This window comes from Spermophilus citellus (assembly GCF_964194105.1).
Source record: "Spermophilus citellus genome assembly, chromosome: 7".
NCBI classification, from domain to species: domain Eukaryota; kingdom Metazoa; phylum Chordata; class Mammalia; order Rodentia; family Sciuridae; genus Spermophilus; species Spermophilus citellus.
In genome coordinates this window covers 38,220,643-38,479,082 of record NC_138188.1, presented here as the reverse complement: position 1 = coordinate 38,479,082, position 258,440 = coordinate 38,220,643, and the positions used below count along the sequence as shown (strand labels likewise).

General features: G+C 45.6%; 2 protein-coding genes and 1 long non-coding RNA gene across 25 annotated transcripts; all 3 read right to left on the bottom strand.

Moving 5' to 3' along the window:
* Positions 1 to 35,278: 35,278 nt before the first annotated feature.
* Positions 35,279 to 142,192, bottom strand: ZBTB38 (zinc finger and BTB domain containing 38). 18 transcript variants are annotated; one of them, XM_081302108.1, is made up of 7 exons: positions 142,007 to 142,192; positions 109,824 to 110,010; positions 108,479 to 108,561; positions 91,151 to 91,216; positions 90,209 to 90,659; positions 75,992 to 76,096; positions 35,279 to 42,683 (listed from the first exon to the last, which is right to left on the bottom strand). In XM_081302108.1, the coding sequence occupies exon 7, from the start codon at positions 42,681 to 42,683 to the stop codon at positions 39,099 to 39,101; it is 3,585 nt and encodes a 1,194-aa protein (XP_081158234.1). In that variant the 5' UTR covers positions 75,992 to 76,096; positions 90,209 to 90,659; positions 91,151 to 91,216; positions 108,479 to 108,561; positions 109,824 to 110,010; positions 142,007 to 142,192; the 3' UTR covers positions 35,279 to 39,098. The 18 variants fall into 18 exon arrangements, 12 of the variants coding, with proteins under 12 accessions (XP_081158234.1, XP_081158233.1, XP_081158237.1 ...); XM_081302107.1 differs by lacking the exon at positions 142,007 to 142,192 and having other exon boundaries at positions 90,209 to 90,574; positions 109,824 to 110,121; XM_081302111.1 differs by lacking the exon at positions 142,007 to 142,192 and having other exon boundaries at positions 108,479 to 108,558; positions 109,824 to 110,121.
* A 9,192-nt stretch (positions 142,193 to 151,384) lies between these two features.
* Positions 151,385 to 157,490, bottom strand: LOC308653534. The gene is made up of 3 exons (XR_014023067.1): positions 157,417 to 157,490; positions 154,043 to 154,155; positions 151,385 to 151,505 (listed from the first exon to the last, which is right to left on the bottom strand). It is a non-coding gene; the product is annotated as an uncharacterized lncRNA (long non-coding RNA).
* A 6,858-nt stretch (positions 157,491 to 164,348) lies between these two features.
* PXYLP1 (2-phosphoxylose phosphatase 1) lies at positions 164,349 to 223,027 on the bottom strand. 6 transcript variants are annotated; one of them, XM_081301557.1, is made up of 8 exons: positions 222,598 to 223,026; positions 212,647 to 212,757; positions 205,022 to 205,078; positions 195,726 to 195,858; positions 182,002 to 182,160; positions 180,986 to 181,112; positions 172,184 to 172,323; positions 164,349 to 167,256 (listed from the first exon to the last, which is right to left on the bottom strand). In XM_081301557.1, the coding sequence occupies exons 4-8, from the start codon at positions 195,802 to 195,804 to the stop codon at positions 166,319 to 166,321; spliced, it is 1,443 nt and encodes a 480-aa protein (XP_081157683.1). In that variant the 5' UTR covers positions 195,805 to 195,858; positions 205,022 to 205,078; positions 212,647 to 212,757; positions 222,598 to 223,026; the 3' UTR covers positions 164,349 to 166,318. The 6 variants fall into 6 exon arrangements, with proteins under 6 accessions (XP_081157683.1, XP_081157687.1, XP_081157682.1 ...); XM_081301561.1 differs by lacking the exon at positions 205,022 to 205,078 and having other exon boundaries at positions 222,598 to 223,027; XM_081301556.1 differs by lacking the exon at positions 212,647 to 212,757.
* Positions 223,028 to 258,440: the final 35,413 nt, after the last annotated feature.

Here is a 258,440-nt window from a genome sequence, read left to right as displayed (position 1 = left end):
TCCACATGCTGCCCTCGCTGAGTCAAGCACCGCATACACAAACCCTCACCCTTGGTAAGAATGCAAAAGCCGGTTTACAAAAAGGATCAGAGACCCCTATTTCCGCTTGAGTGGAACACCCGAGACCCTCCCATAGACAAATTCTGAAGCATTTACTACCCCTTGTTTATTTTCGGAATCATAAAGAGATTGGCCCTAGGAAATTCGTAAATCTTCAACTAATCGTTAGCTTTATCTCAAGGGAACCCTCTACAGTGAGTAAACTGCATGAATAATACCCTGGTATGTGGTGAGGAAGATGATTTCCTGGTCTTGAGATTGTTAACTGCGCTGCCCTAAGAAGGAAGAAACTGTGACCTAACAGGGCAGGGTAGTTCTTTACCAGGGCAACAACAGGAATCCGTCAGTCACCGTCAACAAATATTTTTTTGCGGGTCAGAGTGATAGCCTTAGAGACTACAAAAGGTCAAGGTGAAGAGGGGCAGCCCTGCAGCAGGTCGGCCGGGCAGGAGACACAGAAAAGGGCAGACGCATTGGGAGATAAGAAGAAGATGGGGAGTCAGGGAGACCCTTCCTGGGAATGGACTCTTGGTGGGAAGGGTGAACAGAAGCAGGAGGAAGCAGTTATGTGACAAGGGGTAGAAATTGCTTGTGCAAAAGGCTGGACCGCCTGAGTGGCTTGAGTTTGGGATGTGTCTGGCACTGCGGGGCAAAACTTCCGGTCCTGCCTGTGCTGTGGGTGATCCCTATTCCCCCTCAGAAAAAGTGAACACAATCGCTCTTTGACGGATGTTTTGTTGTCATTTCAAACTTCAAAACTTATTTCCCGCTGGGGGGGGTGGAGGGGGTAGTGGTGCACACCTGTAATCCCAGCGGCTCAGGACACTGAGGTAGGAGGATTGCAAATTCAAAGCCAGCCTCAGCAATTTAGCAAGACCCTAAGCAACTCAGCACCCTATTTCTAAATAAAACATAAAAATAGGACTGGGAATGTGACTCAGTGGTTACTTGCCCTTAAGTTCAATCCAATATCAAAACAACAACAACAAAAAAAAAAAAAACCCTTGTTTTCCTAGCTCCCTTTCCAAATCAGCGTTTACAGGCATATGCTACTATTTGAGCTAGAGACTCTTTTTTGTCCCTTGTCCCCATAATGTTTTCAATCGCCACAGCCTTACCATAGCTGAAATCTCTTCTCTCTCACCCCTCCTTCCTATTCACTGTCATTGCCCTTTGTTAAAACCATCATCATTCAAAGAGTAATCAATATGTTACAATTTTATTTTAGTTTCTTTTAGGGCATGCCTTTTAGATTCAGACATGAAGCCCAATTCTACACTTTTGCACATGTGACATTTGGGTTAAGTTCCTCAACATTTCAAATCATGTTTCTTTAACAGTAAGATGCTCCACTGTCTCTTCTTTGAAGGGTTGTTATTAGGATTCAATATTTATTGAAAACAGGTGTGTGAATCATCTAGTAGGATTATCTCAGTAAATGTCACTTCATTCTCTTTATTAGAACTCTTACAATAGGTCTCCCATCCCTCTCCTTCCTTCCATACACCACTTAAAATAATCTGCCTAAAGCAAAAATTGGAGCTTGTCATTTTCATACTTAAACAGACACCAATGGCTTCATTCATCTCATCAACCTGCAAACAAGTGCATACTATAGTCAGTAGTAGAAACGACTCAAGAATAAAATTCACATTCCTCAGCCAAGTGTTCAGGGTTGAGATTGGAAGCAGCCTTATCTCAGTCACACTGAGTCACGTTTCCCATCAGCCTGACTATTAAGAGTGGTCTTCCTCCTGCAGGGCCAGGTAAGGCCCCATCCTGCTATCACTTTCTTTCCTGCACAGTGGCTCCATCTGAACTTTTGTGTGGTCTTGATCACTTTCCACTAGGCATTATATGAACCTGTGCACTAATTTTATCTCCTACATTCAATTTTTTATCTCTTTCTGTACTCTACTTCAAAATTTTGAATGAGTGGTGAAATCATAATAGCTCACTTACTCCCTCTACTCCACAGATCTGAAGTTTTCCTGTTTTGAAAATTCTGATGAGAATTTAATTTTTCATTATCATACCTGTCTAAATGGCTAAAATATGGATAACTTTGATCATATCCAATCCAGAATTTGACATAAAGGCTGATTCCTTTGTTTGAACAATAACAATAGCTAGACCACATTCTTCTAATTTCTCTTCTTTTTCATTAGCCAAACTCCAAGTACATAACTCTATTACTAAATTATTATTAAAGGTCTGAAAACAATTTTACATGAAGTGACACTCTACTTATTTTTTTTCTCCCAGGCAATCTTTCTGTTGCAGGTTTCGGAATTATCATATTATTTTACTAAAACCCCCAAACTCCATTTCTTCTTCATCTGATTTCTAACTCCTCTATTTGTAAATAAACCCTTTAGAACATGATCTTTTCTTTCTTTCTTTCTTTCTTTCTTTCTTTCTTTCTTTCTTTCTTTCTTTCTTTCTTTCTTTCCTTTTTACTGATACTGGCCTATTTTGGAAAAATCTTTAGTAGAGTCATTGTTTCCTTAATGTAAAATATTTGGGAAGTAAAATTTTGTGGACTAATAAAACTAAGAGTACAATTTGAAGACTGCTTTTACATCTCATTCCCTTTGTTGCCCTGGCGTGGAGTTCTAGATTCCTGTGAAGTTTTCACTCATTTCTTCATGATGTTTAGTAACTGGAACGATATTGCCTCACATACCAACTTGCACTTCACTTCCTTCCTCAAATTATTATGAATGTGTTTCAAGGCACGCTCTCCTATCTCTACCCTTCTCCATTCTGACACGCAACCATTCACTACTTTGTCTTTTCCTCTTTCTTCACCAATTTTTAACCCATTCATTCATTTTAACCCACAAGTTAACTTGCTTCATGGTGGATGAAGAGGAAAATTACATCGTTTCTTAATAAAATGATGGTTTCACAGCCAATTCCAGAACTTCTCAGATCCAACACATGTTTGAATTGAAACACACCAGCTTCTAACTTGGCATTATAAGGGGTATCTCCTGAGTGTGAGTTACTTATCATCATTTCTCTGGTGAAGAATAGAAGTGCCTTGGTTTTTAGTGAGCAAATAAATGGAGTAATCATTTCTCCCAATTACCTTGACATGTATAATAACTTCAGCAAGGGATTTTTAGAAACCTGAATTTAAGTCAAAAGTTTTCTTTAGGCTTATTTAAAAAAAATAAATGATCTACATCCACCTTTAAATTAACCAGTCTTTCTTTGAAATGCCTTTAAGATGAAGTGTTTTTTTTTATTATTGTTATTGGACTACAATGCTTAATAGTGATTTTATAGTTCAATAGGTTTCTGTAAAAAGCAAACTATTTACTAGCAGTGGAAAGTTGTTTCAGGGTGTATTATCACAATTAACAAGTTTATTTTTGTTTAAGAGTTAGTGATACTCTACATGTATTATCTTACCCTGCAAATATTACTTATTTGGCCACAGGTAGATCATTTGAAATTAACAAGATGCATTGGAAACTTTTTTTAAAAAAAAGAAGTATCGCTTTTTAATATTTAAATACAGATCATTTTTATAAGTCTGCAGACATGAGGCAGAACTATTTCCAGTGGGCTGGTGGAGAGGCAAATTCCTTGGGTCATTGATTTCCCTGTTCATCTCATCGGAATCCTATGTATAAACATTATGCATTCTGTTATTGATTGTGCAAATAATGTCTAAACCCAATCATCATTTTTCTTTCTGTTAAAGTTGGAGTGGTAGAAGGTGATGAGAGATCTGAGGTTTGCAGAGAACTTTTAACATTTTTCCTCAAGATCATACAGGGCCCTAGCAAAGACTTTTTTGTGAATAAATTTTAATCTAGAAGTCTCTAGCTCCTCTAATGAAAATATTTTCAAATATGCTCAGCTCCTGGAGGAGGGTGTTACAGGCCTGAATATTGGAGCATGGAACAGTTGATGTCCTTAGGCCCATGTGACTTCAGTTGTATCTCAGACTTTTGAACTATTATGATGTATCCGCTCTACCCCAGTGTACTCTTCCTGTCACTTTAGACTGATGGAAAAAAAAAATGGCTGCTAAAAGAAAACTAGCAGTGACTCTGGAGGTTGAGGCAGGAAGATTTTAAGTTGAGCCCAGACTGGTCAACTTAGCAAGACCTTGTCAATAAAAAAAATAAAAAAGGCTAGGGATGTAGCTTAGTGGTACAGCACCCCCTGGGGTTAATCCCCCACCCCCGAAAAAAAGGAAAGAACCAGAAAATTGGGCATCCCTGCACTTGCTTTATTTTCTATTCATTACTCAAGAAATTTCTTTCTTTGCCTGGGCACATCTGTTCATTCATCATGAACCCCCAAAAATGTGCTCCAGTTAGTGAGAGCCAGGCCAAAAGATCTCAGGCCTTGGCTCCAATGATTTCCATGCTCTGAAGATATAGCCAAGGTCTCCTGAGGCCAAGAGCCAGTTACATAGCCTGGCTCACACACTGGAGTCAGCTCCTCCCGCGGTCAGGGGAGTGTGGAGCTGGGGGCCCACCCAGCTACACTCATGCCAGGTTGGAGACCCAGGCTCACTTCCCAGTCCCCTCTCCAGCACCCTGGGAGAACAATGGAGTGGTTTATTTTGATATAATATCAAGCTTATATACCCTTTACCCAATTCTCCTACTGTCAACATTTAACAGTATTTGTTTTGCCATCCCCTTCCCTTCTGTCTTCCAGAACCGTTTGAGAACCATTTGAGAGACAGGCATGTAGCCCCTCTACCCCTAAGTAGTTCAGTGTATATTTCCTAAAAACTAGTTTTCTTACATGACCCAGTGCACCTGTCAAAATAAGGAAATCAATACAAGATGTTAGTGTATCTGTAGGCTTTATTCTAATTTCATCAATCTTCCCAATAATGATCTTTATGGAAAAAAAGAAAACCCTAGAGTCTGAGTGGCATTTGGTGGTTGTATTTTTACTTTCCTCTAATCTGGAACGGTTCCTCAGTTTTTCCTTGCTTTTCACAAACTTCATATATTCTTGATGAATTCCAGCTAGTTACTTTGCAGACCATCCCTCCATTTGTGTTGTGTATTTTTAGCAGGGATGCTACCTGAGTTTGCCTCAGTGAAGCTTACCAGGAAGCACAAGGTGAACGTTTCTGCCACTGCTAGCAATGTCTATCAACTTAAATCCCTGATTAAGGCAGTGTCTACCAAGTTTGTCCTCTGTAACGTCTATAGTTCCCCACGTAATTGATGAGACTCTTGTGGGTCCGTGTTTTGAGATTTTGTAAAAGTGAGTTTATTTTTCCTCCCTAGACACATACCGTCTTTCGTACTCTGCTTGGGTAAACTGTACCTTCACTTGTCCAGCTACTTAAGCCCCAAACTAGGGAGGCATTCCTCTGTCCCCTTCCTTGACTTTCATGTGTGATGATCCAATCCTGTAGCTTCTTCCCCTTTAATCTGATTCAAATCCATCTTCCTCATCCCTTCTGCCACTGCTTAGCTCAGCTGTTTGTCATCTCTCCCTTGAGTTCCTGGGACATCATCTTGGTAGGCTCTCTATTTCCTTTCTGTCCCTCTTCACCCATACCCATGTTGTTACCAGAGTTGTCTTTCAAAAAAAAAATGCAAATCTGATTATATTAATTTCCCACTTAAAAACCTTTAATGCAAATGTTGCCAACTGGAAGTTTTCAGGCAGTGAGGGAAATCACGGGAGGCACGTACTACAACTCTGTATTAGTCAGCTAGAGCTGCGGTGACAAATATCATAAGCCCAGTGGCTTAAACAACAGACATTTATTTCTCAATTCTGGAGGCTCAAAGTCCAAGATCCAGGTGCTGGTTGATTTGGTCTCTGGGGAGATCTCTCTTCCTGGCTTACTGAGAGCTGCCTTCTTACTGTGTCCTCTAATGGCCTTTTCTGGATCTGTGCATACAGAGGGGAAAAGATACACCATGAGCTTTCTGGTGTCTCTTCTTATAAAGACCCTCATCCTATCAAATCACTCCCCACCTTGTAACTTCATATAAACTTATTACTTTCTTAGTGGTCCCCATCTCCAAGTACAGCTACACTGGAGGTTAGAGTGTTAATATGAGAATTTAGGGGAGACACAAAGTTGGTCTATCACATACTCCTACACTCTCTCCCTCCTCCCACCCGTGGCAGACATTGCCAACCAATCAATCCCCACACACTTTGCTACTGAATTTGAATGAAGCTCAAGACATCAAATACAGCCTTCTCAAAGACGCCCTTGCAGCGGGGATGTGTACACATGACTCCATTTCCCGCAGGGCACCCCAGCCTTGAGGAGGGAGACATTGATACTGGAGATGGCAGGCAATGGAGGCAGAAGCAGGGCTGCTGGGTTCTGTGTGCCATTTGGCACCCATGCATGTCGGCAGATGTGTGACCCGGGTGCTGTTCTTGGATGGAAAACTTTCCAACTCTTTTGACCCTCCAGGGGATTCTTAGACACTCAATACCTCAATGCATTCATTTTCTGCTTAAACTAAATCAGTGGTGGGGTTGGAAGGGGTCTGCTGTTTTAGCCAAGAAGTTCTGCCTTCTGTGCTGACTTGCAGGCTACACAGTTCCCCAAATGAGCCAGGTGAGTCGATGCCACTACCGCTGTCCTGTTGCTGCATCCTCTGTCCACAGTCCCCACCCCATCCCTCATGGTATCAGTTAGAAGACTTTGGTTTGCATGTAGCAGAAAAACTGTCATAAAAGGGCTTCAACAACTACACTTTAATTTCTTTATTTATGTTACTAAAAAAAAAATAGAATCACCACATGATCCAACAATTCCACTTCTGGGTAGATACCCTAAAACATGGAAAATTGGGGCATTGAAGAGATATTTGCACACTCATATTCATAGCAGTGTTATTCATAATAGCCAAAAGGTGGAAATAACCAAGTGTCCACGAACAGACAAATGGAAAAACAAAATGTGGTATAGACAAGCAATGGAATATTATTCACCCTTAAACAGGAAGGAAATTCTGACACATGCTACAACATGAATAACCTCGAGGACTTTATATTAGGTGAAATAAGTCAGTCACAAGAAGACAAAAACTGGGGCTGGGGATGTGGCTCAAGCGGTAGCGCGCTCGCCTGGCGTGCGTGCGGCCAGGGTTTGATCCTCAGCACCACATACAAAGATGTTGTGTCCGCCGAGAACTAAGAAAAAATAAATAAATATTAAAAAAATTCTCTCTCTCTCTCTCTCTGTCCCCCACTCTCTCTTTAAAAAAAAAAAAAAAAAAGGAAGACAAAAACTGTTTGATTCAAATTCATACAGTCAGAAGTAGAATGGTGGCTGCCAGGGACCCAAGGAGAGAGAGGAATGGGGAGCTATTGTTTGATGGGTACAGAGTTTCAGTTTTGCAAGATGGAAAGAGTTCTTAGATTGATAGTGGTGATGGTTGTACAACATTATAAATGCACTTAATATCACTGAATTCTATACTTTAAAATAATTAAGATGACAAGTTTCATTTTATATATTTTTACCATAATTTTTGAAATGTTGAAAAATGTCCTTAGTAGGGAGGAGAAAAAGAACTCCCCTGGGAATTCATCAGCATGACAAAGATAAGGTTAGCATCTTTGCAATTGTCTTGGGTTTTGTCTTATTGTCACAAAATGCTTGCTGTAGTACCACAATCTCAATATCCAGTGGCAAGAAGGAGTATTTTTTTTAAAATGTCTTTTCTTTTAGGTTGGAAAATATTTCCCAGACAGATTTCTAGGAAGTCACTACCACCATGCTTTCTCTCACCCTAAGCAGGTATCATCTTGTTGTCTTACAATCTTTATGAAAGTATAATTACCTTAGTTGAATCAATATTAATACCCCTGGGATTGAGGATGGACCCTCTTTCTTGAGAAAACCATGAGGCAACAAGAGGTCTCAACCAAACCAGTGTTCTCTTGTGAGAAAGAAAGGGCGCCAGTATCCATGGACCAGGCAAACTCTGCCCACCACACCAACATGTCTACTTATCTTGCAATAATATTGCCTAAATTCAATTGAACACATGTCAATACATTTAACGCCCAAGGTTCACCTCCTGAATTCACCCCATAGAACTAGCCTCTTCTCCATTCGGGCCGCTATGGTGCATATATATATATATATATATATATATATATATATATATATATATACACACACATACATACATACATACGTTCACTGTAGTATACCACATCTATTGTTCCTGTTTGTCCACCTGCCTGTGAGATTCTTAGACTGAACAGCATTCTATTCGTCTTTGCCTCCCTAGGCCACAGAAAGCAGAAGACTGGAAGCCACTTACAAAACATCTGATGAAGGAATGAATGAGCAGATGCATGAGATGGCCTATTCACAGAAGCGGCTAAAACTGAGCCCAGAATTCTGAGTTTAAAGCCCCACAGGGAAACTAGAGAAAACCACACAACCAGCTGGGCTGAGGCCGGGCTTTGCTGAAAGGGTGGGTGCAATGTCTCAGAAGTCAGATGAGGAAGGAGACAGGGAAAGAGGCAAGGCCTGGGGTTTGCAGCCCTCACCCTAGGCTGGGCCTCATGTGTCACAAGCAGCTCTTTTTTGGTGGAGATCTCCAAGGAGAGCAGCAGCTCAGGGATTTGCTTGCTGTGGTCTAGAAATGGCCTGATATAAACCTCTTCAGTTTTTTTGTGGGTTGTTGTGGAAGCTGGGAAAACTGATCTCAAAGTTGCGAGATGTTTTCATATTTGTTATTACGATCAAATCCCCAAGTAATCACATCAGCCTGTGGCTACCAATGAACTCCTGTTAACATCATGAACCCAGAAATTCCAAGATCAAGGTGCTGGTTGATTTGGTCTCCAGTGAGGTCTCTCTTCCTGGCTTGTTGATGGCTGCCTCCTCCTGTGTCCTCTAACGGCCTTTTCTTGGTCCATGCATGCAGAGGGAGAAAGAGGAACTATGACATCTTCTGTGAGAATGTCAAGGACCAAGCCAAGAACATCGCCCTTCAGGACCAATGGTACTTCCAAGTGTCAGCAGAGCTGGCAAGAGTGGCCATCTTCCCATTTCTAGGTTCAAAGCAGTACTGCATAGACCCAGAAAAATCAGCTCAGCTCTTCTTTCTCTATCAAGTCTAAGCTACTCTAAGACTCCAGGCTGGAAACAGAGAAGACCTTTATACTACGGTTAAATCAACAGATATTCCCAGCCTCCTCCCTTGCTGCCTCCACTAGAGAGGTCAGTCAAGCTAATACTGATTTTTGGCCTTAAATAAAGCATATACGGCTCAGTGAGAGTCCAGATTATGCTTCCAAAAGATTTTAGCTTTCCCTGACAGATGAGCCTGCCACTGGACCTTTTTGCTGTGGCCCCTGCCTTCAGTGAACATGGACAAATGCCTGTAAATTCAAAAGCCATCTTGGGATCGTGACAAAAAGACCAAGGGATTCCTGCCTCTGAAGGCTTGAGCCCCTGTACCGGCTTTGGACTGCATTCTTGCAGCATTTTGGTTATGAGAGAGAGAAAAAAAAAATCAAATGCTTATTTGTTTAAGCCACCATCTGTCAGTGATGAAAGCCAAGAGCATGCTCCTCCCTGTTACAAGTGGGACTTCTGCGAATTGTGTGCTGATACTATGAACCCATCTCTTGTAGTCCAAGTGGTTCATTCATAAGTCACAGGGTGGACATTGGTCTTGAGTCATCACATGCGGCCCTGCCTGCCATTTGCTGCTCCTGGAGGAAAGAGACACCAAAGGCAGGCAGAGGCATCTGAAGCCCATTACCTTTGGTGGCCCTGGTGCTAGGACCAAATCTGCTATCAACCTCCTTCTAGCACTGTGTCCTGCCTCTGGGTGCTTGGTACATACCTACGGAGACATGCAGAGGTCTGGAACAGCCCAGCCCATTATCTTGGCCCTCACAGTTGAGGACCCAAAGAAGGGACCTCCTGAATTGACCTTCCAGACCAGGACTGTGGGTGGCCCTCTTTGAGGCTACTACCTCCTAAGAGAGAATGTGATCAGGAATGTAGTGAAGAAATGAGCCCCTCACCTCTTGTGACTTGCAGAAGGATCTTTTTTTTTTTAAATAAGTTGCATTTTATCCAGTTCTAATAATGTTGGTATTTAGTTCATAAATATAGGATGAAATTTCAAAGAAAAGACGAGGACTTATAAAGCCACAAAATTTTGAGAAGCTAATGGCCTATTTTGAATAACCAAACCCAAACATCCACCAAAATGTAAATATTCCCTCGTGGAATTTGTCCTATTGTTGTTTTAAGCCACACAAGACAGATTCTTAGGACTGAAGCCTGAGGTTGTCTGTGTACTGAGAAGGACCTGAGACCGGATCAGGGAGGGCTGATGGCAAGGAGGCTGGGGAGGGGGACTCAAAGCCCAAAAGACATTAAATAAAGCATTTGGATGAAAAACCAAATATACCACCATCTTGCAACACGAGTATCCCAAATATTCCTTCTTGATGGGCGTCTTATCTGCAACAAAGCAGAACACATTTGTTAGTACCTCTGTGAAAGCGTGGGGAGGGGTGGAATGGAAGAGAGCTGGATTGGGAGGATCCTCCAGCAATGAACAAAGGATGGAAAGTAGCCATGATTACTCACTGTGGTCATGTCTCAAATGTGACAGCTATTTTACTTGGCATGCTAGTTTTATATTTCCATATTGAAAATAAAAAAAAACATTTATAAGGGCCTTTTCATAAAGTTGGAAACGTAGAGTTGAACAAAGAAGTTTCCAGAAGGAAGGAGCTGGAATTGTTCAACAGGAATTCTCCAACCTTTTAAGATTTTTAGGAAATTAATTTCTATGATTCAGCTGAGATCACTTTTAGGTACGTGGTGCTACTTTCACAAATGTGGGGAAATAAAAGAGAGAGAGAGAATGTTTAAAGTGAGAAAAAGCTTTTATTTTGTCATTAGAAAGGCTTGATGTAAGGAAGCAACTGTCCCTTCCTCCATTTTTCTCGCTCGTGGTTTCTTGAGTAGGCACTGCTGACATTTTGGCTGGGATACCAATTGTTGTCAGAAACTGTCCTGTGCATTACAGGGTGCTCAGCAGTATCCCTGGCCTCTACTTTCTAGATGCCACTAGCATCTCCCAGCTGTGACAATCACAAATGTCATTGCCAGAAGGCCTCTGGGAGACAAAGTCACCCCCAATTGAGCATCCCTGCTCTGTATTAATGCATCTGTATAATGGCAGGGTCCTTGGTCTTGATGGGAATTCTACTCTTAAATCTCAAGGAATGTAAATAAGACCCATGTAGGTAACTTAGGGCAGCCTTTGTTAAAATACTTTTCTTCTTATTTCTTCTACTATCCAGCAATGCCAGGACCCCATGTTCTCTTTCCCCAGAGAAATGCCCTTTCCTTCCTCTATCTCTGTCCTCCCACTGCCTCTAGACGCCTCTGGACACATCATGTCCCTTGCTTGCTACCTCCTCTTAAAAAGAGAAGCTTGTAATTTATTCTTGCCCCTTAGAATCTACCCGTGTGGCTTTGCCATTTCTACTCCTCTCATTCTCTTGATTTTGCATATAAAGTCCCACAGATCCGGCCTGGACCCTGCGAGCTCTTCTGTGCAGTTGTGTGTGGGTGGGTGGGAGGAACCGAGCAGCCCAGGCAGCACCCAATTTAGCAGTGGGGAGGAGGCCGGGAAAGGCTCCAGCACTTGCATATGAGCTACAGATTTTTTTTTTTTCAGGCTGCTCACAGATGTGCAAGAAGATGTAGCATCTTCATTTCTCTAAAATTGTTCTTCTCTTCCTCTGAGCTTCCAGCCACTGAATAGAGGGGAAACAGTTGGATGAAACAATTTAAACAGACAAGTTAGGTAAATGGTCCATCTTTTTAGGTAGAAAAAAAGAAAAGGAAAAAAAAACTTAGTCTTTCAGATTTTTCCATCCTCTTTTTCTGTATTTTGGAGATGGTGTCTGGGTCTGTGATGGAGTTTTGGCTGATGGACTGTGTAGAGACAAAGACAGTATCCTCAGAGCCACTCAGTATCTTCTGCATTCCTTTGATGGGTGCTGTGGTGGGCGGTGTGGATGCTCCCTACTTGCGCCTTTGAGGGTGAGACTGGTCCCATCCCTGAGAGTTTTGTGTGTACCTGCGTTAAGGCTGTAGCCACCATATCTGTGATCTGGGCCACTTGGCTTGGAAGGACCTGCTTGTGTTCCCTGATGTCTGGGTCTCTGGTCTGACGCTGCTCCAGACCCTGCATCCTCCAACTAGCTCCTCCTTAGAACATTGACCTGACCTGACTCACCTTTCCCTCAGGATGGCCAATGCATGGAGGCCTGTTGGCCTCTACTTTGGTGCAGGGGAGAACTCCTGGGTCCAGTCTATTCTATAAGATCAGTGAGCAGCCTGGAAATTATATTCAGCCCTTGTCCCTGCAAAACCATGCTGCAGTCACTCCCAGGGTGGTGCCAGGTAACAGGAAGGGGAACTCCCAAGTCCCAAAGTCAAGGTCTTCAAGCCTTTGCCTTTCCTCACACACTCACCCATTCTCCTGTGGCTGAGGATCAGTAGGTGAGATGAGACTCACCTCTCAGAGCTGGCCTATCCCTTCTTTCCTCCTTCTTTCCCAGACAGATCACTAGGCTGGATGGGGTGGGTTTTATTCTTTCTCTTCCCATCTATTTCAGGACTTCCCTTCATAAAGCTCCCTGATCAAGGTGGCTCTTGATATGCAAACAAAAGGGGTACATAAACCTAGAACATTTCTCTCTGTGTCTTAGAAAGCCTAGCTTTGAAAGCTACTCTCTGGCTGAGAAGCCAATCCTATTTAGAAGCAGATAGTTTGCTTCCCCTCTTTCTTTGACACTTCGATCTTTGCATTCCTTCTGAAACAATTCTCAGCCTCCCTGGAGAAGTAGCAGAGAGAGTCGATATAAAAAAAATTAAAATAGAGGCAGCCTGTTTGGATATTTCAAAATTCTATTGCCACCATGACATGCAGTGATAATTTATCTACCACGTATCACATTGCAATGTGGTTGTTCCATTGAGGCTACAGCCTGAAACCACATCCCTGTGGGTAGATCTGTCTGTCCAGTCAATGGCCAGAAGAAGTGTAGGTTCGCAGAAAGGAAACCAGAACTCTGAGGGCAAGCCTAATAAACAGGTGAAAGAGCACTTTGACATCCTGAAGGTCTGGAACATCAGAAGGAGGACAGTCACCCAGATGTGGGCTGATTTTCTCTCCCAACGAGAGCCAGGCCAGACTCTTCAAAGGGCATTTATTTCTTCATTGGGTCATGCTTCCCCGACTCTACAATCTGAGAGATTGGTGTAATAAAATCTTTGTAATGGGAAGACCAAAATAGGAATAGAAATCTTTTATTTTTGCCAAGTAAGAATGTTTACAACAAACACCATTTATCTATTTGTATCATCTATATATCTTAGTGATTTTTGCTTTAAGGAAGGCATCATTTACTGACAAGAGGGAAAGCCACGTGGGATGCCTGAAATGGCATGAGCTACAATCCGGATCAGAAGCAGGGAAGGAGACACGCAATGTCTGTTCTTGAGGTGGTAGGTGGTATTCTCCTTGGCCTACAGGGGCTATGGGAGACAGGACTGAAAGGAGGTTGTAGGATGTCATGGGATCCTTGAGTGGCAGGTGAGAAATTAGAACATCATCTTAGAGCGAAGCTTCTTGTGCTTTCTAGCAAAGGAAACTGGTACAAAGAAAACAATGCTTGGGAATTTAAGTCCGAGGTTCTGTACAGCTTCTGATGGAATTCCTGCATTTTGAAGAAGAGAGGTTAGAAGAAGGAAAGCCATCAAGGAGAGAAAGTGTGGAACCTATTCCCACCTTGAGCTGAAGGGTAATATTTGGCGGGAGACAAAAGAGCCACTTTTTCTGTATCTGTTTGCTACTTCATCTATTGATGACTGCAAAGAAAGGGGTGATTTTAAGACTGCCACAAATATGTGTAGTAAACTAATAGACTTTTTAAACAGCTTAGACAATTTCTATGTCATCTTCACAGAACTTAGTGCCTGTTTATGCAGGCCTTCGGCCTTGAGTTACCTTGTCTTGTGTCTGTAGTCTTATTTGGCTTGTATTTACCCTTCCTCTGGCTCACTTACCACAAATTGGTTATTCTATTATCTTGAGCATTTCAATAATGTCTGTTCCTCCCCCCACTCCATCAAACTGTAATGTGCATAAGACCAGGATCCACTGTTTCCCCACTAGTATATCTCCCGCACCAAGCCTGGACCCCACATGTAGTAGGTACTCAATACATATCTGTTGTCTGAGTAAATCAGTAAATGAATAAACTCAAGGACCTCCAGCAGGAGTAATCGACATCATCCTCATCGAGTACTCCTTACCGCATGCCTTCCTGTCGGCGGTCCTGCAGGGCAAGCTTCTTAAAGCCTCAATTAAACACAGACAGATGGATGCCCGGCACTGCTACCAGAAGTGGTCTTGGAGGTTCCTGACAGCTTGCTTTCCCCTGAAGCATGGTGCTAGCACAGTGCCACCTGTTGGATAAAACAGAGAATCCAATTTTTTGTACAATCTCATTTTCTCTTTACAAATAAACAGAGTCCCATCGAAGTTTTGCAGATCTAGAATCTTCTTTGGCATTTAAAAATATCTACATTTGGCTTCATTTCCTCTGTTAAGCTTACCGTTTTCTTATTTTTTTGTCTCTAAAGCCCTAGTCTTATTTCACATCATTTCAGATAAAGGAATCATGATAACCTGTCAAACTTCTGTTACATAAAGTAACTGGTTAATGGAAGTATTAATAGACATACCTTATGTGCCACATAGGGACCTCTTGAAGACACAGTTATTTATGATAGAAAAACTCTCTATGGCCAGGCGGGATTGCACACACCTGTCATCCCAGTGACTCAGAGGCTAAAGCAGGAGGATTGCAAGTTCAAGGCCAACCTCAGCAACTTAGGGAGACCCTGTCTCAAAAATAATAATAAATAAATAATAAAAAGGACTGTGAAACTTATTCAGTAGTAATGCCATTCTGGTTCAATTCCCAGTACCAAAAAAAGAAGCACACGATTCAGTAATGGCATGGCAATGCTTTCATTGATGAGATGATTGAGAAGAAACTTCTAGAACATGCAGCTCAATTGCCATTATTGCAAAAATTTGTTATACTGGGAAACATGAAAATAATGGTCAGTAGACATGTGACTGAAGAGGCTACTGATCCTGCTTTTATGGGGCACATGCATTTTTAACATTACACATGAAATGCACAGGCCCATTTTAGGAGGAATGCTCATTAAACCATGTTGAATTCTCCCGTCTCTCACGGTAGTCCCCTCCTGTCAGTGTTAAGGTGGAGTTTTTGTTGGCTTGCTCGTCTCCTCTTTTGGACAGATTACCAAACGGCTTAAAGTCCTGTATTTTGGTTTTTGATATTTTACTTTTGCTTTTTCTCTGATTACTGGTTCCCTGTTGGCAGTGGAATCGCCTTATGATCCTTTTATCTGAGAATGTGGGGGACACTGTTTTCTTCTTACAGATTTCCAGGAAATATTTATATATCAACTACGGGACCCATTTGTATGTATTGTAACGTGCTGATATTGTCTCCTAATCGTGTGTGTGTGTGTTGGTGTGTGTGTAGCCTTGTGTGTGGTGTTTTAAACACCACAGAGATGTCACATTTTATGCTTCCATGCTCCGTCTTTGTCTTTGTGATAATTTCTATCATCACTCTGTGCTCAGAACACCCTTTTTGTTTTGGGTAACAAACACAGATATACTTGGCTTTAACTTTGTTTTTCTGATGTTTTGTTTCCAGACTTTCTAATTCATTTTCAGATGGATGTTTATATATTTGAACCTTGCATCACGTGTTGGCTCCAAGTAAGCCACAACCTTAATACCATTTGCTAAAAGGACTGTTCGCTTTCCCTAGCTTTCTGTCTTTTCCTTTAGTACCAATGAATTAGTGTATGCATGAATAAAAATTTTATAGCTTTCTTTTTTAATCAGCTTGCTGATTATTGTTGCAATACCACACGTTTTTAACCACAATAACTACTTAATAACTTCTAATGTTCAAGTCTTCCTTATTACTGTTCCCTTTGGAATTTCTCATACCTATTCTTATTTGCTTTTTGCTTTTCTTTCCAAATAAACTATTAAAATCATTCTGCCATTTCCCAAATTACAACTTTTAGGATTTATTCACCCCTTTCCATTCTATTCAGTAAGTGATTTTTTTTAAAGAATTTAATGAAGAAGCTAATAATATTGACCAAATAAAAATGACAGCAACATTTAAAAATGAATGATTTCTTATATTTGCAAGGCACCTTAAACTTTAATGGATTATCTCTGTTTATAGTATCCATCAAGGATCTTCAGAATACTTGAACCTAAGACAGCAAAGGCAGGCACAAAGAAAGGAAAAATATCTCTAGTACAAACCAGGAGGGGATCAGGATGGTTTTAGTACAGTGGAGGTTCAGAATCTCCTTAATTCAAATCAGAAAATTAAATGTTATGTAAAATGTTAAGGCAGAGATTGGGAAAGGGGAACCTGGGCTATTTAAAAAGTTATGGGCTTAGACTGCTTCATACTCTATAATATGACACAGCAGTGTCCACATCTAATAGGCAGCAGTTTGGCATCTCAGTCAAGTGTATCTGGTTCTGGGCCTATGCTCTGAGGATCTGAGAGCCTCTGGGTTGGATAACTAACAGCTTCACAGAAAAAAAGTTTGGGCATGATAAAGTAAATCTGCCATACTATTAAAAACTGCAGTTAAATATAAATTTTATGATCATAATGATAATCTGTAAATGTCTATCATTTATATTACTGGAAATAATTAATAAATTTTAAATAAAAACTATTAAGGTCATTTAAGTTGGTGAAGAGTTTGAATATTGCGTGAAATCAGTTTGTTATATCTGTAAGTTGTATTTAACATTTATTATTTCTTAATGAATTCCGTAGGACTTTGCATTAAATTTACAACTATTCTGTGACACAGGAATGCTTAAGAGGATCCAACATTAAATTTGTAAATGTTATTTAAATGTTTAAAGGAATTTTAGCTACATCAATTTGTATGAAGAGTTATTTGGTTGGGGAACATAATCTTTTAAATTTACCAGCTAAATTTAAAAGGATGGGACAAAATGATCATTCTTATTTTTTAAATATATATTATAAACTTTTTTTTTCTTTAAATCAGTGCAGGGATTGAACCCAGGTCCTCATACATGCCAGGCAAGAATTCCACCCCTGAACCACATCCCCAGCCTGATAACATACTTTTATATACACTTTGGAACAAATGTACTTATGAATAAAATAACTATATCTGTAGGTTGACTTTCTTTTCATGCTCCAAGGTCATGTTGGATGTTAGCTCTATTGGCAGCACGATGACTAACTCATTCAGATTGTCTCAAGACTGTTTCAGTTTAAAAACTGAAAGTCCTGACTCCCTGGGATCTTGGCAAGCTGGATGTTGGTCACCCTTACTGACTGACACACAGTCCCATCTGATCTTCAAGGAGCCTGTGGCAGCCTGCTGTGGAATGTGTAGGTCGAGACATCCTCCTCACTAACAGAGCAGCAGAAGGCTTCAGAGAAGTCAAGATGGCCTGGCCCATGCCATCCATTGGCTTTGGTTACCCTCCTTCCTTCCATTCTTTCTCCACTCTGATCGGTTGATTTATTTTTGAGATTCTTCCCACCACCCATAGAGAGAAGAACTTCTTTTTGGAATGAATGTGATCATTTCTACTTTTAGGTTCTTGATCCCACCAGGCCCATGGCCCAGGATTAACTTCAGGAGAGATTCTCTATAAACTCCTGTGTAGAATCGTCCAGGCGGTGTGCCACAGCTGGTGCAAAATGCATGGAACTGGAAACTATGAGGATGCTCGGGATGAGGATTACTGGACATTGTTATAATTTTTCTGATTATTTGAAATATGCTTCTTACCATTTCACTTTTATAACAGCTTTATTGAAAGATAATTCACATTTTAAGGTATGTAATTCACGATTTTTATACCGTATATTCAGAGTTGTATAATCATCACCATGATCAATTTTATAATATTTTCCCCATCCCCCCGCAAAACCTCTAGACCCATGAAACCACCCTCCATTTCCTTTACCTTCCTCTTGCCCCACCTCAGCCATAAGCAATCAATAATTTACTTTTTGTCTATGGATTTGTCTTTTCTATAGCTGAATGTTATTCCATTATGTGTACATATCACATCTGATCTTTTCATTAGTTTATGGACACTTGGGTTGCTTGCATATTTTCATCATTATGAATAATGCTGCTATGAATACTTGTTTTCAAGTTCATTCGTCATGGGTATATACCTAGGAGTGGAATATCCAGGTCATGTGATAACTGTTTAATCTTTTGAGGAACTGCCAGGCTGCTTCCAAAGCAACTACACCATTTTTACATTGGCACTAGCAATGCACGAGATCTCAATTACTCTACATCCTCTCTAGCTCCTGATATTATCTGTCTTTTTTGTTACGGCCTCTCTAGTGGATGTGAAGTGACATCTCATTGCAGTTTTGATTTGCATTTCCCTGATTGCTAATGATGTTGAACATCATGCGCTTATTAGCCATTGTGTATCTTCTTTGAGAAAAAAAAAGTTTAATTTAGATTGTTTGCCCATTTTTAAATTGGGTTATTTGTCTTTTTATTTGAATCCTAACAGTGCTTTATACATCTAGATATGTCTTCTATCAGATATATGATTTATTAAATGTTTTCCACCCTTCTGTGGTGGTCTTTCCATTTTCTTCATGGTGCCCCTTGAAGCATAAAGGTTTTGATTTTTGATGATGTCCAATTTATCTATTTTTTTTCTTGTGTTGCTAGTGCTTATGGTGCTTAAGATTTAATTTGCTTTTAGAAGTTATCCTGAGCTGGGCGCTATGGCGCACGCCTGTCATCCCAGCAGCTTGGGAGGCTGAGGCAGGAGGATCGCCAGTTCAAAGCCATCCTCAGCAACAGGGAGGCATTGAGCAACTCAGTGAGACCCTGTCTCCAACTAAAACACAAAACAGGGCTGGGGATATGGCTCAGTGATCGAGTGCCCCTGAATTTAATCCCCAGTACCCCCTCCAAAAGGTTATCCTGAGATGAAAATATTATTATGTGATACAAAACGAATATATTATTTATAGATATATAGAGCAATTTAAATACCTGGAAAATAGATATACACTCTAGAACATGTACACACACATAATTTTTTTTTCTCCTTAGCAACAAGAAGTCCAAAAACCAAGGAGCGCTCCTAGATTCACCCCCACTGAAAGATAGAGGGACATCTTTACTGGACAGATTGCTTTAAAATGTCAGAGGAGGGTGAAGTGGGGCTGAAGGAGGAATTTCATCCATGTGAATCACACCCTGTTCCAATAACAAATACGATAAATGTGGAAAACATTTCATGAAGTTCTCTGATATGAATTTTTTTTTTCCACTGGGGAAAGAGGTAGGAGTCCAGAAAACCCCATGAAGACATTTCTCAGGATTGGAGGTCAGGGGAAGAATTCATTGTCTTACTCAGAGGCACCATAAAACAGATTTGGGGAATTCTTTCAACCCCAGAAATTAGTGGAAGTTTGTTTTTCTGAAGACCGAACACTAGATGTCTCAATTTCATTGCGTTCGTCATGAGAAATGCAGAAAATTACACACACACACACACACACACACACACACACACACAGGCACAGAAACATGGGCTACGCAGTGCTATATATGATGTAGCTTTTACATGGTTGTTAGAATTTAATTCCAATCAAACCTTAGAAACTAGGATAGTCTCTTTGAAATTCTTAACTAAAACCTCATTGAAATAAATATCCATAAGGTCCTGTCATTTTCTGGACGAGGAAATAGAAAAAAATGATATTGAGAGATTTTTTTTTCTAAGCCATAGATGAAAGCACCATTAGAAATCAGGTTAGAATTCAAAACCTACCTCTAGAAAGCAGACATTGCCAGTGAGTAATTTACAAGAAAACTTGTGTTAATGTAAAAATAGAAAGTGCACCAGATGATACAGATAGACACGTGGTACAGAGAGAAAAGCATGGATTAGGAGCCTAAGGATACGATTTAATCCCCGAACCACTGCTTTGCTGCTGCATGATGCCATTCAAGACCCGGATCCACCCCCACATCCCATTCCCACCCCTGCTCTGCTGGGTCTAGGATGGACTTGGTCCTGCCTGGATAACTACCGAGAAAGGACAGGAATAAAAGGCTCATTGTTAGTCCAGGAACCTCTTAGGTGACATTTTTTGGTACTTCCTGGGAAATCACCCTTGGCCCCCACCTCTGGCCCATTCAGGGTCATTGTCCACCCCCACAGCCCTCCTCACAGTGCAGTGCGTCCAGGCTCACTTGGGTGTGCTCTCGAGGTGGAGCTACAAGAGGAGTTGAAGGGTCCTCGGTTCCGTTCCCAGACTGCCTGGTTTCATTGAGAAGGAACAAATGACGCCTGTTTGTAGAGCCACACAATGAGCTGCTTTCTCCTAGACCCTGACCTTTCCCCGGGAAGAGGCCAAGCACACTTGTCAACTCTGCCTATGTGGTAAACAGAGCAAGAAGGCCCTCCTTGTTAGTGAGGGCATCTAGAAGCCACTGGAGCTCTTCACACAGGGCCCCGGGTTGCTGGGTTGGTGGCCACGATACAGTTTTACTGTAGAAATGGAATACTTAAAGTTAAAATGTAATTTGTTTAGTTGGATTTGGATTGGCCTAGATGATGGCCAATGACCGCCAACATGGGAGTCCTTCCGCCCTGATTATATATAGCCATTGAGTGACTGGGAATCCAGTATCCTTTTAGTGGCCACCCTCTGCCCCTTTGCCAGGAATTGGTCTTTGTGGACAGCTGAAAGCCTTTGAGGAAGGCAGAACATCCTTCTATGCTTTCTTGCTGTTTTTAGCCTTGTGTGAAGGTCTGAGGCCCGGACTGGTGTGGAATCTTCTGACCTGGAAGGTGGACATTAAAGACAGAGTTAACAAGGTGAATAAAGGCCCAGGTCCTTGTGGATACAACTGAGCTTCAGACTTGCCTGCTTTGGGATTCCTTGTATTTTTTTCCTGTGGATTTCAGTCCAAAGCATCCTGACTGATATACAAGCTTCTTTCCCAGGTGATCCAACACTATCAGGCATGAGACAAATTTTCAGCCAACAATTTATAAAACACTCTGGCTTTATTGAGGTTTCAAGAAAGACTTGGGAGGATTTCTGAGGAAGTTTGTGTCATTACAACACAGGCAAACTGGAAATTGCATCAGGCTGGAGGGCTAGGGAATCTCACTTCCTGTCAAGACAATCCTGCGTGCTTCAGAACAGACTTCCTTTCTTATTTAGTTATTTCTCTCCCTAGAGGATTTTAAACTGAGATCCATCCATCCATCCATCTATCCATCCATTCATCTATCCATCCATTCATCCATCCAGTAAATATCTATTAAACCCCATTCATGTGATCATCTACCAGTGTGGCCCTGATGGGGTCTCTGGGTCCCCTTAGCAGGGTCCCATCAGCATTGTGGTGACTGGGCAATGATGTGGGTCATGGGCTATGAATTCTTTGGTTCACAGCCTCCTCCTTTCATAGCTGGGCTTTCGTGAAGGTGGTGTCGGAGGAAATCCTTGGGGAACCCAGCCTAACAAAGGCTTATCCAGTGCCAATTATGCCAGGGCCACATAGTTGGGTGTGGGGTCAGAGACATACTGCCATTTTGATTCAGGAATTATTCCATCAAAACATGTGGAATGGGTGCTGCTGGCTTAGAAGAAAGTCTCTGGAAGAAGACAAGAAATTCTGTTTTACCAAAGTTCATTTGACAATGAGGACATAGACCAGAGAGGTTAAGTCACTTGACTGATGTATGTTAAAATCCATCAAGCTATACACAAGATTTGCACACTTTACTGTGGACATGTTTTATTTCAATAAAAAAAGTAAAAGTGAACAAAAGAAAAAAATGACCTTTAAAATTTCTTTGCCACCATTCAAGAAAGGAATGAAGTACTTTGTATAAGGAAATATGAATGATATGTTACACATTTTAATAATACTGGAACTGGTCCATTTAATTTGTATTTTTCAGTGTTCTTCTGCTAGAAGCTCTTCTAAGTTTTTTTTTCTCCCCATTCCTGGGTGGGCTCAAGCTCTTCTAAATCTTAAGTTGAAATTTCAAGTTCAAGGAGATGCTTCCAAGTGAGTTTTGTCTTCTGCAGATTATACCTGACAGGGGTATTGCTACCTGTGTTAATCTTAGAGTTCAGAGTTAGGTCTTCAAATCCTTGGCTCCTACTCTAGGTTAGAAACAGTCGGTCACAAAGATTCTCGGAATGCTTCTTTGGAAACAACCTGTAGGTGCCTTTTGGGCATGTGCATCTTGCTTTGGCCAATTGAGTTTATCACAACTTAATCTCACGAAAAGGAATCCTAAGGGTAGCAAATGTTAGAATACCCATCTTATCCACAGTACCTATCTTATCTTATCCCACCTAAGAGGCAGAGGAATGCAATTCTAATCAGCAAAAGGGGAGTTTGTTGGCTCACTGAAAATCCAGGAACAGAAGAAGCTTTAGGAATGGCTGGATCTAGGGTTCAAATAATGTCATTTAGACTCAGTTTTCCTCTACCTTGAGGCTCTTCTGTGTCTGTCATATCGCAGGTCCCAAGTTGGACCCAGTCAGTTCTGGATTTTCCCTTGTGGTGGCAACATGGAGGCAGTACCTCCAGACTCTGCATTCTCCCTGTTCCAATGAGAACAGATATGTACTGTTTCTCTTACAGCATTCCCAGCAGAGTTATTAAGTCCCATTGGCTCTGAGTGGATCACATGCACTTTGCCCAATCCCTGTGGTCATGGAAATGCAATGATTGATTGACTTAGCCTAAGAATACTTCAACAGAGCTCTTCCCAAGCCAATGGACAACTTCCTTTCTCTCCCAAAGGGCTCCCTGGAGCCACTGTGCCTCTCTTTCTCCTCTGGTTTCAGAGGATCCTCACACCTGTGCCCAGGGGCTGTGAGGCGCTGTTGCCCAGCTGCCCTATGGCTTGGCTGCCTGGAGAGGGATCAGGCCATGTGCCAGTGGCTCCTGTACTTGACATTCTTACCTGGCCTCTCAGGCCGGCGGCATTTCAGCTCTGTTCAATGGTGCTTAGGTCCCTACCGCTCCCTTCCCCATCCACAAAAATGCAAGGTTTCTTCTACTTTTCTCAGGTGGACAACCCTCGGGGGCATCCCTTTGCTCTGCTGATGGCCATTTGAAAAGCCTGGCCAGTTGTCCATTAGATGGAGCTCTTGCTCAGGGCCTAGGGGGAGGCTCATGGAAGCTTCTTATTCTATGTGGTTGGTCTACAGGCACCTTCTGTTATCACCATTCTCAGGGCTGTACCACTCCACCCCACACTGTATTACCCATCCCTCTTCTGTAGGGGTCTTTGCATGTGACCTCAGGCCACTGCGTGTGTGTGTGTGTGTGTGTGTGTGCGCGCGCGCGCGCGCGCGCGCAGCAGCAGTGGGAAGGCATAACCTGAACTAACTTTGGTAAGACCCAGGACTGACGCGGACCCTGAAGGTCGGTCCCAAGTTACTGTTTGTCTTATTCTGAGTACTAACTTCATGTTAAACTCAATAACCTTTATTGGGGATATCAAAGGGTAGGTCCCACGAAGAACAGCTGCCGATGGCACTCGCAAGCTTGGTTAGTGCAACGTGACATTGATTTCCTTCAAAGAGGGATGCTGCAAGCAAGTTCCTGGAGAGGCAGGAGCAAGCTTATTTGGATGGGGCCACCGCCTGGCCCGTCAGCGTCCTCTGCTGGCAGGATTTTCCTTTGTGCTCTATACAGAAGTAGGAGTCCCTTCCAAAGTCTGTGGTTGGGGCGCTTCAGAGATGCCAAGAGACTGAGGTCCCGCAGGGGTAGGACTGACCATGCTAACACTCTCCTAGAAGGCTGGGGATTCCAGTCATCAGGAGTTTAGGCAAGGATCTTTATCCCTGCTTCCAGAGGCTTCTTCTTCTTCTTTTTCTGAGGGGAGGAGGGAAAGGTAGGGGGTGTCGGGGATTTAATTCTGAGTTGCTTAGCGCCTCGCCATTGCTGAGGCTGGCTTTGAACTCGCGATCCTCCTGCCTCAGCCTCCCAAGCCGCTGGGATTCCAGGCGTGCACCACCGCGCCTGGCTTCCAACACGGCCAGCTTGTTCACATTACTCGGATATATATTTTCGGATCCAAACATATTTCTTTATTTAAAAAAAATCCTCAAAAAGAATATGTCTACAAATAAGCTTCACTCCAACACGTCTATGAAATTTCTTAAAAATAACATGTTTACAATTTGACGAAGTGAAATACAAACACTCTTTGTCAAAATAACTTCATGGTTTTTGGTCCGTGTGGGGCAGGGGCTGAGGCGCCCTTTACAACCCCACGAATTCCACACCTCCTATCGCCACGCCTTCTCTAACCCCCCTAAATGTGAACTACTTTGCGGGGACAAAGCCTTAGCCGGTCTCTAAGTCAGGCAGAACGTTTTATTAACTGTGTGGCACAACTGTCATGGGAGACGCCAGGCTAGACGCTGTGGACGTCAGTGGAAGGCACTGTGCAGGCCCCCGAGGGTCCCGCTGGTGCAGAGCTGGTAACAGCTCTTGTCTACAGAGCTCTAGTCCCTGTGGGACCACGTGGTGGCACTTGAGAGCTTCTCCAGCCCCTGCCGCTCGCCTGTGGGTGGGGCCTCTGCGGCCATCTTCTACTGTGGGGCTGTCCCCTCAGCCAGAGCTCACTGGAGGAGGAGCCAGCTGCTGACCAAGCGGAAACCAACTGTCTTGATGGATGGGGAGGGTGGGAAGCAGATTTTTTTGCTGTGAGGTGCTGTCAGGGTATCTTCCACCCACCACAGGAGGCGGAGGGGCTCATCAGCACCAGAGAACCAAAGAAAGGGGACACAAAGGGGACACAGAGATGAGGTGACATGAAGAGAGGGTTTCTGCTTCCTGGTTCCAATATTTCCCCGTCCTCCCTTAGATTCTATCTTATCCTCTTCTTTCTTTCCATCTTGCCATTTGATGTAAGCAATAAAAGCTCACTAAGAAGTCCTGCTCCGTTTGCATTTAAAACAGAGCAGAAGAATTCTGAAAAGTTTTGCTTGAGAGCTCAGAATTTGAGTTATTTTCATGCAAACTATCTGGAACCCTCAGAAGACAGTGGGGCCTCTGTTAATAGAATTTTCTGTTTCAATGAGAATTAAGCAGAAAACCATTTTTGTTTGTTTGTGTCCATCTTTGATATAAAAACCTAAAATGCACACACACAAAAGCAAAATATTGAAAACAACTGAAAGGCTTATTAGCAGGAAACTGGCTAAACATTTCATGCAACAGAACACTACAAAGCCATTGAAAGAACAGGACAGATCCACATGACCCAGCATGGAAGGCTATCTATGATCCATAGTTAAATAAACAAAATATATTGAGTGGCATGTATCATGTGCTGTCATACATATGACAAAAAAAGGAAAAAAATACACAAGGTCATTTGCACTTATAAATATAAATAAATAAATACACACACACACACACACACACACACACTCAGATTTGCATGGGATTATCTATTTGCTCTGGATGCTTAAGAACCAGCGCAAAGCATGCCTTCAGGGAGAAATCCAGGGACAGAGAGGGAGAGAGGTCTCTTTTTCTCTGTTCACCCTTTTGCACTGTGTGGAAAAAAAAAATTATTTCCCCACATGATCATGTATTAGCTCTCCCAATACACACATCATACAGATGCACACACAAATGCATTTTATTAAGTAGCGAGAACTGATTTCTCTTAACCGTAAGAGTTCTTGGAAGTTGAGGTAGATCTTCATTATTTGAACTCTTTGGGTCACTTTTCTCATGTTTGCTTTCATCTGTGAAAATGGTTGTGCAACCAGGTGAAGGCAGTGGAAGGGGAGGCTTCTTCTCTTCCTAGTACTGCAAGGTAGGGCAGAAGTGAAACAGGGGGGTGGCGGGGTATAGTCTGAGTATAGTAAATCAATACCTGAGGCCAAGGAACTGCCAGGAAATCATCTGGGGTTTCCGCTTCCTGTGTGCGTTCTCAGAGCTCAGAACAGTGGAGTCTTTGGACTTGGACCTTCTGTTTCTGAATCTATTAAATGGTGAAAATGACACCTTCTCTCCTGGTTCTTATGAACAAAGATTAAAGCATCTGTCACAGCACCTGGCTCAGTCTTAGCTGAATGCAGAGTGTTTGGTGCCATTTTGATTGAATTTTCTTCAATATGTCCTAAAAGGAGGTACAAGTCCTGTATTAGAGATTAGGGGGGTCAGCTATGATGTTGGATGCCCTGGGTTTGAATTCAGACTCTGCTGTTTAGAGACTGTTAGAAGTATCTCTTTGAAGATTTTTTTTTTAAGAGTGTGTTTTCCTCTGGTTTGAAGAACTTTGTTCTACTCAGCATGGACATCTTTGACATCAACTGGGGAGAACCCATCTGAGGCTGAGGCCAACACAGATGAAAGTAAGCAGAGCAAAGAGGAAGAGCGGGAGAAATTGAAAGGGAAAATATGTCATTTTTCTTGAACCCTTGGGTCCAGCTTCACTTTATAGCTGTGTATCCCCTTACGACAGATGAGCTCCAAGATTCATTATTAGGCAATTCTGTCATTGTGTGAACGCCATAGAATGTACTTACACAACCATGATATTGGTTGAATACTTGATGCGGCCTCTGATGCAGTGAAGAGGTGCGGTAGGCATGAGGCTAGCGCTGGCCTAACAGGTGATTGGTTTGGTTAACCATTTCCTTGTATATATAAGCAGGAGGCCATGCGAGCTGGTGAACATCTGCAATCCCCGCAACTTGGGAGACTGAGGCAGGAGGATCTCAAGTTCAAGGCCAGCCTCAGCAACTTAGCAAGTCTCTAAGCAACTTAGTGGTATCCTGTCTCAGAATAAAACATAAAAAGGGCTGGAGATGAGGCTCAGTGGTTAAGCACCTCTAGATTCAATCCCTGGAACCAAACCAAACCAAACCAAAACAAACAAACAAACAAAAAAACCCCAAACTCCAGAACATACACATATGTATATATGTAGAGCACAGTCTAAAATAAAGATAAAAAGTACGGTATGATAGATAACATTAACCATAGCATAGTCATTTGTGATCATTATCAAGTTTTATGTACTGCACATAATTATACTGCTGTGCTTTTTTTGGGCGGGGGTTACTGGGGATTGAACTCAGGGGTGCTTGACCACTGAGCCACATTCCCAGCCCTGTTTTATATTTTATTTAGAGACAGGGTCTCACTGAGTTGCTTAGCACTTTGTTTTTGCTGAGGCTGGCTTTGAACTCATGATCCTCCTTCCTCGGCCTCCTAAGCCACTGGGATTACAGGCGTGTGCCACCCCGCCTGGCCACTGCTGTACAGTATATGGCTGGCAGGGCTGTGGCTGTGTCTACGCCAGCAGGACCACAAACTCAAGAGTAATGTGTTGTGCTATGCTCATGCAGTGGCCACGATGTCACAAGGCAACAGGAATTTTTCTGTTCCATTGTGGTCTTCTGGGCCCTCCGATGTGTGTGTGGTCTGTCGCTGACTAAAACACGACATCTCACATGACTGCGTGTCCCCACATGGTGAAGAGCTGGGTTACCGTCTCTGGAGTTGAGGGAAGAGGTCCTCCCCCGGTTTCCTCATTCTTGTGTCACGATGCAGAAACACATCGCACTAGAAACCAGGTCGTGTGTTGCCCACCCTCCAGCTACCTCTGACTGATCCTGATTCCAGACATGCTTTGAAAATGGGGCTGCTGGGAGAAGAGGATCAAGGGCGAATTCTGAGGAAATTTAGGCTCCTTCCATAGGAAAGACAGTGGAATGAATGGACATCACTTTCCTGGGTTCATATATGAATACACGACCCGTGTAACTCCGCGTCACCTACGACTACAAGAATGAGATCCTAATTAGAATAAGTTATACTCCGTGTATGTATAAGGTCAAGACCCACTCTCCTGTTATGTATATGTAAAAGTAACAAATTTTAAAAAAAGTAGACTCAAAAATTCTGGGGGCAAATGCTTTGTGTGGGCAGCTGGCAGCTCCGTGATGAGCTGGGTCCCCAAGAGGTTTTTCAGAGAAATGAGGGAAGAGTGGGTCTTTGTGAACTAATGGAAGGAATTCAGTAGGGTTCCTGCAATTGGGCCTGTGGTTGCTCCCTCCATTCTCCTAGCCCAGACCTACTCAGCCTGGACAGTCGCCTGTGTGGCCTAGACATCTCCTCACTGCTCAGGAAAGTGGACAGTCCCCTTAGTTGGTTGAGACTTGCTGGCCTATTAGTTCTCCTGTTCCAGTTGCCTCCCCTTCCAGAAGAGTCTCTTCCCATTAGGGTGACCAGTCATCCTGGTTTGCTAATGGGGCAAGTGGGTACACTTAGTAGATGACTCACAGTCGACAGCACTGTGCTGGTGCTGGGGGCACAGTACTAAAGACGTCAGCTCTGGGGGTGGCTGGCGGAGCTGCTGTCTGACAGCAGAGGCTGTCAAACATGGGTTTTGCTAGAGAGAGGTGGTGAGGGCCAGGGCCAAGGCCAGTAGGTCTAAGGGACTGTCTCGTGCAACAGATGCAAGACAGAGGCGTTTGAAGGGGTTTTGCATTAGGAGAAATGACTCCGTGTGCTGACGGAGATGGGGTAGGAATGGACATTTCCACGTGGCCAGGAGCTTGTCCATCGGCAGTGTGGTGGAAAGTCAGATGTCTTGGGGAGTGGTGGCAGCTACTCACTGCGCCCCACTCCCAACATTTGCAGGGCTGGGGGCAAGCACACAAATGGAGGCCTGTATATCATGTGTCTCAATATTTAAAAGTTATCCAGTGGGCTTAGAGCTCTTAATTCAATGCTCTTATTCTATTCTCCTACACTGTGCTCCGTCTCTGGTTCTCAGACTTTGGAGGAGAAAGCAGCTGCTCCGGAGATGACTCAAGTTCATTCTAGCAGCACCCCCCTGCTCCTACGAAGTGACTCACCTCGTGGAAGCAGACATGTCATTTCCTTGCCCTTTCATTAGAGGGGCCAGGACATGCATAAGGTAATGGAGGACCCAGATGTTCAGGCCATTATATCATATAGCAAGGGGGCACTGAGGAACTTGAAGATCCTTCCTGAGGCGGGTCTAGGGCTCACATTCTAACTCTCTCCTCCAAGCCTTAGGCTTCCCATATCTGACCTTTTTGAGTTGCTGACTAAAAGTTCCATAATTTAATTATTTATAAGGAAAAACAATATATACACACATTTACATATTCCATGTCTTTCTGATTTGATAGACAAAAGCAAAAGTAAGAGGTCTTCCATTTGCCTTGGGCCACATGAGACCATATTTTCACCCCCCCCACCTAAGAAAAAGCCTTGTTTAGATAGTCATTAGAATCTTTTTCCATTCATAATATTTTTAATATTTCTTCTCTCTCAAATACCTGACAGGTAACTCCAGAGCCCTCTGGCTTTACTACTGGGCCCCTAGCCACTGTAACTCTGCCATGAGGAGCTGTGCTGTGGGCCCCAGGACCTTTTGCTTTTCTAGCAGGCTCTGGAGCTCAGCTCTCGGGGATTAGCTCTGTCTCTCAACTTACCAGCTGTGCTACCTTGGGTAAGTTATTTAACTTCACTGTGCCTTGACTCTCTCATTAAGGATTATCCTTTGCAGTAGCTCATCTGGAAAGATGCTGCCATCAGTTCCTTCCGTCCCTGAATGCACCTGCCGCTCCTCCATTGAGAAGGACAGTCCACCCCTCTACTCCCTTGAATCTGGGATGGACTCGGACCTCTTTAATGCCAGCCTGGCCAAGCCTTTAGGCAACTGCAGCCCTACCACCATCTGACTAGAACTACACAAGAGGTTGATCCTAACCTAACCACAGAACCATGTGAGATGGGTGATACATGTGATACATGGGTGTTTTAAGTCACTAAGTTTTAGGGCACTTTACCGCAAAATACACCTGTAATAAACAAGGACAGCCTTCCTCACAAGCTTGATGTGGGGATTAAATGAGTTAATATTCACTAGATACTGAGAATAGTGCCTGGCAATGCTGCCTTAGTCATATTTTCATCACCGCCACCAAAATAACCTGAGAAGAACCATTTAGAAGAGAAAGGTTTATTTTGCAGTACTGGTGATTGAACCCGGGGCTGCTTCACCACTGAGCTACACCCCAGCTATTTATATATTTTATTTTGAGACAGGGTCTTGATAAATTGCTCAGATTGGCCTCAAACTCACAATGCTCCTTCCTCAGCCTCCTGATAGCTGGGATTCCAGGTGTGAGCCACCAAGCCCAAGGAGGAAGGGTTTACCATGGATCACAGTTTTAGAGGTTCAGGTCATGGTCAGAGGCTCCAGGGCAAAAACATCATGGCAGAAGGCTGTGGTGGAAGAAAGTTGCTCAACTCAACTCGTGGCAGCTGGCAAGGAGAGAAAGAAAAAGACAGGAAGGGGTCAGGTACAGACAGTCCCCAAGGCTACTCAGTGACCTACTTCCTCTAGCCACACCCCACCTGCCTACAGTTACTACTCAATTGTCCATTCAAATTATTAACTCACCAAATGGATTAATCCACTGGTGAGGTTACAGCCCCTCATTTCCTAAAAGCTCCACCTCCGAACCTTGCCGCATTGGGGACCATGCTTTCAACACATGAGTTTGGCTGGGGGACTTCAGGTCCAAACTATAACAAATGCCAACTGCCATATAGAATGTGTCGAAAGAAGAAATGAGTGACCTCGGGCTCTGAGGGCATTAGACTCTCAAGCTAACAAACACTTATTCTGAGGAAAGAACTGTCTTGGTCACTCAGTAATGGTTCTTCCAAAAGATACCTTAGTCAACGTAGATCAGTTGCTGAAAGTGAAAATAGTGTCCTGGAGACCAACAAGCTCAGGGTTGGTCCTGCTGTCTGAGCCTGGGCAAGCCCCTAACTCCTCTAGGCCTCAGTATCCACAGCTTCCAAACAGAGACAGTAATCATTGCCACTGTGACAGATGGACAGGAAGGACACTTGGGAAAGTAGTCGTGGGGAGCTCTTCAGTCTTACTGAGACACCTCATCCTGACCCCTCCATTTATATTGTTCTGTTAGACATTAATCTGTGCTTCTGCCAGGTGCGATGGTGCACATCTGTAATCCCAAGAACTGGGAGGCTGAGGCAGGAGGATCGTGAGTTCAAAGCCAGCCTTAGCAACCTAGTGAGGCCCTAAGCAACTCAGAGAGACCCAGTCTCAAAATAAAATATTAAAAAAGGGCTGGGGATGTGGCTCAGTGGTTAAATGCCCCTGGGTTCAATTCTCAGTACCCCCCCCCCCAAAAAAAAAAAAAAGAAACAAAATCAAACTAACTAACTGTGCCTCTTTAAGTTAAATCCAGCTTCCACGGTCCTTGTTGCAACCAATCTCTCAATGTCCTCAACTCTGTTGCCTGCTCCTCCTTTGCTCCATCCCTGGTGTTCCTCAGACCACAGGTTCCACTCACAGGTGCCTTTCTCTGTATTTCTTCTCCCTTCGTAGCTGAGCTTCTTGAAGCAGGAGTTCTCACTCGCTGTCTCCACCCTCACCCCTCCATCTGTTTCCTCCTGCACCACCATATTGGAGCACCCTTGCCACAATCACCACCGAGTCACGGGAGCAGGCTCGCACCAGCTCTCATGAGCCAATTGGAGGCCCCTCTTCCCATCGCCAAGTGCAGTGCCATCATGTAGGTGCTTTAAAACCATCCACAGTGGGAGTGTTGACAAGCAGAAATTGGCCAATACTACAAACCAGGGCTTCCCTTCTCACCTAAGAGCTGGTTGTTAAACACTTACCAGCACAGCACTGCCAATAGCCTTGTAGTTGCTGGGTGCAAAGGGCACTTTCCAGATTTCCTGACCCGGCTTCATCTCCCCTTGAGACACTTGTCACTCTGAGTGGATCTCCACCTCTGGCTTCTTTGCTGCTGCTCTCCCAACTTTCTTCCTCCTCCTCTGGCTTCATCTCTGCCGCAGTCTCATGTATAGGTTTTTGGGTCACTCGACTTTCACATATTGGTATTATCTGGGATTCTGGCTTCTTCCTCAAATAAGCTGCATGGGGAACGCCTCACGTTCCCATAGTTTCAATAATTCTAAAACCAAAAGATGACCTTTGATCCCTTCCTAGCCTTCACGTCCCACAACCAATCCAACATCAAGTCCTGCTGATTTAATCTCCTACATCTCTCTCAAGCCCTCTCTTTTCTCTCCATCTTTGCTACCACCACATAATTCAAGCCACTATCCTATCCAGCCCTGACCACTGTGACAACTTTCTAACGGCTTTAAGTTCCTTCCCTCCCTCGCCCTTTTCCTTCCCCCACCTCCCTCCTTCCCTCCCTCCTTCCCCTCCTTCCTTCCTTCCTTCCTTCCTTTCTGTGCTGGGAAAGGAACCCAGGCCTGCATGCTGTTCAAGTGCTCTACCACTGAGCTACATCTCCAGCCTCCATGGCTCTCCCTAGCTGTTAGCGGACAGTCCAGATCCTCAGCATGACCTGGAAGGACCTGTGTGCTATGGCTCCTGCCCTCCAGTTGGATCTTAAACTCATGTCTCTTGTGTTCTGGCCACGACTGGCCTCTGATGCCCTGTGTTCTCTCCAGGGTAGACCTTGGTGTATGCCATTCCCTCTACCTAGAAACCAAACCCTGTCCCTTTCCAACTCTTATTCTTCAGATCTCAGCTCAAAAGTCCCTTGAGGAAGGTTTTCTTTGAGCTTCCAGACCAGGTCATACCCCCATCAGAAGTCTTCCTAGCACCGCGTGGCTCTTCTTCATAGCACTATGGTGAGTATGATCACTTATCTTTCTGTGTTCTCCTCCAGGTCACAAGTTCTAGGGACTATCTGTTTTGCTCTCCTGTTGTATTCCCAGTGCTTAATTCAAGTGTGTTTTGAATGAATAAAACACAACTTTCAAATCCACATCTCAAGTCAGCCTCCTCTTCTGAACTTCAATACCATATGTCTGTTTGTCTGCTGTCCATCCTTCTTATTGCTCACACCCAAACCTGGAGTCATCCTTCATTCTTCCCCCTCTCATTTTTTTTTAACCCCCTGGAACTAAATTACCATTGAAGCCCATCAAATCTATCTTCAAAACACATCCAATGTCTTAGCAAGATATTCTGTGCTTCCTAGTGGAAGAATATAACAACTAGAAAGTTGACTTGCTACTGCAGACACTGTGAACCACCTAATTTCTTTAAAACTAAATTGTAAAGGGAGAAAAATAGACATAGAGGAGAAGCTACAGATTAAAAGGGAGACATGCCATCTAATTGCAGTGTGAAACCTTTATTGGATTCTGATTCAAGTTATTAAGAAGTTTTGCCAGGGGCTGGGGTTGTGGCTTAGTGGTAGAGCGCTCACCTAGCATGCATGAGGCACTGGGTTTGATCCTCAGCACCACATAAAAATTAATAAAAGTTATTGTGTACAGCTACAGAAAAATATTTTTTAAAAAAAAGTAGTTTTGGGCTGGGGATGTGGCTCAAGCGGTAGCGCGCTCGCCTGGCATGCGTGCGGCCCGGGTTCGATCCTCAGCACCACATACCAACAAAGATGTTGTGTCCGCCGAGAACTAAAATAAATAAATAAATAAATAAATTCTCTCTCTCTCTCTCTCTCTCTCTCTCTCTCTCTCTCTCTCTCCCCCTTTCCTCTCTCTTTAAAAAAAAAAAAAAGTAGTTTTGCCAGGCTCGGTGGTACACACCTATAATCCCAGTGGCTCAGAAGGCTGAGATAGAAGGATCCAAAGTTCAAAGCCAGCTTCAGTAAAAAAAAAAAAAAAAAAATGAGGCGCTAAGCAACTCAGTGAGACCCTGTCTCTATAAATAAAATACAAAAGAGGGTTGGGGATGTGGCTCAGTGGTGGAGTGCTCCCGAGTTCAATTCCCCTTATACCTCCTCCAAAAAAAGGAAGTTTTAACTGATGGGATTTGATATCAAAGAAGACTAATTTTTAAAGTGTGATTATAGTATAGTTAGGTTTAAAATGCTTCCTTTTGGCCAAGTGCAGGGCGCACACCTGTGATGCCAGCAGCTCGGGAAGCTGAGTCAGGGAGGGTTGCAAGTTCAAGGCCTGCCTCAGCAACTCTCCTGTGTGGCCTGTGAGGCTCCAATGATGTGACCTCTGCCTGCCTTTCCAAGGTCCCCAACCCAACCCCAAGGCTTTTGGGATAGCCTACAATCCACCATGGCTCCTTTGTTTTAACCACTCCAACTTGGACCTGGCCCTCTGGTGAAGGCCCAGCTCAATCTCACTTCTCTAGCTCAGGGCTTCATAAATATCTATTGCTTCCTCAATCCTTCACTAGACTTAAGTTCCTTGAACACTCAGGCTACTTCTGTAGCCATAGCCTCGATAAAATGCTCAACACTCAGAATTAAGCACATTCTGAGTAAATGGGTCTAAATTCTACACAAATGAGCCTTGTTATATTGTTAAAATTTGTGTACAAAAGCTTCTTATAACAGGAGAAAAACATTTACTTCTATAATTACTCAGAAATCATAAATTTTATATTTATTGAAAAAAGTCATCTTGATTTCCCAGGAAAACATTGAAACAAATAGATGTCTTAAGTGTCACTGATGAAATAATATACAATATTTCTGTTATAATCAGTCCTCCCATCTGTTGTCCAAATTTTGAGTGTACAGTTTTAAAAATTGCACACCAAGACATTTGCTGACTATCTTGTTTGAAGAACCAGGGTCAGAGGGTGCACACTATAAAGGGTTAGTGTTATTGTCTCTGGAAGATCAATTAATAGATGGACAAGATCTGAGGAGGGGAACGGTGAAGACTTTTTAGATATGAAGTTGAAATAGAAGAGCTGTTGCCTCTGCAGAGAAACATGGGGACAGGAAGCAGAGATGGATCAGTCAATCAGGGGACAGTAAAGGACAGCAATAGGAACGAAGAGACCTGAACTAATTAAAAAATAGGTACAGGGCTCAGCGGTAGAGCGCTCACTGAGCATGCTCGAGGCCCTGGGTTCCATCCTCAACACCACATAAAAATAAACAAAATAAAGGTATTGTGTACAACTAAAAAATAAATTAAAAAAAATAGGTACAAACAGCATTGCCTTGCATGATTTATTTTTATGCTTTTAATTCTGGTACTTTTCTCAACTGTTACAAGTTCTTTCAATATTAATTCTGTTATTTCAGTAGATAATGAAGTTAGTTTTAGTAGACAACAGTTATCAAAGTTTTGGTGAGTCTGATTTGAATTGCCCTTTAGATACAAAATTGATGCTAGGCCAGTCATCAGTAAGCCAGAAATGTGAATTATTTTCCCTGTGTTGGTAACGGATTGTGCTGCCTGAGCCACTGACACTGGCCATTAGACATTGGTGACTAATTGTATGCATTTGCAAGATGATGAGCTAAGGTCGGGAACATGGTCTGTGACAATGGAACAGTTTTTTCTTCATGTGAAAAATTGCTAGCTTATAATTGCATTATAATATCACTCCATAGTCTTAAAAAATGTAAAAACTCTTAAAAACCGGTTTTATAAAACCAGGTAACATCCCTATAGAGAGAAGCCCGAGTCAGGTGATGCTGAGCTTATGGCTGCCTCCTTCAGGCTGCTGCAGAGAGGCCATGCCAACAACCACCCCTAAGGCTGCACTGCTTTGTCACGGCCTCCTTCACTCTCCATTCAGCATTTTTCTCTCAGATGTGGAGAGGTAACAAATACAGGGACTTTGGAGTCAGGCAGACCCGGGTTGGAGTCCTGGCTCGCTCTGGCTGGCTGTGGGACCTTCTCAATATCATTATAGGAAGGAGGAGGAGGACTACTTCATGAAAGAGCCCAGGTAAAGACATATGCCAAGCAGCTGGCACTCAATCAATGTAATTTGTTTCCTGCGGGTGAGCAGAAGACCTCCAAGACAGCATTCCACTCTCTGAGGCATCATTACAAGATCAGGCCTATTCAAAACCCTCCATTATCGGAAGACCTCACTGTCTCTTATTCTGCTTTTCCTTTAAATGTCATAATCCATTTGCTTCCTAAGGATGTAAATCGGGACACCAAGAGGCATAAACAAGTTCGGCCACAGAAATATACTGAATGAACAATATGGGAGACAGAGCTGTGATTCACACAGGCGAAACAGCTGCACAAAAGGATTAACACTGAAACATTTGAAAAGAGACTTAACGTAGGAATAAGCTATTTTAATCAAGCAAAAACAAATTTATATTCATTATTTCTAAAAATAAAATTAGACTTTTCCAACCCTTAACATCTGCATTTAATAATATCTTCTAACCAAAATACAGATGCTAAAACAGCAAATTACAATATATCTTGTACAGCATACAGTATGTTCACTGTTTACACTTAACTTTAATTCTAGTTGGTCTTTATGTACTCGATGCATACTTAAACATCACTCATAATAAAATTTTCACAATTAACAAAAAAAAGGTGACAAGGTTGTCTTAAAACGGCTCTGCTATAAATTGTATAGAATATACAGAATTACAAAGTCAAGTATTTTTTTATCAAAATATACACCCCTCCCTGAAACTAACACAAGCTATCAACATTTTTAACGAATAATACAATTATAGAAAATATTTGCAAAATTATTTTTTCATGTATAAATATTCTGCCATATTTACTTTGGTCTAGAATTATCAGCATACGAGTCCACTTAAAAAATATCCACATGTGAGGGCTGGGAGACTTCACTACATGTAATAATTTTATATTTATAGTTTTAAATCAAAATAACTAAAATACATAATTTATTGACTCATAATCCTAACTCAGATGAGAGACAAATCAGTGGATCACAGGGTTGCTTTTTCAGTATTCTAATTATCAATCTGAAAGTGATTTTCATAAGCCCTTTGTGACTATCTCCTTAAGAAAACCCAAACGGATGGTGCAGGTATTCATATATACAACATACAAAATAGAGTTGAGTTTGCTTGCAATTTCCCATTTTCCTCTACTATATAATACTGCATGTAAGTGAAAGTAGATGAACAAAACATAAATGCAGATACAATATTGGGGTTACTTAACAGCAAACTACTACGGTATAAAAAGGTCAACTTCAATCATGTCCTTTTCTGGGTGTTGAAATGTTTCTCACCCACCCAAATCCATACTAAGTCTTCTTCATGGACACATCACACTTGTCAAGAGAAAACGGAGTCCTCTGAGCGACTTCTTCATGATGATAACCTTCCAACCTCGGATGACCTTGGGTTTCCATCTGTCAATCCAATGAACATGGATGGCTGCTGGTCACCTTTGAACTCTATTCTGATTCTGCTCACACTGGTCATCAAAGGGTAGGAATGTATTCTCTCTCCCTCTATTCTGGCAGTTTTAAAAATAAGAATCGTTAAGTCCCAGCTTTCCAAAACCTAGTCCACATGACAGAATATCCTGTAGTGCAACTGGATTTCTGAGGGCAATGTTGATGGGACAGGTCAGTGTAAAAGAACGTTAAAGAACCTACATGTGTTTTTAGCAAGGGGCCTAGGTCTCTGCAGATATGAACACAAAGCTTCTCAATTGGGGGATAGATTTCTGAGTCATATAATTAAGGGGCAGAACTCTCTACTCCACCTCCCCAACCCTCAAAAACAAAGCTACTGTTAGAGGTGAGGAAGCCTATCCTTTCCTCTTGCCTGCTCAAGTCATTCATGGGCCTGGGGGTGTCCTGCTGTCCTTTCATTTTATACTAGTATGGATGTGTGGGCTTATTGATCTCCAAGAAGGCTAGTAATCAGAGGGATTTGCTGTCACTCTCACCAGCACGTGTATGCCTGGCTACATCTCCTGGACACTCCTTTAGTGGAATGGGAAATGTCAGGTTTCCTTGCACCCTTAAGTCTGTCTGGAACAGATCCCCACATCCATGGCCGTGGCCTTAAGATGGCTGGAAGACTGCAGAGAGTTTCAGAAGAATTTGACCATCTCTCATTCTCTGAGGTGAGGCCATTGCAAAGTAAGGTACGGCACAGGTAAAATCACAGGTAAATTCTGGGAAGGCTTTCCCCCACAGATAAGGCATGACCTATGTTTTCTGTGACTTGATTAGACCAGTTCTAGTAACAGCTCAGCCATAATTAAAGGGAACAGCACAACATTCCGTCTAAAAGCACACTCATGCTCTTCAGTCAAGTCTACTCCTTTGTACACCAGTCCCCATCACTGGCAGATCTATTGCTTGTCAGAATTTTCTACGGGGGATATGGACAGTTCAAAGTTCTTGGGATTCATATATGTATTTTACAAGGTTTATTTGCAGAAGTCATTCTAGATACTGTATGAATGTCCTACTTTAGGTTCCTCATGACACACGTATTTTTCAGTTATATTGTGAAGTGTTTCCTGTGTACCCATTAATTTAAACACATTTTAAGAGTGTAGAAGCCAGATGGGAATAAATACTGTCATCGCTCATTTACCATTTCACATATTTTGAAGATGCCATCTTCATATCTGACCCTTATTTTCTCCAGTGATTAAAGACAGTTCAGCAGCCAGCTCTTATCAGCATTTACTATTAAGTTTTAAATTAGGCTAAAATTAAACTCCTCTTTCACTGGTAGAAATACCACAGCTAAGAACTTCATGAACTTTCACAAGATACTTGGGATGTTGGAGGATTCAGCTATTTTATTTTTTGTGCACTTTATGAAGTTAATGCTAAAACTCATAGAAGAAAGATATTAGGATCCTTTTTCTGGAGTTTTCACAAATGAGATTTTTTTAAAAAATACATTTCACTCCTTCATGACTGCTATTATGTGAACAAAAACAAAATTCTAAACTTAAAAACAACAACAACAAAAAAAACACAAAAAAACTTAAAAAAAAATCCCCACCAACTTATCTTTCCGAAGATTTTTTGAACTATTGCCACTCAAAGGACATTTTCAACAATGGTCTGTGCATTATCTTTTTGATCACCGTCTTCTGAATCCATGAGATGTTGATTCTCCGAGGGATTTGAGTTTTCCTGGCTCCCGTCCCCCGTTTTCTCCTGCTGACTTGGGTTTTTGAATAAGTGTTTCTTCTGGTGCATTCCGAGAGCTGCAGCTGTTTTGCAAATTTTGGGGCACTGGAAGCAAGCAAAGCCTTTCCCATTATGCTCCCGGATATGCCTCTGCTCATGATTCCTTTTCGTGGAGAGATACAGAAAACTCTGGAAGCAGAACTGACAGCGGTACCGCTTCTCCCCAGTGTGGATTCTCTCGTGGATTTTGAGGGTCTCGTTCAGTGTGAATGCCTTGTTGCAATACTGGCAGATGAACTCCTTCACCCCCAGGTGGATGCGTTCATGTTTCTGTAAGTTCCCTTGCACCGAAAAGCACCGTCCACAGGTCTTGCACTGGTACGGCTTCTCCCCAGTGTGGCATCTCATGTGCATCTTGAGCGTGGAGGGGCTCTGGAACTGCTTGGCACACAGCTCGCAGATGTAAGGCTTGGAAGTGAGATGCCGGTGGGGCCTTCCGTTGCTTCCCGCCCCGGAGGCTTTGTCTCCGTCGCAGAGTTCACACTGCAGCTTGGGCATCTCTTTGTTTTCTTCTTCCTCAAAGGCCTTGTCCGGAGGCGACTTCCCCACGGCACAGTCCAGTTCTGCTGGGAACCTACACCTGCTGCTTGGGCTTCTGCTGCCGCGTTCTTTCTTCCAGTTGACCTTCCTCATCTTTCTCAACTGTCTGGATTTCTTTTTGGGCTTATAGTTGTAGTAAGGGCGCCATGGCTTGTCAGTGGAATCCTGGTCACTGGCGTCATCGAACACTTCATTCATCTCCACGCATTCGGATGGGCAAAGCTCCAGTGGGCTGTCTCTGTGGGTCTCTGGGTCACTCTCCTGGGGCAACACCTCCTCCTGCATCTGATACTTAGATCTTCTCCCTCTTTTGTAAAATAATTTAGATCCTAGGATGTGCCTTTTCACAATGGCTTCGTTCCCAATTTTCACTGTTATTTGGCAAAGGGGGGCAACATTGCTATTTGTGGAGGTGCCAGGCAGAGCAGGTTTTGCAATGTAGGTTTCAATTTTACTGGTTTCTTCAGCGATGTTGGTGGTTTTGCTCAACGACCCTCCCGGGTCAGCAGTATATTTGGGTTCCTCTGGTACCTCTCCCCTGTTAGGTGGAATAGCTTTCTTTTTCTCCTTAATGCTTTTGGGTCTGCTTGCAGATCTGCCCATTTTATCCATCTCAGGCTTGCTGTCATCTTTCAGGGGCTGACTGACAGCCGGCTCACCGGGGACTCTGTGGTTGCTGCTGGCCATGGCAGCGATGGAATTGCTGTGCATTATCACTGATGAAAACTGGCTACTGTGCACGATGACGGAGGGTGCCGAGCCACTGTAGCTGATCACAGAGGCTGAGTTCTCACTGCCATTGCTCAGAGACGAAACAGGCGCTTCCCCTCCCTGGGGGTCAGAACTGATGGCATTCTCGGTGGAAGAAACCGACACCTCAGTTGAATAAAAGTTGTTGTCAAGATCAATTTTCAATGTCTCCTCTCCCCACTTGGTGCCCTCTGCGTTTTGTGCATTGGCAGAAGTGGGTGTGTCCTTACACGTAGACGTTTCCAAAGGGACCGCGGGACTGTTGGTCAAGGCGTTCGCGTTCTCTTGGAAATTCAACGTAGGTAGGTCAGAGCTGTGTGGATTCTGAACAACGTAGGTGCCAGGTGCAGACTCATTCACTTGACTGTTTTCTCGAGCATTTTCATAGGAAGAATTGCGGTAGCTCTTGTAAGGAGCTCTCTTGCACTTCATAGGCAGGAGCCTATAAAGCTTATAGGGATAGACAGTAGGCTTCAAGCCTCCATTGGCTGTTTTTTTGCTGATGGAAAGTCTGTGATCTATAGCATGGAAAGACTTCTGGTGGTTTTTTAGGATATAGTAAGTCATAAAAGTTTCAAGACAGAAAATGCACTGATAGCGCCTTTCGCCTGTGTGCCAAATTTCGTGTCTTGTCCTGTACTCAGCCAACGCAAACACTTTGTTGCAGTAATGGCAAGGGTATGTTCTTCTCCAGGAGTGGACATTTGCGTGTCTTCGGAGGCTGGATAAAGTCACATAACTACGCTTACACACGACGCAACTGTAGAGCATTTGCCCGTTAACAAATTTAACCATGTGGTCCGTGTCTGGCAAGGTACTTCCAGGACTGGAAAATTCACCAACCCTGTTTTCAGAGAGTAATGGTTCTGGACCTGTGAAGGAACCTCCGTTCTGTCCGATGGTGGGATAGTTTTCTAAAAAGCGTTGGTTTTCTCCAGGGATGGGCACGTGGCTTGACCTCATACAGATCTGTTCGTGCCGATCCAGTCGGTTCAGGGTGGTGAACTGTTTGTTGCAATACTTGCATACCAAAGGCTCCTGGGTTGGCTTGTGCAGCTGCATGTGGGCGCTGAGCAGAGCACTGCTGTCAAAGGATTTGGAACAACAGCTACAGTTGTAAACGAGCGGTGGGACCTCTGCTGCTGGCGGCCCAGGAACATCAGAAGACTGATTTTCATCTTCCTTGGAAAAATGGATGTCACCCTCCTTGCTGGGAGATTTGGAATGAGGGAGAACGGCAGCTGGCTGGGGACTTCGTTCCTGATGAACCTCTGGGGTGGTCACTGGAGGGGGTGGTATATTCTCTGTGGTTGAATCAGAATCCTGGGGTATGGAGAACGTCTTTGGCTTTCGGCATGTTTTCGGTTTTGCGGCAGGAACCTCACAATTGTCTTTACCTGCCTTGGCAGGTGAGCTGCTCTCGGGCTCCCGTGCAGGCTGGCTTCGGTAGGCCTCGGTGATGGAGGAGACGGCGTACGAGTGTTCGGCCAGCGTGCGTACCGGCTCGGCCTCCTGGCAGACGTCGGTCCTCTCCAGGCCAAGGCTGGCTGTTCTCATGGAGTCAGAAACTTTTTTGAAACTGGCCCTCAAGTCCAGAGGAGAAAACATGTTATTACTGTTTTCTGTCTCGATGATGGAAAATGCATTGGTGATCCTGGGCCCGTTGGTGATGGCTGGTTCTTCGTGCCTTTTCTCATTTTTTTCTTCTTTGACCACTCCCTTTTCAGTAATACAGAACACATAAGGACCTGGGGAATTTGAGAAGTTGCGGTCGGTGAGATCTTCCAGGAACGATATCCCCAGCTTTTTCCCGGCAGCTGCAAGATCGGTGACCGTTTCCTGTCTCTTGACAACGACTGTGGAGCTGTAGATATAATTAAGTATTTCTGTGAACACTTCGGCTTTGAGATCATCCAGCTCCAGGACGTGGCTGGAAATACAGATTGTGTGACTCCAAAAGATGTTTTTGAAATAAAGGCTTGAAGCGGCCAGGACATTGCTGTGGGCTTTGAACTTGGTATCTTCCACAATGATAGTGACATCACATAAAATGCCCCGGATGCGCTGCTCATTTAAGATGGAGAGCACTGTGTCACTGTGAAAGTCATCCTTGAGGTCCCTGGAAAGGGACATGACTGTCATCTGAAACAAGAGGAGAAAAATGGTCAGAGCCCCTTCCACGAGTGGCTTATCTCTAGATGCTTCACAACTTTTGAGAAAATAAAATTTTTTAGTATGAAAATTAATTTTTTTAAAAAATCTCATTTTGAATTGAAGTCAAGACTTGGAGTCAACATTAGAGCTAAATCTTTCTCTCGCTCCAGCCTGTTCTCATACCATTGCTAATAGTTATCGTGGTTGGAAATCCTCCCAGAATGCTCTCTTTCCCCTTCCCCCTCCCAAGCTGTAACTGTGTATACGTGTCCAAATTTGTGGTGGTGGTGGGGGGGGAGGATAGTGTTTGTTTTTCCAAATGCCAAGGGTCTCATAACCACTCTAGCATGTTGCACGGACCCCCTTGAGCTGGGCAATGTCCTGTTCTTGCCACAAGCCTCCCGTTTGTTCCCAAAGACAATCCTGATGATCTGATCTATTCATAAAATGTGAAGCAGGAAAATTACAATATAAAAAGAATTTTCCCTAAGCAAGTGGTCCCTATCTGTATGTGAGGGTGCTGTGTGCCCAGAGAACCAGCAAGAAATGAAGGAGCAGTTCTAACATGTGGCTCTGACAGGACTCTGTGGAGGGGTGGCTAGTCAGTGTGTCCTACTGACAGAGGCTTTTGTTTTATTTTTAATTGCAGAGATGATCTAACATTGGATAGTGAAAATACTGAGTTGTTGTTAACACGTTTTTTAAATGAAAGGTACTAGAACAAAGTACCACACATAGTCAGGGTATTTCTTTCATTTGGATCTCAGTTCATTGTGTACTGTGTGTTTCTTGGGTAAATGTGAATGCTGTCACTTTGGTCATCCCTCACTGTAATGTCACTTAGTAGGCTCCGGCCATCTCAGGCTCACAGTGTAGGATCTATATAAAGAATAACAAGGGGCTGGGGCTATAGCTCCATTGGCAGAGTACTTGCCTCACATGCACAAGGCCATGGGTTCAATCCCAAGCACCACACACACAAAAAAAAAAAAAAAAAAAAAGAAAGAAAGAAAGAAAGAATAACAAGACCCATCCCCACCCTACCTCACTCTGAGTGTGCGCACGTGCACACAGGTGTGTCTGGTTTCCTTATAAGAAAAGTTGGGGGCTGGGGTTGTAGCTCAGAGGTAGAGTGTTTGCCTAACACATCCAAGGCACTGGTTCAATCCTCAGCACCACATATAAGTAAATAAATAAATAAAGGTATTGTGTCTAACTACAAGTTAAAAAAAATTAAAAAAAAAATAAGTAGTGCTTTGATTTGCCTTCTTGACACATGCAAAAGAAAAAAACAACTTTCATTTTTATATCAATTTTATCCAGCAAATATGTTAACACTGAACATAGTCACATGGTGCTTGGAGACTGGAGCAATGGAGAGGAGAGAAGCAAATGTCTGTTCTCAAGGAGCTCAGAGCTGGGCTGAAAGAGAACTGTCAATTAATAACTGGGAACCATGACGGTAGGCCTTAACAGGTGGTAAGTATAAAATGTTAAGTGACAGCCAGCCACGGTGGCACATGCCTGTAACCCCAGTGACTCAGGAGACTTATGCAGAACCTCAGCCACTGAGCAAGACCCTGTCTCAAAATTTTAAAAATAAGTAAATAAAACTAAGGAGGGTTGGGGATATAGCTCACTGGTTAAGTAAACCTGGGTTCAATCCCCAGTACAAAAAAAAAAAAAAAAAAAAGGCCAAGTGACAACTTATTTATGGGACCTTGGATTGCTGGCTTCAATGAATAAACAAACAAGGGTGTGGGAAGGATGTTCTGAGCAGAAGGAACTCTGTGGAAAAAAACAACCAAAAAAAAAAAAAAAGCGATACAAGGGTTGACTGCACTCAGGGAGTGAGCATGGCCTGGGTGGTGGCAGGAAGGGTGCGGGCTGCCCATCCTGTGTCTGCAGCAGCCAGGCACATGGCGCCTATTGACTGAGGCAGGCTAGGAAAGGGAGAGTCGGACCAGAACAGATCCTAAAGGACTCCAGAGGACCCCTACAATAAAGTCTTCACTGTAGGTTGTAGGAAACCATTGAAAGTCATAATCAATTTGAATTTAAAAATAAAAAAAGGAAAAAAATCAGACTGGCTCTAGCATGCTCTAAGGCTCAGAGGGAGGCAACCTGGGGGTGTCCATCCTAGTGGTCCCTCCTCCCCAGTCGCAGGGAGAGCCTGGGCAGCAGGAGATGGCTCTGCTGAGAAAGTGGTTGGATGAGGCGATGGTAGTATCTAAACTCAAAATTTACCTTAATTCTTTCAAAAAATATTTGCTGAACAACTGCTAAATAGAAGGCATTCCTCCTTGGAAAAAAATGCTCACTTCTGAATTCCTATCACATGCTCTTGGACAGTGGTTCCCAAACCTGGCTATGCAATTGAAATCACCTGGCTGCTTTAACACAATGCAAATTTACAGATTAGGACCCACCTCTCCCTGCAGAGATACTAGCACAGGTGGGAAGAGACCCTGGAATCCATATGTAATTTTATGACTTTTATTTTGTGAGTAACACGTTCACGTGATCCCAAACTGAAAAGGTATAGATAGGGTGAACATGAAGAGCCTCCTTCTCACCTTCTCTGTGGTAATGAATCAACCATCCAAAATCAGGCCAAAGGGCTGATACTAAAACCCAGAGCCATAAGAAAAACAAAAACTCTGCCCTCAAGGGCTTGTGAGGTAGCAGGGGAAATAAGATGTGTCCATGAAACAAAACAAAGATACCCAGGGAATGCAGGATAAGGTGGGTAGGGAGAAGGTTATGGGCCCTCAGAGGAGCCTGGCTGGGGAAGGGGTGTGAGGCAGGCAGGGGGGAGAGGCACGCCAACCTCTGCAGGATCCTCAGGGGTATGTAGATACGGACAAAGGGAGAAAAGAATCAGAATTTCATGCCATCAACAAGTGTACAACCTAGAAGCCCATCTAACAGCTTAAAACAAAGAGCCCAAATCTGCAAATGCAAGTTGGAAAGGCAGCCTAACTTGCTGAGGATGCAGTTTAAAGCTCTTAACTCCTCCGCTCTGCCTAAATCACCAAATTTTGTCACAAAAGCCATCAGTGCACAGCAGTCCAGCTCACTAGGTGATCTCAGAAGGCGCTGTAGCTGAAAGCCACATTCTGTGCATCCCAAGTAGAATGAAGAAATGAGTTTGAAGTCTGTGGGCCAGCGGATGCAAGCAGCAGACAAATCTGCTCTCCAAAGGTTCTGTTTTACCCCCATGTTTTGTGTTTCTTTTTTGTCCCCTCCACACCCCCATACTAGGGATTGAACCCAGGGTATTGCGCATGCCGGACAAGTGCTCTACCACGGAGCCTCATCCCCAGCCTCCCAAGTTTTTGAAAAATTTAGCTAACGAATGTTGAAAACCTCTAAGGTTTGACATAAAAACTAAAATGTCCCTTCTTGAAAAACAGCAAGATGGGTGATACTGGGGTTGTTGCCTGCATGGCACAGACTGGCGCCCAGAAGCTGTGCCCCTATGCACACACCATCTGCCAGAGCGCTTATCGCAAGTGGCATCTCTAGGGAACCCGGCCAGCCTGGCCTCTTCAGCAGGTTCAGTTTGCACGACTGATAAGAACAGGAAGTAAAATAACACTGGACCTGCAGGTCTCGGCAGAGGTACCTCAGGGTTATACCCAAATGAAAACTGAGACCTGGAGCTCCTAGGGGAGGACCACGGTCACTTTCACCGGAACTGGCACTTAAGTTAAAGCAACCTGCTCCACTGCATTTCTTCACACAGAGTAACTCAAAATGAAGCCTTAGGAGCCTGGGGAAAGCCCAGGACAGATTTCAGAAAAGGACTATATACATATACATATTTTTGGTACCAGGGATTGAACCCAGGGGTGCTTGACCACTGAGCCACATCCCCAGCCCTTTTTATTTTTTTATTTTGAGACATAGTCTCACTAAGTTGCTGAGGCTGACTTTGAACTTACAATCTTCATGTCTCAGCCTTCTGAGCTGCTGGGATTACAAGCGTGTGCCACCATGTCCAGCAAGATTAAAAGTAATTTCCAGGGGCTGGAGTGGTGGCTCAGTGGTAGAGTGCTCGCCTAGCATGCATGAGGCACTGGGTTTGATCCTTGGCACCACATAAAAACAAACTAATGTATCCACCTAAAACTAAAAAGATACATAAATAAATAATTTTTTTAAAAAAAAGAAGTTAAAAAAAAGTAATTTCCATGTAGCTTACTTTATTTTTTACTACAAGGCAAGTTCTGTATAATTAATTCACTATTCTTATTTTTTTTTAATATTTATTTTTTAGGTGCAGAGGGACACAACACAATGCCTTTATTTTTATGTGGGGCTGAGGATCAAACCTGGGTCCCACCTGTGCTAGGCAAGCACTCTACCGCTGAGCCACAATCCCAGCCCCTAATTCACTATTATTAATGCTATTACTGAAATGGAATAGATATGCATGAGAAAGGCTAACAAAAAATGTCCTAGATAAAAAATTTGGGTGAGCCGGTATAAAAAAACTACTGATTTATAGTTAGATAACATGGTCATCTGCCTTATGTTACTATCATCCTGAGTTAGTTACTTTAGCCAGAACAGCTTTTAAAATATACTTTAAAAATACACATATACATATGTATTTAGCCAAATGTATGTATAATGCATGTTGAATTTATAAATATATATGAACATATGCCACACTCAAATATATTTTATAATAAACACTGACATATAAATAGGGAGAACACATAATTCAACACCCAAAACAGGAAACTTGGGAAAAAAGATATAATGAATGCCAGGAAAATAGGTAAACATTGGGACAGTATCCCAGGAAGTCAGAATGAATGGTCATCCTGTATTGTAATATATATATTTTTTAATATAAAAATTTGATATATGGAGCTGGGATTGTGGCTCAGCGGTACAGTGCTCGCCTAGCATGCGCAGGGCCCTGGGTTCGATCCTCAGCACTATATATATATATATATATATATATATATATATATATAACAAATGGAATAAAGGTATTGTGTCCAACTACAACTAAAAAAATAATATAAAAAATTTTGATGTATGTCTGTGTGTACTAACATAAAATATAACTTGTAAGCATATAAAATGCTTTGAAGAATTTTAGAAACACACGATAAGCATCCTTTATAATTATATTTCACACAAACGCCACTGGGAAATTCCAGTGAATCAGCACGTTTGGAATCTCCTGCTGCCGTCTCCTGCATACTCCTGCCTTAATGAAAAATACCCACACATGCAATGAAAGCATGGGCACTAAGTCACATACTTTTGATGATTAAAATGACTATACCCCATCTGTTTTTTAGAATCTCCTGCGCTAAATAAAAAAAGAATATAAATCTCTGTTCATGGTGAGACATCCAAACAGTACAGATGTGCGCGAAGGCAGGGAGCAGCCCCTGCTCCAGCCTGGCCTCCCTGTTCCCCAACGGGAGCCTGTGAGGCATAGCACCTGGTACACATTCTTTTCATCCTGGGCTCCTTCTCTCAGGACTTCAGAAGACCTCTACATTCCACCTGGATCAAGCTTCCAGAGAAAAACCGCCTCTCCTCTTGACAGTATCCTTCTCTCTTGATCCCGAGCACCCCTGCTTGGCAATCCTGAGATGTCCTCCAGCTGACAGCTCATCAGGACAGCCTTCCTCCTGGGGCATTTCTAGTTCTTGGTCCACACCATCATCCCAGCATGTGGTAGAATTCATTTGTTCACATGTATCTTTCCCTATGAACTCCTTGAATGCAGGGACAGTCTTACCTCTTTGTCCTCTCTCCACCTACAGGCATGGTACATCCTTGGTGACACTGATAGTGAAGAGGAGCTGGCTTTTCAGACCCAGGACAGCAAGTGGCTTAAATTACATAATGTGCTTACAGCATGCCCTGATTTACAGCCTTAAAAATCAGACCTAAATGAACCCAGATTCTACTACAGACACAGAGAAATGACTAGGAAAATAAAAATTCTTGTTGAGCTTTTTTTCTCCCTAGCATTCTTCTAATCTGACAGTTCTTACGGGGTTTCATGGACCTCTCTCTCCCAAGACCCTTCCCTACGTTTGTGAGATCAAAACTATTTTCACATGATACTAAGATATTATTTGCCTTTAATAAAAAGGATGTTGAGATGTGCAGGGATGTATGAGAGCAATGACGGGTAAAACCACTGGCAACTTGGCAGGTACCATGTCAGTCACACCCAATTGAAAGAGTAAAAATTATTCACTTTACTAAGTCTTGATCCTGGAAGAGATCTATGCATTTTAATATTCAGGGAGGTAAAGTGGGAGGGGCATGTGAAACACTTCTCGAACACATTGAAATACCACCATGGCTCTGCATCCAGCGAATTGGGGGTTCTTTGAATTGTGAGCTGAATTAGCTAATTGTTTTCATGGAACACCAACTCTACTTGAAAGAAGGACTGATAGAAAAACTATGTTAATTGAGACATGAATTTGCTCAAACATTTTCTTAAATGGACTAAGACTACTTGTCACCTCAAGGATACAGTTATTTTGTCACCAGTAAGAAGATTTGGCTTTAAAGGGAAAATTAAAAATTTGGAAACACCATATCCACCACAAGCAATACTTTCCAATACAAGTGACTTTTTTGATGAGGCAGAGGGTAATGTCAACAAATGTAAATTTTGGTTACTGTGTGATAAAGTTGAAAGATCAAATCTGCCTAACTCAGTCAACCAATATTTTCCAATGACCAATGCATATTGCAACCAAAAAAAAAAAAAAAAAAAAAAATCATGCCTAGGCTAAACCATGCAAAGAAACTAGTAGATTTATATGTAACAGAACATTAAAAGTTCATTGGTATGGTTTCAGATTCCATGTTACAACTTACTTAAGAAACAACCACTTGTCAAGTTTTGGTGTAGTATCAAAAAGTATCTACAACCCAGCGAAGAGCCTATTTAAAAACTCCTCCTTTTCCAAATGCCTACTGGAATGAGGCTGAATTTTCTTCACATACTTCAACTAATTGACATGCTGAATTTGCAACTGAGTGTAGGAGCACATAAGAACCCAGCTGTTTCTCTATTAAGCCAAACTTAAATATATTTATAAAAATATAAAGTAATACCATTCTTTTCACTATTTTTTTCATCTTAGAGGATAATCATTTTAATAAAATGTTATTTTATCTTGCAATTCGTTTTACCGTTGTCATTCTTCACTAGTTAAGTTTTTTGACTTTCATTTAAAATTCTGAATACGATAAACACTGATAGATAAAACGTAGATGAACAAATGCTCTTTGGGTCATCAATGGTTTCTATAAGGGGGCCTTGGGGCCAATAAATTTGAGAACTGCTGTGCTAGCCAATAAGAAAATGTTTACGATAATTTTTATATAGTTTCTGCCTCTAGCCTAAAAAGACTAAAGAGAAAGTGAATGAAAATACAGTAAAACACAAAGCAGAAATTCCCAGGAGACAGATGGGGAGACCAAGGGACAGGGGAAACACACACGGACACACCCACTGTACACACGGACACACACTCTGTACCTGTCATTGCTTTGCCAAGTTAAGGTGATTACTAACTAGCTCTTGAATTTGAGCATGGCCAAATTCAAAGCCAGGTGACCACGGGCCTGTCCATACTATACTGAGGTGAAGATTGTTCTTTGATCTGCAGGGTGGCTGCCCATGATTCTGTTGGCACAATCTGTCATGGCTTGTGTCCTTGCCCTCCAAGTCTCAAGAACAAGCTTGTTCATAGTGCTTGTTTACCCAAATGAGTCTATCCACTCCTCTACTCAAATCAGCCCCGCTGCTGTGTCCAGAATGCTGCTTTTAGGCCTTGGTTCACTCATTCTGAGGCTGAATTTGAAAACAAAGGAAGCAGTTCTTGGCAATGATATGACCAGCTACTTCCCAGTACTTCCAGCATAATTAAACCTTCTTTCCAATTAGTTCAGGCATTTTTACTAAACTATATGGAAGTAAAAAAAAAAAATTAAAATGATAGTTACCACATAAACTTTACATACCTATTACGTAGCCCTTTAAAGGCTTATTAATAAAAATCCAGCATATCTTTATTAGCATATTATTAAGACATGACAGAGAGGAGAGTGAAGTAACTTTCCAGTGTACTTCCCTTGTGAGAACTGGAAGTCACTTACACTTGGCTCCTCTCCAGGGCCAGACTGAACCCCATTTTTTTCTAAATTTTCTGATCAGAGGACAAGGCCAAGAACCCTCTCGCCAGTCCCCTGGCTGCTCAATTCCTAAGATAAATAATAAAACGGAATCAACAGAACAACTTCCTCCTCTCTCTACTATGAGCCGTCCTCTATAAAAAGAAACTTAGAAATAAACCCTAACTAAAAAAAGAACGCGCTGTATTAGGATACTGACCTGCAGTCCTGCAAAAGTCAAACTCACAGTCCATATGGGGCCAGAGTCGGCCCTGTGTCGCAGTGGACTCTACTGCATGGGTCTGCTAGTCCTGCGGGGAGTTTTCTCACAGAGGACATTTTGCTTCGGGGAGCTGGCTGCAGCGTCCCACACGCATTTCTGCAGTACATTTGCTCACGGTCATGTTGGGTGCCTACGTCAGACCTCACGTGACAGGGTGTTAGAAACACATGCATCAGATCTCAAAAACAGATTACAAAACAGAAGCCCTTTATAGAGTTGAGCTGCGTCTAGGAAAAGGAAAATCCTCTTGCTTTTGTCTTCTAAATGGGGCCTGAAAGGGCACAGAGGAGCATGTATCAGGGTTTAATGCACGTAAGCTGTCAGATTCAAGAAGGCATGGCGTGCCAGGGGAGGTGTGTGGTTTTTTTTTTTTTTTTTAACTGAAACTTGGGTGGTTCTAAAGGGCGACATCAGAAGGCTTCAGAGCATGCCACAGAGAAAAAGCTGGCTGGGCCAACTTTACCCATTACCTGGAAAAGGTAAACACTTGGTCTCTAGGCTTGTGCTTGCGTGCACACAGGCTGTGAGAATGAGTATGGCGAAACTCATGAATGATGCAACGGGCCACTTAAATATTTTGGGTAACTTATTTGGAAAGATGTAAGGGGGAGAAGGTCCTTGGATTCTTCTTATTACATTTTTTTTTTTTCATTTTGAAACACAGCAGCGTTTAAGGGTAGCCTGAGGACCTTGGGTTCATCTCATGATCAAGCTTGTCTGGACACCTGCTTGCTTAAAAAACCTGGCAAACAGGCTTGGAGAACCTGTCTCTGAAGACCTCGTATGCTGTGTCCTTGGTTCAACCAAATTCCACCAACAGGAGTTCCGAATGTAGGAGGCAATTTTCACTGGGATGTCTCGGGGACTGAGGACAGGATTCCTGTCCCTGGAAACTTCTCATTGTAGGAACGACTTATCATTAACAGATTGGTTTCAGAGACCAAATGTCATTTTCTTAGGAACCTCAAGGGCTGGCTGAGTTAACCCTACTTTTTTCCCAGTTGGCTGCTGTCCCCCGGGAAGGGCAGAGGAAGCCTTTGTGCATTCTGGCTTCTAAACAAGAATAATAAGGACAGGTTCCCCTCAAATGGACAGTGCACCAGTTGCCACTGCAGTGTTAAACAATCTAAATCCACCTCCTCACTGCCCCTGACCTCATCCCAGGCCCTGCGCACTGGATTCTGTGGAGTCCTGCAAGAAGTGCATCACACTTCACATGGGTTCTTCCTGGATGAGCCAGAAACTGGGGAGAAAAGAGTGAATGGGGTAATGTACGCAAAAGGCACTGAGTGCAGTGCTGGGTGTACAATAGTAGATGAGTATCAGCTGCAAGTAGCTTGAGCTTCACGCGCACCCTGCCAACTGGGGGCTAGGAGGGCACTGTTCATGCAGCCCCGCCTCTAAGCAGTATGCAGGGTGATTCTAACAAATGAGATCCATTCAGGCCCTGCTGAAAGCCTTTCAGGTGTCCTTCCCCCAGCCCTAGATAAAATCCAGACTCCACCGTGGCCTAAGGCCCTTTGCCAACCACAGGTCCCCTCACCATCTTCAGATTCATTTGTTCCCTTCCACCCTACTCTTTGTGCCCACTTTGCCTACTGCACCTGCCGAGAGTCTCTTCTGGGCCTGGGGCCTCTGAAACACACTGGTTCCAGTACTGCCATGGCTGGCTTCCTATGATGCTGCACGCATGCTCCAACGTCACTTGGGGACATCCATTCCTGCTACCTGCTCCCTCCTTTACCTGCCCTCCAGTCATCATGTTTATTTCCTTCCTATTGCTTACCTCAAATTGCAATTACCACAATCCCCACTTCTCTAAAGGAGAAATACTCCCCAACCCTCGGTGGATGCCTGAAGCCAAGGATAGAACCAAATCCTGTGTTTTTTCCAAGATAAAATTTCCTATGATAAAACTGAATTTACCAATTAGGAATAGTCAGAGATGAACAATAATAATTAAATAATAAACAATAATATAAAAATCATTTAAAACTTAGGAACTATTTCTGAAATTTTCCATGTATTATTTTCGGACTACAGCTGACCTCGGGTCACTGAGAGGGGTAGACAGTGAAACTTTGGATAAAGGGGGACTATTGTATCTGTCTGCTTGTTTCCTGTCCACTCTGCCTGCCAGAAAGTAAGTTCCAGAAGGAACAGGACCTTATTTATCCTGTTCACTACTCACAGCTACATCTCACAGGTCATGGCTCAGAACCCTGTACCCACATGCAAAATGGAAGTATCACTACATACTGAGGAATTAAATCAATTAACAGATTCAATGCCCAATATATGGAAGCTGATGATATTAATGTGTCTGGAGTACAGATGTAGAAACTGAGCCCAGAGAGGTGACTGGCTCCCAGCAGAGCATGGAATTCCTGATGGTGGACCAGGAATGCACTCTGCAGCCTCAAGTGCACCTGCACACACAGCAGGGACAGAGGCAGAGCGGGCAGAACAAAAAGGCCCGCATAGAGTCCAAACTGCAGGCTTATTATGCAGGATCGCTCCTGAGGAAGCCTGAAGCACGAATAGACTTATGCTGGTACTGAAGAGGTAGGCCCTCAGGGACAGCCAGCCTGAGTCACATGCTGAATCACTGAAAGATACTGAAGAATGTGCCAGAGAGGACCCCAAGAAGGGAAGCTGAGATGCAGAGTTAAGGCAAGCAGCCCCTGATCCCAGCAGCAGTTCCCAGGACTATCTGAACCCTGCTGGATGCTGCACTTTGCACCTGGAATCCTTCATGGCTGGCCAGATACACAACAGCCATGCAACAGGTGTCCTCCAGGTACTGCCTGGCATGCAGACGGTCACGGCTTCTGTCCCATAGCTCAGAAAACATCCATACAGCCAGGTTGGCTGGTCTGAAGGGAACACATCAGGAAGGTGAGTGGTGTGCCTCTCCCCCCCATGGCCAGTATGTAGATCCACCCTCTCATTTAGGGCCACGGTACAGGCTCAGGATTATGAGGCTTGTGCTGGGGACCGGCCAGTCAGGGTGCAGCATGAGAGCACTGGGTGTGAAGCGCTGGAGGAGCACCTGGGGAGGAGGCTCTCCTGGTCAGTAGGGAGCAGGGACATGGTTGGCGAGGCTCATCAGAACCCTACACCCACATCCCAGTGTCCTTACAAAGGTTTATAAAATCCCCTGTTATTTGACCTCACTTCCTGCCATTCTAGCCCACACTGGGCCTCTGTTTGTTCCTTGGATGTGCCCAGGCACTGCGCACATGCTGCTTCTGCAGCCTGGAGTGCCCTCTGGCCCAGGCAGCCGCCCACCCTGGCCTCCACCTGACCCCTTAGGTCCTCGGCTATGTACTCCCACTGCACTTTTTTTTCCCTAGTATTTATTGTAACTGCTGTTAAAAGTCACTTGACAAACATGTGCCTTACCACAGAGTAAAACTTCTGTGAGGGCTGAGAGTGCTTCCCACAGTTTCCCTAGCAATCAGCTCTGCGACGCTACGTAAGAGGTGCTCATAAACACTCCCAAGATGAATGCAGAACCAAAAAGCACCCCACTACCGATGAGCTTTATAGGAGCACCACACCTGGCGTGTTGGCAAGCTTTTAGGACCCAAATCACAAATCAACAAGCTCTGGTGGCTCAGAGCTGAGCTGCAAAGGATCTTACTGCCCAAACGAGTGACAGCATTGACACAGCTTCAAAACACAGGAATGTCACTCACTGTCACTGCTTGGGATCAAATGAGGCAAGGAACAGTTCTTCACATTCTCCTGATACACTGTGCTCAAAATCCAGGGATTGGGTCTTTGTCTTGTGGACTTAGACTGAATTGTCAACCAACTTTTAAAAAATTTACCTTCTCAAATACTAAAAATGAAAAGTTGGCAGCACACTGGTGCAGGGTCAGGCCTTGATGGCTTGGGAAGGACTTTGTGTCCACGTGACATCCTCCCTTCTGGCACTCCCATGGCTTCCCACTCCCTGCAACCACTTCTAAATTCCTTCCGGCTGCGTTGCCTCCCTCGCCCGGCCTCCTCTCCTGAGAGGCAGATCTGGAGATGGTGCTGGGCCTGGGATTTGCTTCTGGGTCACAGAACTATGGGTGCTTGAGTATCCCCCTGCCCCAGTAAAACACCCACTCCAGAAACACACATAAGCTCTCTTCTCCTCTCAGGCAACCCAGAGCAAGAGGGAAAGAGCGTGGTAATGGGCGCTTCCCCAGTGGTTCTCAGGAAGGATTTGAAACAGGGTGACAGCAGACACTGAATCCGTTTTGGGAGATGGGTCTGGGTGGGGGTGCTTTTTGCATTCTGCTGTGTGCTTTACTCTCTGCGTCCTGCTGACAGTTCCTGAGCTGTGCAGTGTGCTAGCTGCCTGTGACTTCTGAGTACATTGTACTCAGTACATTGGGGCTGAGGTTGGGGCTCAGAGGTAGAGCTCTTAACTAGCATGTGTGAGGCAGTGGTTCGATCCTCAGTACCATGGTTAAAAAATAAAAAAATAAATAAAAAATAAAGGTATTGTGTCAACCTATAACTAAAAAATAAATGTTTAAAAAAAGAAAAGAAATGGGTTACTCTGTCTCCTGCTGTGTTGGAGCCCTCTGGGAAGCTCTTCCAAAAGTTACTTTAAATGACACCCACATCCCTCCACAAATGTGTCAAAGTCCATGTCAACTTATTGTTTCGCAGGAGGAAGATCATGTAGACATGTCAGCTATGCGCTGTACCCTGGCACTTAATGGGGACGTCCATGTACCTGGCACTGCTGGGCACACCACATCCAGTGGGCCCATTTAGGCCTCACAGCAATCTTATTTTCAGATGATAAAGCAGATGCAGAGAGGCTGTGGAGCTTGGTCAAGATCGTTTAGCTCGTGAGGGGCGGTGCTGGGATGCAGGATGACCCAAAAACCACTCTCTTTCAAGTTCAGGAGCCCCAAGACAGCACAAAGAACTTAATGTTTCCACCTCTGACCTACAACCCCTGCCAGAAGGGGACCATTTCCCCAAAATGTCCCTAAATGCCACATGTACCGCCAGGTACATTAAGGGCAGTTCAGTATTTTCCACAAAATTTTCGTTTTAATTCATTTTCTTAATAAACTTCAATATAATGTAATATATAATTTAATTTTTGTCTACTTTTGTTTCAAGATAATGTTTACTGAAGGCCTCGCCCTGCGATTTATCAAGTGTCATATGTTAATGGTAACAGGGTGGCCGTTGGAAGGGGCACAGAAAGGGAATAAGATTAAAGCTATCTATCAACCAGGAGAAGGAAGAGACCCCAAACACTGTACTAGTCCTTGCCTAAAACAGGGCTGAAGCTAAGGAGAACTTAGGAGAAGGCAGACAGTGTCCAGTCTGGAAAGGTGGCAAGAGCCCAGATCTCGGTGTCAGTGGCCCTGACTACATTGTGATCAGGGCAAGTTTCTTAAACTCTTTGCACCTCATCTGCCAAATGTAGTAACAGAAGCTACTAGCGTACATGAGGACGAATGATAAGACTTACACAGCGCTCAGCGGTAGATGGTATAAAATCAAGCTCCATAAGCATTAGCTGTACTATTACTATTATGACCAATACATGATGATTATTAGTCACAAACATCAGTAGGAGCAAATACTAGCTAAGTCTTGGCTCCCCAAATCAGGGAATGTAAAATTCCCAATGGTGGGGATAAAGGTTCCCTCTCACGTGTGCTCAGAGTCCCCCAAGACCCTTCACGTTGCTTGATAGCCCTGAGGTGCTCACAAGCTGACCATTCTTCCACCCAAGACTGACCCACAGCACACGTGGCACCTACTCACAAATATCATCTAAAGGGTTTTCTTTCATTAGGGGCACTGTTGGCATTTGTCCTAAGCCTGTGAAAGAGACATGAACAATTTAAATAAAAATCTTTAAAGGTGACTCCTTATTAGCTGGTTGGGTAAAAAGCCTGGTAAGAAGGGGGCCAAAATAATCCATTTAAAATATAAACTTAGATCATCAATAAATTTCCGTTATGTGTGCTTTTCCTCTTAAGTCAGAAGGTCACTCGCATGTGGCTATAAATTGACAAGTATAAACAAAGCGGGGGTGTCACCTGTTTACTGGGCCATGTGCCTGTTGTGGGTGGTGACATTCTCTTCCCTTCCCCTGCACTCTGCTGTCACTTCTCTAGTCTGTTTAGACCACACCACCACACCTGCTCCTCTCTCTGCACACAAAGGGATCTTTGGCATGCAAAGTCTTGGGTCATCCTAACTCTTACTCTAAAAGTAGGAACCTAAGAACATATCCATTTGGTTACAATTTATTTTAGGGAGAATTTTTATGGTTTTGTTTTTTTTTGATTTCAGAATTCTTTAAGTCTCCATGAATTCATGAGTTGTTTTTTTTTTTGTTAAGTAAAAAAAACAAAACAAAACAAAACAAAAAAAACAACCTTTGTGTTCAGTTTTGGGTGCAGCATATTCATACGGTTTATTCTAGACCCTGATTCAAACTTCCTCCGAAGTCCTTGATTCACATGATAGGCGACGCTCAGGTGTGGTCAACAGGTTCAAGCTTTCCTTTCCCCTGCTCTCCCAGGCCACCTTTTCTCTCCCTATGCAGCTGGTAACCTTTATTCTCTAAGAGTAAAGCAAGGCCTTTGCTTACAGTGCCTGGGCTCAAATTCCAGTTCTGCTAATGTACTAGCTGTAAGAACTTGGACAAGTTCATTAACATTCTAGACCTGTTATTTTTCAAAATCTATAAAGTAGATACGACAGTGCAACCTCAATCATAATGAGGATTGAGTGAGATAATACATAAAAAATAGAATTTCAGTCTATTGCCCTTTTTCAACCTGATCAATTTGCATGAAAATTCTAGAAGATAACACAGAGCAATACCTACAACTCCTTCCTCTAGCTCATCTTACAGTGATACTAGCAACCAGTCTAACGCTTGATGGTTGAAGGGGTACGAGAAGTAGGGTTGGTCTGTAAGTGGGGCCTTCCCTGAAGCTGAAGTGATGAGGGGCCTGCAGAGCCCCAGGCTCTGAGAGCCTCCAGGAAGTCCAGGCACGATGAACTATGATGGGCTGTATAATCAGGACCTGGGGACTCAGGTCAGACTGGCCCCAAAAGAAGGGAAAAAAGCTAAAAAGTACTCAGGAGGTCTGCGGTTATAGCTCAGTGGTGGAGTGCTTGCTTACCTTGCACGTGTGAGGCACTGGGTTTGATCCACAGCACCACACAAAAATAAAATCAATGAAATAAAGGCATTGTGTCCATTTACAACTAATATATATATATATTAAAGTAGGAAAGGTAAGAGGAAGAACAAACATTTAGAAAATAGGAGTCTATAAGTAATACAGTAAGAATTCCTATTTTAAGGCCTTGGGAGAATATGTGAATATTTTTCAGTACAGTGATATACTTAGAACACTTTCAAAGAATAGGTACATGCATCGCAATGTAATATTATGATAAATATAGTCAATAGCTATGTATTAATGATACAAAATTAGTGACTCTTCTGCTCCAGAGAGCCCTGCGTGCCCACTGAGGATATCACACCTGTGTTCCTACTGAGAAGACTATCCTGAGGATGGGATTTGAGCAGCCAGAGAGGAGCCTCTCTCCCTTGCGGAGAGAAGGCCCCATGTCGGCCCTTCCCACCTGGGCGAAGGGACAGAGTCAGGCTGCCCTGAGACCTAGGTTGGAGTTTTATCTGGTTTCTTTACACACAGAAACACCAAGGCAGCCAGTTTCCATCAGAATGCTTAGGAACTTGGGCTGGGAGTAGTGCTCTTCACACCTCATTCCTTTCCATCCTCACCTGGCGGGGAGGAGACCTTTATGTACAACAAGGTGAGTGACGCTGAGGGACATCAGTACCAGCAAGGAGAGAAGGCAGGGCAGAGGGAGGTCTGAGGATGGAGAGGTGAGGCTTGAGAGGGGGCCGTGGGATGCAGGGGGAGGGCAAGATGGAAGGGGCTTGGGCCCCCCCCAGGAGGCCTCTGTACCAATGCATCCCTAGTAAACAGCCCCTGTAGGCTGCACAGCTCCTGGAAGTCCTGGCTGTTCCCGGAGTTGCCAACTGTCCCTTCTGCTCTTCTAGGCATCTTGGGCTTAATAATAGGGTTAGAGCCATTAATGTCAGCTTCCCTGGCTTGGAGAGTAGGCAATCTCTCTTAAAAACATGATCCCTGGGGCTGGGATTGTGGCTCAGCGGTAGAGCGCTCCCTAGCACGTGCGAGGCCCTGGGTTCGATCCTCAGCACCACATAAAAATAAAAATATATTGTTTCCAACTACAACTAAAAAATAAGTTTTTAAAAATTAAAAATAAATAAATAAATAGGCACGATCCCTGCCCTGGTGGCAGCTTTTTCAGGGTGTGTTTTAGAGCTCTTTCACAGTTGGTGACCTCAGCCCATTCCCAGTTCTGTGTCCACAAGATGGTGCTGAATACACACACACACTCACACACAGTTCTTGGGTCCTTAGGAGCCGGCAAATTCACTACCCAAACTGTTCCCAAAACAGTGGAGTAGATGAGCAAGCGCTGCTTTAATATGGACCAACCTTGGGGCGTTTTAGATAACAAGCAGCAAAGAGTGCTTGGGCTGTGGCGGAGTGAACATGCAAATCATTCAGAATATGCCACATGTGGATTTCAGAGACTGTTAAGATCAGGGATGGGACCACCCCCCCCAGAGTGGGACTGTCCTCCTTTCAGGTCTTTACCAAGGAGTGACTGAGGGCCCTCTGCTACCCACAGCCCTTGGAGGGTTCACCATGTCCTTTTCCTGGGCTCTACCTCCTTCAGCTATTCCCCTGCAAAATTTACAGAGAAGCTGAAGATCACATGAGCTAACCCAAACAGGCGTCCAGACTTCTCTGAGCCTTACCAACCATGCTCCCCCAATGGCAGATGCTGGGCCCCCACTTACTAAATGTGACCTTGAGAAGTACCTGACCTCACTAAGCCTCAGTCTCCTCTATAAAAGGAAGCTAATCGTTGGGAGGATTAAATGAGGGCAGATGAGCATTTGGTAAATGCACAGTGGATAGTAGGTGTTCCATTATTCATTTTATTTTTAATATACAAACTTTTTGCAGGGGTGGAGAGCATGGTCTTCTCACTCCCTTCCTTGTTTTCTGCCTCCCGTTTTTGGCTTCCAAACTTCCAGGACTGAATTTTTTAAGCGAAACTCAAAAGTCCACTTATTTATTCTCATTAAATTTAACTGTGTTCATTGGGTCCATTCTTTCCCCACCTGCTGAAATATTTCAGAATGTCAGTTCTATCATCAAATACATCTCCTGATTGCTTAAGAGCCAGGACTTCCAGGAGCTGTGCAGCCTACAGGGGCTGTTTACTGGGGATGCATTGGTACAAAGGTCTCCTGGGGGGGACCCAAGCACTGATCCCTGCTCCAGATTAGGACAGTGGTGTGAGCGACCAAATGGCAGGACTGTAGCTGAATGTGTCCTTCTCACCCAATCGAATCATGCTTCAAGATCAGTACTTCTGTACTGATGCCTACTTAGGAAATACTCTTTAATATGTTAGAATAAGAGAGATAAAGTCTTGGCGTCTTCCTTAAAGAAGACTGAACACAAGGAACCGTGTCAGAACATGACCGGGAGGTGCAGCTCTGGCCGTGGTAACACACCAATATGTTTAGATACATTTAGAGTGGAGACGCTGAGACCACAGGTAAGTGACTTTGAGGTCAGACCAGAAAGCTTCAGAGCTGCTGGGAACAACCTAAGAGCAAAAGAACAAGAAGCCTCCTGGTGCTGATCCATAGCCTCTGGTCTCTGAGCATTTGCAGGTGACTCAATACAAAACCCCAAACAGTTACACTGTCTCTGCTCAGTTGTTTCAATAAACACAGTTAGATTAACTTTTCTAACCATTCTGTTCCCTTCCCTCTTCCTCCTAAGTAGCTGGGCCCATTTGTTTTTCTCGGGCTCAAGTCCCAGCATCCCTGTGCCCCACCCTGCCATGGAATTCAGACAGCCAGCCTTTGTTTCTGGCCCACATCCGCTTACCCAGCAGAACACCACCTTCCCATCCTGGCTCCTCCCAAAGGCCAACCTTCTGGACCCAGACACAGAACAAAGACAAGAGCACTCGGCCTTATTCTTGTTTAGTTCTGTACCCCTGACAAATTACCTTTACTCGCAGCACCACCTCACTCTCCTTCTCACTCTCCTTATCACGACACACTTAAGGGCTATGAGATTATATTTCCATTCCAAAGACGAGACATTAAGTCTCAGAAAAATTAAGCTGAAGTCCCAGGACCATATAGCCAGCAACTGGCGAAGCTGAGTTTTGTTATCCTGATCTTGTGACTTTGGGCTTCTAATCAATCATTAACATTCTTAAGTAAATATTTATTTATTTATTTATTTATTTTAGTTTTAAGTGGACACAATATCTTTATTTTGCATTTATGTGGTATTGAGGATCGAACTCAACACCTCAAGCATGCTAGGTGAGCACTCTACCACTGAGCCACAACCCCAGCCCTTCATTAACATTCTTAAAAGAAAGACTATGTTTGTGTCATCTCAAGGTTAATAAATATAAACTATCATCTCATCTGTTGACTGGCATATTTAATGTCTGTGCTTGTTTTATGCCAAATTCTGAGTGAAATGTGTATTGGCCACTGAAAGAACTACCTATATTTATAATAAAGCAGATTTTTTCCGGTCAGCACATGTTTTATTACCATACTGCTGACCAAATGATGGCTTACGCATTCTGCCTGGTGTTCCTGTCACCTTGCATTATCTGATCACAGAGCATTTTGTTTAATTTATCCTGTAAAATGGGAATAATAGCCAAGAGGTTTACTGTGATAAACCAAGCAATGACCACAGAGACCTCAGCCAGTAACTGTTCAATTAATGGGATAATGGGATCACATGTGACTACCAGTAATACATTTTCAATATGTTCATTAAAGCCAGATTGCATTGTTGGCAGAATCAGAAAAGCCAACTCCTTCCTCCCCATTTCCGCCACCTTCTGGAGCCCCCAGTCCAATGGAGGAGGCAGCCGTGCAGACTGCTCCTCTAGGAAGATCGTAGTGCTACACTGGGAGCCTCTAGGGCTGTGGAGGGGGCAGCCTAAAACCCAATTGGGGTAAGAAAATTTGGGGAAAGGGAGCATGTCCTTGGAATCCAGGAGGGAAAGGGCATCTGTTCTAGGCAGAGGTCAACTCTAAGTAAAGGGAACCTGAAAGGGAATGGAACACCCAAGGAAGGCCAAGGGTGGGGGATAGCTGCTACTCAGGGTGGGTGCAGGAGCTGCCTGGAGATGAGGAAGGAGATCAGCAGGGCCCTGATCAGGAAGTTTCAACCTCAGGCAACTGGACTCTACCCCGGGCCCCACGGTGCTCAGCCCCTCGCCGCATCTGGAATCACCTATGGGAACTTGAGAAGGCACTGGTGCTGAAGGCCCCAGCTCAAGCTGCTGATTTACTTGCTCTTAGGTGGGATCTGGGTATTGAGATTTTTTTAAACCTCCAGGTGACTCTGATGCATAACATGGACAACTATAAGATGCTTGAAAGACCTGAAAAATCTTTGTGCGACAAAAAAAATCTTGCAACAAAGTTGCAGACAGGTCATTCTGGGAACAGTTTGGTGAGAAGGATGTCTGTGAGGGTTCTTTTAGGAAGGCAAGACGACAGGTAGGAAGAGAAGATGATGATTTGAAAGCCATTCTAGTTAACAAACTAGAAACTGAAGGGGAGTGAGGGACGACGGGCAGCTGACTTGCCAGTTCTGTGGCCAAGATGCACCATGAACAGGGAGGGAACCCAGATCAAAGAGCTGGTTTGGGAGGAGGGTAAAGAAGTCTGTGCTCCCCGAAGTGGAGCACAGGGCTGAAAGGAAGCTGTACAATGCACTGACCAGAGGCGGCGGTTGCACACTCGAGCGTGGGTCTTGCCCAGGGAAAGTGAACGACATGCAAAGAAATGGGGTCAAAGATGGAGCTTCGAGGGATGGGGGTGGACATACCAGCATCATGGAATTATTATGACTTTCATTTCTTGATGCCTCTCTAGACTGCCTGAATCGGCACACAGGGGTAAGGCCCCAGAATCTGAGTCTTCATAAGCTTTCAGGTGCTTGTGGATCGAGGCAAGGCTTGGACATGGTGCTCTTTTCCTGTGAGTGCTGTAACAAATTACCACAAACGTGGTGACTTAAAACAACAGTAATTTATTGTGTCATCACACCAGAGGCCAGAAGTCCCAATTCAAGGTGTCAGCAGGGCTGTGCTTTCTCTGAAGGTGGGAGTGGGGGGATCCTTTCTTGCTTCTTCCAGCTTCTGATGGTTCATCTTTCCTTGGCTTGTAGCAGTGTCACTCCAATCTCTGCCTTTGTCTTCACATGGCTACCTCCTCTGTACGGGTCTCTCCTCTGTGTCTGTCCTAAGGATGCTTGTCATTGGATTTAGGGTTTGCCTGCTAATCCAGGATGATCTCATCTCAAGATTCTTAATTACATCTGCAAAGACCTATCTTTTTTTCCCCAAATAAGGTCATATTCACGAGTTCTAAGTTCTAGGACATATCTTTTGGCATCCGCCAACCATCCCACTACAGGTATCACGGGAATAACTCATGGGATGAATGGAGAGGGGGGTGTGGATCCAGAACTCCAAGCTAAATTCTCTGACAGGGGCAAGAAAAGGAGAAGGAAAAGAGGAAGACAGAATTACTTCAGGGATTGCCCAGACACATGCTGTACCTCCTCCCAAGCCTTGCTCTGTCCAAGGGGCCCCAGGCCACTAAGAGTCCAGGGAAATGACCACCTGAAAGTGGAATGTGAAATGGAAAAAAAATCATCAATTAACAAAAAAACTAGACAGACTTTGTTATCTATAAGATGTGGGCAAGAACTTTGAATGGTGGAAAGGACTTTTAGTTCATTTTCTAAACTGGATTAATTTGAAATGAATCCAGAATTTCCTAAGACATCGCAGCCCTTTCCCCCTTGCCACCAGTACTGTTCAGTCCAGACAAGAAGTCACCTTGGCAGAATGGATTATTTCTGTCCTTCAAAATGTTTTCTTAGGCTGGCCAGGTGTGTTGGTACACACCTGTAATTCCAGTGACTCAGGAGGCTGAGGCAAGAGGATTGCAAGTTCAATGCCAGCCTGGGCAACGTAGCAGGACCCTGTCTCTGTCTTAAAAAAAAAAAAAAAGGCCTGGGGGCTGGGGTTAGCACAGTGGTAAAACAGCCCTGATTTCAATCCAATCTCTAGTACCAAGAAGGAAAAAAAAAAAAATTCCTGAGAAGCAGGCACTACTGTTGGTCACTAATACTGAAGAAGTTTCACTATACCTCGTCACCTACTGGGGTGCCATACATCTGCACTGAGAGTGAATCACCCACATTTTCACACCAATACCTGTTCCACCACTAAATTCCTACATTATTATTCAGGTCAAAGTCACCCTATCTTACATTTCTATGGCACAATTCAAAGACGCAACTCCCAGCCAAACATCCCTTAAACCAGTCCCCAAACACCTTCTAGCGGGCAAGCTGGCACTTTCATTTTGGCCAATGTCTGCAGAGGCCGGTCTGTGCTTCTCCACGGTGCCTACAGCAGCATTCTACATACACTGATGTGTGTAAGGGGATCTCAGGTGCAGCTTTCAGGACAGCAGCTCAGCACTTATGTTGGGCTCCCAAGTTAAGCCCTGCCTCCAGTCCAAGGACCACACTGCAGGCTGATGGCTTTTCGCTGGTCACCTAGTCCTGGAACAGACTCCTAGAATGACTCTACATCCTGGCCCCCTTTCCGTCCACTCCACATGGCATAAACTCCACAACCTCGCCTGTAAAGCAGAACCTTATCTTTGTTTACTGCCAGAGTGGTTAAAAGATAGTTAGGATAAAGGGAAGGCACTGTAGATTCCTAGGTGTGCAGAAGGTCAAGTAAGTGTCAATGGGCAGAGATAGGACAATTCTCACACTTAGGAAGTTGCTAACTATTTGATATTTCAAAAAACATCCTTAGACGGGGTAGGTTAATACCACAGAGCAGCTCCATCAGGACATGCCTGCTATCCTCTGCTGTCACCCATCTCCTGATGCCATCCAGGTTGGCCTCAGCAGGCTGGGTTCCATTCTGCTGCCTCAGGAGTGACATGCTCAAAAAAGGCAGAGATTCTTTTGATGGGTTCTTCCTGTTTCGTCCTGGGACCAGTGCACCAAGCACTGAACAGCCCAATGGAGGCTACTGTGTCTGATGCCTCTCCAGAAGTCCTCAGACACATAAGCTGTGTTCAGGGGCTGACCTGATTGACATAATCACTCTGCCCATGTCAGATAGATGTAGTTTGTATCTGAAGTAGTTGATTTATGTGCTATGACATGGAGAAGGTTCTACTGCCATTACTTTTCCTTGGGCTTGGGTTTGGTCTTGGGCTTGCTTGGAGAGCCTCCAGACCGATGTTCTGTAGAAGACTGTGCAGGTTGCCACCGTGGACTCCTGCCTGGTGGGATAGTCAGATGGTGAAGTGGCCCAAGCTGCATGCAGTCTTGTTAGGTTCCCTCGGTCTCTTAGAAAATTCAAATGTCCCCCAGATTTCCACAATCTAGCCATTTTCTATCTCCTTATACCTTAGCATACATTTAACACTCATATTACCTTTTTGCACGTGTATATATAAGAGTTTTAGACTCTAATCCATAAAAGGCAATCATAAATCACTTTTAGAGTTTGTTCTGCCTATAAGTTTCAATCTCTGTTCAGTGATTCATTTTTTAAAGTTAATGATTCAAGCTCTCAAAACTACTCAAGTGCTCCAAATCAATGAGGGATAAGTGGTGAGAAGCCTTCTCATGGAATACATTTGGGTGACATACTTTTCCCTCAGGGTCTCTTCAGTTTGTTCATTCTCATAGGGAAAATTTCTCAGGACATGACTCCTAGGGGGTACAGTGCAGAAAGCGAATTCTTCCCTTTGCTCCAGTCATCCTTCAAGAAGGTGATAGTCAGCTCCTAGTTGGCAATTCATGAAACCATCACACAGCCCCCCCTTTAAAAATGAGCCCCGTATTCATCATTAGCAGGTGTTGTATAGTTGGGAAGCAATCATTGCGGAGCTATGTACTGCTTTATTCAGTAGCTCCTTATTGGGTTGGAATGTTCTGAGAGGACATCATGCTCCACCACAGTGTCATGCAAACGTGAGGACCCAACAAAGATCAGAGGAATGGAACCTGGACTACCTGGCTATTGGGGCTTCAAAACAACCAGGTCAACAAAATAATGCATAGCCACCAAGACACAAGCACCCTCAAGAAATTCTCAGAACTGCCCTGGGGACTAATGGTGGTCAACCCCAGGAAGTACACTTTCTGCTCTAGAGACCTCAGATGGACACAGAGCGGAGCCCCCGTCTACCGGTCAGTCTCAACTTTGGTGGTGCAGGAACTCCCTGCAGGAAGGCTGCTGGGGCCTTTCCTATGCTCTGCCCTTGCCTCCCGTCTACCATCAACAGCCTCACATTAGCAGTTGCTTTCTTCCTGGCTTCAGACACAAAATACCAACAGACTGTTTGTATGGGCCAGGGCCCTGGGATGTTTATTTAAATCTGTGTCCACACCTTCCCTGAGTGCACGGGGAATGCAGTCTCATTGCTCACAATTCCTCCTCCATATTTCTAGTCTGAAGCCACCACTGGTAATACTGCCATCTCTGGAGGGAGACCTGGCATGGCAGCTCAGCCCTCAGAGGTGAAAGCTACTGCCTCCTAGGGTTCAGGAGTGGCAGCTGATGGGCAAAGGTGCCAAGAAAGCCCATGAACAGGTCTGAGGTCCAGGGAGTGGCAGTAAGGCTTTCCTATCATGAAAAGGCTACAAAACCAGCCAGTCTTACAAATGGATGCACGATGGTCTAGACAGAAGAGGTGGACTGGGGCAAACAGCTGCAGGGCAGAAGAAGAATATTAAAAAACTAAGTTCCAGGTAGCTTTTGCACAAGTTCACCAGGAAATAATTGAGTTAAAACAGAACGCAGACTTCCGGCAGGAGGCAGTTATGCACAGAGCTCCCCTGCCCACCTGAGCTAGAGTGGACTCATCTGGGAGCAGGATGAATGATGACAATACAGAAGTTGTCTGCATTAAAAAAAAAAAAAGTAAAACACATAAAACAAACCCCCAAACCCACTGCAAGATAAAAACCCACAATATGCTGTTTAGAAATATTATGCTTTAAATATACTCATCTAAAAAAAAAAAACTGAAGAGCAGGCTGTGCCGTGGGACAGTGAGTTTCTGTTTCTGCTTTCATTTTAGAGAACAAATGCTCACGGGCTGCAGGGGGAGGAGCTCCCCACAGGGATCCAGCACACAGAAAATGGCCACCCAGTAAGGAACCTTCCACAGGACGCATAGGGCTTCCAGGGACCTGCTGGGAAGATGGGCACTTACCTTGCGCACTCACCATGATCGACATGCCCAAAGCCGTTCTTTTCGACCACTAACATGAATCAGGCCTCCAAAGTAATTTGTTTGTTGAATACCACAATGACTAATCGCCAGAACTTTTATCTTCCTCATGGGGAGCAAGGGAACCTCATGGGGAAAACAGGTCATTTTTAAAGTAAGGTGGTTGCTACGATTGGAGGTGAGATTCCTATTTGAATTTCATAAAAGGGGGGAAAAAAGGACCTCAACAATTATTTCTTAAAATAGAGAAGCAAAAAAAAAAAAAAATCATCAGCAACTCATTATACACAGAGAGTCTTAAAAATAGATCATTCAAATGTGACAAAAAGGCTTTTAATTGGTTTCTTGAAAATGCCAAAAATAAAAACAAATATTGAGAAGTTAAATGCACAACAAACAGGGTAAGAAATTCAATAAGCAGCATATTTCCATTTAGGAAAAAATGTCTGTCCCAGGTCGTTGACGGTGCTCTGTGCAGAAAGTCAACTTAGAGTGTGGCGGGGCTAGTGACACTCCAGGATTGCTAGACCTTGACAGGAAAAATTTTTAAAGGTCAGGGTTTTCGAGTTTTACACCCTAATGAGCACCACAGCACTCGGAGTCTGCTAGGTTGCTTAATGTCCCAGTAAACCCCATTGAGGGCTTCATTCTGTGCCACACAGTCACTTTTACAGTCTATCTTGGTGACTCTGCTTTCTCAAGGTAGTCCTCCTGTCCCCCTCCCATTAAAGCAAAGGTGGAATTCACACTGATCTAACAAAAGGGCTAAACAAACCACAGGAGGGGTGGCTCAGCAAGGGTGCTCAGGGATGGGTGTGATGGTGACATTAAAACCCCTTCCACCAAAAAGCACCACAGACACAGCCCAGCCACCCTGCTCGCTGAGTTCACACCAGAACCAACGCACTTACGCAGGAACAGACCAGAACACCGCACCTGCTCTTTAAAAAAGAAAATCTTCACATGTATCTAGGAGCCAATTGCCATTCTATGAGAACTAACCAGATATCTTCTCACTCACACAAAAATATATATACGTTTGGGGAGACGGATTCTGATACAGGCCTGCCTTGCCTGACAAGATAATGAATTCAGCTCTGGTTTTGCTGAACTGGTGGGCTTATCATCTAACTGCAATCAACTCTACAAACACAACTTGTTCTAACACATGGACAGGAAAAAAAAAAAAACAACAACAAAACAAAACAAAAAAACAGGGCCCAGAAACAGTATCTAACTCACAAAGCAGGAAGTGACAGCTGAACAAAGTCAGTCTCACCTTGCACAAAGCCTGCCTTCGTGGGCTGCTGAGATAATCCCAGGATGCCCTTCAATGGTTTAAAATGGCCACTGCATCGCTCATGGAAATGCACCCTAGGATGCACACTATGCTTGAGTTACGGCCAGCAAAGTGGCAAGGTGTGCTGGGTCCTCCTCTTCACAATCCTTGTGAAAATGTTTAGTTTCTCTCCAAATGAAGTTATTGTAGCACCACATGGTAATTTTCATAACATAAGAGAGGAATTTTTTTATGTTATTTTTATTTTTTTGGCACTGCTGGGGATCAAACTCAGGGCCGTGCTCATGCTGGTCAACTGCTCTACCACTGAGCTACATCCCCAGTCCATGGAAAAATGCCTTAAAATATGGAAAACAGACTTCTCTGCCTCTCCCAATTTAGAACAACATTAAAAAAAAAAAAACCTACCTTAACTGGCAAGAATCTAAGAGCTTTAGCTAGAAATTCTGTGTCCTGTTGTTGCCCTAATGGAAGCCCAGCAGATATTACAGACAGCTTTCTCCACAAAATAGCGCCAATCCTGTCAAATTTTGCTGCTGGTTGCCATCTCCTGCCTGCATGGCAGAGTGGGCATGGGACACTTTCATCAATTGTGTGAACTTAAGCAAGTCCTATGACTTCACTGGACTCCTGTTTCCTTATCTGGAATGTGAAGAGGTTGGGCTTGTTTATTTCTGAGGTTCTTTTTAGCCATATAATTTGAACACTGTGCCAGGCATGTTGGCACACTCCTGTAATCCCAGTTACTCAGGAGACAGACAGTGGGATCATAAGTTCAAGGTCAGTCTCAGTAACTCAGCAAGACCCTCTCTCAAAAAAAAAAAAAAAAAAAACAACAAAAACTAAAACAAACAAAAACAACAACAAACCTATTCTTTTTTAAAATGGCTGGGGGTGTAACTCAGTGATACAGCACTTATATACACATGCAAGGCCCTAGATTCAGTCCCTAGTACTAAAAAAATAAAAAAAATAAATGTATTTCCCCCTTCCCCGTGTCATCTTTTGATTGACTCCCAGCCAGTCCCAATCTTTCTATAAATATCTTCATTTCCTCCAAGCGGACATGTATATAGGGTAGGCTACGGCTCTGCCTAGCTATTATTTATATATCTATGAGGACAGTTGGAGAGAGTCATGAAATTGGGACCTCTGGAAGGTCTCAGGCAGAACCACTGTCCCCGTTTCCATATGCTTATTCCAGTACCTCTGTTTTTCTTCTGGAGAGGAAATGGAATTACTGCACCTTAGAGCAGGAAGAAAACTAAGCCACTATTCAGCTGAATCTTCTCTGGTTACAGGTGAGGAAACCAAACTAGCAAAATCATCACTCTCTTTCTCAATGTTGCGCATTGGATTGGTTGCTAGGAAAGAGCCCCAGGCTTTTAATCTCTCCATAAACTCACCTCTATGGGGGCTCTGAGCTCTTCTCCAATGCTCTGTAGAGATCATCAGACCTCAGTGCGTAACCAACAAGTATTTACTGAGCACCTCTGGACGAGTGCCCTAGGAGCTGTTTTAAACTTTCAACTGGCACAGTGACTCCGGGAATATTTAGCCCAGAACAGCAATCATGACAATTATCCAAGACACCAAATGATTGATCTTATCAGTGCAGAAATCCATTGGTGTTTTTACTCTAAAAGAAAAACTTGTAACAGCACATTGATAGTAAATAAGAACAGGTTAGTAAGAGAGGGAAGCCTCACGAAGGGGGACCCTGATTTGATATCTGGTTTGATATGTAGCAAATATTTTTGAACAAATTCAACTTATTGTACTTATCTCTGCTCCACTTTCTTGTCAAGAATTCTGAGGTTAAGATAATAACAGGGATGAGGGTCTCTAAATCTCTGGCCTAAAATCAGGAACATAGTTATTTCATACCCTCACTATATAGCCAGGGGCCAGCCTGGGGCCTAGACAGAAGAGGCTGGCCTCTGGAGTCCCACAGAACAGGCCGTGAAACTCAACTCTGCAACCATGGCAGTTGCACTGTTGAGCATTCCCTTGTGACCAGGTGGCCTGAGGTTCTAATAAGGTGGCTGAGGTGATGCACATCAGAAATGCCCAATCCACTCTCTTCTTCAGGGGCTGTGTGCATAAACAGGGAAACCCCATTTCTAGGAAAGTTTCTAGGCCATCAGCACTCTCCTCCAAAAGAAGTGAACCATCAGTGAGATGCTGACATGCAGAAATGACTCAGTTTAGTTTGGGTTTTATTTATTTATTTTTTAGTGTAGACACAATATCTTATTTTTATGTGGTGCTGAAGATCAAATAAGCGCCTCACCCATGCTAGGCGATTGCTCTACCTCTGAGCCACAACCCCAACCCTGCAATATAGTTTTTTTTTTTTAGTTGTAGATGGACACAACACCTTTATTTTGTTTATTTATTTTTATGTGGTGCTGAGGATCGAACCCAGCACCTCACATGTGCAAGGCAAATGCTCCAACACTGAGCCACAACTCCAGCCCCTCAATATAATTTTAATAGACATATTTCCATTGTGCCATTAGATTTGGAAAGCATATGCGGATAACATAAAACATAATTCAAGATGCACAAACCAAATGTTTTATATTCTCCATACACAGCTTACACACCAAACACATATATATGTCTGCATTCTTTGTTGTGAACGAGCAGAAAAAAAAAGGATAAATTATTTTTCATCTAATGAGGTTGGGATAGATGAAAAACTTGAACGTTAGCCTAAAAATTCTATGACTCTAAGATACAGAGGATGAGAGAAATAATATAACAGCATGTTTATCCATTAGAAGACAGAGAGTCAGACAGATAAATGTATCAATGTATTTCAACTGCATGACAGTGAATATACTGTTGCTAACAACTAAAATTATACTGGTTTTGCAAACCCTGGGCATAGGGACAGGTGTCATCACTCACTCCACAGCAAAAGAAACTGGTTTGAGGGCTATGTCACCCTGCCCTGCTGTGGTTATGCTAAAGACAGCTATGGGAAGGTACAATCACACCACCAGTCATTGACTATCTGGAATCCAATAGATGATATATGATTACAAGTAAAATCCACACACACGAATGATACAAATTGAAAGCTTTTGAGCACAGACATCTAATGGAAACAGAATTTGAAATCAGCATGCCAAGTCTCAGGTTGATCCTCCCTTCTGCTCTGCATTTTAACAAAGTGCTATTTGTGCGTCTTCATCAGCAGTCAGGGCAATACTCATTCAAAATGCAGATTTCCAGGCCCCGATCCCAATCCACTAAATCAGAATCAGGGCCTGGGAATCTACATTGTGATAAATTCCCCAGGTGCATTTTTATCCATACTAAATTGCCGCTCACTTGAACTGACACAGGATAGAATAGCCTTAATGGGAGGTATGTGCGCACTTTCCATGACAAAATTTGTGCATTCAAATGAATCAGTACAGATCAAACTAGTACAGATCAAGCTGTGCATGTAAGTGCACCCTCCTCCTATAGATTCTCATATCTACACAGGGTTGTGAGGGAAGAGAATCAACATTTATTAAATGCCCATTATAGTTTAGTTTTTAACAAACTGTCTTATCACTCCCTCTTCAAAATAAACCTATGTGGGCTATGGATGGAAAAAGTTAAGCTTAGAGGAACTGTTCTACACTCACGGCCTGGAAAATGGCCCAGTTAGGTTGTGAAACTGGATTTATCTGACCCCAGCCTCCTCATTCCATTGTAATAAGCTCACACACACATGAGAACACAAAGACTCACGTCATACCACAGCCATAGGGTAGGAGTCAATGCAATTAAATTACTTTTAGAAACTTTTCGCATCAACAGAAATGTAGCTTTTAACGCACTCATTCTATTAAGAGGGATTCTTTGGTCTGTTTGCTGACAGTGGAATACAGTGTCTGACCACTATCACACCATGTTGAACAGTGAATTTTAGTAATCAGAAGTATGTTTGGGGACATGTTAGAGTCAAATTTAACAGTGACTCTTAATTTGTGCAAGCTATAAACTAGTACAAAATGAAATCACTTCAATTCGCTCTGTACCTCACACTACCGTACAAAGGGAAAGACCAACAAATTTACATCTATCACCTGTCCTTCTGATGATGCTCCCGAGCCCACCTCTCCTTCTCTGGACCCGACATGCTGGCTCTTTCCATTGGGAAACCCCATCCATGGGTTTTTGGAATCATGTTCCTCTGGGGTTCTTCTTTGCTCTCCCACCAGAATTCTCTCTTCCTCCCTAGGTCCTTTCTTTGCTTAAAAGGCTCTGTCCTCAACCTTTTTCTCTATATACAGACTCTGCTGGAAAATCTCTCTTCCACCTCTTGACCTTTTATTATATACTAATGACTCCAAAACTAGCCCTGACCTTCCTGTGGAGCCCAAAGCTGCATCAGCCTGGGAGCACAGCATGCTTCACCACTTCTGACTCAGCACCTCTGAAATACAGCATCTTGCCTCCTCCCAGGCTTCCTCCACGGCACTGCGGCTCTGGGAAGCTCAGGGTTAGCATGAGCTGCTCCTTCTCCCCTGACCATCTGATTCTGTCAGTTCTTCCATTTTCCTCTGCTCCATTCCATTTCACTACCCTCATCCTCAACGGATGATCCTCCACTCTGGGCCTTCCTTCTCCCCTGCTTTCCCTTTGTTGACTGCAACAGTCTTTCCCTGCTTCTCCTCCCAATGTCCCCCAAACCACATACAAGCACTTGCTCCTAATGCAAAGCAGGGGTTAATACATTCAAATTTCCTAGTTGGCATCTGAGGCCATTATTGTTCGGCACCAAATGCTCTCCAGCTTTCTTTCCTACTGGATGCCTGTACAGACCAGTTCTAATTCAGCTAGCTGCACTTGACATTTTTCCCTGAATATGCTCCATGCTTTCCCCAACTCCCTCCATCCCTCCTATGTCAAATGCCTCCTCAAGTTACCAGAATATCTTCTTTTAACATTCATCATATAGCATTTCCGTATATTTTGTTTTCAGCTGCATAAGGGTCTGATGGGAAAGATTCTAGGTTGTTTCACCGCTGAGCTATCCATCCCTGTTAGCACAGCGTCATACTTACAGGAGGCACCCAAATATTTGCTATATAACACTTACAGAACTCCTAAAGTTTACAAAGCATTTCACATTCAACATCTCATTTGTTTTTATTTGGGACTCAAGTTATTACAAGTAGCATTCAAGCCATGCAATCTGATTGCTATTGCCGAACACAATTCTTGCACAGATTTCTAACTTACTTTCTTATAAATCAAACAAAGATATTTCTTCAATTGCTTTACTTTTGACCACCTTTAGTCCTCTGGCTTATGAAGCTAAAAGAGGAGAGCATTTTGAACCAAAGAAAGCCCCCTTGCCTAATTGCCTTTTCCTCTGTCTGTGAATAAATAATACAAATAAAAAGGCCCCCATGAGCAGGCAACAGTTGTGGAAAAATAAAAATTTTTATAAAAGAAAAGTGACAAATTCCTTTCTAAAGATTTTAAAAATAGCTCTCCTAGGGGCTGGGGCAGTAGCTCAGTGGTAGAGCGCCTGCCGAGCACGTGTGAGGCACTGGGTTCAATTCTCAGCATCACATAAAAATAAGTAAATAAAAAATAGCTCTCCTACGTGAGTCAATCTCCAGCGTCCTTACAGCTACTAGTCCACCATAGTAACAATAGAAAATTGCTAAAAGTTGAATAATTCCCTGCTAAGAAACTGGACACAACAATTGTAAAAACATAATAAATTGGTTTGCAAACCCAAGGGCCTTGTAGGAGCTCAAGAAATAATTTGTTGAGTGAAAAATAAAGGAACTCAGGGCTGGGGATGTGGCTCAAGCGGTAGCACGCTCGCCTGGCATGCGTGCGGCCAGGGTTAGATCCTCAGCACCACATGCCAACAAAGATGTTGTGTCCGCCGAGAACTAAAAAATAAATATTAAAAAAAAATTCTCTCTCTCTCTCTCTCCTCTCTCACTCTCTTTAAAAAAAAAAAATAAAGGAACTCAGAAAAGGCCTTACTATTGTTTATAAACAGCATAAATTTAGTGGATGGAAATATATGTTAAGGTGCGGGGAAAAATGAAAACTGAATTGAAAGGCAAGAACTTGGATATGTCCATTACTCTGGTCTGTTCTGGTGACAGATGCCACTCAACACTGCTGGGAGCTGGGTAAAGGAGAGCCAGCCGGGCAGGCAGTGCCCCTCTGATGTTCGGGTGGAATGTGGGTTGCAAGCTCCTGGAGCGCAGACACTTTGCTTTGAACTTTGTGTTCCTCACATAGCACTTTGCATATAGAATAAACTCCATAAATGAAGCATGAGATGCAAAGCCCTCCATGACCTGTGTTTTCACAGTTCTGCCCTTTAACACCTGTTCTGTTTTACCTCCCAGGGGTATTGTAAGGAGGGAATAAAAATACCACTCTGAATGTCCTCAGTACACTGCCTGGCACACATACACACACAAGTGCTTGACAAATGGAAGTTGTTACTGTCACCATCTGGGGCTTTGTACACGCCTCCAAGGCAGGGTGCCAGTTCCTAGTTACAAGAACCCCAAGTGTCTCTTCCTGGTTACAAGAACCCCAAGTGTCTTGGGGAGGGTTCTTCACGCTTGTATACTGGATGCCTGGCACCATGCTCACCTGCAGCAGGCCAGGAAGCTGGTTGTAGGACTGAGCATCAGGGATCCACATTCCAGTCTTGCTTTGATCCCAGTCTACTGGGTAACTAACCCTCAAGAGTCACTTCAACTTCCCAGGCCTCAGTGATGTCTCTGGGTCCCCCTAGGTCAGAGAAGCCACTATCTATGAAAAGATGTATAAAAGCTCCCATGGCAGAACTGGAATGAGAAACCGGTTGTCCTAAAGCCCCGTTCCCTCATTCCCCTTCATCACAGAGGCCTCACAAGTCACGTCTCCTTAATAACTGCTATTTGAGAGTCACGGACACTTTGTAATCCCCAAACTTGGGATATAGCTGTCATAAATCATACAACCCTTAGGAGTTCTCCAGTTCCTCGAGAACAACCATTTTCTATTTCAAGTAGACTAAGGAGAGATATAAGCTTAGTTACCTCAGTTAGAACGGACCAGCCTTAATAGAGTTAGCTTTCCGTGCTTTGGAAGAAATCACTTGGAAATCGTTGGTACTGAGTCCTCCATCTCCTCCACATCAAGATCTAAAAAAAAAAAAAAAAAAAAGAAAGAAAGAAAGAAAAGAAAAAAGTGCAGTGTCCCATGAGTTGCTGCCAGGATTTGATGCTTCAGCGACAACAGGAATTGCAATTAGCATATATTGAACACCTATTGTAAGTCAAGGACTGCACAAATGATTGACACGTGAGGCCTCCAGTTTCATAACACTTCTCAGCTATACAGAGCATGCACCCATTTTACAGACTTAAACATGCAGACTCCAGCCAGATCATGGAATCAGTTCAAATTCACACAGCTGATTTGAGAGTTGGGACTCAACCCCAGGTTCAAATGATTGCAAAGCCTGGACTATTAACCAGTAAGTCAGGGTTTCAACGGCTGTTCTGACAATGACCAGCTTTTTGAAATTTTTTAATTACATTATATAAACTGAAAACCAAAAGTTTCACAAACAATGATTACCCTTACAATGTGCAATGCACACTATTTTCTATTCTATTCTTTTCTATTGCACTACATATTCTAAACAATCCCCCCCCCCTCATTTTTTCCCCCAGTAGCAACCCACTAAACGGATTCCACGATCTTCTAATGGGTTCTCACTCTCTGGGAAAATCACTGTGCACCTCACCAGAAGTTTCTTTGAAACCACGACAACCCCCGCCCCCATTCTTTTCAACCATGGGTAGTTCAGCTTCACAATTAGAAGAAGTGTTTAACCTTTAAAATATACAAAAAGCACCATAACACATGCCATCTATAATGGATCCTTGGAATGTACGTTCATTTAGGCCGAAGTCCAGAATGTATTAGGCACTTACCTACAGCAAAGCAGAAGTTTTAAAGCGGATTCGCGAACAAACTAAAATCTCAGGTGATTTACTGGATACTCTGCAAATAAGTGTCTAAGAGCAGGCGGCGGTGGTGTAGCGACAGAGCCCACCTAACTGCTGCAGGAGCAGGAGGCTGAGATTGCAAACCCCTGGGGGCAGGGCCCTGCCTTTGCACGTCCCGTTCAATTGCAGGGGCTCGGCGTTGCACTGGAAATCACGTTCCCGGAGGGCCAGGACTGGGGTCCCGTTCCGATCGCGGGGAGGGGAGGTGCGACAGTCAGCGCAGCGCCCGAGCCCGCTGGACCTGAGCCCACTGTGTCCCCGGTGCGCATTTCTCCCTCCGGCTGCCCTCTGGCCCGCCGCGCAGCTGGGCCACGAGATGCGACGCCACGGCCCGACTCGGGCTGAAGGCCACCCTCCGGGGCTCCGGGCGCGGGACCCTGCACCTGCGGGCGCTCTCTCGCTCCCCGCGGCTGCGCAGCTTCCCGGCGTCCACGGAGCTCGCAGCCCTGCAGGAGGCTCCCGGCCGGGTTCAAGGCTCTCTCTGGAAGAGGAGCTGTCCGACCGGCCGCGCCCGGGGCCCGCAGGCCGCGCCTCGCCCACCCGGCCCGGCACAACACCCTGCCAAGGGCACTTACGGGGCTCGGCTCCTCGGCCGCCGGCGCGCTTCCCCCGGGGGTCCATGGCGCTTCCGGACCCGCGAGTCCGGCCGCGGCGCCGCACAGCACCGCCCAGAAAATGGACGCCGGCGGCTCGGCTCCGCCGGCCCGGCCCGCCCCCGGCGTGGGGCAGAGGACAGAGCCGCCCGGAGAGGTCGGCCCGACCCTCAGCCCGGCGCGCCGGAGCCGGGGGACCGCCACGCGCTGGATGAGGCCTCGGGAGGGCGCGGCCGGACCCTGCACCCTCCTGCGGGGCTCCAGGAGCGGCGGGTGGGGGGGGCCCTCAAGGCCCCCGGCGCCACCGAGGGCAGCGGCCTCAGCTTCCTCGAGGAGGACGGGATTCGGAACTCGCCAGAAGGGCAGCGCAGTTAGGGCTTTAGGGCCACCGAGCCTCGTCACCGTCAGAGCGAGGCCTGGGTCTGCAGGAGGGTCCAAACTGTGCAAGACTCAGACGCAAGACTCAGAAAAAGTACTGTGCAGTTTTAATTGCGTCAAATTCTCAGGAACAGGGTGTCACCTGTGTTTTCCCAGGCCTGTCAGGGGAGGCCTAGATTGATTTTCCCAACGTGGTATAAAAAGTACTTCACACCAAAGACCCAGTCTGCTTCCTTAAATAAAGGGCACTGGCTGCCTGCTGGAATCCTCTTTCCAAGGGCTGCGCATTTGAGTGTTTACTGAGGGCCTGCGGCAAACTGCCTTGTGGAGCTAACAGGCTAACGTGCGTGCTTGCGTGTGTGCAGGTGTTTACTTGTTAAAAAAAAAAAATCCTTCGTGTTCCTTGTGTTCTGATGGTACTGAGTCTTATTTAAAATTTCTTCAGAAAAGATTCACTCCCAGGCTACAACTTGGATTAAGAAGAGTCTGTTCTTTGCATGGCCTGCAGCTGGTTTTTAACTAGGAATACTGGCTTGCATCTCTGCATCCCTGTTCCCAGCCGAGTTTTAATAATGTGATCATTTTGATGATTTAAGTAGATTCTGATATTAACTCAAAGCCAGTAAAGCATTTTAAATGATACAGGAAAAATATATTGACTCCGTGTCAAATTAAAGAATCATGTCATTTAAAAATAAAGGCAGAGTTTTGAAGGCTGACAGGTTGGGTAACATGCATACACATGTACCCCAGCAGTTCCCAGCCTCTTCAATACCAAACACCCTTTATACTCTCTCCACAGGTCACGTGTTCAGAAAAATCCTACTCCACTAAACAGCATTTATTAAGTAATGATTCATCTTCCCACTTAAAAAAAAAAAACTGCAATGTTTTTGTACATATAACTGCCAATCAGAGCTTTCCTGAAACCTGAGCTAACCTGTTGGTAATGGTGGATTCCAACCTAAAAAACTCATAGTCTAATTGCATGTTTACATGTTTTCGTTAAGGCCTTTGGAAACTGAAATTATCCAAAGACCTCCAAGAGAACTGAGGCTCACAGATTAGAAGAGGGGCTGGGAAATGCCAGGATGCCCTATCACGCTCTGGGCTTCTCTGCAACTGGAAGGTGGGAGGTGGGAGAACAAGGCTATTTGGCTTTCACGTTTTTGTCTGCCTGGGTATAAATCCCAGTCTTGTTGCTTACAAGACCACTTTAGGCAAGTTACTTCACCTCTCTGGACCTCAGCTTCCTTATCTGTAAAATGGGACTACTTTTATTATTTGTGCATATTATAGAAGCTGAGAATTAAATGAGATAATACTCGTGAAGCATTTACAACAGTATCTGAAACGTAGCAAGTGCTAGTTGCAAGCTGTTGTGGCTGTTGCTAATATTGAAAGTTAATATTCAGAGTTATTTTGTATTTGTTTGTTGCTGGGGATTGAACCCAGGACCTTGCACATAGGCTTTACCACTGAGCTATACCCCCCCAAATCCAAGTAGTCAGAGTTCTAAATTCCTCCCATCCAAGCAGTGAGAATCAGCCACTATGTGTGTGAAACAACCTTTATACTCTAGAAATTTTCCATGGGTAATCTGCTAGGGTCACATGATGAGTGACATAGGGGATTTAAGCACAGGTCTGACTCCACAGTCCACTTTCTTGCTTTGCTAACTGTTCCAGGTGGTACCTTGATCAGATGCTGTCAACAGCTTGTTACTGGTGAAATCGGCTCTGGCTTTCCTAAGAGGCTTAGCAAGTGAATAGCTCCTTACAAACACTTGGAAATTCACAAACAGTGGCATTTCTTTCTCATAGGAGCCAAATGTTTCTCCAGAAGTGACTAGATTTCCCCAAATTGTTATTAATAACTGAACTATCACGGCAACAGTGTTAAACACCGAAGCCTAAAACTTACATAATCTGCCAGGCCTTCAAAATTTTCCATCCTTCCTCATAACCAGTCGCGCAGAGTTTCTCTTAATCATTCTTCTGAGTATGGGGAATAATCTGGAAATTTCCAGGAACATCCTACCTTGTCATAATTATATTCTTTTCTGTAAAGATTTGTTATTTTTAAGATAACTAAATGTGATATATTTTCTATATAATTTCATTTCAGTACCTTTACGAAGAAAAAAAAAATTCCAAGAGCACTTTCAAGCATCTCCTCTCTTAAATCTCTACCATCTCCGCAGCGTGGCTCCTGAGCCTTTTCCAGAGGCCTTTTTTTAAGAAGCTGCCCTTGTTTTCTACCTCATGTCATTTACTGCCCATGCAATTTCTGTTTTCCTGGTACTGACTGCTTTTGCTTTCTGACTAACACTACTGGACAATTCTACATTGATGGCCGCCTCCTCTTTCTATGGGGCTTTAGGATCCTCATAATATCATATAAAAAGACCAAAGCGTTGTCTCTTAAGCCCACTTGCTTTCTTTGTTTCCCACCCAGATTAGGAATTCATAACTCCTACTTCCTGTGCCTACAGCTCTGTTAATTGATGGTTTTCTTTTCCCCATCCAGGGCTCTCACCAAATCCTATCAGGACTCCCCTCCTGTGGCTGCTTATCCCTTTCCCTTTAAGCATTTTAAGGAAGTCTCTTCCATATCATTTTCTCTCATCTCTGCCACATTCCTGAAAGGCCTCTTGTGTGTGAGGTCCTGTTGACGTCCACCACAGACTCTGAAGAGGCATTGTTTAGAACTGGGGTGTCAACTAATGTGGCTGCCTGTGGGAGCCTGGCAGATAACCTAAGTGGTGTGAACTGGGGCCTACAGAATTCCCATCCCACCTAACTAGCAGTGGGAAATGGGGAGTGGGGGTGCTCACTGTCCAGCCTTGGGCTAATCATTGCAGGTGGGAATGCCAGATTGGCAACATATTCCAAGGAAGCAAAAAATTAGGATTTTTATGTAAGTTCTATGAAATGTCAACTACTAAAAAAAGGAAGAAGCCTCAATCTGATCAAGCCTCCAGGTGTAGCTACCAGTTTACAGGTAATCTCTAAGACTGAAACTGCACTAAGGGATGCATTCATTTAATTTCTGGTTGGGGGAAACTCTAAGGTCAGAGCGTTTTCTCAACATTTTTTTTTTCTTTTAAAATAGCAATAGTAAGAATAAAAGGAAGAGAGGGAAACCTGTAGATCAAATGGAATTTGAGAGAATATCAGTTGCACTGTATGGACCTTATTTGGAATTGTGCCTTGAACTAACAAATTGTTTTGTTTTGGTACCAGAGATCAAACCCAGCGGTACTCAACCACTTAGCCACATCCCTCGACTGTTTTATTTTTTTATTTTGAGACAGGGTCTCGATAAATTGCTAAGGTTGGCTTTGAACTCGCAGTCCTCCTGCCTCAGCCTCCTGAGCTACTGAGATTACAGGTGTGCACAATCATGCCTGGCCTTTTTTTTTTTTTTTTTAATTACCTAATTAGACAAGTTCAAATGCTGACTATGACAGGTAATGTTATTAAGAAATTATTGTTTCTTGTTGGTATGATATGATAGTGTTATTTTTCTTTTTAAAAAATATTTTTTCTAGTTATTGATGGACTTTTATTTTATTTATTTGTATGTGGTGCTGAGGATCAAACCCAGTGCCTCATACATGCTAGGCAAGTGCTCTACCACTGAGCTACAACTTTATCCCTGTTGTTCTTCTTTTTGAGTAATCCATATTTTTAAATGTATTTTTAGTAGTCTACATTAAAAGAAATAATTTAGAAATATTTTCAACTCAAAGAAGAATTGCAAGAATAGTGCAAAAATCTCCTGTGTACCTTCAACCTATATCTTTTCTTTCCTTTTTTCCCTTTGAAAGCTGCAGACATCATTCCCTTTTACCCCCAAAGTATCTTTCCTAAGAAAAGAAGTTTTCTCTCAGAACCTGTATCTTTAACTGAATTGTTTAGAGATTGAATGAGATGAGGTCTGGGATTTGTTTGGGGGGGGGTCATTAAACTAGTTTTTCTGCTTCTGTGTATGTTTAAGATTTTCATAGTGAAGTTTTGAAAAATTATATTCATGAAAGACTTTAAAATGATATGAAAGGACTGACACTATGATATTAGGAGGATAGGAATTTGTCTACAAAACATTGTCTCAACAAACAAAACAGTCACCTTGCCCAGATAAAAGACTGCCAAAATGTGAACTTGACAGTAGGTGGATGTTATTTTTATAATAAGGAAAACAGGTATATATGGAAAATTTTTTAAAAAAATAAGAAAAAAAGGATAAAACTAAAAATTTAGAAAACAAAAAACCCTGGAAACTAATTAAATTAAAATATTTTTACAAGTCAAACAAAACACGTATGCAGGCTGTATCTGGCCAATGGATTCCCAGAGCAGCAAATTTTGATTTTAAAAATGGTTCTGCAAGGGGCTGGGGATGTGGCTCAAGCGGTAACGAGCTTGCCTGGCATGCGCGGGGCGCTGGGTTCGATCCTCAGCCACATAAAATAAAAATAAAGGTGTTGTGTCCACCAAAAATTGAAAAATAAATATTAAAATATTTTTAAAAAATGGGTCTGCAAACTACAGCCCTCAGGTCAAATCCAGCCTGCCACTTATTTTTGTATGGTCCACAAGCTACGAATGGTTTTTACATTGTTAAATAATTAGGAAAAAAAATCAAAGGAAGACTATTATATTACATAAAATTTATATTATATTACATAAAATTTGTATTTTATAAAATTCAAATTTTAACTTCCACAAGTGAATTATTATAGAGACACAGCCACAGTCCTATTATTTTATGAATATTATATATTATTATATTTTGAAACTCATCAATACAAACTTTGTGGACATTTACTTTCTCTTATATAAATACACATTCAATATCCTCAATTTGCCGTAACACCTTAAATAAAATTTATGAGAGTCCACTGATTTAGAATGAACTACTACTCTGGACCCCAACAGACCAAAACTCTAATGGAGTCACTCATGCTAAAGCTTCACATCACTTAATTGGAATTAAGCTGTTTATCTGACCTTCTGAGAAATCAGAAGACAAATCCCCAAACAGGCCAGTTTTAGCGGCATGATAAGGAAGTCCCCTCTGCTTTAATCCTTATAAGGAAAATAACCTGAAGTAACCCTGCGTGAACCAATCCGCTTTTTGTTTTATGCTGTTTCCTTGTTCCTGCTCAAGCTACTTATAAACCCCGATTTTTCTGCCAGGCCTGACAGTGCGCCTTTCTCTTTTTTATAGATGGGGTGCTGCCTGGTTCACGAATTGCTAGTAAAAGTCAATCCAATCTTTAAACTTAATTTGTTGAAATTGTTCCTCTTGACACTGCAAGGCCTAAAATATTCACTATCTGACCCTTAACGGAGCAAGTCTGACAGTCCCTGGTAAGGGACTGGGCTTCCCCTGTGACCCAAGAGCAGCTTGGTTTAGCGGAAAGAGCACAGAACTGGGAGTGAAGCCCTTAACTCTCCAGAGGACCTGGGGGGCAGGGGGGGAAACTTCTCTGGCTACAGTCTCCTCAATGAGAGAACAAAAGGGGTCTAACTGAAATTCGTGGTTTGAATTCCCCAAAGAGCTGGGCAAGGAGTACAGGGACAATGGCAACACTAAGTGCTACTGTGCCACCAGGCCTGACCTCCCTGGAGATCAGAGTCCCCATGGACACCAGGACCAGGATTTGCATAGGCTCCTGCTGAGCAAGCAAGCAAGAAGGCAGCTTTGGGGGCTCCCGAAGCACCTCACTGTGCCTGCCGTGGGCAACGTGACTGTGAGAAAAAAGAATTCCTCAAATTTGTAGCTTATGGCAGGTGGGTTTGGGTAGATCTTCGATCTGTGCTTTGTAGAAGACCAAAAGCGTGCGTAAAAGGGCTGCTCAATTCAAGTTCAATTTTTTTTTTTTTAATATTTTTTTAAAGAGAGAGTGAGAGAGGGGAGAGAGAGAGAGAGAGAGAGAGAGAGAGAGAGAGAGAGAGAGAATTTTTTTAATATTTATTTTTTATAGTTCTCGGCGGACACAACATCCTTGTTGGTATGTGGTGCTGAGGATCGAACCCGGGCCGCACGCATCCCAGGCGAGCACGCTACCGCTTGAGCCACATCCCCAGCCCCTCAAGTTCAATTCAGATCTAGCAGAGCAACAGGGGGTGGGGGCACTGGTATTCTCAGCAGGCAGAACAGGAACCCGGGCATAGGCCTGGAAACTTAGACTCCAGGATAAATCACCTTTAGGGGCATCAATCGGCAAGCCCTGCACACAGGCAGTGTGGGACACTTAAGCAACAAGGTCAACATTATGACGAAACCAGACAGAACATCACAGTACCCGGTCTCTACAGTCTCTACACAGCCTGGCAGCCTGCACTCGGGGCTCTTCCAAACCTTCTTTTCCTGTCCTCTGCTTTCACCCGCATCACCAGCTTCAGGGTGCTGCAAAGCAGCCACTCCTTTTTGCTATCCCTTTGTTCCTTCTTTCTTAGCTCCTGCGCCCCCACCTGCCCCCTTGCTGCCCTCTCCAGCCTATGCCGGTTCCCCATTTTGCTTCCCAGAGGAGCACCCCATTCTCTTCCACGTGGTTTCCCCAACACCATGTGCGCGTTAGAGAATCTTTCTCTACTAAACGTCCTCCTTTTTCCTTCCTTAGCTCAAGACACAAGGAAAAAAAAAAGTGTGTGTGGGGGGGATTACAAGGGCACTGCCCTTCTGGGATTTAACCACATTCTCAGCTGGTGGCTTTTGTTTTCTCGTCTCACTGGCTTGTAAGGCCCTCGGGGCAGGCGCTGTGCGTCATGCTCAGCACTGGGGAAGATGGGCAGCACTGTGAGGCCTTAATTAGAGCAAGGCCTCAGACCGGGAAGGAGACTTTAGTATGCAAAAGGAAAAGAAATTTCAAAATATCTATTTGGCAGCCACAGGGTAAAGAAGAAGGTGGTTTTATTATGAAAGCCTCCATTACCTTTCTCTCAAACACAGAATGAATATTTATAGTGGTGTTTGAAAAACAAAACAGGACCAGAAAACAAACTCCCTCTGATGACCAAATATACTGAGTCTGCACTCAAGATCTGGTCTCGAACTCTGAGCAGAAATAGCTGCAGGAGCAAGGAAGCCATTAAAGGAAAAGATGCAAAATAGTTGCAAGATCGAAAGAGTCATTTTTCGTTCAAGGAGCTGTTTGGGCCATGGCAGTGGCACCCTGGGATCACCTAAAAACGACAAGGGATTTGGCAACGGGTCCCTGAGTTACCTGCTCCCCAGAAAGCCTACTTCCTTCTGCAGGACAGTCAGCTGGGAGAACCCCACCCCCACCCTGCTTGTCAGCTGGGGAAGGTAAAAAGCAAAAGCATCTTGCCTGCATCACAAATTCAAATTTCTGCATTCAGGGGCTTCTCAACTTAACATCTGCTCATGAATGCAAAAGTGGCAGCCGTTATTGAGGTCACCTGGCAATGCAGGCAGACCAGCTTGGAGAAGGGCAGCCAGACATACGGTGGCTTATTAGGAGCCAAGGCATCTTGAGAAAGTGGTGAGAACAAAACACAGGTCCAAGTGAAGAACTGTCCTTGTCTTGGGCTGATCTGCCCCCAATTGAAGACTAGACTTCAGGGAATAGTAACAAAGACCACCAAGAAAACTGCATCCTATTCATTTCTTTCTGCAACAGGGAGGACACACAATTGTGACTGTCCACATCATGCCCTAGCCTTGTGTGGGAACCTGGATGGACTCCCATAGGCAACATGTCAATATTCCATTCTACTTAGATTATAGTAGTGTCTGTCACATAGTAGATGTTCAACAAATACCCCAAGAAATGAACCAAATGGTTGAGGTCCTCTCCCCTGTTGATAAGCAGCAAGGTTCTACTACAAAGGACTAGAAGAAGCTTATCTGCATGTAGTGGGATGATTCTCAAAACCAAATGAAGTACAAGGAGACAGGCAGGCCATCTCCACCATGCTAAGCAAAGTCTGCTAAATTATAAACCAATTCCAGAAGTGCTTCTGGAATATCCAGAAGGCTCTGAAGACACCTTATGGTTTGTAACTGGTAGAACAAACCCATCCCTTGTTCTCTGACCTTTGTTAGCTGACCAACTTAAAAGGCATGAAAGAGTATTGGTTCTGAAGAATGTTCTTACCAGGGGCTGGAGTCATGGCTCAGTGGTGGAGTGCTTGCCTGGCATGTTGGGGGCCCTGAGTTCGACCCCTGGCACTGCACATAAATAAATAAAAGGTCTCACTTTCTAAAGGCTTCACCACCTCCCAATGACATCACAAGCTGGGACCAAGCTTTTAACACATGAGTCTTTAGAGACCTTCACGATTAAAACTGTGGTATTTCAAATGTTTTTTTTTTTTTTTTAAAGATCCATTGACAACTAAAAAGTATTAAAAAAAAAAAAAAAGGAATGTTCTCAGCATTGTTTGCTGTGTGGAATAGAGAAAAATCACGCTAAGGAATAAGGTCTTAAAACAAAACAAAACACCCACAGGCAAAGAGGTCTGCCGAGCTGGAGAATTTTGGTGAAACCTGAAATAAATCTCTCTGGTGGGGGGCACTCTAGGATAGAGAGAGCTTCTTGGTAAGATGGGACAGACCCTTCTGCCATTTTGCCTTTTAAGACAATTCAATGGCTATCTTCATGCTTTGTTGTGAGTTTAAATTCTGGAGCTCTTATGTAAAACAAAGCAAGAAGTTTCCCAGAATTTTTCTTGTTCCAGAGAGGCCTTTCTTGGGTTGGCATAGAATCTGTGCCAGGATTTCATCACTACCCCGGCCTGCAAGGTCCTGAGTTTCATGGTACCTTCACCTTCGCAGGCATTTTCAGGGTAGTGACTGGGTCAGAGGCAATGACCTCACTGGCACCAACCTCTAGGAGTTTGTCAAAAACCAGCGCCTGGGCCACTCTCCCACTGAGGGAGAGCTTACCTAAGTAAGGCTCAGTCGTGCAGTGGTCAGACCTGGCTTTGAGAGAGCCGCAGGTACACAAAGAAAGAAGAGTCTGAGGCTTTGAGCTTCAGTCCTCCTCTGCTGGTGAGGCCCCATCAAACCTCCACCTGGTGGGCTCCTCGCACCAGGCAGCTCTCTGCTCAAGTGCTCCCGCCCCAGGGAGACTTTCTCTGACCCGCCATTCTCCGGTGGCCATCCTCCCTGGAATGGATTGTGTTCATTTTTTAAATTTCTTATTTTATTTTTCGTTTTTGCACTTTTCTTCTTTAATTATTCATTGGCGTATTTATTTTTGCCTACTTCTCCCACCTCCTGTCCTGCCATAGTACAGACAGGCCCATGAGAAGCAGGCTTCTCATGTCTTCTCATGTCTGTCTTGCCCATTGCTATCTCTCTCTGGCTTGTGGAATATGTCTGATATATAGTAGGTGCTCAGTAAATGTGTTAATTGTTTAATTACCAAGAAGGCTGTTTAGAATAGCACTTCTCTTAGAAGGAAGCAGCTGGAATGAGCCACACGTTACCAGAAACCCAGAGGTTAGCATGATTTAGTACCAAAGAGAAAGATGCTGGATCTTTTCCTAGATCTTTCTCACGTATCAAAGCAGTAAAGATACTAAGTCACGGTCTGACTACCAGCCTGTATACGGGGGATCGGTAAAAGTGGCTGAAATAGCTCAACCTCACTGTAGTAGCAAGAGCTGATATCCTGTACTCCCACTGAATCAAAGCTTGGAAAGAAACGTTTCCTATTCTCCAAATGGGGTGAGGGGGGAGAGTTGAGAATTTTACACTACAAAGCATCCAGGCAGAAAACCACACGTTTGCCCATTTCATTTTGGTGACAACAAAGCCGTTGTTTGCACATTCTTCCTGTCCCACCTGCTCTGGCCTGCCCAGTATAAACACCTTAGCCAAGAAGTGTGAATGGGGTTAGCATAGTCTTTCAAACGCCCAGGTTTAAAGGGGTAAGTGCCATCTTCAATCAGCAAGAATCATTTTCTGCTAATCTAGGAAATCCAATAATAATTGTAAATGGGTAAGTTTAGAAAAGCTTTGTGCCTTGTAAATATTTCTGTGAAATATGAAGGCAGAGTATTAGGCGAAACACAACAAAGTAATAAATAATAATTACTCTTCTATTCACTGGTCTATTTATTAGAATAGTCTATTTATTAGAATGGTACAATACACTTCCCAACAGGCTTTATTTGGCTTTCTGGCTCCTCAAATTGTATTTAAAATTCTTTTAGGCACGACCAAGAGCAACCAAAATGAATAATGCCATTAAAAAAGAAATCATTAGGTATGAATATCTACAAGATGATGCAACCATCCCTGAGTTAAAAACAAAAGGATCGACATCTATAAATGTTGAATCTCTCAGGCATTCATTTTATGGTAAAAACAATTACATCGCATCCATCTAATCTTGTAATTAAGATTCAAATGGGTTCAAAATGATTAATTTGTACTGGCCTATCAAAATAGAAGACTTTGTAGTTGTAATCTTCCTGAATAGCAATGGTGTTTTAATTACAAATGCCTGGCTCGCTATTTGCTCAAGAGCAAATGACAATTAGCCGGATCCTGCTGCAACTGTTAATGCTACTGGTACTAAAATAAATGGCAATACTGAATCAGGTTTCTGACATTTCCCTTCAGTTCACGATCTGATGGATACTATATTTGAAATGTACTTAGTCATTTTAAGTCACAGGCAAGAAGGAAAATGGCTTCCAAACAGCTTTAAAAAAAAAAAAAAAAAGGTGTTGCAGGAAGGATATTTCGTGGGAAGCCTAGAGCACGAAATTACTCTGAGATGAATAATGTTCTAATGTAATTGAGCCAGAGACAGATTCCAAGCAAACTACTTTAGTTGGCCTCAAAACAACACAACAACAACAACTACCACCACTCTGGAGCCCACAAGAGGCTTGATTGTACAGATAACGTAGGCAAACTGCTAGAATAAAGCACCTATTTACACAGATGCCCCTGAGTCTCCATGTTCTTCACTGGGAGCAAACCTCCAGAAGGTTCAGGCTGCTAGTCTTCCTCCTAACACACCTACTAAGACGCTTTATAGAAGCTCAACGTGCACTTGCCATTGGAGGGGTAGGTTTGGCTTTGAGTCCTTCACTATTCAGAGCTCAGGGGTCACCAGTGGAGGGATGGGGAAAAACAGGAGCACGAGCATTTTCTGATTCTCAGAATTTCTGAAATATCTTTTGTTTCAGAGGCGCTGGTGAACTCGTGATAATGAAACTACACCTCTGTGCACCAACCTTGACCTGCACTCTGGAGCACAGTACAAAGGAAACCTTAATTTTGAAAGTACTGAGCACAAAGGAGGAAGAAGAAAGCTTGTCACTGTGCAAGCCTTCTCTATATATTTAGAAATATGGTTTAATCTGTAAGGCTTGAAGACCGCATTTTTAAAACGTCTAAAATCAGATCAGGTTCTATATGAGAGGAAACAACTGCACAATGTTCATTAAATATTTGTTTCCTTTAAAAACACATTCTTTTGCATATCTGTTATTGCATTTTTAAATACGCTTTGGTTACCAAGGAAACAGGTTCCGGCCCAGTGTTAATTTGAAACTAAAATATATTTGAGAAGTTAAGCTGAAAGAGCTCATGAAATTATTTTTTTTTTAAATGACAAAATTTGGTTCTTACAGAACCACAACTCCATGGTCTGTAATGAGCCATTGTAGGGGCTCCATTTCACTTAGTGAAGCTCTATTTCTTCTAAGAGGGCCATCTATATTTAATATTTCCCCCATTAAAGACTGTAACCCCTCACCCCCCTAAATGATATGTACATATCTAAATAGTGTATGTGACCTTATATACTATCCCAAATTGGTTTTGGAAGCATATAAGTTTTTATTTTCATCTTTCATATAACACGTTTTAAGACCGCTTCTTAAAATTTTAATATTTTTAATGTTTCTTATTAAGCTTATTTGCGCTCTTTGAAATTATCTCTAAAAACCCTTTTACTTTTAGTTTCAAGCAAAAATGAAGCTGAATCATCAGACTTTTCAAAAAATTCTTTTGTTGTCTAGAGGCGCCACACCTATCATATAGCTGATTTTTTTTTTTAAAAAAAGAATCATCTCACTTTTGTAGCAGAATCATTTGATAAGCTCTACATTTATATAGTATCTGAATAGACAGGCTATCCAGTTTAATATCCTTCCCCCAAAAGACTACAGCTATCTTATTTTTTATTTTAAAAGTCATATTTTAATGCATCTAATGATCTTGCTGCATGGCTCAGAAAAATCTATAAAACATGCAAATTTCAACCTACCTGTATGTGTCACTTAATGCAGTCCTAGCATGACAAGACACTCAGCCATTTTTATGGAAGGCGATGGAGACCAACTGATTTCTCCGTCTTCTTGCTCACAAGTTTTAGATGCAACTGCCACACACACCAAAAAATCATACGCAGAACAGCTTGAATGTGCTGTGATCACGGGAACTGAATTTATCAACAGGAAAACAGGACTGAAAAGAGAAGTTTCTCATCCAGGGTTTCTCTGAGGCTGCAACCAAGGAGGTGATGTGTTGAATTTTTTTTTTCCCCTTGCTCCTCTGAGAGTTCAAAGCTCGGAGCTGACCACTGCAAAGGCCACTGTCACATTTGCTGAAAATCAAACCACTGATACCAGCACTGAAAATACAAATTTGAGAACCCAAGTTGCTTGCACAGGACGGAGTGCATAAGAGTTAAAAATAGCTTCCACCTTGCCTCCTACCTGCATAATAAACATGTAAGTTTCAAGTGTTTAATTTGATACTCACATTAATTAACAATACAACATACATTATTTAAAAGACAGCAAATGCAAGAAGAAAGGGGAGACACCATCTGGTAGCAGAGTTTTGTTGTTGTTGTTTTTGGTTTTAGGGTTTTGTGGGGTTTCTTTAGCTTTGTTTAAAAAGGAAGGTAAAATTGTATTTTGAATGTAATGAAAACATCCAAATGAATAGGAAATGAAAGGTGATGTCGAAATACCTAAGGCTGTAGAGGAAAAAAAAAAAGTCTTCGCTACCAGATGATATGGCACACAGAGCATTTACATACTCACATCTGAAATACTAGGCAACGTGTAATGAATTCTGTACACAGCATGCACACAGCACAAGCCCGGCTAATCCTGCCTGCCATCTTAGGCTCGCAGGAGCAAGATACGCAATGCATGCAGCACACGAGCACCGGGGAAGGAGGAGGCAAGGGACAGCTCACCTTAAATGCAGTATCTGATTAATGTTGTAAGTGACATTGCATATCAGCCTCAGAGTCTTGGTTCAACTGAGTAGGAGGGAACAAAGAAAAATGTCATCAACTGCTGATGCAAGATGAGCCCAATCACTAAACACTGTTTAGCAAACTCCAAATTCTGCAACCAGACAGTAGAAGGCATTTCACACACTTAAGCAGAGCTACTGCACACTGCATGTGTCCTTCTGCCTCTGAGAACCAGTCCTTTTGCTAAGGAAGAAAATAAGCTGGAACGAATACAGTCATATCCTCTTCTTGAAGAAAGCTTTCAATACAGTATGTATCTGGTCCGGGATGCATTTTATAGGCTGTTAATTTCATAGAATTGCTAACAACAAAAACCAAAACTGTTAAGCTATTGCAAAGCACAGGATGATTCTGATAAAGGGTATAGCATTTCTAGATTATTTTTCAAAATCCTAAACGGTGCCGGCAGGCTTGCAGAAGAATGCATGATCAGCTGTCTGTATCCGTTCTATAACCTTTAACCACAAGCAGCGTAAATGTATCCTGCTGAATGTATCTGCAGTACAGAACGGCAGATACCGCTTCAGACAGAATTGTATTGAGATGGGAATGAATTTTCTTAAAATGAGCAGCAGAAAAAAAAATCAGTACAGAAAAATAAATTGATGCTGAGTTCCTTGGGATGTATAGCTGACCATCGTGAACAATAAAAGCTATATTTAGGATATTGACCTAAATAATACTAAGACTTACAGCTGCATACTGTACGTGTTCAGAACATAGAAAATGCAAAATGATTTTTTCCTCCCTCCCCCTTCAAAAGCTAAATTTAAAAGTAACAAGCCATTTATAGGAATACCGAAAGGCTTTAGACGGTACATACTGTAGGAGAAGAAATCGTGTTGTGCTGAGAGGCAATGTTCTTTGTTTTACTTTGAAGCTTATTTTAGCTACGCTTGTACGATGACATTGACATCAGGTCAGGGCCGACGCTGGGTTGCTATCTGTTTTATGAGTGAAATGTTTCCCGAAAATTAAATCTCATCTACTCAAACACCAAATTTCATGTCTTCTTCAATACACCTCCCTACCCCCACTGCTCAAGATTGATGGGACCTAGTTTGGCTGTATGTAATAAATTGGCATCACTTTCTGCAGAGACACCAATACAGAATTGTGAAGAATTAATTTTTTAAATAAAAAAAAAACCTTCGAGAATTCTTATGCACATCCCCTTTCATTGCTTCCTATCAACACATACACACACACACACACACACACACACACTCACACACAAAATTGAAGCTCAAATTGCAATGAAATGTTTAACATGTGGAACAAAAACTATTGAAAGAGCTGCTTATTCAGGATTTTTAAGAAATGCCTAATAAGCAAATACTATTTTGCTACAAAACCAGTGTCACCATGTCCCCAAAGAGGAAAACAGCGTAGCTTGCTAGAAAAATTTTCTCCAGATTGTGCCGGCAGGTAAAAAACAAAACAAAACAGAAAAAGCATTTCATTTACCATGCTATATAAAACAAGCAGTCATTTATTTTAAGGAAACAGAACATGTTCTTTTCCACTCTGTTTCTTTAGTTACAAAGAAGCCATACCCACCCCCACCCTTAGAACCTGGATATAAGCCAACATTTTTATAAAATGCTATGAAATGGATTTTGAATATGGAATATTTACATTTTTTGTCTTCTTATCTCCCCCAAAGTCATTAATTGCCTATTGCATCACTGCATATACTAATGTTAATTAATTTTAACACGTGCAAAAAATGAATTGGTATTTTCTGAGGTTGCTCATTTTCCAGCGTCTCTCTCTTCTGTAAGAAATGGCTGAAAATAATCAGGTGAACCAAACATTCAAGTTCCCCAGAATTTCTTAAAGGAGAGAGGGCATTTGGACATCTCAACATAGGTACTAGGTTTCACAACTGGATCTTTTGTTTCTAGCTCACTTCCTATCTCCTTCCCCAGAACAGAAGTGATTTTTAGCTGAATGAGTGGAAAGTACCCTGCCCACCTCTAGCCCTTATGCTTTAGTCTCTGAGTTGGGTTGTTCCCGTGGTAGGTCATACCTGAGCTACAGCAAGTCCTCTTCTCCTTGGAGCCCATCTCTCTCACAACTACTCCAGAAATAAATGTGGCTCTAACAAACACAGTAGCTCCTGATCTAACACCAATGGTGGAGCCATCTTCCCCACCCCCACATCATAGCTCTATGAGCTCTGGCTAACAGTGACAGCGACAGAAAATTAGAATGGAGTGTCCTTAGGCCAATTCCTCCTTTACCATGGGGGCCAAGAATTCAGAGAGACTATCACACTGAGTTACAAGCCACGGGTTTCATAGAAGGCCATCTATAAAGCAGGGTCTTTTGAGTGGGTTTGGAGGAGGTTGGCAATCATCTAGGTATTTGCCACTCAGTATCGGTTGAGAGAGTCTCCATTAAGGACATTTGAAAGCTAGACCTTCATGTTAAACATTCACAGATTATTATTCTTATGTAGGCTAAATATTCACAATTATGGAATCTGACCACATTGAACTAAGTTGCTGCTTCCTCTGTTTGGGATAATAAATGACAGTGACAATGACAGTAATCCATATCAAGCTCCCTGGAGATGGGTGTATGGTGTTATGTCCTTTTATAGGGAAGGGTGGTCTGGTCTCCTACTGGCACTTATAAAGTAGATGCCAGGGCAAGCCATTTCCAAACCTCCCGTGGGGTTCCCTATCTCTCCTTGGTCAAAACGAGCTGAAAAGCCATACATTGGTTTATTTTGTGATGTTCCAAAACGCTCAACCAGCACATCTGGTATGTTTGCCAAACCTGCTAGGGTTAAACAAACATGTACTATGGCTGAAAATATTCAGAGGGACGAGCTTGCTTAGGCAGATATTCTCGACTAGTAAATCCTGTTTTGTACTTAAAAAAAAATGCTCACACCTAAATTACTTCAGCTTTGTCATGATTACAAGTGGCAAAGATATGCATTCGCTTATGATTTTTAAAAATTGCGTGCACCTCATTAACCTCCTCGGGGCGTAAACACAGACATTAACTTAAAAGACAAATCCCTTTTCCCCAGTGAACATTTGAGCCTGCTTCTGCCACTCTGACGAGTCAAGCACGAGGTATCCAAAATAATCTGGCAAGAGCAAGCTGGAGGGGAGGACAGAGCTAGCCAGCAGCGAGGGTTGAGTCTTTCACTTTGATTAACGTTCTTACTTGCTCTCCGTCTCCTTGTTCTGCTCGCTGAGCTAATTTTATTTTCGGTTCTATGGGTTAAAGTTAAATTACAAGGTTTATGCAAAGTACATAATTCAAGTATGAACAAAGCTTGACTCTCTACGTTTTTAAAAAAAACATAAAGTCAGGGCACTGAGTCCCAGAGGAATCCTTGGTTGATAAACATTTGGATCGGTTTGCACATTTCTTTACGCCATTCGCTACATTAAAATTTACAGCTGGTTTCTTTTTACACCTAGTATAGATGGTCAACTTGTGGGTGCATCTGTTATCAGGTTAGGCTATTCTAACTGAAATTTAAAAATTAAATATTCTCCAGATAAAACACTTTGATTTAAATTCTTTGAAAGAAAAGGCTTAGATTATTTTTTTATGAGGTTGGTTATTACATCTGTCTAGTGCTGTATTCATCCCTGGAAACAATTTGATGACTTAATGTATCAATGACTGAAAATACCTTTGGGTGATATTTTAGCTGAAATTTTTGGGAAAGTCCAATCCTACTTTGAACATCTCTGTCTTGCCTAGAGATCTGGGCAGGAACTTCTGCTTTCTGTTGATCAGAGCTGAAAGTCTGTACTAGCTATCAATTATGAGGAATCTACTTCCTATTCAATATTTTAGCTTATTTAATTATTTTATTCATATTATAATTATTTTATTTAATTCTAATGCAACAATCCTGCAAAGTGGGTATTAATTAATTTTTATAAAGATTACTAGTCACATAGTAAATAGCAGAACTGGGATTCGAATCTAAGTCTAATGGATTGTAAAGTTTGTCTTTCTACCAATCATAGAGGATAAAACTTCCTCCTATGTCCACACTCCACTCCTAACATCAGTAATTTTTTTTATTTGCAGATCCCTGGTGGAGGGGCCCCTAGCTTCTGGGAATTAACAAGTTCTCTAGTTTAGATGAACCTGTGTCTACTTTCCAGGCTCTGGGAATTTTGAGTACCCAGGATGCCACCAACCAGAAATTTAAAAATTAAATATTTGCCAGATAAAACACTTTGATTTAAATTCTTTGAATGAAGAATTTAAGATAGGCCAGACTTAGCAGGCAGAAGAGACAGCAGAAAAAAGGAGGAATCAACAAGTTTGGAGAAGTTAAGGGTAGAAGATCAGATTTAATGATTTGGGAGGAAGATTGTCATAATTTGGAAATGTTTTATGTGGTAAAGTAGGTGGAAGAAGTTTGTATTTCCAGACAAGCCAAGATTTCAGCTAGTAAAGTCCAGCATTTCCATATCGAAGATGAGGAAACTAAGGCTGAGAGAAAGATCTGGTGATTTGGACAAGATCACACCCTTCATGAGTGAGTTCAGCCATTCACTGTGTTCAGAATTGTGGCTGGTTTCCTTTCACACCTAATATATTCAGTAGTTGTAAATGTTTAAAATTGAGTTGTTTGACTATTCTAATCTAAATTACAATTAAAGAAAAATCAGTGCAACAATCAAGACTGACCTGCTTTGATTCACAAACAGTATTTTTCTCCTGTATGAATAACCTAAGGCGGTATTATGAGTTACTTCCCCAATATGTTTTAAAAATGGACTTTTAATTTTCTAATTAATTAATTGATATTTTTCTGTGCTGGGGATCAAACCCAGGTCCTTGCACATATAAGACAAGCATTCTACTCCTGATCCACCCCCAAATGGACTTTTAAAAAGCCTAACTTTGGGATAACAGATTTTTCTCTGCCAAATTTAGTGTTTTCCATGTATCATTTTAACAAATGATTCTATATGTTAAAATCTGTTCATTTTTTCCCTGTCTAAGGTCCCTTCCAGCTCTGTACATTTGTGATTCTAAAACATCCAGCCCATCCTGCCTTCTCAGGTTGGATAGGCCAAGTGCTGGACTCCAAGTCTCGGGCCTCCTGGTATTTGTGACCAGATGACTGTGTCACTTCATTGGCAGTAATTTTATATGGCAGTGAGATGGCTCTCAAAGGGGGTTTTCTAATCAACCAGCTCCACCCTGCCTGGGAATATGAGAGGATTCTCTTGCTCAGTGCTTGTGAGGTGTAGACATGTCAAACTCTAGGACATGTCAGACTCCAGGAAGCTACCTCCCATTCTTCAACATTGGCTTTCTCACCTCCGTCCATTAGCATCCATGAAAGATGTGGGAAAGGGTGTCAAGGTTTGGGCAGCAAGCCTAGGGGACCAACGGAGGTTCACTCTCCAGGAAAAAGCTGGAAGAAGAAGGAAATGTGAACTATGTGGTTTTCCACACAGAAAAAGTGATAAATGACAGAGCTTCAAGGGAGGCTGTGGTGGACAGCTACCCTAACCTAATTCAGATCCTCCTGTGGGGCTGTCTGCAGCAGGTGTCCTCACCAGTATGGACACCACTACCTCAGCTTGAGATAGAAATGAAAGAGTTCCTGCTTTCATTTCTCAGTGCATTTGAAACATGACACTAAATATGACCTTGAGTGCCCTCAGAGATCAAGAGCTTCCCTACGCGCCTACCCACGTGCTCACCAGCTGCTTTGACCTCTGGCCACTCACAGAATGAAGAACAACTTAAAAACAGGGTTGTCTAGATCCTGAATTAGCAAAACACACATTCAGCAGAAAGTTGAGATTTTTCTTTCCAGAGAGGCTGATAATTGTATTGAAAAAGGAAGGTAGGGATATAAATGAAGGGGTTCAAGGAAGCATTTGTACAGATCCATAAATCCACCTCATGTGAGAGCGGAATCCTCTCCTTGTGTCCTCCTTCACCTTGGGCAACAAATATTCCCAGACTCAATGTAAACAAGTGAGGAACAAACTTACTTGTTTTCTCCTCTCTGAGATAAATGACTTCGCAGCTCACAAGAGCCACAAGCACGCTCATCTTCTCAGCTAGAGCTGCTTAACAAACCTCAGTGAGCCCTTCACTCCCTCTGGACTCAAGATAAAAGCACAATATGTTTTTGTTGTATTGAATTATCTCCCTTTACTCCTGTCTCTGCTTTCCCCTGGGACAGCTTCGTGTGTGCCATGGCACTGAAGCCTCGAGCAATGGCAGGCCTCACTGGGGAAAGCTCTTGCCTCCCCCGACCAGTGGCATCTTCCGGCTTTGGGTTTTGAAGCCACTTCCTAAAACCTGAGAACTTGCTGGGTGAGTTAGGGAATGGCCCTGGGGCTGAAAACCCCCATAGAAGTCTTTCAAGGACTTCGTGGCTTGTTTACCAAGGGCAGCCACATTGACTGGCAGGCAGAGCACAGTGCTGTGTGCAAACCTGTCCTTCCTGGAACAGGAAATGGAGAGCCGGAAATGAGAGTGACCTTCCAATACCACCAGGGCCTCTAAAATGTGCCTCAACATTTCCTCGGGCCCTTGGTGGCAGAGTGTGTTTCCTAGAATTACAGGATGGGGACAACACCATCTATGCCCTTTTAATTTTTTTTTCCAGTACTGGGGATTGAACCCAGGGGTGCTCTACCATTTAGCCTCATCCCCAGCCCTTTTTTTTTTTTTTTTTTTTTTTTTTGAGTAAGCGTCTTGCTAAGTTGCTTAGGGCCTCGCTAAGTTGCTGAGGCTGGCTTTGAACTTGCAATCCTCCTGCCTCAGTCTCCTAAGCCACTGAGATTACAGGTGTGCACCACCACACCTAGCCACCCATTTTATTTTTTATTTTGAGACAGGGTCTCACTAAGTTGCCCAGGCTGGCCTCAAACATTCAATCCTCCTGCCTCACCCTCCTGAGTAGTTAGTATTACAGGTACCCAGCTATACCTTTTTTTTTTTTCCGAGGAAGAAGAAAATTGAGTTCAAAGACAATGTCATACCTGAAGACCCTAGCAGCCAGGATAGAAGCTATATTCCTTAATTTTTAGTATTCTGCTCTTACATACACTGGCTCAATTAAAAAAAATTCCTGTCACTTAGATATTTAATAAGTAGTTATTGATTAGATGGTTAAGGAATAGATGCCTGTAGAGAGGGTTTATAAGATGTTTCTCAATTCCTCTTAGAAGAAAATGTTATGGAATACTTGATTTTTTAAAAAGCACAACTCAAAGTAGTTTTAACCAAAATAGTAAATATTGGTCAAAAATTACCTGGAACCAAGTATCACTTAAGAAGAATTGGAGAACTAGGCTTGACTACTATTTTAAGTCAATCAGACTAAGTTTAGCCAGCTGAAATTACCTTTATTCTATTTGGTTTGCAAAGAAAAATCTCATGAGTTAGCATAAACAGCTAAAAATAAGTTGCAAGTTTCGTTTTACATTGTTCAGTCTGGTTTTGAAACCAAAAGGTGCAAAACGAGGAGATTCACCAACACCTACGAAAGTCAACCATTCAAATTGTCACCTTTCTAGCATGTTGTCCTGATGGCCAACTTACCTCCTGCCAAGAAATTTACACCTCTGTCCTTCTCACCATGGTCTCTTGAAATAAGTCCCCCGAATAAATAAGGCCAGTAATGGAGGAACAGTGGCTTGTACGTTAGTGGATTGTCACGTCCGGACAGGATGCCACATAGGCCTCAGCCCATATGCTCAGCGTTGGTCTTAGGTGATGCTGGAGGCCCTTCTGCAGAGCAGAGGAGTAAATAAAGCTCAAATCTCATTAAGAAAGGGCTCTGAAGGTAGTGAGCGCCAAGAGTTCCCCTTAACCCAAATGCCCCTGGCCTTGTGTAATGCTGAACTGCCAACACAGGCAGCTCACGATAAATTTAATTTCAAAACCTTCTTTCCAGGGCCAAGTCTGGCAAAAAGGTGTTGGACAGAGGCGTCAATACTTTGGAGGGGAGGCAGCCACCTCATTGGGTAGTATACAGCTTGTGGCATCGGGCACCCAGCCTGGAGAGAGGTGCTGTTACAAGAAAGCCCTCAACTGAATTCGAATGAAAGGAGCAGAGAAGGGTTAATCTCCCTCCATTAGAGGAGGGGCCGTTTGACGAAGGTGAAGAGAATAATCTGTGTGAAGGGCAGAACAGACAAAGAGCCATTCCAGAAACAAAATTACTGCGCAGGGGCTTGAAGGATGATTCGTCCTCGATTTTCACTGGGAGACCCTTTCTTAGATCTCTAGATCTTTACCCAGCTTTGAAGTTACAGTCTCTGGGAGGGGAAAGGGGGCGTGTTCACACTCCGTGCTGGAATCCTGGAGCTTTGATTCCATCAGAGGTGGGCTAGCTCTGAAAGGCAGAGGGTCAGGCCCAAGCCACCAGGACCCTGTGGAGGCCCAACCACAAATTAGAAGGCAGCAAAGTAAACAATAGGAGTCCCATCCCCAGAGGTGGGGAACTCCCTCCTCTTTTTCTTAAGACTTATTTTAAAAAAAATTTTTAAAGTTGCTTTTGATACTCTCTTTTAAAAATAGATCCACAAGAAGTCACACACACACACAAAAAAAAATAAGTACAATAAGTATATGCTTTATTGTTCCCCTCAACATTGTCTAAACCAAGCGACGGATACTGGTACACTCTTAGGTCAGGCAGAGATCTTGCCTGATTTCCCAGATTTAACGTGCTTTCTGTAAGTGTCTCTGTGGTTCTGTGAAAAGTTATTGTGTGTCTACATCGGTCACGTAGTCGGGTCACAGAACTACGCCATCATCACAAATCCCTGTGCCACCCCCTAGTTGCATGCTTGCCCCAGCCCTGAGCCCTGATCCCTATCTGTTCCTATAGCTGTAATTTGGTATTTGGAATTTGGAATTTTACCGTATGTAACCCTTTGAGATTGGCCTCCTTCCTCCCAGCATAATGCTGTTGGGATTCATTCAATTTGCAGGTGAACAGTGAACACTTTTTTTGGATGAATGGTGTTCCAAGTTCTGGATGTACCACAGGTGGTTATCCACACACTGTGGAAGGATATTTGCCTTGTCACCAGTTTGTAGCTATTAAAAACAAAGCTGCTATGCACGTTCATGTACAGGTTACTGCATGAACGTCCACTTCCGCTTCTCTTGTGTAACTACGGAAGAGGGGAACTGCTGGATAATAGGTTAAGTATATGTTTAGCTCTATAACAAACCATCAAACCATCTCAAAGAGTGGCTGTGCATTTCCATTACCATCAACAGGTTATGACAGATCCATCCTGCCTAACACTTGTCAGTATTTGACATCAGTACTTTTAATTTGAGCCATTCTCTTTTTTTGATGATCCACAGTCAAGATTGGCTTGTAGGCTGGGGATGTGGCTCAAGCGGTAGCGCGCTCGCCTGGCACGCGTGCGGCCCGGGTTCGATCCTCAGCACCACATACCAACAAAGATGTTGTGTCTGCCGAGAACTAAAAAAATAAATATTAAAAATTCTCTCTCTCTCTCTCTCTCTCACTCTCTCTCCTCTCTCACTCTCTCTTAAAAAAAAAAAAAAAGATTGGCTTGTAAAGTTTGGGGTCTGCAGATCCTGGGGAATTGGCCTCAGATATCTCCCACTGTTCCTGGTAGCTGTCTACACAGCATTTTGTGCTGACATCTAGATGATGGGAAACAGGAATGGTCTCTTTGGATATGGTAGGAGCTTTCAGTTTTGCCCAGTTGCTTCTGACTACTGAGGTGGCACATCGCCTTCAGGGGATGCTGGCCTCTCAGAGGTAATGGCCCTTGGCCCAGCAGGCAATGGCCCTTGGCCCAACACGCTCCTATGGGAAGGGGTAGAGCTTGTCTAGGCCAGTGCCCTCCTGCAGCTTTGACCTAAGATTATATAAATGCTTTCCCCCCCAAGATTAGTTAGTTAGTAGTTAGTTAGTTAGTTAGTTAGTGTGAGGGGAAGTGAGACTTGGAGTCAACATAAACAAATAAAGGTGGGAACATCAGTGGCACTTGCCAGATCACAGAACCCACTGAATACGATTTTGCCTTTGAACGTCCTGCTTTGTGACCACCCAATATTTTCAAACAGGATCCAGACACCTTGTCTGCATTTCATGGAGCTCCAATTTCTGTCCTCAAAGGGTTAGATCTGATGGCACATTGTCACAACATAGACTTTCCTGGCTGGGGATCCAAGTCCTGTGAGTAATCAGAACTTCATCTGAGTATCATGAGGAGGTGCCTCAGCCGAGGATGTTGTTCAGGACAACATGGACATGGGCTTTGCACAAGGCAAACCGTAAGGACTTGAACTGCCCGTGTCATTCTCGGGCTTCTATCAGTTGTACCTCTGGTCTAAGGAAAACTGTTGACATTGCCAGAATCTATACTTATTGTGAACCTGGATTCCCCAGGTGGATGAGTTTGGGATGAATCAGGAGAGGAGCCATCCTGAGTGGGGACAGCCATGAGTTAACGGCGGCACACGCAGAATCAGTAAAACTTGGTGATCATAGGCCAACTCCCTGGTGCCTGAGCATGGAGGATGGCACAGGTGGGGCCCACCTGGGGGGTCTGGCTCTAATGCTTCCCCAGCTGTCATGGCAGAGCGAGCCACGCAGGAAACTGACAGGTGAGTTACAGAACCCAGACACCAATTGGGGACTCTGGGGAGCTGAGCTGTCTGTGAAGGCAGAACCTGAAGGTCAAATGATGCAATGGGGGCCTTCCAGCAGTTGAGGTCATGGAAGGAGAGGAGGCACTGGGGCCCTCAGATACCAAGCATGACTGGTGGATGTGGCCTGCTGGTTTCCGCTTGTTCCACAGGCAGGAGAGAGCGTCACACTTCCTCTTAGAAGGTGAGGAGGACCTATGGTTGTTTCGACGATTGTTTTCTAAATTTCCATTTTCAGTCCCTGACCTGAGGTCCGTTGCTGTCCCCTCCCTGTTGTCCGAGGCGGGCCAGCCATAGAACCTTTCTGCTTTGGAGAGGAGGCCGTCCTGTCCGAAGTTCTGCTACAGCTCCCCTCCAGCCCTGGATTTCCTTCTTCTCATCTCAAGGCTGCCTTGCCTGGAGATCTGCCCAGGTGTTTTAGTCTGGCACTTGCCTAACTCCGTTCTGCTCTCTTGGTTTCTGACTCTGGACTCACCCCTGTGCTCTGCTCTTGTGGTTGGACCTCCTGGACACCCTCTGCATGGCTGGCTGCCCTGGGTCCTCTTGCATCTAGTTTAGTACTACCATCTCAGGGCGCAGGGTGCTGGTGGTCTAGCCTCCTTAGGTGACTAGGATAGATACCTGGGCCCCTCCTGGGGATGAGGGGATGGCTTCAGGAGTGAATCTTCTCGTTGATTCCTTTTGTCTACTACCCAGTGGTTGGTGTGTCTTTGTCTAGTTCAACCTCCGTCACTGAATGTCTGGGTGACCACCCAGGAAGTAAATGAACCATGTTGACCTCCGTGATCTCATATTTACAATAGGTTTCCTGGTTCCCTAGCAAAGAATAAGCTTTTTATTATAACATACCAAAGGAAATCCCAAAATGCAGAATCAAAAAAAAAAAAAAAAGGCTTCAAGGTAAACTCTGATTGAGAAATGTGCTATAGCGTGGGTATGGTTTGTCCTCTAGGACTTTATATACCAGAGGCTTGGTTCTCAGTGTGGTGTGTTGAGGGTGGCGGGACCTTTAAGAGGTGGGGCCTCAGAATGGGTTAATATAGGCCATGTGGGATGGGATTCCTTCCTGTGAGGAGGATCGTGATGAGACAGCCTGGCACAGCTCTAAGTCCCTCTTCTGTGTGTGCCACTTCCTACACTTGCATGTGATTCTGTCCTTTATCATGAGGCCCTCGCCAGAGCTGAGCAGATATTCTCTCAAACCCCCAGTGCTGTGAGCTAAATAAATCTTTTTTCTTTATGAAATTCTCAGCCTCAGGTACTTTGTTATAGGAGCACAAAAGAGGCTAGGACAATATACTAGTTTGGGGTTGCTTTACTTATCTTATTTTTTGATTTTTAAAAAATTTTTAAAGTCTTACCATTTTTTTAAAAGATTTCAATTTTTTTAAATACTTTTTTTAGATGTTGATGGAACTTTATTTTATTCATTTATTTGTACGTGGTGCTGAGAATTGAACCCGGTGCCTTGCACATGCTAGGCAAGCGCTCTACCACTGAGTCACAACCCCAGCCCAAAGTTTGTACCATTTTGATCTTTATTTATTGATATGTGGTGCTGAGAATTGAACCCAGTGCTTCACGAATGCTGGGCAAGTGCTCCACCACTAAGCTACAACCCCAGCCCTGCTTTACTTATTTTATATCATAAATGTTTGTCAAATTGAATGTACATTGAACTAGTTGAATATGGCATGCTATTGGTTGTCAGCCTTTAATGTGCGTAAGAATTGTGAGGATGAATTAAAATGCATATTTTTGGGATGCCTCTGATGCCACTATGGCCTGGGAGCCTGAATTTTACTTTGAGAAACTAAAGGGCACCAAGGTTTGGAAATAGACACTGAGATCTTTCTGGAGTCTATACACCAGTGCTTATCAGGAACTCTAAAGCAGGTCATTGAACCATGTGCTCCAATTTCTAAGGACTTTTCCTAAGATGTCCACAGGATTTATCTTAAGAATGTTTATGTATTTATAACAGTGCAACACTGGTGGTAATCAAAATGTCCATGGAAAGTTAAGATGTATCCATACGATGGAAACATAGACATTAAAAATCATGTTTTCAAAGAGCATTTAGTGACTTTGAAAAATGTTTGCTACATGTTAAGTAGAAAGTGGAGCAAAACCGGCCCCGGCTACTGGAGATTGAACCTTCTAATTTTGAGACAGCTAAATTGCTCAGGCTGGCCTTAAATTTGCAATCCTCTTGCCTCAATCTCCTGAGTAACTGAGATCATAGACATGTATCACTGCACCCGGCTCATCTCAATAATTTTTAAAAGAATATATACAGGAAAAATTAAAAAGGATTTCTTCATCAAAATATTTACATTGAATTGTGGCTTGGTGTTAGTTTATTTTCTTTTTGATATTTTGTATAATTTTCCAGGTTTTATATAGTTATGACTCTAGTAAACAGATAATTTTTTCAAACAAAAGAAAAAGAATTTGTCTTATATAGAATGAGAAAGAAGGAATAGGGGTCTCTTAATAGGTCCCATGCATGGGCTCAGTCTTAAATTCCTCCTTAGGCAAGGTACTTTGGTATAGTTGATGCCAAGGAACTTAGGTCAATGAAAGTCCTTTCACTACTTGCCACCTCCTTGTTGAGTTTTAGGATGATGCCTGTCAGATCTGGAACATGGAGGGAAGTTCCTCCATCACCCTATGTGGGCTGAACTCATGATCAGAGGCTCTCAGACAAAGAGAGGAGGCCCTACTCAAGGTCGATGCTTTCATGAGTGGTTTCTAAATTTCCTTTTCCCAACATACCAGGAGCCCCCAAAGGTTTCTAGGAATCACCTCTTGGTAGAAAGGTGACTCATCCATCCACCCTGGAAGATTTCAGCAAATCCCAGGTCAAACATCTCACTGAATGAGATTAGCGGCCTCTCAGTCAGGCGTCTGGCCTAGAGTCAAGCTTCCCCAAGTGGGCACTGAAGCCTACCCCATGTGCTTTGGCTGATTAGGAGTGGTGCTAAGGATCCAGATGAAAGAAAATTAAGAAAGACAAATGTTTTTCCCAAAACAATGATTTTTGGGGGTGGGGGAGGCGGGGTATTGGGGATTGAATGCAGGGGCCTCCACCACTGAGCCACATCCCCAGCCCTATTTTGTATTTATTTAGAGACAGGGTCTCACTGAGTGGCTTGGCACCTTGCTTTTGCTGAGGCTAGCTTTAAACTCATGATCCTCCTGTCTCAGCCTCCCAAGCCACTGGGATAAAACAATGATTCTTAATAGCAACATCAAAAGCCCAAACACTAGTACTGACCATAATGAAGGTGATTACTTTCATTGACTGGATGTGGACTTTGCTAAGTTGCCCAGACTGTTCGTTTCAGGCATCGACCTTACTTGTTCTAACAGAGCCTCCACATTGTGTTTTTCAGAAACACCATTTTAGAGGAGGGAGGAAGCATTAAAAGTCTGATGAAAACCAGAGGCTGCTTGAGTTAATAACAAAACTCGAAGTCTCCAGTGTGGTGTTTTCCAAGTTGGTTCTTGACAAGAAATTAGGGGATTTCAGCGTGAGAAATTACAAAGCCCCATTACTGTGAATTCTTAGCTTTGGTGAATATGATGCGGGCTTATTGCAAAACCCTCTAAAAGGAACAGGAGAAATTTTATAATGCTGACCCAGGGGAAGGGAACACTTCTGCGCTCTGACAATTAGAAAACTTCTGGGTTAGAACAAGCAACTGACGTAGGCGCAGCTACATGAGACTGCTGTGTTCCTCCACATCTGCTCAGCGTGGGTCAACGAAGCCAGACTAAGACTTTCAGAGGTCTCTCTGCAAAGACTATGGTCTCTCAAATGTGAATGATACACCTCATGTATAATCAGAATGGAAAAAAATAATAAAACCCCAAATTAAGGTAAGTTCAAGAGAGTCTAGCTTCTTCCATGAGACCTACTTTGATGTTTTATTGGGGAAAATGTCAGATATTAAAATATTTATAAAATGTGCACTTATATACAACCCTGCCTGGATGGTGTTGTCTGTGAGTGTACCCTGTCAAGTGGTCATGGGGATCTGTGGCTTTCTTTCAAACACTAAGTGTCAACAGCAGTGAGATTCTGGTTATGCGAATTCGTGGTCACACCCCTCTTCCTGCTGTACTATGCAGCCGAAAATTAGAAATCAGGATGTTGACCCCTCCCCCACCCAGCTACCACTCATATGTCAATTCCAACGCACTATGAGCTTTGAGGAGTCCTGTCAGATGACAGCTGAAATTATCTAGCTGTGCTTAGCCTGTGTGCCCAATGCACAGACACTGACATCTTTCCTCCTTCACTGGGGCCTTGGGCTCCACCCTTCCTGGGAGACCCTGTCAGGGTGGGACTCCAGCAATAGATCATTCCCACGTGGCTCCAGCTTTTGAAATCTGGTACTTGTTCTCAACTTACTTCTTTGGCTTTCTGCTTCTAGAAGGCACCACAGTCCCCCATTAACCTGACTTTATCTTTGACTTTCTCTATCGGCAGAGTCAGTTCCCAGCTCAGGAGATATTTTCAGTCCCTGGGCAAATGGACCTTCAGAGGTGGCAGTATTTTTGCCAAAAATCAACTTGTTATTCTATTCCACTCCTCTTCAGCCCACTCCTGGTATCAGGGGCATGAGCAGAGTTTAGGCAGCAGGACTCGGAGAGCAGACCAGGCACTGGGCTCTGTCGTCAGCTATCTGAGAGGCTGAGTCAAACTGGCCAGTGACCGACCTTTTCATACAATAGACAATGCATGCTGTTTAGGGTGTGGATGTGGGTGCCAGAAATGTCAAGTCCAGTGGCAACATTTAATCAGAAACTAGACTGTTTAGCTAGCTATTGGGGACAAAATGAGAGAAGTAGGTACCTGGCAGCTCAGACAAAGGCTCAAGTTTGTTGTTATTGGAGGCCTTTACATGAAGGGCATCATAAGGCACCTACCATGTGGTTACTGAAACTTACCAGTGAGTGGAAAACTCAACCCAGATCAACAACAGTTAAGAGGCTACAGAAAACAGAAAATGAGCCAAGGGTTCTCCAAACAGGGCTAATAACCTCACATTATTTCAGTAAATGTTTTGAAACTTCCTGAACAGAAAAAGTTAGAGTTATGTATCAACTCCTTTGGGGTGTCCTATTAATATCTTGACCTAAGCCCTATTCAGCCTTCTTTAAAATTTCTCTAATAATTTGGTTTGAAGGTTTCTCCTTAGGGAAAATTTCCCCCTAAGATCTGGAACAGATGAGGTACAATAATCTCTCAAAGTCCCCAGGAACAGACAGAGATATGTGCTAAGGAAAACAAGGAGACATCCAATAAATCACTATGGCTCATAGCTGGGGAGCAGGATTCCACTGAACAATTTCAGATTGTATGCTTGGATCCAGAACAGGAAGGAGATCACACCAGAAGGATCCCAGAGCAAGAGGCTCTGGAAAGAAAAATAGGGGAAGAATGCTCTTCCTGTTTCAGTGGCCCCCCAGCAGCAGGTGCTCACCTAAAGTCTTAGGGCCGAAGTGGACAGATGCACCCTGAGAAGCCTCACTGCTCCTTGCCCACAGGCCAGATGTTATCTAAGAGGGTCAGTTAGAAAATTCTAAATATCTGATAAAGTTTCATTTTTCCTGTTGCTCCATTCTGCAACCTTATCCTAGAGCATCTCCAAGTTCTCTCATATTCTATGCCAGATAAAACAACTTCTCCAGAACTCTCCATAGTTGTCACTATGAAGCAGTTGCCTGACCAAGGGACTACATTTCCCAGATAGCTTTGTGCTTAGTTATGATCACATGACTGAGTTTTAGCCAATGAAATGTAAGGAGATATGAAATGCTACACTTCTAGTCTTGGCCCATGAAAATTTCCCTTGTGTAATGTTCCATCTGCCCACCCACTGCTTTTCATACTGGGGATTGAACCCAGGGGTGCTCTATCCCTGAGCTACACCCTTAGTCCTTTATTTTTTATTCTGAGACAAGGTCTCAAAAATTGCTCAGGCTGGCCTCAAACTTGCAATCCGCCAGCCTCAGCCTCCTTTGTCTCTAGGATCACAGGCAAGGGCCACCATGCGTGGTCCACGTGCACATTTTCACACTCTCTTCTTCCATCCAGGAGTGAAGACACCCCAGGTAACTGTGAAAACCACATGTTGCAGTCGGTAGAGCCTCTCTCAATCTGTGAATCTCAATGTTTTTGTTGTTGTTGTTGTATGGTTGGTTGACCATTCCTTATGCCCATCCTGACCCATGGTGCTGGGATGGATCTGAGGGGCCTGTGTGTGCCAGGCACGTGCTCTACCACTGAGCTGCAGTCCCAGCCCTGATCGGAATGAATGCATTGAAGAGAGTAGTTCCACTGACCTGTATTGTTTCATGAGCAGGAAATAATCTCCTATTTATTGTTTTTGAGCCATTGTACATTTTGGATTCTATTATAGCAATTTGTCTTTCCTTAATACCAGTCCTTTTTGATATACCTGCAATTGTCAAGTGTAGAAATCTCTGTGCCTTTTCCTCTTTTCTTTAAATCTTACCCTAAAACAAAAGAGTAGAAATAGTAGACTTGAATTTAAGCAGCCACTAGGGACAAATAACACTCACCAAATTAATGGTCACAGCATTCAGATCACGCAGCCAGAAGAACAGAAGTATGGCAGGGCCTCACTTTGCGACAAACTGATCTACTAAAAAAGAAAAAAAAAGAAACATATATTAGAATGTGGTAGTTGATTTCAAAGAGCACTAGTTCACGAAGGAATTCACCACTGTTTTCTTGTAAATGACAAGCTTCTCTATTGCCTGTAAAATAAGACTCGTTTTTAAACCACCCCCACATCAAATTAACGAAGATTTTATGCAGAACACATTCACTGTGCTAAGTAAGCTATACAAGACTAGATGCTGACTCAGGGGATGACTTCAGAAGCCAGGAAAATCATCCTATGTGCTTTGCAGTTCTCATGTGTGCCTTACTATTTTTTTTTTTTTTTGCAGAAACTTAAATTTCTTGAGTAGGAACTTCTAGAACTCACAAATTATAGGCTATGCAAAGATGGAAGAGTTTTTGCACAAAATTACAACAAACATTGAGTTTAATATCATCCCAGATGCGATGACACAAGTTGGAATGAAAATAAGCCCTCTGAGCCCGGTGTGGTGGCGCACTCCTATAATCCCAGCTACCTGGGAGGCTGAGGCAGGAGGATTGCAAGTTTGAGGCCCACCTGGGTAACTTAGTAACACCTGTCTCAAAATAAAATAAAAAGACTTGGGATGTAGCTCAGTGGTAGAGTGCTTGCCTATCATGTGTGAGGCCCTGGGTTCAATCCTCAGTACCGCCTGCCCTGACAAAAATGCCCTTTGTAAACAGGGTATGTGATAATGAAGGTGCACACACCAGGACCACCAGAAAACGCTCTGTAAAACATAAGTGCTGTAGACAGTTTCCCACCAGGGCTGCCATCTTTTACCAGGTTAAGTGTGGAAATACCATTTGGTCGCACAGGGCACGTATTTGCCTAGAACAAGGTTTATTTTTATGTCTGGCGGGTCGGTATAAGATCCAGGAAGCCAACAGTCCAGAACTCTGCACAAACATTCTGGCAGTTTGAAACAGAGGCGTGGGGTGGGGAAGAAAAAAAGGGAGACAAAACAAGAGGTTTGATGGGGGGCTATATTTTCCCCAGGGTTTCAGTTTCAGTGCGTGTGTGTGTGTGTGTGTGTGTGTGTGTGTGTGTGTGTGTGTTTCCCCCCCACTTTCTTGTCTGGTCCAGTGGGGAAAAAAAAGAGACCAGTTCCCTTTGGACCTGTATTGAGAGGGTCTCCCAAAGGCAGTCCCCGCTCCCCCCTCTAATCTGGGCCTGCCAGGCCTGGGGTGTCAGGGAACAAGATGGCGCCCACAGTGAAGGGCGCGGAGTGAGGGGGCCAAGGGTGGGCCTTCACTTACTCAGAGGCGCTGGCTCCTCTGAAGCCCAGACGCTGCCCACTCCCTGGGCTCAGGAGGTACCACCGTATTCCTGCTGTGGGTCTTCACTCCAGGTCCAGACCGGCTCCACATATTTTTCTGATGATGTCACTCATTCTGACTTCCTACGTTTGGAAAGTTGATCTACAAGTAAAACCTTCCATGAGGTCTTAAAAAAGAAGAAGAAAAGAAAGGTGTGCTGTGGGGAGATGGAGAGGAGAACGCAGCGGCCTCCTTATTTTGAGATTTGCTGCAGCTGTGAGTGCCACTCCCCAGCCGGTTTCCTGGCTGCCGAGGGAGGCCAGTGGCCCAGCCTGGGTGACGTCAGGGCCTGGCCTGAGTCATCGCCAGCAGCCGGGCTGCCCTGCCACTCGCAAGGGGACAAAAGGAACCTTTGATGTCCAGAGGCCCTCCTCTCGGCACACTCTCCCGGGCCAGGAGAACATTCCTGCTGCCTCCCCACCCCCTACTGCCCTTCCTACTTCCGGAACAGTCCAGACAGATTGACAAGGCCTCCCCAAAGGACATCACCTTCCTGGGCAAGAGAGCCATGGCTGCTCTCGGTCAAAGACAGAAGCAGGGAAGAAGAGGGTTTTCCCCTCTGTCCACTGCCTTCCTCCTTGTGGTGCCCACCTGACCTAGGAAGTCCAGTGGTGTTTAGAGATGTGGAAAGGTGACACCATTCTTGTCACCATCCCGGGGCGGCATCCGTGCTTGGTCGCTCTTCTCTGCCGCGTGCTAGGGCCATAGGCCCCAGCTCCCTCTCTGAGTGTCAATACCAGCCAGCTCTTCCTAGATTTAAGGGGGTCCCCATGTATGGCAGGAGACTCAGCTACACAAAGAACGAATAAATGATCATTTTAAAATAAAACAATAGAGGACATACATCGAATTCTTACAGTGGGATGTTTTAGCCTCCATGTTAAGTGCTTTATGAAGATTATTTATTGGTTTATCACGACAAAGCTATGATTCCTAATTCTACAGAAGAGGAAATGGATGCTCAGAGAGGTTAAGACATTTCTCCAAAGCCTCACAGATAGTTCATGGCAGAGTCTGGACTGTTTGATCTCCATCCACATTCTTAACCACTATGCTGTGCAGCTGGAATGAATGAAGTGGTATTCACCACGGCAACTTGTCTGGGAGAGGAAGATAAAAACAAAGATAGGACTTGAAATCAGATCCTATCAGGTAGCAAATCAGGGTTTTCTATCTAGGTGAAGCTGGCCTCTTGGCCTCTGGATGGTCCAACACTTGGCCTACTTGGCAAGTAGGGGCCTACTCAGGGTGGACTGGAGGGCAAGTCTATCCTCAGGTCTAAGAGGGGAAAAGAAACTAGAGCCAGGAGAAAAAGATCGAGTGGACACGGTCTTGTGTGTGGTGGATTCAGGGTCCACAAGCTGCAGTGGACAGGACCTTGGAGGGGGCCCAGGCTTAACTTTGTTGCCCTGGGCTCATGGATGCCATGGGTGGGAGGATCTGTGAAAGGAAAGGGTAAGTCCGGGGACAGCAAGAAGATCAAGGGAAGGAAGACCTGGTAGCCTTCTCAAAGGCATCCAGACCCGGGAAGGTGTGGGAGGAAGGTGTGGTTCCGGGTAGGAAGAGAAGCTAGGAGCAACGGGGCAGATGTAGACCTGGCAAATCTAGAGCAGTCTCCGGCCCTTCGCACTGTCCTGCCACAGACAGCTGCTTCCTGGTCTGAGTGAGGGTCCTGACAATGGTCAGGAGGGGGATGGTGAGCGGGGACCATCCCTGTGGGAGAGGTGTCTGGGCCCAGGGCAAGGGTGACCTTGGAGGTACCCTCTCCCACTGTGGTGTCTGATTCTGTGGGTGGTACTTTTCTGTGATTCTCCTGGGGTTAAATGTCTCCTTCCAAAAAGGAAGACAAAAGCCAGGGATTTCCAGCCCCTCTGGGAGGGGAGTCAGGAGATATTGGCACCCTCACTAATGCTGCCCCACAACCTTCCCTCTCATTCTGGGGTGGGGTGTCTGGCCATGGGGACCCCTTCTTGGCTCAGGGAGTCGATGTCTCTGATGACTGGGGACACTGCACGGTTACCTCATTCCCAGGAGCTCTGTCAGTTGCCATTCTGGGGAATTAAATTGCTCTGCGGGGTCTGAATCCCTTGGCAGGTGGAATTAGCAGAGGTGAATTTCCTAAGCGAGAAAGCCACAAGCTTCTCATCCAGGGAGCAGTGGTACCGATCAGGGATCAGGTTCACTATCAACATCCACACAGAGCCTGACCTTGGGCTGAGGAAAGTGCTTTAAGTTCCAGGCATTTTTGGCAGAAGGATTGTTTATTCTTTTCTGCCCTCTCTGCAGAAAATGCCTCTGGGTGCCTCCTGGGCTCTGTTTCCCCAGGGGCCTGGTGGCCTTGCTTGCTTCATATAAGTAGGTATTTATTTCTCTGAGAGGATGAATAGAGACTGATTAATTTTCATGTTACCTGGTAGCAGAAGGGTAATGCAAACAGGAAAAGAGCAAATAAGTTTGAGACCCAGATCCTTGCATTATATACACTGGGGTTGACATGAACAGTGAGGGTCAACCCCACGAGTCAGGCAGACCGTGCACTTGGGGATAGAGAAGGGTACCATAGAGAAGGGTACCATAGCACCTCCTCGCCTGTACCCCATCTGGAGCCTTGTCTCCCTACAACAAATGCAGCTGTGTCCTGGTAATTTTCTTAAAAACCTTCAAAAGTTCAAGGAATTCCTCAGAACACTTGTCTAAACTTGTTGCATCTACCTGCTATCATTTCATCCAGTCTTAAAGAAAAAAGTGAAGATAAAATTCATATACCATAAGGTTTTCCCACATAAGTGCATAATTCAATGGATTTTAATATATTTACAGACTTGTGTGACCTCTGATCTAATTCTGCAATATTTTTTGTCATCCCCCAATAAACCTTGTACCTATTAGCCATCACCCCACCACCAGCCCTAAGCAACTGTGAATCTCTTTTTCAGCTTAATAGATTTGCCTTGCCTGGACATTTTGTGCAAATAGAATTATATCATATACAGTCTTTTATATCTGGTTACTTTCACTTAGCCTAATTGATCAAAGTTTGCCATGTTTTAGAATATTTTAGTACTTCGTTCCTTTCTTGTAGGGGCAGGGTACTGGGAATTGAACTCAGGGGCACTCGACCACTGAGCCACATCCTCAGTCTTATTTTGTATTTTATTTAGAGACAGGGTCTCAATGAGTTGCTTAGTGCCTCGCTTTTGGCATCCTCACTAATGCTGCCCCACAACCTTCCCTCTCAGCTGAGGCTGGCTTTGAACTTGCAATCCTCATGCCTCAGCCTCCTGAGCCCTTGGGATTATAAGCATGCACCACTGTGCCTGGCCTTTTTATGCCCAAATAATATTCTACTGGGTGGATACATGGCATGTTACTTTTATATCAGTTGAACATTTGTTTACTTTTTGGCTACCATGAATAATGTTACCATGGTCATTCACACACCAGTTTTTTGGTGGACTTTTATTTTCACGTCTCTGGGGCAGAAACCAAGACGTAGGGTTGCTGGGTGACATGGGAGCTCTATATTTAATATTTTGAGGAACTGTCAAACTGTTCTGCAAAGTGCCACGTAATTTATACCCCACCAGCAATGCATAAAGGTTCTGCTCTCCCCACATCCTAGCCAGCACAGGTCCAGTCTGCCTAGTGGGTGTGGTGTGCTACTCCTTGCGGTTTTGAATTGTATTTACCTGATGACTAAGGACGTTGAGTGTCTTCTCATGAGCCAAATGTCCATTTGTGTGCCTTCTTTGGAGAACTGCCAATTCAAATCTTTTGTGCATCTTTTAAACGGGCATTTTGTCCTCTTGTTTTTGAGTTGTAGGAGTGCTTTGTGTATTCTGGATACAACTATTTAACAAATATTATCTCCCTGTCTGTGGGTTGTGCTTTCACTTTCTTGATGGTGTTATTTGAAGTATAAGAGTTTTTAATTTTGATAAAGTTCTACTTATTGGTCTCCATTTCTATCACTCGGGCTTAGTTAAGAAACAGTTGTCTGACTCAAGGTTATTTACACCTGAGTCTTCCCGTAAGAGTTTGATAGGTTCCATTCTTACATTTAGGCCCATGTTCCACTTGAAGGTAATTTTGTTTCTGGTATGAGGTAGAAATACAAATTCATATTTCAATGTGGATACCTGGTTGCCCCAGAATCATTTGTTGAAAAGAATATTCTCATGATGATTCTGTACATCTAAAATTGTTCTAAAATAAAGCTTATTTAAAAGATAATCTAGCTGGGTATGTAATCCCAGTGGATCAGGAGGCTGAGGCAGGAGAGTCTTCCTACAAGTTTAAAGCCAGCCTCAGGAATTTATGGAGGCCCTAAGCAACCTAGTGAGACCCTGTCTCAAAATGAAAAATAAAAAAGGTTGTGGGATGAGGCTCAGTGGTTAAACATCCTGGGTTCAATCCCTGGTACAATAAATAAGTAAGTAAGTAAGTAAATAAATAAATAAATAATCAATTTGTTCTTTCCTCTATTGAATTATACTGGTCTCTTTGTAAAAAAAAAAAATCAATAAATATAAGTATTAGTACTTATTTCTGGATTCTTTTTGGCACTGGGGATTGAACCCAGAGGTGTTTAACCACTGAGCCACATCTCTACCCTTTTTTAATATTTTATTTAGAGAGAGGGTCTTGCTGAGTTGCTTAGGACCTCGCTAAGTTGCTGAGACTGGCTTTGAACTAGAGATTCTTCTGCCTCAGCCTCCTGAGCCACTGGGATTATAGGTGTGTGCCACAGAGCCCAGCTATTTCTGGACTCACAATTTGATTCCATTGATCTAGATGTCTATTCTCATGCTGGTAACACTCTTTTGATTACTGCAGCTTCATAATAAGTTTCAACATTTGAAAGTGTGACTCCAACAACTTTGTTCTTTTTCAGGATTTATTTTTATTTTTATGTGGCACTGGTGATCAAATCCAGGACCTTGAGAATGCCAGGCAAGCATTCTATCCCTATTATATCCTATTCTATCTCGAATCCTTCAAGAGTGCTATGGGGATCAGTGGTAGAAGCACTTACTTAGCATGTGGAAGGCCCTGGGTTTGATTCCAACCCTCCAGGGGAAAAAAAAGTATTTGACTAGTCTGAATCCCCTGCAGTTCCATATGATTTTTAGGATGAGCTTCTCAGTTTCTGCAAAAAGTCCAGCTGGATTCAGATGTTGTGTTGAACCTATAGATCAATTCAATAGGATATCTTCTTAACTTAATAATATTGTCTTCTGACCTTGTAGCCTGAGAGTCTTTTCCATTTATTTAGATCTTTAATTTATTTGACAATGTTTTGCCATTTTCAGTGTAGCAATCTTGCACTTACTTCTGTTAAATCTATTTCTAAATATTTTTTTTTCTTGGTTGATATGGTTTAGAGTGGAAATCATCTTCATTTGTGGATCTGCCAAGAGCTTATCCTTTGGCTATTGAAAAACATAAATCCCAGCCTGGCTGCACTATTGATTAGCTGGATGCCTTAAGGTTACTCTGCCTATATCAGCCTTTTCTGCATCTGAAAAAAGAAACAGGAAATTATGATACCACCCCATTAGTTTATTAGGCAGATTAAATAAGGCAATGTGTATGTACTACTATTGTGATCTTGAACCCTGCGGTGCTGTCTTAGGGTGTTGTGATCCAGTCACCAAAAAGAAATTTTAAATTAGCTTTTATTCAATACTTGCACCTCTCAAACACTATGCAGACCCCAGTGATACTTATTAAAATCTTCTATGCAAACCCCATTGCACCCCACAGCTCTGACTCCACTTCTTCTCCCCAACCTTCCTACAAAGCTTTTTTTCCCAGTCCTAACCAATGTACCCTGGTCTTTCTACTCCTATCAAGTTCTTTTGCTGATGGGGAAAGAGAAGAAACTGAGCTGGAAAAATCAGGGAACAAACTTAGGTCCCTTTACTCCTATAAAGCGCTTGGTACAGTATCTGATATACTAAGGACTCAATATATGTTGATTTAAAAAAAATTATGTGGTTGCATTATGTCCATCTAAACTTCATCTGAATGATGTGGGGTTTAGATCATGACCCCCTGAGAATCCAGCCTGGGGGCTGCTACCCAATAGCCCACCTCACTTATTTAGGTACATTTAGAAAGTTTGAATTTAGAATTGTTGTTCTTCCTGAATCATGGGAATCAGCCCTTGGAAAACTGTGAAAAGTTCATGCTTGAGGCTCCCTGAATAATATGTGGTGGCCGAATCTCTTGCTTTGTCCCCAGCTGAGCATGAGAATCTCATGTTCCCTCCTCTTTTCTCACAAAACCGTCTAGTGATTTTGAAGCTCCAGTCTGGGGCTGGGGTGTAGCTCGGTGGTAGAGCACCTGCTTTGTAAGAGCAGGTCCCTGGTTCCATCCCCAGCACAAAAGGAAAGAAAGAAGGGAAATAATCTGCAGGTCAGGACCCATTATTTAGTGGGCCAGCTTTGGTTTCAAGTGACAGAGTGAAAGAAAGCAAAATAGAAAATATCCAAGTCCATTATAAGTAGAACTTTTGTTTCAACTTTATGATACGTATGTGAGCTGGGTCTCTGAGAAATGTATTCTCTACTGTGGCTGAAAGGTTATTTTTTTTTTAATATTTAGGAAACAGAACTGAAGCAGATCTTTTATTAAGGTTTGTTGTTCTTGTTTCTTTTCCTTTCAGTACTTGGACTGGAACCCAGGGTCTTACATACTCTAGGCAAGCGCTCTACCACTGAGCTGCATTTTTAGTTCATTTTTTAAATTTTATGTTGAGGTGGAGTCAGTCACTAAGTTGCTGAAGCTGTCCTTGAACCTGTGACCCTCCTGCCTCCATTTTTCAAGGAACTGAGATTAGAGGAGGGCACCACTATACCCAGCCTCATTCTTGTATTTAAATAACCGGTAAGGGTGTGAAGAAACACTCAGCAACCATCTGTGCATTCTGATGGGAAGGGTAACTGAGTCCCAGATGAAGTTCCATCAGTGGATGTGGGTCCATTGAGGCCTCTTCCTGAACCTGGCAATCCTTGGAGAAGGACTGTGCTGTTGGCCATGTGCCTCCTCTCAGCCCTCCCCTCCTCTCATTCCCACAAAGTCTGCAAATCCACATGCTGAACCTGTGCAGGATTTTCTATTTTTTAAGACTCATGCATTCCATCTTATTTGATGCTCACAACTCTCCCATGAAGTCCCTAGGTCAGGTCTAAATCCCCACTGACTACCTAACTCACTGAGTGACCTCAAGCAAATTGCTTGAGCAAACTGGCAAGGCCAGGAGGAGAACTGGATTTTTCACCCCCCCAGTCTAGCTGCCCCACGGGCTCTCCTCACGGAAACACGTTGCTTTTTTTAGAGGTATGATTCATTGAACTGCCTTAGGAAGAATGTTTAAAAAGCAAAGACCATTTTACTCTCCCCCCATCAGATCTAAAAACACTGATTTTTATGGCACAAAACACAAGATAAATAGTTGGTCAAGCCTTGGGAACAGGCACTGTCACTCCCAATACCCAAGAGTATTTAGTTAAGACTGGGTCATCACAAACAGAAATAAGCCAAGGAGCATAGGAAAACAAAGTTGTCTGCTTTTGTCCTTTGTGTGGCAGAGTGTCCCCTCTAGTGGCTCTGGAGGAAAATAGCCTCTGGAAACAGATCGACAGATCCTGTGTTGACGCAGTTAGAGAAGCTTGGTGAGCGCTGGCTCTGTATGTCCCCTGAGGACAAGAGCAGGGGTTCTCAACAAGGACAGACTTTGTCCCCCAGGGGATTTTTGGCAACATTTGGAGACATTTTTTGTTGTTGGATGAGGGTGTGTGGGGGTAAGTGCTACTGAGTGTGGAGAAACCATGGACAGCCCCACCTCATCTAGAAAGATCCAGCCCAAGCTGTCGGTGCTAGCCAGGTGGAGATACCCTGGGCTACCGAAAGGAGAGACCAGCCCAGGGAATGGATGGCTCCTCCATGGCTTATGCCATTCTCTTTCTTTTGATTCCTCTACAAACTTTTAAAATTAGAATTATTCAGAATTCAAAAGTAATACATGCTCATCAATAAAAGCAATGTCATAAAAGACTTTAAAGGACTCTCTGTTCCTTTAACTCTTCCCAGAATCAATGTTGGGCTAGGGATGTCGCTCAGTGGTACAATATTTATCCCTCAAGCCTGAGGCCCAGGGTTCAATCCCCAACATCATGAAGAAAAAAATAGTTAATATTCTTGGTGGTTTAGGAGGTTGAACTGTACTCTAATTCCAACTTAAACCATTAGACTTATAAATCTGGAAGTTTCCCATGGCAATACTTAAGATGTACATCCCTAAATCCAGGTACCCAGGAAGACCAGGGTCAACTAGGACAAGGAGAATTCTTTTGACTTTTCTCACTGGGATTCAACAACACACAATACAATTTACTTTTAAAAGTTCAACTAGTAGAACATCTGTTCAGATTGAAGATAATGATCTCCTGCATGTTCCCAGATGTTTGGGATGCTCAGAACTGTGGGCTCCAAGAAGTCAAGATGACCCATGATGATCATTAAAGGGAACCGAGTCATGTGTCTCTGGTGCCTCTCTGATGTTTGAGGTTTCATCTTTTTATGAAGACCTTGGTTCAGGATTAGAATCTTCCAACATTAGAAATTAATAATATTGCTTTGTTGTCTTTATATCAATGATTATAGATACTTTCTATTACACAAAGTAAGGCAAGGTTGGTTTTTTACTGAGTGTGGGGGTGTACAATTTCAGTTTATAACAAATTTATATAAAAACCAGAGACAACTCCAATAAAAGTGTTCTAATGGTACAAGATTAATTAGAGTTTGGAAGGAGTTATCTGACTCATTCTTGGTATGGCTGATTATATGTCATTCAATCATTCTCAATTGGTAAACAAATAGGGTTGTTTTTTTTTCTTTTTTCACCCAGGAGTTGTTTTAAAAAATTGCTTTGCTGTTAGAACAATGTTGCAATGAATATCCTGACCCTTCTACTTTTATACTTTGATTTGTATAGAATGCATTGTCCAAAGTGAGGTTTCCAGCCCAAATTATCTTGTATACTTTTAGTTTTAAGGATTGTTTCCAGATCATTTTCAAAAATGTTGAAATGTCATACTCCAATGAGCAATATATGAAATGGAATATTCTCCCACATCTTGGATGTCACTGGAGTTATCATTCTTTTTAAGTCTTACCAATCTGATGGGGTAAAATTGGCATCTCACTTTCCCTTTAATTTGCATTTTTCTGACTAAGTCCAGTTATTAAAAGCAGTTACTCTGAATCCCAAACCTTGGATTCGAATCCAAGACTGCCACTTAATGGCTGTGTTTTCTTGGTTAAGAGTCTAAACCAAGACTTTAATGGATATCATAATGGTGTCCACCCCTGAGAGACGCTGCAAGAATTGGGTGAGTTGATGTGTCTAAGAAAAGAACCTGAATGATAGGTGAGCTTTACATCAGGGTTAGTGTTACAGGTAAATTCAAATAATTTCTGTGGGCTTATTGACCATCTATGCAACATTTGTCTACCCTTTTCTATGGACTCGTTCATCTGTTACCAGTTTGCAGGAGTTCATTGTGTATTAGGATATTTAGGTCTGTGTGACATATGTGCTGTGAATACACACTTTTCTTCACTTTACCATTGGTCTTTTGACTTCAACTGTAGTGTGTATTTTTTTAAATATTTTTTAGTTGTAGATGGACACAATGCCTTTATTTATTTTATTTTTTTAATGTGGTGAGGATCAAACCCATGTCTCACACGTGCCAAGCAAGTGCTGTACCACTGAGCCATGATCCCAGCCCCTGTTGTGTGTGTTTAAATAAATAATATATTCACATTGGTGTGAAGCTGAACACTTCTCTTTATGGCTCTTAGGTTTCCTGTCTTGGCTGTGAAGATCTTCTACCTTTATACAAATGGACTTTGAATTTTTTTTGTTATTAGAAGCCCTACTCCAATTCTCTGAGGATTTAGTTTTAAAATTCCCCATAGTTGCCTGGGCTGATGTTAGCCAGATTTCGCTAGTTCTGCAGTGTGGCAATGACTGACCTACCACCTCTATGGGAAGACAAGGGACAGGGGATTGTCATTATTCAACCCTCCCTGGCTTCCCTTGACCCACATCCAGTCATGTAAATGTTTTGTGTCTGCTGGCTGCTTGGTGGAACTTGAACGGAAGGTTGGATGTAGGTACAGGAGTTCACCAATCTGGAAGGTCATCCAAATACCCAGACTTCCCTCAAACCTGGCCTAGTCCCTGATCCCACTGTCCTTCCTGAACAGGGCCACCTCAGCCCTGTTGCTCTTAGGTGAGACAGCCCTTAGGCTGTCCCCCTTAGGGACAGCCTCATGCAGGCTGGCCTGAGGCCTCTCACCTGGTGCCACAGGTCTAGAAGTGCTGTTTCTCACCCCAGCCCCATCTACCTGCTGCACAGGAAACCCTTCTGAACCACCATTTCCTCCTTTCCAAGGCTTAGCCACACCCACTTCAGTTAATGATGCGGACACTCATATGCTGTGGACACTCAAGTCAGGTTTCTAGCAGCTTCTCTTTTACAGTGATATCATCACTTCCAAACCTCTTTTGTTAATGCCTTTGGCCACTCCACTCCTACCTCCAACACACACACACACACACACACACACACACACACACACACACAAGCCAAGTGTTCACCCATGAAGCACAGAGTGGCAGAGAAGTTAATTGGTGTTGTGTGCTTTTTTACTGCTCTGGCTTTATCAGCAAAAAAGAGTGATAAGGTCATATTTTTTTCCGTACCCTTGAGTCCTTAGTTCTGGACTGGCTCCCTTTCCTTAGCAGGGGAAAAAAAGGCCTTTGTACTTTAAAGGTTTTAAAACAGAAAATTTCCTGGGTTCCCAGGATAAAGTCCCTCCACTCAGATCTTTGTTTGAAACCCAGACCTTAAAAGACTTCTTCAGAATAGCAGAGACAGTCGCTGTGATTAAAGGAGAGAGTGTGGCCCAGCCCTACTCGTGGAACCCGAGTCAGGGAAGTCTGTGAGTGCTGGGGAGCGCGTGCGTGTGCATGCACATACACGTGTGGAGGGGAATGGGTGTAGGGTTCCAGGGTGGCCAGAGTCTGTGTCCTACCACCTCCACAGGAACACAGATGGCTGTCTATGGAGGCTGGCATGGAACACTGTGGTTTGGAGAGTCTGGGTAGGGGACTCCATAAATGACAACCTGTGGCCAGTAGAGATGGGTGTGCAGCACAAAGAAGCCCCTCCAAGCTCCCCCCTAGGGCCTGCCTGGCCGAAAATCTAGCATGTGCAGTAGCCAGGATATAGCCACACTCATGGCAACCTCTGTGATCTGTGAATCAGGATACCCCCGTTTCCCTGGGCCCATGGAGGCCTGGGGCCTCTGCACACTCCCAGGGAGGGGACAAAGAGAGCCAGGAATCATGGCACTGCATTCTTCCCCAGTCTTGGAGAGTGAGGAAACTGAAGCTAAACTGAATGCGATTTTAGACAAACATAGAAAAGAGACATTCCTCACATCTGGGTCTGGTGGAGCCATTCTTACATCTCTCTCTGTGATGTCATCTGTGAAATTTCCCCCAAGAGAGGGGCTCCTGCATTTTGTCTTTACCTCCCCTGTAATCTCTACCAGTTAGAAAGTCTCTCTTGTCTATACAGCATGTAGAGGTTAGCTTATAATATACATATATTACTTTAGGGGAAACACGAGGCCTTAGGATCTTGCTAAATGCTTCCTCCACATTCTAAAAAAATGATAGAAACGGGGTCTGCAAGAAGAACTGGGTCTAGATCTAAGCCTTGATTAGGCTGGTTAGTCTCCACAGTGCTCCTCAGGAATCATCTGAGAAGCAACAGGGAAGTGAAGGCCTTGTGGATTGGGTTATTTTTACTCAGACTTTGGAAGTAACATCACTGTGCAAAAAGCAATGTGTTAGGTAATTCAAAGGCAGAAGTAAAATATATGGGTCCTTCCAGAAGGATAGTATTGCCTCTTTGGAGAGAGATATTGATAGGCCATGAAATGCACAGAGGGGCTGGGCTGACCATTGGCAAGCTAACGCATGGGGAGCCCAGATGGTCACAAGACAGGGCAAGCTGGGAGGTCTCCATGGAGGAGGGGCCTTGGGGGGACACTGCTTAATTTTGCTCACTTGCTCAGTCAGCTGGATGAAACAGGTGGGGGGCCAAGAGGGGTTGCTCCAAAGAAGGGGAAGGGACTTGGACAAGGGGACACAGATGAGAACAGTCACTGCCTGGCTGGGAGACAGCCCACGGGTACTGGAAGGAATGGAGAATTAGAAGAGCCGGGCCTGAAGGGCAAGACCAGCCAGAGGAGGGCTTTCAACACTGGGCAGGGGAGTTTACATATGAGGCAGCTGGGTTTTCTGCATGGGAATTCCACAGGGTTAAAGGAGGATTAGCAGGAAGCTCCTGTGGAGATAGCAGTGTTGGGGGTTCTGTGGGCTAGCAATGATTTCTTTGTAATGATGCTTATGGTATTTTTTTTAAGTTGACTTTGAGCTGGAGGTATTGCGTGTATTTTATGTAGAACTTCTAAAGGGGTTTATACATTGATATGACTTAATCCACACTATTAGTAAGGGATTATTGATTTATAAATGAACAAGTCCAATCAGGAGGATCTGGGTTGAAGAGATTTGGAAGACACACAAGTGTTGACTTCATAAGGTGGTTATGAGTCAATGCAGAAGTTGGCTGAGGATCAGGTTGTCCTCCAAGACCACACTCACAGCGTCCCTGAGGACAACTAGAAACTGAGGATAGTTTCCAAGAAAGCAGCTCAGACGGTGGTGAGTAGTGAGCCAGGACAGTCCCGTGACACCTGTGGGCAACCCCATGCGTTTGACACCTCATTTCCCATGTTCATTTCTTCATTTATATTTCCTAAGACTCCATGGAAGGTGTGGTCTTCAGCAATGTGCGATGTGGTCTCCATAAGCCAGCGGGAAAGGTAGGTGCACACACAGACGATGGCACTTCACTGCCGTTATTCTTCCCTCCCCACACCCCATTCCCTCTAGAAAACCAAAATATCGGTTGTATTGGTAGATGATGCGTTCACAGCTTTTCTTCCACGAGTTCCAATGTCAACCCTTGCTTTGTGGTTAGTGACCAGAATGAAGATGTTCAGCAAGAAGCTTCTAGAACTCTTCTCCCTACCTTCCAAGGGGAGTGACATGGAGGAAGTTCTCTGATTTGGCTGAGCCGAGGTTAGGGATGCAAAGTGGAAAGTAAGGGACTAAGGGAATCAACCCGAAGAGAAAGAGTTTGAGTTTCCCTGAAATGAGAAGATTTGGGTTGGGTTGGGGCTTGAAGGTTTGTCTTGGAGGGAAAGAAAAAGAGGGAGGGAAGAGAAAGAAAGAAGTACAGAGAAGGTGGTAAAGACAGAGATGGGTGGGGAGAGGAAGAGAGAAGGTCTGAGTCTGAGCATCCTTGGAGACCAAAGGGATGGGGAGGGACCCTTCCCTATCTGGAGGAAGTTTTGCTGGTGCCGTGCTGCTATTTCTCAAGGCTTTGGTGTGGGAATTGGAGAGAGGCTATGGAATATGTCCCCTAAAGTTTATGCTTGGAAATTTAATTCCCAAAGCAATAGTGTTGGAAGACGGGCCTTTGGGGAGGTGTTGAGGTTAGGCCAGCTCTGCCTGTATGGATGGATTAATGGCTTGATGAAGGGTGATGGGCTTTTTTTTTTTTTTTTTTTTTTTTTTTGCCCTTCTGCCTTCCACCATGTGAGGGTACAGAGTCTTCTTCTCTCCAAGGGAACACTGTGCTCAAGATACCATCTTGGAGGCAGAGAGCAGCTCTCACCAGATGCTAGCACCTCGATCTTAGACTTCCCAGCTCTCGGAACTGTCAGAAAGACCTTCTGTTCTTTATAAAATCACCTATTCTGTGGGATTCTATTGTAACAGCATAAATTTTAGTGCAAACCATTAATAATACTGAAGACGGTTCAGTATATGTGGGTGCTGTGTCACCCTCAATTTTGCAGTCAAGTTTCCTCAGACGGCTTTGTCTGTGTATGTTTGATAGCTGAGCTCTTTGTCCTGTGAGCTTGTCATGGCCAGGGATGTGATTTTCATGGCTTCAGAAGGGAGTGACCTAGTTCAGCAGGGCCACTCTTCTAGCTAGGAAAACACGGGCTCCACCCTCTTCCCTGCTAGGAGAACTGCTTCGTGGTAAAGATCATCCCTTTCATCTGTCCTCTGGCTGACTCCTTTTTCCATGTATTAGGAAAGCTGGAATTCATTCTGGCTTTAAGTCCTTTCCCAGTTCCCCCCTCCCATAAGCACCACCACCCCCCACTTTCTTAGCCACTCTTTCTGCAAATAAAGGGGGTAAGACCAGAAGGGACAAATGTAGGCTCCAGGAAGCAGTCGGATCCAGTAAAGACCCTGCTATGAGAGAGCAATCTGTCCAAGCAGGGGAGGTTTCAGGAGCACAGAAGAGGATTTGATAGGGATATGTGACTATAGAAAGAGATTAGATAAACTTGAGGGATGAAATAATGGCAAAGATTCTCAGGAAAGCAAATTCAAACTCCAGGGTCAGGGGAAACCCAAAAAACAAAAAGCTTATAGAAAAGAAATGTAATCAGAATGATTACTAACTCTACATTAAACAACATTTTTTCATGGCCACAATAATATAAACCCTGTTACTTGTTTTCAACTCATAGGATAAATTATAGAAAGAATAGAAAAGACTTAGTTTTGGTTGTAGAACAGATTTTGAATATCATAGGGGATCTTTTCTTTTTTTAATATTTATTTTTTAGTTTTAGGGGCCACAATATCTTTATTTTATTTTTATGTGGTGCTGAGAATTGAACCCAGTGCCTCACGCATTGTAGGTGAGCGCACTACCACTTGAACCACACCTCCAGCCCAAGGATCTTTTCTTTATCTCTGATATATAAACGTGTTGACTTTATGCCTAAGAGATTCACATCATTCAGCTGTGAGAAGTATCATCTCTTTTTCATTATCTATTTTCTTTTTGTGTACCAATATCCTGGATTAGCCCTCTGTGAGTTCAAAGCTTCTGTTACACACACACACACACACACACATACACATACACACACATACACACTTTACAAATGTGTTTTAAATATCCATGGTTTCCATAGTTTTTCTGGTATTCCTGTTTTCATTGAGTCCTGTTCTTTCATGATGCAATATCTTCTTAAATTTCTCTTAGGATGCTAACTAGGAGTTTCTTTCTCCCCTCTGTCCTTCTGTCTCCTGCCTTACTCTTTCTTTGGGTATTCCTGTGTTTACTTTTAACCTATATTTCATGTTCTAGCCTTTCTTCAAATACCTAGTCATCTTCAGTTGTCTTTACTTCAGAATGAGGCAATACGATTCTAACTTTTGTTTTTGGTATCTGTTGTGGTTTGGATATGAGGTGTCCCCCCAAAAAAATTCCTATGTTAATACAGGAATGTTTAGAGTGGAAATGATTGGATTGTGAGGGCTGTAACCTAATCACTGCATCCTAGTTTGAATGGACTGACTGGGTGGTAACTGCAGGCAGGTGGGGCATGGCTGGAGGAGGTGGGTCACTGAGATTGTGCCCTGGAAGGATGCATCTTCTCTATGACTCTCTCCCTTTTCTTTCCCTGCTTCCTGGCCACAATGAGCTGAGCTGCTTTCTTCTACCACACCATAATGTTCTGTCTACCTTGGGCAATGGACTTGACCAACCACAAACTAAATCTCTGAAACTGTGGGTCAAAATAAACTTTTTAAGTTCTTCTTGTCAGTTATTCTGGTCACAGCCACACAAAATTGACCAACATGGTACCTAAATAGGGTTTGTTACTTGGGGACTTTACCATGAGGTGATTTATCTCTGCTGGTTACGAATCACTCTATGCTTTAGTTTCTTCCTAGAGTTTTTGAGTGCATTCAATGAATTAGAACATAATGAACTCATGATGGTACACTATAATCATTTGCTGCTTCTATTACTTTTACTATAGTAACTTGGTGGGGACCCAGCTATTTAGCTAGGTATCACAGTGGGTCTTATCTCTGAGAGGGTGCAATGTTGTTGAGGGCTTTTGTTTTTTCATTTTTCTTTTGGGTGAGGTGGGGAGAAGCAAGTGAGGGCTTATCTGGTTGCCAGTAGGAAAGGAACCAACTGCTCCTGGTGTATTTTATTAATCACCTTAGTATCAGCTTCACCGTTCACCCAGCTGATGTTTATGAATTTCAATTTTGTGTTGTAAAAGCTTTCCCCCCAGTTCTGACCTCTCTAGCCCTCACTCATGAAGTATAGGTTGGGTTTCCTTTATCCTCTTCTACTATCACTCCTCCATCCACCACCAACCTTCCAGAAGTCACCGTCTGCTAAGAGCTCCTTTACCCCTGCTGGATGCTCATCACTTTTCAAAGGCCTTCATTATGATTTCCATGGGGGTTTTAGTGGGGACAGACCAAGCACACTTTATCTGCCATCTTTAATCAAACACTCATGTACTCTCCCATGGCTATAGGGATGGGTTGAGTGAGTTTTTCTCTTGGTTTTCAGTCTTTTAAGTGTGGGCAAGATGAGGAAGGGAGGGGAGAAGGGGCTTTGTAGTCACAGTGACTTGCTTTCATTGAGAGCGCTTGGGACATGGGCTGCTAATGCATTCACTTCAGATACAGTTGATAGTTGATTCATATTTGTAGTCTGAAGGAGAAAATGATTTTAGGCGAAGGCTCAGGAAAGACATTGTATGAGTAATGATAAAAATGAATTACTTAAAGAGGGAGAGATGATTACTTCCAAGTTCCAAAGTTATTACAAGCGTTTATTTTACTCTAACAACTATCAGATCATTCCTCCATGACACATAAATTTCTCTTAGGATGCTAATTAGGAGTTTCTTTCTTCCCTTCCAATACCAATTGCCGGAAATTGGTATGTACGAGATTTCAAGAATGGATATGGGCTATTTCTTAAAAATAGAGTGGAAGTTTCATTATGAATAACCATCATTTATTGGCTTACGATTCACTATTTCCATGACATTTATCATGTGAGCATATTGTGTAAAATTAAGCCACTGCTTTGAGCTCGTGTTGGTGGAAGTCATAAGCATTTATGACATTTAAGCATTTTGAAAGTTAACTGGCAAGTAAATACTTCATTAAATTAAGAACTACCCTTCACAGAATAGAATAGACATTATGATTGCTGAATATATATATAGGTGACTCTATGTGATTCTGCAATCTGTACAATTAGAAAAATGAGAAATTATACCCCAATGATTCAAATGTATGAATTGCCAAGATCATTATAATGTCATGTGTAGCTAATAAAAAAATTAAATTAAATTTAAAAAAGAATTACCCTTCAAACAAAGAATTAGAAATAATAAGAGATTGGCAACCACAATCCTGATGAAGGTATTTGCTAATAGCTAATCCACATTAAAGGAAAATGAGTTTAACCATGTCAATGTGCCAATCAAGTTCTAATTAGAGCAGCAGAAACCACTACATGTGTACACCACAGGGAATTTAATATAGAGAATTGGTCACACAGGTGACAGAGAATAGGAGACGCTTAGGGAAGTGACAGCAGGAAGTCACACCCAATCCTGGTTTAAAGGAACAATCAGATCATCACTGGGGTCACCCCGGCAGCTGGAATGGGGCGGCCTTTCTGGTGGTGGCTGGAACTAGGCCCCAGCTGCTATCAGAGGCACCATTCAAAGCTGAATGCTTAGGAAAGGACACATGACAAGGCCTTCCCTTTCCTCCTTGGCATCGGCTGAGCCCAGCTGTAACCTATGTGACCTGGAAGCCTGGGAAAACGGTACACAGAGGTCAGTCCCAGGAGATAAGAGCAGAGCAGGCAAAGGGTAAAGGATGGATCTGAAGCAAATACTGTATATGTACAATATAGACATTGCATTCTACACAATACGGACGTCTTTATGTTAAATATACATAAGGGACTACATATAAATATGTGTGCATAGCTCTGTAGCACTGTTTGAACTGAGGTCAAATGAGCCATGAGTACTGTTAAGATGGCTACCAAATAAATAATGTTTAAAACATTTTAAACCAGGAATCACATCAATCAGCCACCTTTGGATGTATAAACCATTTCCTTCTTATTTTTGTCTCTAGTCTTAACCCTGGGGTGTACACCATTCCCACAACTATGAAGTGTCCTGTGAGCCACCCATATACGACTCATAATGGCATCTGAGTTCCATATTCTTTAGTAATTTTCATGAGAATATAAAAGAATAATATTCTGAAATCTAAGAACAATTCTTTGGTTGTTCCTTTAAAAAAGCTAATGATGGAGGTCTGGTGCTGTTTGTCCTCGTTAATTTTCTCCTAGCGGATGGCAGAATGAAATATTTGAGGTAGACAGCTCCTTCTTTGAGAGATTCTGGAATCCATAGGTCCTGTGGAGAAGGCTGGAGGCTTGGCCTTCTTAGATGTGAGCAGCAAGCTGAAAAGGAAACCCTGAGAGCGTGTGAGGCAGCAGGGCACCTTGGCCTGTGCTTTCTAGAAGGTCTGATACTGGCTGGGTGGGCTGGGCTGGGCCAGGCCCAGCTGGGCATTGATTCATCTCCTACCTAGTTCCCCTCATCCGAGCAACTCTCCCTTTGCTCAGGAAGACTTGAAGCCAAAAGGAAATAAAAATACAGAGCTGTAGATGGGGTTGCCTCCCGCAACCTTCGGCTTTTGCGTCAATGGTGTAGAATTAGGATGAAGGGAAGAGAAGTGTATGATTCATTCTAAATAACGACAAAATTGAATAGAAGGGAGAGAAGGAGAAAAATAAATTAAAGGATAAGTTAAGGGACAGGGCTAATGAGGAAGCTTCCCCACCGATGACTCATCTGCCCACTCCCCTGAGCTTACCCCTGCCCAATTTCTAGGTAAGTCACGGGACCTAATCCTTGGGGTGTTAAAGTAGCCAAATGGCCAGGACAATTGAACAGACTGTTTGAGGTGAGACCTGGATCTCAGTATTCTTTAAGGGGCCCCTGTGATTTCTGTGTGCAGCCAGGGTGGGGAGTCTCCGAGGTGAGCCCTCACTGGGCACAGCATGGCCAAAGGTTGACAGTAGGAATTCTGGAGAGAGGTAATGTCTTTTACTGCTAAGAAATCACAGGCACTATTTGGAGCAGCGAAGCCCAAATGGAGGTTTTTGCAGGAAAATTTCTTCTGCCTCCCTAAACCAGAAACTGCCTCTGCACCCCTGCTGGGGGCAGGCTGGGCTCACGCCCCTCTGAGCAGAGTTTGTGACCCCTGGGGGCCTTTGAGAAATCTGTGGGGGTGTTTTTAGTTGCCATAATGATCTGGTGATTGAGGACCCAGGAGGAAACTAAGCTGTTAGAACAGGCCAGGGAGAGACAGGGAAGGAAACTGACAGTGGGAACCTATTACATGTTAGATTGTTTCAGCAGGCACTTAAGAGAGGTGAAGGGCTCCCAGCTCTCACCCATCTCCTGCCCCACACATCCCCCACACTCTTTGCAGTCTTTTTGAGCTTAGGAAGAAGTAATGTGCTCCCACAGGGAAGCTCAGAGATAGGGTCCAGGGAGAAGATGGAGCGTACTCTCCCTGCATAATCAGTCCAGGATAATTAGTTCACAACAAATGGGGTCAAAGGTGAATCATCAGAAGCACTCTGAATCTTACAGGAAGATGGAGGAGAAGGGAAAAGAAGACTATCCTCGCAGCATGGGATCTGCTTAGCTTTTCATATTAAAGGAAAGAATGAGCTGGGGGCCAGGCAGAACCTCAGTGTTCTTTAATACAATGTCCTTGAATCCCTGAGGGCCTGAGTTTACCAATTCCCTCTTGGGAGTCCAATACGAGCTGTCCATGCATCCATTCCCAGAGGCAGCTCTGTGGCATTACACACCTGCATGCCCAGGCCTGATCCTTATCAACCCTCTTGAAACCAGCTTAAAAAAAAAAAGTTCTGCCATCCAGGAACACTGGGTCTTCCTTTCCCACAGAAACCACCAGTTTCCTCTCCTGCAGAATGGGTGCCCTATCTTTTCAACCCACGTGAATACCAAGTCTGATCCAGCTTCTTTCCTTGCAATGGTTCTCAATATCAATCTGGGTAAGGCTGATAACTCTTAGCAATATACAGTAAACCTAGATCCTTTCTAGAAGTATCTAGAAATGCAACAGGCCTGCCTATCCTCTTGGGAAGATGGGAATTACTTTATTTCTTCCCTAGGATGTATAGGAGGATTTCTCGCCATAGCAGCTATGACGGACAAAGTAATGCTCATCAGTAAAGATGTCCATGTTGTAATCCCAAGAATCTGAGTGTGTTACCTTACATGGCAAAGGAGCTTTGCAAATGTGATTAACATCACAGACCTTAAGACTGAGAGGTTGCTTGGGTTATCTAGGTGAGTATAATGTAGTCACATGAGTCCTTGGAAGCAGAGAACCTTTCAGTAGAGGACCACATGGCAAAGGAAGAAAGATCCAAGAGATGCAACTTGACTGGCTTTCAAGTAGGAGGAAGCGGGTCATGAGCCAAGGAACAGGGGTAGTTTCTAGAAGCTGAGGAGGGTTTTAGAAACCCTGCTAGAAACAGCTTCTCCCCTAGAGCCTCCAAAAGGAAACACAGCCCTGCAAAGCCCTTGATTTTAGCACCATGGGACCTGTGTTGGGCTTCTAACTATGGAACTGTCAGATAATAAATGTGTGTTTTAAGCCACACGGTTTGTGGTGATTCTTTATAGCAGTGACAGAAAACTAATTCAGTAGCTCACTAAACCACAGCTGAGGCTGACCACAGAGGGAGGATCTCCTCCTGCTGTTACTGGAACACCAAGTCCACCTGGGTTCCTGGGGTAAGGAGGCAGCATGGGATAGCTTTTCTGCATTGTTCATGCTGTTTAGATCCAAGACCCTCAAGGTTCTTAGGATCCCAGTTTTCTCTCCTCTTCCCTTAGAGATCCCTGGGTAGAAAAACTTGAGAATCACTGACAAGAGAGTGGTGGCCTCATTCTTGTAATTTACACAATGGAACTTGTCACTAGTGCCTGAAGACAAGAGAGACAACTCCATTAATATGAGCCATGTAATCATCTCAAGATTTTTCAAAGCAGAGATTTTGTGGATATTTCTTTATCCAGAAAGAGGGTTATGCTTTGATCTCTGCCCAGTCCTAGCTCCACTGAAGTTGCTCAAGACACTGGTGCATTCTCTGTGACTGTCACAGCTGATCTGGAATATTCAACCAACAGGGGATGAGGATAGCTCCTCTGCTGGTGTAGACAGGAAGACAGAATTCCTCTGTGGACAAGAAGTCTATGCATGGAGTGACAGCATTAGGTACCATGCTGGAATCTTGACTACCAAGGGAGAACATTCCACCTGCTCGGTTTCCTTTCCTCAGAGTATCACCCCATATCCTCTCTCCCCCACTTCCTGGAGGAGCCCAGCCCTGTAGCCGAGCAGCCAGAAAGGACTCATGTTTAGCCTCATTACATCACCTCACCTCCTGGGACTTGTGTCTGCTCCTTGATGCTCCCTACCACAGTGACTGTCATGACCTAATATCGAGCCCAGAAGTCCCCAAATCATGCCACCATCCTGCTCCCTTGGATGGAAACTCCCTGGGATTCTGAGGTGGTCAAAAGATTAAACTGGAGTTTGGCCCAACTCTGGGTCTTGGTTGCTGGGAATGGCCCACCAATTCCCTGAGTGCAAAGCGTTACCGCTATACCTTTCCTGGCTCCCCTGTGGTCAGCCGCTCACTTCTTTGCCCTAAACTTCCTCCAACCCAGCAAACCCCACACCTGGTGTTCTCTTAACCGATCCTGACACTGCATCTTGTCATTCCTGAGGTGCAGAAGACAATGGAAGGTGGCTCTGTGTTGGACTTTACATTCACTCTGGTAAACAATCCATGGGTGTGTGTTTGTTCCCCATGGAGATGGGACATGGCTCCATGGACACATGCAGCCTTCTTCACTTTCATTCAATTTTATTCCCATCAAATAATTCCCTGCCACCCCACCCCCACCCCCACCTGTGTTTCTTTTTCTTCCTGAGCTAAAGGCCTTGCCTGAGATCTTCCTTCTATCCCTTGGTGAATTGTCGTTTCTCTTACCGCCCTCAGTCTCCACCTGCTCCCTGGCCTCTTCCCACTACCTGTGCACAAATCTCCCTTTGCCCTTGTTGCCTCTCTCTCTTGCTCTCCTTCAAGGCTGAACTCCCTCCTCCATCAAATCCCCTGCAATCTGGGTGGGGCCCTTTTCTCCACTTTGTCCCCAGGATCACCAGGCATCTCCTCATTGCCTAATTCATGGCCTCTTTTCAGGTTGTGGATTACTTTAGATTTCCCAAAAGTAGAGAGAATAGTATAATAAAGACATACAGGGCTGAGGTTGTGGCTCAGAGGTAGAGCGCTCGCCTAGCACATGTGAGGCCCTCAGTTCGATCCTCAGCACACATAAAAATAAATAAATAAAGATATTGAGTCCAGCTACATCTAAAAAAAATATTTAAAAAAAAGACATACATTCACTACCTGGATTTAACCATTGTTAGTCTTTTGCCATAATTATCTGAATCCATTTTTCGTTGCATTATTATAATAAATTGCAAACATTCTGATATTATACTCTGAAATATTTCGGTATGCCTTGCTGGAAAATAATGACATGTTCCTACATATTTATGGTATCATATCACACCTAACAAAATCAACAACAATTCCATGATATCAGCCTGTACTTGCATTCCATAGTATTAGTTCCTTTTAATTGTCCTGAGGTGTCTTTCCACCTGGAGTGTTCAGACAGGCTGCAGTAACAGGGACTCACTGTGTTGGGGGGTGTCTTGGTCTCCACCCTGGCCTTACTGCAGCACTTGCCTCTGTGAAGCAGATCCTTCTAGAAGGCCTCCCTCGTGTTCCATAACATCCATTCTTTCTTTGTGGTCCACTCTCAGCCATTAATTTTTTTCACAGACCTTTTCTTGCTCTGTATCTTTTCAGTATTTGTGCTTCACAGGGTTCAGCCTGCTCTTCATTCTAACCTAAAACTTGCTTCCCTAAGCAATTTACCCATCACTAGTTCACTGCATGCCCCTATCGTCCCCTGCTGGCTCTGCCACATCTTGTTTATCCATTCATCAGTTGATGGATATAAGGGTGGTTTCCATTTTTTTGGCTAAAGTTTCAGTGAACAGTATCGACATACAATCGTTTGTATTTGTCTATAAGCTCTTTATGTTTTAATTTATCTTGAGTACATACTGAGGAGTGGAATTGCTGGGTCATGTGGAATGGTCTAGGGAACTGCCAATACAATTGTATTGGTTTACAATCCCACCAGCAATGAATGAGGGTCCCGATTTCACCACATCCTCACCAAAGCTTTATGTCTGTATTTTTGGTTTTGACCATCCTAGAGGGTGTGAAGTGGTATCTCACTGTGGTTTTGATTTGGATTTCCCAGCTAATTTGAATATCTTTTCACAGGCCTTTAAATCATCTGTATATTTTTTTGGGGGAAATGTCTACTTGGATACTTTGCCAAGTTTTCACTTGGGTTGTCTTTTTATTATTGAGTTGTAAGATTGAGTATTTAAAAATTGTCTAGATTCAAGTTTCATTTAATATGTTTGATTTTCTAATATTTTCTATTCAGTGAGCTATTTTAGGATGATTTGTAATCATGCTTATATGCAGAGTTTCCAGCATGGTTTTAAGCATTCGATATTGACTGAATTCAATTGAATTCTTCACGTCCTTAAGACAAAGTCTTCAGTCATCTTTTTCTCACCACACAACTTCTGCTTTATCTCTTACAACAAAAGAGAAATACAAATAAAAATGATGAATATGAACAATTTGGATTGCATATATGCATTATTTGTTAGTCAATTTTCTGTTACTGTAACAAACGTCTGGTATAATCAAATTATAAAAAGGAAAGGTTTATTTTGCCTTACAGTTTTGGAATTCTGGTTCATGTTTGGTTGGCTTCCTTGTTTTGGGGCCTGTGGGAGGCAGTGCATCTAGGCAGAGAGCACAAGGTGGGGCAAGCTGCTCATGGCAGTGGGAAGCAGAGAGAGTGTGAGAGACAGAGGAAAGGCCTCAATGTCAAGGGTACACCCTTAATGAATAGAAGACCTCTCACCAGGACCCACCTGTTAAATTTTATACCTCACCCCGATAGCACTGTGTTGTGGACCATGCCTTTACCACTTGGACCTTTGGGGGCATTTATTTTTGGCACTGGGGATTGAACCCAAGGTGCTTAACCACTGAGCCACATCCCCAGCCCTTTTAATTTTTTATAAACAGGGTCTTGCTAAGTTGCTAAGGGCCTCGGAAAGTTGCTAAGGCTGGCCTTGAACTTGTGATCTCTTGCCTCAACCTCCTGAGTCTCTGGGAGTACAGCATGCACCATTACATGGTGGCCTTTGGGGGACATTTAACATCCAAGTTATAGCAATTTAAAACTCTGAAGTGTAAGTGACTTTTAAATAATTGACTTTAACAAATTACCTAATCTCTCCTGGCCTCATTTTCTTCAACTATAAATTAGATAAAGGTTTTGGAGTTTGTGCTCTATCATCTCTAAGCTTGCTTCTTCTCTAACATTTAAGAAGCTTAACAATAACAGAGGTCAAGGCCATTCCTGGTGGCATGCAGGGCTCAGAGCAAGCCACTTAGAATAATCATTGTCTGCTTTCTTGCTGCCCTATTCTCAGCACAAAGCACTGTGACCTTTACAAAGTAGTTAATAAACTAAATACCCATTAAGCTTATTAAGTGCCACGCTGAAAAGATCATCAAGATGTTAATGACCCCCAAATTTGTATCTCTCGTCTGGACTTTTCCTGATAGATCCATTAGCTGATTCAATATTTCTATCTGATAGTCTAATAGGCTTCACAATTATTATGTGTCAAAAACAGAACTTCTCGGGGATGTGGCTCAAGCGGCAGCGCGCTCGCTTGGCGTGCGTGCGCCCCGGGTTCGAGCCTCAACACCACATACAAACAAAGATGTTGTGTCCGCGGAAAACTAAAAAATAAATATTAAAAAGTTTCTCTCTCTTTAAAAAAATTAAAACAAACAAAAAAACCAGAACTTCTAATTCCCAGCCCCTCTGTAAACTCACTCCCCCTCTCTCCACCTCACACCAGGCTTCCTAGTTTTATTAAATGGTCCCACATCCAATCAGACACTCAGGCTAAAGTCTGGGAGTCATTCTTCCGGGCTCTTTAAAGATTATCCAGTTCATCAAAAAGCCTCATCAGTTCTAGCTTCAAAACACCCACATCTGACCACTTCTAATCCACAACTTATCATTCTGTTCCATCATCTTCTCTTCCCTGGATTCCTACAGTTGCCTCCTGCCTGATGGTCCTGAATCTCCTCTACCCACCTACAATTTTTTCTCCACATACGAGTCAGGATGATTCTCTAAAAACTTAAAGCAAGTCATATCATTCCCTGTTCAAACTCTCCAAAGACTTCCCACCACACTCAGAGCGCACAGTCCTAAACATGGGCTCAAAAAGCACGAGTGACCTGGGACTGGCGCCTCTCTGATCTTAGCACTTTGCTCTCTGCTGGGTGACTCCATTCTGGCCTTGCGGGCCTCCCGTGTTCCTTGAAGGAACCAGCATGTCCTTCCACGGTGCCTTTGCCTCTTCTGATCTCTGCCACACTGGTTCACCTGGGATTTCACTGGCTTACTCCCTTGCTTCATTCAGGTGTCTGCTTGAATGTCACACCTGGGGGACAAGCAAAAGCCCCTCCTGCTACTCATTGACCTATTGTTTATGTTCAGTTAATGTCCCCTAAATTGTAGTATTTGTTTGTTTGCTTTTTAACTGTCTCCCCAACTAACACGCCAGCTCTGAAAAGGCAGAGATCTCACCTTGGTTTACTGTTGTACTTCTAATGCTGGGTGCCATTCCCAGAACATTATAGACACTCCATGAATATTGTTGAGTGAATAAATTAATTGCTGGCATCATAGGTTATCATCAGAGAGCAAGCCCTGGATTTGTATGACTTACCTAGGGTAATCTCTCCAGGTCTCAGTTTTCTCACCTATAAAAATCCTAATTAGAGCCATTGTTAATGACAGGAGGATTTGGAAATAAGGGATGAGGGTTCCTGACCCTAGGTGCTCAATTCATAGACCTAGGATCCCATGTAAGAAAAAACATCTTCCTTTTTTTAAAATTTTTTTGTTAGTTGCTCAAAACATTACAATGATCTTGACATAGAAAACATCTTCCTTTATGCTTTACTCAGTTGAAGGAAAAAAGGGATAATTGCTACAGCTTAAATGTCTCTTTCAAAAGTTATCCTGAAATTTAGTTGCTGCCATGACAGTATTGGGAGGTGGAACCTTCAAGAGGTGATGAGGTTATGAATGGATTAAAGCTGTTATCACAGGGGTGGCTTTATTATAAAAGTGAGCACTCTCTGTGTCCCCCCGTGTGCTGGCTTGTCCTTCCACACTGTCATGAGGCAGCACTGAGGCTTTTGACAGATGCTGTCACCATGCACTTGGACTTCCCAGCCTCCAGAACCAAGACGAGCAAAATCAATTCGCCCAGGGCATGTGTACCCCATGGCCCACCTGGTAAAGGCTCGGTCCCCTGAAAGGCGCTGTTTGGGGTGGTGACCTCTGAGAAGTGGGGCCTAACGGGAGGTCTTTAGCTCATTAAGGGCATGCCCTATGGGGATCCTGGTAGCCGGTCTCTTTTTCCTCCTATTGCATGCAGGCCATGAAGGGAGTGATTTCACCCCAACATGTGCTCCCGGCCATGAATGTGTTGCCTTTCTACAGGACCCAAAGCGACATGTCAATCAGTTATGGATTGGAACCTCCCAAAATGTGAACCAAAATAAAACCTTTTTTCTAAAATAAGTTGATTATCTCAGGTATGGGTGGTTAGTAACAGAAAATTGACTACCACACTCAGTCTCAGGTATTTTGTTACAGTCGACAGAAAATAGACTAAGACAGGCATCAAATCTACTCTTAGAACCACAGTTCTTGACTTAAAACACCATGTTAGAGGCTATGGAAGGAAATGAATTCACTGCAGTGTGGCAGACCCAGAGAGTGGGCTCATATACCAGCTGGAATACCCAGGCCTAGGGACACAGCATTTTAACTCAACCCAGACCCTGCTTTGTCCTGTGGAAAGCAGCAGGGCTACAGGGGATGATTCAGAAATGAGCTCAGCTTTTCTCTAATCTGGTCCTGTGACCAGACCACAGGCAGCGCCTCGTCTAGAGTAGTAGTTTCCTTTGTAGTTCTCTACTAAGAAACCCACTGACGTGGTAAAATACAATTAACTTTATTTTATTTTTATGTGGTGCTGAGGATTGAACCCTGTGCTTCACACATGCAAGGTGGGTGCTCTACCACTGAGCTACAGCCCCAGCCCTAAAATATACTTTTTACAGAGAAAGAGGCATATCTATGTGTTCTGACATGGAAATATCTTTGACACATATTTGGGGGGTGAAAAACTCAAGTTGCAGATAAAATGCATAGTACACACATATCCACTGTACTCCATTATACCTGCAGACAGGATTTTCCCCCTGTGTAAACATATAGAAAAGGGGTGGGAGGGCTTGAAACTGCGTAGTTATATTCTGATGCGGGGAGCAACAGAAACTGAAAATGGGCATCAAAGGACACTTAGATTTACTTATAATATTTGTTTGCAAAAAGAATGTATTACTCATATAATTAAATTAATTTTTTCAACTACTCAAGTGAGATACTAGAACATACCACATTTGAGGTAAAGGGAAGCAATTTACCTCCCTCCCCAGCTAGAGGTTCTCAGATGATTATCTTATCCCTCAGGTGTTTAGAATGCCAGGGGGCTTTTTGTTGTTGTTGGGACAGGGAGCTACTGGCATTTAATCCCACAGGAATGGGGAAGGTTAAATGTCCTTTCTTGTGGCAAAGTCCCACACTAGGAGACAGCGTCCTAGCCCAGATGCTAACAAAGGCCCTTTTGGGAAACTGCATAAATCCTTTGTCTTTTTAAGGTACTGGGGACTGAACCCTGGGCTTTGTGCAAGTGCTCTATGACTAAGCTACATCCTCAGCACCCCACCTCCTTTTCAAAATTTTGTGATAGGGTCTTACTAAGTTGCCCAGGCTGGCCTTGAACTTGCAATCCTCCTGCCTCAGCCTGTTGAGTTCCTGAGATTATAGGCATGCACTATCATGCCCAGCTTAGGTTGGTTGAATTTATAAATTCATCTCTGGCTCACAAATAAGAATTGTTTTCCTGTCCTAGGTTTGAACTATTGAGACACCCAGCCCATGTTCCATCTGAACATATAAAATTAAAAATTGTTAATTTTAGAATTGATGGTCAAGAGAAATAAACTGAAAACTCTGCCAGTTGCTCTTGATGGGGGTTACTGAGTTTGAAGGGAGCTATTGGCATGAGTGTGGTGCCTCCTATGTTATCACATATCCTAGAATATATGACTATTTCTGAGAATAAGGCTTATCCAGGCACAAACCCCGCACCTCTGTACTTAGCCCTGCTGCTTTCCACAGGATGAAGATAAATGTTCCCTTGGCCAGCTGTCAGGCAGGACAGAGAGCCTTCATGGGAAGTGGGGAGGGTCCCTTTTCCATGGTTATCGAGTCCCACACAGCATAGTCTGCCTGCAGATCAGCACCTCTTAGGGGCAGCTCCCAGCTGTGAGAGATAGAATGGTACTGATCTTTAAAACAGAAAGAATGAGTCCTATTTTCCCGTTCAACCCCATGGTGTTTGATGCTGTCACCAAATATTTATTGAGCATCTACTTTGTGACAGGCACTGTGCCGGGAGCTGGGGTGTAATAGGGAAGGAGACACATGCTAGCATTCTAGGGGAAAGACATCTTGAACAGATGTACAGAGATTGAATCATTTTAAATAGTGATAACTGCCATGATGAAACAACGGATGTAACATGATTGATAGAGACGCCTGACACCAGCATGTGACAGCATTCGGCAGAGACCCCTGGAGAGGTCATCGGAGGAGGAGAATGTGCAGCTGGGAGCAATGGTGGCAGCCATCTGAAACAGCACGTGTGCTCCAGATCCTGTGGGCTGTCTGGGCTCCTGGGCAGGGAGAAATGATCACAAGTAACAGCCGCACTTCTTATTTTGTCTCTTAGCCCAGGTGTTCAGTTGCATCTCAGGCCAGCATTTTACTGAGGAAGCTGCTTCATTTGTTTCCAAGGTAGCAGATTAGAGGGTACCAGGCCTAGGGTTTCTAACACTATTGTTACTAAAAACACTTATGATTACTTTGTATCAGGCATAGTTTGAAACACTATTAATATAAAGTCCTTTACTGCTCACAAAAGATCCACACAACATGTCACTATTACCCTCACTTTGTGCACGACGGTGCTGGGGCTGTTTCAAGGTCTTCCAGAAGCACTGACCCATTGGTCTGCAGCATGGTGCTGGCCTACAGGCACTGTCAGCACTGGGTGGGGAGAACACAACCGTGGTGGCCTTGGCAGCAACAGAAATGCAAACTTGTAACCTGACTCGAGCTACTGAATCAGAAACAGTCCTCTCATGGACAGTCTTTTTTAAAAAATTTGTATTTATTTATTTATTCTGGAGGTTGAAACCAGGGGCACTTAACCACTGAGCTACTTTTTTATCTAGAGACAGAGTCTCACTAAATTGCTAAGGCTGGCCTCAAACTTTCCATCCTCCTGCCTTATCCTCCAGAGTCACTGGAATTACAGGAATGTGCCATTGCACCCAGCACAGACAGTCATTTTGAACACCTTTGAGCTAGTCCATTTTTTGTGTTTGGAGGGATAATCTGAAAGATTAGGCTTCTCTACCTAGCTATTGTACAAGATGAGGGAGAGTTCTAGCCGTACGCACCCTTCCCCCTCCTCAGTTAAAGTCCGCCTCAGGTAAGGAATCAAGCTCAGCGGAGTTAGGATCAGCCACTGATCCTAATCCACTCATTGGAGCAGGATGCAGGGCATGCAAAGGGCTGGGATGGTGATGGCTGGGGTTGGGGACACTGAAGACCACAAGACATTGTCCCTACCTGAAAGAGTATCTTATCCTCATATAGATGAAGATGTATAAGCACTAAAAAGGAGTGGGACAGATGGGGGTGCCGTCTTTTTACTGTGGCATCTAGTCCCACATACAACTAAAATCAATTTCACCCTGTATCGTTGGCAGAAAGGAAGGAAGAGAGAAAAGAAGGAACGGAGGAGGGGAGGGAGGCAGGGATTTAATGTTGTAGGCATCTTTCCCACATTCCCTGAGGAGATGTCAGAGGGCATCCGCATTTTCCCAGGGCACTCAGTTACCATGGGCCTTTGTGGCATGTGGCTCTCTCTAGCCGACAAGGGACCTAATACTTAATTTTCATAAAACATGCTCCTGAGAACAAAACGACCACATTGCTTAGTTTTCAACCAAAATATGTTCTGTCCTGGTGCTGAGGAAATGCTGTGTTAGCCTTACTGAGAGAGATGGGTGTCCGTGAGTATTTAGAGCGTTTTCAGGACACATTTTGATTACACGCATCTCGCCGAATGTGCTGACTATGCTTGATGGCAGATGCAAGTGCGCAGTGCATGAGGCCTCATGTTTCCTGGCTTCCTCTCACCAAAGCCGAGAAGCCTGCCAACCAGACTCTAATCTATGCAGCAAATTCACGCGGTGGGGAAGAAACTCAACTGTGGCTCTAGGAGGAAACGAAAGCCTTACAATTGTCAGTGGAAACTGTGACCATATCCACTGCAGCATTGCGGTGCCACGCAGATGTGGGTGCAAAACCCTGCTCGCTGCAGAGCCAGGGGGTTCTGTGGGTGAGATATCGCAGCAGGAATTCAAGTGGCCTGGGCAAGCTCATTGCGGGGAAAACTCTTTCCACACGACAGTTTTTTTTTTTTTTTTTTTTTGTATTCTGCATAAATGCCCACACTTGGTCCAAATCCTTCCTTTCCTGATGATTTCTCTGGGCTACAAGGTGCACTTGTCAGTGATGGGTATGAATTTCCTCTGCTGTCTATTATGTTGGACATAGAAACAATAGTGGTGTCCAGTGGTTTTCAAATTTTGGGCACAGCATCCTTTTTTTAAAAAAGAAATTAAATTAGCATTTCTCAAAACCTTGATACAGAAGAGACAGACTGAGCAGACCTCTGGCTTTTTTCTCTCTGCATTCCCTAGTGCCACCTGCTCCCTCTAGAAGCCTGGGGCCCTTGGAACAAGCATATAGGGCATGGCTCAGGGCGGCAGATCTTTTATCCTTAACAAGAGCAAACATCGCAGAGCACGCATGATTACAGCCTGACCCAAGCCCTGGAAATACAGCAAAGTATAAAATGCTTCTCAATAATAAAGAACAGGCAGGTCAGATAAGACGAAAACAAGCATGAACCGGAGCCTGTGCCAGCTGGGAAGGTGCCATAAGGCACAGCCAGGGCTGCAGGGCGCAGAGACGGGAGGAATGGCCTGGGGCCCTGGTACTTGGGGAAGGGCCACTGAGGAGGGGGGACTTGAGCAGGACTTCACAGTAAGAGGAAGTCAAATCTGAGGGGTGGAAGAGGTAGGTGCACCCAGACAAGAAGAGAGACTGGAGCAAGGGTGGGAATGTCCCAGTGTCCTCAGGGACACTCCGGGTTTGGTTGGAGTTGCCGCGCATTTCAAATCAGAAAATGGGAAAGAGCCAAAGTCTGAATGGGAGGCTAGGAAAATTCAGCACATTTCAGAGACCATCAAGAGCCCTGAATGATTCAACTTGGGAGAGAAAAAAAAATTCCAGCAGGAAGAGAAAGGAAAACAAGAGCAAAAACGAGACATCACGCTGCTCACATGTGCTGGTGACATGGACTTGCGGGAAAGGCGAGGGGCGGGCTGAGGGGCCGTGAATGACACACTGCTCCAAGCTGCCCCTCCCTCACCGGGACGGTCACGAGCCTTCCCGCTGGTGAAGTCAAGCGGCATTATCTTCCATTTACTGGGAGCATCGAGAAGCCCGTGACTCATCTGAAGTCACCCAGCTGAGGACTCCCTGGGGCCCTGACTCACAGGCCTTCCCAGAAGAATCCTCTCCGAGCAGGGACACAGGATCCATCAGCAGACACTGGCTCAGCGGCCAGTGAGGGCAGCGTCCCAAGCAGATGGGGGCTTCTTCTGGGGCCTTTCTCCTTCCACCCAAACCCAGGAAGGGAACCGCAAGCTCTCCCCAGCTTGGCCTGCTGGGCCACTCGCACCCAAGGGCTCCAGAGTGGGATGGATTGACCTTCAAACCCCTCCTAGCCCCCACGCACATGCGCAGACAGTCATTCCTGAAGCAGCTGTGAGGTGCTGGGCTGAGCTGAGCCTGCTAAAGGGAGGGCAGCTGGTGAGCATCCTGCTGGGAGACACCCGTGCTGCCAGCTTCCAGGGGGAAGATGGCCAATGACAGGCTCCCTCATCAGACACAACCATATGGTGACACATTTGAGCTCACCAGCTCTGTCCCTGTTTCCTTTCTCTGTCTTACATGGTCAGTGGCCTGACTTTGTCCAGTGGTGGCCTGGAGAGAACTGGATTCTCCAGGTGTGCCCCTGACCGAGGCCTTTGCCCAACTGCTGGCCTCTCAGCTGCAGGCCGGGCTGTAAGCCATCTGGTTCTGCAAGGCACACATTCCCCTCTGTCGCCATTGCTTGGATGTACACGCCAATACCGAAGCAAATTAGGTTTGACAGCACTCATATGCATGGGGTTGGAATGGGAGGGATCATGAGCAAAAGTTCAAGAGATGCAGTCACCAAGAGACTGCTGTAGCTAGCAGGGCACTCCACACATGTCCTCTCTTTCCTTCCTCATAGGAATCCAAGACATGGGGAGGGGTGGTGGTAGCAGGAACAGGGGTACAAAGGCACAAGATCCCTGGACAAGATGAAGCGTGGCCCTCTCTCACCCTGATCCTTGAGTTCCAGAAACTGTTCTTCCCAATGATTCCACAGGGCAGGTGAGAAAGACATCATCAGAAAAGGGCATGGACAGGGGTGAGGACAGCCACGGCATGTCCCCATCAGTGGAAGAAGGCTTTCTGGTAGGAAGGCTAGGCTGGACTTCCCAGGACCTGCTTCAGAATTTCCCAGAGTTCATCCCTGAGACGCTGGGGCCAAGGCAGGGGCGACCTGTGGTGCCTGCCAGTCAGCAATGTTTGTCAGCCACAGTTGCAGCCAGTGACTCAGCTCTGATGGGAAGGCCAGAGGTCCCCTCTGGGGCCACTGGCTGCCATCCACAGGATTTGTTCACCAGAGGATGGAACTCTTACAGCCTCTCCTGGGCCTGTGTCCCCTCTCTCCAAAGTAAACATGCCATCACCCCTTCAGTGTTTGCCTAGCCACCGAGTTCCACCCACAGCATACACACAAAACCCCCCAAAACAAAAATCAAAAACGAAACAACAAAAGAAAAGCTTAAATTGGTAGGAGGTCTTGAGGGGATGGAGTGCATATGAGTCACTTTTCCTCAGCATTTTGAAGGCATTTCTCTAATTCCCATGACTGAGCGGCATGAAGGACAGGAGAACAAAACCAGGACCTTCTTTCCTGTGTCTAGCCATATTTTCTGAGCAGCGACTGAATACCAAGCGCTTTGGTAGTACTTACGATTCATAAAAACGTTCTGGCCTTCCAAGGGAGAAGGCTGGAAGATCAGATGGTGTGTGAAGAGTGGATGCTCCCAAAAGGCAGGGATTTTTTTCCCCTCTTTTGCTCACAATTGCATTTATGGCATTGAGACGAGCTTATCACTGAAGGAAAGAATGAGTGCAGAGCCAGCACTGAGCAGGGTGGAGAGAGGGTGGGCAGAGGCTGGGTGTGGCCCCTCAAAGAACAAACATTAAGGAGAAGCTCGATGGGCACTGCCTCAGAGAATCCCCAAAGAGAGTTTGGGTTGACTGTGGAAGACCAAAGAGGAGGAGAACGTGGGAAGAAATTGGGAAAAGCACACCTGTAATTCCAGTCACTCGGGAGGCTGAGGCAGGAGGATAGCAAGTTCGAGGTCAGCCTCAGCAACTTAGTGAGACCCTGTCTCCGAATAAAAGAAAATAAATTGAAAAGGGCTATGGGTGTGGCACAGTAGCAAAGGGCCTCTTGGGTTCAAGTCCTAGTATTGGGGTGGGATGAGGGGTGAGAAACTGGGCAGGGAATTCCCAGTACTTGGGAGGAAGCAGAAGTGAGTTTGGGAACATGGCAGCAGGTGTGGAATGACATCTTCTTGTCAGTGATAAGAATGACAAGAAGGGGTAACTCAGTGTGCCAGGCTGAGAAGCCCAGATTTGTCCCAGAGGTGACTGGGGGTTGTCAGCCCAGGAGTAGCCTGGTCAGGCCTGTGTTGTAGAGACAGCCCTGTATGGGCAGCGTGAGCGGAACAAGGGGGTCCCACTAGGGGGCTGAGGCTGTCTCTATGGTGAAACACATGACACTGATTAATGGACTGAGGTTGGAGGGCAAGGCCCAGAAACACTTAAGACATAGAATTTATACAGTATGGTGGTTGAGAAGCTTTGTGGAATGGACAGTTAGCCCAGGGTAAGTCCCTGATCTGAGTAGATGAGGGAGTAGTGAGACCAGTGTGGTGGTGCACACCTGTAATCCCATTGACTTGGGAGGCTGAGGCAAGAGGATGCAAGTTTGAGGCCAGCTTCAGCATTTTAATGAGGCCATATAAAAATTAGCAAGACTCTGTCCTAAAATGAAAAAATAAAGAAAAATTCAAGGATGTATCTCAGTGCTGTGGGTTCAATCCATTAAAAGAGAGAGAGAGAGAGGAATTGAATAAAAAGGAGTATGGGGCTAGAGGTGTAGTTTACTGGAAAACCATGTGTTAAACATGCATAAAGCCTTGGGTTCAATTTTCACTCCCTCCCCCAAAAAGAGCAGTGGGTTTAGCAAGGTTGGAGGGGGACTGAGCACCTCTGCAGATTTGCTGTGCATGCGGGAGAGCCCGGTGGACATGTCAGGTGGCTCTACTTATAGATCAGAGAACTGTTGGCAACCAAGCAGTAGAGGAAGGCAAGGGCAGAACAATGTAAGGTGTGATGTGCGGAAAGTGTGTGAGAGATCCCCTCGGGGTGGACAGACACAGAGTAGTCCAGGAAGGAGGCAGGGGCAGTGACCTGGGTGAGAGGAGACTGCTGTCTTGATGCAGAGGTACGTGAATAAATGGTAGATATATGTACTGAAAGCTTAATGACCTTCCTCTTCTTTCTGGCTTTCCCTTCTTGAAGTGGCTTCAAGAACTAGGCTGCACAACTAGAATGTGTCCCCATTAACTCTGGGTGATGGCCACTCAGGGCACAACCCAGTTCTGGATGTGGTTATGAAGTTTCTCAAGGGTTTTCAGGAAATCTTAAAAGTGGCAGAGTCTTGGTAGTTTTTTAATCCATGGTTTCCTTAGCTGTTAGTGTTTTTATTTTTTTTGAAATAATGTTTTTGTTTTAGACTAGTTTTAGATTTAGAAAAAAAATTGAGAAGATAGTATAACGAATTCCCTTGTACTTGACCCCCATTTCCCCGATGATAACGTCTTACATTAGCATGGGACATTTGTTATAACTAATGAACAAATACCAATACAATGCATTATTATTAGCTGAAGCCTGGGCTTCAGCCTTAAACCTTGGTCTTAAACCAGTTTGTCTGTTCTAGGAAACCATCTTGGTTATCACCTTAGAGTTGAACTTAGCTGTCATGTCTCCTAAGCCTCCTCTGGCTTGGCAGTTTCTCACATTTTCCTCATTCTTGATGACCTAGACAGTTTTGAGGAGTAATGATCAAGTCTTTACAGAATTGCTTTTTTATCGGGGTTTGATGCTTCCCCCAAGGTCACACAGGGGTTATGGGTTTGGAAGAGAGATCACAGAGGTGCCGTCTTGTCACATCCTATCAGGGTCCAGACTGTCAGTCTGAGTTATCTATTGACATTGACCTTGACTACCAGGCTGGTGTAGTGTTTGTCAGGTTTCTCCTAGTAAAGTTATTCCCCCCACCCCTTGTCCACACTGTCCCTTCAGGAAGGCAGTCACTATGCACTGCCTGCACCAAAGCAGTGGGGGTTCTACTTGACCTCCTTGAGGGGAGGCAGAGCATTTTGAGTCTCACCCTGCCTCCATGGGAGAAAGCTTCTCTCCAGCTCCTTCTGCAGTCTTCCAGCAGAAGGAGAACTATTTAAGAACACACAGGCCTGTCAACAATGGATCCTGACTTTAAAGGGATCTTTCATGGTATATAACATGTTTAAATGTACCTAAATATGCAATACCTCAAGATACAACACCTCAAGACTAAAATGCAGGTAAAGTGACTTCCACTGAGACATGGAGATCCCTGTTGAAACAAACCTGGAAGAATGCCTTGTCCAGAGCTCATCTGGCAGAGCCTCATGCCTTATCCACCTTACTAACTCTATAAATGAGACCGGCTTACCCATGAAGTCAGGAAGAAGTGACCCTTGCCCCCCACAAGAGGGAAGAATCAGAAAGAAAGTATCTGAAAGAGTAATGCTGTGTTGTTTAACATAGATAAATAAAGTCCTAGTTTGTTCCCCAAACAGCACTCATGCCTATAAATCAAGAGTGTGACTATAACACACAACACACTCGAAAGTTTTTAAGTGCTACCTAAAAAGTGTGGCCCTGAGTTTCACACTCAAGATTGTGGAAAAGAGGATTATCTTTAAAAACAGGCCTGAACTCCAGGAAGAATAACTGCTCCATGAATTAGGAAACATAGCACTTGTGTCTTAGCATAATAAATTTTTATAATTTAATAAAAAATTATTGTATCCTGATAAGATAAGCACCTCCTTCCAGTGGCTGTGTCGCCACCCTCCTCTCCCTGGGAGGAGCAAGGAGCAAACACACAGACTGCTTTCTCTCTCATTCTCTCTTCCTTCTTATTGCCTGGACTTTGAAGCCTAATGTCATATAAACATTAACTTGCTTCTTAAACAAAGCTACAAAGAGCAAACTGTCCTCTGAGCATATGATTTACTCCAACATTTTCCCATGAGCTCTAAGGAGTCTGACTTCTTCTCTACCAGAATGTCTCTATCTCATAGAATCAGTTTCAAAATAGTCTTATTATTTGGTTACTGAAGTGTTTTCCCCCCAAAATTTAAAAAGCCTACTAAAGATGATTTTACGTATTGCTACCCACCATTTCCTTTTAAATATTTTAAGTCTAAAAACTTTTGATTTAAATAAAAATCATTTCTAATAGTAAGCAGTCCAAGTGGTCAAAGACAGGGCCAAAATAATCATTTGCTGGTGACATCTGGGACCCATTAACCGCTTGCTGAACCAGTTTCCCAGGTGAGACTGACAGCTCATGAGAAGCCTCAGTCACCTGATTTCAACACCCACAGCAGCTAAGAAAGCACACGTGTTCCGTTACACTAGTCGCCAGCCATGGTCCACCTGTGTCACCAGCACAGTTGTGCTGATGGTGACAGTGTGAACTGCTCTGGCAAAACCTTCAGCTCGCTGAGCCCCATGCTTCCATAGTGTAATCTCTGCAAAGCTGGAGCCAAAGGGGAGGTTTGTCTGAATTTGCTTTGGAGATGTTTTTAGATTTTCTCCTAGGCTACATTTTATGTTCCCCAAATTAAGGTCCTATAAATTTATGGTGAATTTTCCCAGGATTGACGGCTTTAATATATGTTGCTATCTGGGTTGCTGAAGAAGTAATCTCTTAGTCTTAAGAGTTTGTGTAAAAATTATACATCTTGATTGCTTTCTTCTTCCTCCGCTGTGGTAGCATGTTCTTTTGCAATGTGTGTGTTCTTCAAAGTCAGTTTGCTGGACCTGAATTGTGTAGCTGCACCACCTCAAATAAATGAAAAACTGATGCTAAAAAAACACACTAATCCCATTAATCGTTTCTTCCTGCACTGAGATGTTTTTCCTTGACACATGATTAAATATTTCTGAGCGTTTGCTGAATTACTGTGTGGTTAATCTCTCTCAACAGCAGGAAGCTTAGATATTTGTAAATTTCCTCAGCACACCATTTCTGATTAGTTGACCTTTCCTAAGTACCAAACGGACCAGTTGCAGTCAATTCTATCACCTCCGTGATCAGCTTGCATTTATCTGTAAAACATCTGTTTGCCAACTAAAAGTTGAGTTCTTTTTGGTTGTTTTAATTTGCTTTTGACAAGTAGCATAGATACAGAACAAATGACTGGTAAGGTTACAGAGGTTTGAGTTTTTCCTGAAATATGACCACTCCTGTTCTAAAGAGTACATTTTTTTTTGTTATTCTGCTTGTCTACTATCATTTTATCTTTATAAACACACTTTTCATTTTGCAAAGTGCCTTAAATTGCATACTGATTCTAGGTGTTAGCGATAAGGTGCCTAATTAACTTTGAAAACAAGACCGTTATCATCATGTTATTTCTGGATAATACATTAATGCCCCTTCCATTCACACCCAATGGCAAATCCTTTTTTTTTCTCTTCCACCCTTCTTCCCTCCCTCTTTTCTTCCTACATCAAACATTTATTGAGCATCAACAAGTAAGACACTCTATTATATGCTGTGGAGTCAGTGACAGATAAACTTGGTCTCCATGAAGCTTGGCCTATTGATTTAAACTCTTTCCTTCTTGCCTGTCCCAAAGGACATTTATAGAAAATACACTAATAGAATCCATGGAAAAGAAAGCTAAGGTGGACAGCTTTACTAATTGGAGGAAAAATCTATCACCCACCTGTAGCTGTTGCAGAGTGATCTTCTTCTGGGACTCTGGCTATATCAACAGTCCTTTTTTTCCTCAAAAACTGGTTCTGGGGAGGTCATTCTTCCTTCTGCAACATAAACAACCGTGGGTGGAGTGTTTGGATGGACACCAGTTGGGTGAGACCCAGGGCAGCAGGACAGGCCTCCTAGAAAGCTCAAATGCCCACACTCATCTGGCGTGGCTGCCTGAGGCCTCGGCTAGAGAGCTCCTGTTAGAAAACCACAATGCACAGGAAATTGGGGAAAATCAGATAAAGGCAAACCATTAAATGACACATGTACAGAAGGGAAACAGTTAAGAATTAACCCAAATTAATTTAAGGCTACAGGAGTGAATGGTGCAACGGTTTAGTTAATAAGAAGCTAGTCTCCAAAGGTAAGGTATTTGAAGCAAATGACTAAGGGCTTTCAGGGCTATCAAGGAGCAGGTGGCTGGACAAAGAAACCTATCACAAAGAGCACGACAAAACGCTGAGGGAACTAGGAAAGCCCGCTGTAAAATGGATCAATACAGATTTGTTCATTCACCTGTCTAACCACACATGCATCAGCTCATGCATTTATTTGCTGATCCATTCACCAAATACTTACTGAGTCCCACTGTCCTAGGTGATGGACTGGGGATACAGCAGTGAGCTTGCCTTCATGGAGCTTAGAATTCAGCAGTACGCAGGAGACATGTCAAACAACCAATTGGAATGTAGGCAGGGATTCTGCAAAGAAAGACGCAATCTTGAAGCTTGGGTCTGCTGAATGTGGCGAGTTTCTTTAGAATACAAGAGCCCAAAGAAACTTCCAATGGGACAACAAGCTGTCACCTGCTCCTTCATCCTTTGCCTAGTCTGTAAGACCATGTAAGCATCTACATTTGAGGTTCGGGCCATCTGTACTTCCTCCCATTTTGCCCTCACAAGGAGCACAGACCCTCTGCTGTTTAGACTTACCTAGTAATCAGCTTCTTGAATTTTTTATTTTTTTTCATGGCTTTTGGCCTCTAAATATTGGGTTCATGTCCCTGGATTATCCAGCTGGATATTTACTATCAGTCTACGTGACCTCATTCAAATCCCCAACCTTGTTCTGGAGAACTGGGTCGGGCCGCCAGCTGAGATCGTCTGTTTAGAGTATCCGCGAACACAGGTGAGCAAACCCCAAAGTGACGTGTGTTGATTATCTCCAGCCCAGGTCAGGAGGATTAGTTGATAGGCATCTTGGTCTATAGGAAACACGTTGCTTCTAGTAAACTCTCCCAGGGATGATTCTTCCTGGCTTATGGTTTGGAGATAGTTTAGTGATGAGAATTAATGTCCCTTAGAAAAGACATATGACATCATAATTTCATTCATTCATTTGTTCTCTTAGTTTTGTTTAGTTTTTAAACACATGCTGTATGTAGCCTAGATACTACAGAAAGTAAATCAATAGGTAAGACACATCCCTTCCTTCTTGGAGCTCCTAGTCTAATGGGAAATGCAGGTATATAAACAACTAATCAAAATACTTCAGTTCAGGGTTTCTGATATAAGGTTCCTTGGGACCTCAGAGCACAGTAAATCCATGGCTTCCCAGAAAAGCAAAAGAAAGGGCTCCGTGGAATGCAACCTTTCAGTGAGTCCTAAAGAACAAGAATCTTTCCAAGGTAGCGTTATTTTTTGGTCTTCACTTAGCTCTTCCTGATGGAAAAACTTTGTTGAGGACTAGTCTACCGTGAGTATTTCAGTCTTCTTATTGTTAACCAGTGAATCTCAACAAATTACTTAGAATCAGTGTGGAAATTATTTGCTTGGATCTGAATTTAAAAAGTTTTGAATTCACAAAGCCAAGGACCAAATCCTTGAACACAGTTAGAAGACACGGTAGCTGAGGGACCCAGCCTGATTAGCCGGGCATCATTCGCTTTATAAACCAATTCACTACTGGTAACTGGCTCAACCCAGGAACTTTTTAGAGGGGTGGAAAATGAAACTTCCCATTTCATACTTAAGTAAAAATGAATATGGGGGTGTAACAGAGACTCTTCCACACTTATGGAGTGTTGGGGAAGGTCCAAATGGCTCTAGTTAGATTCCCTCACAGAGGCTTCTGGCGGGCTATGTTATGTTTTTATTATGTAGCCAAGGCCATGAATTGGCTACGTTATGGTTAGTGTGTAGTCAAGCTCAGACACACTCTGATTCAGTGCACATACTTGAGGCCATAAACATTTGTGAGCATGTGCCCACCGATATAGTCTATTGGCAGTGTTTCTTTGTTTGGACTGTATATAAAAAGGGAAAAATATGGAATTGATGCTGTTGGGGGGCAAAATGGAACTGGCTGGGGGCTAACACTGAAGCTGGAAGCTGTTGCCACTTCTGAATAAAGCATGTCTAGTATCCTAACTGTATCTTGCATCTTCTTCCACTGCCAGGATCCCAAATCTGTTTCCTGGGTCAGAGCCCCCGCACAACAAGGGAATATTTCCAAACAATCCCAGTGAGAGTTAACCAGAAGACGTGAATTAATATCTATTTTCCCAAGGCCTCAGCCTTCAGACTTGAGGGCTTGCATCAGTTTTCTAGGGCTATCAAAACAAAATACCACACACTGGGTGGCTCACACAACAAAAGTTTATCTTCTTATATTTCCGGAGGTTGGAATCCAAGATCAGGGTGTTGGCAGGGTTCACTTCCTTCTGAGACTTCTCTTCTTGGCTTGAAGATGGCCATCTTCTTGCAGCCTCTTTATATGGTCTTTTCCTTTGTGCCCACATCCTTAGCACGTCTCATGTGTGTCCAACTTTCCTATTTTTTAATATTTATTTTTTAGTTGTAATTGGACAGAATACCTAACAATAACTTTATTTATTTATTTTTATGTGGTGCTGAGGATCGAACCCAGGGCCTCACACATGCTAGGCAAGCACTCTACTGCTGAGCTACAACCCCAGACCCCAACTTTCCTTTTAAGGAGACCAGTCATATTGGATTAGGGCCTACCCTAATGACCTCATTTGAATTTAATCACCTCTTTGAAGTTTCTACTTCCAAATACACTCACGTTCTGAAACACTGGCAGTTAGGGCTTCAACATTTGAATTTTGGGGAGACACAGTTCAATGCATAATAGCATGCCCTCTGCATATTCCTGCTTTCTGGTTGCCCTGTGATTCACTGTCTGGTTGCCCTGTGATTGGGAAACTGTCTGAAGCAGAGAGAGCTGGGGACCAGAGGGCACTCTGCTTTCTAAAGGAATACCTACTTGAAACCGAGAGGCTCAGGACCTGTACCCCTTAAGCATATCTGCACTCTGCTACACAGACAGCCTCCTTACTACCCTCCCAGAAGGTGGTAAGGCTTACTGAGTTTTGAGAGAAAGGAAGTTCCTACTAAAGACAGATGAAGGTTTATTTTGTACCTTAAGATGCCATGGGAAGGGCTAGGGCTATAGCTCAGTTGGTAGAATGCTTGCCTCACACGTGCAAGGTCCTGGGTTCAATCCCCAGCATCAAAGGAGAAAAAAAAAATCATTCATGGGGAATATGAAACTAGTAGGCCATGAGGCTTGAAACTAAGGAGCCTTCAAAGCTCTAGGACTGGCTTTCAGAACTAAGCTACAATGTAATAACGGAGCCTCCTTGAGAGGAAGTAAAAGAACTCTGCAAGGCACAGTCAGTATGACTTTGAAAATCAGTGTTTCCTGTTGCTAACAAACCTCACTCTTCTCCAGGTGCTTTGCTCAATCTTAATGGGTCCTGTGTGTCAGTGGCCAATTGCTTCCATTTCACATTTGTAGTCTTTGCCAGTCCTACCCCGTCCCTTCCTGGTTGTCTCATCAAGTTTCTATAGTTGTTGTTAATCTGCTCATTCGTTCTCATTTCTCCCAAACCTGCCAAGTGCTTCTTGGTTCCTCTCCCTCACCCTCCATCAATTCCAAACCCCTCCCAACCCCATGATCCCTCTTTACATTCCAGTCCTTTAGTTCCTCCCATTCCCACAGGCCTTCCCCCTTTTCCCCAGCTCCCAACTACCTCAAAGGTAACACCTGCATTTTAATGTCGATAAATACAGCCAAACTGCCTGCCACAAACAATGTACCAACTTACATTTACCCTGACTTTAAACTCTACCAAAGAGCTGATCTCAGATACATGTTCACTAATACTATTTCTCTTTTTCACTATCGGACAATATTCTTTGTGAAAAATAAACATCTTACTGTTGCATTATTTTGCACTTTCTTAGTTATTAGTAATGCTGGAAATCTTTTCATGCATGCTTATTGCTTATTTCTGATTCTGATTTGATGTTCTTTGTTCATATTTAATTATTTAGACTCTTTTAATCTTTTATAAATATTGTGAATATTTTTTCTTCTAAATGTCCCTTATCTTCTAACTGAATATTAGAAGGGTTGAGACAGAATATTGAGACAGACTGAATATTCTTTAAAATGTTATGCAGACATATTAGCCAACTAAAACTTTGCAGAAATATTTTTAAAAATTGCTAAAAGAAAAGCATTCAGCAACAAAGGCTATAAACTTTATAAATATGCAAGATGGGAATATGGTGGGTTGATGAGGAAATAGGTCTGCTTCTTTTATCAGCATATCTGCCTAAAATACCTCAAGGGGTGACAACCTTTCTTAGTTTTATATGTCAATTTCCCCCTTGTAGTCATTATTTTTCTTTTTTAATCACACTGACAGTGTTTTATTTATTTGGAAATTTTTTAAATACACATTTAGAGAGACAACTGAGGAAGATATTTTTGTGTATGACTACCCAATGATCATTCCCCCTTCTTCTATGTTGTCAAAGACTAGGTTTTGTTCAAATATCCACTTAAGCCTGTTCATTGGACTCCTTTTGTAATTTGGCTACTCCATTTGTTCTTTTCAAAGAAAATTCCACTAAGAGAAGAGGAAAGAGAAATCAGGCAACCCTGATCTCATAGGCCCAGGCCCTTCACAGAGAGGGGGACTTTGGAGGCACACTGGGTGACCACACTGGGAGAGGGTCCCCTCACTCAGCCTGGTGTGTGGGGGCTGCCTTTGCACTTGTTGTGGGGTGCCATTAAAAAATGCTTGTAGGAGGTCCCAAAAATGGTTTTAAGTGATTCCGAGTAAGGTTGTTTGCAGAACTGGTAGACAACCCCTACTAGACATCTACTATTATGAGGGATTTAGGTGAGAATCTGGTAGACAAAGACATATAAGATAGACATCTTGCCTAATTCTAAGACAGATGCAGAGGTCTTTTCATGAGTGACTATATTACTCAGCATTTCATCACTGAGACCAAAATACCCAAGAAGAACAGCTTAGAGAAAGGCTCACAGTTTCAGAGGTTCAGGCCCCGGTTAGCAGACTCCATTGCTTTGGGCTTGAGGTGAGGAAGAACATCACAGCAGAAGGGCGGCAGCAGAGGAAAGCTTCTTGCCCCATGGCAACTGGGAAGCAAACGGATAGCAGGGAAGATGAACCCTTTTAGAGAAAACCTATGACCTACCTCCTCCAACCACAACCCATCTGCCTACAGTTTAGTCCATTCAGACTAAGATGGACTGATTAGGTCACTACTGTCATAATCTAATCATTTCACCTCTGAATATTCCTGCATCAACACAGGAGCTTTTTGGGGGGCACCTAATTTCCAAACCACAAGAGGAACTTTGTATGCTTCCAACTGAGAGCATTTGCAATGTGATGAGACTGCATATGTGGCTAGTTATCTGGGAACTCTCAGGTTACAAGGCAAATATATTACAGAGACAAACTCAGAGAAGTGTGAAATGTGCACAAAATTATTTAGAGCCAAACAATGCACACGCAGGCCCAAAGTACCAGATGTTTTTTGTAAATCTCTTTAACTGTTTAGCTTAACACAAGACAGCTGGATTCCAGTCCATTCTGATGTTTTAAAGTACATGAAGAAAAGAAAAGGAAGGAGTATTTTAATAGCCTTTTTAATGTAATTGTGGGCATTCTCTTTTGATACTACACTAAAATTCAACAAATGATAGCTTTTTAAAGGTTAGTGGTAATGTGAAATCTAGAACTACATCAATGAACTTATTGTATTCCAGTGCATTAAAAATCCACAGGACTGGATTTTAGAATAGATTTTCTTACCCATGCATTATGTTTTTGTAACATGATGCATAAATCATTTGGAAAATTCTGATTCCCTAAGTGTAGTGTTTTAAAATATGTCCAGAGATCCTTTGATATTCCTCCCTTTAAGAGGTGGAGCCCAATTCCCCTCTCTTTGATAGTGGGCTGCACATGGTGACATGCTTCTAATAAAAAGATTATGTGGTGGAAATTACTGAGTGTGACTTCTGAGATCATAAAAAGACAGTGAGAGTTTCATCTCGCTCCTTCTCTCTGGAATCACATGCTCTGGGGTAAAACAGATTTCACGTTGTGAAGATTCTCAAAACTTTATACAAAGGTCCATATGGTAAGAAACTAAAGCCTCCTACCAACAGCCAATAAGGAAATGAGGCCTCCTACCAATAGCCAGGTAAGCACCAGTCAAGCATTCAGAGGATGACAGTCCAGCAGACATCTTGACTGTAACTGCGTTAGAAACTACTAGGTAAATGCTCACACATTCCTGACCCAGAGAAACTGTCAGATAATAAACCTTGATTGTTTTAAGGTAATTTGTTATGCAACAAAAGATATCTAACACAATGAATTATACAGATCTTCTAAATACTTGCATGTTTCATTATTCAGTTTTCAACTCACTAAACTCATTTGCAAAAAGTCTTAATTTTAAGAAGCTGTCAAGCTTATAGTGGCAGATACTTTTCAAAATTCTAATTTTTTTCTTGCAAGTCCAAATTTTGTCTTTGGCATTAAATCATGTCAGTTGGTTTCCTTCTAGCGATGACCTCACTTTGTTCACTTTTTAGAAAAATTCTACTAAAAACTCACATCCAAGACATCTCTTACCAGTTTTTTAAGTCCAAGGGTCTAGTTTAGCTAGCAACTCAAAACAACGGAATTACTTTACCTCAAGACATAGGGCCTTGGTATGCAATGAAATTGCTTTATGAATATTTCCCATTTTGTCATACAGATTATTAAAAAGGCATGTACTCGGTTCAAAATTGAATAAAGTGAATACTCTTTACAGTTTCATTAAAGATGTTCTTAAGGGGCTGGGGATGTGGCTCAAGCGGTAGCGCGCTCGCCTGGCATGCGTGTGGCCCAGGTTCGATCCTCAGCACCACATACAAACAAAGCTGTTGTGTCCGCCGAAAACTAAAAAATAAATATTAAAAATTTTTTAAAAAAAGATGTTCTTAAGTGAAACTGGCTTCCCTATTCCCGACCCTTATAAGTATACCAGTGAAAAATACAGTCACATCATAGGTGCCACTGTACTGATTGATTCCTGATAAGGTGCCAGCAGTTGTAATTTTACCACCACTTTAAATGTCAATACAGTGAAAAATGCAAATAACTAATATTATTGTGGAAATGATTTTGACATCATTGATGCCCTAGAAGAGTCTTAGGGATCTCCACTCAGGGAGGGATGGTATACTTGCAAGGATGGGGGGTGGGGAAGTCAGTTTCACTTAAGAACATCCTTAATGAAGAGCATTTGTTTTACTCAATATTGAACCTTGACTATATGTCCTTTAATATTCTATGTGACAAAAGAGGAAATATTCATAAAGCAAATCCACTGTACACTGGAGGAAAAGCCATGTTGTTGTTGCTAACAGAGGAAGTTAACCTCTGGAAAGTCTGTACCTAATGTACCTGTCTGATAGAGTACACTCTTGCTAGTGGTTGTCACTCTTTAGGAGGGATTGGATGAGTGCACAGTTCAAAATATTTAGATAGACACTAAATTACTATAGGTTGTCTTTCTCATAAAGAAACATAGTTCTGGGTTCGAACCCCAGCACCACATACAAATAAAATAAAGATGTTGTGTCCGCCTAAAAATAAAACAATAAATATTAAAAAAAATTCTCTCTCTCTCCCTTAAAAACAAACAACAACAACAACAACAACAACAAAAAAAAACAAAACCTGAGATACAGTGATGGAGAAGATAGGTCTCATTCCCTCTCACTCTCTCACCCCTGTACCTCAACTTTCCTATTTCACAATCCAGTACCTTTCTTCTCCCTCCCTCCCTCCCTTCCTTCCTTGCCAGAGGCTTTGAGCAAGGAGAAAAGTGAAAATAGCCCAGGGGCCTACTTAGGTTGGAGTATGAGGAATGAGACTGTGAAACTGAGTCTGGAGGTCTTGGAAGAAGGCTGACAACCTCTAGTACCCGGGCATTTGAGAATATGACCTGAGTGGACCGAGGACACAGGAAATCTGGGTTCTTTGAACAGGAACCACAGATCTGCTTCCTCCCAGTTACTCTCCACACCAGTCCCCTCTGCCTGCACCCAAGCCTCCTGCAGCCACCGCTACAAGTGGGAAAAAAATGCCGTGGGATATGGGCGTCTGAGTTAGGAAGACAACAGGAAATGCGTTGGGGTTAGGGAGGCCCGAAGCCGTCCGGCCACCGGCCTCTACCCGCTAGAGACGCCTGTGGGTGCGCAGGGAGCCTGCACCCGCCGCAGGGAGACACTGGGGCAAGCCTCGTGCGCCACAAAGCACCGCGACGCCTCGCAGCTAAGATCGGAAGCGGCCGGTCCCTTCCTTCCAAAGTCCGGGTTTCTCTGACTCACGAGCGACCCCTGGAGGTAGACACTCCGCAGAAGCCCGTACGGTTGCAACCCTCCAGAAACCACCTCCACCGCCAGGTTCGCTCCACCTTCCGTCTACGAAAACGCAGGCCGTTCTGGGGCTGACGCCCCGCGCAGCCTTCTGGGAAATGGAGTCCTGCTCAAGAAGATCCTGGGAGTCGTAGTTCCTACTGTTCCCGCGCGCAGGCGCGTTTCCGTGGCCTTGCTGCGTGGGCGAGAGACGTGCCCGACTCGGAACCGTGGTCTCTCTGGCTCCTGGTTGGGTGGGGAGGGGTTACCGAGTGGGACGTGACGGACAGTTTATGCCCGTGATGCGGCCATTACCGCAGCCTGTGCTAATCCCAGCGATGGGGATTTACGGGCAGGGCGGTAGGTTCCCGAGGACGCGAGGCCTCTGAGGCCAAACCTGAGGCGTAGGATAGGACCAGACGGAGGGACTGACGCGTCCAGGGCCGGGGCCTTGGGAGCCCGGAGAAGCAGGGCTCAGGCCTCAGTGAGCACCACTGCGACCTTGAAAAAGCCCGCGAGTCGCAGGAGCAGATGCGCGGTATCCCCAGGCCGAGGAGAGCCATTGTTGGTGTCGGGAAGGCAGCTTGTGACCCAAACTTCATTTGACCCCACTTTGGCTTCCCAGAAGGGTTGAGGGGAGGCCATTGGGACTGAGCAGTAGTCCAGGGAGCAGGGATGGAAAGGTGATGATGGGGTGGTATGGACTGAGCGGATGATAAGGGATCAGGGAGAGAGAGGCGTGGAGAATCCCCAGATTTCTGGTGTGAGCAGCATGTCTGCGGATATTCTTATCCAGTGAAATTCTTATTCATAATCTGTCTCAATTCATTAAAAGACCTGAAGGACTCATGGGTGAGCACACATGTGCAAATCATTCACAAAACATTGAGGTGCATACATACTGACCTATACAAAGGCCGTTCCTTCACAGCCCATTGCTCACATACCTACACTTATGCTATTGCTTGTGTCCTCCGAATTTCGTGTGTTGGAAATTTAACCCCTAATGCAATGCTTTTGGGAAGTGGGATTAATCACTGGTGATTAGAATGAATGTCGTTTTCTGTGAAGCAGGTTAGTTATCTCCAGTGGATTTGTTACAAAAGTGAGTTTGACCTCTTGCTCTCTTGTACATGCCTTCTCACCATGTGATGCCTGCCACCATGCTAGGATGCAGGAACAGCCCTCATCAGATGTGGTCCCTCGATCTTGGATTTTCAGCCTCCAGGACCACAAATCAAATAATTTTCTTTCCTTGTAAATCACCTAGTCTCTGGCATTCTGTAATAACAGCAGGAAACAGACTAAGACACCTGGTGAACACACTGGTATGTGAATATACAAAACCACATAGCTATCTGTGATCACATACACATACTTCCTGCCCCAAACAAAGGTCCTGATAAATGAGTCCATCTCAGCTTAGAGATCTTGTGCCATCTTGGGCTAAGTGTAGCTTCCAGGCAAGAAAAACCCAGGTTAATTTCCTTAGGCCTGTCTAGATTTTTCACACACAAAACAGCCACTTAATCTTTTCTCTCTCTTAGCCACCTTCCTGCCACCCTGGCTTGATGGGAAGGATGGAGAAATGAGGCTTGAATCCAGATGAGGCTTTGCCTATCTGAATGTGTTTGCTGAGATTCTTCCCAGAGCATTCATTCTTAATACATTTTTGTGTGCTGGATTCTTTTTGAGAATCCAGTGAAAGCTATTAACTCTTCCTAGGCAAGCAATCATCTTTAAAGCCACACTATAATGAAAGCAAAATTGAGGCCCATCTATCAGGCCCTGGTTAAGAACCTCACTTTAAGTAGATGAGAATGTCCCTTTCTTGGTTGCCATCTGTCTTGGCTCATTCAGGCGACTGTGGCCAAATACCCTCTACTTTCTCTGTTCTTGTTTACCACTCAAGAAGCAGCTTCTTTCCCAGCAAACTGAAGCTCCCTCTGGTGGCCAGAAGGAGTGAGTTCTTATCTCCACCCGTGTACATGATCTTCAAGCTTAGCAAGGACACACACACACACACACACACACACACTGGGTCCAGTTGGTTTCACCCCAACTGCCTTTTTAATCCCTCTCATGAGCCAGCACATTAAAACTCAGCAAACGCTGGTTCACCCTGCATGTCAAACATATCTCTGCTCCACTTCCAGTCCTCTGTCTTTCCAGCCATTGCTATGGGTGACCAGTTCCACACAGACCTTAATCTGATAGCATCTGGAATCTCCTGCTTCCTTCCCTGGGGCTTCTCTGATATGCTGTGGATGGAGCCAGTAGGCAAATGTTTTCCCCTTTCTTCCCCCAGTGAATAGTTCTGAGACATACTTCAGGAGCTCCTCAGGAGGTCCTGGGGCTGAAGCAGCCAGTCACCCATGGGGTGGTCAACTCAATGGCATTCCCTCCAACTCTTCTTCACCCCTGTCCTTCATTCCTGCTCTCTGGGATCATATTCCTAGGGGATCACCCACACTTAAGCTTTTTTTCCCTCAGACTCTACTTTTAGGGGAGCCCAGACTAAGATAATCCATTGTTAAGATGATCCTACTTTCTTGGAAATGTTGTATTAGGGGGGAAAAAGTGGGAAAAGTAATGGAGGAGCCATAAATATGAACATCCATAACAAAGCTGCAGGAAAGGGATCTTTCTCTAGAGTGGAATGGACCCTTCACTGTAGCCTCAGTGTCAATTTTCACTTATTCACTTGTGGGGCAGGGGCCATGGAGTCATGGGGGAGAGGAAGTGTGTGCTAGAGGGGCCTGGGAAAGCTTGGTAGTCTGGGATGGTCGGGTTCTGGCCCTGGGTCTTCCAATTCCTACTGACTGTGTGATCCTGGATACCCATCTACCTCTGGGCCTCAGTTTCCTTATTGTAAGATGAGGATAATAAAGGCCTACTTCCACTGGTCACTCATACTGCGAGATGCAAGCTGTATCAGTTGAAGGCTTAGCCAGTGTCCAGTCCATGGTGTGTGTTCAATAAGTGGTAAGTCTTGGTATAAAAGCCTCTGTCGTTAACTGAGAACTGGCCAGAACAAAATATCTCCTACTGCTTCACATGTGCAGATGGTCACTTCTCAGTATCCACAGGGGATTGGACCTCCTCCACCCCCAGATACCAAATCTGCAGGTACTTGAGTCTCTCATATAAAATGGTATAGCATTTGCATATAAAATATGCATATCCCCCAACACACTGTAAATTATCTCTGGGTCATTTATAGTATCTACTACAATGTGAGCCATTGTTATACTGCATTGTTTAAGGAACAGTGACAAGAAAAATCCTACACGTGTTCAGGACATTTTTCCCCCAATAATTTTGATTCACAGTTGATGGAAGCTGAGGTTGGCAGAATCTGTGGCTGTAGAGGCCAGCTGTACTTAGCTTAGACAATAAAATGGTAGACCTCTTAAAGGCAGTGACAAAAGGAGGAATGTGTCATCAATAGGTACATTAGCCCTTTCCCTGCCATACTCCAGTTTCCTGCCAGGTGAGCAGAGGTGTGTCTCCTAGGATTTGCTTGTCCTCCATGCAGGTCAGTTCCCAGGTGTGTGTGCAGGAAGTTTACCAGGAGTGCTTGGAGCCATCACTGTGCAGGAAGCACCGTGAGGCAGAAGCCTCAGCCCACCCCAGAGAACTCTGATGCAGGGGGGGGCTTCAGGTTGTCTCCAGGCCTTTAAATCCCTGCATGCCTCCTTCCGCTGATGGCTCTCTTCACCAGGGCAATTCCCTGAAAGGCTGGTAGCTGCACACTGCCAGCAACTAAGGAGAGAAGTCCTGAAGTGGGGGTCTGGGTGGGACAGCATCTACCACACCTCCAGCTGTCCTGGGTGGCTTTTAAGAGAGGCATTCACTGCCAATTCTCTACCCAGAACTTTCTTTCCCTTTCTTCCTTAGTAAGTGGTGCTGATTTAATTTGGAACAGCATTAATAAGTAGTGTTAATATTTCACAAGACTTCTTTGCCAAGGTACCCCCATTCTGAGCTGTGAGATGTCCTTGGGAATCTGGGTTTCTGATGGCGTCATGGAGCCATGGGAGGAAATGAAAGGCTTTATTTGTTTAGGCCACTGTATTCAGGTGTCTCTGTTGCATGTAACCAAATAGACCCTAATGGTTCAGAGACACACATCATACATCCTGCTTAGGAATATGATCCTTCAAGTTAAGAGGACACAGCTTGAGTCCTCAGCTCTGCTGCCTATGTGGCACCTCAGACTAGAGACTCCATCATGCTCCCCTTTTCTATACTGTGGAAATCATAGTAGTACCTCTTTAAATTTTTTTTTTGTAGTTGTAGATGGACAGCACACCTTTATTTTGTTTATTTTTATGTGGTGCTAAGGATCGAACCCAGTGCCTCGTACATGCTAGGCAAGTGCTGTGCCACTGAGCTACAATCCCAGCCCTACAGTAGTACCTGACTTTTGTCTCAACATATAATACTAGAGTCGTCAGCTTTTTCTAGATTGCTTTGGACTTTTTCAGGTGTTAGCACTGAAAGTCTTGCATTTGTGCAAACTCCTTAGTGGGGCAAATGGGGACAGCTGGTCAACCTATTTATTACAACACATCCCCAAACCACCTTTGCAGATGCAAAAGGGCCCTGAAAACAAAACCGGTCTTTGATTCTGCCCCCTAGTGGTTGAGAATATAACACCACTGCCTAGGTAAGTTTTTACATTGCTTAGTTCTTAACAAAATCAGCAAGCCACAGATGGCTTCATGCAGAATTGGAATAATTCTAACCACTTAGACTTAAATCCACTACTGCCATCACCTCACTGGGTTTTAGTGTTCATTGATATGCACCAGCAAATATTCTATCTGGAAGGTCTATTGATTGCAAAGATTAAATGGAATAGTGTAAGTAAAGCGCTTTTTTTCCCCAGCCACACCTCTTCCTCATGGAGGCCAGTCTTAGTTGGCAGTTGGGTGTCAGAATCCAGGAAGGCCTGACAAGCCATGCTGATGAATTCAGCTGGTTCCTCTTAAGCAGACGCTCTTATTACTCATCTGAGCTGGCTCCTGAGAGCCACCAACACAATCCAAACATTCAGTTCAGTGGCCTTGAGCATTGGGAGGGAGCTGGTGTCCAGGCCAGCCTCTGTGCTGGCCTCTATGCTAGTAAAGCCAGGACTTCCAAGTAGAGCCCAGCTGTTTCTGCTGTCTATTTGTGGTTGTGTTTTAACTCTCTAGGGCACCCAACCTGGTCAGCACTGCTGGCTGGTCAGAGGCTTCCTAAAGAGCCAGAGAAACACAACTGTGCTGCCCTGCTCCCCCTCCATCGGCCTTAGAGTTCCAGGAAAAGGAATCGCCTACATCTTCCAGAAAGTCTAATTCTGCCACACCCACGAAGACCCCCGTGTCAGCTTAACTGTCTATTTGAAAGGCTATTAATTATTGATAGCCTATAATTAAGTTCTTCAGTCCTGTTCAAAGGGAAGTTAGAGAAAGAATACTCCTGTTGATTGGTACCTGTAGCTCCACTGAAAACTGCTCAGTTGGGCTAGAAAATCAGTAAGGCTTCTGGCCCCTGCTTCATTCTATGCAAAGCCTTATGGTCCTGTTTTAATACAATGCCTTTAAATTTCAATTTCATGCATTTTTAATGCGACTTAAAAATATGTCTCATTTATATCGTAGCTACTTCAACATAGAAATACCTCTAATACACTGTTAAGGGGAGCAAGTCAATGGGAAAGACTTCTAAGACGTACTGTTAAAGGAAACCAGGTAATGAAAAAAATATATATATTTTAACAGAAGCAAGTCATAGAAGACTACAAAATGGTTTTGTTCCTATTTTTAACTTATATATATTTCTGCTTTTATATAGAAATTTCCAGGAAAATATTTGTCAAACAATTCATAGTGTTATCTCTGGAGGTTGAACTAGAGAATGTAATTCTGTGAAATACATATTTGGTCTTTGTCCCCATTTCTCCTAAAGCCCTTGGAATATTCAAAGCATTAGTTTCTTTTTTGCCTACTTCAGTGAGACAGCTGACCGTGGGCAACCCCTAGATGGCTTTCGCAGAAAGCCCGAGGCATGATTAGAGGGTTGGGACTTTTAGCTTCACTCCCCAACCTCCAGGAAGGGAAGATGAACTGAATGTTAATTGATGACTGGTGCCCAGTGACTTAATCAGTCATGCCTATGCAAAGAAGTTTCCATCAAATTCAAAGGAAGGGAAGGTTGGGGAACTTTCAGATAGCTGAACACATGGAGGTTCCTGTAGGTGGCAGGCCAGGACAGGGCACAGAAACTTCTGGCCCCTTCCTCCTTACCTCATCCTCTTCATCTGTAGCATTTGTAATGTCCTTAATAATAAATCAATAAACGCTTCCCTGGATTCTGTGAATCACTTGAGCGTGTTAATTAACTGAACCCAAGAAGGGGGATGGTGAGAGCCCCAATTTATAGTGGGTCAGTCAGAAGCACAGGTAAAACCACCTGAGGTTTGCCATGGGCATCTGCAGTGTGTGTGGGGTGGTCCTGGGGACTGAACCCTCAACCCACGGCATCTGACACCATCGCCAGGTAATAAGTTTGAGGACAGGATTGAACACCCAGCGGCAGAACTGACTGCTTCCTTGCTGTGTGGGGAAAACCTGCACACACCTGGTTTCCACAGTGTGTTGAAAGACCACAGTGGGAGTCTGAGCCTTGTTCTTTCCCCTCTGACAAGTGAAAATGTCACTTCTGCAGTTGCTTTTCAGTATTGTTTGATTATTTTCCAGTATGCATGTATTGATTTTAATCATAAAACCAAGAAAGGTAAATATATACATGTACATACCCAGAGTTGTCATGAATTAAGCCATTAGACTGTGGCCTCAAAATTGAAGATTATGCCCCTCAACCTCAGGTCAGTGTTTTCTGTCTTTGCCATGGAATGACGTGGCTCACAACCGAGATTGGGGAGCATATTTTAATGCAGTCACAGGAGATAAAACATTACCTTCATTTTTGATATTGTCATAGCCAAAACATATACTTTTACTGACAGATGTTAAGAATTGATTTTTTTTTTTTTTATACCAGGGATTGAACTCAGGGGCACTTAACTAGTGAACCACATCCCCAGCCTTTTTTATTTTTCATTTTGCGACAGGGTCTCATTCAGTTGCTTAGGGCCTTATAAACTTGCTGAGGCTGGCTTTGAATTTGCAGTCTCCTGCCTCAGCCTCCTGAGTCACGGGGATTGTAGGATTGTAGGCGTGTACAATCATGCCTGGCAAGAATTGCCTTTTTTTTTTTTTTTAAAGTCTTCTAATTTGCTTTTATTTTTAAATCTTCAAGTTGTCTTTTAGCAGTTCTAATTCAGATATATTGCAAGTGGGTGCAAGAAATCTGAAGAGGCTTTAAATGCTCCAGAGAGGATATGATTCTCAGCACTAAACACAGCAGGTAAGATACATTTTTAAAAATATTGTTTCTCACTTGGAAAGAACTTGAGTGACTTATGGGTGCACACTAGTTGCAAAGGAAAAGTATTCTTCAAAAATTTATTTATAGAAACAGATGTGTTCAAATGCAACATTGGACAAAATCAAGAAGGGGCTGGAATTCTACCGACACTGGAGATCTCACTTGGACTTTACATTTCTTTGAAGAGAACTAGCACCATTATTTCAAAATCACAGATTTAATAATAATTGCTTCTAATATATAAAATATCTTAGAAAGATTAATTATCTAGTAACAAAGTTCTAAAAACGTATTTAAAAATTAATCGGAATTTGCCATTTGAAACTGATGAAAATGATTTAAAAATTGATCCAATTCTAGGACTTGTCAAAAGGAATGAGCCGTCATTAGTCTTTTGGAAAAAAGTGCCTGAATTCAGCTTCTGGCCTTCTTCCAACCACTAAGCAGATACAGAAAATTGAATATTACTAAAGGAATAAGAGCGTGTCTAAAACTGGTCTTAGAAAATATTTTCCCAGACTATAAAAATACTAAATGGAATACAAAAATTTCAGCATACACAGCAAATAGACTACAGCAGACAGATATTTCAAACATACTTAAAACTATCTTGTACCACAATCATCATGAACATCAAGTATTATTCTAGTCATTTCTCTATGATTTGTTCGGATTTGATGTTTTGTTATAGTGTCAGACCAGATTCTGTGTTTCTAGCAGAAGTTACTGGAGGAACCATCGAATAATTCTTGGTATTCAGCTGGTTCTCAAAGTGCTGAGAGTGCAATTATAGTACAGCCTGATTTTAAATCAGGGGTCAGCACACTATACCCTATGAGCCACCATGGGCCACCGCCTGTTTTGTAGGGCCTGTGCCCACAGCCACACTTTACTTCTTTATGTGTTGTCTCTGGTTGCTCTGCATTGCTAGGGCAGAGTTGAGAAGTGACAGAGAAGATGTGTGGCCTTTTGCACTGTGTAAAATATCTACTCTCTGCCTCTCTCTCTGCCTCTTTATGGAAAAACATTGGCCAACCCCTGTTTTAGACAAATCCCTTCTGGAAATTTTTCATTGGACAAGGACAAGGTAAAAGTGTCCAAGATTAAGAAAATTTGGCTAAGGTTTGCTGGTTCTACGGCAGGCCAAAGGAATACAAACTTTGATTGGCAACTTTGGATAGTGACTATTAACCTGGCATTTGGAGTGGTCTGGCTATGAAACAGTACCTCCTTCTTCCTGTGTACTGGCCATTGTGTACTGAGTAACTCACGTACCAACTTAGAACATGTGCTTAGTGTTCAGCCTGGACCGCCTCTGTGGCTCCCAAACGCAAGTTTTCACCTTTAAAAATCAATATTCTCGTACCTTTACCAACAGACAGAAGTAGAAGAGAACCCTGCCAGCCCTCGGTACCAATGTAGGCTGTACCATGTATCTTTAGACTCCTTCCCTGTGACAGGCATCATGATAATTAGTACTACTGCTGTCCAGGGTCACAAACATGTCCCTTTTGACAAAGCGGACCAAGTTCTCAAGAGGACACATGGGCTTGGAAGAACGCTTGTGGTGGTCCTGGCAGAAGAAGGTGTGGAATGTCACATCGACTCCATTGTAGAGAATCCGCACAGAATGTTCACTGGGCTTTTCTCTGTCTTGCCAGAGCTCAAAGATGAGCCTGGCGGCAAACCTCGGGAACCTGGCTTCCGAAAGGCCCAAGGCACTGAGAACTGGTGACAGAGTGACGTCGTGGGCAGAGTAGAGGGCAAAGACCTCGTCCTTCCTGCCCTCGGCGATGCGCTGCATCCGCTCGATGGTTTGATTGAGAATGGGGTGGGCGCCCAGCAGCGAGTACCCCAGGTACAGTCTCTTCTTGCGCCTCTCTTTCTCATCCTCTATCTGGTGCATCTTGATCACCTTGAAGTGCTCCATGTCCAAACAGCCGCTGCTGGTGCAGGGGAAGCTGACGTTGTGGCAGAAGTGACAAAGCATGGAGTCGATGGGGTTGGCGGCCCGGAGCAGCTTGGTGGGGACGTTCACGATCTTGGCCATCTCCCCGTAGGTCTGCTCCAGCTGGCTGTTCTTCAACCGCAGGAGGTACTGGCGACGCTGCTCCTTTTCCAGATACTGGTTTCTCACGGGGCAATAGCAGTTTCCGGAGCAGAAGAGCACACTTGGCTGGTGCCGGAAATAGATCTTCTTCCAGTCAAAATCTGGGAGGAAGCCATAGAGCAAGGCCAGCCCGCTCTGTAGGGTGCGGCTCCTCCCCGTGGTCTCTAGGTAAAGCTGGTCCAGGGACCAGTCACTCGGCAGGAGTTTGTGTTTCTTTAGGTAGATGTCCCCCAGCAGCTGGCCATTCTGCAAATGCTGCACGACTCCTGAAACACAGGGTGACAAAGGCCTTCCTTACCACCAGCTTTGCAAGGGGAACGGTGGCGAGGGGAGATCTGGAATGTAAGACAATGGGACGGAGCATGTGTCCCTACAGTGCAGGGACTGCAGGAACGGGCTCACACCAGCTGGTAATGAGGGTTCACTGTGGGGGGGGGGTGTTGAGTGGAATGGGCATGGCTTTTGGGGGAGCACAAGACGTTCTGCCTCCCTCCCTCCTGCTGGGCTGGCCCTTTCCACAGCATTCTGACAGTCTGAATCGCCCAGCCAGGGGTCATCTAGGCTGTGACTGGCATGATCCAAGGACAGCTTTCTCCCTCCTGCCTGGGATACAGCAGTCCTGTGTGTGGGGATGGCTCCCCAGAATCTGTCAGGTGGAGACGACTGCTGGTTGTCCCTCACTGCCAGCAGACATTCCCTCCTTGACTCTTTCCCTCAGATTGCCCAACCAAAGGCTCTCTGCTAACCTGTTGGGGACACTCTGCCAAGATCTGCTCATCAACAAGGATGTGCTCTGTATGATTTGGAATGATCTTTCAGACATCCAGGAGAATATTTTAAAAAAGGAATGCTTATTGTGCTCCTTAAAAAAAAAAAAGTATGTTTATTGTGCTCCTTAAAGAAAAAAAAAAAAAAAAGAAGGAAAACACAGAGGCTGCATTTTGCATACAGAGACTTTGCAAGGGTGGACAAGAAACTAACACCAAGGGTTTTCCAGGAATGATGGGGGCACAGAAATGAGAGTGGATGGGACGTGGGTAGAAGCACGGACTTTACATTGACAGTTGAGTATCATTTTCGTTTTGCAATGGCATGGCACAATAAATTCACTTCAAAGAAAAATGAAAAAGATTTGTTTTTAAGCAGGGGAAGGCAGCCCAAGACAAAAGCAAGCCCTTCCTCCAGTCCGCAGGATGTGAGGGAACGTGATCTCAGTAATGGGTGTAAACCCTCGGAGGGCATGAGCCACACACGGGCCCCATGACCAGTGACGTCACTATTTAGATGCCAAACAGTTTGGACAGCTCCAGCCAAGACCAGGCAACTTAGGCTGGAAAGCCTGAGACAGGGGCAGAGTGTTGGACTGGAAGGGCATTAGCTCGGCCACAAGCACAAAGGGTTCTGGGTCCCCCTGTGAATGGAGAGCACTGAGAGCAGAATTCCCCCAGAGACCTGAGTTGGGCATCTGCAAAATGATTTGCAAACAAAGGCAAACCATGAATGATGAATATGAAAAATCTGAGTAGATTATACATTCAAGGTGGAGTACTTAACTGTGTGCTGGGGCTTTCTCACCTCCACAAAAACCCAATAAAGAAGGCGTATTACATCATTACTCCCATTTTCCTTATTTTATAGATGAGGAAACGAAAGTCCTGAGCCACTCAGACAAAAGTCAGGGCCCCACCTGGCCCCAGTTTTGTGCTCTTAACCCTTGCTCTGTGCTTTCCCCTACATTTTCATGCAGAAATATGAAGTTCTAGTCATTTAGGGCTTCTTCTCCCCTCCACATACAACCTTCTCTGCCTAGAGAGGCCCCCAGCCAACACCTGGCTCCATCTACCACCTTCTGCCTCTCCCAGCTCCAATTAGTATTTCCTTCCTGTTCCCTTGTGCTGTGGGACCTCTGTGACAACATTAGCTGCACTTGCGGAGAGCCTGCCACAGGCTAGAACCCTGGGAGGCTCTCAATACGCATATTATCTAATTTAATTTACTGCCAGACCCACTGGGAAGAGACCAGGAGGCCCATTTCACAGGTCTGACTTCAAGGCCTGTGTTGATTGCTAAGACCTGCAGCTTCCAGCTGCAGTTCTCTTCCAGCTTCTAGTTCTCTCCATGTGTGTTGTTCCGGAGTGGCCAGACAGACTTGAGTGGCCACTCAAGTGGGGCCAGACAGACTTGAGTGGTGGGAACACGAGGTTAAGAGAATCATTCTGTGAAATGGGCCCACTGTGCCGACCCCCACATGCTCTCTTTTCCAAGAAGCAATTTATCTGCAGCCCTGCCTGGCCTAAGTGGACAGGATCTGTCACATTCCTCAGCAAACTTCCTGTTACCCGCAGGAGAAATGCAGGCCAGAGATAATGTTGATAAAAGAAACCCAAGTTACCTTCAAATCTTGGAATTCAGGAAGATAAGGGTAATTCCTCCTAACCAGAAAAATCTGTAAGAATTTATGGTTAAGAATACAATTAGAACTGGTCAGCATGGCCAAAGTGACCTAGAATTGTCATGACAGTGTGACTTGAAAGTCTGATGACACATGCTGCCAGTCAAAGGTCAAGAGGTGGACCTAGGCGGGACTCTCTGGAAATTTCTCTGGGTCCCCCAATAAAACTGGAGGGCAGGAGAGGCACATTGTCCCTCTCCTCTCTGAGAGGAGCCACTCTCTCCCTTGACCCTCCCTTCCAATAAATTCTTTCCTGTTTCTCTGAGTGGCATGTCTGAACTCCTTCTGACTTGAATGCAAGAATCAGGGTTTGAAGCGGGACCTTTGTGCTGCCTTAGTTTCCTGAAAGGCCCCAGCTCTGTAACACAGCCCCAGGGATCCCTTTAGGACAGGCACAGAGAGGGCCTTGCTCATACTGGCTTTGCCGGCTCAGCCACCACCAGGGCCTCTCGAGCAGAGCAGGTGCCGAGGAGCCATCTGACGCAGTCACTGTGGGGTGCCACAAGTATGCCAGGAAAAAATGACTCTTAAGACAGCCATGCATTTTTAAAGACATTTAAAATAGAAGATAAAAGTGACCATTAAAGAGAATGAAGGAACAGGAGTAAATGGTCCTGAAAAAATGATTCCCAGAGTAATGCTCATTGACAGAACAAAGATGATGATACATCAGTTGAGAAGAAAAGTCCAAATGAATGACTGCCTCTAAGTGTGTGAGCTCCTCCTGCGCCTAGCCTGGGCCACAGGCTGGATCCTCAGGCTGGGCCTCCTGCCCCCTCGGCTCTCTGCACAGTTATTCTGTCATCTTGACCCCCTTGGACCTCAGTGGAGTCTCTCTCTCAAGCTTTTGGCCTTGTACATTCATCCCTGGGTGTGGCTCTTACTGCTACTAGTTGGCAGACACCCAGCAAAAAGCCACAGTGAGAGGCAGGGGTGAGACAGCCTTTTACTCCCAGTCCCAGTCTCTGGAGGTCTGGCCGCATTCTTGCCCTTGGACTCTTTGAGTCACCCCTGAATTCTTATAATAAATTTCCCTTTTCACTTGACTTGGTTTCTGATGTTCACAACCAGACAGTGTAACCAGCAGTTCTCAGCAAGCGAGGTCCTGTCCTCAGGGAGGGCCACAGGCTAGAGTCAGCACAATATCGGGGAAGGGCCTTCCTGGGACCTCGTGGGTGGGGACAGGGGGCTAGACACTCTTCACATGGGTCAACTGTTCTGTCCCACACAACATCTGAATGTACCACAAGATACTCCCTTGGAGAAAACCTGTTCAAACATTTTAGTCTAGAATATAACTGGCTTTTTGTGTCTACAAACATAAAATGACTTTTGTGTAACATTAATATCCACTGAATTTCCAGAGAGGAGACGTAAATTAAGGGATGTCTGTACTTTGTTCTGATCAGAACTTGTCAGAGAATCCACAAACTAACATGAGGTTTAATCATCTGCATTTGTAACTGTCACGGTCGCCGAGGCATATTCAGGGAGGACACTTGATTACTCTATTTCCCATTGTAGCAGTTCCCAAGCATTTATACTTGATAGACACAGAGAACATAGTTTCCTTTTGCTTGGTACAGCTGGGGCCCTGAGAGAACTTTTTAAAAAATTGAGTATCTAGAAGGGCTATATTATTTAGAACTTTCACTTCAGGATATTTGAGGGAGAATAAAATATTTGTGAAGGAAAGGGGGTAGTGGATCCAGCAGGATGAGAAGCCCTGTTCTAAACTCACACAGAGGTCATGCAGTGGTACTGACTGCCAAAGGCTTTGAACCCAACTCTCCGGCTAAGGCAAGTCCTCCAGAGCCTTGTTTGCCCCTCTGTCACCTGCCGTCACTCCCTCAAGAGCTGTGGCTTTGAACATCTGGCAAAACCCAGCAGTCCCAACTCTAGGACAAAGAACCTCCTTCTATCTAAACAGAAGCCCCAAGATACTGACAGAACAAGGGACCAGAGCATGGTGTCAGGCCTCTCCATATCCCCATGGAGGCTGGTGGCTGCACAAAGGTCCTTTGAGGTCCCAGACTGAAGAACCAGGACCCTGAAATGCCAGGGAGAGAACCAGTTCCTTTTCTTCCCAGCAAATGTCACCCTGCAGCTAACTCAGTGACCTCCCCTGATGGTGACCTGACTGCACAGTGGTACGACTAGGCCATAGAGGCAGAGGTGGGCTTCCTGAGGAGCCCAAACATCCTCCACGTGCAGTGGGAATCGCCACACCGTGGCTCCCTGAGGTCTGCTATATTCAAGCAGCAGTTTGATTTGCAAGACGTAAGAACATGAGACTGGTCAGGTAAGCGACGGCCCCTCCTGGGTGGAGCAGTGTGCGGCCATCACGGTCATGGGATGAACATTAAATGACAGGACAAGATGCTCGTCGAATATTCTGATATCACAAAGCGGGTCAAGAGTGTGTTAGTGACATACTGCTCTGTGCCTGTGCACACACACATACCCACAGGAAGAAATTTATCACTCAGGGTCTGCTTCCTTGGTGACACTCTGGTGCTTTCTTTTGGTTTTAAAGTCTTGTCAATTCTCTTCCTGAACATGCATCGCTTTTGCAGTAAGAATAGTCATTTTTAATATCAAGAAAGCAGATGTTTATCAGCTACCTGGGAGTCTTGGGAGCACCTCACAGGTGAGGGTCAATTCCCCTCTGAGCCCCGCAGCACCTCACCCAGAGTATCGGCTCCTTATGTGGATGAGAGAGGGGTGGGGGAGTCACGTACCTGTCTGTGTGAGCTCCCCCATCTCACACAGGGCGTGGTTGGGGTAGAGCGGCATAGAGTTCAAGGGGCTTTCGAAAGAGGATCCTGATCCCTTGGACATGTGATTCACGAAAGCTTCCAGTTTAGGGTGGTAAGGTTTCCTAAAGAGAAGACATGGAAAAATGACGGTCAGAGTGCGTCACACAGACTTCACATCCACACCTTTCTCACCCCCAGTAGCAGGGTCTGGTTCAGTCACTTTTTTTTTTCTTTTTGTACTGAGGATTGAACCCAGGGGTGCTTAACCATTGAGCCACATCCCCCACCCCATACCCCTTTTACTTAAAAAATATTTTATTTAGAGACAGGGTCTTGCTGAGTTGCTTAGTGCCTTGCTGAGTTGCTGAGGCTGGCTTTGAACTCAGGATCCTCCCATGTCAGCCTTCTGAGCTGCTGGGTCAGTCACTTTTAAATTGCAATTTCATTATGACTCAACCATGGGAACCTTCTCTGGAAGGTCAGCCCGAGCCCCTCACTGCACCTAAGGTGGCCCTGTGGGATTTGTCTTTGTCCTGTTCCAGCTTTGTCCCTACTGGGCTGCTCTCAGCCTTCCCTGGAGGCCACCCAAAACTACGCAGCAGCCCTGCCCCAGGCAAGGGGTTGTCCTATTCTCTCCCTTGTCACTTGCCCTCCAACTTCCCAGATCCTTCCACTTGGTGCTTCTTTGTCTCCTTCTCCTGCATCCCTGGGTTCTGGCCTCAGGCAGCTTCCATCTGGATGGCAATGGGCCCTCACCAGCCTTCCTGCAGGTTAACTGTACCCTTTCACTGTGGTCTTCTCTATAGCCAGAGGGATGGACCTCAAAGGCACCTCTGCCGGGTCACTGCCCTTCCACATTGCCACATTCAGGAAAGAGCTGTGCTCGGGCTGTTCTGGCCCCACCTGAGGCTCATCACTTGCCAAGCCGTGTTCCCTCCAATAGTGTGCCCTGGCCACACGGCCAACTGGTCCCCCTAGCACACAGCACATCCCATCCTTTCCCACTGCACCCCTTCTACAAGTCCTTTCCTCCTAGAAGGTCCACCCAACCTTGACCTAGCTGACCCTAACCTTTACTTTTTCTGACCTCTGGAAACTGAAAGAGACATCCAAGGTCTCTGTAGCTCTTTATAGTTCAACATGCATTTTGCACATACGAATGTGGAGTGGTGAGGAAGAGCTAAAAAAGTTTGTATATGAGGTCTGAGATGATCTACATTTCTGTACGGTCAGTGAAGATATAATTTACCTTTCAAAGTCACTTCCCCTGAATAATGAATGACCTATGAGCATATGAACATTTTCTTTGAATAATGAAATGGCCCATGAATGTGTCCACATTTTCCAGCTGAACAAAAATGAAGAGACGTTCACAACAAAACTACACAGGGACTAGTGAGAAGCCAAGATAAAGCTTTCTAATAGCAAACCCCTGCTGTCTGAAAGCCCAATTAATTTTGGTGATGCTTTAAATATTGCTGCCAAAATGAGTGTATCATCTTTCAAAAACATAAAGCTGAAAAAAATGCATCTTTTAAAAATATGTTTTAAAATGAGAGAATATCAATCCTGACATGCAGAAGAGTCTAATAAATCATCCTGCATGGCTTCAGGGAATTATGCCTTTCCATAAAAACACAGAGAGAATTTCATTTTTCCTGAGTTTAGTTAAAGCACACAGATGTTTGCATACTAGGAAATGAAATGCCCAGACTGACAATGAGGGGCATACGCAGATCCACAGGAACAAAGTCTGACCACGGACAGGAGTCAAGTTTCTGCTCCAGCTCATCATTTCAGGTTGGTGATTTCTGAGGATCTGAGACAGTTTTGCTGCCAATTTGAGCAATGGGGGAATTTCACTACTGAATGTTTGCTGAGATGCCCCAGGTTTTCAGGGCCTCTGGTTGATTAATGATGCTTTGATATCTAATTGCATCCATCACTACTACTTTTATTGTATGGAAAGACAAAGATTCTCGGAGGGGAAAAAATTTCACTTCCAAAACAGATAACAGGTGGCTCAATGATTTTAATAGAAGAAGGACTAGGTAACTGAGTCCCTGGACGTGTTCCCATCTGACCCCCTGGCCTTGCCTCCCTTTGCTACAGCTCCATGGAGCCCAGAGGACACTGAGCACAAGGTAGATGTGACAAAAACACATGGGGATGGATTCAACTGTGAAGTGTCTCATCCTCATGCAAACACCAACCCTGAACACAAAGCCCTCCATGATCTGTAGTGACGAATACGATGAGTTCCCGTAGTGTTTATTAAAACATGCAGATTTTGATGGAAATCTTAAAAACAAAGGCCATCGTGGGTGAGAGTGCCAGTGGTACATGAGGATGGTAGAATCAACACCTGGAAGGAACCTATAGCCCCGATGACCAGGTAGAGCCAAGGTACATGACTGGGAACATTTATCTCATATCTTCACCCAAAAAAGAGATGAATTCTTTATTATTTAAGGCAATGCCTTCTTTTTTTCAGGGGGGTGGGTACTGGGGATTGATTGAATCTAGGAGTACTCTACCACTGAGCTACATCCCCAGCCCTTTTAATTTTTTGAGACAGGGTCTTGCTAAGTTGTTTAAGACCTCCCTAAGTTGCTGAGGATAGACTTGAACTTGCACTCCTCCTCCCTCGGCCTCCCAAGTTGCTGGGACTATAGGCATGAGTCACTGAGGCCTGGCTAAGGCAATATATTCTTGAGTCTCTTTGTTATTACGGCCCAGACTTGTCCTGAATAATGGAGAAATGATAGTATCTAAGCAGATGCATTTTCCTTCAGCAAAAATTCATTGCCGTCTCATTGGAAATCTGCTTTCATACTGAAATCTGAAACAGTCCACAGTGCTCTGATTTAAAGCCTTCAAATCATTCAATTCTGAGTCCTTTTCATATTTTTATGTGCCTTGCTCGTCCCTATTCATGCCACAAAGCTCGAGACAGAACCCCATGGCCAATCTATACTCTCAGGAGGGATCATGCTCTGCTTCAGTGGATGCTGAGGCATTTCTGAGCTCTGCACAGAATGTTCAAGTGCTCAGAGGGAAGAGTGAGAGTATCAGCGCTGTTATCAGAAAGCCACGCCCCAAATCCACCTGGCTGGGGACAGGAAGGGGTTCACATCAGATTTTTAATATTTATGCCAGTTAAAAAAATTATTATTTACAATCTCAACAAAATGAAATTCTAAAATAAGCCCAGTGTACCCTTCTGTCTTTGGCTTCCTGGGCCTTTTTGTTCTACTTGATGTGAGTAATGGCCGCACACGCCTCTGCTCTCCTGTGCTCTGCCGACCTCCCCAGTTGGCACACCTTCAGCCTCGCCCCTGGGGGGCCTTTTTCCTCTCAGTGCCAATTACATAATGGTGCTTCCTAGGCCTGCTTCTGGCCCTTTCCCCACTCTGCAGGTTCTCCCTGGGATCTACTCAAGCCCGCAGCTTCAGCTGCCACCCACATACTCAACACTGTCCAGTGACCCCGTCTCGCAGCAAGATGATGCTCCCGAGCGCCCAAGTACTGGATGGTGTCACCTGAATGTTGGAAGATGGCTCCCTCGCAGCACGGACGCCCAGAGTCACAATTTCCCTTCCCTCCTCCCTTCTTCCATGCTCTCTATTCCAGGGAGGTGCAGTGCCACCAGTAGATGACCCATCAGAATCTGAACACAATTCCCCCTGCTTATCCGTCTAACGACCCCACATGGCCCTTCTCTAAGGCCCGCCCCTCCATCTCTGGGGCCCTTCCCTGAGTTCCAGCCTTCATCATTATTTGTGCAATGAATGTGTGTCCTGGGGAGAGCTGGGAGGGCTGTGGCATCAGGGGAGGTCAGACGGCAGAGGAGACCTTGGAGGCTGTGTTTGGAAGGCAGGACCCGCTCCCAGGGACTCCCTCTGGACCACTGTCCCTTAACAGCATTAACCCTGCCACCTGCTTCCAACCCCTGCTGTGCAGCGTGGTCACTTCATGCCTTCTCTCCTCTGCTGGCACGGGGAGCATCGGGGACAGCCTCATTTCCACCCCCCTGCACTCCACACTCAGGCCTGTGACCCTCGCTTTGAGGGCCCCAGCATGCCACCCTGTCCTGCAACCCCCAGTGTGCACCGGTTGATGTCCCTGCCCCAGGGGCCGGTTCTTGTCAGCAGCTACCTGACCTGTTCCTGCACACACTTCCAGCTGCTGGCCCAGGGTGGCCTTCCCTGACCTGCCAGCTGGCCTCCTCTCCCTGCCCCCCATGGAGATGGGCTGCCCTCTTTTGGCTCATGCTCCCAAATGCGGGCACTCAAACCATTTCATTTCTTGCTCTTCTTCTATTTCTTTCTCTTCTTTCCTCGCTGCCTCTGCCACCTGAGCTGGCTGTCATTCAGGGAGGGTCACCAGATACCTGCACTAAGTTGGTCTCTCTGGAGGTGAGCAGGCCCCAAGGGCAGAGATGGCCTTCCCTCTGTGACTTTGAAGCCCACCCTCCCCTTCCTCCTGGGTCCAGCCTTGGCTCCTTGAACTCCCTCCACCTGCGACCCCCTTCTCCAGATCATCACGGGTTGGCTGCCTTGCTTTGTTTACCTTCCTGTTTATGTGACAGTACCTGTCGCGTGATAGGAGCACAGAACTAAAATGTGTTGAATAATTGTAGACTGAAGTGAATGTTTTTCTCCCTTAGATCTAGAAAAGCACATTTGGTTTACATTCCTGAATGTAAAAAAGGAATTAACTAAACATGGCACATGAATAATGAATACTTTCATGCTGGCTAAACATAGTACTCTGAGGGATGAGATGGGACCCCTGTCATAAAGTGTGTGGCATTTGCAAAGAGGTACAAAACCTCTAGGAGTCACAGATGTGTCCACGTGGGAGGAAACTCTGAGGCACTGGCGTGGACGGGCCACCACTCCTGCCTGCCTGAGCTCCCCGCTGGCCCAGACATTCCCTTCCACGGTGGGAGTAACGCACACACTGCAGGCAAGGCTCACTGCCCTCGAGAACGTCACTAAGTCGCTAATTTGTGAGCTGAAATGGCAGCTGTAGAACCAGATCCACAGACCCCGGGCAGTTAGTCGGTGGCTCACTGTGGGTCTCCTGCACTGGGACTCCTCCTCACACTGTATGTGTCTCCAGTGGCGAGCTGGCTTGTCACTCATATGTGTGTCTTTAAAGATGGAATTGAGTAAAAGACGTTAGGTACAGTAGCATCCCTTGTCTGAGGGGGGCAGGTTCCAGGATAACCAATGGATGCCTGAAACGGTGGATGATATATTTTTCTTTTTTTCCTGTACAGACCCACTATGTTAAGGCTTAATTTATAAGTTAGGCATAGTGAGACATTAACAAGAATAACAATATACCCTAATAAATGTTATGTGCATGTGGCCTTTCTGTTTATTTCTAGAATTTTCTATTAATATTTCTAGATTGCAGTTGACCACGGGTAATGGAAACTGGTGGAGAGGGACCTCAGGTGAGGGGGGGGGCTACTGGAACTAAACATGCACACCCTGCCCTCTTCCACAAAGGACTTAAAATAGCTCCTACAAATAAAGGATGGTCAATAAAACGAAAATAGGCAAAGGGAAATGAAGACAGAGGCATCTCAGGCAAGCGGTCACAGGAACTGAGCCTCTAAAGTAGGCCCTCCAGAAAGGACCCCACCTGAGGGCCCTGTCATTGTGGTAATAGCATGAGGGGCCCTGAGACATGGCCTGGTCTGGTGACCAAGTGTACTGCAGAGGAGGAAAGAGGCTGGGCCCAGAAGGCCCCAGGCCGCTGTGGGCAATGACATGTGACCACTCATCAGGCTTGGTGGACTAGCCTAAATGCTTTATCCCATCGTCTCATTGGACTTCAGGCGCTGTATGGGAGGTATCATTAACCCTGCTTTCCAGAGTGGAGAACAGAGGCCCAGGGAGCTGAAGTGATTTTGCCATCGTCAAACTCGTTGCAAAGGCCTCCAGGGATTCCATGGCTGAGGCTTCAACCCATCGCCAGGCACGCGACAGATGCACATCACGGGCCCCACTCCCTGTGATTCTCACTGAGGTCCTGAACTCATTCTACAACCCACCCAGTCCAATAACTGCTACATGCCAAGCTCTGGGCTGGGCCCTGGTGATCCAGGGACAGTCAGCATGCTGGGAAGATGAGCTGCACAGTGCCTGGCGCACAGGGGACACCCTGCCCTCTGCGAGGCGGCCCTGACCAAGGGCACCCTGCTCTGCAGAGCAGCCCCCAGAGACCTTCTAGCAACAGCTAACTGGTCTAGGTACAGACCCCTGGTCTGCGTTGTGCTAATTAAATTCTGCCTTCTGGGAATGCAAAGCCCAGCTAGAGAAAGGGGAAGACCCAGGGATCCCACTCCTTGGTATTTACCCAAAAGAGCTGAAATCAGCACACTACAGTGAGACCTGCATTCCAGGTTTAGAGCAGCCACAGTTCACATCGCCAAGTTATAGAACCCGCCTGGGTGTCTGTCAGCTGGTCAGTGGATGAAGAAAATGTGGTACCTCTATACCGTGGAGCTCTACTCAGCTATGAAGAGGAATCTATGTCATTGCTGGTAAGAAGATGGGACTGGAGAGCACCATGTGAATGGAACAAGCCAGACTCAGAAAGTCAAGGGTTGAATGTTGTCTCTAATATGTGGAAGCTAGAGGAAAGTAAGAGATTAAAAAAGGAGTGGGGATCTCATGAAAAGAGAAGGGAGACCATCAGAATAGAGAAAGGGGATGGCGGGAGGGAGGAGGAGCAGGAGAGAAGAGGAACTGTGGAATGAAACCGACCAAATGATGCTAGGTGCATGTGAGATGAGATCACAATGAATTCTACTTTCATGTGTAATTAAAATGCACAACTAAAAAATTATAAATAAGTAAATAAATAAATAAGAGGGAGAGCACCAGGGTAAAGGAAGGGATCGGGGAGAGAGAAGGAAGGATAAAGAGAAATATTAGTGATTTGACGTGCAGCAAATTATGTCATGTGCATTTATGAATCTGTCAGTGTGAACCCCACTATTGTGTGGAGCTATAATGCACTCATGAAGGAAAGAAAAAGGAAATGGATGCTGGGAGCGGCTGGGGGAGAAGCTCATTATTATTCACAGTGCCCTCAAGGCTGCCCTACACAGGCCCCGCCTAGAGGCCTCATGGTCCACCTCCTTCCTGGCTGATCAAAGGACTGATGTCCAGCCAGTGGGCAAGGGCAGGGCTGTGCCAGCTGCTGACACACAGAAACCCTGCTGTGCCCTGATGGAGATAAGCCACTCCCTGTGCCAACTTCCTCCACCCGCCAGAGCTTTGGCGCCAATGCCCAGCACAATGAGAGCCTCCACCTTGCCCCAGCCCGAGGCCAGGCGAGGCACTGGCTTCAGATATTTAACTCTTGCTTTGCTTTTTCTGACACCTATGCCATTTACCCCTCTTTTCAATGGCCCCACCCAAAGGTGCTGGGGAGGCTTCCTGGAAGAGGAAGCATCTCAAGGGGCCTTGAAGGAGCTGTCAGAGTGGGCCAAGCGGGGATGGGGACCAGGCAGTGAAGTGGCATGAAATGCAAAGGCATGAAGGGAGGGGCTGGGGAGGAGTCGGGGGGAGCCTCCTGGGAAAGGGCAAGAGAGTAGGGGCTCAGCGTGGAGGGAACAGCGGCGTCCACTTGTCCTCTGACGTGGTCTGGACTCACCCAGGGTGTTTTCCAACCTGTGAGACAATGGGATATACTCCCTTTTTGCTGGACACAGGGAAGAAGATACGAATAGCCAGGCTGCCAGCCTGTGACCTCCAGGATGACAGAGAAGACCACCCAAGTGCCTCATGATGCCCATACCTAAAATGGTTCACTTAATCTTCCCCACACTCCAGTGAGAGGGCTTGAGATGCAGAGAGTGAACCTGAATCAAGACCAGGTTCAGGACGCTTTTGAAAAACAGCCCTGCTGCAGGGAGGGGACCCACAGTTCCACCTGGCTGGCCCCACCCCAGAAACCTCCATCCAAATAATGCCTCCCACTCTGCCTGCCTGCCTCCAGCACTCCCCTCTGACCTCATTCAGTGAACCCTGCAAGAGATGCTCTGTGCCCAGACACATTCGCGGAGGCCAGGCCCATCACGTTATTGCTAACTAGGCTTCTAATTTTAGGCCTGTGCCATTTCCATATATACAATTTCCACTTTCTGTTCAATTGTTTTTATCCTAAGGGCTTTCAACCAAGACCAGGCTGACTCTACTCCTGGGAAAAATAAAATGGTGGAAACACGGGGCTGGGGTTGTGGCTCAGTGGTAGAGTGCTCGCCTAGCATGCTTGAGGCACTGGGATTGATTCTCAGCACCACATAATGAATAAATGAATAAAAAAAAATAAAGGTCCATCAACATCTAAAAAACATTTTTAAAAAATGGTGGAAACACTACCTCACATTCATGTGCCATTGCTCACACCCCCCAGCCCAGCCTGGCAGAGTCGTCCCCATTCCAGAGGTGAGAAGCTGAGCTCCCAGACCAAAGGAGCAGCTGAGCTGGGCCAGGATTCCTGAGCCACACAGCTCCCTGGGCCCCACCCAGCTCTCTGAAGCATGGCAGGGTGGACTTCAGAACTGGCAGGCTCAGGCCTCAGTGTCCCTGTTGGGCTACCTGAGAGAGATGCTCCCTCCTGCGGCCTCAGTCCTTTCATCTGTACAGTGATGACATTCAATGCAGGGCCGGAGCTCAGGCTCCCTGGTCCTGTAACTCTCCTCTGAACAGGACAGAGCAGATTGTGGCAAGTGACTTTTGAAAAAGGAGTCTTTACCTGTTAGCCATCAGAGTGCAGTCGATTTCTGGCCGCTTTGTCTTTGGAATGGCATACAGTGGGTACCTGTCCCCATGGCGAATCAGCACGTGCACAGAGACCAGCTTGAAATGATGTGGGGCGTGACCTGTGAGAGAAGCACAGGGTCCAGTCAACGCTTGACACTTCTAAAAGGTGTCGATCCTTTTAAAAGAGGACTGGTGGGGGGACCTGGCCAGGCCTGGGTTGGGAATGAGAGGGAGGCGGCAGGGGGGCCACCAAGAGGTCACAGAGCAGCCATCAAGGGGGCCTGAGCTGTGGGAGGGGCTGCTATGCTGGGTGGAGGCTGCTGAAGAGCCCCAGAGGTGGGACAGGGGATGTGGCTGGGGACTGAAGGCCGGTGAGATGTGGGCATGACTACTAATGTGGCCTCGCTCCCACGCAGAGACAGGGAGGCCCACGGCAATCCTGAAAACCAGACTGCTGCTTTAAATCCTCCATGAAACAGGGCACAGGGCAAACAGATAAATATTCCACACCAGCCTGATACACGCTCAGAAAAGCAAAACTTGCTGGAGGAACTGCATTCTCCCACACCTTTATGGCTAGACACCAGCAAGGCATCCGGTGGGCATCTGAAGTCCACCCTGGTTCTACCCTGAAAAGCAGAGCAGCTGAGAGTGGGTGAAGCCTGGGAGCCTGGTGGGGGCCACTGCTCCATCCTGCCCACTAAAGACCGTGATAATGGCAGACACCTCTGGAGGGTACTCCTGAGCGGTGTGCTGTTCATTGAGGTCACTTGCTCCCACCAGCATCTCACGTGCAGGTCCCGCTGGCCAGCCTGTCTTATAGGGGGGCAGACTAAGATTGCGGAACTCGCTACAGAACATGGCCTAGTGGCAACTGCTGGCTACAGGCCCAGGAAGGCCAGCTCCTTACTGCTGTGGTGCACGCTTGGAGAACTGTCCCCACAGGGTGCCCATGAGGTATCAAGGTCCTGCCTACAGGGGCTAGATCGGGGGCACAGCCAGGCCCACCTTCCATGCTGCGCTCGGCCACACGAGGGATGTTGCAGTACAGAAGGGCTTCGTAAACAGGGTCTGTCACCGGGGGCTCCGTCACCGGGTCGGGCATGATTCTCTTTCGACTCTTGCTGCTTGCTCCATTCCTAGCTGCTGACATGGGGATCAGGTGGACTGCGGGGAAAACAGAGCAGGTCACGGTGATGCAGTCACCACGGGGCAAGGCCAGCAGCAGCCCAGGGTGGGGCTGAACTTCACCGTGAGCACCCATCCTCCTCTCAGAATGAGGAGAACTGTGGTCGGGTGAGGGCCTGCTGAGTGACAGAGACTGGCCTCACCTCCTCACTTAATGTCATCTGACTGTTGCAGGTGTCCACCAGGACACTGGTCTCCCTGAGACCACTTTACAGGAGGGTGAGGGCGGATGTAGGTGGAAGGTGGAGCCTCGGTTCGGCTCACTCTCCCATATCCAGACTCACTCTCCCTGATACAGCCTTCCGGTGTCAAGGGGGCATCCTGTGACCTGTCCTGTCTGTCCACTCGCTCCCCTCTTTCTGTCAGTGAGCCCCCGCCCCCGGTGGTCTGGTTGAACTATCAATCACAGGGTCCTGGCCCCCTGGCAGTGTGGACCTGTGACCAGAGTCAGGAACGATAGTGATAGGGCACTGCCCTCCTTTCCCTTGAGAGGCGAGACTGACACTAGCAGAGGCTCGCTCTTCCCTTCTGGGCGCTGGTGGATGTGAATGGTGACTTGGGGTTCCCTAGCCACCTGTCCCTCCATGAACAGCCTCTGTCTCAGTGATCCCCAATCCTTCCATGTTCGGGGAACATCCTGCTGCATCACAGATTTTTCTAGAACACCCTGCACAATAACAGTTGTACTTTCAGCATCTACCCTGTGAGGGAAATGAATGCAAATAAGGGCATCCATGGACCTGTTTAGCTTCTGAAAGGTTTATCAATCACTGCAATATACACATATGTCTGAGCAACTGCTGAGGCAGAGACCAACCACGAGTCCAAGTCAGTTTAAATTCCCTAACTTATTTTACATAAATATTTAAGATTTCCCTTTGCAAACATATGCTATAAGCAAAAGTTAAAAGATGGATGACACACTGAGAGGAAAATATTCGCAACATGTATAACAGACAAATCCCTGGTACCGATGATGAGGAGGAGGATGATGATGATGATGATAATAATAAGAATAATAATATTAATGATAATTTTTTAAAAAGCATCAAAGTACTTAAGAGCCCCCACAACTCAAAAAAATCATTATAAAAGAAAGAAAAAAGAAAATAAATAAATCAGTATTGCCCTAAAAAAAATCATTGAAGAATATAAACAGGATAATTACGGGAAAATAAGTACCAATGGCAAATAAACATATGAAAAGATGCACAAGCTTGTTTGTAAGTAAAGGAATACAAAATGAAACAACCCATGGGATATGATTTTTTCCCCCATCAGACTGGAAAGTCAGGTTTTGATAAGATACAGTATCAGTCAGGGCGTGGGGAGCCAGATGCTTGTGCACACTGTGGGTGAGGGTGGAAACGGGAGCCACCCTGCCAAAGGAATTTGGCATATGCTTTACAAACGTGCACTAGCCCCCATCCTGTTATTCTGTGCCTCGGAATCTATTGTACAAATGTATCAATTCCCACGATCAAGGATGTATGGCCAAAGAAACTCACTGCAGGGTTTCTGCACTAAGGGAAAAGGGAATGAGTCTGAACACCCTGTACAATGCAATACTCTGCCCTGGCTACAGAGCAGGGGAAAGAACCCAAGATAAATTAAGTGAACTGAATGAGCCTTGTCACTGGGCATTGATAGAATCCTCTTTGTGTAAACAACAATAACAAAACTAAATTTGTGAATATTCAGGCATTTGTTTAGTTTGTAAATGCACAGAAAAATGTCTAGAAGGATGTCCATCCCCACACAGTGACTTCTCTGAGGAATGTAGGAAAAGTGTTCCTGGTTTTCTACAAATGTCTGTATTTGTACACACCCGCCACACACATACATACATATTTATGGTAGGTACAGGTGACATGCATTCGTGTATTTTACATATAAATAGTATTTTTTAAATTAAAAAAACATTTTTTAAAAACCAGGGATTTAACCTAGGAGCCCTTAGCCCTGAGCCACATCCTCACCTTTTTATTATATATTTTATTTAGAGACAGGGTCTTGCTGAGTTGCTTGGGGCCTCGCTAAATTGCTGAGGCTGGCTTTGGACTGGTGATCCTCCTGCCTTGGTCTCTGGAGCTGATAGGATTAAGGCGTGCACCACCTGCCTGGCTTCGGTTATTATTTTTCACATGTCTCCCTGTATTGCTAAAGCAACACTCAAGAGATACAGGGTTGTCTTCAGCTCAAAAGTAGAGCCCTGGACGCTCCTAGGACCACTTTCTTTCCACAGTGGAGGAGCTAGAAAGGCCAACACAGCTCAGGGTCTGGAGCTCACTTACTATTGAGTGGGGACTATTGGACAGCAGATGCCCCGTGATGGCCCCTTAATGGCTGCCCTTGTGGTGAACATGCTTGTCAGCCCTTGCCTCTACTGTCTATGGAATGTGGCGCATTCCCTCTGCACCTGGAGGGTAAGAGACAGCAGAAGAGACCCTATCAGGTGAATGGCACGGGACAGAGGGTGAGGGCTCCCGGGTGTCCCTGACTCTCTGTAAGCACATGGCTGAGGTCTACTGGGGCTGCCATTTGGGAACCATGGTGACTGGACCCAGATGACCTGTGCATGACTCCAGGCAGCATGGCTTGGAAGCCACAGGTAAAATCAGTAATGATCAGGAGACCTTCGGTCCAGAAAGATCTCTTCAGCTGCTTCCTCTTGATCTGGGCTCATGGCCCCCATCTACTGGTTCACACTGTTGAGCTCACCCTGTCTTGTTTGTGCCTTCCTGAGTCCCCCACCAGGGAATGGTGTCAGTCCACATGGGGCCCTTTGAGGGGACCTCAAATGCTAGGAATTCTCAGGCGGCTCCGAGGCACAGGAGTAGGGGTGCGGCAAGAAGTCTCTCCAGCACCATCTCTACCTCACCCCTCAGTTTGGTTCTCATTGTTCTGAGCTGCCCAGAGCCGCCCCCTCCCCAGCCTGTTCTCACCTGTGCTTCTCCATTTGCTGGCAACTGTACCCTCTCCCTGAATCTTACCAACTCCACCACTGATCCCGGAGTCACCTCCTCCAGGAATTCCACCTTTGATCTCCAGGCTGTACCCACATCCTCTTCTATGAGCTCACCCAGTTCTTGTTGCCGCTAGGTTCACACCACAGCATGTGTAAGCAGGGGTGTCCCAGTTTGTCACCCACCAGACCCAACATCCTAAGGGCTGAGGCCAGGAGCCGCGCTCTGTGCTTTTGAAGAAATATCACTTTGACACCTAATGTGGGAGTGTGAGGAGGGGGCTTGGTCCAAGACTGGCTTCCTGGAGAAGGTCCTCTGGGCTGTGCCCACAAGGCTGAGGTGTGGCTGGTGGCGAGGAGAACAGGAGGGGCAGGTGGGGCTATGCAGCAAGCTGGTTAAGACATGCCTCAAGTCCCCGGGAGACCTGGTCCAGTTGGCCCAAGCAGGGAGGACACACAGGCAGTCCTCTGAGGGCACCAGGTTGGGAAGGAGTCTGGAGGAGCTGATCCCAGGTGGACGGGAGGCTGGCTCTGTGCCTCTTACCACATGAGCCCTCTGGGCCTGGCCTTGTTTCACTGGACACAGGGGTCGAGGGACAGACTTGGAGGCCTGGGAGAGATGGAACTCTGGGGCTTGGGATTCCAGATGCTGCTTGTGCCAGTAGGCCTTGCCCATGTCCCTGGCTCCTCCAGCTGCCCCATGGGACAATCAGAAACTCTGGTGACCCCGAGCAGATGACCAGAGTTCAGATGTCACCAGGAAAGAGAAAGGGAGCCGAGGTGTTAGGAGTGAGGGTGGCCAAGCCAGCAGATGGGAAGGATGAGTTCCCATGTTGTATCTGGGAAAAAAATAATCTTCTGAATCTAAATGAGTGCCCTGGGCCACAGTGCTACCATGGCCAACGTGAATAACAGACTAAGAAACGTTGCTGATGACCCTGATCAATGGGCACACACTTTCTCCATGTGTGACCCCTGAGTAGAAGGCTCTTGAGGCTCACTTTCACCCTGTCTACATATCTCTAAAGCTTGTGTATAAAGATGCCAACGGGGTCTCAATTTCAAAGAAATGGCAGAGAACATTAATCTGTGAGGCATCTGCGTGGGGCCCCTCACTCTCAGAAAAAACTAGTAAACTTCTATAAATCAAGTGCATCCCTTGTCGGCCCCCCTCACACCACACACTAGATACACAGAGGGTGCATCTGTGAGCAGTATTAGCAGATGTTCCTGTAGCTGCAATGAGGAGGATATAAGCTAAACTGACCCTCTCTGCTTTTTCCAGCGTTGACCTGCAGCCCAGGAGAAGTCCCCATTAGCCAGACAGTGGCCTTGGACACAGGGTCCTGTAGCCTGCAAGCCCAGGCTTTTTAATTGCTCAAGCCTGGTATCTATGCACCTGCCCATCCAGCCTTCCTTTCTTTGATTATAAGAAAGAGGGAGCAGGAAGCATTTAAACCTTCAGGGGAAAGGGCCTTCTCTGTCCATGCCACCTCCTGCACAGACTACTTGGTTCTGGGGAGCAGGAATGGTCAGTGAGAACCTGGATGTAAAGCAACGTTGGTGGATTAAAGTCCAGCATCAGGGACCATTGGTGTCCCAGCGAATGTGAACGTGACAGACTTGAAAGTTGGCTCAACTTCGTCTCTGGGACGTGCTGCCCCATGAGTCACACCACTGACCACGACAGCCAAGAAGCGGCCGGGGCCCAGGCCAGCCCCACTACCTTCTCGGTACCTTCCTGGCTCAGGGCCCACCTTGCTCTTTGTTGGGACCTCAGCCCCAGTCTGGTCACCTCCTTAGGGGGCTGCAACCACCTCCTCCTTGGGACTCCACTGAACTCAGTGCTGAGCTTCCCTGCTGCCAGGACTCCATGGTCTGACCGCACGGAGGTGACCTGGGGCTGTGACTTCCTAGCTGTTGTGACTTGGGGCAGGTACCTCTGCCTCTCTCTGCCTCATTCCCTTCATCTGTAAGACAAGGTGACAAGACCTACCTCAGGGTGGTGGCTGGGACGTCCCGAGAGGCTACCTGTGAATGGAACGTGGCAAGGGACCTAGAAACGCCCTCTCTACATTTGTCACTGGAGCACATTATCCCTGTTCCTTGCAGGCTCTTGAAAGGTGCTCCCTTCAACCTGGGATCGGGAAGGGGTGCTGAGCCTGCGGCCCCTTCAGGGAGGCACCATGAGCAGTCCCCCTTCTCTCGGGCACCCCGGTCTTAGCTTTCCTGACTCCCTTAAGTCCATTCAGTTCACCTGAGATAGCACCTTCTCACCAGCTGAAACACACCTTGTCCTGCCACCTCCTGTCTCCCGTTTCCTCCTCACAATACTCCAAAAGGCTGTGGAATTCTCTCCCCCTCGTCGGTCTGCTGAGGAAAAACGATGTGTTCCAACAGTCGATTCCCACAATTCCCCTGGTGCTCCTCAGCTCGCTAGATTATTTTAAATGCCCACCCTGCCTCCAACCTGTGCTGAATCTAAAAACGGCTGCTGTAATTGCCAGATGAAAACCAGAACCACAACAGAGAGACCACACTCCAGTTACTGCCTTCAGTCATTCAGTTGGGGTGGAATCAGTTACCCAGGCGAAGTGTGAAAGTCAAGTTCACATCTGAAGACTTTGAGATGCTTGGTTTTACAAGATTAATAGAAGATAGCTGAGTACACAATTAGCCTTTTTTTTTTTTTTTTGACCTGTCCACTTTGGGCCATGATAGAACACCAACCTTTCCTGTTTCCCCATTTTTTTTTAAAGATGGGGATCTCACTAAGTTGCTGAGGCCAGCCTTAAACCTGCGATCCTCCTGCCTCAGCCTCCCGAGTAGCTGAGATTACAGGCCTGCGCCATTGCTCTTGGCTTCTTCCCCATTCTTAGTGCTGCTTCAGGGTGAACCAAATTGGGTAAGACTGTAGCAAGGGACTGATGAGCCTGGTAGCAAACGGTGAACCCCATGGCAGTCCCATGGCTGGGGACTGAGCACATCCTACCAAGGGTTCCTCACCCCAGCTATCTGCAAGCCTTTATCTCTTGCTTGCCTGACTCCTTGCCCGTCTGTCACTGGGACCTAAGCCTACCTATTGCCAGAGTCGGGGGAAGGGTTCCCCATGGTGGTCTGAGCTTGAGCCCCAGTTGTAGGAGGCTTCTTAGAGGTCAGGAGACCCCATATCCTTCACATTCCCTGTTAACTAGCCTCCACCCAACAGGTCATTGGATTAGATAATGTAAATATTTAAGAATCCAAATCATGACAAAAACTAGAAATGACAGATGTCTAGAACAGGCCTTGAGAAAGAACTAGGAAGGACCCCTGTCACTCACCTGCTTGGGTCCCAAATCCCCTTGCTCTCACCTTTGAGAATCTGATAAAAGCTACTGATCCTCGTCCCTGACAGTGGATTGTGTAGAGTCTTTTGAATTTAATTTCTGGGGGTCACAGGACCCCTGCAACCATAAGGGACAATACAGAAGCCCCTAGGTTCAACCTAACAACACGATGTATTTGGAAACAGGTTTCTACTTTCAGTTGGCCCTTGAGAAGAGACGCCACAAAATTTTCCCTTTTCACACTAAAAAGGGATCTTGACACTTCATTTAAACATGAGTTCATCCTAAAATAGTCAACGCTAAGGTATAAAAAGAAAAGGAAAATCACCACAAGCCTGCCCCCAGAGAAACCCACACTGAACATTTTGGCGTCTGGGTGTGTGTGGGGGTGTCTTGCTGGGGGTTACATGTGCTTCTGTCCCTGGTCTGTGCACTGGTGACAGAGAGTCACTGAGGCCCAAGGACATTGTTCCTCATCCTTCCAAGAGGAGTAAGATTACTCTGTGTCTCAGAGGTCTGTGCCTCACTGAGACTGGCATGCCAACTGTCCCTGAAGGCGTAAAGGGTCAAAGGGGAGATGCAGGTGGGTGTGGCCTTTGCCACAGGTCTGTGGGGACACAAGCCGCCCTACACTCTGTAATCTACCTGGGGCTAGGGAGAGGCAGAGCTCTGGCTGGGTTCCAGCCCCTCCACTGACACAGAGGAAAAGAGGAGACTAAGGAGAGGCAAGAGGTGATGCAGGAGCTGAGCAGCCATCAGAGAGGGGCCACGTGGCCCCAGGCAGAGGCGGGGTCTGCCAGGCCTGCTGCAGCCACGCCTCAGGGGGCCAGGGTGGCAGGACGGCCCCAGAGCACCCTCCTGGCACCCGCCTCACATGGACTCCTGTTGGGGATTCAGACTCTGCCCTCTCCAGACAACCTTGAAGGCCACACAGACCGGCCCAAGGAATCCTCGGGTTACAGCCGCAGGAGAACTCACTGTTGGCACATGGGTCCCCTTTTCTCTTTTTCCTGCTACAAATGACACTGCAGTAAACATCTTAAAAGTGTCTCTCCCCTCCCTTGAATTATGAGAGATGTTAAAAGAGAAAGTGGAAGGAGAGGGAGGAGAGGGAGCAAAGGGAAGAAAAGTGAAGCCGGAAATCCAAACAAGAAGACATCTTCATGAAAAGGAGCAAGATGAATACAACTAGCAAATTTAAGCCTTGGTGATAACGATGGATGAGCTCTGACTGGACTCTCAGGTCAGAAACAGAGCTCTCATCTTCAATTCTTCATTCTTCTTGGCTCAGAGAGAGAGAGACAGACAGACAGACAGAGATAGATAGAGAGAGAGACATGAATGGACCTTACTGTGGTTTTTAGGGTAAAGGTCAAACATCTCTGATCTCTGGAAATCCAGAATCCAAAATGCGCTGGCTCTCATCCTGGAGATATCTCATTGCGTGTACACATATATTCCAAATCCAAATGCTTCTATGTCCCAAGAATTCTGGTTAAGGGGCCCTCAGTTGGTACAAAGCCCTGCAGAGCCCTGGCCTGCTGAAGCCTTGCCACCCAAACACTGCCGGGAAGGCACATGGAGGTCTTCATGAGTTTGCAGGTTCACACGCACCACGAGGGTACACGTTCTCCTCCGTAAAATAAAAGGCACGCAGGACAAACAGCTGAGGGTGCAGGGCCTAGGGGCTGGTGGCAGGGCCTAGGGGCTGGTGACAGGGTCCGACACCCTCTGCAGCCAAGGAGCTCACTCTCTGCTGTCGTTATCAGAATTTGTGCCTCAACAAAATTGCTAGAGCCATATATCACAGTCCTTCAGGGTCCCCAGCAGAGAGCACGCCCAGGTGGAGGGAGCCGGGCTGTGTGCCAGTGCTCCCCAGCTCAGAGGCGGTTTCCTTTTAAGCTATAGGCTGTTCCACCAAATGTCGTTCTTCTCTTTCCTGGTGGACATCAGACCCCAAACACAGTACGAGAGGGACAGGGAATGGGGCTGAAGGCCACAGGGACAGGTTTGGTTCTGTGAGTAAGAGAGATGGTAGGGAAAACACACACACACACACACACACACACACACACACACACACACACTCACTCAGAGCTGGGTATGTTGGGACTCCTCATCTGTTCCCCTGAGAACTTCTGGAAGGTAACCTGCCTCCCTTGTCCTCCTGCCTACCGGGCCCCAGCCGTCTCCCTCCCTAGTGACCTCTCTTTCTCTGTGTCCCAGAGCTTCACCCTTGGCCTCTCCTGTTGCCTCTTTCTGTGACTAACCCCACCTGCCCTTCGGACCTGGCACCACATGGACCTGGTACCACGTGGACCTGGTACCACGGGCGCCAGGTCAGATGCTGACAGGACCTGGGCAGGACTGTGGGAAAGGGGCAGCCCCTCCTCAGCGGCCAGATCCCCCTGCAAGAGGCAAAGGCCGCAGGTTGCTGGGCAGACTGGTTTTTTAAAGAGGGGTTTGCTAGTTTATGTGAAATTGGTAAATAAATTTAAAAACTCTGGAAACACAGGCTGGGCCAAGCCAAGCAAGCTCACAGGCCACTGGGCTGGAGCATCTTCCTGGGCTTCTCCAGCCTAGGCTTTGTGAACAGTGAACACAAAGTCCTCGGGGAGTGCTTCCTGCCAGCATCTCTCCTAGGCCTCAGACCCGAGACCCCCGCCAGGCAGGACATGGCCCCCATTTGGCCCTGGGTACCTCCAATGAACCCAGGAATCTCACCGATTCCCCAGGCTCACCCTGCTTCCTGGGTGACCTCAATCTGCACCACTGCCAGAGCCCTGCCCTGCTGGTCTGCATGTCCTGAGCACTCTCCGTCAGCCTCCCTGCTCAGGCCCCAGGCCACCAGCTCTACATGGTTGACCTCACCCCATGTGCTGGGCATTTCCTTCGGCCCCCTGCAGCACCTCCTTGGAGCCACCCTTGGCCCTTCGCTGCAGGAGTGAAACAGCCTGAGTCGCACATCACCCCCACCCTGCTCCTTTGGAGTGTTCTCACGCACTCGGGGCACACCCAGGGAGCTTGCCCACTGTGGGGCTCCCCGGGGTCCACTCCCACCAAGATTCTGTAGGGAGGGGCACGACCTGCTTTCTTGGGAACAGACATTTCAAACAAGCTCCTCAGGCAGATCTGATCCAGGTGCTCAGGAGCCCAGCTCGGGAAGACACAGAAGTAGGCTGTGGGCCTCCCAAGACACTAGCTGGAGGGGGAGTCCCCTGCTGCAGTGATCCCTGAAGCCTGCAGGACACCAGGTGGTGGTGGGAGGTGGGGGCCCCAGCCTTTGGCCCAGCTTCACAGCCACACACAGGGGAAGCTCTCCCGCTCTCTCTCTGCAGGCCCAGCTCCACCGGCCATGGCCACCCTTCCCCAGCACGGCCCAGGGGCCCCCCCTTCCCCAGCATCACCCTTGGCCAACTCCAACCCTGCTTAAGGAGGAGTGGAGATGCCACCTGACTCCCCAGTCCTTGCTGAGTTCTTGTCCTCCATCCTCCCAGAACACTCTGCCACAGACGATTACTAATTCATTTGACTCAGCAAACACATACGTTGAGGTTACAAGTGCCAGAGGTTTTAAAAACGCTAGTTTGCCAACTCATGGGGTTGGGACAATCACTAGCCCCACTTTGCACGGGAGGGAGTTGAAGCATGAAGGGGGTAAATGATTTGCCCGAGCTCCCACGGCTGATGAATGGCAGGACAGGGACTCCATCTGGGCAGTCTGGGTCCAGAGTTGGTGACTCTTCCCACCTAGCTGTGCCCCTGCCTCCTATCTGCCCTGGCACCCGGCGTGTGGCATTCTGAATGTCTGCTCCTGACACTCCAGAGAGCTGTCTGTGGCCCCTGAGGGACTTCAGTCCCCGCCCAGGAGGGAAACTCCAGGGACGCGCATACTAAACTTCACACAATCTCAGATTTCAGAGACTTGAAATGGGACCAGGTCCTACGACCTGCCTCATATTGAACCCTTCAGAGCTTGCAGACTCCAGTGATGGAGACCACAGCACCCAGGCCACCTCTGTGGGGCACCCCCTTCGGGAAATTCTTCTTCACGCTTAAGAGAAACCTGTTTCCACGTTCACCTGGGCCACGCAGATCAAGTCTGACCCCTTGCAGAGTGGGCACTTCAGATTTTGAAGATATCCTGGTCTTTCACTTCTGTAGGCTACCCTCGCCTCCTCCACTTGGGATCTGAATCTCCAGTCCACCTCCAATCGTTCCCTCTGAACCTGCTCTGATCAATCAGGGCCCTGCCCAAGAGGACCACCCCCAGATGCGTACACCATGTGCTCTGTACAGATTAACCCCTGTCACGGCCAATGCGCTCTAATAAAAAATAAATAAACAGATGACATATTTCAAAAGCTTCCCCCTCCATCTCGTGGCTGAAGGAACAGAAGCTCTGGCAGCCTTCTGGAACACCAAGAGCCCTAGTTTCTGATGACAGTGCATTATGATGGGAGTGTGGTTTGCTTAAAAGATTTATGTTGGCTAGGCTTCCATGAGCCAAGGGTTTTTCCAAAATTCTTCATTCTCATACCGATCCTGCAAAACAGCAATCGTTAACTCTATTTTACGGGAAGGAAATGAGGTACCCAGATGCTTAGCGGGGAAGCTGAGCTTCCAACCCAAGGCTGGAATTCAAGAGCCTGTGTGCTCCTGTCACACCGCCATTTTGGGAATGCCAGTTGGAACATGGAGCACCAAGCACAAGATAAGCATCAAGGAAATGCTGGGGCAGAGGAGGGAAGTGGGGGGACTATAAATGAGCAGAAGAAGCAGAAACGTAACTAATGATTCACGAGTCTTCACAGCCTGACCGTCTTTCCCTGCTGTGATGAAGGAGCCCCGCGATTCGAGAAGTCATTTTTCTACTTGTGGGAATTTTAACTACGATAACATCAAGAACTTGGAAACACAGAACAAATTATTTTTGATTAAGGACTGTTAGCATATAATGGACCTATTTCAAGAGACTATAAACTGTAGCTTAATCTTTTGTGTGTCCCTTCCCTACTAACCACCCCCCCAACGTCAAACCCACGTAAGCACTTAATAAATGCATGTGGGCTCGCTGCATTCCTTCCGTACCCAGAGGAAGAAGCACTTATTTAAGCAACCTAATTTCTGAATCGTAACCTGGGTCTTAACTTTCTTGTATTCAAAACACCAGAAAAGGAAAACTACCAACCAGAGGAAATAAGATAGACGATCATTTCAGAAAACAAAACCATACTGCTTACTTCAGGCATGAGAAGACCAAGTTAGAGTTTATGGCCTTAAGCATATTATTTAAGATTATTATATGGGCTAGTATAAAATTCAAAAATTAATCGAAAGGAATTATAAAGCAAAAGTTCCCTACATTTTATGGTAAGAACAAAAAAAGACAGTCTTACTCAAGTAAAATCTTCATAGTATGAATCAGTGCAGTTTCTTACGCCGTAATAATAAGCAAGCAATAAAGCAATCAAATAAATAAAGCAACTGAACTTCATTTCTATAGAAACGAGAAAATTCCAGTGACACTTTACCTAGGAGTAGAAGAGAGGCAAGAACGTCCATTTCTTAATATCTTTCTGAACTCCGACGTACCCCAGAATAAAGAGCTTAGAGCCAGCGAGGCTAATTTACCCTGCAAAAATTTTCCTTAAAAAAGCGTGGCTGAAAATTGGCTCTCCTGAAACAGAGGTACTTTCAGAAGAGTTATATAAGCAAGACACACACAGGCCCATTCAGTGACGTGAGGACCAGCGCATGCCAGAGAACACAAGTCACTCACAGCCACCTCTCAGAACCTATCGGGTCTCGGGGTAAAACGCTGGGTTGACTGTAACATCCCACTTCTCTGACCAAAGGGTGGAAACTTTTTAATGAGAAATTATAAACAATTAAACTACTGAAAATCAAACCACCCTTTTTTTTGGGAAAGGATTCATAGTTTGCAGCTCATTAACCATCTGGAGTATTTTTAAACTTCTTGCGCCCACATTCTCTTGACCTCCTTTCCAATTCTGGAAGGATGAAATAAGTTATTTTAAATTTTCTTTACTATTAGAAATAGCTTGTCACATGTCCCCAAGGTGCGCCTGGCACAGAGTCACGCTGGAGGTGAATCGGGAAGACCTGCTTGGAGCCTCCTCTTTGCTAAACCTCCTACTCCCGATGCCAACTCTCCCCACAGGAACTCACCACATCCCACCCACTGGCTCTTCTTTCTGTCACTGAAAATGAGACGAAATGCCACCTCCCCACAAACATGTTCTGGGTGGTGACAGGTGCCAAAAGGACAGGTCCTCTGTTCTATAGGGTGAGGCGGTAAAACAGACAGAAGTCAGGTGGCGGCAAAAGCACAATTCCCAGCATAGACAGACGCTTGCTCGGCTTTTAGTTCAGAAAGGGAATAAGGGCCAGCCTCCTTCCCAGAGTGGGCCTGGATTCATCCAGCCAACCTACGTTCACCTACTATGTGCCTGGCAAAGCTGGTTCCTGGGATATAGAGGCAAACGTGACAGGGTCCCTGCTATCAAGAACGGACAATCTTATAGAAGGGAATGACACAAGAATGGAAAACGCTGGGCTGGGGTGGTGGCTCCGTGGCAGAGCACTTGCCTTGCACATGTGAGGCACTGGGTTCGATCCTCAGCACCGCATAAAATAAATAAATTCGTAAAACAAAGGTATTGTGTCCATGTTCAACTAAAAAAAAAAGATTAAAAAAAAAAAGAATGGAAAATGTTGATACTGCCTGGTTAGTGACAGGAGGGACAGACTCAGGGCTTCTGGATGTACGTCACAGAAGTAGCAAACACTTGGGAGCCCATGGAAGATTCCTGGAGGAGAGGAGGCAAGCTCTGAAAGAACCCGGGGCCGGGTACAGGAAGAGCACCCCTTGCTGAGGACAGAGAGAGTGGGCACAAAGGGAGGCTGGCACTTGTAGAGAACGGCAAGCACAGACAGGCCCCTGCAGGGCCACCAGGAAGGGCCACCGTCAAGGAGGTGGCAGGGCCAGGTCTGTGTTTGAGGACATCTGCTTGCGGAGAGCTGCAGTGTACACAGGTTTGGGGCACAGACTGGATACAGGGATGCCACTGAAGGACGTGGAGGTTGATGGACTGGCCTCACCAGCGACATCTTGTCTTGTCACACAGAATTGCCCACGCCCAGCCTCCGCTGCCCAGGAGCCTGAGTTTGATGCCAGTGACCTCATGGCCCTCACCCTCCCGCACTGGGCCTTGCCCTATACTCACAGAACTGCAGGCTGAGGCTCAGGAAGGCCAGCAGTGCAGCCAGGGCCAGCAGCAGCAAGAAGCGATTGCGGAAAAGCATTATTATTTGTTCTATTTTCTCTTCATGGTTTCACCTCTTCATGGAGCACCAGTCCTGGGGGAAAAAGCAGAGGCGATCACTAAACAGGTGTTGAGCGTGGAAAACCAGGTCTGTAGCTGAAAAACCAACCCTGTCCCCTGATAGGGAGGCCAGATGCCCTGGCTGGAGAACAACCACATGTTCTATCATAAGTTCTGGTCGCCAGATAAGACCAAGAGAATATTCCTGTCCAGTTGGTAAGAGGCGGCCAGTTCATGAATGCTTATCTGACAGCAATAGGGAGAGAGATATTTTTGGAAATGGAAAGACAAATCTAGGGTATGCTTGTAGAGTATTTACAATGTGCTAGACAATGCCACCTCACCCCGTAATAACCACTAACCTTTAAACCTCAACCTCTTTGGATGACCATTTGGCTAATCTGACCTTGGTCTTTAAATGAAATCATCAATTTGAACGTCAGTCATTGAAATGTGTCTCACAGTAAAGCTTTCAAGGGTGGCTGGGGTGTGCTGAAGGATTTGCTCCACACTAACGACCCCCATGTGCCAATCAGAGACCTCCCTCATCCTGGACCATGGAGACCACTGAGGAGGGGTCTTCCTGCAGCCCCAACCCGCCCATTCTAATTTTCTCTGACCACATTAGAACTGTGCAAAGGGAAATTAAAAATAAAAAAAAAGTAGCTAAACGAGATCCTTAGTGTCCTGCCTGGGAAAACAGTGAAGAGCACTGTGGTCTTACCCTATTGGTCTTATACAGTATGTTTATTTTCTGGTTCTCACAGTAGAACTTGAAAACCACAGTCTCTTTAGAAAAGATTCTGAAACCACAGTAAGGTTTTAACAGTTATTCAGTGCCCCTCAGAGCCCTAGCCGTCAAGATGGGATAAGAGCTTATCTGCTAATGTGGCAAGGACTTCACACACTCCACGGATATACTAAAGGCCACTGAATGGCACAGCGGGGTGGCCTGTGTGGCGTGGGCACTTGTTAAGCTGCTTTCTGAACAAGCTCATCTGCCGGATTGAATCAGGAGCCAGAGCTTCTCCCCACGGGCCCTGCACGGGAGTTTGAAAAACACCTCATTTTAAAAGGGACCTGTCAAAGCTTGTACCAAAAGAGAACATTTGCTAGGGGTTTGAAGAAAATGCATTTGTACCTCATCATTGGGCCGCTATGGCCAATATCTGACAACTCTGTTACCAACAGATCCTGCTTTACATCTTTAAATAGGGACTGCCTCTGTCCCTTTAGTTATCACCCCTGACCAAGAACCAAGTGCCCCAGCACCCAGACTGATTGGCAACTCCTTCTGGGGACAGTCTCCTCTAGGCCTGGGGGGGGGGGGACGGGACTCATCTGCCTCACAAGCTCTTTGACATTTCAGGCTTAAAAAACAAAAAACAAAAACAAAAAAACTTCCCTGGCTATTCTACCCATGATTTAATGAATTGGGGACCCCAAATAAAGTTTTCTGATTCTGAAAGTTGAACTCCCATTAGCTGTCTCCTGGAGGTGCTGGTAAGGACATCCACAGATCCAGAGGGCAGCTGGGCAGAGTCTAGGCTCAGTGAAGGCCAAGGCCAGGGTGTCTGCACTGCACCCCAAGAGGCTAAGATCACAGTAAAGAAACTGAATACGGGTTCATCTGACCATGGTTTCCTCCTGTGGCCACTCAGAGGGTGAGCCCTTGGTGCCCCCAAACCCCAATCCCAGATAGAGTGTCAACCCCATGTGGCTCTGGCTCCTGATCCAGCCTGGTGGGTTCCTCATGCCTGAGTGGCACCCCGGTCTTTGCCCACCACCTGGGCGGGCTTCGCTGCCCACCAGCTCCCAGAGGACGGATATGGAAGTGGCATATCGGCCTGCAAACGTCCATCTGCAGTGTTTTCAAAGCTACTCAAGGAAAGGTGGTGTAGTCGCTCACCACCTTTCCCCCCAGGAGCAGGAGCCCCTTGCCCTCTCTGGCCAGAGAGTCTACAGCTCAAAGCCATGCATTTCCATTCACTGAGCACCGTGGGAGGCAGCAGCCACCTGGCCCTGGGTATTGCCTGGCTCACCCCTTGCAGGGTGGGCGTGCACATATCACCCACGTGCAGATAGAAAACAGGAACCCAAGGGCACAAGGCAGAGTGGTGGTGCCAGGCACAAAATGAGCTCCCCTCTATGGGTTACAGTGTCCTTCCCACATGCCACCCACTCTGGCCACAATCTGCTGATCAACACAGATTGAGTTCACCCTGGACATGCCCAGCTCAGCTTCTCACGCTCTTGAAAGGGCAGCAGCTTCTTCAAATGCCATCAATGACCTCCTGACACAGTGATCCTTTTAATGTGAAGAATGGGGAGAGAGAAGCCTAGGGAAAAGGCTCAGAGCAAATTCAACCCTTTTGGTGTCTCTGCATCGCCACCACAAACAAGTATGTTGGCTTTTCTTCATGGTCTCCTCTGCCACCTTCTTTTTGAATGTCCACCTTTGGTCATTCTCATTCTCCTTTGCATGAACATCTCCTAGAGTTGCTGCCTGGGAACTGGCCTTTGGGGCCTTTCTAAGTTCTACCCCTAGGATGGACCTATAGGCCTGGCTGTCCCTTGCTGCTATATATTTGGGGACCCTACAGGCAGCCAGAGGCAGAGAAAGGGCAAGGTCCAAGACTTCAGTCAAGTATTCATCCTCTCTAAGGCTGTTTCCTCATCTAGAAAAGTGGACTAATTGCCTCAGGGGACTAAATTTCAGGCCGAGTACAGTCCCCACCATAGCAAAAGATATTCCAGAGACAGTGGGTGTGACCACTTTGTCTTGAGTCCTCAGGTCATTGCTCTTGCTTCCTTCCTCCTGGGAAATAAAAGTTTAGAGTGGAAGTTTCTCAGCTCTTGTGGTCCCTCTGGGTGGGTGAACACTCAATATTTGCACGTTCCTGTCCACATCCCTCCTTCTGCAGCGATGGCTCAAGTCTTACCTGGGAGTCACTGTGGGAAATCACCCACCCAGATTTCTGAGTCTAGGTGGGGTCTCTTGCATTGTCACCTCAGAGGCCACACCTGCTGGGTTGCTCTGTTTGCCCACAGGAGATTGAGCACCTCTCTTCTGCTTCTGGGCCACATCTGGCCTTTCCGTGACTTCCTGTCTCTAGTTCCTCGGGAATTACCACCTCAGTGACTGGCAGGAGCTAGTCAGCTATGGTTCGACTCACTATCCCTTTTCATGTGGGTTTAACCACAATGTGGTTCAGCCTTGTCTCCAGGTAGGCATCAGGCAGAATGTTTTTTTTTTTTCTTTTTATTTTTTGCTGAGTTAAATCAGCATGGTGGATTTGTTATAGTAATGGCCTCTGGTTGTTTATGCTTTGCTACATCTGTGGCCTTCCATAGTTTCCTCCTACACCTACTCTCAGTTTGGCCTATGGAACAATACCAGAAGCTTGAGTTTACATATGCCTGAGGGCTTGTCTTCCTTTGCTACTTCTGGAATACGGAGACCACCATATGAGGATGCCTAAGCTCCTCTACTGGAGGGTGGGGGACCATGTGGAGTGTGGGCAAGCACTCCAAGCTGAGGCTTTCTTCAAACAACCAGCCTGTCAATCATAACACACACGAGTGAGGCCATCCCGGACCATCCAGCTCCGCCCAAGCCATAGTAGACTATTATCCAGAGAGTCTGCCCAGACTAGGAGGACTTCACAAAGCAAACGTGATGGTTGCTGTTATAAGCCAATAGGTTTTGGGGATTTGATACAAAGTAAAAGCTAACTGATGTGATAGGGAGGAAATGCCTCACGTCTTCACTAGGGAATTCACGGTGAGGATCTCGATCTCCGTAACCTCATCTGTGGCCACCACGTGCAAATCTCCATCTTAATGACATTCTTTAATCTGCAGAGTGCTTTTTGGGAAAGAGGCTGTATTTAGTCTAGATGTAAAATACTTAGGGTATGTTGGGATGACCAGATGGCTGGGATCATGTAACTACTGCTTCTAGTCTTTGGAAAATGTCAGAGGAGAGTCAGAAGAGGAGCGAGCAGAAACCCAGAGAGTGTTGAGGGGAGGATGTCGTGTGCGCACGCGCGTGTGCACATATGCGTGTCCAGCACAGGAGCCAGAGTGCATGGGTATTACCCCACTGGGGATGCTTCTTCATGAATGTGACTCCCCAGAGCCCTAATGTAGTGGAAACCACGAGACTCCAGAGACCCGCAGATCTTTGTTCAATCCTGGCTCATAGCCTATTTTCCATGCGCTTTCCTGACACACGGCTGACTTTGCTTCTCTGAGTCGTGGGATTCTGACTTTTAAATAAGATTGGAGACAAGAATATGAAAGGTGGGAGGAGCAGACATGGAGACAGGCACGGGGAGGACTGTGTGGGCCTCAGCTCTGCATCAGCCACACAGACCGCAGGCCTCTCTAAACACAAAAATTCACCTGTTCTCCTCAACTGTGGGTTCTGCTCCATGCTGGGGTTCCTCTCCCAAACCCTGGCCACTTCCCTGTCACCAGCCCCATCCCTCAAGGGAGGCAGACAAACCTGCAGCCACACTGGTGGCCCTGCTCCATGCAGGTCTCTCCTGGGGTGACTCAGCTGTCCTGTCTCACCTTGCCCTGGGTTTTCCAGCCCGGAACATCTGTCTCAGCGTGTTGGGCCCCACCCCCCAAAATCAAGAATCACCAGCCCACTGTCTCTCTCCAGATCTGCGGTCCCAGCTTGGCGATGAAGGTCATGATTTTCCTTATTTACTTCCCCCCCCCCCCAAAGACAAAATAACTATGATAGAACGCAAACTTCCCATGGCGTTGAAGGAGGCTGTGTTGATGGTGGGAGCTGGGACCCCAAGGGGGAGGGTGTGCACATGCCTATGTGCCTGTGTTCTTGTCTACTGTGGGTACCAGAGTGCAGGCCCTGCGGCTGGGGCTATTTCTCCACGGGAAACACCCACAGAGAAGTGCACATAGTTCCCAGAGCTCCTTCCCCTTTCCCACGCCAGGAGGACACTCACAACAGCCACGCAATCCTTGGTTCCCCTGCCTGCCATCTTCCTGCAGTCTCTGCTGGGGAGCTCTGTGCCCACCCCGGGGGTAGACTGCAGCTTCTCCAGGTCCCCATCACATGCAGGCAGGCCATACCAGTCACAGCCAGGACTCTAGGTCCAGCCAGGCCTGATGTCTGCCCACTCACAGCCCAGAAAAAAGAAGTTGGGGGACAATTCAGGGCTGCACCTGCAGTAGGAGGTACTGAGCTATTACAACTCCCTCGTCTCCTCATCCCCAACCAGCTCGGAGCCCCATCACCTTCCATGGAAAGGATGCTCTTGGTTCAACAGGCTCTATGTCCCAGTTCCCATAAAGACCTCTGTGGGAATGACCGTTTTGTGTCCAGCTGAACATGTAACAGTGGCTCATGGTCAGTGCCTTTGGACGCAGCTTTAGTCCCCCGTACTAAATACCCATGGTAAAAATATCTGAAACTCAGAAATGGAATAATTACTTTGAATTCCTAATTAGAATTCCTAATTAGACAGCAAACAAACAAACAGAAAACTCAGCTAACTCAATCCCACCTCCCTACAAATCTGAGTAGCAAAAGAAAAGATTTTAGAATATAATTCTGGAAACAGTAAGAGTTAATAAGCAGTTCCCATTACGTTACGGTAAATACCACTTCTGAGTTAAAAAGAAAAAGAAATGTGTCAAAGGCACTTTTATAAGCTACTACTCCACCACCCGAGGTTTCCACAGGCCAAGTTCTGGCCTTCCCCCCACCCCCAGTTTTTTTTAACCTTTTAAGAACTGGAAATGCCACATCAGGCAACAGACCCTGATCTCAGGGTCCCCTTCAAAGGGACAGAACTGAGGATTTTAAACATGACCACAACTGCTTGAAAGAAAATATGCACTCAATTATCTTTCATTTGTACAGTAAAAATACCATTTCTGGGAATAGAAAGATGGTTTTTAATAAAGAAAATGCACTGGATGTCTTCTATGCTTTGATTTGGGGGGGGATAATCATTTGGGCCTAAATAAATATAACATTACAATAATGTTATTATAATGCAATTGTGATCTAAATATGAACCAAGCGAAGGTAAAAGCATCATCTTATTAGTCCTCTCTCTTCAGGGTCATCTCAGAGTGGTGTTTAATTGCAAAATCAAAGATGCTTGGCTAAGAATAAACCAACCTTGAGGTTGAATGAAGATGGATGGATTTCAGAGCTTCCTGGAAATCCCAGGCAGTGGGATGGGCACCTGGGACGGAGGGGATGTAGTGGCACCCCCTTCTCCACAGAAAATCTTAACTGGGCTTCTCCAGAAATCTTCACCATGGCTGATTTTAGGACTGTCAGCAAAAGAGTTCAATTTTCTTGTTGCTCTATTTTACTTGGCCACTGGCCTGGAAGAAATCATCACTCCACGTGCTGAACACCTCCTTACTAGTTTTTCACAAAATTTATCCAGTAGAGTAGTTTGTAAAAGTGTGTTTGCAAATGCAAAGTGTGATTAAAAAAAAAAAAAAAGACAAATCCTTTAACAAGGCCTCTGGCCTTGAGCTGGGCTTCACAGAGACGCCTCCATTTCTAAGACAAAAGAAGTTACCCATTGGGTTCCATGGTAACAGCTGGCAGGGGGAGGAAAGAAAGGGGAGAAGAAGCTCTCCCCTTTTCAGGTGCTGTCCTTGAAGAGTTAACTTGCCCAGAACAGTGAAAGAAAAAAAAACTGCTTTTGTGTGAACTTCTGCAGACTATGAACTTCTGAGCCCCTCCCCTTACATGCTGGGTATACAGTTCTGAAACGACCTGAACTTGGGGGTTCAGGGGATTAATTGATTACAGGGAAAGCTGTGCCCTCTGAACCTGGCTGCAGCCAAATAAAACTGTTTCCTGCTTCTTTGGTGCCCTGCCTTGTCTGTCCCCTACAACAAGGACATGAACTTACAGCATTCACATTCCAGGGTCTCCAGCCAATGTGCAGGCTTGGTTCTAAAAGTAAAAGTCAATTCATTCATTCATTCATTCACTCATTCATTCACTTGATTCAAGAACACATGGTGTCAGAAACCATCGCAAGTGGTCAGAACCCAGGACACACAATAGGGGACATTTTTTTTTTGGCCATCTTTCAGGTCATAGCTGAAATCCACTAAAATATTTGTGGAAGAGTGATACAAGATCTAGGATGTGCTTTAAAGTATTCCAAGGGCAGGGGGTGTTGCAGGGAGACAAAAAGATTGAGGACGCAGGACGTGGGCAGCTGCTGAAGCTGCGTGAGGGATCCGGCGTTCACCATGTGCTCCTCTCTGCTTCCATGGGTCTGGACTATTTATTTTATTACTTTTTTTTTTTTTTTTTTTTTTTTTTTTACAGTTTTAAAAGATTAAGCAACTAAAAGAAAAAAAAAGGGGAAGTTCACAGTCTGGTCAGTGAAGAAATAGGCAAGATGATCATTAGGCACTTGAGAGCAGAGGCTGAGGGGGAAGCAGGAGGGGGCAGCAGAGCCTGCACCTAGGTCAGGATGCAGCGGGAGGTTTCCTGAAGAGGCGAGGCCACAACTGTCCAGCAACACATGCAGGGCAGTGCTGGGCCTGGGGACAGCCAGCTGCCCAGAGGCCCCACACGGCTGGCCTGGGAACCTCTGTCTTATGTGGGTGAGCTCCTGCACGAGCCCTGGCCCAGCACCCACCCGTGCAAAGGGCCTCACTCCCTCTACTCAGGCCATTTGACCCACCAACCCCAAGGAGTCCTGCCATCCGTGGGACCAGACAACATTCTCACAGATTCGCTTTGCCTCCCAGGAGTCCCCTCTAGGCACAAAGCTGACTCATCTGTAGGCTGGAGCAAGAGGAGGGGTCTCAGCAATCATGCCACCGAGCAATGTCAGATGGAGGGACTGACAGATGTCAGATGTCTTAGGGCCAGGGTTCTTCTGTCTCTTCCCAGCACCTGGCCTCCTCCAGGAAGCCTGGAGAGGAGCAGCCCTGAGCCTCCTGCCGCTTACAGCAACAACAGCATCTTAAAGGAGGCCCAGGAGCCTCAAGCACACCCCCCCCTCAACACTGCACTTGGCACCACAACCGACCTTCCGGGTGCCTCCCCCACCTGGGCACTCTGAGAGGTGATACAACCCAAGTCACCATCCCATGTAAAACAAAGTGGCGATGGCCACCTCTAGGGTAGGAAGGAACCAGTGTGGGAGGGCGCTTCTGCTCAATGCTGCAGACTGATCCCCAAGCGGCCCCTGGTCACAGGAGCACTGGGCCCCGGTGGTCTGGGCCCTGCTTTCAGGACCTGCTGGGACCCAGCCACACTCCACAAATCCCTCCTCGCTTCCCAGTCCTTCCCACTCAGCTTTGAGGGCGAGCCCAAAGATCAGGGGGCATGGTGGAGCCCTGCTCTGCCCCCTCATGGGCCACGGTGGGCCCTCTATGACATGGGCACCATCACGGGGCCATTCAGAGGCTGTGTGAGGGCAAGCGGGGTCAACACGTGTAAGGCACATGGCAGGGAACCCAGCTGATAACGGGCCCTTCGTGAAGTGTCAGCAGTGACTTCTCTAGGGGTCAAGTGCCCCCTCTCCCCCAGCTCCAGCAACAGAACGCCCCCTGGAAATGCCAGAGAGGGTCAGAGCTGGAAGAATTTTAAACATCACCCGGCTCAAGTCCTTGACCTGAAGAGGGACCAGGACAGGTGGGCGCTGGCTCAAGGGAACCTGGGCCGCAAGGCTCACACCACCCACCGTGTCCTTTCCTCAGACACACTATGTGGCAGATGCCACTGTCCCCATTGTCTAGTCTCCTTCCTCTCATGGGCAGAATCCTTTGGGCTTTAACGAGTGGCCTGGTCACCCAGCTAGAGATGATGTTTCCTAGATTCTTTGGCAACTAATTGTGGGCAAATGATCAAGTTCTGGCCAATGAATTGTGATCGGAAGCTCCTTGGCGATGCCAGATGGAGAGGCGGCTGTCTGCCCCTGCCCACCCTGACCTTTCTTCTCCCCACTTTGCACACTCTGCAACACTGAAATGGGGTTGAGCCAGCTCTAAACAACAGGGACGGAGATGGCACCCTAGGGTACCACAGAGAAGAATCCTGCAGGCCCAACGCCACCCTTCTCGAATGCCCACCAACTGCAACTGTTCTACGAGAAAAAAAGCCATTTCACAAGTTGTCAAAGCGGTCGCTGTCTCATTTCTCAGAAGCAGCCCAACCCACATCATACCTAGAGCTCGCCATCAGCACCACGGCACACGGGTCCCCTTCACAGCTCTGTCCATACCTGTGATGAAAAAAGTGACACATGTGATGAGCTGCACGAGGCAGAGGACTCGTCACTGCCCAGGCTGAATATCCCTTTTAGATCTGATAAAAAGGTGACGTGATCATGGACACCTTTGTTCTCTGTGAACTTCACTTTTTGTTTTGATTTAAATAATTCACACACCCATGAAGACTCTTGGCTCAGGCCACAGAGCACCCCAGCTAACCCAGAGAGGCTCATCGACATTCTCCAGGCGCAGAGCAGCCCCAGGCTCGGTACCTGAGCTACTCTAGGGCATCATCAGGAAGCCCAGACCCTTCTCTCTCTGTGCTCTTGGCAACCCTCTGTGCTTGTCCAGCCCCCAGGCTGGCTTTTCTTAGGGTCACAAGATGGTGGCCATGCTCCCAGGCAACGCAGCCGTACCTGGAGGCAGAAGGGGCAGTCCCGTGCATCTCCTCTCTCCTAGAAGCCCCTCCACCAGATTTCCCTGGCAAAAGAGGATCACATGCCCAGGCCCAAACCTAGCACTGGGAAAGGACCACAGCAATGGGTGAAACCAAGATTCACCTCCTGATGGAGGTCTGAACGGAATCGGGCTCTGTTAGGATCAAGGGAAGAAAGGGATTTCCGTGACAATCCGCACAATTACTCAAAAAAAAAAAATCATTCTGAAGCTCACTGATCTGATGAAGGCCCTGGCACTAGCAATCTAGCAACCAACACGTACACAGTCATGATTATATGTCTGAAAAGCAGCAGAGCCGCCGGCTCAGGTGTGGTCATCAGCTCAGTCCAGAGCGGCCCCGGGCAACCTGCATGCATTCTCTCAACCAGACCGTTCATCCCACGTCCTACATGTTTTAAATATGCACCCTGAATTATTTAGCTACGATTCCTTGCCAGAAAGGATTCGAGGCCAATAATCTGCAGATTTAGCAATTTTAAGTTCATGGAATATTAAAGGTTTTTTTCTCCCCCCTTTTATTTGTGAACTGCACATTCCAACCACGCTGTCCCTTGTGGCTTCTTTTTATTTTTTCCAGAAGAAACTGGTGGTTTCTCGGGGCCAGAAGAGACCGAACACGGCTTCCACACGCCAGCGTTTTCACGCCCGCATTCCCTTGGGTTATTTTTTTTTTTTGACATTTTGGAAGAAGTCTGCGTGGGTCCCGCCTCACCGCCTTTCTTAAGTTGTGGAAGCGTTCTTAATTTAGAATGTCAAGAGCAACTCCGAGTGCCTCAGCGAAGAGGGGGACACACAGTTGGCATGAGTTACTCCCCAAAAAGCCACTTTAAAAATATAACTGTTTTTTTTTTTAAGATTTTATTTTGCCAGCAAAACTGTGTCAATTAAAAGTTTCTTCAAATGTCAAGGAAAGCACAAAGGGATTAAATAGGCAGGCTGTAAAATTGGAAACGCAAAGTGGGATGTAATAAAGGTTTGGGTGATAAAAGTCACATTTTTTCAAAGCCAAAAAAAAAAAAATTAACAATTCCTCAGAATCACAGATGTACAGTGCCAATCAGGGACACGCGAGTGCATGGGTTGGCAAGGCCACTTACGTTTTCTGACGCCTGAGGGTCTATGTTGACAGTACCTCAGAGATGGGGGTTTTGCTCTGGGTGGACACAGGGGTGGCAGAGCCGTGGACAGGAGAGCTCCACCACTGTAAGGTATTTTGTCTGATGCAGTCTTTTCCAGGTGAGGAGCTCACTTGTAGAGCTCTGGCAAACCCCTGTGCTCACTGCACATGGCCCAGTCATGACAGGGAGCCAGCACCAGCATCTCCCTGGGTCCTCATCATTGCCAGTGCCCATGAGCAGGAACTCTGTGCCATTAAAATGTTCTGGAATGCTGCTGCCTCACGGGCAGTGTGGTCAGCACAGGACGAGCCCTCCCATGCCCCCGGAGGTGATCAACAGGCAGCCAGCTGCTGGGGAGACAGGGGAGGGGCTGAGGCAGGGACCTCTAGGGGCTCTCCCCATGCTGACACCTGAGGAGGCCCTGACCCTCTCCAGACTATCTGTGGCTCCTCTGCACTTAACCAAGCGAGAAGGAGAGCCTGAACAGAGCTAAGCGCTGGGCCCTGGAGTCACAGCCACTTAGTTTGGAATCTGAACTGTTACCTGGTCCCGGCCAGTGAAGCAGTGACACTGTTCTGAGTTCCAGCTTAGGTCAAAGTGGCAATGAAACACAAGCTTCAAGGTCAATGACACTTAATGAGAAAGAAGCTGTCGACACAAGTGATGTCCAGAATTCAAAGCAATGGGCAGCTGTTGATCCTTGTTAAGTCACCGGCTTCCACAAACCCGAGATAAACGGGCAAGTACTTGTTCTCATAAATTGAGTTTCTAAGTGTTCACAGTGAACCCCACAAAGAGCTCTCTTGCTGAGTCAGTGGGGGGGGGGCACTACTATGTGCAGTGCAGGAAGCCACAGCGGGAGGTCGGCTTGGACTGCGTTGGGTGACTGACTGAACTGTGCAGGTCACAGGGGGTGTCTCTGCTCACTAACTCTGTGATCTCTGTGATACTTGACCACAGACTGCCACAGCGCTGATCCTGGCACAAGTGACTCAATCCGGTGAAGAGCTCAGCTTCCTCACTTAGAGCCGGGAATATTCTTTTGTAAGACAAATCATTCTAACAGATGGATTTCAAAACATAACACAAACTCTTCTTTTTCCCCAAAGAAATGTCTTCCCCACTCTTCCCTGGCCCTCTAGCAGCTGCCCGCAATGCTCCAGCGATGACAACCAACCACTCACTGCCCACGGCCTCCAAGGGCCCCTGCTGGTCCAACCTCACTCCCACTCTCGACAGCTCTTGGCTTCACAGGAGAGCTTTGCTCCATGGGGACTTGGAGCCTGTGTCCACGCGTGTCCACCCAGTCAGGGCAGACAGTCTGCTGGGCCGGTGCTTGGGGAGTCAGCCCACAGGGGTGTCAAGCCCCACGAGAAAGAACCCAGGATGGAGAATTTGTGACCCTCTGGAACTGCCTAGAAGAGGGATGGAGGTGAGAGCCCCTCCCTTAAGGGACATGCTGCAGCCACCTCACAGGCCACTTGATGTTCTGAAGCCATCACATTGGAGAGCCACATGGGAGGCCACCCAGAGACAGGGATGCCCACGTGGCCCCAGCTGTCCCATCTCCCAGCTGTGTGTCTCTGCAGCCCAGCCATTGGCATGTGAGTGAGAATCCCAAAGCAGCTATGGCTTGAGTATCTGGCTGAGTCCAGTCCACCTCCAGACGACGAGGATGGTAGTGAAATGACACCGGGGTGATCTGCTATGTCGAGGCTCTCTGCCACTCTCTTCAGGGACTTTATCAGTCTTGTCCTCTACACCTGCGTCTCCAGCACCCAGAGCAAGGGCTCAATCACGACTTATGGAGGGAAGAGTTGAACACTTCTGCCATCCTGCCTTCCTTGGCCAGCATGCGCCTCTCCTCTGTCCTTCCAATACTACCTTACTGCTCCTGGATCATCCTTCAATCCCTGCACAGAGGTTACTTCCTCAGGGAAGCTGCCCTGTCTCTTCCCTGATGAGAGCCGAATCCTATCTCACCTTCTCTAGTCACCCTGTATCTCCTTCATGACACTTCTAGGGACTGTCATTACATAATGGAGTGACCACCCTGGAATACCTAACCCTCTGGCTGCTTCCTGCAATGGATCTGGAGGCATGTGACAGCAGGGCTGGCGCCTGTCTGTTCGGGAGCAAGTCCCCGCTGCTGCGCAAAGCTCGGCCCAGAGCGGCCGACTGCCTATGGGAGCATTTTTGAAAACTGGCAGCTGCCCATCTCACTATTAGAAGGCGCTAATTCTTAGGGACTCTCTTTAATACTGAGCTGGACCTGACCTGTACCCACGAGCCCATGCTCCACCGTGCTCTCCAAACCCACTCTCCCCCTGGTCCTCTGCACTACGCAAGCCCCAGGGGACCCAAGAAGCTGAGTGTCTTTTCCAGCTTTACACAGTCATTCTGCGGAAAAGTGAGAAGTTTGGAGTGGGCTCTGGGACACAGAGCCAGCTCAACACGACTTCCACAATCCCACACAGCCTCCCGGATGCTCCCACCAATATTAAATGAATGCTCTGAAACAATTGGAATCCCTCCATCCAAAGAAGAGCAAGGAGAGCCAGGCATGATCCACAGGGGCACATAGGGAGCAGGCCATGCTTCCCAACAGTCCACAGAGGGGGTCCATGTACAGCAAGAGCTCTTGGAGATGTCTGGGGGAACCCCCCTTTCTCCAGTCGGGTGAGGGATGAACCCCAAGCAAATTTCTACTTCAGATGTTAACTGGGTTCCTGTTCTCTGTACCATTTCTCTGCACAGGGTGTTCCTTCGCTTTCCTTTCTTTCCCATTACTTATCATCCCCAGGACCTCTGGAGACAAGGAACATCAGCTAAGGTTAGGAACACCTCAGGTGATCTGCTGGAGCTCAGCAGGATGGTGACGCTGAATGACTAAGCTTTTGAAAAGGATGCAATGGCTAGGGGAAACGCATCTGACCTGTCGCCAGAGGACAAAGGAGAGAGAACCAGGCACATGGCTGAGTTTTTCTTCAATGCATTTATGTATGTGTGTGCCAGAAAACTAGGGGCAGGGGATTGCAAATTTAAAACCGAGATGGCATTTCTCTCTCTTTTTTTTCCCCGGTACTATAGATTGAACCAGGGGTTCTTAACCCCTGAGACGCATCCCCAGCCCTTGTTATATTTTATTTATTTTTTACTTTATTTTTTTAAATATATATTATTTGTTGTAGGTGGACAAAATATCTTTATCTTACTTTTATGTGGTGTTGACGATCGAACCCAGTGTCTCAACGTGACAGGCAAACGCTCTACCACTGAGCTACAACCACAGCCCCTTATATTTTATTTTGACACAGGGTCTTGCTAAATTACCTAGGGCCTCACTAAGTTGTTGAGGCTGGCTTTGAACTCAGGATCCTCCAGCCTCAGTCTCTTGAGCCACTGGGATTATAGGTATGTGTCACCTCGCCCCCTGCAAGAGATGGCATTTCTCATTTATCACCCTTTGGATTGGCAAAATATTAAAAAGCTCACTCATCTCTAGTGAAAGTTAGTCACTAGGGGAAGATTTCTCTCACTCACTCTCCACGACAGATGGTTAACTGGAATGGCCTCTGCATCCAGGAAAGTCAACTCCATTAAAACAATAAACAAACACACCTGGTGCCCCAGGAGCTCATATTCTGGGATCTGCCCTACAAAAAAATGCTCCCTTGTGTGCACAAAGCATTAGGAGTCACTGTAAAACCTGCAAACAACTGAAATGCTCACCCTTTGGAGAACTGTCGGAAAAGTGCAGTGTGTTGATGCAATAGAACATGATTCGGCCTTAAAAAGAAAGAGGTGGGCTTATGACCTTCCATGAAATACAGCCCCAATAAAAACAACAGAGAGTAAAAGAGCAATGTAATAACAGATACAGAGCCAGCTCACCTAGGTAAAACCTACATTGTCTTTTTTTTTTTTTTTTTTTGGTACTGGGAACTGAACCCCAGAGTGCTTAACCACTGAGCCACATCCCTAGACCTTTTTTGTAGTTTATTTAGAGATGGTCTCACTGAGTTACTTAGGGCCTAGCTTTTGTTGAGGCTGGCTTTGAACTTGCAATCCTCCTGCCTCCACCTCCCGAGCTGCTGGGATTTCAGGTGTGCACCACCACGCCCAATCCCTACATTGTCTATCTTAACATGTGTAAGAAAACAGGTAAACTTACAGAAAAAGATCTAGCAGAATTAAAAGATGGCCAGATTAATAGTGGCCATCTCTGTGAAGAGTAAAGGACTTACTATTTTTAATGCTCTGCTTGTATAATAAGTTGTACACGACAAACAACATTGTATTATAACGTCAAAAAGTCAAGCTATAACACTTTGCACAGTTTGATCTCAATTATTTTATAAAGGACATATGTCCCAAATTGGCTGAGCAATTTGAGGCAGAGGAGGGAGTAGGACTTCATATTTGTGTATTCTGTAGAATTTTGGAGCTGGTGTTATTTTGAAAAAAATGAATTTAAATAACTGCTACTTTAAGAAGGAATAATTGGGGGAGGAAAAAGAAAAAAGGAAAAACCACTGGAAAGAGAAAATTCGCACTAAGTATCATGAGTGGTTATGGCTGTGATTTCAGGTAATCTTGATTTTTCTCCAAAACAAATTGCAAGACGGAAGCTGGCGGACCACACTTTAAAAAGGTGGTGGAGACTAGAAGACTTATTTTCTCACTTACGTGTTTCTGCATGTTCTGGATTTTCTTAAACAGGTAGTAAGTTTTAAATTGGGGAAGACAATGCTGGCAACTTCATGATCATTATTAGTTTGTGATACTGGGGGTTGAACCCAGTGGCACTCTACCACATGGCTACATCTCCATTCCTTTTATTTCTTATTTTGAGACAGGGTCTTGCCCAGGCTGGCCTTGAAGTTGGAAATTCTCTTGCCCCAGCAGTCTCTTGCAGCTGAGATCACAGGCGAGAGCCGCCATGCCTGACTTAAATAATAATTTTTCACAAGGTAGTTAAGCAAGATCTTACAAGGAGGGCACATGACAAGCTGTAAAGAGACCAGTCATTTGGAAAAAGTACCCCCTTTCAAAACTCAAAGCAACGTGGAGCCTGATGTGTCATTCAGATAACTGCAGAACAGATGGGGTTCGCAGGGAGGGGATGGTACAGAAGCCCCGTCCACCTGAGGACCCAGGGCTCCGGGGACACCAGAAGAAAATGCACTACACAGACTACCGGCTCCGGGGCCTGCGGGGAGGGCCTAGGGGCACTTGGGACTGGGAAGACCAGGAAGGGCTGTTGGGAAGAGCAGAAACTGGGAGACCAACAGGGTGGTGGCTGTCCGGGGCCCACCTGACTCGCACAGGCGACAAACACAGGTGTTCCAAGGAGGGTCAACGCATACAGTGGCACAGAGGTAGGGCCCAAAGCCCCCCTGTGCTATTGGTGACAGTCCCCATGCACTGAAGCATCAGAGAGCAGGGTAGAGGGTGGCTGGGAGCACCGACCGTCTCTGAGCACATGCCCGACAGGACAAAGGTGGTTCTGTGGAAATGTCACCCTCCAGCTACTGAGGGATCTGCTCCCATGTGTTCTTCCCACCCTTGGGATGGCATCCTTCAACCTCCTGGGCCCTGACGTTCAGGGGTCACACTGGTTACACTAGTCGTTATACACCTGACAGGCCTGGCAAGACTATGCAGGGCCCTCCTACACTGCTATCCTCCAAGCAACCCATATTCCGGGGCTGAGTGATGGCTGGGGTCCCTGAGTCACAATTTATGGGACCTCCCTGGGACCGAGGTCCAAACCTTTTATTCCACCACTTTCCAGCTTGGGCAAGTTCTTTCCTCTCTCTGAGCTGCAGCTGCGTTTTCTGTACAGGGTGGTTTTACTTATTCAATCAACAAATATTTACTGAGCACCTACAAGAAGCTGGGTATTAGTAGCCCAAATTGGCCCGATGGGGGTTATATTCTGGTGGACATCACCTACCTCATGGAGCTGGCAGTAGGGGGCGGGGATTTAACGGATGTACCTGGAAAACACTCGGGATGATAATGATGCTCCTCTTCCTCAGCGTTATTCACATTCCCACAGCACTTGGACCAAGAAGACCCTCCATGAACACCACTGGACGGGCCAGTCTCTGTCAATGGATTCAGATTAACCGACCTTGAAGCAAAGAGCTGTTCACTGAGCCCTTGGCTTAGACAAGCAGAAGCTCCCCATCCCCATACTAGGTCAAATTCACTCTAATAAACAGGACTGGGAGGAAGAATGAATGCAGGAAGCCACCCTGGGGGCCACTCATCACCACAGGGGCAGCTGACAGCTTTGCTAAACCCTGGCTCAGCCCTCAGGTCCCTGGGGAAGGGGAGGGCAACACCGCTCCCTGGCACTGCTGGGACCTGTGAATGCCTTAGGAGGTGCTGACCACAGTGCTGGCCAAGTCACCCACTGGGTACAGGACATAGGTACCTGAGGGACTGCAGGCCAGCATCTCATGGGCCCCAGGGATATGAATGGCCTCTCCAAGCAGGCCAATCTGTGGCCAGGTGAGCCCTACATGGCAGGTTTCAGGGTTAAGTGTCCATTTCAATGTGCTCACGGTGGGGGGTGGACTCTGGGGCAGGAATGGGCAACAGCACCATCAGGACACATTCTGGGCGAATGTGTAGGAAGTACTGGCATGAGTCCAAGTGAGAAAAGCACCATAAGCCAACTTAGAACCTTGTCCCCGGGGCTCCAGGAGAGAGCTCCATCAAAACCCTCCCTGGCAAGCCCCTTGATGTGTGGTGACAGTTCCAGCTCTCCTCTCCAACTTCACGCTGGTGCTCTGGTGCCAGACTCTATTTTTACAGCTTGAGTAATGCCTGGGCAAAGGACCAGACAGGAATTCGAGACACAGGGACGGGGCATGAGAGGTGACGGCACAAGCCACAGGGCCCACATCCTCCTCAGCTTCCCCCAGCAAACCCTTCAGAGCGGGGTCCACGATCCGCCCTCAGGTTGTGGCCCTGTCCCCCCTGCAGGGCTGAGTTCCGCTGGGGCTGGGTCCTCACCTGCCTTGTCCACTGCTGCCCGCCCAGGCCCTGGAGCACAGCATCACTGGATGAGTGGCCACATCAGCCACTCAGCTGTGTGCTCCTTTTCATGATTCAGGGTTTGTGCCTCATTTACTCTCCTGGCCCCCAAGCTTTCCTGACCAGGTTAATTCCAGCTCATCCTTAAACTCAGGCCAACTTGGAACCCAAGCCTGGGCGATGTCCTCCAAAGTCGGGTAACCTCAGTCCCCCAGAGCCTACCCATGCCACAAAGCTCATCAACACTACAGAGGCTCAGGGGACCGTCCCCACCTGCCTGCCCCAGGACTGGATGGGATGGGAGGTGGCAGATGACACAGAGCACAGTAAGCCTCAGGGTTCAGCAAGTGTGTGTAGGAAAAAGGGGAGGTACGGAGGGGACCAGGTACCAGGGATGCTGTGGACCGAGGAGCACCTGTCACGGTAACCTACAACAACTGAAGAAGGAGAAGGCACCAAAACCCAAGAGATGACACATATTAGCAAGAAGTAAGTGGGAGATGTTTCTCAATGAATGAGAGTGGGCATTCATCCCCTCCAGTTGTAAGCTGGGTGGGGGGCTGGAGAGAAACTCAGGAAGATCAGGAGAGGGCGCTTGACAGGGGCTGAAGGCCACCTCCCCTGGGTTAACTTCCAACTACTGAGGTCACTCAACCAGGACCTGTTCTCACAAAGATGCTTGTACGTGAGCACAGCAGCCTAGGAGCCTCCACCCGCCCATGAGGAACAGCCATTCTGAAATTTGTTTGAGCAAAGAGCAGATGCCCACAGGGTTGGGCCACGACACATATTTGTCTAGGCAGGGAGCCTTCCTCAGTGTGCCCGCTGACTGTTCACATGGCCCTTTTAACTGGGAGAAACGTGATGGGGTTCTGGCCAGGAAACGCGGGGGACTATTGGGGAGGGTCTGATTTCCTGAGAAAAGGAGCCAATGTGGCTGGCATCGCCTCCTTTCTGAACCAGACATTTGCACCATGATGGAAGGGCTGAGAGAATAACAGAAGAGTCAGTCTGTCCAGACATGAGCTGCTGAAAACCAACACCAGCAGCCTCCGGCCTTCAGACACCTGTCACAGGAGAAAAGCAAACACCTACTGGTGTTAAGCTCGGAGGCAGGACTTTTGGTTACTTGCAGCCAAACGCACTGTGCTAGTCAGCTTTGTGTTGCTGTAACCAAAACACCTGGCGAGAACGACTTAGAGGAGGAAGAGCTTATTTTGGCTCATGGTTTCAAAGGTTCAGAAGGTGACAGGCCCACGCCATTGTTCTGGGCCTGAGGCAAGGCAGATAGATCATCATGGCAGAAGGTGGGTAGAGGAAAGCTGCTCACCTCATGGTGGCCAGGAAACACAGAGACTGTGAGGCACCAGGAACAAAAATATCAATCCCTAAGGCACACCCCAGTGACCCACTTCCAGTAGCCACGCCCCACCTGCCCACCGTTACCACCCCGTGAGTCCGTTCAAACGATGAATCCATCAATGGACTAATCTGCTGATTAGGGTATGGCTCTCATAATGCGATCATTCCACCTCTGAACATTCCTTCATTGACACGGGAGCTTTGGGAAGACACCTTATGACACACATAATGCCATAATGACATAACGGACATGCCCTTCCACCACCCATCACTTATTTTATTCACCAACCTTTACTGAGGCTATTTACTGCTCCAAGGCCAAAGCTTCTGAGAAGTGCTGGGTGTGGCCACGGCCCTCCAGGGCACCCCAGTCAAGCTGGGGAGAGAGCTGCATGAGCCAGAGGGATGTGGCACTGGGCAGAGGGCCAGCACCAAGGTGAGGAGTTCCAACCCCCCTTTCTGGCATTTGCTGCCTATAAAAAGGCTAGGCACACCTGTAATCCCTGAGGCTCGGGAGGCTGAGGCAGGAGAATAGAGAGTGCAACAGCAAGGTGCTAAGCAACTCAGTGAGATTCTGTCTCTAAATAAAATACAAACTAGGGCTGGGGATGTGGCTCAGGGGTCAACTGCCCCTGAGTTCAATCCCTGGCATCCCTGCCCCCCCCCACACACACAAAAAAAGTAAATAAAAAGAATGAACTGTCCTCAGCCCAGCCAACTGCAATTACTTACTCTAAGTAGAGTGGTAAACACCACCAATGAATGCAGCCGCTTCTAGATAATCAGCAGTCACGAGAGCAAGATGCACAAAAGGAGAAAATCAAAAATCATATGCTGCTAACTTAGAAATGCTGGAGATCCTGTGAGCTGGCTTGCTTAGATCCTCCTGCCTGCTGACGTTAGTGATCTCCTAAAATATACTTAGTTTCTCAGAAAGACAGTAATTTTTCACCTTGAAGATGGAGCCCAAAGGGAAAAAAAATCAACTCTCTATGCCATGACCTTCAGCCATAAATGCCCAAGCTTTGATTTTTCAGGTCTGTTTCCTAATGGAGAGGCAGACAGACAGACTGGCGACGAAAATGGACAGGGCCTAGGATATCAAGGGGCCGAATGGAATTACAGAAGCAAGGGCACCCGGGGAACTAGACAAAAGGAGCCCCCTTTAACTCAACTCCCCCTGACAAACCAACCACTGGCATCATTTGCCATTCTCTATTTCCAAGCATGGGGCGAGTATCAAAATGTAGAATACCATCTCATTCATTTTGAGTCCCGGTAGTTTAAAAATGAATAAAAAATAACCAGGCTGCCCACTAAGAGAACTGACCCTCAGTTTCCCTGGGACAGGGCAGAGGGTGCGCGAGCCATGCCCAATGAGGCGCGGAAGCGCTCAAGCAGCCACCACAGGAGGGTTCTCTGGTCCACAGCTCTTGGCTGCAGGCCCTGTGCCAACTCGGCTGTGGCAGGTGCCGGCCGGGCAGGCTGCCATGCCAACCTCCTGAAGGATGCATGGAGCCAGGGCAGGGAAGGTCTGCGGAGGAAGGGCCTCCCCTTCCAGTGGACCCACGCCAATCAACACAGCCTCTTGGGCCAAGGAGGTTCCAGCTACAGCAGACACAGAAGCCTGGTGGTCGGCTCCTCCCCAGTCTACCCTTGGGAGCTGCTACAACCACCATTCCTTGCTCTAAAAGCTGGGTCTCTGGTGAGACGGTGGCTCAGGGAACTGCAGAAGGGCCCCTGTAAAACAGCCGCCAGGGCAACATTCTGTCAACGGGGACCAATAATAGCACTGTTACACCAGGTGAGGAAACACTGAGTCTATGGTCTCTTGTCATGCTTCCTGCTAACAACTTGTGGCCCAGAGTGACAGTTGGAACATTAACCACCGGCAGTGCCAGACACACACCAATCAAAATGAGTACCTGACTTAAACAGTTGGCAAGGTCACATGATACAGGGATGTACCATCCCAATAATGGTCAGCACCTTCCAGGCCATACCCCAGCCTTTCGGGCCACAGCATGTGGCCCATAGCCAGGTGAGTGCCTGGAAATACTCCCACACTGTCACACCTGCACTGTCACAAATGCCTGCACTGTGGAATACTCTGCACTGTCATATATGTCCTTCCCTGGGAACACAAGAGATCCTCTGCTTTGTATTATCGTATACTCATCATCTCAGTGTGCTCATCCGGCACCTAGGATGTATTTGTAAGGAGCTAACAGTGTTTAAGCATGGACCATATGTTGGGTGCTGTTCTGTCACATAGGATCTCATTTTAGTTTCACAATACCAGAAAGCAAGAAGCAGGTATTACCATCACCCCGGTTTTACAAATAAGGAAACAGAGTCACAAGGTACAAGGATACAAGCTAGAGATGGCAGGTCCAGGATTCAAGGCCAATCTAGCTTTGGAGTTCATACTCTTAATCACTGTGCTGAAGACACAAGCAAACCTAGGCCCTGTAGCATCAAGAGAACCAGAAACCCAGGAACCTGAGAAACCCTTCCAGGGGGTTTCTGGGGGTACAGCACATGCAGTGGTTTTGCTTGTGTGACTTGCAGAGTACCCTAAAGAAAACCAATACCAACTTTGACCCCTAAGCAGGAGACCATTTTCAAGTAATTATGTAACCACATCTGGTTATCAGGCAACTGTAGCAGCAATATCCAAGTTTACATCCTGATTCTCTGCTGAAGAGATCTCACTTCTAGGGAGAAGTATTTAACCACTCTGAGGTCCCATTTCCCTATTTCTAGGTAGATCCAGACTTGCCAGAATCCAATGAGATCGAAGATTCCATCTCATCAATGAACTCATACAGTTGCCTCTATGGTCAGATAGTATATAAACACAATGTATGACAACTGATATATTTCAATAAAGCCAAATTTCTATACTTACTAATCTATACTTTAAAAATTTCTATATTTGTCTATACTTTTTAAAAAAGTCCTAATTAATATATTTGTATTCTATTCATGATATTCAAAAAATGATAGTTTATTTCTGTAAGACCTTTCCATTCTTATTTCTGAGCTTCCAAACATTTCTGCTATAATTTGATAACCTTTCTCTGTTCCCCTGGATCCAAATTCCTCTTTCATTTTAGAAGCATAAAGAGTTATCAAGACTCTTTGGACCTAATGGTACTCCTGGATCCAGGAGTAAATGTTTTATTCTAACTCCTGTATTTGCTGTGACATATTTAGCAAGCAATAGCCTCATTTTATTTAGTAGTTAAAATGCTCAAAATGAAACTGTGGTATCTCTGATGGCCGGTGCTGGATGCAAGAATGGTGCAAGCTGAGGAAAGCAAGCTGTGTGGTTTTGTTGGTTGGAAAGACACAAGTCTCCAAGTAATTGAGGGGTAGGACAAATCGTGTTCAAACTACTTGTATATTTGGTAGAAATGATGGCTGTGCCCACAAAGAGAAGTGGAGGAGGGGAGGAGAGAGGAGGGGATGGGGAGGTCAAAACCAGATGAAGTAATTTTTACCTCACTCCGTTTTCTGAAGCTCTGATTTCTATGCTGTTGACTATAGTTCTCCCTAAAGAAGTTGGTAGCACATAGAGACAGAGAGGGTGGCAACCAGATGACAAAGGGATGCCTTGCGAACAGGAATATGAAGGTCCACGTGGGAGGTGACCGCGAATATAAAGAGAAGTTTTGAGTTCCCACAGTCTCCATTACTAGATAGAACTCTCTTCCAGCCAAGTGCCCAGCCCAGGTGGTTTTGCTGGTGGGAAACCCATGTGCGGATGGGTGGGCATGGGAAGGAGGGGTGCAGGAATGGACAGAGGCAGGTGTGGACGGACAACCCAGCCAAGAGGAAGTGAAGACTGCCTCCTCGCTGCAGCAGGAGCTCCTCCAGAAGGCCCGTCCACATTTTTTTCTCAAGCCCGTTAATCATTAACGTCCTCCACGATCCTGAGGTTCCTCCCCCCTTCACTAGGGATTGATCTTTTTACCAAAGCCAAGGACTTCCCCAACCAAAATCCAAGAAAGGGCAGAGCAGCCTGCAGGCTCTAGGGATGCAGTGCAGAGTGGGGAGCATGTGGTCCAGTGAGGTGACCACGGCTCTCCTGCCTTCTTGACTAGAGCAGACCCTGCAGTTCCTTCTGGGCTCCCAGATGCCTCCTCATGCAGCCCTGCAGTGGCTGCAGGGTGAGCGGCTGCACTGATCCCTAGGCTACCAGTGAGGCTGTCTCACAGCTCCAAGAAGGGTCCTTAGCAAGCTGCTTCTATCAAAAGCCCACCCACCCCCCCATCCTACTAGAAGGCTATGTCTTCTTTACCCACCAAGTGCAGGTGCACAGAGCCTCTGAGCTGCTTCTTTTGACACTCCCCTGGGCTTTCTCCTCAGCATCTCAAGTGCAAGGTGGCTCCCCCAGGTCAGGCTCCCAGGCCACCCAAGCACCACACCCCTCACAGACACTTAAAACTGCCCAGCACCCTCCTACCCGGTCAAGCCCAACTCTCTGCTGGCTTTGAACAGGGGCTCAGCACTTTGGGCCATTTAGTCTATCTCAGTGACTGCTCCTAATGGTAATCCTGACACCAGAATGTGGGCACACTTCCGTACCCACCAAGTAAGATCCTTGTCCCAGAAAGATCCTGGGGCTGAATCTCCCCTTCTGGATTTTCAGGACCTTAAACATTCTCTCATCCTTTCTCTTGCCCTTGAGATAGTAGTGTCTCTCTCTCTCTCTCTCTCTCTCTCTCTCTCTCTCTCTCCTCTCTCTCTTCCCCTCCCTTTCTCTCTCACTCACGAACTGCAGGCATCAATTAAACCTCTTCTAGAAAACAGATTTGTGCCAGCTTCAGGAATTCTGGGTAAAAGCCAGACCTAAAGACAGAGGCAGTCTGGGTAAGAAAGATAAGCTCATGACAGCCTGGGGCAGTGCAGGTTCCCACATCCAAATGGCACTCTGAATTCTAGTCCCTCCCAGATTCCTGAACAAAGGGGGTCTGGCCTGCCCTGGCCCAAGCTCTGACTGTACTCCCTCACTGCTGACCTTTCACACAGACAGAGAGATGGACTTTGCTCCATCTGTCGTGAAGCACAGCCACTCCTGACAGACCAAAGCAGTCCCCAGGCACCAGCCTCTGCCCACCCCTATTATGCTGCAAGCTATACTGATAGAAGTGGGCAAGGAGTGTGCCCTCCAGAGGAAGCAACTTTGGGGTAAGGAGCACCCACTGGAGTGAGTGGGTGAGTTATACTCATATACCCCAGCCTAAAGTGGACAGTGGGGCTCTGCAAGTGGTCCGTTCTTCTGAGAGTGTCCTCCCAGTGGGCAGGAATGGGGGATGCCCAAGAGGGCTAAGGCTGCAGCTCAGGTCCTTTAGGTCACACTGAGGTGGACTCAACTCTCAGCAAGAGGCCTCAGTAGCTCCTCAGGGTGGCCGTGGCCCTCCCAACTCCACTTCTGGGATGAGGGCAACTGATTTCCTTCATGGAAATTCTGGAAGCCCATTGAGGTTATAGACAGCTGTCAAAATCTGATATGGAGATTGAGCTCCTTGTCCATCCCCCCAACATACAAATGAGTTTGTCTCTAGTGAGACTGTGTGTGCGCACATGCGCACGAATGTCTGTATTTAAATCTGTTGAACTGAAGGATAACATTTTGAAAACAACTCAGCACAATGGAAAAACACAGATCGTGGACTCAAGACACATTTAGTTCATTTCTTAACAAACACTGAGTAAAATACCAGGCAGGGGGTGCCAGGCAGGGCCCTGGGGCCACAGAGATGGGTCTATCTCATCCCTGAAGGTGCTCCTAGCCAGTAGGGCTCCTGACAGTCAGCAGCTCATCACAGTAAAAGACAAGAGGATGCCTACAGGAATTTGTGGAACTCAGAGGGAACCTACTGAACCCCAGTGAGCCCTTGGTTGATTTTTCTATTCAGTGGTAAAGGAATATTGAGTTAATTACTATTCAAGCAGATCAATAGGAAAAAAAAAAAGTTACAGATAGGGTAGTTCCAGCCTGGTGGCTGCCCTGTCCTGGCACCCAAATGTGGCCTCCCAACGCCTCTGTGAGGGAGGGCTGGCCAGGAGCCAATACCTAAAAGAGAAGTACCCCTGACATGTCTCTTCTCTGAAAATGGGCAATTAATTTAATCCAAGACTTAATGAAAGCCTCCAAAAGGGATGGGGCGGATGCACACACTGGCTTCCAGGCTGTCACCATGCATCTCCACCTCTCTCCAGGGACAAGGCTTTCCAAGCCATCTGTTTTAAACCCTCTTCCCACAGATGTCGGACTGGGCACCAACACCTTTGAGGAGGACGAGCTGCTGCCAAGCCCCACTGCAGTCACGTCTCATTTGAAAGAGTGGGCTGGACTCAGCACTGTTTTCCGCACACTCGGGGTCCACCCTCCTGCCTTCTGCAAACAGCAACAAATGCCCCCAAGTTGCTTAACTCTCACAGACCGCCCACCCCTGGGTCATCCATCCCACATTTCCCCACTCACACCCCGATCTATTCCACGCCCCTCATGATTTTACTTGTTGCATGTTTCGAAAGCATCCTTGCCTTACCACCAACAGTGGCCACCCAGGCGGGGACAGCCTCGTTCCCCACAGTGCCCTTTGCAACCCTATAGCTGAAGCGGAAAAATATGGCTCCACGTTCTCCTGCATCGCTAATCCTTTCCCCTCCACAGGTATAACTTGAAAGCCAGCTACAGCCGCAAAGAAAAGCAACCTGCTCTGAGCAAATCTAATTTTTTTTGCATGTGACAAAAATCGCGATGTATTCAAGTTCTCCGGCAAAAGCAATGTGGGGTCTATACACACAGTCCCAACCTGAGCATGCAGGGAGGTTAACCTGCGCGCGCGGAGCGGTCCCTCGGCGGGGCAGTGGCTTCTGGAGCTGCCGCGCGGGCGGCAGGTAGCTGCCCGGAGGTGCCAGCCCCACACCCCAGAAAGGCCGACGAGAAGTTGCGGTCGCCTTCTTACCTGGACCCGAGCGGGTTCGGGACTGACAGGGAAAGGGAATCCCGAGAGCTCGAATTCTGGCTGAAACGGGCGGCAGGAGTGCGGGGGCCGAGCAGGAGCGGGCTGGGGGACGGGGACCGGGAGGAGGCAGGCTCGGCAGGAGAGGCGCGGAGCTGGGGTGGGAGAAGCCGGAGGCTCCGGGTAGGCGAAGGCGGAGGCGAGGGCTCGGGAGGGAGCGGGGGATTTGCAGGCAGGTTAGACGGCGCCGGGGCTTGGAGAAGGGGCGCCGGGCCGGAGGGGGTGGTGGGCTGGGACTAGGGGCACGCGGGGGAGTGGCTTGAGGAGGGGGCGCGAGTCTGCGGCTGGGACTTGGGGAGGGCGCAGGGACCGAGGAGGGAGCTTGGTCGCTGGGCTCAGACCCGATGCTTGGAAACCCTCGCCAGTGTCCCCCACCTCTGTCCTACCCGCGCGTTGCCCCTCAGTCTCCCAACCCTGGATCGTGGACGCCCGCCTGCCTCACGCCTCCGCGCCGCTCAGCGCCAACGGCAACTGCCCGGCCTGGGCGCGCGCCGCACTCACCGCCCAAGGTCCCGGCCCGGCCGGGGATCCGCCGCCGCGCGCCGGGCTCGCCGCCGGCTGCCAGCTCCTCGAAGCGGGAGGGGAGGCTAGGGCGGCGCGCATAGGCCTCGGGGCAGCGCGGGCTGCCGCAGCGCCCCCTGCCGACCCCGCCGCGCCCCAGGCCCGGCCCGCCTTGCGCCGGGCACCCTCGAGCTCCGCCCCGCAGGCAGCGGTGCAGTGCAGGCGGGCAGAATCGTCGGGCGGGCGCAGAGGGATTTGGGAAAGGACGCTGCCTGAGAAAGGCTAAGCAGTCTCCAGGGGCCGGCCGGTTGTCAGAGCTCCAATGCGAAAGCACACGCAGTACCAGCGTGCAGAGACCGCGGCCACCGACTCGCTGGGTCCTGCGCGTCTCTCAACGCAACATCAGGGAATGCTCTGACGCGCGCCAAGGCCTGGAGACCGACCTGGCCCAGCCCTCGGCCCTGATGTGGGTGCTTTTGAGCTATGTCTGGCCTGTCTCTGCCGATCTCATTGCCGAGGGGGGCGTGAGTGTTTGGGGTCCTCCGGGTGCCGCGCGGACCCCAACTGTCAGGATCCTTACACGGTGACCCCCGCGCCCCGCCCCAAGCCTATCCACGCTTCTCTTCCGGCGCGGACCACATCCGGCCTGTGTCAACTCTAGACCTCGCTGCTACTCAGTCCCCAACAGTGTTCAGCCACTCCGGAGCGTTGCGCGCTCACACACAAACACGTATACACAGCTTCTCGGCCCAGCGGGGTCAGCTACTGAAGATCCATCTAAGTAGCACTTGCCGATGTGTGCAATCTCATTGTTGGACCTCGTCTTTCACTCATCGATGGGGCTCAAATTCACCTACGTGACCCGATATTTTACCCATATTTCTACTTCTGATTTTCTGCATAGAACTTTCCACCTCAAATCAGCATGTCCCACACCAAATTAAACCTCTTCTCAGCCCCCAGCTCTTTTTACGTCTGCCGTCTTGCCACTCCACTAGCCACGTGGGATGTCTTCCTCATCTGAAAACTTCATGGCTAACCTGCCCCTTTCACCTTATTCCCTGGATGCAACGCTGCCCTCAGCCTTCTTACTGTCTTGAATACTGACATCCTGTCCCAATTCAGGAGCACGAAATCTCACTGCCTCCTTAAGTGTCACCGCAGACTCCCACCTGGCTTTCAAGGGCGGAGGGAGAAGTTCTGATTGTCCTGCACTAATTCCAAGTTCTACCCTTTGGTTCGCTGTCTTCCTCTTTCCTAAGCAGGTTAGTCAGGATACTTTCTGCTGTAAATGACAGACAACCCTATTCACACAGCATAGAGAAACCAATCTTTGGCAGCGATCCCAGCTACTTGGAAGGCTGAGGCAGGAGGATCACAAGTTCACCACATCTAACCCCCGTCTGGTCTTAGTCCCAGAGTCTCAGGGACTCTCGGTCTCAGTTTTACTTTCATGCATGAGTGCTACCTCTTCAGGCCTACACCAGACTGCAGCAGATCCAGGCTTTCAGGCTATAATTCCAGCAGATAAACAGCTTCTCTCTGCCCACCTTGGGACTGGCTCTGGTGTGACAGAATTGACCCGCTATCCATGTGGTTCCCCAGCCACTGTGGACCCATGATGGGTTGGTTCACTCTCTCTTGGCTAATTTCTCACCCTTTCACCCTCCATAGAGAACCATCGGGCATCCCTAGACTGCATATGCACTATCTCTAACCATTTCTCTGCCAAATTTGCCATGCCGCCACCATTTACCTTGCTACATCCTCCTATGAAGACCCAGATGGGAAGTGGGGCATAGGCCCTCTCTGCTTTGTGCTTCCTCCTCAACCTGTCCAGGATTCCTGTCTGTGCCCCCCCCCCAAGGTTAAGTCTAGGTAACAGATGGTCCTCAGGGATCCATTGGATATGGCATCATACTTTCCAGACTCCTCCTCACCAGTCCGCCCCTCCCATTCTATATTCCCCCAGAATAGAGAGAACTCCTAGGACCCCTTCTCTTTTAGAGTGTTCTCTTTCCCTCTTTGGTTTCTCAGTGGTACCCATAAACCTTACAGTGGGCAGGAGAGGCAGTGAAGGGAAGTGAAGCTTCCCATAGGAGCAGTTATTCGGAGAAGCACCTCAAGACCGTTGTCTCCACTAAATCTCCTTCCTCTGCAGTTGTTGAAGTAGGATGTCACCAAGCAGCTGGGGTCACCTGGCTGGTACCTGGAGAGGCTGTGCCAGATAGCATAACTGACAGAGGAAGGCAGAGTGGAGAGAGGTAGCTTAGCTTCCTGTCATGCTTGATGCTGTTTTTTACAAGCACATGTTCCAGTGAATTCTCCACTTTCCCCCTAAGCAAATTAAAGTCAGATTTTTCTGTACTTTGCAACCAAGAGAGTCCTGACTAGTACAAATGTGTATAGCACTAGGTCCTGCAAAACAATAGCAGTCACCATCATTAGTCATCTGGTAGAGCAGCAAGCTTTGCCCACGGGTGATTGCAGAACAGAACAGAGATGGGGAAGTGCAGGGCCACTGGCTCAGGACCTTCCTTCCGTCTCCTACTGTCTTCAACCTGTTCCTTTGTCCTTTCCGCACTTGCTTCTTGGCTTCCAGGGAAACCCTTAAAGTCACTGAAAGCTAACCCCACCCATCTTATAACAAACAGTCCCAGCTCACCCAAGGCATGATTAGTCTGCTAGGTGGTATTTGCTGCCACTTTACACAAAAGATCCTTGCCTGGACTGGGAGCAGCTCGGATCAGGTGCCCATCTTCAAGTCAGTTCTAACCCACTGAGCAAAAAATGTGCAAATATTTGCACAGCCTCTTTTTTCCTCCTTTGTAGACTGAGGGAACAATGGATTCTGCTCACCCTTCCCCCTGCCTTGGGGGAGGATAAAGAATCTAGGAAAGACACTGAGGTGACAGATGACAATTCTAGGGAGCCCTCCAGAAGAGGGATGGAGTGATTTATTCAAATCAGTTTCTAAGTTCCAAAGACCGTGCTGCGTGCTGCCCTTACAACAGGATTTCTGCACCTGCCCATGGTACTTCTGTTGTGTCCGGAATACCCAGATTGTAAGTATTATTTAGAGATTCCATTTACCAAGGGTTTCATATCTACAATTAAAGGAGGAGTACCCATTCCTTGCAGAAACCTGGGAAGATACAAAGTACACAAAAATAAAGATTAAAAATTATCCACAATAATCTTGTGTCAATTCATGTAGTAGAGAACATTAAACTAAGATATAAAAAAATTGTCCTGTCCACATGTCTACCCTATCCCTGGTCACCCCAATGCTGCAAGAAGATAAGTATCTTGCAAAAGGCTAAAGATCATTTTCAGAAATATTACACTCTGTCATATGTATATTTTTAAAAACCCACAAGCCAGGCCTCCCAGCTCCAGGGTGGTCTGTTCTCTATTATTTATGCATGCATAATTCATTTTACCTACTCCCAGCTGTGATCCATTCTCCCCACCCCCACCAGGCTTATTATACAAGCCCCTTCCCCCTCCTGAGAGCAACAAGGGAGGGCAAACTCATTTCCCCATCTATCTGGGTGAAATTTAATTAGAAAGGCAAATCTGGAAGAACAGAACACAAAAATAACCACATTAAATAAAAATAAAAGATGGCTCTGAACCTGACCTTGAGCCAAAAAATCATAAAAACTGCAGTAATTCGATGAATCATGGGTTTAAATATTCACTTTTGTTCTCTAAAGTCTGAGCCCTACTTAAAGATATTTCTAAGAAAAAAAAAGAAGAAAGAAGCACTAGATGAACTCACACTAATCACATTTAATAATCATAAAAGGAAAATGAGGGCAGTGGCTGTTTCAACTAAAACATTGTCCGGCACATAGTAGGTATTTTATAAAAACTGGATGGATGGACCGAGAGTCCAACCAGCCAATCAGAAAGGGATGAGAGGAGGTTGGGAACCAGGCAGAGATTTCTGTAGTCTCATGTCCTCTTAGAAGGTATCAACTGGAGCTCAGGGTTCATGAGAAAGATGTGACCCAGAGAACCACCCAGATTTTCAGTTAGGACCCCGAGCAGAAAAGATGGAAGCTAGAAAACAGCTTTAAAGTGCTGAAAGTCATTGCTAACTTATGAGACATCTACACCCAGAGAATATGGGGCAAAGAATAATCAACATGCCCCAGATTAATGTGAGTGAGATAGTAGAAGACTCCCCGTTAGAATCCACGCCTCCTGGACATTTCAGGGCCCCTTGCTCAGCATCTCCAAAGAGAAGCCAAACAAACTTATCTTACAGTCAGTTTGAATTTTTCAGAAATTGCATTCCAAAGCCATTGGGGGTAGCTATTTCTCTCAGTATTTCCAGGCCACTTAATATTCATGGGAACTGGCTGAGTTGGGTTCTGACATCCAGCAGAGGCCTCCCTGTCAAGCATGGAACCAGAACATCCCGTTGCTGACTCAGTAGTCCCACTTGGACCTCCCACAGCACCACACACTCTGTCATGTCCCCAGTCGACTTGGTGTTCCCTGTCTTTTAGACAATAACACCTCTGTCACTTTTTTCTACTCTGCAACCTAGAAACCTAGGAGACATTTAAGACACTTCTCTCTCCCTCCTTCCCTGTGTCTGCTCCTTTCCTTTTTCCTTCAATTTGCCCACTCTGGTCCTCTCTACCAACACTACAACCTAAACCACAAATGTGCTTCCTTTCACTGTGGAGTCATTTTCTAGAATTTTCTATAAATGAAATCATATAGTATGTACAACAATATATGTGTGCATGTGTGTGTGTGTGTGTGTGTGTGTGTGTGTGTGTGTGTGTTGCTGGCTTTCTTCACTTAGGGTAATTATTTTGTGATTCATCCACACTGATTCCTGTATCAATACTTCATTCACTTTCATTGCTGGGCATTATTCCATCATAAGGGTATACCTCAATTTGTTTCTTCATTCACCTATTGATAGATGTTTGGGTTGTTTCAAGTTTGGACTATCACAAACAAAGCTACTGTGAACTTATACCAACTATATACACTTGCATACTTCTATCAACAAGCGCATACTCTCTTTGCTTTTGTGTAACTATCTAGGAACGGCATGGCAGGGTCATGTGGTAGGCATATGCTTAATTTCTTTCTTTTTTTTTTAAGAGAGAGAGAAGAGGGAGAGAGAGAGAATTTTTTAATATTTATTTTTTAGTGGATATGATGTGTCGGTGGACACAACATCTTTATTTTATTTTTATGTGGTGCTGAGGATTGAACCCAACACCTCGTGCATGCCAGGCGAGCACGTTACCGCTTGAGCCATATCCCCAGCCCAATGCTTAATTTCTTAATAGACTGTTAACAAACTGTTTTCCAGACTGATTATTCCATGTGACACTCTCACCAGCAATGTCTGGGAATTCCTGTTGCTCCATGTCTTCACTGGTATTTGGTGTGGTCAATGTTAGCTATTCTGGTAGGCATAAAGCAATATCTCATTAATTTGCATTTCATCAACATTTAATGATGCTAAATATTCTTTCATGGCCTATTTGCCATCTGTTCATCTTCCTTGCCAAAGTGGCTGTTCGAGTTTTCTGACTAGTTAATTGGGTTAGCTGTCATATTTGGAGTTGTGAGCATTTTTTATATATTCTAGACACAGGTTTTTGTCAGATATACATTTTACAAATATTTTATTTCCACTCTGGGGCTTGCCATTTTCGTCTTCAATGTGTTTGGAAGAACAAGTTTTAAATTTTGATGAAATTGAATTTATTGATTTTTTTTCATTTGCAGCTCTTGATTTTTGTGTGCTCTTTAAGAAACATTTGTCAAACCCAATGCCACTAAGATCTTCTCCTAACTTCTTCTGAAAGTTTTAAAGTTTTCGCTCTTACCCTCAGGTCATCCCTTACACTCAAGTTAATTTGTGTGCAGGGCATGAGATTAGGGTGGAGATTCAAATTTTTGTATTTGATTTCCAATTGTTCTCACATGTAAGCATTATTCTTCCCCTATTGATTTTTTTTTGAGAGACAGAGAGAGAGAGAGAGAGAGAGAGAGAGAGAGAGAGAGAGAGAGAGAGAATTTTAATATTTATTTTTTAGTTCTCGGCGGACACAACATCTTTGTTTGTATGTGGTGCTGAGTATCAAACCCGGTCGCACACATGCCAGGCGATCGAGATACCGCTTAAGCCACATCCTCAGCCCCTCCCCTATTGATTTGCTGGGAAATGTTTGTGGGAAATTGATTGGCTTATCTTTGTGGGTCTATTTCTGAAACCCATTCTGTTCTATTGATGTATGTGTTTACCTGTATGGTAAACTATACCATACAGGTAAACACATATATCTATCTTGATTATAGTGGGTTTTTAATAAGTCTTGATATCAAGGAGCATAAATTCTGAAATTTTATCTTTTTTTAAGACTAGTTTTAATTCTTCTAGTTTAAAAATCTCCATACAAAGTTTAAAACCAGCTTGTAAATCTCTACAAAATATTTTTAATTTGATGGAGACTGCATAGTCTACATAGGCATGTTGGTAAGTTTGGACATCTTAACAATATAGAGCCTTCTGATACATGTAATTTTCTATTTGTTCAGGCCTTTTTTTTTCCTCTTAGCAGTGTTTGAGGGGTTTTATTGTAATGAGCCTTACAACATATTTTTTTTGGTTGAATTTACTTATGAGGATTCTGTATTTTGGATGCTGTTATAAGTGGTGGTGGTCTAAAATTTCAATGTCCACTTGCCTGTTGGTAGTAGATAGGAATACAATTGATTTTTGCTTATTGACCTGGTGTCCTGCAGCCTTGATAAACTCATTTGTCACTTCTAATAGCTTTTTACAGATTCCTTAAGATTTTCTACAGAGATGATTGTGTGGTCTCTGATAAAGCTGGTTTTATTTCCTCCTTTCCAATCTGGATGTCTTTTATTTCTTGCTCTTGCTACATCAGCTAAAACCTAATGAAATGCTAATCTGGCGTGCTGACAGTAACATCCTTGCCTTGCTCCTGACCATGGGGGGGGGGTGTCTTTGAGTTTTTTACCACGTATAAGTATGATGTTAGCTTGGGGCTTTTCATAGATCCCTTTTGGTCAGGCTGGGGATGTTCCCTTCTAGTCCTAATTTGCTGAGAATTTTTTTTTTTTTTTATCACTAATGGATGTTGGATGCAGTCAGAGCTCTTTACCCAGCTCAAGAGATGGTCCACATGTTTTTATTTGAGATCATGCAGTTGAGATGATCACATACTTCTTTCTCTTTTATCTGTTAATATGATGAAATATGCTAATTATTTTAAAATATTAAACTAGCCTTGGATTGCTGGGCTAATCTCCACTTGGTCATGGTACATTATTCTCTTAATATACTGCTGGATTTGATTTGTTGGAATATTGTTAAGAATGTTTGCTTCTATGTTTATGAGTGGTATTGATCTATAGTTTTCTGTTTGTTTGTTTTTTTGGTACTAGGGATTGAACTCCAGGGTGCTTAACCCCTGAGTCATATCCCCAGTTCTTTTTTAAAAATTTGAGACAGGGTCTTGCTAAGTTGCTTTTGATTTCTCCTTGCTAAGTTGCTGAGACTGGCTTTGAACTCATGATCTCCCTGCTTTGGCCTCCCAAATTGCTGGGATTACAGGTGTAATGTATGTAGCAAGGATGATATTTCTTCATTAAACATTTAGTAGACATCACAATTAAGACCATTTGCATGTGGAGCTTTCTCTATGAAAATGCTTTTTTCTCTTTAACTGTTAGTTAAATTTCATTATTAGATATAAGACTATTCCAAAGTATTTGTTTCTTCTTCAGTGCGCTTTGATAGTTTGTATCCAGGATAATTTGTTATTTTCTACTTGTTATGGTGCTATTCCAAAATCATCCCAAATAAAACTCTGGGTCTTTTTGAAGTAAAGACAAAGGATTTATTCTGGCTGGGCCCAAGGGAGCAGAAATCAGACACTGAACACTGGTGGGGAAAAGCTTCAAAAACAGAAAAACCACAAAGTAGTATGTGTGGGGCAGGGCAGAAGCAAGTACAATCATAAGACACACTTCTCAGAAATTTGCACCTTTTGTACATACTCAGGAAACAAGCCTGCACAAGCTTCATAGTTTAAAGACATTGTGGTCAGGGTGCAAGTGGGGTTGTCAGCTTCTATGTGAGCAGGCTCATGAGAAAAGGGGGTTCAATTCTGCACAGGGTGAGATGTCTGAGCAGAATGGGGGTGAGCCTGCCTTAATTTCAAATCAGCCCATAACATACCAAATTATCAAATTGGCATAACATTGTCTGTCACACTCCATTTCTATCGTTTTAATGTCTATAGGATCATAATGATTCCTCCATAATAAATCCTCTCTTTCATTCCTGATATCAGTAATAACCTGCACCTACTATCTGATTTTCTCTGTCTTCTAAAGACTTACCAGTTTTATACAGTATTTTAAGAACGAGCACTTAGTCTATTATTGGTTTTCTCTGTTGTTGTTTTAATTTCTTTTATTTCTTCTCTTACCTTTATTATTGACTTTCTTCTGCTTACTTAGTTTGTCCCATCCGATCCCTCCAAAAGTTCTTAGAATACAAGTTTAGGTCATTCATTTCAGACCTTTCTTATTTTCAAGTATAGTCAGTTATGGCTACAAATTTTCTTTTAACCATTAATCTAGCTGTAACCCACAAATTCCGATATTGTTTGTTTTCATTCACATCCAGGGAAAAATACATTCCAGTTTCTCTTTTGATTTCTCCTGTGAGCCATGGGTTATTTAATAATGTGTTTACTTAGTTTCCAAATATGTGGGGATTTGTCACCTATCTTTCTGTTATAGATTTCTAGTTTAATTCAGTTGTGGTCAGAGAACATACTTTGTATGATTTGATTCCTATTGAGATTTATTTTATGGTCCATTCTTATAGTTTAGTTTGATAAATGGTCTGTGCACCTCTGAAAAGAATGTATTTTCTGTTGTTATTATATAGAGTGTTGCGTATATAATGAACTGACTATCAAATAGGATTGAGAGTTTTTCAATTTTTCCAGATCCTCACTGATTTTGTTTGTTCTAGCATTTACCAAGTGAGGAATTGGTATCTCTTATGGTCATCGTAGCTTTGCTTTATCTTTTTCACTGTGCTCAGCTTTTGCTTTGAGTATTTTTGAGCTCTGTTATTAGTCCATAAATGTTTAGGAGTATGTATATGTGATGAATTTCCCCTTATCATTATGCATTATGTCTTTATCCTTCTCAATACTTTTTGATCTGAATATAGATTTTGATTAGTGTTCCATGGTACATCCTTTCCCAGCCTTTTCCCTTTCATCTATCTTTATATTTAAAGTCTTTTTGGTGAGCATAATATAATTGTGTATTGCTTTTTTATTCCATTTCACCTCTGAGTATTCCTGTATCAACACAGAAGCTTTGGGGGGATCCTCATATCCAAACCATAACAATCCCCCTTGCTGGGCCAGTCCAGCTGTTGCCCTGCTGCTGACTGACCCCTCCTCTCTCCTGGTTCTGAATCCCTGGCAGAGTTTGGACAGGCCCCACCAGCACACAGAGAGGACAGCAGGTGACAAATACTACCTATACTCCTGATGAGGCTAATCACTGCCTCCAGAAGTGTTGGCTGAAATAGGCATTCCAAGCCCACACCCAGAGACCTCTGTCTGGAAGTTGGGCAGAGACATAGTGCAAGTTTTTTTTTTAATATTTATTTTTTAGTTTTCGGTGGACACAACATCTTTATTTTATTTTTATGTGGTGCTGAGGATCGAACCCAGCGCCCCACGCATGCCAGGTGAGCGCACTACCGCTTGAGCCACATCCCCAGCCCTAGTGCAAGTTTTTTTTTTTTTTTATTGTTGGTTGTTCAAAACATTACATAGTTCTTGACATATCGTATTTCACACTTTGATTCAAGTGGGTTATGAACTCCCATTTTTACCCCGTATACATATTGCAGAATCACATCAGTTACACTTCCATTGATTTACATATTGCCATACTAGTGTCTGTTGTATTCTGCTGACTTTCCTATCCTCTACTATCCCCCCTCCCCTCCCTTCCCCTCCCCTCCCCTCTTCTCTCTCTACCCCCTCTACTGTAATTCATTTCTCCCCCTTGTATTATTTTTCCCTTTCCCCTCACTTCCTCTTGTATGAAATTTTGTATAACCCTGAGGGTCTCCTTCCATTTCCATGCAATTTCCTTTCTCTCTCGCTTTCCCTCCCACCTCTCATCCCTGTTTAATGTTAATCTTCTTCTCATGCTCTTCGTCCCTACTCTGTTCTTAGTTACTCTCCTTATATCAAAGAAGACATTTGGCATTTGTTTTTTAGGGATTGGCTAGCTTCACTTAGCATAATCTGCTCTATTGGCAGCCATTAGGAAGTCAAACAACAACAAGTGCTGGTGAGGATGTGGGGAAAAGGGTACACTTGTTCATTGTTGGTGGGACTGCAAATTGGTGCAGCCAATTTGGAAAGCAGTATGGAGATTTCTTGGAAAGCTGGGAATGGAACCACCATTTGACCCAGCTATTCCCCTTCTTGGTCTATTCCCTAAAGACCTAAAAAGAGCATGCTACAGGGACACTGCTACATCGATGTTCATAGCAGCACAATTCACAATAGCAAGACTGTGGAACCAACCTAGATGCCCTTCAATAGATGAATGGATAAAAAAAAATGTGGCATTTATACACAATGGAGTATTACTCTGCATTAAAAAATGACAAAATCCTAGTGCAAGTTTTAAGAAGCCTGTTCATCAGAGGCAGAGCCTGAGAGTGAGGCTGTGGAACCCTGGCTGATTCACTCTGGTGAAGTCCTGGCCCTGTTCAGGGGTCTAGGAATGACTCCTCTGGCCAGTCCAACTGGGGACCATCACTCCCCACAAAATAAATGCTCAGAGCACAGGCAAGGTGACAGGCGTAGCCAACGGGGCTCCCTCCACTCTTAGCCATGGCAAAGGAGGGGTGAGCTGAGTCAGTGGGAAGCTGGATGGTCTGGGGCTGGGAGGGGACGTGGAGAGGACGGGACGGTGGCAGATAGGAAGGAGGAAGAGAGAGGAAGTAATGGAAGTGCCCACTCAGGTAACTTAAAATCCCCCCTGCCTCACCCCTCCCATCACACAGCCTGCCTTACTCCAGGGGGAGGCCAGAAGGTACAGTGCCATGGAGCCCCACGTGGTGGAGGGGCACTGGGCTTTTGGACCTTTCCTGACAGCTGAGCAGCCACAGAGGAGCAGGTCTGAGGATCACTGACAAAAGCAGGACTCCTTTCAGAAATGCCCCCCACAGCAGGGCCTCCTTCCCAAGCTCCTGTGCCCACTGTCGACCATGTTCCTCTAGCCTGGGAAGGCCCTTTTGCCTCTGCCTCCTGCCCATCCTGGTGGGACCCACCCTGAGGTCCACCCCTTGGTCTTCCTCTGTAGACGCTGAGAAGGGAGCCTGTCCTCCCCCAGCCCACTCCTTTGCTTTCTGGTTTACTATAACCCCAGGGGCTCAGCATTTCAAGTAGGAGTTAAAAGTAAAGGCTGAAGAGGTTAAGTGACATGCCCAAGGTGAACCAGCAGTTTGTTGGTTGAGTTTGCATAAAATTAAGGGCCATGGTAGTTTTTCCTGACCCTGTCTTGGGCCTGCCTCTCATCTGGCATCTGTGGGGACAGATCAGAACTATGGAGCCTGCATAGCATGACATCATGATTCTTCACCAGGGTTCTTTGTGCAGGTCTCAGGTCCCCTGTGCGGGTTAGCTCCATGCAGCTCCTGTCTTCTTGAGTGGCTGTGACTTGTCACCACAGTGATTTTATCAACTCAGATAGCGATGTCTCCGAAAGCCCCAGAGCACCTTGCACTCTGTGATCAATAGACATCTGCTGATCGAGTTTCTGTTAATGAATGGCAAAGACTTCAGCGGTGAATATTGATGGATTGGGACTCCTATTTACTCTGCAAAAGAAGCCAGGGCTTTTGCACAAAGAGGCAAAGAAGAATGTCCAATAAATTGGATGCATTCTAATCCCCTATGTAGACAAGTCTGTAATTGATTCAGGCCAGAGGATGGGGTATCTCTCTGTTGTCATGGTGACTCTTAAAAAAAAAGATAGTTCTTTAACAGCATCCCAGACATCAGGACTCTGAAGTAATAGCCCTTTTAAAATTGAATCATATTAATAAGGTCTACCCGACTGCACAATGTCTTTTTTCTTTAGATGCATTATTAACTTGGCCAGCAACAAGACCTCATAAATGCAAAGTGCTCATTCAATAAGAACATCACTTCCAGCGTGGAATAAGTAAGGGTGTAACTCACCAGCTCAGAAGATCCTGATATGTAAGGAACAAGCTCTGAAAAGTGGTCCGTGTAGGATTTTTTGTTTGTTTTAGTACCAGGGATTGAGCCCAGAGGTGCTCAACCACTGAGCCACATCTCCAGCCCCTTTTTATATTTTATTCAGAGGTAGGGTCTTGCTAAGTTGCTTAGGGCGTCACTAAGTCGTTGAGGCTGGCTTTGAACTCAAGATCTTCCTCCTCAGCTTCCTGAGCCCCTGGGATTACAGGCATGTTCAACCACTCCTGGCTGGGTTATAGGTTCTTTTTTTTTTTTTGGGGGGGGGGGTCTTGCTGGGAATTGAACCAGGGCCTTGTGCATGCTAAACAAGCACTCTACCGACTGAGCTATATCCCCAGCCCTGATTGTAGGTTCTTGATGGACCTGAATTGTGTGAAGGGGTCACATCTTGTAGGGAATCCCTGAAGCCTGGGACAGCTCATGCAGGTATGCAGACCAGTCTGGTCACAAAGCTTCAAAGAGAAGTTGGGAAAAGAACAAAGTAAATTTCACATTGTACAAGAGCTGGATTGCAAGAATTTTGAATCTCACAGCTCACCCACCTCAGTGTCAACTTTTGCTATTGGATTTGATATTTACTAGATACCTACTATGAACTGAGGTGGGATAGACTCTAATATGGCTCCCAATGATCTCACTTCATCTTTGTGTACTCCTCTTCCTTTGAGAGTGGCCAGGATCTAGGACTTGTTTCTAACCAAAAGAACATGGCAAAGTTAATGAGATGACAGTTCTTTACAATATAGGATGTGACTTCTGTCTTGCCAGAGGACTCTCTGCTTGTTGGCTTGATGCAGCAAGATGCCATAATGTGCGTTATGTTATGGAGAGAGCCTCTGACAATTGGCTGGGGGTGGGCTGTGTCCAACAACCAGCCTCAGTCCGATTCAGAGAGTTAGTGTGTGATGGCAGCCCTGCAGGCCCCAGGGAGGGCTTGGGTCCTATTGGCCCAGTGAGGGGAGACTCCTGGCCTTCTGAGCAGTTGAGTGTTGTGCCCTGGGCTGGGCATGAGAGTTTCTCTGGACCCAATATCCTCTCCTAGTAGTCACAGCATAGATTACTACATAGGGCCTGGAAAATGACAAAGAGCCTCCCCATCCATTTTTCTCCAGCGATTCTTCCAAAAGATCTGTCAGGTGGATGGGGCGAGTCCAGGAGTTCCTCCCCAACATTACCTCCCTCTAGTTTCAATGGCTTGCCTGTGTGGCTTGACCTCTGGGTCCTTTTTTCATACTCAGGAGACACCAGAATGGAGTCAGGACACATGGTGAGTCACTCTAGTCCTGACTTGGGGAACCCTGAGTTACGTCATATGAACTTTGAGTCACCATGTGGGGGATGAAGCAGATGAAAAAACAGTGCTTCTCTGATGCACATTATCTGCAGTAAAGGCAAACGGATGTACAGGAATCTTTTTTCCCCCCATTTACAGGCATCTATTTGAAATTTCAAAGAAGGAATGTCCTAAAAATATCCTTATGAATTAATTATATAGGGACCATTATTACTAACCTAACATGTTTCAAAGGCCATTTAAATGGCAGAGTTTGTCTTTTGATTTGTACTTTTATTGTTGTATTCTTTTAGAGGCTGTATAAATACATATTAGAAGTTTTACATGTTTATATACATTATTAATCTCTCAACCTTATTTTTAATCTGTAAGATTTGAGTCCCATATCTGTATTTTTTTGTTACATCAACATAAACCTCATTGCTAAAAAAGAAATCTGTATTACTGTCCCTGAAGTTCAAGAGATTAAATAAAGGGCTTCTATGTTTTTCTAGTGGATTCTGCCGGCTTGGGCTACAGGAGGGGGCATGACAACAATCCTACCCATAGTGGAAGACAAGCAACTGATACTTCTCTCTGTCCTCCATCCATCCCCTCATCCATCCAGCCATTTATTCACCCATCCAGCCATTCAACCATCTTGCTACTGCTCATCCATCAATCCATCCATTGATCAATCCATCCATCCATCCACACATTAATTCATTCATTCAATATATATTTACAATTCAATACGTATTTACAATATGTATTGAATACGTTGGCCAGACGTTGCAATAGGAAGCTAGATATGAGGCAGATATAGCTTTCTATCAATGTAGACTGATCTCTGTTCTTCAAAGCTTGATTGCTTTCTCAAGACACCACCTCCATCACTGCTCTTGAGCTATCATTTGGACAATCACACATTGGAGTCTTACGGCAGGATGTCCAGGTAAACTTTGCTGCTCATTCTTCAGTGGAATCAAACAACTCCCTCAAAGCTCTCCCATTCTACAGGCTCTGCCCTAACATCTCTGAGATGGATGTGGTCAGGGCTGACAAACCAAGACCTCCATATCTGATCTGAAGTCCTTCTGGAACATAATTCAAAGGGAAGTTCTTCAAGATTCCAATACCATCTTTCACCCATCCATCCACTCAGCCATCTCACTGCTGCTCATCTATCAGTGGATCCATCCATTGATTGGTTGATCCGTCCATCCAACTGTCCGTCCGTCCGTCAATCCATCCATCCATCCATCATCCTACAAGCTCAAAGATTTCTGAAACAAATTTCAAATGTGTCAAATAATTATTACATGCTGGTAAGATTGACAAGTGTGTTTTTATATTCAAATGTGCAAGATCCTTTCTGTCTTTCTCCTCTACCACTTCAGCCCTAACATTTTTATATGTACCCTGAATGATCTTCCTTCCTTTTGCTATTAAATCGGAATCCTCACCTACCAAATTCCCTCAGCTCTTGATTTCTGCATCTCTATTTTTTTGCTGTGATGACCCAAAGAGGACTGAATATTTACCTCCACCTGTTGTGATAGTGTTGGGAAGTAGGGTTTTCAGGCAGTGATCAGGTCCTGAAGGTGAAGCCCTCGCACGAATGGAATTATTGTCTTGATTGGAGCTGGAGAGACTCAAGTTCTCCCCTCTTGCCAAGAGAAGACACTGTGAAAATAGGTCTGTCTAGGAACCCGGAAGCAGACCCTCACCAGTCATCAAATCTGCTAAGGTCTTGATCTTGGACTTCCCACCTCCAGAGCTGTAAGGAATACATTTATTCTTGGTTGTTTATAAGCCACCAACATATGGTAATTTGTTATAGCAGCCCAGATGGACAAGACAGGGCTGGAAACTAAATCCCTCTTAAAGCAAACTCTCACCACAGCTACACGAGAAAGGACCCCAGAACTCAAAGATCTGATGAATGGAATCCCCAAATGATGACTCCTGGTGTGGCTCGAGTAGCACCGGAGGCTGTAGCTAGTTCAGGGACATGAACCCAACTCAACAAGTACACAGCAGAGAGGAGATGGGCAGAGAGGAAACCCAGAGTCCAGAGAGACAACATCATTGTTCAAGGAGGCGTGACCCTGCTTGGTGGCTCTGCCACTAGAGAGGGACCTCAGCCATCAGATGGAGATTATTTTAGGACTCTCTGGTTCTGAGCCCATGTTTCCTAAGGAGCCAGATGGCTACAACTTTACCTTCTCAGCATATTGTCCCCAGGAAGGGGATTATTTGAGAAGGAACAGGAGACATTGGTTGCAGGTCAGGATCCCACTGCTGAGAATATATCTCCACCTAAAGGAAAGGGTACAGGGGTCTCCTGTGAGTGTGGGTAGTGTGAGACAAGCACTAAGATACATCAGTCTGAGTGACCTGAGGACCCCGCCCAGCTCAGGCCTGGATTCCTCAGGCTCTGGTGGCCCGGAAAGGCATTGTCTATTTTATATCATTAATGACATCGAGTTAGTCCACATTCACACCAAGTTGGCAAATCCACCTCCTTGCCATGATCTCCAGATATATGGATTTTGGAACTTTCCTCAATTGTTCAGTAATGTGGGATAGTGCACCTTCAGGACACATCACTCCACTACCTCAGGTTTTCATGTTTGCTGATGGGGTGTGTATTTGTCAGTTTTCCATGTCTGTGACAAATACCTGAGGGAATCAATTTAGAGTAAGAAAGAACTCTTCAGGCTCATGGTTTGAGCCATTGGTCAGCAGCTTCACTGCTCTGGGCCTGAGGTAAGGCAGAACATCATGGTGGGGGGCACAGAGGAGGAAAGCTGCTCGCTTCATAGAAGCCAGGAAGGAGTGGTGGGAGGAGGAAGAGAGAGGGAGAGGAGGGAGGGAGGGAGGAAAGGGCCTTTCAAGGCAAGCCCACAGAAGGAGGCCCCACCTCCTACAGTTCACACTACCTTCCAACAGTCCATTCAATGAGGAACACATCAATAGGTTAATCCACTGAAGAGATCAGAACCCTGATGATCCTGTCACTTCCCCCAAGCCCCAAAATATTGCTAAATATTGCTGCATTGGGGGACCAAGAACCTTTGGGGGACATTCAGATCCAAACTCTGACAGGGTGTGAGTTGGTACAACTTTGGAAAAGTGTTTGACAGTTTGACAAACATTGGTTCTGTGATCCACAACTTCCATTTCCAGGTATATTCTCATGAGAAATGAGAAGATACATCTAGTAAAAGACATGTATAAAAGTGTTATCAACAACTTTTCCATTATAACCCAAACTGACAACAACCCAGATGCCTTTCAGTAGGAGGGTAGATTAAAAAAAAAAAAACAAAAAACTAAGTGTGTGTGGATATCACCCAATGGAACCTATAAAGGAGGAATCTCCTGGATGTAAGATGAGTGGAAGAAGGCAGACACACTAAGTGATGCACAGAATATACAGAATTCTCTCTGTATGAAGCTCAGGAACCGTCAAAAATAACTGATAGAGTACAGGTAGCTTCAAGGTGGGGCTATTTACTGGGGAGAGGCAGAAGGGAAACTTCTGGGGCTCTATTAGGATCCAGGCGGTGGCTACCTAATGTATTCACATGTGAGAAGCCATTGGCTGTATGTTCATTCTTAAGTGTTCCTTTTGAATCAACTGTGAATTATGCTTTTTCAACATTAAAAAAGAAACAAAAGTAAATTAAAAAAAATACTTTTAGTTCAGAGTAGGCCATTACTCTCCCCCGGGAGAGCAAGTATGCCTAATCTCTCATATAGACTCGAATCAAGCAAAAAAATTTTTTTGCAAAGGCCATAGATATTTTAGATTTATTAGGCTACACCAACTACTGCTCAACTCTGTCCCTGTGGCATGAGAGCTCTCGTGGATGATAAGTAAATGAACGGCTGCGGCTGTGGCTGTGCTCCAAGAAAGCCGTGTTTACAAAAACAAGCAGTGGGTTGGCCTTGGCCCATTGAGTCCACTGGTGACAACTTCCAGGGAAAACTGTTGAGGCTCGAGAGGTCCCCTGGCTCATCAGGGGCCAGTGCAAAATCCATTAGTTATGTCTGGCTTGTGGGAGGGACGGAGCCCTGACTTGCTGGATCTGGGGCCCTCTGGCTAGGTGTTTCAGGAGTAGCTGGTCCCTCCCGCGGAGCCCTCTGGAACTCTTGTTTCATGGAAAACAAACTCCCTCTCTTCTCTCACTGAGGCTTCCTCTGTCCGCAGCCCCAGGACACAGCTGCCTGCAGATTCGCCAGCATAGGCCACAGAGCATCCTCCTTCATGCTTCATACCTTGGGTCTCTACGCCTCATGTCACCTTTCCAAAGCACCTGGCATGATGCCCCTTCTCCTTTGGGGGTCCTGCCATAGGGCCCTGTCACCTCTCCCCCTGCTCAGTGCTGACATGACCCTCCTCTTGGGCTCCTTCCTCTCGCTGCCTCTGTCTCTCTCCCATGCACCATCCTCACCCTGGTGTCTCTACTGCCCGCAGGGCCAACCCACCCCACACCTTAGCCTCTTGGGCGCTCAGTGGCCCCATTTTCTGGGAATAGTCACCTTTTTTCTGCCTGAGGCCACTCACTCCCACAGCCACACTGCAGACCTCCCCATTGCCAGCATCTCTGACCCACACTGCCTGTGGCCTTCCACCTTGCCCTTGTGACCATTATACCCGCCCCCCTCACCTGCTGAGGACACTTGAAAAGAAGCAGATCCATGAACAGCTCCCTCTCCTCCTCCTATTCTCCCAAAAGCAGGACATAAATTTGAAAAGGGGTCTCCTTCCCCCTCTACCAGGAAGCACAGGGGTCAATCCCCACAGACAACCCCAGGCCCTGCCGACGGAACCCGAGGAAGCTCCATAATGTACCTGGCCGAAGCTGCTCCTTGTCTACCTCTAGTTTCCCCATTTTTTTGTCTTCCTACAATTTGCCACCCTGAAGCTTCGAGTTCTTTCCTTTGACTTGTCCCTTCTCTGCACAGTCTTTGTTCTTTGCTAAGATGTTCTACACGCCCCTTGGAGCGACTGTCACAAGGGCTGCCATGTGTCTGTGTGAAATGGACTTCGGTTTGCTCTTCTCTTGTGAATCTGTATTTCGTTAATCTAATTTGCAGACACCCAACCAATGGCTGGAGGAAAAGGAAGCTTCTCCTCCCCTACAGAGATCTTTAGATCTCTTCTTTCATCGTCAGCTACCGGTCCACCTTTCTCCTCTCACTCAGAGTCAAGATCTGCAAAACCTGACTCTGCTGGGGACCCAGGTGCTCTCAGTTCGGATTCTCCCGTCGGATCCCTGCTCCAGTGAAATCTGCTCCTTCCTCATCACAAGGGACCTCTCTGGCAAAATCCAGCAGACACTCTGAAGCTCTTTATCTCTCTGTGGCATCTTCTGTGTCCCCTTCAGGGACCTTGCACTTGATGTCCCTTCCTCATCTCAGGCTCCCTTCCCTACTCACGCCTGAGTGTTACTTCTGCAGGGCTCTGACTTGCCGCAGTCTCGGCTGGGCACAGAATCACGAGCCACCACACAGCTTTGTAGATTCAAACAGCAATTCTTTATTCCCGAACTCACACCGGCCTCCACACACGTTCTGGGGCAATCCCAGTTCTGCTGCCACCCAATTCACCTACTCCCCGAGGCTTTTTTCCCAAAGTGCTCTCTGAATCTCACGAGAACTCAATGGGAGCTCAGGCAGCAGGAACGCCCTAATTCCAGCAGCAATAATCCTCAACATCGAACTTCCCTAAAATCCAAGGTCTTAAACTGGGAACGCCCTTAACCCAAGGACCGGGATACTTCCTCAAACCTGATCAGCTCTAAACCCGGATCCGCCTTGGTCTTTGAGCAAGGTCACCTTACATGCAATGTCAACAGCGAAATCATTAACATGGGGTACGCTAGCAAGGAAATTTTGATGCGTCATTTCTACTTGGTAATGGCTCTCAGCACTGACTTCAGCCATCTCCGCTCTCAGCGTGCTCTCATGAGCAAAGTAGCTCTTGATAATCACTCATTTTCCCAAGTCCAACTTCCTTCTGGACTGTTCTGGGCATCTTTGGAGTGGTGATTACAGCAAGAGCTGCTGACTGCCTTCCTGTGTCTATTCTCCCCTTTTTAACCTAGTCACAGATCCCTGATTTTTTTTTTTTTAGAGAGAGAGAGAGAGAGAGAGAGAGAGAATTTTTTTATTTATTTTTTAGTTTTTGGTGGACACAACATCTTCATTTTATTTTTATGTGGTGCTGAGGATCGAACTCAGTGCCCCGCTCATGCCAGGCAAGCGTGCTACCGCTTGAGCCACATCCCCAGCCCAGATCCCTGATTCTTAGCTGGGCACGTGACTGTCCACCATACAGATCCTCTCTCCCAGCATCCCTTGTGAGTCGTTGTGGTCATGTGATCTGCTGCTGGCCAATGAGAAGTGAAAATGTCATGTGGGCTTCTCAGAGAGCTCCTTAAATAAGCTTCCTTAACTTGGAGTCACATCTGGTCTACCTTTCCCTTTCCTCTTTCCCATCACCTGGAATGAGAGGCAACACCTGTCTCCACTGCCATCTTGGATCATGCTGAGGTTTTGAGGATGGCTGCCACACACGTGGTGAGGTGGAAAGATGGAGCTATCTGGATCCTTAAAATGTCCTAGAGCCACAAGACCCACCTTGGATGTCTACCTGGGCTTCTTCAGTGGGAGAAGAAAAAGCAAACAAAACAGAATGTGAACAAGGAGCTGAAACGGATAATTCTGATACATCTCTTCTCCAATTGCTGAAAGAAATTGATGCTCTTCCCCTCCCCCAATCTACTCCTCCTTTTTGTCTTACTGTCCCCCACCTTCTTTCTTTTCACCCCCATCTTGTCCAAACCAGGAGGAACCAGGAGTCAACTCTGAGTCCTCCATACCCAATAATGATCAAGTCCGGTCATTCCTACCTCAGGGCCTTGATTCAGGCCACCATAAACCATCACCCTCAACCCCTGGACTTCAGGATCCCATTTCTTGGAGGCTACTGAATTCAGCTCTTTTCGGTGCTGGGCCTGCCTTACCTGAGACCAATGGGGAAAAGAGGAGGTGAGGTGCCTGGGGGCTGGGCAGAGGCAGGAAGACCCCCTCAAGGGACATGGGATCCCAGGACAAGCCTGTCTGTCTCATCATTTCTTCTGCCTCCTGGTAAGGAAGATCTGGGCTGGATCTTTTGCTTTTTGGATATGTGCAGCTGTTCCTTCCTGGGAAATTCCCTCTTTCACCCCAAATCACTTCCAGACACTTCTTGGGGAGCTAATCAGCAACTCCAGGGTTGTGTAGGTGGAACACAGGTAAGGGCAACAGGGGACCCCAGGCATCCTGGGTCTAGTCTGCTTTCTAGTAAGCACCTGTCCTGTGCCAGGCACCGTGCTGGGTGCCTACAACATCTTTTGTGGGGGGAGTGTTTATCATACCTATGCTAGAGGAGGTGACATTGGGACTTAGAGAAGTGAAATGACTTCCCCAGTTTGTGTGGTTCAAAAGGAAAAGCCTGGGACTGGCCCTATCTCTGTCTGGCTCCACACCCCTGTTCTTTTCCACCCACCAATTATCCTAAACCTGAATAAATATCTGGATAAAGTCCCTTGTGCGACTATTAAAAATTCTTATTTTAAAGCCAAACCCAGAGAGGCTGCTTTAATCTTTTTAGGCTGAAATTGGAGTCCCCCTCCTCAATCCCCACGTGCCCTCCATGACTAGCCCATCCCATAGTCCTTTCAGGTCCTGCTGGAACCCTTGCCACTGCCTGTCCATCCTTCCATCCATCTACCCAACCCTCCACCTACCTATCCATCCATTCACCTGCCCATCTGCACGTCCATCTCCTTTCAGCTGTGCCCTCTAACCTGCACATCTGTGTCCTAACAGCCCAAGCAGAGGTCACCCCTCAAGGTCATGGCCTGGATCAGTAATGTGCTCTAGACACCTCACCTGCACTCCTCAGCTGTGCCCCAAGCCCTGAATTTCCCTAACCATCCCCTTTGCCCTTCTCCCTCTGACCCTGTGGCCCATTCTACCCAGACCTTTTACTTGCTATGAAACCAGTAAGCCAGATGGCAAAAATTTAATCACGTGATATTTAATTTTTTTTTTAATTTTTTTTTTTTAATTTTTTGGCAGACACAACATCTTTGTTGGTATGTGGTGCTGAGGATCGAACCCGGGCTGCATGCATGCCAGGCGAGCGCGCTACCGCTTGAGCCACATCCCCAGCCCACGTGATATTTAATTTTAATAGAAGAAAGGAACTAAGTTTTATGGAGCGTCTAGGCTTTTTAAAAAATTTTTGGTCCTGGGGATTGTACTCAGGGGCGTTTGACCACTGAGCCACATCCCAGCCCTATTTTGTATCTTATTTAGAGACAGGGTCTCACTGAGTTGCTTAGTGCCTCGCCATTGCTAAGGCTAGCTTTGAACTCACGATCCTCCTGCCTCAGCCTCCTGAGCTGCTGGGATTACAGGCATGTGCCACCACACGTGGCTTTGTACTAGGTGTTTTACCTGTTATTTATCACAAAACTCTCTGAGATCGGTGTATTACCCTTTTAACCCATGACAAAATTAACATTCAAGGAAGATAAGTGTCAGAGAGCGAGGGAGCAGGTAGTGGGGTCCAGTCACTGCACTTTAATAAAACATTTCCATGGGACATACACCTTTCCTGCTACTACATACTGACAACAGTCACTAGGTGGCATCTGGAGGTGGCCATGAGCCCTCTTTTACTGAATGGAATGCTGATGGGATGCTGAGCCTGCCAGCCCACATTCACCACTAGGGGGCAGGCTGGGGAAAGAAATGGCACACAGGGCTGATCAGGGGAGGCAGAGCAGTCAGGGACTGGGGAACCTCATTACCCTGGGGTGAGGAAGGCCGCAACAGCTCTGGGATTATTTCAGTTATTCTAAATATTACAGGCTCCAAAATGTGTCATTGAAATCTTTCTTACATATCCCAAGTATAACTGTCGTCATTCCTATTAATTAGCTCAAGAGCATCAACATGGCTGGTAGAAACAACAGAATCCAACTGCAACCTCTTGGCTTGGACAACCAAGAAAACCCCTGTTAATGCCCCCTGTGTGCCTGGTGTTTACATGACTTAGTTCATCTTTATCTCTGACAGGTTCAGAGGGTGAAGCAACCTGTTCAAGTTTACAAGCAGAGCCAGGATTTTGACCCTAATCTGTCTGACTTCAAAGTTGCTTTGCCTCTCAGATCCTTAGTAGCCTCATCTGTCAAATGGGCATTGTCTCAACAATGCCTACCCTGCATTGAATAGGCCATGTACATGGAGTTCAGGGACTTGCCTCAGGGAGTGGAGTGACAGAGATGCTGGTCCCCAAGACCTATCACACAGTGAGGTCTGAAGCAGGCTCCCAAGCACAATCCCGTTTTGCAGCACCAATACCATTTTAAATCCCCATGACATGGTCTTCACGTTCCATTTACACAGGGAGACACTGAAGCCCAGGCAGGGGAAGAGATTTGGCTGAGTTTTCTGAACTGCCTGGTGCTCATTAATTCTCACTGATTCTCATAGTCAACAAACATTTACTGAACATTCACTTCGGGTGCTGGAACACAAGGACGATGTAGCTACTGTCTCTACCTTCAGATGCTTGCAGTCTAGGGGAAGGACGATCGCCCCAATCAGGACCGTGTCCTCATTCCCCACAGCTTTCTTTGATGTTGCTTCATTCATCCATCTACTTACTGACCCGCTCATCAATTTGTCCATCCATCCAATCACCCATCCACCCGCCTATTCATGCATCCATCCACCTGCCCATCCATCCATCCATCCATCCATCCATCCATCCACCCATACATCTGCCTGGCCATGCATGCATGCATGCATTTATCCATCCATGCATCCATTCACCATTTCCAATGCATCCATCCATCCACACATTCATGCATCCATCCACCTGCCCATCCTTACATATATACATCTGCCTATCCATGCATTCACCTGCCTGTCCATGCATGCATCCATCCATCTATGCATCCATCCACCCATCTACCCATGTATCCATCCGCCCATCCATCCATGCATACATGCATCCATCTGCCCATCTATCCATGCATCCATGCATGCATCCATCCATGAATCCATCCATGCATGCATCCATCCATCTGTCCACCTGCCTGTCCATTCATCCATGAATGCATCCATCCATTCACCTATCCATCCATCCATCTATTCATGTATCCATTCATCCATCCATCCACCTATCCATCCATCCATCCATGATCCATTCACCTTCCTATCCATGCATGCATCCATCCATGATTCATCCACCTGCCCATCCATCCATCCATCCACCCATTCACCCATCTATCCATCCATCCATTCATCCATCTATTTCTCCATCCATCCACCTGCCTATCCATGCATCCATCCATCCATCCACCTGACTACCATGCATCCATGCACCATGTATGTCCATCTAGACAATTGTCTAGACATTCCTTCCTCTGGGGGGGGGTGTCCTTTGTTAGTTCTCCTACAGTCATTTGTGCTTTGATCTCATCATGATCGCTCTGATTGTAAGGTCTATTCTCTTGTCTGATCCCCTTTCTGCTATGTCCTGTAACCTTCCTGTCTGTGTCCTACCAGCACTAGCAGAGGTCACTCCTTAACAGAGAGCTTCCTGTAAAGGATCAGGGGCCCAGGAGACTCAGTAAGTACTTGTTGAATAAAGCAATGGGGCCCAAAGTGGGAGCTGGGCACTTTAGGACTCCTGTGAGACTGGGATGTGGGGTGGGTGTGTTTTAAAAACTTCTGTTTGCATTTAAGATTTGAATAAATAACAGGCACACAGTTAATCATCTACCAGCTTGATAATGGTGCAGCTGACGTATTGTAGGTCCTGCATCACCCCTGGTACATGAAGCATCCTGAGAGGAGTTCGGGAGTTCTGGTCTGTGAATGCAGTACTATGACCCACTTCTCTGGTTTGAAGACTTTTAGGCAGTTGCAACACAAAAGTTCCTTACCTACAAGACTCACCAATGTTGATTTTATTAAAGTGAGAATTTCAAGTATCAGAACCTCTGTGTAACTTGATAACATGGTCCCCAGTGATTTTGAATGAATTCTTGGTTAAATATGTTTAATATCATACCCTGATTTGAATGCCAAATGGCACACTGAGTGTTGTGCTTAGCAAAGAATGAATCCTGGGATGTAGGGCGGGGAGGGGGGGGGTCCCTGACAGCACAGCAGAACAGAGAACTTGCAGGGCAGAGAGCAGCCAGTTCACATGCAGCTGATAGAGGGAGGACTGGGGAGCGGCTTGCAGCAGGCCTGAAGCATAGTAAGGATGTGCCAACTGAAGCACTTGAATTGGCTGGAGAATAGCAGCTAATGGGGAGCCCCCCTTCTTCCACTGCTCAGTCCCTTCTTAGGATCCCCTCCTCCTCGTCCAGACCCAGACTCTAAGGAATTAATGGTGGCACAGCAGGGGGCTTCCAACATGACTAGTGCCTTATCTATTTTGATTGTTCTCTGCTTTATAAATCATCCCCACACATTTGATTAAATTGGGTCAGTTGCTAATTAAATATTTTAGTATGATTTCTTACTCATTAGAATATATGATATTTTGAAAAATCTGAGGATATGATGTAAACAAATAGGATAAGAGAAAAGAAAGGCAAATAGAAACTCCAGGAGAAACAGAAAGCTTACAAGAAAGGTGCTAAGCTCATAGTACATCACAGGGGCTGGCTAAGCTGCCATCAATATTTGCCTTTCAATGTGATTCAAGTTTTAGATTAAGCCTATAAACAAAGAAAAGAAACCTTACTTGTAGTTAGGGTACAAAATATTAATTTTGAAAACATGAAGTTAATAAGGGTTCCAAGGAAGGGAGAAACATAGTAACTTCTAACCAACAGAGTTAATAGACTCTTTGGAAGGAGAGCGGGCCTAGGGAAGAAAAAAAAAGGTAGTATTTATACTTCAAAGGCATCTGAACTAGGAGTCTGAAATATGGGTATGATTATCTAAACTCTGGTTAAGCAGGAAGTTAACATAATGCCTAACATCATTAAGTCTAGAAAGTATGTTCAAGTCCCCTTGTCTTGAGGTATGGAGTGAACCACCAGAGAAACACCTGGAAGTGTCCAGCATGTCCTCTGGGCCCTGTGGGGGAGGATGGCTGGGCCTTTCCTGGTAAGCTCTTCTGCGTGCCTTGACTTTCTAAGCAGCCACGGTGTACTCAAAGACTTCAAAACCAGCAAAAGGAACTTTTCTTGTGATCGAAGCAGGTGAGGTGAGTCTCCTTGACTGTATTCCACACACAGACGATTCCTGGAATCTGAAATTTAGGGTAGAGATGATTCACTGAGAGATCTGTGGAATTCCAACCCCCACTCCCACACAAATCCCTTGCCCCAGTCCCACTTGAGCCTCCCCAAGGAGGAGGGGCTGGAGGATCCCTCCTGCACGCCCCTAACTGGGATGGAGGGCAGGAGGAGGGGCTCTTCCAGACCTGCTGGAACAGCGGCCTGTGGTTTCCAGCCATTCTGTGGCCCCAGCACCCCTCCCTGAGGACAGAGGAGGGAGCTATACTCGCACCTGTAGTGCAGGAAACCCCGTCTGGGGGTGGGAGGGCGGCCCCAGCCTTCCCTACCCTCTTGACCCTCTTTCCCAGTCTGGAGAGCTAAGGACACCCGTCTTCAGGGCTCCCTCCCACCCCTCCGCCGACTCCCCGTTCTGTCTACCCCAGAATCACCCCCCAGATTCCCAGCTTCCTGTCCCATCAGGTGACAGGCCCCAGGTTCCAAAATAACTCACTGCGACTCTGCCAGGCCCGGACTGTCAGAGCCCTGCTCATCAGTCCTGCTACTCCAGGGGGTTCTGGGGCTCACCCCACAGCCTCACCCAGGAGCTCATCAGAAATGCAGTCTGGGGCTCCCCTCCAGACTGCCCGTGACAGCACCCAATTCTAGGAAACCCAAATTATCCACAGGCATGCTAATGTTTGAGAAGCAGTGAGTTACAAAAACTGACCTGGCTCATTACTTTCTCCTATTCCCACTGCCCATGTTCAGTCCCTCTGCCCCGGGGTGTGCGCTAAGACTTTGCACATCTTGTCCTACTTGACCTTCACAAGACTTAACAAGGTGGGGACTCCGCCTAGCCCATTTTTACAGATGAAGAAGCCAAAATGGAAGAGATCAAGCTGCTTTGGCAGAACGGGACTTTGAACCCAGACAGTCTTCTGAAAACTCAGAGGTCTCCCTAGTGAGGTTGGTGGTGACGTCATCTACCCTGGGAGGGTTTGGGCTCATTCCAGAGTCCTAGGAAAACAGTTGGAGACGCCATTCAGCAACTGGAAAGAGCTGGGAACCGGGGGAAGAGGGCTGGGGAACCAAGAGCCACTTTTTGCAGAGTGACTTTTGGCCAGTCACTGCATGTCCTCTGTGGATCAACACCAGTCATTTGATTATCCAGTGAGAACCCAGGTGCAAATCCCTGAGGAAACAGAGAGCACCCGGCCTGTAGCTGCTGCATCCCGTCCCATGCCAGACACTGGGGATGCAGAGATTGGAGATGAGGCTCTGCCCTCTGCAGTCTCAGAGCTGGGGCTGGGACAAGGAGGATCCATCATCAGATAGCACAGTGTGGTCCTTAGGACAGGGAGGCACGGGAGGCTGCGGGGAGGGCAGAGGAGGGTCACAGCCCAGCCTGTGGGGGTGGAAGCACTTTCCAAGAGCAGGTGCTGCCTAAGGGCAGCAGTCATGTAGGGCTGGTGGAGCAAGATATTCAATTTGAAGGGAACAGCATGTAGCCAAGGCTGGACCAGCAGCGAGGAAATTTGTGCTACCTGAGGGACTGTGGAAGACAGTTCCTGCAACACCAGGCAGGCAGGGAAGGGCCAGTGGTGGATCAGAAAGCAGATGGACAGGTTTCCTGTTTTTTGGGAATGTGGGATCCCCAGAGCTTCACCATTGAACCCAAAAACTGCCCTGGCTCATTACTTTCTCCTATTCCCACTGCCCACGTTCAGTCCCTCTGCCCCAGGGTGTGCGCTAAGATGCTCCTGTGCTTCTCCTTCCAGGCTGACAACTGTGCACCAAAGTTCACAGAAAAGCAAATGAGTGCTGACTGGCTGGGCCCCTTTAGTCAGGGCCTTTGTGCAGTGCTCAATCGGCACAACCATCCATGGTGGTCCCTGATGCTTAAGACCCAGCTCCACTCTCTGCTCAGAATATCGCCATGCTCATCTCTAATAGGATCTGGCACTCATTGAGATGGGAGGCCTCACATCCATGGCCTCTCGCCCAGTTGACAAAGTGAGAGAAAAGGAATCCAGGGACTGCGGTGTTTGGTGGCTGGGTGGTGCCAGGACTAAAATGGTTGTCCCCAGCTTGGGCTCAAAGCCCACGGACGACCCCCTATCTGTTCTCCAGTGGGACTCAGTCTGGGCAGTGTGTCTGAGGCTTGAGGGGTGAGTGGGGTCTTCAGATCCTTCCGCACAAAGAAAAGCCGAGGAGGCTGGAGGGGCTGGTTCCTGCCCGAGGCAGTTATAACCAGGATTGGGTTTATAAAAAGGGCAAAGAATGAACAATTTAAACAGGCAGGTCATTTCAGACTGCGGGACACGGGCTTCCCAGATCTACCTGAGATGACACGGGGCTCCCTCTGAGGGTCCTGCTGCTGCGGCAAGCTGGGGGGCTCTTTGAATTACCTGCTTCATCTTAAAAATTCATGATGATTAAAAAAAATTAGGTGTAATTGGACACAATGCCTTTATTTTATTTACTTGTTTTTATGCAGTGCTGAGGATCGAACCCAGGGCCTTGCGTGTGCTAGGCGAGCACTCTACCACTGAGCCACAACCCCAGTCTATTAAAAACTCCTGATGATTTTGCACCCCACTTCCAGGCTCGTTTCCATGTCACATCGATGTCTTAAAATGACTTCCCATGAGTGGAATGGACACTGCTGGCTAAGGCCTGGGTTTACCGGTGACTTTGCACCCTGCTGGCCCTGTGGGATCAGGAGATGCTGTTCTGCTGTTCCCCTGTCCCTTTCTGGGACCAGTGGCTCCATTTCCCTTTGGGGGAACCAGCCCTCTCCACACTCCAGATCCGCAGTTAAGCCCTACCCTGTCCTGGGTACCCCAGGTACCCCAGGTTGCATCTCTCTGAGCACAGTGGTCTCTTCAGGAGTGAACATGAGATTCAAGCAGAACCAGGGAGTCTTGAGATTTCTGCAGTTACTGCTGGGACACAGAGGGTTATTTTCAGCTGGGATGTAGCCTAGAAACTTTGAGGCCACCTGGTAGAGAAAGACTGGGTAGGCATGACCTAACCCAAAGGATTATAGAGCTGGAAGATGATGGAAAGAGATAGAATCCCAATGACATCATCTTAGAACCTGCCCGGATCCAGCTATTCCTGAAGCCCTGCAGTTTTTGCTTCAACAGACTTACATTTAGTTGCTGCACTTGTAGCAGAGTCCTGATGGGTTCAATTTGGAGACATGCCCTTCGGGCAAAGAGCTTGGGGGCTTGGGCATGGGAGTTAGCCAACTTTGAGTCTTACTGTGTCCTTCAATTTTGCTGTGTGATTTTAGAGGGTTGGATTAGGTCATCTCTAGGGTTTCTTCCCATTAAGATTCTATGCTGTAGAATCTTGCAGAAATTTAAGGAAAGGTAAATTTCTTGTGGAACTTGGGCTGAGATTCCTGAGCTACAAATCTGCAGAGTCTGAGTGAAGCTTGGAAATCTATGTTTTTAGCACAACGTCCAGGTGAATTTGATGCACGGCCAGGTCCAGGAGCCACTCTGATTCTTCAATTCTTCTTCCCAAGGGAGCCATGTGGACTCCACCAACAAGGATTTATTGAGCACCTACTATGTGTCGGTGGAACCCTCCTCTGACAATGGCCTCCTTGTAGGGTGGTGAGACTGACCTCTGTCCTTATGCTAGACTTTCTGTAAAATCCCGAAGCTGGTTCCAAGAAAAAAAAAAAAACCTACAGTGCTGGGGAACACACTTCCTCCAGTCATTGAATTGCTTCATAAACAGCATTTAAAACTTTTATTGATGAATAAGCCATTCACTGACCAGTTGGTGCCATATAAACGGCAAGCAGATGAACGTGCGTATTTATGGGTCCGTTCCTGTTGATGTCTCATTTAAAACCTTAACAAGGCTGCGCCGTGACAACCGTAACTCACGCGTTCCTAGAATTCAAATAGCTTATTATCGAGATAAGCGTTTATGATATTAAGGTACGCAATAGGAGTGTCATATTTTATACAAGGTTACTTATAGCATAGTTCAGCTCGGGGCCAACACCATATTGAATTATTTAAAGCCATTTCTCCCTGGGTTATTAAAAAGTTCAGTAAAATATATATTAGTGTATAAAATTTTAATGCACCGTTCACTTCGCAGTGTTTGTAAGCTCTTGGCCTTCAGCAGAAGGAGCCAGAGACGCAGAGCTGCAAACAGACCGTGGCTTTGAGAAGGGGCCTTGGCACGGCCAGACACAGCCCTCAGTGCCTCATTTATGACCTCTGTCCACAAGTCCCAGCCAAGAAGGCCAGAATGACACAAAGAGTCTGGGAGTCCTTTGGGTCCCCAGCCCCAGTGACTGTGACTCCTGCTGACTTGAACATGGCGGCGGCGGGCGGAGGTGGTGTCTCTCCCTTCTCTATTCTGTCTAGGACCCTTATATACTCTAGTGGGCAATGCCAGGTGTTGGCCACAGTGTTGTTGATCCATTTCTTGAGTGTCCCCTTCTCTTCTCTGAGTCACACCTTTCCTAGGAGGACCCCGTGGGGCTGCAGGTGAGGAAGGCTCACACCAGTTCTGCCAAGGTCATCCCCTCCTAGCTGCCCAGAGCCGCTGTAGTGGGCACAGGCCTTGCTGGTCACCATTGGGTCACACCAAATTTGGCCTGAGTGACCTGCAGCTTGAGCAGGCCACTGCACTCCTATTTCACCAACAAGTACCCGAGGCTGGGACTGACAGGTGGCCAGACAAGGTGTGCCAGGAATATTGCTCCAGGAATATTGATTTCCCTCGCCTGGGATTGGACCGTCAGCACTGTCTCCTTCTTCTTCTCTGTCCCTAGATGGCGGTGCATTAGGCTGGGTCTGTAGGAGGTGTCGGGAAGTCGTGGCTCCATGCAGGAAGATGTCCTGTGCTGTTGGTTTCTCTTGTTCTCCGTGTGGGAAGGCTCTGTGGAGGGGGGGCTGAGGCCTGCTCTCAGCAGGGCCAGAGGTACTCCATTTTATAAAGCAGGACTGTGTTTTGAGCTCCTCCATTGGTAACTTATCTGGGCAAATTGATAAGCACTAAACTCACTGAAAAGAATAACCCTCAGTTGCATATCCCAGTTGATGAATAAGTCAATCATGCAGATCAAAGGTGACCACTTGGGAACTTATCACATTAAATCAGAAGCACATAGATGCAGAGGGGGGTGTCAAACCAAATCGGAGAACCCAGGCCTGTGAGCTCATCAAACACACCAGGCCACCGAGTGACACAGCCCCTGCAACCTGAAACACACTGAAAGAGAGACACCTGAGACCTCGGTACAGCGGCACATGCCCGGCATCTTGTCAGACCACCTGGTGCCCATACCTCAAGGTCACAGGAACCAAACTCCTGACTGGCCCAGAGCTTCTGCTCAGCTTCATCTCCCTGCTTGAGATGGCCCACTTCAAAACTGCCCGCCACCTGGACCCTCGCCTAGAACATGTTCTGTGCCCCGAACAAGTTCTTTGGGTCATTTGTCATCTGATCTGACCACCTGAGTGACTTGAATGGTGTCACTTTTCTGCCTTTGCTTTCACTTCTGTCTCTGTAAATCCTGTGGGCCCCTGTAAATCTTAGCCCTTCTGGAACCTATATGTCACTACGTGTGACGTGTGACTTGAGAATTCCAGATACTATAGATACTGTCGATGGCATAATGTTATAACTATTAGTAATTTCCTGTTAAAGATATTAGTAATGAAGACTGAAATGGAATAAAAGATCCTGCCTTTGCCCTGCTCATGGCTGCAAGTGAGCCATGACTATTTGGTGAATGGATGCCAACGAAAGTGACGCTGAGTAAGAGGGCGCCCCCAGGAGATGAACTTCTGGGCACTTCTCGTCTGTGACATCGACCTCCCACACCCCACACAGCATGGAAGTCCCAAGGGCCTGCAGGAAGCCATCCTGGGCTTCCCCAGAAAGGTGAGTTCTGGGGTCAGGGGCATTTATTTACACTGACTGCTACATCGAGCTGAAGATGGAGAGTGACCCCCAATGGCCCATGTGTTAAAGGATTGGTCACTAGCCCATGGAGCTTTTGGGAGGTGCTGGAGCCTTTAAAAGGTGGAGCCTAATGGGAGGAAGTTAGGTCTTTGAGGAAGTGCCCTTGAAGGGGACATTGAGATCCAGTTCTATCCCTGCTCTTTTTGCTTCTGGTCACCATGAGGTGAGCAGATTTGCTTCACTCCCACACACTTGCCGCCATGATGTTCTGCTTCATTACTGGCCTGAAAGCCACAGAGTCAACTGACCATGGACTGAAGCCTCTGAAGCCGTAAGCCAAAAAAATAAACCTTTCCTTCTTCTCAGTTGTTTATCTCAAGTGTTTTGTTATAGTATTGGAAAGGACTAACACAACCTAGCACCCAGGAGTCCCTCTCCACTGGGGCTGACTTCTTCATGATTGGGAGGAGTAGAGTTTGATGTCTTGGGTGACTCCTGGGGGTGGAGGGGAAGGTGATGGTGATGAGGCCCATGCATGATCAGAGTGGCATCTCAGCCTCACATCAGGACCTCTGAAGCTGATACACAGTTATTGGTGGCTGGACTCTCTGGGATGAGATATTAGGGAGCAGGAGGAGATGATACTATGCATTTCAAATGGACAGCTTTGACCATGGGAATCTCAGATGCACTGAAGACCAGAGATGTTTCCCCAAGTTTTCAGAACTGTGCAAGTCCCACTGTCTCCTGGGTGACCCTAAGGATAGTGTCCCCAATAATGAGTTATGTTGGGCATTTCATTGCCCTGACAAATCAGATCAAATGAGAATTAGGAAGAAAGAAAGTAACATCATGCTTCTTGTCATGGAGAAAACACAAACCTGCTCCAGTGTTTGGGGTGAGGAGTTTTGAAATCAGACGCAAGGAAAACTTAAAACTTGACAACGCCAAGGCTGAGCAGTTGTGTGAAGATCCTGAGGGCCCGGCACATGCATGTGAAAAGGGGGCTCTCTTATTCAGGCACAGAAACTAGCACAAAGCAGAGGGCGATTTCTAAGTAATAGTGGGGGAAAAAATAAAGAAGGCATCTCTTCCACCCTGAAGGACACACAAAGTGTGCCAAGTCATGGAGAAGACGAAGAAGAGGACTCAGAGCTCATGACAGATTTCTAGACGCTCAGAGGAGCAGGAAATCCTGTGTTCCCCAGGGCAGCGGGCCACTTGGAGAGAGGGCAGAGGTTGGAAGGGAACCCCGGGGGGATTAGCAAGGGCAGGCAAGTTACTTGGGGAGTTAAAATTTTGGGGCACTCATCTCAGTTTGTAAAACCACTATAGCCAGTGGAGCCATAGGTGTTGAGAGCCACAGCCAAAGGGGCCCCAGCAAACTTCCAGCTGCCAGTTGATGATTGGCTCACAGCGGCCCCAGCAAACTTCTAGCTGCCAGCTGATTGGCTCCTCTGAGGTGATGCTCATTGGGCTGTTTCCCCCGCCCTTTCAGACCCCAGAGCTGCTCATTGGGGGACATTTTTGGCTCCACCCATGGGACCCAGCCAATCAGCCTCAAGAGCAGGAGGAGTGGGGGGGCGGGCATTGAGAGGCTTGTGGGAAGCCGGTGGTGGCAGTTGGGCTCTGAGGGAATTCCTGAAGAGCTGTGTGGTTTGGTGTGTGTGTGTTTTAAAAATAAAGTTTGTTTCTGCTTGATAAGTGTCTCCTTAATTGTGCCCAGCCAGACTGCTGCACATAGGAAAGGGAAGGCTAGGGGTCTGGGGTCTGTTAATAAGGGCCACTGAGATAGCAGCAGAATACGTGGAAAACATGCTACACTTAACTCAGATGCCGGCCCTTGGCCCACACTTGGCGACATGTCCCGGGGTCTGCTCCTGGGGAGACACACCTGGGGGAAACTGACAGACTCCTGGGAAGAGGCTGGGGAGCTCCACCCCAGCAGGGAGACCAACAAGTTTCTACAGGCTGAATGTGGAAATGAAGCCGACTGCGGCTAGGCCTTCGCCTGATTTGGGTTCGATGGGAGGTCCCTTGTTATGTGCCCAACCAGCTCATGGGCTGGCTGTGATTAGTGGGAGCTCAGCTTTTTATTTTTAAGTGCATTATGAGAATGTCTTCAAATTGAGCTCCTGTGTGCTGATGCGGGGCTCTGAGCGCACAGTCTCAAGCTCATGACTCCTCCTTATTTGCATAAAACAACAAGTAAACACTCAATCCTGGGGTTCCTTTCATCACCGTTACTGAGACTTTTCTTTGGCCGTTCCTCGGCTCTCCTCTTCCTCTCACCCACTCTTACCAGCCTGACGGACTCCACCCTGAGTGTGGTGGAGGTGAGCACCGAGGGGTGTTGGATGTCATGATGCTGGGAGAGGAGATGCCATCCCAGGGTGCTGTGTGTACAGAGAAAACACGAGCATTTTCCAACAGAGGCCTGGGCCAGATGCTCAGCTCCACCTTGGCCACATTTCCAAGCCTCCATTTTGTTTCAGGACAGGCTCCAAGCCTCCGTGGGGGGATATTGGGAAGAATAAGGGAGGTGACTGTGTATATGGTGCCCAGTCCCTGTCAGATGCTCAGCCAAGAGAGCTCTTAGCACTGGACCGGCAGAGGCAGTATTGAAGCAGTGACCCAGGTGTGTTGTGTCTCTCCTGCCTGATCTGCTGCAGGGAAGAGAGGCAGGGAGACCCTGGGAGGAGGAGGAGGCCCTGAATCCTGCTGCCTTGAAATGCAACCTATGGGGCCATTTGCCTGGGTACAGGTTCCATTTATATGCATTTCCTCCTGTTTGGGTTGCTGCGACCAAAGGACCGGACAAGAACAACGGAGAGGAGGAAAGTTAATTTTGGCTCACAGTTTCTGAGGTTCAGTTCCTGGTCAGCCAACTCCATAGCTCAGGGCCCCAGGTGAGGTAGAGCATTGTGGCAGAAGGGCGTGGTGGAAGGAACAGCTCAGGACATGGACACCAGGAGGCAGAGAGAGACACGCCCCAGGGACAAAATATAGACCCCAAAGTCACATCCCAGTGACCTACTTCCTTCAGCCACACCCCACCTGCCCACAGTTACTGCTCAGTTAATCTTTATCAGGGGATTAATCCACCGATCAGGTTACACCTCTCCTAATCTAATCATTTCACCTCTGAACACTCTTACGTTGTCTTGCACCTGAGCTCCTGGGGGAAGCTTCACATCTAAACCACATTCCACACACACACACACACACACACACAGCCCTCTGCACACCAGTTCCCACACCCAAGAACCCACAGATATGCACCATGGGGTCCCCTGGCCCTGGGCCTGGTGGGTGGGGGGGTCTAGGGACTTGGCCTCGCCGGTGTCCTGCAGGCAGTGTAGCTGTCTCGTGAGTTCGGGGTGCAGTGGTTCTTGATTCATTACTCTCCGCAAGGTGCCCCTAGGCTCCCAGCCCCAGGATTTGCTCAAATGCTGCCAGAGTGTCCACAGGCCTGGTCTAGATCAGCATGAATTTTTTGAAAAATAAAACAACTGGTTGGGAGGGTTTAAAGAGCCATTAATTCTCATTTAACTTCCGTCCATTCATTCACCTAAGCTCAAGGAAATGTGCTTCCAACCTTTGGTAAAAAGAGAAGCCAAGAGAGTGTTCAACAAGTCCAAGAGCCAATTCCCTGTACGGATGCTAATTATTCACCACCACCACCCCCCTCCCCCAGGGCTGAGGGAGGCATCGGGGCCTGTCCTCACAGGAGCAGTTTCCAGCAAATGCAAACTTGAAAAGCACTTCTTCATCCTGCAGAAGGGCTAGATCCACCTCAGACCCCTGGTATCACAGCTGCCCCCAAAAGGCAGCGTATCTTGGTGGTTAAGATGAGATCTCAGCTCTGTCACTTACTCCCTGTGTGACCTTAGGCAAGTTGCTGCACTTTTAAAATGAGTATAAAATAGTATCTACTTCATGGGGTTTTTGTGAAGATTA

What these genes read in the sequence shown, in the direction of transcription:
- ZBTB38 (XM_081302108.1), bottom strand. Translation starts at nt 42,683, where the DNA reads ATGACAGTCATGTCCCTTTCCAGGGACCTCAAGGATGACTTTCACAGT.
- PXYLP1 (XM_081301561.1), bottom strand. Translation starts at nt 195,804, where the DNA reads ATGCTTTTCCGCAATCGCTTCTTGCTGCTGCTGGCCCTGGCTGCACTG. An exon ending in GGCCGAGCGCAGCATGGAAG is followed by an intron (nt 181,113 to 182,001) that starts GTGGGCCTGGCT and finishes CTTCTCTCACAG; the next exon opens with GTCACGCCCCACATCATTTC. An exon ending in TGCACTCTGATGGCTAACAG is followed by an intron (nt 172,324 to 180,985) that starts GTAAAGACTCCT and finishes TCTTCTCTTTAG; the next exon opens with GAAACCTTACCACCCTAAAC.